At 39.6% G+C, this 288,358-nt stretch overlaps 14 protein-coding genes across 43 annotated transcripts; 8 read left to right on the top strand and 6 right to left on the bottom strand.

The window, feature by feature from the left end:
* Positions 1-10,308: 10,308 nt before the first annotated feature.
* On the bottom strand, positions 10,309-48,504 carry LOC113158345 (probable E3 ubiquitin-protein ligase HERC1). Of its 10 annotated transcripts, XM_026354195.1 has the most exons (81): positions 48,411-48,504; positions 44,597-45,599; positions 43,755-43,850; positions 43,493-43,672; positions 43,132-43,344; positions 41,577-41,675; positions 41,393-41,489; positions 41,154-41,297; positions 40,821-40,948; positions 40,530-40,674; positions 40,254-40,425; positions 39,876-40,010; positions 39,604-39,769; positions 39,268-39,393; positions 38,730-38,954; positions 38,496-38,648; positions 38,113-38,245; positions 37,720-37,923; positions 37,383-37,604; positions 37,077-37,250; positions 36,786-36,918; positions 36,481-36,598; positions 35,953-36,154; positions 35,561-35,861; positions 35,411-35,459; positions 35,289-35,334; positions 34,400-34,653; positions 33,910-34,107; positions 33,620-33,740; positions 33,274-33,514; positions 32,995-33,161; positions 32,674-32,826; positions 32,455-32,552; positions 32,218-32,313; positions 31,125-31,292; positions 30,794-31,033; positions 30,624-30,707; positions 30,211-30,436; positions 29,751-30,045; positions 28,634-29,406; positions 27,889-28,099; positions 26,704-26,873; positions 25,771-25,854; positions 25,022-25,208; positions 24,790-24,917; positions 24,456-24,664; positions 23,923-24,182; positions 23,684-23,736; positions 23,400-23,597; positions 22,792-22,957; positions 22,074-22,323; positions 21,559-21,793; positions 21,190-21,464; positions 20,870-20,997; positions 20,591-20,718; positions 20,021-20,248; positions 19,735-19,862; positions 19,430-19,629; positions 19,065-19,179; positions 18,783-18,914; positions 18,595-18,693; positions 18,123-18,296; positions 17,653-17,937; positions 17,488-17,553; positions 17,216-17,341; positions 16,989-17,127; positions 16,717-16,898; positions 16,461-16,616; positions 16,262-16,384; positions 15,911-16,013; positions 15,622-15,791; positions 15,369-15,507; positions 15,116-15,285; positions 14,815-14,984; positions 14,466-14,631; positions 14,303-14,379; positions 13,952-14,204; positions 13,666-13,818; positions 12,943-13,248; positions 12,647-12,854; positions 10,309-10,945 (listed from the first exon to the last, which is right to left on the bottom strand). In XM_026354195.1, the coding sequence occupies exons 2-80, from the start codon at positions 45,566-45,568 to the stop codon at positions 12,669-12,671; spliced, it is 14,475 nt and encodes a 4,824-aa protein (XP_026209980.1). In that variant the 5' UTR covers positions 45,569-45,599; positions 48,411-48,504; the 3' UTR covers positions 10,309-10,945; positions 12,647-12,668. The 10 variants fall into 10 exon arrangements, with proteins under 10 accessions (XP_026209980.1, XP_026209989.1, XP_026209979.1 ...); XM_026354204.1 differs by lacking the exons at positions 10,309-10,945; positions 26,704-26,873 and adding an exon at positions 27,697-27,743 and having other exon boundaries at positions 12,326-12,854; XM_026354194.1 differs by lacking the exon at positions 10,309-10,945 and having other exon boundaries at positions 12,326-12,854.
* A 770-nt stretch (positions 48,505-49,274) lies between these two features.
* Positions 49,275-51,896, top strand: esm1 (endothelial cell-specific molecule 1). The gene is made up of 3 exons (XM_026353860.1): positions 49,275-49,796; positions 50,267-50,410; positions 50,604-51,896. The coding sequence occupies exons 1-3, from the start codon at positions 49,490-49,492 to the stop codon at positions 50,696-50,698; spliced, it is 546 nt and encodes a 181-aa protein (XP_026209645.1). The 5' UTR covers positions 49,275-49,489; the 3' UTR covers positions 50,699-51,896.
* Positions 51,897-58,279: 6,383 nt separating this feature from the next.
* Positions 58,280-109,940, top strand: arhgap24 (Rho GTPase activating protein 24). Of its 5 annotated transcripts, none has more exons than XM_026355956.1 (10): positions 58,280-58,672; positions 66,553-66,777; positions 78,318-78,405; positions 100,361-100,483; positions 103,201-103,408; positions 104,599-104,731; positions 105,240-105,313; positions 105,407-105,528; positions 105,624-106,800; positions 106,969-109,938. In XM_026355956.1, exons 2-10 carry the CDS (start codon positions 66,568-66,570, stop codon positions 107,231-107,233), a joined length of 2,400 nt encoding a protein of 799 aa, XP_026211741.1. In that variant the 5' UTR covers positions 58,280-58,672; positions 66,553-66,567; the 3' UTR covers positions 107,234-109,938. The 5 variants fall into 5 exon arrangements, with proteins under 5 accessions (XP_026211741.1, XP_033182169.1, XP_026211744.1 ...); XM_033326278.1 differs by having other exon boundaries at positions 58,280-58,688; XM_026355959.1 differs by lacking the exons at positions 58,280-58,672; positions 66,553-66,777; positions 78,318-78,405 and adding an exon at positions 88,637-88,668 and having other exon boundaries at positions 106,969-109,940.
* Positions 109,941-110,476: 536 nt separating this feature from the next.
* Positions 110,477-138,760, bottom strand: mapk10 (mitogen-activated protein kinase 10). 8 transcript variants are annotated; one of them, XM_026356449.1, is made up of 14 exons: positions 138,509-138,760; positions 128,425-128,522; positions 127,338-127,507; positions 125,035-125,164; positions 124,499-124,557; positions 123,903-124,041; positions 123,414-123,579; positions 122,740-122,811; positions 120,064-120,246; positions 118,447-118,571; positions 117,594-117,620; positions 116,533-116,596; positions 116,250-116,327; positions 110,477-113,782 (listed from the first exon to the last, which is right to left on the bottom strand). In XM_026356449.1, the coding sequence occupies exons 3-14, from the start codon at positions 127,457-127,459 to the stop codon at positions 113,640-113,642; spliced, it is 1,308 nt and encodes a 435-aa protein (XP_026212234.1). In that variant the 5' UTR covers positions 127,460-127,507; positions 128,425-128,522; positions 138,509-138,760; the 3' UTR covers positions 110,477-113,639. The 8 variants fall into 8 exon arrangements, with proteins under 8 accessions (XP_026212234.1, XP_026212235.1, XP_026212232.1 ...); XM_026356450.1 differs by having other exon boundaries at positions 128,434-128,522; XM_026356447.1 differs by having other exon boundaries at positions 128,451-128,522.
* Positions 138,761-143,085: 4,325 nt separating this feature from the next.
* ptpn13 (protein tyrosine phosphatase non-receptor type 13) lies at positions 143,086-179,417 on the top strand. Of its 6 annotated transcripts, none has more exons than XM_026353648.1 (49): positions 143,086-143,422; positions 148,286-148,405; positions 150,447-150,613; positions 151,916-151,981; positions 152,898-153,083; positions 153,393-153,480; positions 155,039-155,671; positions 160,599-160,691; positions 161,533-161,617; positions 162,264-162,477; positions 163,195-163,269; positions 163,387-163,558; positions 164,176-164,326; positions 164,426-164,564; positions 164,695-164,847; positions 165,233-165,415; positions 165,522-165,681; positions 166,366-166,792; positions 167,374-167,471; positions 167,943-167,996; positions 168,444-168,533; positions 168,694-168,801; positions 168,905-169,036; positions 169,167-169,645; positions 170,079-170,210; positions 171,351-171,444; positions 171,544-171,629; positions 171,721-171,889; positions 172,247-172,461; positions 172,575-172,673; positions 172,770-173,146; positions 173,244-173,403; positions 173,505-173,660; positions 173,948-174,119; positions 174,205-174,415; positions 174,549-174,634; positions 174,720-174,781; positions 174,917-175,072; positions 175,237-175,402; positions 175,737-175,805; positions 175,918-176,024; positions 176,114-176,169; positions 176,261-176,358; positions 176,649-176,797; positions 176,889-176,970; positions 177,132-177,469; positions 177,551-177,766; positions 177,870-177,932; positions 178,030-179,417. In XM_026353648.1, the coding sequence occupies exons 2-49, from the start codon at positions 148,291-148,293 to the stop codon at positions 178,105-178,107; spliced, it is 7,665 nt and encodes a 2,554-aa protein (XP_026209433.1). In that variant the 5' UTR covers positions 143,086-143,422; positions 148,286-148,290; the 3' UTR covers positions 178,108-179,417. The 6 variants fall into 6 exon arrangements, with proteins under 6 accessions (XP_026209433.1, XP_026209432.1, XP_026209434.1 ...); XM_026353647.1 differs by having other exon boundaries at positions 143,087-143,422; positions 169,167-169,636; positions 176,880-176,970; XM_026353649.1 differs by having other exon boundaries at positions 143,087-143,422; positions 170,079-170,195; positions 176,880-176,970.
* A 948-nt stretch (positions 179,418-180,365) lies between these two features.
* On the top strand, positions 180,366-185,440 carry sdad1 (SDA1 domain containing 1). Its single transcript, XM_026353625.1, has 22 exons — positions 180,366-180,553; positions 180,655-180,759; positions 180,888-180,986; positions 181,110-181,220; positions 181,386-181,457; positions 181,549-181,649; positions 181,737-181,794; positions 181,884-181,958; positions 182,108-182,209; positions 182,304-182,373; positions 182,466-182,569; positions 183,001-183,058; positions 183,143-183,201; positions 183,280-183,356; positions 183,472-183,569; positions 183,680-183,756; positions 183,964-184,093; positions 184,236-184,327; positions 184,429-184,616; positions 184,740-184,824; positions 184,967-185,128; positions 185,248-185,440. The coding sequence occupies exons 1-22, from the start codon at positions 180,464-180,466 to the stop codon at positions 185,293-185,295; spliced, it is 2,061 nt and encodes a 686-aa protein (XP_026209410.1). The 5' UTR covers positions 180,366-180,463; the 3' UTR covers positions 185,296-185,440.
* Positions 185,441-186,811: 1,371 nt separating this feature from the next.
* On the top strand, positions 186,812-195,698 carry klhl8 (kelch-like family member 8). The gene is made up of 12 exons (XM_026356682.1): positions 186,812-186,890; positions 189,527-189,746; positions 190,027-190,088; positions 190,382-190,547; positions 190,753-191,073; positions 191,274-191,460; positions 191,699-191,842; positions 192,188-192,299; positions 192,551-192,719; positions 192,805-192,964; positions 193,534-193,735; positions 193,961-195,698. The coding sequence occupies exons 2-12, from the start codon at positions 189,549-189,551 to the stop codon at positions 194,082-194,084; spliced, it is 1,845 nt and encodes a 614-aa protein (XP_026212467.1). The 5' UTR covers positions 186,812-186,890; positions 189,527-189,548; the 3' UTR covers positions 194,085-195,698.
* A 2,002-nt stretch (positions 195,699-197,700) lies between these two features.
* On the top strand, positions 197,701-200,884 carry LOC113158521 (C-type mannose receptor 2; the record flags this gene model as incomplete). The annotated part of the gene is made up of 11 exons (XM_026354466.1): positions 197,701-197,761; positions 198,577-198,722; positions 198,831-198,943; positions 199,039-199,178; positions 199,403-199,626; positions 199,716-199,822; positions 199,909-200,027; positions 200,184-200,319; positions 200,418-200,500; positions 200,614-200,733; positions 200,832-200,884. Coding segments are annotated over exons 1-11 (1,302 nt in total), but the record flags the coding sequence as incomplete, so codon positions are not given.
* On the top strand, positions 200,874-211,792 carry LOC113158382 (macrophage mannose receptor 1). Its single transcript, XM_026354271.1, is given in 41 exon segments — positions 200,874-200,933; positions 201,013-201,171; positions 201,338-201,420; positions 201,509-201,653; positions 201,748-201,792; positions 201,873-202,040; positions 202,195-202,314; positions 202,444-202,554; positions 202,653-202,685; positions 202,810-202,947; positions 203,256-203,402; positions 203,486-203,620; positions 203,707-203,864; positions 203,946-204,090; positions 204,169-204,223; positions 204,329-204,395; positions 204,495-204,628; positions 204,706-204,749; positions 204,831-205,004; positions 205,200-205,354; positions 205,493-205,606; positions 205,756-205,871; positions 205,998-206,031; positions 206,033-206,153; positions 206,236-206,444; positions 206,531-206,705; positions 206,785-207,009; positions 207,265-207,434; positions 207,538-207,608; positions 207,966-208,066; positions 208,174-208,293; positions 208,994-209,131; positions 209,221-209,375; positions 209,509-209,608; positions 209,711-209,949; positions 210,080-210,263; positions 210,395-210,643; positions 210,754-210,936; positions 211,068-211,130; positions 211,329-211,474; positions 211,575-211,792. Coding segments are annotated over 41 exon segments (5,214 nt in total). The 5' UTR covers positions 200,874-200,893; the 3' UTR covers positions 211,620-211,792.
* A 79-nt stretch (positions 211,793-211,871) lies between these two features.
* On the bottom strand, positions 211,872-233,372 carry aff1 (AF4/FMR2 family, member 1). 3 transcript variants are annotated; one of them, XM_026354272.1, is made up of 20 exons: positions 232,834-233,372; positions 229,440-232,718; positions 224,639-224,759; positions 223,665-224,498; positions 221,465-221,506; positions 220,422-220,508; positions 219,950-219,983; positions 219,206-219,248; positions 218,917-219,058; positions 217,706-218,710; positions 217,540-217,628; positions 217,220-217,445; positions 217,000-217,094; positions 216,443-216,506; positions 216,190-216,326; positions 215,954-216,025; positions 215,771-215,864; positions 215,614-215,657; positions 215,300-215,532; positions 211,872-214,865 (listed from the first exon to the last, which is right to left on the bottom strand). In XM_026354272.1, the coding sequence occupies exons 2-20, from the start codon at positions 229,541-229,543 to the stop codon at positions 214,741-214,743; spliced, it is 3,591 nt and encodes a 1,196-aa protein (XP_026210057.1). In that variant the 5' UTR covers positions 229,544-232,718; positions 232,834-233,372; the 3' UTR covers positions 211,872-214,740. The 3 variants fall into 3 exon arrangements, with proteins under 3 accessions (XP_026210057.1, XP_026210058.1, XP_026210059.1); XM_026354273.1 differs by having other exon boundaries at positions 217,000-217,091; XM_026354274.1 differs by lacking the exons at positions 229,440-232,718; positions 232,834-233,372 and adding an exon at positions 228,586-228,918.
* A 176-nt stretch (positions 233,373-233,548) lies between these two features.
* Positions 233,549-240,541, bottom strand: gsdf (gonadal somatic cell derived factor). The gene is made up of 7 exons (XM_026353935.1): positions 240,503-240,541; positions 236,549-236,969; positions 236,045-236,202; positions 235,807-235,893; positions 235,562-235,692; positions 234,911-235,056; positions 233,549-234,164 (listed from the first exon to the last, which is right to left on the bottom strand). The coding sequence occupies exons 2-7, from the start codon at positions 236,668-236,670 to the stop codon at positions 234,158-234,160; spliced, it is 651 nt and encodes a 216-aa protein (XP_026209720.1). The 5' UTR covers positions 236,671-236,969; positions 240,503-240,541; the 3' UTR covers positions 233,549-234,157.
* Positions 240,542-242,064: 1,523 nt separating this feature from the next.
* LOC113159251 (serine/threonine-protein phosphatase with EF-hands 2) lies at positions 242,065-247,620 on the top strand. Its single transcript, XM_026355851.1, has 18 exons — positions 242,065-242,116; positions 242,205-242,222; positions 242,342-242,350; positions 242,465-242,592; positions 242,788-242,839; positions 242,939-243,114; positions 243,914-244,028; positions 244,127-244,173; positions 244,253-244,419; positions 244,511-244,547; positions 245,020-245,169; positions 245,278-245,610; positions 245,755-245,940; positions 246,058-246,200; positions 246,283-246,389; positions 246,562-246,725; positions 246,804-246,891; positions 247,111-247,620. The coding sequence occupies exons 1-18, from the start codon at positions 242,065-242,067 to the stop codon at positions 247,293-247,295; spliced, it is 2,157 nt and encodes a 718-aa protein (XP_026211636.1). The 3' UTR covers positions 247,296-247,620.
* Positions 247,621-248,355: 735 nt separating this feature from the next.
* On the bottom strand, positions 248,356-255,322 carry nup54 (nucleoporin 54). 2 transcript variants are annotated; one of them, XM_026356590.1, is made up of 15 exons: positions 255,252-255,322; positions 254,676-254,783; positions 253,597-253,680; positions 253,295-253,459; positions 252,779-252,865; positions 251,918-252,076; positions 251,368-251,597; positions 251,084-251,271; positions 250,783-250,979; positions 250,623-250,677; positions 250,266-250,359; positions 249,749-249,856; positions 249,446-249,565; positions 249,059-249,169; positions 248,356-248,918 (listed from the first exon to the last, which is right to left on the bottom strand). In XM_026356590.1, the coding sequence occupies exons 1-15, from the start codon at positions 255,292-255,294 to the stop codon at positions 248,790-248,792; spliced, it is 1,878 nt and encodes a 625-aa protein (XP_026212375.1). In that variant the 5' UTR covers positions 255,295-255,322; the 3' UTR covers positions 248,356-248,789. The 2 variants fall into 2 exon arrangements, with proteins under 2 accessions (XP_026212375.1, XP_026212374.1); XM_026356589.1 differs by lacking the exon at positions 253,295-253,459.
* Positions 255,323-256,153: 831 nt separating this feature from the next.
* Positions 256,154-272,688, bottom strand: LOC113158728 (lysosome membrane protein 2-like). Of its 2 annotated transcripts, XM_026354855.1 has the most exons (13): positions 272,185-272,688; positions 266,251-266,408; positions 265,901-266,048; positions 265,557-265,748; positions 265,350-265,441; positions 264,662-264,781; positions 262,093-262,271; positions 259,922-260,040; positions 259,197-259,270; positions 259,050-259,101; positions 258,770-258,922; positions 258,547-258,588; positions 256,154-258,345 (listed from the first exon to the last, which is right to left on the bottom strand). In XM_026354855.1, the coding sequence occupies exons 1-13, from the start codon at positions 272,305-272,307 to the stop codon at positions 258,238-258,240; spliced, it is 1,560 nt and encodes a 519-aa protein (XP_026210640.1). In that variant the 5' UTR covers positions 272,308-272,688; the 3' UTR covers positions 256,154-258,237. The 2 variants fall into 2 exon arrangements, with proteins under 2 accessions (XP_026210640.1, XP_026210641.1); XM_026354856.1 differs by lacking the exon at positions 258,547-258,588.
* Between the last annotated feature and the right edge of the window lie 15,670 nt (positions 272,689-288,358).

Below are 288,358 nucleotides of genomic sequence, written 5' to 3'. Positions count from 1 at the left end.
TTGGCTCATCAAACTCAGGTCTAACTAATAACATTAGTTACAATGTCTGATCCAGTTCCAGGGTCCTGCTATTCTCCATGCTGGCTGATTTGCAGGGCTTACAGGGACACCTCAGTATGCTGTTACAGTTATTAGTCACACCTGTGCTTTTCCTGCTCTGGCATGTCAAAATGTCCGCGGTGAGAGAGACATATTACCAGCGTGCATTATTGCCAACTACTGACAGAATGAGTGTGGAGAAATTCTCAGATAATTAGGAACCTGCAGAATTACAGAGTTGTACTTGGAGAAGGAGCTATTGATTTGAGAGTCTGTCAGCTTGTCAACTTCAGTCTACTTGCTTTGTTCTCTGCTGTCCAGACTCCTGTTGTACAATATAAACAAGACATCTACAAATAGTACTGCTTAGCAGCTCATTCTAACATTACCTGTGTGTGATTTCTACTCCTTCCAGCAGGTGTGTATTCAGATATATTATATGTTGCAGTAGATATTTTATATATGCCCTTGCTTGGATGTAGTACATGCCAAACGGCGTTGCATGTGACACACGGTCTACTGCACGATTGAAATATGACTGCTGTACATACAGTGTGATTATGATAATTACATTTTACTAGTGATTTGTTGTTAGCTTCAGGAGTATTTTAGCCTGTGAAACCTCTATTTAACTTTTTTACATGATACAAAATCTGTTACTGACGCATTGCTTTGGTTTAGATTGCCGTAGCTGTCTAAACCAATGCAACATTTATAGTGTTCTCTGTTTACAGGATCAGAAAGTGAGATAAGAACCTTAAGTCACTATACTGTCAGCTTCTGTTAATGTTTTATTGAGCATTGGGAATCAATTCTTAACGTGCAGTGTCCATTTAAACAGCTGACTCTGATTAAACATGTAATTTCTTTGTGAGGGATCAGTCTGATTGGCTAATGACGTTTTTGTAATGATTAGAAGATAAATTCTGTGGAGGCAGTTTTGTGGTGGAGCAGCGGTTAAAGACTGTGACCACAAGGTTGGACCAGCAGGAAAAAAGATTCATCTCTGCACTTCTTTGTTACCAACCTTTGAAGTGCCCCTGAGCAAAACACTGGTTTGCAGTGGGTAGTGCACGTCCATATCCGTTTTAAAAGTAAAATAATTATGCTAATCAACCGACATCTCATGACTTGAATATGGAGATCTTATCTTTTCACCAAAATAAGCCCAGGACAAAACTTTTTAAGACCTTTTGAGCTCTTTCTTATAAAGAATTAAGAAAATGGCAAGGTGCCCCGGTGTGATCCTAAGCTAATGAATCAGTTACTAATCACTCAATTAGCTCATTAGGCTTGATATCAGAAAACCCAACAACAAAGTAGCACGACTCTGACAGCGGGAAGCGTTAGTGTGCGGTGTCAGAGCTCCTCTTCCCTTGTCTCGTCTCCAGCAACACTTTATTTCCCCAGAGAATACAACAGAAAAAAACATTTGTTAGTGTGTTTTCTTATCCTAGGGTTTAACAGGCTGGAGGTTAGATTTACTGCACTAATTTAGTTTTTTAGTGCATTTTAATCCCTGTTCTTTTTGGGTGGATTTCTAAAGTCTGATACATGCCTCATTAATACTTTAGTATAATGTGCTAGTGCTTAGCTCTTTTGGTCGGTCATGCTGTGCAACAGCAGAACAGTTTTTAACCCCCTACAGTACTGACTTATTTAGATATGAAGAATGCTTCACGTCAACCCAGTTCACTGAAGCAGACAAATATTTATATCAGATTAAAAATCCATGAATAATGTGAAAGTGGCTATCTCCCATTATTATCTTCAAATGCTAAAATCATCAAGAGAACATCAGTGGGAGCTATCCTATCTTAATTATATAATCCACAGAGCTCTGCAGAGTCAGGTAACATCTTGGATATTAAGAGTTCTCCAGGTTTTGCCCAGGGAATGACTTCTTTATGTGATCCTAATAATGAACAGTTAATGACAATGCTAATGCAGTCACTGTGCATTGTGCAAAACCATGTATATTTCATAAATTATCATATCTACATACACACATATATATATATATATCTACATACACACATATATATACATATACATATATATATATATATATATATATATATATATATATATATATATATGTGTGTGTGTGTGTGTGTGTGTGTGTATGTATATATATATATATATTTGCAAGCTTTATCTTATACATACAACCACAACTACACAGAAATCTACTCTATGATTAATCATTTAAAGATATTTTTAAGTTACCCACATAATTATTGTTTACATACAGTAACCATACACATAGTTACAGGCTTTTTCCAGCTGTGTCCGTGCCTGTTGTTAGTCAGTGTATTTCTTCCTTGTTATTTATACTCATTTACATTCAGAGTTACCTCGAACTGGAGCCAAATTCCTTATATGCACAATATGATTCAAATTATTTTATATTTAACATCCACCCGTCCAGAGGTTTGGTTTTGATTAATGTGTGTTGTGCCTGATAAACAAAGAGGTAAATTGAATGAAATCAACGTAACTAATTATTGTATTTTACATCAAAGTGATGTCATTAGCACATCAGCACTTGCCCCAAAAAGTGACTATGTTGTTGTTGTTAATGATCCCTTCCTGTGCTGATGATGTAGAGAAACATGAATCTCCTCCACACATAATGTGAGCAATCCATCACCACAGCATGCAGCTAAATGTCTGACCGCAACAAACACTAAGTTTAATGCATCTGACAAAAAGCAGCATTTGAAAACAAATCAGTCCCAGCTGTTTCTGAATCGGTTAGATGTTGTTACCACCCCCCTAACTGAGAGCATAAATATTGGTTTCTGGCAAAGCAAAACAGTTTTTCTAAAACCGTGGGCAGAAACCTGCATCCCTCAAGCCTCTGCCAGATGATTATACACTACCTGGACAACACCAGATGGCAGAGGGCCAGAGTAAACAAAGCGGCTGGTAAAGATGGTAAAATATCCAGTGAGGCAAAGGATTTAAATTTTATTTATCAGCAAAAAATAAGTCTGCATGGCTTACAGAAAGAAAATTAATCGGTAAAATACTCTCCTAATATTTCATCTTCTGATAAACCCCCTCTTGTGAAGGCACTGATTTTTGTTTGTTCGTTATCTGAACGCTCCACCTCTCATTTAAAGTCCTGCGTAGATCCATGTTAAAAGGTGATTCCTTGTTTTCAATGTGCGGGTAAGGAAATGTCTCACTCTGTAAGTGTCAACCATCTCTTTTCCCGGCTTGGCAACAACACGGCCATTCTGTGTTTTCAGTATTTGGTGGGTGTGGGGTCGAAATCACTCTAATCTTTTCACTGGTATAAAGCAATTGCCATTTTCATAATTAATCTGCCTGGCTTTAGCAAACGCACTAACGAGAACCTGTTATGTGGAGATCCAATTTTGACAGATGTCAGGGGGTCTATTTAGAGATGGCCACGCACAAGTCTCCAGGGTTTGGGCCAAAATCTGTTGTAATTATGATGATAAATGCTTCACAATTTAAAAATGTTATATTGTGGTAAATGGTTTGGTTTCAGTTAGTGTCACATGAGCCTTTGCGTTTTTTTATGGGCTGTAACGTTTTGTTTTTGCACTGTGCCGTTACGTACTTCAAGAAGAAGTAAGCCAGCAGTGTTAAGAGCAAAAACCTTTATTAAGGTTTTGATATACTGTAATTCCGTTCTCGCTGTTTGTTAGGTGGATAGTCTCTATCATAGTGGATGTTCCTTTACTCTGTTATCCACTGCTCTTTCTCACAGGCTTGTAATAAATCTGCTTTGCACAGACAGAGTTTGGATGAGTTGCGGTCAGTGCTCCTGGTTACATCACAGAGTCGTGCATCACATGTGAAAGACCTTTGGCTCTGCAGCTGTAACCCCACGGACAGAAAGCTATCAATTAATGCAGAAAGGCTCCAGCTGAGTGGATACAAACTGTCGGTGTATTTCAGTCTGCGGCTGCAGTAAGCTGGCAGCGTCCAGCCGTTGGCTGGTATTATAACCATGAGAAGGTTTTGAAGAAAATGAGCTTTCAGGATGTGAAAATTGAGTCACTGATGGATTGATTTCACCTTTATGGACATTAGGAAAAAGCATTCCTTCCTACTCCCTGCCCTTCTTACTCTGCACACGAGATGGTTCAATGGAAGGTCAGCGTGTACTGTCACAGTGAGCGTGTGTCTCCTGCTGTGTACTCTGCCTGTACCCAAGTGTCCAGCATTTAGAGCTATACATTAGGATCCCAAGTTAAAATTCTGTGTTCCAAAGAGATGATAAAAACTCGGCATAAATCCAGCTTAATGTTCTGCACAGCACGTTAGCAACAGCAGCAAAAGTAAACAGCATCTGTTTGGGACATGTGACTGACGGCCTGCCACGCAGGGAATGAGCTATATCATGATTGATAAGCCCAAATGCTGCTTTAATTGAACGCAGTGTGCCAACTTCACAGTTCAGCTTGAAACCAACATACGAACATGCACACATCCATACATGCAGTACGTTATGTATGATTATACGTACGCAACATGACACACACGCACGCGCACGCTTATCTCGCAAGCGCTCCCATTCACGTGCTGTCTGCCTGTGCTCACTGACTTCTTTCTGTCTGCCATTTCTTAATCTTTCCGTCCTTTCCTGAATAACCCAAATCCCTTATGCAATGACACAAAAAGCCTGTCTCAATATGTTGTCTGACTTCATCATCGTACTAATAACATAGCTGGTATAACACGTGGTGAACAGCTGGTACGGCTACCAGTACAAATGTAGCTTGTTCCATCCCCCCTCTCTCTGCCAGTATTCTTACCTCAGGAGGTCAGCTGTGTGCTATTCCCCTTGTTTGTTCTCATTATGCAATTGTGTTTTTACTTATCATTGGCAAGAAAAAGTATGTGAATTCTGTGGTTTTCTGCATTATGTGTCATAAAATGTGATCTGATCTTCATCTAAGAGTATTCACAAATATAATGTGCCTAAAATAATAAAACACAAAAAACAATCTGTTCTCTCATGACTTTATTGAGAACAACCATAAAAAACATCATAGGGCTAGTGGAAAAACTATGTGAACCCATTGCTTTAGCTCTGTCATATTCTTATGTGTGACTCTCTTTAAGTCTTTCCATAGCATCTCTTTTGGCCTGAGCTCTGACTTGGCCACTCCAAAAGGTGGATTTTGGTTTACTGAAGCCATTCTGTTGTGGATTTCCTGTGTTTTCCGTCATTGTCCTGTTTCATTACTCAACTTCTTCAGCGTTTCAGCTGACGTCCAGACATTCTCACATTATCCTGAAGATTTTTTTTGATTTTTGAGAATTCATCTTCCCTCCAATCACTGGAAGCTGGCCAGGCCCTGATGCAGCAAAGCAGGCCCAAATCATGATGTTGCCAGATGTAGTGCTGTGTGTTCTTTCCAAATAGTTCAATGTATTTTAATCAGTCCACAAAACGTTTTGCCAGTACTGCCGCTGAGTGTCAGTGTGCTCTTTGGCAAACTTCCGGCGTGCAGCAATGTTCTTTTTAATAAGCAGCAACTTCCTTTGTGGTGTCCTTCCATAGACACCCTGCAATTCCTGATCTTAGATCCTCTCAAAGCTCCTTTTAGCGAGGCATGGTTCACATAAGCACATTCTTCTTGTGCAGCGCAAAGTTTAGTTTTAACTTTAGTCCCCACCTACAAATTAGTTTTCTTAACAAGACTCCAGGTGTGCTAGCACCTGACTCCAGTTAGGTTTTTTTGAGGTCATTATTCCAAGAGTTCACATACTTTTTCGCCTAGCACCATGAGGTTTTTAAGGTTGTTCTCAGAGGGTTAGGTCAAAAGGTTCACATACTTTTCTTGCCACTGTATAAATGTTTTTGCCATAAATATGCTTCACGGTGATTGATTGATTGATTCTGAGAGAGATGTATATGTAGTTTCCATTAGCACTGATAATTTGTGCCAAATTTGAACACGTTTCACACCTCTCAAAGCCTGTGTCAGTGAAAAGGGTGATTGATGTTTATTATATTATGTTATAATATATTCTTTCTTCATAACTCAAAAAAAAGCATATAATTATAATCATTCCTCTCATCTCCTAATAATGTAACAGTTATAAAGGGAGTATCTTCTGTCATATAAAAAACACACACACACCATCACACATTCTGCCAGGATTAATATGCTACTCTGCACCGATATTAATTATAGTAAAATAAATAAATTATACTCAGTCGAATTGAACTTCCATGTGATTACAAAAATATGTGAATATATGTGTGTAAATGGCTGTCATTTGTCGATTTTAATTAATAATGTTATGCATGGGTACCTTAGAAAGTACCCAGACATGATAGTTACAACACCGTATATTAAATCCACATTTTAATGATGGATGACGGAGGCTTCACTGTTGCCACTGGAAACAAATCTTGCCTAGTTAGCACTACGTCTCTCTGCAGACACTGCTGTGCACTGGTGTGAAAGTGTGTTATTGCACATGCTGGACTTTTTGCGTGTGTATCCAGTGTAATATTTTATCATTACGTACCTATATGTTATGTATAGTGCGTGCTCACACACCAATTCGTCTTCTCTAGATTCCACTGTGTATGAAGCAGGATTTGTGTGCAAGCTCATCTCCGTGAGTAAGAGCTGTAGAAATGTTTGCGATTCTTCTGGAAAGGTGAGCAGAAGCTCTCGTGTTTTTGCAGTGCCACCTCTGTCTGCAAACCGGGATGTGTTTACAAGTGCACCCAGGGCACCTGACACTTCATGTGTAACACTAGAACAGCTGCCCACAACACTCACACCGACAGTGCAGTATAAGATTTGATCACAGACACCTCAAGTGCAAAGAAAGGACAATCCAGCAGAGCCGACACTGAATCTCTGGGATTATTCTCTGTAATTCTCTGTATATCTGTACTGCAAAATAAAAATCCCTCATCCAGCAATATGAGATACTTTTACTGTATTTTTTTTTTTATCTGAATATAAACAAGAACATCACAAGCATGGGGAGAGTTTGTTGCATTTGCAGGTTCTACATTATACACGAGGCACAGTTCGGCGCATGATTAATATTGCAGTTAACCAAGTGGCTGAAGATAAATCACAGACCCTGCTTAAAATATAATCTTCACAGATTTGATGTCAGCACAACTGTATGCAAGGGCTTTTACATAGGTTAATAAATTCTGCTTTATTGGATATCTAACATATAGGATAAGATCAGATGTTACTACTGTTGAGGTGGTATTGTAATAACAGCCTCCCCTGCATTGAATGAATGATGTATATGTAGTTTTCTTCAGATTCTGGTTCAATTAAAATTCTCTTTCAAGGCTGGTTGATATTTGGAATTAATTGCAATTGGAGTAAAGAGTGTGTTTCCTTTTTTATTATGTGTATGTATTTAATAATACTATCATTGTTAGCAGTTGGACCTTTGAGTGAATACTGTATGTGTACTAGTACTGTTAGAGAGGCAGTGCTATACTGTAAGTGCTGGGTTTATACTATGACAAAGTCCTACTTTATTTGGTATTTTAAGCTCACGGGGAGCTTAACTAGGTCCCTCACCAACATATCGGCCCTTCGCTTTCTCCTGTGTCATCATCTCTTGCTCCTGACCCAACAGCATGCAAACATAGGATTTGTAATTTATAAATCAGCACTAGAAAAGATTATGAAATGCATCAAAGTGATAGCTCATTTATTTCTGTTTTTTAAAGAACAAAAAGTATCCATTCATACTACACTGAGTCTCCTATGTTTGTCCATCACTAATCTTTCACAAATGGCTCAGGCTGAACCACCATGTACATTTATACGTCGTCTTTTTTTTTTTTTTTACTAATAATCATGGTCAATCCCATCAGACAATAACAAGTCCAGATGGCATACACCAGATGTTCATGATTACTGAGAATACAAAGTGCTTTCCGATTTCAGCATCATTAGCAAATAAAAAAAAGGGAGAGAGAGAGAGAGAGAGAAGAGGCTGAGGTGGGTGAAAGAAATTCCTGTTTCTGGCTCTGTATCAATGAGGCAAATAGGAATCCCATAGGGGGAGAGCAGAAGGGATAGCTGGTGTTGATGTAATCACCGCTGCTTTATAAAAGAGATGGGCTGGTCTTGCAAGGTCTCATGCCCAGATACTGTTGCATAACAGCACATTGAGAATGAAAGCGCTGTTGTTTAGTATTGGCTTCCAACATGTGGGCGCCTCTGGTGTGTTTTGGCTGAATGGAGTCGAGCTGTGCCAATGGCACAACGTAAAGCCCCGATCCATTGATGCGGAACAGTTTGCCAAGGGATGGATGGAAATATTTAGAAATCCAGAGATATTAGTCAAATATAGCTCTGGATCAATACACGTTTAGCAGAAATGACATAGCTGCTGTATCATAACAGGGATTTAAATGCTGAGCCTGTTGCGTACAGGATTGTGTACTGATTCTGGTTTAGCCTAACAAAAAAAAAAACAGGATGGGAAATGAAGGCTGCAGTGAAATAAATTAAAAGAATCTAAATGATGTATTAGAAACTAATAATTTGAAGGTATATAACACTGTGACTCTAATCAGGCCTAAGGAATGAAGAATGGGCTTAAATATGACCCTGTGTCTAAAATGGCTCTCGTGCTGTCCTCTGTAACCCCAGGAAGACATTTCTGAACATGTTAAATTGAGTTGATGTTAACTGAAATGTATTTAACAACTCCATCTGAACTGACATTTGTTGTTTCATGCAACTGCGTCTGTGTTACTAGAGCCAAAACGGTGTGGTAGTGGAACATTACTCTTCAGAAGAGATTACTTTGTTTGTCTGATGACCCAAATGGGGAAATTTGATTATAGCAGAAGTAATGGTATTGAGCAGGAAGAGACAAACTATGAGTGGGTTGTCTACCAAATGCAGAGTCTGCAGTTTGATCTCAGGCTTCTCCAGTTCTCATGCTAAACACAGTAAGTTGCTCCTGATGTGTGTTCTTCACTTCTACTGTAAGTCACCTACGATAAAAAGTAGCTGCCAAACCATTGTATTATTTGTATTTATACAACATAAGGATAAGTATAATTTCCAAATTTTGTCTTGACTGTGGTTTACAGTCGGTCGTAAACAGTTTACCATACAAAACATATTGCTGGATGGATTGGAGGTCGCTCCAGTAAATTACTTCACCACTCAGATTTCTATTATAGTGTGAATGATAAAAATCGGATTACTTTCAGGTGAAGTGATCTTTGGAGGCACATAAATGCCTTAGGATTAAAGTACAACTTACAGTGTGAATAGCAAACAATTGAAACTTTAAAAACAGCGTCCAATAAGGTGAACAAGCACCTTATACATGTTTTTTATGACCTTTTTTCATTCTTTCCAGAAAGGTGGCATTAGGGGATTGTGTTGCCCCTTCAGACACTGCTGCATTATTAATCAGAGCTGTCTCACCAGGTTCCCACCTAGTGCCACCTAAAGCCTCCTTAAGTGCCATGACACACCTCAGCTTTTCATTCCTCACGCCATTTAAACTACAACTAGAGCAATTTGGTTGTTAGCATGACAGTGACATCATCAGTGATATATTTGAATTATATGGGAGTTCAATATTCATCCCCAAAAATGTGGATTTAGTCCTTTGCAGATCAGAGCAATGCTGTGAATTCACACATTTTGTGAAGTGTAAATCAGGCCCGAAGCCTTTCACCGCATCATTGGCTTCTTCCTGTCTACTGTCCGGCACTTGGTGTCAATCAGCAAGCGTTCGTCCATATCACGTCACTGACTGAAACCGTACGAGACTCTTAAGTGTCTGCGAAGTACATGGGTCACACTTCGCCTGTGCTGACCTGTAATAAGAGAAGAGCAGGTGCCAGCCAGGATACTCAAACAGGCCGTCAGCCGCCCAGGCATACATCACATCAACGCCTTACCTCAGCAAATCATTGACCCGTGCACAAGTGCCGTTGTTTTCACAGCAGCCCTCATGCACCCGTTTATTGTCTACATGAAATGAGCTTCTCTGATTTTAGAGGGGGGGGGGGGTCAGGTAGCCAGTCACATTCCTGTTTTGCCTGAATGAGACTATGTAGGTCACACCCTCCTTTGACTAATTAAAAATTCAGCATGGAGAGAGCTGCTTCACTCTCTGGAGGCATGAGAAATATTTTACTACTAATAAAAATAAAATCTCAAGTGTTTTGCAAAAATATAGCCGCAGTGAATCTGAAAACATTTTATAATGTAGTACCTTAATTAAGTTACAGTAAATAATTAAACCAAGTCATACATATGTGTCTCTAAAACTTAAAATCATAGCAGTGCCACATCATGGAGCAGATTTGTTAAATTCTTATGTTCTCTTCATTATGTGGCTTTAATTCATGCAGTCCACATAGTAAAAAAACATGACTTCCTCAAGGATCACTTCCTATGATGCTGGACATGAGTCATTCAAACATCATGCAGTCTTTTTTTTTTTTATTGATATACCCATGTGTGTCTTTGAAACTAGGCAAAGAGGCATTTTGTGAATTGCACCTGGGTTGAAACACACGTCGATGGCCTAGTTAGAGTGGGAACACGTGAGCAGGTTTTTTTTTTTTGTTTGTTTTTAAATATTGCTATGATGCAAACTAAGGCCAGCTGCATTTATGGCATTAACTATTTAAAGACGTGCATAGTTGGCCTTGAAAAGTTGTTTCACTGGAGTCATTTGAACAAATACCGTTTCATCCTTTAGTACAGATCAAATTAGCTGTTCAGGAGAAACAGGGTGATGGAGATTAGCTGACGGTGACATGCAGCATCAGCTACTGTATAAAGGATCTTTGAATGAGTGTGTGTGTCGATGTTCTCTGCTTATGCTCAGTGTTTTCTTCAACTTTACATTGGTACATCTCGGCAACAGCCAGCCTGCCCTCCTGTGGAAACAAGAAGTAGTGCATATTCACAACCAGGTCTGTGCCACAGTGAGCTGGAAAATTAAAGATGATGCTACAGTACAATAAGTCAGCAAAGCTTTAATGGGTACAGGAACACTACCTCTTTATGAAATCTGAATTTTAAGACCTTGGCTTGTGCGATTAATGGAGCGCTGAGTTTATAAATTGTTTAACTGAATTACAGAAAATCTGATTGGATACTGCAAATGTAAAAGTAGCATTTGTTCTTTTTGCAAATTATAATGTTCTTTTCAGGACACCACAGATATTCACCTTTTGGCAAAGGTCTCCTTAAAGGACCCTTGTACGTTTATATTGAAAGGTTAGACTCCAGGCAGTCCAATTCAGCTGTACTAAATAGGAGACGATTATTGAAACAAATTCCCTACAAAAGCAAAGATTTTTTTTCCCTCTTGGCCCTCCCAAAATTTTGTAGGCTACTTGTTCTGCAGATGGATGTTATATTTATACTTGGCTAGGGCTGTCATGAAAAAGCCTCCTTCTCTCAGCTGCAGGGTTGCTGACTGCAGGTTAAATTCTGCCGTACTGGCCACGCGGCACACGGGGAAACAGATGGGTAATAAGGTCACAGCAGACATACCTCTCGCTAGTACAGACAAATTGCAGACTTGCCAGCTGTGCTGACTCAGGACAACATTAGACTCACGGGAAATGAATTAAGATCTCTTTTAATAAGGGAAGTTGTTTGTTTGGTTATATAATAGAAAGAATCAGCTGGAGGTCTGTGTTACGTATAAAACCTAGAAAACATATTTTAGACCATTACATAGACAATAATTCTTAAGTGTCCTAATTTAAGATGTTTTATAGAGTGTTGGCTGACTACTTGACCAGAGGACATTTCTTTACAGTGTAAAATGAGGCTGGATATTGATGATCAGTTGATCAGAAAATCCTTTTTGTTATTTTTTTAGACAAGCAGTTGACTTAAAAGTGTATATAGACAGTAGGTCTTTGATGTGTTTACTGGAGAAAGAAACAAATGTGGTTTGTTCTACATATGGCTGATACAAACAGAGTATATAGATTCCTGCATTATTATGGGGGCAGATTGTTTTTGATGAGTCGCCGTGTTTTTGGGAGCGCGATAATGGAATTAGTCTGCTAAGCATTTTATTTGTGTGGTTTTTGTTGGACAGTTGAGTAAATTACATTTTGACAATGTGAAAACATTTGGTTAAATTTACAGGGGGAAGACGTTTACCCTGGAAAACACGGTAAATGTGAAAGGAAGGAGGAAAGGAAGGACTACATGAAACCAGACGCGTGAGAAGCAACTGTAAGTGACTCTTTCAAAACCTTCAGGAGCAGATATTATGAATACATTAGAGCCATATCCTTATTTAAACATTCTTTATTTTACAATAATACTACCTATTTGTGACTGAATTATTACATATTTCCAAACAAACAAGCACATGAACTCCTTTATTGTGGCTTATTGACCTATACTTTTAAAAATCTTATTCTGTATCCCTGTAGTTTTGATTGATTATGTACTGTAATAGTTACAACACTTTGCACGGTGGGAAAATTAAAACTACACATATCTTTAAATCATCAAAATATAAACAGTACACTACCCATACAGGTTTGGCGAATAAAAATCTGTGTTCAGTGCATAATGCGCATGGCATCAGAGAAGTTACATTCATCAACCTGTTGACTGCAGTTTTCTGCTTCAATCCTCAGTGCCGGAGCCGTCTGCTGGCTCAGTGTTGTGGGTCAGCATGTAGTTGTCCATGTCGATGGAAGGACAGTTGTGGATGGAGTAACGCAAACGCTCGGCGAGGATGGCCTGGCTTGTGTACGGGGGCAGACGAAGCAGGAAAAAGCAGGTCTGAGCAGTAGGGAGGCCGTTCACGGGCTGGAAAAGACCAGCAGAGGGGAAAATAACGTTTATTTGTGCAGTTAATATGAATTTGTTTTGATTCGTTTGTTAGTGGTGACCTTACCCTATCAACCTTGATGATTTGGAACTTCTGTGTGATATCGGCTGGGTTGGAAGGCAGCCTGGACCTGCCAGAGACGAAGCGTAGGAATAGCACCCGCTCCTCATTGGTGAACTCCTCCAGGCTCTGCCAAAACCAGCCAATGAGCTGGTGGCTGTCGGTGATGTCTCGGTAACGCACCAGCTTCTTAAGCATCTCAACAGAGACCTCTGGCAGGCCACAGACCAGCTGCTCCAGCTGCTGTGCTGTCAGCAGAGAGAGGAGGGGCACAGGGATGATGGTGGACATGCCTTCTCTGACCGCTGCCACCTGGACACAACAGAACAATGTCAGCTTTGATATTTCTGAGGATGAGATAAAGGGAACAACAACCGGGAACAACAAACAGAATGTCTAGTGAACACTAATGGAAACTGGTGGGTAGTGGGATGACACAGAACTGATTTTGGGCACTAGAGCTACAGTCCTCAGCTATAGTGACACATATGTAATCTAAAATAATTTTTGGAAGAAGGTTCGTTTTCTAACACTAATTTCATTTCTATACATCATCATGTCAAATTATCTACAATAGCTTTAGACGATTCCCTGACATCTCCCGTCCTGTAGATGTGCCTGTCTAATACACACACGACTTTGTTGTATTGTAACTTTAAATGTTCCTTAAATGAAGACTAGCTGATGAAATTACCATGTTTAAACACAGTATTTTACATGTAAACAAACCTGTGAATCCATCTCATGCAGTCTGTAGTCCAGAGCTCTCTCCACATATTCAGTCCGGTTGGCAAAGGTTAGGGAAATGTTTTGACCTCCAGGAATGACAGGCACCAGTCTTCCATCTGCACTGTGGGCCATGAATGAGTCCAGTGGGATCATCTTAAAAGGAAGGTATGGGAAAGAATGAAGCACAGTATCGATAAAGATGGTGAAGGGCTGGAAAGCTATAAATGCATTTAAATATCCATCATCTTAGAATCACTGCAATAAGCCAGTCCACACAGCATCTCACCACATGGAAATTATCCTCTGTGATTCCACTGTTTTCTAGATGAAGGATGCCTTGCAGAGTGCGGTATGTGAGAACATCAACCTCCTCCAGGTCAGGCCCCCCCAGTGGCATTGCGCAAAGCTGTTTCCACACCCAGGGAGCCAGATGTAAGTCAAGAGGTTTCTTGGTGCGGATTGCTACAGCCATGAGGATGCCGAGGAAGCGAAACTGCACCATGTGATCATCTGAGAGTGCACCTGGGTTAAACAGAAACCTGCCAATACCAGAGGTAAAGATCAGTTTTTGAAAAAAAGTGTTGTTCTGTTACACCAATAATAGTTTAACAATTACAAAAGGACAAGAAAAACTGACCTGTCAGTGTTACTGCCCACATCTGCAAAGCTGTTGGGAGTGTGGATCAAAAGATCCACTACGCCAGACTGCAACTCCTGGTGAAAACACATTGAAATTTCTCAATTTATACAAAACCCACGATTCCCCAAGTCATCACTCTCATGTGTGCTTTCCATCCTACCTGGCACATCTCAGTGATCGTGTCATCAAACACTCCCCCAGCATCGTCCGCTCCTTCTCCGACAAGTTTGACCTTCCAGGCTCGAGATGGCAGTCGCAGCTCCAGTGGATTCAGGCTCACCACCTGCTTTGCGATCTGCACAAAGATTGGCTTGCTAGACCGACCTCTGTGGAAATGTAAGACAAGTGCCATCAATCAGAGTAAGTATCATAAATCAAACAAACTGCATAAAAAATAACCAGATAAAAGTCCTGAAATTAACAAGCTAAGTATAAGCAATCACCATATGATGTTTTTCCACCAGCTGAACCCTGAAGATGTAAAGACTAAATATCATGGTCGCCATTACCTTGTGGAAATCCGTTTCACAGTGATCTGTGGCCCATATGTTTTGCCCTGGGTCATTGTTCTGCCAATAGAGCGCACTAAAGGCAGAGTGTTGACCTTGGGTGATAGAAGGCCTCTGAGCTCGCCTCGGATGATGGCTGTTGTCCCTGAACTATAGCGTGAGGTGGACAACTAGATAAAGGGGGGGACAGGATAAAATAAGAGGAAATTTATAAGGCAGAGAGAAGTCAGGTGTATGATAAACATTTCTATTACTAACATTTCATTTTTTAATAGAAGGAACAAAAAGAATAAATGATTACCACATTCTTGGCATCCAGGTTTAGTAACCTCCAGGACTTGTACATGAGATCAGAAAAATGATGGAGTACTCTTAGGCGCATGCTGAGAACATCAGGGCTGCAATCTTTCAATGTGTTGTACTGGGGAGGGACCGACTGGGGAAGGCCTAGCTGGAAATTTCCAGAGCCACCTGGAGATAAAGATAACAAATTGAGCCCCAAGTGTATTCACTTGTGTGGCTCGTAGATACAAAGAGTATTTATGTGGATATACATGAGTTTTTCATCGAGGTAGACGGTGTCGTCCATGCTGAACTATGGCAGCGGCCAGCAGAGATCTGTCTAATGTTTTTCCCCTGGAGGGCCGTAATGAGTGTGGGCTCCTTAACTGGGTTGGAGTGTCCGAGGCCAAGCTGGAACACACATGTAAAATACAACAGTGCAGTCTTTGAAGTGCATCTGATGTGCAATGAAAACTTCAGATTAAGTCTGAAGTCTATGGTTTTACAACATTACATCATTGTTACCTGGCCCTCACTGTTGCAGCCCCAAGCATAGACATCCCCAGTGGAGGACAGGGTGAGCACATGTTCACATCCCACAGCAATGTCTTCTATGAACAACCCCTCCAGTGCTGGCACCACTTGGGGGCAGGATTTATTCTTCAGCATGGAGTCTGGAAGGCCAATGAGACGCTCTGAAAGATAAACAGAAGGAAGCAAAATAGTAGGAATAGTTGTCCATCGAATAATTTGCAGTTTCAAAGACTACAGTAAAGTACCTCAACAGTACTGTAACTTTAATATGAAAATGTACCTTGTCCAAATGTGTAAACATGTCCATCACAGGCCAATGCCACAGAGAACTGAGTTCCACAACCGACCTTCTTAATTCCCTTGTTGCATAGCTGCTCCACTTTCTGTTAATGGCAACAATGCCAAAAATATTATTTCTTTAATAGAAATGGCTATAAGTATGAAGAGAAATGAAAATAAATAGTAAACAATTTAGTAATACATTGAAATGAGGTCATGATAAGCATGATTCTGGAGTTCCTCATTGCTTTCTCCAGGGGCGCAACCAGGGACATCGTAGAGAGAACATAAACAACCTGTGTTGTGCCTTTTGAGGATTCTTAAATTGGACTCTTCGTTCCCATTACCTTACCTGTGGGTAGTATTTTGCCGTGGAGGAACCTGTTCCTAATTTGCCATAGTCCCCATCCCCAAAAGCCCAAACAACCATACCATCGAGGGATAGCACCAAAGTGTGGTTGAGTCCACATGACACCTAAGAAAATGTCATAAAGTCAGCTCTTATTCTTGTACTGTATTTTGCTTTTTACCATCTAAGTATAGAGACTTACCTGTCCTACATGATATCCCTCTAGTGCAGCCACTCTTTCAGGCAGCATCTTGTTGGATGTCGACCTTTGACCCAGACGGCCAGATTCACCACTGCCAAAGGTGAACAGTTTTCCATCTGCTGTTACCACTGCAGAGTGTCGGAAGCCACATGCAAGCTGAAAAGAAATAACAAAAATGATGGGCACCTCAGAAAAGTTGTTTTATTACTAATAACTAATAAGGCTTCAGATAATACAGCATGAAAATCACACCTACCTGAATGACCTCTTCTCCTTGTAAGGCCTCAATTTGTTTTGGCCTCCTCTGCCTTTCACTATTGCCATGGCCTAATTTTCCAAAATCTCCATCTCCCCAACTGAACACCTCTCCAGTCTCAGTCAGGGCCATTGAGTGCCCGTCTGATCCACAAGACGTCACCAGCTGAATAACCACATACCCTGCCCCCAAATAAAAAGGCAGTAAACTCAATTAAAAAGCAACTGGGCCTAAATAGAAGCTACCAAATCAAATTACAATAGTTCATGTACCTTGAAAAGCAGATATAATAGTGGGGATGTAGAGATCATCTGAATTCCCCTGGCCCAGTCTGCCATACTGTCCTTCTCCTACAGCCAGTACAGTCCCATTCGACTGGACCAGGAAAGTACAGTTCTGTCCGCATACAACCTGAATGAGAATATAAAACCCAAACCCAGAAAAATGTTGAAAACGGCAACATCACAGTGAGAGTGTGTCTAAATGAAGAAGCTGCTACCTGCTGAGTCTGTAATAGAGAGGCTGCAAGAGTAGGCATCGTGAGATTGGTTCCCATTCCTGCCAACTGTCCGTAACGTCCATTTCCCCAGAGATACACCTCACTCTTTCCCCCTTGTTGCCAGTCCTAAAAAGAGACAGGGAATGAAGGAGGAAATTACATTTACGCAAAATAAATTAAACATTGAATCTTTGGATGTTTTTAATCTTTATTTTGAACAGAAACAGTTTTCAAAGGATGTTTTGTGTATTTTCAGGTGACTTCACATTTACCTCTGGTCTGATTGTGGCCCAACACATCAACTGTTCATCCATCCTGAAGCTCCACTTGCTATTGTCCTAGAGGATGCAGAGGTGTCTCATAACAATAAACTTGTGCACATTTTTGTCAATTAAGATTGCTGATTAGTTTAAATAAAGAGGGTTGTCACTGCTTACCAGTGCCTTGATCATTTCGCTGTCTTCCATCTCTTGAAACTCTGAAACAATGAAGGATTCTGGGAAGGCGGTACCGCTGGCAATAGCCTCAGCGCTGCGGACAGTAGTGGCATAGGTGGCGAGCCAGCTCCACTCTGGCGGGCAGGAGTGTACATCAGGAGTGGTGTGGTATTGAGGATGTGGGAACCGGCATAGGTGTTTCTCTAAAGACAAACCAACAGCCAAGGAGGCCAGACTCTGCAGAAAGGCACTGTGGACTAGCTGGTCACCAGCTGCTACATGGGTCTGCATGGGCAGAAAGACACAGGGACACAAACTTAGATCAAATAAATAGTGAAAGTTTTGCTATAGAAAATTAAGATACAAGAACGGGAAATTAACAGAAGGGCTACATCCTCTACACCAACAAGAGCTAAAAATGTCCCAAATAATGTAATTAAATGACTTCAAATGTTAGTTTCTCTACTGACCCGCTCGTAGCTGTACTGCTCCTGCAACAGCAAAGGCAGCCTCTCCAAGAACACAGCCAAACAAGGTGCCCGATTTAGACCCAGGATGTTCTGGCTTCTGAGAACCATACGACAGGAAGGTAGCACGTGATTTTGACTGATCCAGTCAGGTGTGCAGCAGATCAACAAAACATCCTGGAAAAGAAACAGTGACAGTACAGAATTGTTAAGTGACACCAGCAAGTCAAATGTGGCATCTGCAAACATTTGTACACACGTTTGGTCTCAACCCTTTGAGGCATTTAAAAAATAAATAAATAAATAATAATAATAATAATGTTGGCATAGAGTAGCTTGGGGACAAATCATTATTTATGCACAGCTAATTCATATTTAAACAAACATCTCATCTAACTCTGTTAATGTAAAAAAAAATATGTTGAAGTTTTCTTTAAAGGTTTAGTTTAAATAAAATTTGAGTGATTCAAATGACCTTCGACCTCCCAAAGCAGGCAGCTACACCCAAGTTTGGTATCCAAGTAGTACTGATGACTGAACCCAAACCAGTAACAGTCTGTAAGACTGAACCATCCTGGAGGAAACACAAAGAAATGTGAGTATTAAAATAGTAAAATCTGACTTCTGATTCATATATTCTTGGGTAATACTCAATGAAATTACCTGTAAAGACCAGATGTTGAGCAGTCCCCCAATGCCTCCAGAAACCAGAGCCAGTCCACTAGAGCAAAATGAAAGAGACTTCACTGCCGTAATGTGGCCATGAAGTACAAACATACGCTTTGCACCGTCCTGCTGTAAAAAAGAACACAAAGAATGATTTCATGAGCTTAAATAAAAGGATAGCTACAATACAATCTGACTATGGTGATATTTTATATTTCCATCATTTAAAATGGCAGAACCAGGACTACAAAAAGACACTGATAGCATATCAAAACTGACCTTGACGTCACTGTTTTTATGTTGGCTGGGGGAGTTGTTCAGTATGTTGGGCAAAGATACAATCATACCCCCTTGTGGCAGTGTCCAGACATACACAGAGCCATTCTGACAACCTCTACAAAAAGGTAGATACAGAAATAAACACAAACTATCTGCAACAAACCTGAGGTATTAGTTTGCAAGCTTATGTTACCACAACATTCATTATCAACTATTGTTGAATTTTCTTTCATTATTTTTACATGTTTATCATAAATTATTAATAATAATTATTATTACTAATTACTGCAGTTTGTCTTAATAGTTCCTTTTAAAAATTGCATAATATTTACAGAAAGAATGACCAAGGAATTCAGTGAACTCACACAGCCATCATGAGCCTGGGATCAGGTGCTCTGCCAGCAACTGGGGACCATTCAGCAATGTTAACAGTGCTGCTGTGAATGAGGGAGTGCAGGGTCACCCAGGTGCCCCCGGAGCGTCCAAGTATCTTTACTACCTCTGACCTGCTCAAACAGAGCAGCAAGTGTCCTGTGGGGTCCCATTTAACAGAGCTCACACTGTCCTGTAGTGTATAGGAGGACAGACTAATGAGTAAATAGCAATTCAGTGTCAGGATATGTAGACAGGGGTGTACAAAATAACTGTAGCATGCATTTTAGAAACAGACCTGGGAGACAGACAGCATTACAGGCTGCTCATTCTCATAGCTCTCAGTTGTGGCCAATAGAATCTTTCCATCAGGATAGCCCACAGCAAAAGGTTTGTCCTCACTGTGCCAGGCGACACACTGGGGGGCTGTAGGAGATCAGATTTTCTTATTGCCAAAAGATAGATTAGAAGACTAAAACTACAGGCATGAAATGCTTATTTAGCTGATTTAATGTCTAAATTTTTGTTTACATTTTTCATGAAAACATGTCTTGTATAAACAGTGAATACAACACCCTCCTCACCCTCTTTCCTGTGGCAGTGGGTGAGTTCAGTGCTTTTCACAAGCAGCTCTATTTCCTGCATTGTGACCTGCAGCCAGCAGAGGGAGCCATCAAGCCGACCCACCAGAAGGCTGTCAGTGGGTCTGGTTCTACTGGCAGCTGGCTGCTCAAGAACCCACAAGCTGAAGGACTGAGCCCAGCAAAGAGCTGTGATCCGAGACACCTGAGCCTCCACGTGACAGTGTGACCCTGTCAAATGACAGAAAAATTCATATTGTACAAACTGTTCTGATGACTCATGTTACAACTGTGTCAAGCACTTTCTGTTTTGCGAGTTGTTCCTTCACATGGCTGTCTGACCTCCACCATGCAGAATGTTTGTTCAGACTTTAATTAATTACCATACTGTCAATATTGTAATTAAAAAAACAATAAATAATTCTAATGTACTTTTATATTATACACAGTATAGCATATTTAGTCAAGTAATTGTCTTGATTAACTGTCTCCAAATAACTAATTTGGAATCATCACTTTTTCTGTCATTATGTTACATTTGTTATTTAACATGTTTATGATGAATACACTCACCCCTGATGTTCATGATGTTCAAATGTTTGTTCTCAGGAGCAGCCAAGAAGTTTCCACCTTTACTCCAGTATACAGGAGACATGTGATGACACCTACTGGCCCTCTCACTGCTTGATCTGTCCGTCTTACTGGAGAGAGTCAAATAATTAAGGTTTACAATGCAAGTCCTTTGATAGCAAGTCATTTGTAGCTATGAAAAAATTAAGACTTTGGTACTTGGATGAACAAATATACTTTACAGATTGGAATCAAAACACTTCTGAATAAAGGAAACACAACCTAGTAATACAGGAGAAGGTGTTCTGCAACTCCACTGCATTCTGGCTGATACTCCAAAGTTGAACCACCTTGTCCTGGGAGCATGTAGCCAGCAAATTCTGCTCACTGCTCCAGAAACAGCTTGCCACCTAAACAGAGCAGAAATTATTAAAGGCTTTAACCTCACCTTTTTTGAGGGATTAAAACATACCAAATGTGTCCCCAAAACTACTAATTTGTCATAAAATGACTAGCAAATTCCAAAGGGTCACATATTTTTTCTAGGCACAGTCCACATGACTCGCAGTGTGACTAATCGACTCACTAATCAAGTCCCTCACCTTGTTGTAGTGTCCTTCTAGTCTCTTGAGAGGACATTTGCGCAAGTCACCAGCCAGGTCACTGTATGTTTGGGGACGATTAGGACTGTCCCTTCCTGTGGCAGCCAGGGCCTGCACCAGCTGCTGTGCTGCCCACTGGCGGTGCTTACTGGTCAGCCTGGCAGACAAGACACATGCGGCCAACGCATTAGCCAACTCCAGAGGGCCCACTCTGGCACCCAGGTGGGGTAGAGGGGAAGGAGGCAAGGACGAAGATGCCCCTTGGTATCCTGTGTCTAGGTTAAACAGATGCAGAGGAGAGCTGCTATTAATAACAGAATCACAAGATTTCAAACACTTTTTATGTAATGATTTAAGAGTAACACTCACTCTCCCCATTGGCCTCGTGTTCAACTCTATCTGGGCTGTAACAATGAACACCCTTTTCAGTGAGCAAGGACACAAGACTTTGTGTGACCAGGAATGTTGGGGGAGTCTGGTCATTGGAGTGTCTCTGTGGCTGAGCACCCTGCGCTGCAGCTGGTGCGCTGGAACTTAGACAACTTTGCTGCTGTGGGTCACTGATTGCCCCAATGTTGACTCCTGTAGCTGCCGCCATTAGGTCCTACGTACAGTAATAAAAGAACATTCAGACTTTAGAATTTCCATTTATTTGCTAGTAATAACATTGAATAATCTCTTAAATCTACCGTAATGCCTTATATCAGTTGATCATACATTTCTGCGCATTTGCATACAACATTGCCATTTTAATTTTATCTGAAATCTAATTTACTGATGCATAGAAAATGTATTTATATTCATATGTGACACTGTGATAGAACTGGAATAGTGTCAATTTGAGATCAAATCATGTAGCCTAAATAATTTGATTAGACACTGACCTGTGTGCATATCTCTACTAGCTGCCTGTAAGCAGTCGGACTATGGGACACCACACTGCCAATGGCTGAAGTAAGGGAGCTGAGGAAAGTTGAGTTGTTGCGTTCTGTCGCCAGCCCCTTCACACCTGAACGTCTGTCCATGCAGGTGTGAGCTCTGCCCCCGGCTGCTAAAGTCATCAAACGCACCAGGATGCGAATATCTGCCAGACCCAAGGACTCCAGTCTATTTGACTGGCTGCACACTGAGGCGCTACAGGAAAAAAAATAGGAAACACAACTGAAAACACAACTAACTGATGAAATTGATGAATACAGTGGCAAGTGAACCTTTAACAAATTAATAAATATAATGTGTCTAAAGTAATAACACGCATACTTTTATAATAACACATAAATGTTTTTTTGTCAGTCGAAGTAGCTTTAGTCCACACAAACTAATTTTCTTAACTTCTGCTAACACATGACTGACTTTTTTGAGGTCATTAGGGTTCAAATACTTTTTCTACTCACACTGTGAGGTTTTTATGGTTGTTGTCAATAAAGACACGAAAGTTCAGATTTTTCTTGCGTTCTTATTTAGGCACATCATATTTGTTAATACTCTTGACTGAAGATCAGATAATGTTTTATGACATATTTATGCAGAAAACCATGAAATTCACATACTTTTTGCCACTGTATGTCCATACTAGCAAAGATAGACTCTGATCAAACATACCTAGAGGCAGTCTGAGATAATGCTCTCATCACCATGCTGTATGCTAGCAGAATCTGAGCTGTAGAGGTAACTCTTCTTAAAGCTTTCAGTCTATCATGCGAGTCCCTCAGTGATACTGCCTGCTGGCCAAGAGTCAGAGAGGTCTTCTGCTCAACCAAGGCATTAACTAGTGTTAAGGGGGAAAAACACAAACGGCATTTCCTTGGTTAAGGTATGTTTATCCTTCTGATGTGAAAATGCAATAAATACATGAATATTATTGTATCACAGTGTTCTGATGCCCAGTTATGAATAAATGGAATTAATCACTATATTGCAGTAATTCTGTCTGTGGATGAATTATAGCTGCTGCCAACAAACACAGAAGGAATGTGGGAGTGTGTTACAAGTCAGCTAAATCTTTCACCAGTAATGAAAGAAATGAAAGGTAACATTCATTGCAAGAAAAGCAGGAAGACAGTTAACTACTTAGTGACACTTGGATGATTGTGCTTTAGTAGTTTGGACATTAAATACAGTCAGTTCTTTGTATCTGCTGTCAGTACAGGACTTACAGTAATTCTTTCTAAACCTCAGATACTGTAGCTATTGTAATGAACACCCAGTACCTTTGGGAGCTATTGCTTTTGTAGGGTCACCAGAGCTGTAAACGAGGGATCCAAGTGGATCTGGTTCAGCAAAAGCAATAGGATCTGGTACCAACTTCTTTTCTGTCAGGCCCAGGGGTCTCAGTAAGAGGCCAAAGTCCTCCAGTCCTGTCAGCTTGTCCGTGTCACACTCCTCTTGGTAGCTGATTTCCCAATCATCTGAGCAACAAAAGAGCCATTCATATAATTAAAAAATATATTTATATAGTACCAAGTGACATTGAAATGAAAATAGCCGTCCCTACCATCGGAAGTACTGTCCAAATGGCCAATCAAATCAGATGTCAGACCTTTAATCCTAAAAAGAGGACACAGCAGTGATCAATAATAAACTATATACTGTAACATATTACATTTACTGTACCAACAAAGTTTATATAAAAATATGAGAACACCAAATAGTCTAGAGCCAGCACAACAGGTTTCATATTTATTTTACAGTAATTTAGTTTACATAAATTTGCATATACTGCATCTACTTTACCTTTCATATTTAGAATTAGTTTCACTGAGGTTTGCAGCCAGATACTTTTCCCTGCAGGAGCTGCAAAGGAGGTAGAAGGGAAAGTTGGAGCCACACTCGCCTTTGAACCAGACGTCCACATAGGCCCCGGTGCTGTCATAACCCTTTCGTGCGGCACTCTGGCCACAACCTGGGTGACGGCGCTTTATGTGATTGTTAAATTGTAGGGTAAGTGTGTTGCACAGCTCACACTTCACCATCTGACTGCGTTCTTCTCCAGCCTAAAAGAAGGGTAGTAAGATAGGTCATTATTTCTAGATCTACAAGCAACTCAGAGCTACAGTCTAGAGGAAATTAATACTACATGAACATCTGGACTCTTAATTAAACTTTAATTTGCCAGTGAGTCATTTAATTTGCCATGATGTGATATTTGTCACAAGCTACTCTGGAGTTCTGCATTTTAAATCCCAACAGATATTTATTTAGGTAAACAAAATACATTTTCTTTTGTCCATGTCCTATAGCCTTAATGATAATAATTTGTATGTCACCTCCACGATCTGGAGTGTGTCTCTTTCCAAACTGAAGAATGAGGGAGTGAGCAGGTCTTCATAAGTTTCCTCGTGGTATGGATCATCCATGTAGCCCAACTCTGACTCCTCTTCAGCAGAGTAGGGATGAAACTCCACCTGCTCTGGCCAATCGCTGACCAATGTGTGCTGTTGGTACAGCTGCGGTAGGGGGCTAGGTGATGGCAAGTCTGAAAAGATTATGTTTGTTTTAAATTAAAACACTCAATAAATGTGTTAATGTAGTGTGTACCAACACACCCTTTTACAATGACAAAGCTTTAATACATTTCTGAATCACTGCTGTTTTTCTGACCTGCCCTTCGGAAGGAGGTCCTCTGAGTTGGTCCTGAGCGTCGCCTGCGTGCTGGAGGAGGTCTGTTCCTGGTCAGATGCACATCTAAGAAATTCTCCCTCTCGATCCAGTCGAGCCCCGGCAACAGGCTGTAAACAAAATAACACGCAGTCAGTGAACTGCTTGCATTACATTGCTTTACAACAAAGCCCCAATGCCAATACCAAGAGTAAAATTTAAAAAAATCTCTGACCTTTCACTCGGTTGACTGGTAGGTCGCTCAGGACACTGCACGGTCTCTGGCCCATCTGGGGATGGTGTGTCAGGAGCACCTTCTGGTCTAGGTGACTCAGCTACCTGCTGCTCCTCAGTCAAGGGGTGCTCTAGCATCCAGCTGGCCAACACCTCAATGGTCTGAGAGTCCAAGTCACCTGCTACATCTGGGAGGGACCACAGGGAAGTTGAACTGTCAGAGTTCAAAAAGAAAAGATGGATCATGGAGTGTTGCATAGCTAATTTATGCTGGACATCACCACCAGATGATCATGCTACTGTGTATACTTTAAGGTCAAGATGGCAAACCTGCTCTGACAACAGAGTCAGTGACAAAGGCCAGTGTTGAAATGTGTGATACACTGTAATAAGCGAGGGAGGGAATAACAAGGGCAGTTTACGTGAAGTCTATTGGTGCAATGTGAATATACACTTCAAGAAAAGGAAGAAAACCTCCTTTCATAAGAATCAGACTTGACTTACTCATGACGTCGAAAGATCTGAAAACCATCCAACAACATGATAACAGCAATAATAATAAAAAAAAAACCTAATTAACAGTATCATATTAATCATAATGTGAATTTTAAAAATGCATTTTCATACACAACCATACATTTCTTATTCCAAATAAAGTGCTGCACACACAGTGGACGGACAAATGTTGAAAAAGAGAAAGCACATGAAGCAAAAGTTTAGTGGCATCAGACGCACTCCACAAAGCAGTACCTGCTGCCTCCATGGCCCAGTAGATATGTCTCATAGCGAATCCCATTTCTAGCAACCGACTGGTGACAAACATTTGTGTCCGTTCTGGTGGGTGAGGAGAAAAGAAAAAGTACACACATACACACACACACACATACATAAGAAAAAAAAAAGCACAACAACAACAACAAAAAAAAAAAACTGAAAACAAACAGCTACATTTTGAGAATTTCATATTTATGCAAGTGGGAAATAGAATAAGTAATCTTTACATTTTATTTATTTTCGTCAAAATAAGCTGTACTTTATTAGAAAAGCCTACTAATCTCAAATACACTTTAGTTTAGTTTGTATAGTGTACCCACAATGAATGACTAAACTTATTGGTAAAATATTCAGTTAACCCTAAGGTAACTTACAATAAGAAAGTCAGAGAGATGACCTTCTGTTTAACGGATCTCTTGGCAATGTTCAAAAATAACACCAACATAAATGACAATGAGGAGAAAATTGGTGCCATTCAAGCATGTTAGTGCACAAACTGTGTATGCATGCATTTCAAAGTTGTAACGTCTTATCTGTCCAGTTCTAGAGCAAAACACATGCTGTTTTGGGCAGCAGATCAGTGGTGACAAAGAGCTGAACATGAAAGGCCATGCAAGACACAGAGAGTTTGCATTGAGTTGTTTTACGATCCTCCTGTTACTACAATTCTATCTGGCTGAACAAAATACATTTTCCCATTTTATATTAATAACATGTTTGAATACAAAGCAAACATGGAAAAACTGAACTCTCCAAATATTATCTTTGACACAGAGTGGTGTTTATCAGTAATTTAAAATTAAGGGATTCATTTACATTATGCTATAGGATAGTTGTCCTTTCTATGTAATGCTATATGTTGATTTCCAGCAGCTTTTCCTGCACTAGCGTCTCAGAGTTTGTTCTTACCCAGGCTGCTTCTGGCCTGTGTGCTGCAGGGACCTGGTTCCATGAAGCTAGTCTGTTGCTCTGTGAAGGCATCACAAGAAGCAGAGCTGGCCAGGCTGAAGCAAGGGTGCAGCACTGGGGGAGTGCTAACCAGGCCGGTGAGTGTAGGGAATCGGGTTAACACCATGTGCCTAGAAGGAGTAAAGATACAGTATATATAGTGGCAAAAAAAAGTATGTGAAGTATGGGAATTTCATGGTTTTCTGCATTAATTTGTCATATAATATGATCTGATCTTTGATAAGAGTATTAACAAATACAATGTGTATAAAGTAATAACAAAACAATTCTGATCCTTCATGTCTTTATTGAGAACAACCATAAAACATCACATTGTTTTCGAGGTTTGGAAGAGAGCTAATTTGACTAAAAAAAGAAATTTGACTGAGAACCAACCAGTAATTAATTACACATACTTTTTCCACTAGTACTATGAGGTTCACATACTTTTCCTTGCCACTCAAATCCAATCCATCAATTAATTGTGTTTTCAATTGTGTTTCCTTGGGTATGGCAGATATTCGCATGCTGGTGTTCACATATTTTTTCCAATATCACTATGAAGTTTTTTGTGGTTGTTCTCAATAAGGACATGAAAGATAAGAATTGTTTTTGTTTTATTACTTTAGGCACATTATATTTGTTAATGATGAAGATCAGATCACATTGTATGACACATTAATGCAGAAAACCATGAAATTCCAAAAGGTTCACATACTTTTTCTTGGTGAAGAGCTTGCTACTACTCTTCACAAAAATGTTCCTCCTGGAGGGCTTTGATTTTATTCTGTTATCCATAGAGCTGAAGCTATTTGTTTGCCCCTTGAAAGCAGGAATAACTGACACCATGGTCAGGTATCTGGGTTAGGATGGGCGGGCAGAGCTGCAGCCTAGGTTAAAGACTTTGTAGGCAGAACCTCACACTTTTCTTTTTTTTTATGTATCCTAACTCACCCATTTCCTGGATTTCCGAATGGCTGCTGCTGCCAAAGGATACAGGTCTGTAGCAATTAATAACAGCATGAACATTGATCATACTGCTCTTTACTTTGAGTCTGAATGTATGTCTTACATTACAGTACTCAACCTGATTTACTCAGTTATATCAAATGAAAATCGTTTATGATGCAACAATGCCATACTCACTGGAGAAGGCTGATGGGGAGGAAAGGGTTGAAATTCTCAAGGCCATCGGCCTGCAGGTGTGTTGGCAATGAAGATGCCAAGTCAGTATTAGAGGATGAGGCAGAGGCTCTGTTGGATTGACCAAAAATGGCAGTGCCTTCCGAACCCGCACTGTACAAGGATACAGAGCTGGAGGACTTCGAAATGGGCTGTGATGACAAATGGCCAGATTCTGCAAAAGAAAGCAATGATGCCAATTATTTATTGTTGCATCACATTTTATTTTAAGCCTGAATACAAGAAAACAGAACTGTTTTAAGCCTGTCCATTATGAAAAGTTCATTTCAACATCATTACATTATGGTTGGATGGCTACCTGGCTGGTTTTATGGTTCTGGCTTTACCAAAATAAGAATTTGATGTCTTAACATTAAAATAAAACTGACTACTTTAGGGTTATCTTTAATATATAAAACCCAAAGAAACAACCCGAAAATTGTTATGAGCATTTTCTGTAGACAATATAATTAATTGGGAAAATATAAGCACATTCATTAATAAATGAAAAGATCAGCTTTAATATGTAAACATTCATTCACCAAATCATTTAATATTCATTTTGATTTGCACCCACAAGGCCACTATGTATATTATATATTATTTTAATCTTTTGACCTAAAAAGGTCTAGAGAAGTGTGACAGAAGTCTTTGCAACACAGTAGCTTAACAAAAATAATTACCAAATGTATACCATAAATCTAGATACCTTTGCGTTCTTTGTCCTCCTGCAGTTTGTTCAGGGCTCCTTTGTAGATCATAACCTGAGCCCTTTCCAGGTCAGCAAGAGATACGCTCTGTTTGATGGGACACGGCCTCACTGCCCATTTGACCATGCTCTGCACCACATATTGGAGCACTGATCTCAGCTCAGCACTCTCATCCCATTGTTTGCTGTTGCCCTTGGCCTGATCAGGCATTGGGCTGGAAAGGGGACTGACTGAAGAGTTGGGAGGGTTTTGTTTAGGTACTAGAAGCAAATCTGAGAGCTTGTCACAACTGAAAATGACACTCAGGGATTTCAAAGCCCCAATGAGAAGGTATGAGACTCTAACTGCTCTAAGTTCAAGGACAAATGTATTCGATGTTTGGGGAGCCTGGGGGAGACCAGTTAATTCTTGATTATCTGTGATCTTTGTAGAATCTTTGGTTGCTGAAGGTGACATAAAGGGGTCTGTCTCAGTCTTCAGATCCTTCCGCTTTGTCCTCTCATCTTCTGCCAGCCACCTGATGTCACTGGGCATGTCTTCATCCAAATAGCTCTGTGCCTCACCCTCTTTCATGTTCTCTTCAGAGTATATCCTTCTAGAGGTTGGATGATTCCCCACCCAACCCTGCTCCTCTAGCAACCCCATCAAACAAATGAGATCTAACAACACTGTTGGTTTGAGGCCGCCGAGTTGGGTGACATTGCAGCAGGATATGTCACAGGGCTCCAATGAGATGATCGGCGTATCGCTGGGTGACCAAGAATTCATGGAGCTTAGTTATTGGGAAGGATGGGAAGAACCCACAGATACAGCATGGAGTGACGGAGGACGGATTCAACAGGGATTAATGGATTTAAGAATGAAGAGGAAGAAGCAAGAAAAAGTAAGATCAGGAGGGTAAATGATGAAAGTAAAGTAAAATGTTAGACAACTTACAGAGGAGGAAAAGAAACACTAACAGAAAAGGATTATACAGAGTAATAAACATGCTGAAAGGACCAAGACAAGAAAAATATAAGAATTGTTTAATGGAAGTTAATGAGAATCATCATATTAAAGACACGTGCAAAGACATTTTATAAGTAAGTGGGGATATGAATATTGATAATTTAGTACCTGACAGAGAGTTCCGCCTCCTCCCACTGAAGCTTGGCAAGGGAGCTACCTTCTTTCAGGACACCAAGCAGAAAAGCCCTGCGCCCACTAGACTTGTGCAGACAAAGTCCTCCAGCTCGCAGACCACTGTCCACCCCTCCAATCATGGCCAGAACTGGCCATACTTCAGTGCAAAGAGCAGCCAGCTTGGCTTCTGACATGGACCGACGATGCGCCTTCAGTTCTCCTGTGTCATCAACAGCCTCATCTCTGTCTCTTTCATTCTCTTCCCTCCCCAAGTGTGTGGGACTGAGGCCTGCAGGAGAGTGTAAAGCAGTGAGGATCAAACAAATATTGACAGAAAAATATACTGCAAAATATAACACTTATAAAGTTACAATCTTAAAGAGATCTTACACACAACTTTATTCACTTGAAAAAAGATGAAAGAGCAGACCAACTGTCTAATCTGGTTCCTGACCTTGATTAACATTTTCTAAGTCATCCTCTTTTAACAGAGGACCAATGAGCTCCAGGTGCGAATGGATATACTGGTTGATGTATGGGGCCCACTGGTCACACTGGTGGAGTCGACGCAAGAGCTGCACCGTTGACTCCACAAGGACAGTGATCCTAGGACTACAGAGAGGCTCCCCAGGAAGTAGATTACTGGGCATGCCTCGCATCTGGAGATCACGCAGCGCAACCTGTGGGGATATCAGAAGCGTTCTGTTGTGAAAAACTAAATGAAATAAAATTATTTTGTGTTAAATTTTTTTTTTTTTTAAATCCAACTTTTTTTTCAGAAACCAAGAAGGTGGCAAAAAGGCACATTTTCTGACAAAGGACTTTAAGATGAAGGCAAGTGTATATGTAGTATAGTTTATGAAGTACCTTCTCTCCAGGATTACTGCTGTAGAACAACACACAAGGATAAAGCTCAGATGCAACCACACCTTCAAATGCTAACTTTGGCTCCTGCGAAAAAACACAAAGCATAAGCAACACAACAGTCAACTAGAGCAAAAACTGTAAATGTAAACTGTAAATATTTCAGGTCAGACCTTGTCATTCTTAGCAAATGAAACAGTGTGGGCCTCCATGTCCAGGATGCAGGTGATGGTGTCACCCTGGGTAAAAGAGGGAAGTGTGCGGACTAGTTCTCCTCCATGATACAGGTTGCCACTGTAAGCACGATACAGCCACATGTCAGTGGTGGTGTGGTGGTTGTGGTCTCTGACGGGCCAGCGGGAAACTCCAACACATGTGCCCTCATTGCCTCTGTTCTCTTTGGTAATGTAGAACTGAGGAGAGACATTGGATGCATTTCATATTATTGGAGATGTTTTCTCAGCAGTGTTCAAATTTATATTTAATGTAGATGCCAGTCTTTACCTTCCATATAAAACAACCAGAGGTGATAGCAGTGGTTGCCAGTCCATAACCTTTTCCCCCTGTACCATGGGAGAGAATATTCCCACTTTCCAAGGAACAACACATCAGCTTGTGTGGGTCAAAGGAAAAGTCTCCAATGGGAATACATTCATCATAGCTGCCAGGACTCTGCAAAATGTGTTGCATAGGAACTGTTAAGCACTTAACCATAAATGTTTATTAACTGTACAAATAATAATGTAATTCAATCAATACTACAATACACACAACTCCTTAAAACAAGAAATAGCAAAACATTTAAATGTATTAACAAATATAGCATATTACACTCTAGGGTTACATTTTACATTTGTGTAATATGCTTTGTAATTTGACACTAATTAAGTGTGTTTTTATTGTTTTTCATCCTACTTCATCATGGAGAACACACCCATCTGTTCTATCAAGTAGCCCTGCTGTTTCAGTTTAGTCACTGCCAGATACCTAAACACAGCATTTTCTCTTGAATAACTGGATTCATTCACTATTTTAGAACAGTTAAAACAATAACAGCATTTGTACTATGTTTATAAAATACATGTAATACATCACTTTCAATAATACCTACAAAAAAAAAAAAAAACATATGCATACATATTCTGAAGGCACAGCAGCCACATCTTGTATAACACTTGAAAACTTTAACAAATATCAATTACAAATGGTGTGTTGCTCCAGTGCAAAGTAGAACCTTTACCATTTTTCCCACATACTCTGTATTTAATAGTTGCTCTGTTTTTGCCTTATTAGATCCTTTCAGATTTGCAGATCATTTAGATATAGTAATAATTATGTATTACTACTGTTTTATTTTAAAATGTTAACCACATTATCACCGTGGGGAAATACAGGAAACGCTGATTATGGTGCAGTTAAAATGCACATGCTGAGGCAACTGCTGGGGTTTAGCGTGTTCCCCAAAGACACTTTGACATGAGGCAAAAACAAGAGAATGGGAATTATTGTTTATACTACAGAGTGTACAGCAGTATTCAGGTAGCATTAAAAGTTATAATAATACATACGTAATAAATAGCTTTGTTCAAGTAATTACCCCTGTGTCTTTTTCAGCTGTTTCCACATGGCTCCTTTCAACTAGTGGTTCTTCCCACATATAATCAGACAACAGCTGAAATAATTGTTTAACAATCTACAAAAAGACAGGAAAAACAGAACCAAATAGCATAATTTCAGTGTGTAATATACAATTTCAATCTTACTATGTAATTTTTATAATGAATACATGATAGATAGAATACTTCAAAACAGTGCATGTTGCTTTATACAGTACCTGTTGAATTTGGACTGACTCAGAACAAGCTGGTAACAGTCTTTCTAAAACATGGAAGGCCAAAAGCTTAGTGCGAAGGTTATGGAAACATGGAGATCCTGACAACAGAAAAAAAGAAATTAAAAGGAACACATGTAAATTGTTCCGCATTTTAATATTGTTAATAATATATTAATATTTAATATTAATACTGTTGTAAATAATTTTCCAGTGTTTTACCTAAATTGCACTTATGTGAAATAATGGCCATGAGTGGCTCAATCCATTTGACAAAGGTAGAAAGTCTCTTCATTACTCTTAAAGACAGTACACGTCTCAGAAACACTAGGAAATCTGCAAGTTGGGATTCAACCACTTTGCTTTTTTCCACTCCTGAAACAGAAAAAACAGAGAGAAAGAAACTGTACACTAAAATGTATTTAAATAAATCAGTTTAGAAATTCTACTTACATATATTTTCTTTAAGATAATGAATTGTAATGTGCTCTTTTAATTATATAGCATTGACAGTGATGTTTAGTGGACCTTTATTTTCCATACCAACTGGATTTGTGCTCTTACTGCTGGAGTCCAGATCTTTTCTCTCAGCTATATCTCTCTCCGCTCTCTGTTTTTGGTGGAATGCGTGCAGGACATTTTGAAGCTGCTCACACATCACTTCCATCAGAGAGTGTGATACATCAATAGGCAGTAAATCCTCACAAGAGCTGAGAACAAAACAAGACATTTTGTCACACAAATATAAACACTGAAGTGCATTTTGAGCTTAACACTATGGGCACACTATTTCAGAGCTGTCTGAGGTGTTTGGATTCTTACCTTGCAGCTACAGTCAATATCTGAAGCAGGCGGGCACAAGCTAGTCTAACAGCCCCACTCAATAGCATGGATCCAGATGTGGAGGCAGCAAACCAGCCCTGGTTTATTAGAGCACAGCTATTGTTGGTCAGCATGGAAAGGATTTCCAAGATGCCAGATTTGATAACCAGCACCAGGTCCACTGGTTTGTGGCAGAAATTCAGTGCAAACATAGTGGCTAGTAAAAGGTGCTGGCAGGAACCTGGGTGTGATTAAGACACATTAAAAGTAAAATCTAAAATACAGCAGAAAAAACTACCTGTGGGTATTAGTATAAGGTAGTTATAAATGCAAATTATGAACAAACCTGGATGTTCCCTTTCCAATAGGACCCTCTGTCTGAGGACACACACGACCTGCTGGTAAAAGATCTGGGCTGCAGATTGCAGTGCTTTTTGCGTATCGATGGAAGCTGATTGCGTACCAGACTGCATTGACATAAGAGTAATTTAAACAACAACATGGTCATGAGAAAGAAATGAATAAAATATCAATGTTTCTTTCTATCTAGATAAATTAAATATTAATTCTTCCTCAGTCATTTTTCTAATTATAAACACCTGCAAAACACTGGGATAGCACGGTTATTACATTTACCATGTAATGCTGCATCTCATAATTAGTTCCATAATGAGAGCCAATGATTTGTGTTCCCAAAGCAAAGCATCCAGAGAGGAACTGAAGCTGCACAGACTGCAGCAATGCAGGAAACTGAGGAGAGACCGTGAACCCACTGCTCTTTTCCTCCATCTTAGACAGGAACGAAGACATCTGACACAAGGCCTCTAGACGAACCTGGTAATAACAGTAAAATTACCAATTCATTAATGATGAAATTGTTAACAGTCACTCACAGAAAAACACTATGTGTGACAGATCATTTTTATTCTGCAAATTGTGTTGCATGTTTTAAATCTTGATTCCATCTCTGATAACACACACACACAAGATATTTAGCACTATATACAAGATCAATTCGATGGGTGAACAAATAGCTTGTGCTGCAGAGGTATAATTACTCTACAGTATTCTTTACGTGGTAGTTAGTAATACTATAAAATAATATAAAATATGTAAAAAATCTTACCTCAGCCCTCTGTTGCTGCTGCAGTATAGCAAACGTTATGGCTTTTGGATCTGCCTGACTAGACGTCTGACCACCTGGCAGTGTTGGTGAGGAGGACGACGAGTGGATCAGGTTTCCACAGACAAACTGGAACACCTGGTTAAGAATTGGCAAGGGGTTGTTGCCACAGTGGGACATAGCAGTGGCTGGGCTGATACACTGTCGAAGGCGATCCCAAGCGTCTTTCATGATGCCCAGAGAACACAGAGGTAAGCCTGGAACAGACACACCAGAGCAATAAAAGAAATATTGTTTTCTCACTAAAATATTAAGAGACGTGCTGACTGAACAAGATTCAAACTCAAAAAGTACAATAACAACATTTGAGACTACTGACACAGGACTACAAATAATGCAGCTGTAAAGTTTTAGTTAACATTTAGGGAAATCTGTCCACTGTCTAAGTCTGATACCAGTCTTAAATGTATTCTTTAAACATAGGGCTACAGTCAGTCTCATTAGATTAGCATAAAACAGTGAAATAGCTGTATAAAGGGAAAAAACACCATTATGATAAGTGTTATCAGCTTACTGACTGCATTTTTCCTGATTTTGATTTGATTATTTTATTTTACTTTGTTAAATATAGCCATACAAAAATATATTGTTTAGTTACTACATACAAAAAGCAAAGTACAAATACAACACTTTGTTGTTTTACAGAAGGTTTGGACGTATCATGTTGTGTCTCCCCATTTCTAATCTTTATGTTAAGATAGGTTAAGCCTTTAATTTAGCAGACAGCCAGGAGAGTGGTGTTAATTATACAAGTCTATAGGTCTTTATATACGCATTTCTTTAAAAATATTTTAATAATAAACTTATTTAGGAGTAAGCCTGTTCCACTTACCCATTTTATTCTTGGAATAGCCCAAAGAGTTTTTTGAATGGTCAGACTATATGAGACAAAGACAGAGCATTAGAACTGCCAAGCAGGCTTCAGGCAAGATTTTTATAAAGTACAAGACTTACCTGTTTTCTGCTATCAGCAGCCATTGTAAATGATTCTGTTGATGATTTCCTAAAAGCAGGTTGTTAAAGACAGTTAGGGACAGTTAGAAACAGCTCACTGAAAATAGAACTGTTCTAAAACAAGGAAAACACAACATGAAAAAACTCTACCTTGCTCCAGTGTTCATAGACTGACTAGTCTCCCTTTCACTGGGTTCTATCCAAGCAGGCCTGACTCCCAGCAGGAGGAAGAGACAGCGGGACACCACCAGATGGCAGGCAGCAGGGAAAGACAAACTTTCATCAGACTCCCTCTGGTTCTCCCACTGCTGTTTGGGATCTGGCTCCCTCTCTGGGCTGTCGGGGCTCTCCATGCTGCTGGGGAGGTTGGAAGTTCCAAATGACTCGTACACAGTCACATTCTGCTGTACCTGCATCGCCTCCCGGGTGGCCATGAATGATTCTAAGACTTCTGCAGACACAGGAAAGCCACTTGAAAATTTTATGTGTACATTCATAATGCTCCTGGAGTAAGGACAGGAATAGAGATATCGTTTTCTAACCTGACAGGTACATACGGCTATTGCCAAATGCATCCTCCTCTAGAACCTCATCCTGGTTGTGGTTGGCTGTGGGAGGTGGGGTCACTTGCACCTCCCGGCTACAACGACCTCCTGACTGCTGCTCAGAATCTTTTTCTGCTGGCTCCACTGAGGTGCCTGGCTCTTGCCTATGTGCATCAGGACTTTGGGGAGATTGAGAGGTCTGCAATTTAAGACAGCAAAGATATAGGAATTATTTTGTTTAATACATGTTTGATGAGACAATATCTGAGTGGCTTTATTGTACAGTGGCAAGAAAAAGTATGTGAACCATGGAATTTCATGTTTTTTGCATTAATTTGTCATAGAATGTGATATTATCTTCATCTAATTCAGATCTATCATGTCTCTATTAGGGTTTATCAGTTACATTAACCACAACCAAGTATAATTTCTCGTAAGATTTTAAGTACAAATATTAAGCTGTATATTATTACTTACAAATGACTCTTTGTAATAATCTAGCTCTGTCAGTAACAGCAGTGGTACCTGTTTAGCAGAAGGCTGCACCTGTGATGTCCTTGGAGAGTTTTTAAGGGCCAGCAGTGTGGTTCGAACTTTATAAACAGTTTCATAGACATCTAAGAGCATCTCGCTGGGCTCATATCTGTCTCAAGACAGAGTAGAAAGGTGCATAATTAGTTAATAATACATAATGCCCTGCATTGCAATCTAGATGCAGACTAATTAATAATCTTTGTTCCAGTCTTTAGAAAAGACAAAGAACATTTAACTGGAGCTTTTAGTGTGTCAAAAAAAAAATATGCATGAGGAGGCAATTCAGTAACAATTACATTTGTGTTTCTGACCTGTCCTGCCAACAAGCCTCATTCTGCAGCCCAGTGTGTTTCAGCAGAGCAGCTAGACTGCAGCGACAGACAGTTTGCAGCAAACAGTTCGCTGAAGAGCCTCCACTCTCCCATTCTGCTTGCATAGTAAAACAATACAGATTCATTAGTAAAAAGGTAACAAACTAATTTAAAAAAAATAAATAAACTATAATACATTGTTTATAGCAGGTACCTTTGCTTTATATTCACAGACCCTGTATTACAAATTTGTAAAAGTCAATTATAGCAAAGTACCTTTGCTGTGGGCATAATCCTCCATCTTACGCCACTGGCCACCTGCAAGTCCTCTAGAGGATCCCAGTGCCAGTTCCAGTAAAGTCCTGGTTTCCTCATTCACACTTATTTCAGCTAGCCTGGCATCCCTACTGCCCAACAGTACTGTTTCAGTTATCCAGGCCATGCTAGAGTCTACAGGACAAAGCATCATATGGGACATGTAGACACATCAGTGTAACACAACTTCATTCAGTTGGTATTTATTTAAACGAAACATTAGCATGTCATGTTAAAGTCTACACAGTGTGCAGTATGTTTTCCTACCCAGCTGTTCAAAGTCCATCTCAAGGCCATTCCTGAGAAGGACATTTGATAGCCAGAACTCTGATGCTTTCTCCTGGAGTGATGGTGGGGGGCCTTGCAACATACCACCAAGGCAACGGCCGACAGCCAACGCTACAGACCGCTCCAGGTCCAACAGCCAAACCCATTTGCACTCCTCTTCTGGTTGCTGCTGTCTGATGCATTCATTTTCACTTTCACTCTCTGTAAACAATACTTTAAATGTAAAACATTGCCATTCTTTGGAAGAAAAAGAAACACTGACACAATAATTATGGACAAATCTGGGGGTCAGGCAAGTAGGTGTAAATCTACTGACCTAAACAGTTTTTCTGATCCTCCATCCCCAGTTCTTGCTCCTCCAGTGTGCCTATACCTGGCAGTAACCTGTTGTAGTCATTGAGGTGCTCCAACAAGGTCAGTAAATGACTGAGAAGAGGTTGAATTGTGCCCAGTGGCAGCAGCAGCAAGGAGTACATCACCTGGCACAGCAGGTTGCCAGCCACAGAGTTGTACAACACCACTAGGGGAAAAAAAAAAAAAGAAGAAAAAAAAAAGAGGGGAATTAGAGTGACCGTTTATCATCAAATCAATTTATACCTCAGTGTTGACAGACCCAAATGTACAGTGCTTTAAAATATACATATTAATATATACATAATATATGAATAGATTGTATTGGCACACATTTGTTAAAAGCCATTATTCTTACCATGTAGTTTCTTGATAATTTGTTTATCCAAGGAACTCTCCTTTAACAGTTCGGTGGATCTTTTGAGTGTCTCAGCCGCACAAGGAAGCAACAGACAAAGATGCTCCTGAAGTAGCATTACACTACTATCATCCTACAGAAAAGTAGATTATTTTAAGTAAAATCATAAATTATATATATATATATATCAAGGGGTTACTGAATTTAAAATAAATAAAATGCAACAGAGCTTTATATATATATAAAAAAAAAAAGAAGGTTTAGATATTCTGCATATGATTACTGACAAATGTGTGACCGCAGGCAGGTATTAAAACTTTTTACTTTCAATACTGTGTTGTACATTTTTCAGGGTATATACTGTAGTTCTTTCTGTTGTGTACCTCAGGGCTAGATTGAATGTAGCAATGGGCAAGCAGGTGTTTGTGAAGTCCAGAAAGGAGCTGGTGGAAGTGACAGGGAGGATCAGTCTGTCCCTGGCTATCACTGTAGAGCTGCTTGTCACTGTTTTTCTCCAATTCCCCAAATGACCGCTCCTATACACAAAGACAATGAGAAGGACTTAACTAAAAATCTTTAACTGAAATTTAAAAATTGAAAAAGTCTTTATACCATACCGTGTAAAAGCTTATGCTGAGAAGCAGGGTTTTGAGCAGCACTTCTGCTAAGTGCAGTAGGTCATAGGCCTCAACAGAGCTGGATGAAGAAGGTGGCCGGACTGACATAGCGGGTGTGAGAGGGGGTCCCATGGTTGTCACTTCCCCAAAATTGCTGTAGCCTAGTAGAGAAGCTACATGGCTCTGGTCCTGAAGGCTGCTGAGAACCATGTCTAACTGTAGACGCTTTGGAAGATTTAGAGGGAAGAAGAAGAGAGGACTCTGGTTTTGATCATTTGCATGTGATGTTACTAAAATATTCCTAAAGGGAAAGAAAAATGATTTTACATCAACACATTTTCACAACATTCAAGAAGTCTTCCCATATTGCCTAGCAACACTGCAAGTTGGCACAGCAATATTGACAAGCCTACTGTTTGCTAGCTTCTTCCATTTTGTGGCAATCTTACCTTGGATCCAGGTAAAAGACAAAAGCCGAATACATTGTTTAATGATGTAATGATGCAAATTTAAAACTGCACAAAATGGCTCTACATACCTGTCCTTTAGAGAGGACATTCAAGCTCTGTGGGCCCTGAGGAAGCAGAGAGAGGAGCAGCTCTGTTCTTTCCCTCAGAGGAGGCAGCAGCAGGTATGCCCCGATGGACAATGTGTTTAGAACTGCCTGAGGATGGACGAGAACATCATTAATGTTTACTATAATAAATATGTACAATTACATCCTTGTTTTGATGAAGACACACTGATTGAAACAATTGAATCTTATACAAGCAGTCAACTTAAACAGTTTCTCAATTTCCTTTTTTCATGTATATTAGTGTTATAGTCAGTGTAGTATATTATGAAAGTAGTCTATAACATATTCTTGTTTTACCTGTTGTATGGAATCCGGCATATCGGTGTCTATAAGCCTGAATAGCAGGTTTCTGAGGGGCCTGCCCTGAGCCCCTAAAACCATTGCACCAGTCCCCCCAGCATGTGCCAAGGACAGATGGATGGACAGCAGCTTCATGCACAGCAAAAGAAACTGATGGTGGTCCCTTATTAATAGAGACAGAGAACAATAGGAGTGTAAGTTGAGTAGATATAACTACAACCTATAGGTAACTCAATATTTCATTGTAAGGTCTTAAGGTAATTGTGCACCTTTTAGATAAAAACGGTGGAGGGGGTGTGTCATTCTCAATGCCATCACAGTAACTTTCCAGGAAGTTGCGTAGGTAGGTGAATGTACTCTCTTCCAAGTCGACACAAAAGGGCCTGTGCCAGGCAACTAGTTGCCTGTGAAAAAACTAAGTCACTTAACATCTGTGGCAGGACAAAAAAACTATTTTGAACACTCAATTAAAGAATTGCAACACATAGACCCAGTTCTGACTTTGTTGAAACCACATTTCAACATAGTAGAGGAATAGCACATATTGTATACACCAAGAAAGCAAAACAACTACAAAAAACAGATGTTAAGAGACTTATAGTAATCATGAAACAATTTACTTACATTTGTTAAAGATGAGGCTTTACCTGTCAGTTGGAACTGCAGTCCAAGCAAGGCTGTGTGAAGTGCCAGCAGTGATTTGTTGGATTGACACCCCCTCTAGACCTAGCACTTTCTTGGGTTTGGTAATTGGTGTAGAAGTGTGGCCTTGCCCACACTGACCCATGGTGTTGTTCCCCCAAGCATACACTTCATTCTCTGATGACAGAAAAGGCAATCATTACAGAGCACATACAGTCAAATTTTAAACATCCTATTTAAAACTTGTCTAATTATCTGAGTGACTACTGTAGGCACCATACCATGAGACAGAGCAAGACAGTGGCTGTCTCCACATGAGATATCAATGATCTTGGTGATACTCAGGTCCTCTATGAACCTGGGTCTTAAAGAGGTAGTCTCAGAAGAGCCACATCCCAAACATGAGCCACAACCCCATGCAAACACCTAATGGAAAACACAAATAAGAGCAATGCAATGCATTAATGACATAATCATCTATGTCACTGTTGAATTTACGATGTCAGCAGCTCAGTAGAACTAGAACTAGCAAATTAACTTTGCTATGTCTGACCCAAAATGCCATATCTCACCTGTCCTGCAGAGGTAAGGGCAAGAGATGACTGGCTGCCTGCACACACTTTCCTGATGATGAATCCATGCAGGGCCTCTACGACTTTGGGGCGATACACACGATTTGTGTCTCCATGACCTAGTTTACCTGCAAAGATGAGTCATACATGAGTACTACCATAAGTTCACGGTAGCTCAAGATATTTCTGTTATGAACACAAAATAAGGGCTATGGTGTCCTGTGTTGTTTACATGAAAAGCATCAGATTTTTATGTCAAGTAAATTTCTGTATTTTGTAAACAAATGCTTAATTTCCACTCCATGTGTAATGCCGTGTTATCTGTCAACATACCATTGTCTCCTCCTCCAAAAGACCAAACAGTGCGTCCATCCTGTGCCACCGCTATTGTGTGGGAGCTGCCACAGGCCACCTGACCTACACTACTGATGTCCTTCACCAGTGTGGGCACATTTCGACTCTGACTGTCACTGTGACCTTTCCAGGGAGAAACACACCATGTCACTAACATAGTAGAAGATGGACTGCACTTGGAAACTGTTGAGACAAATGACAACAAGTAACTTGAGTACCAAGTCTGCCAAAGTCCCCTTCTCCCCATGTATAAAGTTCTCCATCACTGGTCACAGCTGCACTGTGTCTGTAGCCAGCAGACACACAAACAACAACCTGGCAAGGACATGGTTACATGCAAAACAATATTCAAATGTTCAATATTTTCTGACCTTTTTTTACATTACTGTCTTTCATGCTTACTTTGCCTAAAAGCGGTCCTTGAATTATTTTGGGGTACTTCTGTGTAGCACTGTTGCCATGGCCTAATTTCCCATACTCTCCATCCCCCCAGCTGAACACCTGCAAGAAACATTTTGAGAACATTCACAGTAAAGATAAATAAATGAATTAAAATCTCACGAACACAGATAGACGAGGAGTCGTTGCTCTCATTTGTGTTTTGTTCTTTTTTTACACTACAGGTTTTAAGGTAAACCTATTATTTGAAGTAACAATATAAACTATATTTACTATACTAAATAATACAATAACCTTTATACAGTTAGGTGCATAAATAATGGAACAATTTCCTCCATGCACTACATTAAAAATGAGATACTCATTATGTGAGCAAAGTCGAAATTTGTTCCCTTATTTATATGCAGAAATTAAAGCAACATGATAAGTTAAAATATTGGCTTTTCAGACAACAATGCAACAGACTATAGACTCTCTTTCATAGTGTTTGTTGCAGACTAGAACGTCTCTGTAGCCGTTTTGGTCCTTGTGAGCGTACCCACTGCACATTTGCCCACTAACATTTGTACACCACTGGTTGCCAGCCATGAAACAGCTTAGAGCCCACATATATTTTAAGACAGAGAGCAAATTTAAATGATCAAATACTAGAAGGGTGGGTTATATTAATTAATTTTAATTTTCAAGTACTGGTACTCGTACTCTAGAGTGTGTGTGCAGCTGGTTTATAAAGGCAGCAACTATTTCATACAGAGCTGAAGTGATTCCGACTATGCTGGCTGGCTTCCTCATGGTAACATAAAATGCTATCAGTCACACTGGAGGAGAAAGCTGAGCTGCACTCTCTTCTCCTCCTCCTCCTCCTCTCTTTGCCACCATTCCTCTAGCTCAATCTTTCCGCCTCTGCGTCTTATATCATCGGCACCTGACCAGTCCTCACCGGCTTCACTGGATGCACTCTGTTACTTTATAACTGAGATCTGCATTGTCTGCAACAAGAACAGTTCTCAAATATAAATTTAAAATTATTTAAACATTATCTGTTAAATTGAGAAATGTGATATCAGGGGCTTGAAAAGAGTTTTTATTTCTGCAGCAATGGGTGTTTGCTTTTAGGGCTTAGCTTTAGCTGTGGTACTTATAACCAGCCTGCATCGGACTGACACTGACAGAATAATACTTGCGCAGGTATATAATTTTGAAACAACAAAAACACTAAACTTTAGCTTCAAAAGCATAGCATACAGCGTAGATTCTTGTCATTTTCAAATTTTAATGTTTTGCTCGTCTTGAGCTCATTTGTATATGTTTGTCGTCTACCTGGCAACTCACATGAGCTTCAAGTATGGGGAGGTGGGGTGTGGGAAAAAAAAACTTGAATTTGGACTGCAGTACCCCTTTCAAAGTGTCAGTGCTACATATTACTATTAAGTGAATTATATATTAAAACAAAAAAATACAGTGAGGTAATTCCACTTCAAAAAATATTTTAAACAAACCTTTTAAATATGTACTAGTAAGTCTGCATCCACAACCAATAGTAATTTTACCTACGTACCTCTCCCTCTACAGTAATGGCCAAAGTGTGACCATCAGAGCCCTTAGAGGATGACACTTTCTTCATGTTCCTATGTGGCTCCAGTACAAGTTTCTTGGGCATGGACTGGTTGTTGGAGTCTCCCAGGCCCAGACGCCCATAGCTGCCTTTTCCACACGCTTTCACTGAACCATCTGCAGATACTGAGAAAGTACAGTACTGACCCGCCTCAATCTAAAAGAAGGACAAAGGAGATACAAGCATTTAAAGGCTGTACAACAGCAGAATTATGTAATTTTTAAATTAGGCCTTTCTGGTGCACAACAGTACAGCGATTCTGGTATAAGTGAATTATGTGTTAATCTTATATGGGTAGCCATACCATTTGGGCATCACTGAAACCCTGTGTTAGTTTGGGCAGAAGAATTTTCTCCAGAGTTCCCTCTGCCAGTTGATGGCTGCTGTTGCTGCCCCACACATACACCATGACTGCATCGCCCTCTGTACCAGGAGCAGCTACATCAGTGCTGGAGCACAGGCAGTAGGATGCTAAGTTACAAATCTGTCAAAGTAGAGGAAAGGGAGGTCCTTTAAAATCAATAATTTCTTAACATAGTACGTTATTTAACTTAATTCTCCGTTACCTCTTCAAAGAGGCAGAGAGCTGCCTGAGAAAGTTGACAAAGTCCATCTACATCCTTCTTGAGCACCTGAGTATTGACAGAGTCTCCACGGAAACCCTGGGAAAATATGTTTGTGTTTAGCCCCAACACAGTGTTTATAATATAATCTAGGGCATAATCTATGTAAATATTATGCCTGTGCTAAATTATCTCACCAGAAACCAAAACATAAATAGTATTTAAATTTTTGTACTTATATGGAGGATTTATATCCAAAAATATATAATATGTTATCTAAAAAAACAGTATCCTGAGAATACACACAGCACTGGCTGTCAATTCTACAGAAATACTTCCCTGTCCTTTGTACAGAAATATTGCACAGCTGATTAGCCTGCTTAGGATGACTCCAATACGAATACAGTATCCAGAGAGACAGAAAGACTGACTCAGTCCTAATCCTTATCTGCACAGTAATGTATCGCTCCAAGATTCAAATGAGACTGTTAAAACAGGACAGACTGCAGCAAGGATGGATGTGGCAGTAAAGAATTTTTCTTTTTTAACAAACAAACAGGCTCCATCACCAGTACGTATACAAATGTATGAATTAACCACTGCTGGCCCAGGAACTCCATTTGTGCAAGATGACAAAGGTAAAGCCAAACTTTATACATAATCCTCAGAGTGATAACTGGGGTGGTAATGGCTCCATGTGATCTAATGTAATGGACTGGGAAAAAAAAAACTTCCAAGAACTAATAAATCCTAATTCCCATGGTTTAATGTCAAGACAAAAGAATTAGTACACAGGTAGTTAAACAAATACTGTCCTTACAAATACAAAAGAACATGTAACATACCGAATATTGCCTCATTTGGAGAAGTGTTTGATGGATGACATCAAAGCCCACACCAGCTGACTGCTGGGAGCTTAGTGAGGGGGAGGAAGACAGTGTAGATGTAAAAGAGGACATGGAAGCAGACAAAGCTACCTCCACCCACTCCAGCAGAAACTTCAGAGAGCCTCTCTGTATGGCCAAGCCAAGCAGCAACTCTAGTGCCAGCCTCCGACCAGTGGGGTCTGCACCACCAATCCCACTGCTCACTGATGTCTTCTTCAGGAAGTCAGCCACCTGTGCCAGGCAGTCCAGCCCTACTGATGGGATCTTATTCTCATTGGCCAGAGAGAGTGGTGGTAGCGAGGCCAGCACTGAGGATGCTGTGGCAAGTACGTCATTGCAAAGCACCGACTCAGGATGAACGGAAGCTGCATATCTCCAGTTCTGCTGCAGTAACGAGAAGAGCAGACTTAAACCTGTCCTCACACCCATCTCTATCAGAACATCTGTACCAGACTTGACTTTGGATACTCCGCCTGGTAGGCAAGGCTCTGAGGCCAGCTCAAGTTGCCCACATTCAGTCCCACTGTCTGTAGACTGGGAGGGCAGCTGTACACGGAATTTGTCATGGTATTTGCTATGAAGTGCATAGTAGATCCTTTGGAGAACTACGAGCCTATGATGGAGGCTCAAAGTGTAGGAGGTTTGCGTCAGCATGCGGTGAGCCAGCCATCGTTGGCTGTGAAGCAGGGATGAAAGGTACTCTTCCTTCTCTGCTGAGGCACTAGACTCACACTCAAAGTCTGGCAGTCGAGGACCTATGAGTTCTTGCACCGGCTGGGCCAAAGTCACCACTTCCTTGTTGTGAAGGAGCTTATTGTAAAGCACAGCAGCTCTATCCCTCCTGGCTGTCTGCACACTGTCTTCTGCTGCCCAGGAGCTATTGAAGTGCTCCTGCCATTTCAGCAACACATGGGTCTGACAAGGTACCATGTCTGAGCATTATCTATAGTCTGATGTATAGCTGAAAAATAGAGAGGAAATATGATTAGAAGAACTAAGCATGCCAGATTGGCAGATTTATCAAACTCACACATCACTTTCTCATTCTTCATTAACATAATGAAATCACACTTTTGTCTCTCAACAATTTACAGCCAACATTTGACGCTGAAAGCCAATGTTCTAATGTGCTTCCTTGCCGAGTAAATTCACTGTAAAGGTGTCAGGGTTCCCTTTACTGTTGGCACCTTTTCAACATGCAGTACATCCAGGCCACAGGCCCAGTGGGTATCATTAAATTAGGTCAGCTCACCCTATGATTTAATCTAATACACCCACACTAATCAGAGGACGTTTGTCTCTCAAGCTGTTATGCTACAAAATATAAAAAGGAATGTGTTCTTTACATGTTCATATAAAAGTATAAGTTTCATGATACTGCTCTGTCTAATGTTTGAGAGATTAAGCACAGAGGTGATACTAATCTGATCCTCCCATCAATTTATTCTGATTCCCTGCTTCAGTCAGAATGCAGTTGTGATAGCAATCATCTTTAAGTTGGCCCCATGATACTCTTACATACATTCCCATGCAACGCTCACACATCTGTCTCCCTTGCAAACTATTTAAGAGCAAGCTTGATGCTGCTATGGTGTGGACATTTTGGATCTCCAAACAAACTACTGTCCTGGAAATACATTATACAGATTTCAGTATTCCTATGTTGCATCATTGTGATGGTTAATTTCACTGAAATATCAGTGACATGACGATTATGATTTTCACCCTACCAGTTCTAAACTACGTAAAAGAGCAGATTTAATAATCAGTTGGCTAGTACTAGATTTTAAAAAATAATTTACATAAGGTGTAATGCAATACTATAATATAATAATAATAATAATAATAATAATAATAATAATAATAATAATTTTGTATCATAGTGACCCCAAGGTAAGTTTTTGTTCCTGTCAAGCAACAGATTAGTACTTCTAACACCTATGAAGATGTAGTCTGTACTTCTGATTATTAAATTAGACTTTTGCTTTTAATACTGGTACAAAAACTGAAACTCAAATAAGAAAATTATAGTCACAGCCTGTAACACATATGCATGCTGTGGATCATAGCCCACAGTCATAGACACTCATTTCTCTGGTCCTGCCAGAGGCCTGTTGGGCTATATGGTTTCCACTCCGACCAAAAATAACAGCAAGCATTGATATAGCAATGGACTCTTCAGTCAGACAACCATGAGCAAGCAACCACCAGCTACAGGAGATGCAACTATCACTGACTATAAACTATCTAGAGTTGAGGGACATGAATATTCCTCTTGAATTTGGCTATTGTTTCAGACTTTATCTATCCTGGAATATACACACACAAAACAATGTTTTCAACTCACAAACTACAAACTAAGGTAAATATCCTTTCAATGTGCCAGTCAACTATAAAATAACATAAAAACATGAAGGCTCAGGTAGGTTTACATACAGGCCTATAGGTTAATAGATGAAATAACATTTAAATATCAAAAAGAAATATTAATGTCTAACTTCAAATGCAGGCAGCAACATGTATGATGCAAGGAAAAGTAAATGATATTAGGACGAGTGACATTTTACACAAAGCATCTGAATGTCAGACATTTTAGAGTTTCTTCTTTGACTATGACATTGAATTTGAAAATATACATTTTAAAACATGCCCACAATAACAATAATTTTTCTTATCCATTAATCATGTTAATTGGCTTTTGAATTATTAATTGAATCATAAATGCTGGTTAGTAAAATGCTAGAAAGTACTAAACACAATTTTCTCATGCCCAAGGTGGCATCCAACCATTTAGTTTAGAATATGTCAAGAAACTATACATATTTTTTACCCAACACTATTTTTTTCTGCAGGATACAGTAGCTGAATTCAGCCTACATTACAAGACAGTGCAGCACTCAGATAGGTGGAAGGGCCACTGTCTAAAATCCACTCCTTACAGCCTGTGTGCGTGTATCATCTGGTCCACATGCCCCTTACCTTACTCACCTCCCTATGATGATGATGTTTTTTTTGTTTTTTTGTTTGTTTGTTTATTTTTAAGCTCAGGTGGGAGAAGACTGCAAACCTACCTCCTAACCCAGGACAGGAGGTACAGTTTTACATTTAGCTTCTGACTTCTTGGGGCTTGAAAGTCATCCACAATAAGATGGTGTTGCCAGGACAACCCTGACCATAGCGACCATTTAGACAGTGATGTTAATCAACAATATTGCTAATGTAAGCAGTATTATTATATTAATTAACCACATATGAGCTACAAAATGTCTGACAGCAACTTAATTATAAGCTTCTACTGCTCACTACTGTGGAGAGATGTCCTGTCAGAAGTTAGGTAATGAGTTGAGCATTCATGCTAACAACATTAGCCGACACCCTAATTAATTTACAATTAAAGACACCCCCGCCCCGCCTTTGCTGCTCTATCTGGGTTCCTACTTTAAGCGTCTGTCAACATCCTTTAGCCATTTCATCCCTCGCTTTTTATTAGCTCACCGTTCCCCTGTGGCCATATTCGCCGCATCGACATAAACAACGAAATATGTGAAAACCGAGACGCAGCCTTCGCCGTGTCATTCACAAACCCCCAGTAACGCAGCGGAGCTAACGCAGTGCAGTGGCTAGTCTGGTCGGTGGCTGTCAAAGCCGACCGAGCCCCTCCGTTTGTTGGCTGACAGCCCTCAGCAAAGCACCCCGGTGGCTCGTAAACGTCGTATCAACGTGATAACGTGGGTATTGTGAAGATAAAGTAACCCGCAGACATGTAAGTTACCTTGACAGTAATCCGCCGCTGATAAATGATTTGCGTTACCCGTCCTGTCCCAGCGAGGTCTCCCTCGGACGCGCACATCACATGAAGCTTCTCGTCGCCGCTCTCCTTCGCCTGCTTGTTTTCAACCTGCCCATGTTAGACTGTGTTGAGTGACTAGCGCCCCCTGGTGTCTCGGAGTGGGGACGGTCCACAACCTTCTCACCTTTTCCGTGTTTTTATTTATCTTATATTTAATTTTAGAGTGTCCTTTTAAACCAGTTACACTAGCAGCTCAGGTTCGGGTATGTGTTTTACTTTATATAACATTTACCCTGCGTTAGCAATCAATTAATTGCAAACAGAAAAACACAGAAAATGTGTTTAGGCCCTGCTATTGCTTAAAATAAAAAAGAAATAAAAATGCTACTTACATTAATCTTGAAACACTCCTCAAAACAACTACATTGTGATTAAATTATGTAATTGCCACTTCTTTGTTTTTCCTATTTTTCCTACACTAAAAAATAGACTATGCGTGATTTAGTTTTTTTCTTCATTCAAGAAAATTTCATGTTAAACAAGATTATTTAATAAAGTCGATTTATTGCCATTCCATTGTGTTAAATAGTGTCATTAATGTAGACTACTATAATAAACATCCTTTCATAAACTTGACTTCAAAGCCAGTCACGACAAACCTGATGCAATTTGTTTGGGGGTTCCGTTGCTCACACACACACACACACACACACACACACACACACACACACACACACACAAACAAACCAAAGATAACTTGTGACATCAGGTCACACGGTTTCAATTCCTGGATGGCGGTCCAGAGTTAATCCCACATCCAAACAGGATTTCTAAAAAGGGGGCTGACTGGCAAAAAGGACGACAACACCGGAATGAGGAAACTGACGAGGGCAAGCCATGTGCAAAACAAAGTTGTTCATTGCTGATAACCATGCAACCTGATGAACCGTAGGTCACTCCAGACAAGTCTCCCCCAGAGGTGATCCGCTTCTCTGTCTCTTCTCGTCCAGCAGACCAGCAGCTCCCCGCACTCTCCCCCGCACTCTCCCCCGCATCCAGTGATGTCTTTCCTCCTCATCACAGTGCTCTCTTCGCTTCTAGCGCAAGATGCTGAGGCGTGGGGCGCCAGCGTCAAGTACGCGGTGAACTGCCCCGACAAATGCAACGTGGAGCGGTGCGGCGGGACTCAGCGGTGCGCACGGACGGTCCTGGATGACTGCGGCTGTTGTCAGGTCTGCGCTGCCGGCAGAGGGGAGCACTGTTACCGCACAGTGTCGGGCATGCACGGGGTGAAGTGCGGACCGGGATTATTCTGCGAGTTCTACAAGGATGAAGACGACTATGGAGACGAATATGGGATTTGCAAAGGTATTCTCACATTTAACACCCCTTTTCCAGTCTTGCTGCTGTTTTTGCATGCTGCATTTTGAACATAGTGATGCCCTGCTGCACCAAATCCACTGTCCCATCATTAGTCTTTCAGGATACATTTTAGGAATTCTCATAATAAAGAACCCCATTTCCACATAAGCATTGAATATAGAGGGAGTTGTGCAGACATGTGGATCCTTCCTTCCAGTATGAATTGGCTATTTAACTTGATAAGAAGCCCATTGTCTTTCTAACAAGTAAATCTTTGAGTTGAGACATTGGAACATGATTATTGAAACAATGACCTGATGACCAATGACCATGATTTTTTTGTGCCTGTGCTCTGTTTCCCTGGAACACTGAGCACCTTTAAATTTATAATTAACACACATCAGATCTATTCAGGTGCTCAAACCATTTTCCCTGCATAATTTTTTTGTTCCAAATCTTGTTTTCTACCCTGACAGACTGTCTGTATGGAACCTACGGGGTTGAGTGTCGCAAGACGTGCAACTGCAAAGGAGGTATTTGTGACAGGGAGACAGGCGCCTGCCTCACCCTCAAATTCTTCGCCAAAATTGCCAGCAAGCTCAAGACTGAGCCACAAGCAGGTAAAAAGGACTTAGATGCCTTTAAACACAGATTGATCATATTACTTTTTCACAAGGGGATTGTATCATTGGTTAATTCTAACTGTGCTATTAGTACTCAGATGTCTTATTCACTAAATTAAGTTCTCAAAAATGTCATTTATCTGCAGTTGCAATGATTAAAAGATTAGTGAATATATCACTTGTATTTCAGGGGGAGAATTGGGCTCAGGAGAAGTCAGCACCGCCCAGAGCACAGATCAACACACAGACAGATCCACTGCTCCAAAGCGGCTCAACCCTCGCTGACAAGTGCTGACAGGGCTGAATTTATTCAGTGTAAATGTAGCATTATAACTTATAAATGAACCGAAAGATATATTTTATTATGCTAAAAGATTCTGACTTTGATTTGAAGTTTGGTTTTCGTTATGACAGCGTCATGTTTTCTATGAAATATTCAGACTGTATTATCATCCTCAACGTCTCTGTTTCTCTTTTTGTTCTTTATTTGTAGAATAAATTAAGTAAAATTGTCTTGTTCCAATTAGCTTCATTATATACTTGATTCTCTCATTGGAGTGCCTTTATAAATTATTTAGGAAGGATTAAAAGTTAATGTCACAAGAAAGGACTAATCAGTTATTTTTAAACTAGATACAGCAGCATTTTCATAGATTCCTTGTAGTCCACTTGTTTTTATGAAGTTCTCCATAATGATTTTTACTGTATGCAGTATATATGAAAAGCAGCTTTGGAAAATATCATCTTTATGACGCCATGCTCATACAACTAAAACAAAGTTACTGTGTCTCTCACTGTTGGTATTTGGAGTTCATCACGTCATTTTTGTAATCGCTTAATTAGTGGTGTGTCATTTCCCAGAGTCACTGCATCATGTACAAATGCAGAGAATAAAAGTGGTGTGGTTTTAATAAAGAGTTATTGATGGCTATTTGATATGATTAAGTTATGTTATGTCTCCGTGAGCTTTTTGAGCCTCGCAGACTGTGATGTTCTGGTTCTTCCTCAGATATTCAGTGAAGCTGAGCTCTTCGTGTCTCATGTCAACAACATTTTGGGACATGTAGCAAAGTCATTCTATTGTTGTCCTTGCAAATGCTTCAGTTTATTGTCTCATTACTATGAAGCTGGAGCCTCTCTAGTGCATTTTTTTCCTAATAACCTCTCTTTCGCTTTATCCAGTTACCTGAATTTCCCCAGCGATCATGTCGACATTCAAACCATAGCTGTATTTTCTTTCCTAATGCTCTGAATACATTTCATACTGCCTTTTTTGCTCTGTGAAGACCTAATGTAATAGGTGATGACTTTTAGGCAGGTTTAAGTTTCAGCATCACACAATACTCTTTGAAATATTACTGTACTAGAGAACTGAATTCATATACAACATGTGAGAACTTAGAGAGTTAAGGTTGGGATAGATTCTAAGTAAAATATGAGAAGCTCTGTCATGTTACCTCTGGATCACGTTGGAATAAATGATCTGGCTGAAACATCCCTTGATTTGGTGTGTTTTATGGATCTTTGAATTATTAAAATCTAATTAAATGCTGGCTGAGTCCTAAAGACTGAAGGTAGATGCTGACATGTAAACTTGTATATTCACTTTGTGCAGTATTTCTACAAGATTTTGGCATCTCTACATGTTGAATAGAAACTTTGCATGTCATGACACGAGACACTTATATTCTCAGGAAATTCTTGGGATGTAGGGGAAGTGGAACAAACCTCTCTAAGCAGAGTAAAAATGGTAAGACGTCTACGTTGAAGAATTCTTTTTTTAGCAGAATGGAAGCTTTTGAGTCTAGTTTCCCACAATAAAGTGAAGCAGTATACCCAAAACCAGGAGCAGACGTGCTTGTTAGTGCTGAGAATTTTTTTAGGCATTCTTGACTGTTAAGCTGTGGAACGCCCTACTTTCTCAGTTTCCACAAATGGCAAAATATTCTTTGTTCCCATGCACAAAACATGTACCATCAAACCCTTTATTATGAATTACAAGAAAAACTGCAGAGGTTCGGTGGGATTTGCCGGTTCTAAAAAACTCAGCAGCTATTTCAAGAATTTTCTCAACCAAGCCTTACATATAAAGCTCCATTGAAATGGAGCGGCTGCAAACAAAAATAAAAACTTCCAGGATGATCCAAGAATACAGACTTGCATTAGTCATCAGTAGAAACACACAACCTTGAGAAGTGTTCTAAAATTTTGAGTTTGATTTCTCAAGGTATTGCTTTAAAGACTACACAGTGTATAAAAGAATTTCCTTCCTGGATGAAAACATCAATAAAGGTGGCCCAACTTTTCTCTACCTACAACTTATGCAGCAGAACTTTAATAAATCATTTTTAAACCTACGTCATCTTTAACTTGCATGTGTGTGCCGTGCCAGTATTCAATGCTACTTTATTAAGAAGAGAGGAAAAACTTACTCTATCACCATGACAAAGAAAGTCCAGTTTTCTGTCTTTGAAATACAGACTGATCAGGATTAATTTGAAAGTTAATGTGTTAACAAGTGTAGTGAATGGTGTTGACATGAAGTTTTTGAATGTACTCCAAAAAGTCTCCAATTAGAAAATTTAACTAAAGTATCAAACATCTCAGACATTTTCTAAATAATCCTGTCACAGCTAAAAATATCCCTTATTAGCCTCACCTCTAACTCTTAATGGAACAAAAATGTTTTCCAGTATTCAGCTTGTTTATTTCCTGTGCTTCCTGACACCTGTGAAAATGGTCCTTCTTCCTGTTGTTGTTGTGTCTGCCCATAGGACAGGAATTTTTCAAGTGACACTCCAAAAGTGACACACGAACTGCAAATTCCCACTTCTTTAGTGAGGAGAAATTTCCTGTTCACTTTATTCAATTATTATTTAAATTAAAGCCCGTCGCCGAACTCTGTCAACACATGAGCTTTCTCTGAAATATTAAACATAAATGCGCTTATAATTGAATAAATTAGTGACAAGTAGTTCTTCTAAAACTTTGACTAGCATTAGAGTTTGAAGTAATCTCCTATTTTGTTCTAAAACTACAAAATCTGTGGGATCAAGCTTTAAAATAACACATCTCTTCCATTAAATTCTCAAATTTCCTGATCTTTACAGTTCATGTAACCAACACATAGAATTTCATGAAATAGACGTGAAATCATTGCAGGCTTGTATTACTTCAGTCCAAGGACACAGAAACATGCACGCAGTGATATAGACAGGTATGGGAGCAGTCTGTGTACGAGGACAGGAGTGTTCATGAGCGCTCACGCTCGAATGTTCCTCTTATTCCCCTGAGAACCGACAGGCCGAGGTCTCGCAACCAAACAAAGGACCCTGGAAAATAACAGGAAAGAGTTGGTGAGAAATACCCTTTATCTGACTCCCTGAACACGTCACTGCCTCCTCTGCAGAAACAAAGGTGCGTGAACGGAGTAGTAAATAACACTGATTTACTGCAAATAGATGTTCTGGTATTTACAGTTTGGCCCTTCCTCAACAGGTTGTTTATTGTAGCTGCAGAATGACAAGGCTCATTGGAGACAACACATGAACACAGCGAACAAGGAAATCAAGTGATGCGACTGATAACACTGATGGCAGATATCAAAACTGAGAGGAATGGAAACTAAGAGGAAGCACTGCTGCTAATGTCACATAGCTTAATTCAACCAACAGATCTGACTGATGACATTTTTTGCTCTTTTACTGCTAAGTTTCTATCACTGTTTTCTTTTGTTTTAAGATTCTCTCTAGAGAATTACATTTGGTTATAATAAGCTGGAGTATTGTGTTTGGTCTAAACATTCCTCCTCGCTGTGTTTTTGTCTATCTTCAGTTTTTGTTTTGTTTTTTTATTCTCCATAACAAAATTAAGCATCAATGTTTATTTTTTTACCAGCACAGCCTGCATTTCACTGGAAAATAGCACAGGATTAGCAACAATGCTGTATGATGATGATTAATGACTTATTTGATGGATACTGATGACTGGAAGCAAATTGTGTGTTCATCCTTGTGTGTGTTAAAATTCTTTGTCAATAAAATTAATGTGGACATATTTGAGACAGCATCACTGAAAAAGGGCAGTGATCTTCTGCACTTGGCATGTGCTTAAATGAGGTTTAAATATATCAATTATTTGTACATTATAGATGCATTTTGATCACACAGGGATGTAAGTTTATCACATTTCAAAGAACACTTTTTCCTGTAGATTACAAAAGTTTAACTTAAAAGCTTAAAAGCTGTGTAAAAAGTGCTCATACTATAAGTACTGCATGAATTTATTAGTAGGTTTGTGTAAAGAAATCATTCCTGAGCACCTTGTTTTGGAGCAACTACAGACTGTTTACGGGTGTGACACATGGACCTCTGGTGGCTCCTTCATGATACTGTATAATATAATTATTTTTGCATAAATTTGTATTCAGTCCAACCTGAAGCTCTTACAAATACTTCAGTGTGAGATTTTGGTTAAGATGTCTTAATTTGGGTCTGTCTAGCTGTGATGTGTCTAAAAAAGGTTCTATCTAATGTTATCTAATGTAGTTGGGGTGCTTTAATGGTAACATATATTACCAAACAAACAGTTTATTTTAATTAGACATTATAACAATGTGATCATTATTGGTGTATTTATCCTTTAGAAGTTAGTCGGAACAGCTGTTAACAAACTTGTCAATGTCCTAATCCAAATGTCACCGCCAGAGGGCGATGTTGCATTAACAGAAAGACAATGCTGGATGTTCTTTGGTGTGGAGAAAAGCTGAAGAAGATTTTTTTACCATTACAGGATGGAAGACTTGGCTACTGAACTAGAAAAAAATAACAATTACATAAATGGAAGTTAAGGTCAATGGGATTTTTTATTTTAATGTAGACAAAAGCAGAAAAAAGGTCTTGACCTGCTATAAAGCTGTAAATTTGCCTCGGTCAAAGAGTTGTGTTGCTTGTCACACAGTCAGCATGTTACAACAAGGAGATGCCACCTTGTTCCAGTATACAAAATTACAAAAGGAGTCAAAATTGTGTGCAGTGAAGTGTATAAAAGTTCCAGGGAGACCCTGACCCAGACAAACACTGGTATGGTTTTACAGATACGTACTGTACGTGTACTGTTCACGTGTCAACAATTTACTTTGTTTGCATCTAACTCTTTCATTAGAGGGTCCCAGCAAAGAGCTGACAGGAAATGAGGTAAGAGAGAGATGGGGCACGTAACCCAAGTCACTATGGTTCATTATGAGTTCTTTAAATCCCCAAAACACGAGGATGCTCCCGAGGCTCAGATTTGAGTCAGTGCTCTGTGTTCACTAACCTTGGCCACTTGGGGGCATTGTAAACCAGCTTTTAATACACATCAACCTTCTTTAAATTATTACAACAAACCTGTTGGCAAACAGCTTGTTAGCATTCCTTTTGTGTTGACTTATTATTTTTAATGATACTTTATTAATCCCCTTGATAAAGTTCTTGTGGATGCAAGGGGTTTGAAGTTCAGTGTTTTCTCCAGGGACACTGTGACATGTGGCCAGGGACCAGCGGCACCAGGAGTCATTATTGTTAGATAACTGCATCTTCTTGTGCCTCAAGAAAGAATCGTTTGTAATATGCAGACATCGATTCGGCTATCTTTCACATGCTAAGCGAGCTCTCTGCCATTTAAGTGGATGGGTTAGGGTTAGGGTTAGGGTTATTACGTACCAATGCCCAATATTCACTCTCCTTTTGGCTCTGATTGATGTCCAATCACTCCCAACCTTCATACAGTGCATTTTCACACACAGTTTCACCACAATTTATGTCATGACACACACTAGAACAAGACAATGCATCAACAATGTACGTTTAGAGCCAGGTACAGAGCATTAAGAGTGAAAACGTGAATACTGCATATTAATATAGTAACGGTGTCAGCTCTGAAATTATATAATGGATGTCATTCCAGTCCACTGGGAGAACCTTGTTGGCTATGAGGGCTTCCAGAAAATGATCATTTCCTGTTCAGAAGTCATCAACTGTCCAGTATCTCTGACTTGAAGGCCATGAGAACAGCAAGCCCATTGAGAATATTTTTATTCCCACAGGCGTCGTCTGTGAAGACTCATCCATTCTAATCATATGAGTTATCTGTTATCTTCCTGAGTATCTCATGGGAGTACACGCAGCTCCACTTTGTTTACAGATGGCCACTTCTTACATCACAAGGTCACTGTGTTTCATGTTCAGCATTCCACGTCCTCCAAATATAATGAAACGTGCTGAAGGATGACTGGAGACATAAGGCTTAGTGCCTCATGTTTTTGCTTTTCATTTCATTTAATGAGGATTTTCACAACACCTTATGGGTGGTGATTATATTTTATTGCAAGTAAGTCATTATAAAACATTGCATACAAACATTCACTGACTGGTGAATAGAAATATCTCTGCACAGAGGCAATTAAATCGAAATGATTAAAAATACTTTTCTAACGACGTGGTAACGACGTGATGACATTTCATATATTTCAACAAAGAGCAGCAAATAGGTAAACAAGTGCAACTAATGGTAACTGCAAATGGGCTAGTATGGGTCACAGTAGTTACACCAAAGTTTGTGAACTAACTTGGTGCCAGAAGTTTCTATATCACAGGTTCCCAACCTAAGGGTCAGGGCCCCTCGATGGACCCAAAGGGACTTTACGGACTTCAAATTTGAAGTTATGGTGTTGCGATTAAAATGCAATTAAACTGATTTTATTAGCTGATCTCTGAAGGTTTAGAAGTCGGAAGTGTTGGGAACTGGTTGACGTCACTAAAAAGTTTTCACTCTTGCAAAATCGGACACTTTGACACATCTTACACGCAACCCAACCAGAATCCTGTTAGTTGAAGTCACCTCCTCCTCCACATTCAGCATTACGAATCGCCTTTTTCACCTTATTCAACCAGTTATTCTAGCACACCACACTAGAGCTAACCTCATTCACAGGTGTAGAATATTCTCATTCTTTATGTAGTTTTTGCAGTGTTTTTGTTTTTCTTTGGGAAGCCCATGCCTATTTCCAAGCTGTTGTTCATTAAACTGTTTTGTATATAATTACACATATTCACTTACTATAATTTTCATTGTTAAAGTTTGCATGACAGCTGCGCATTAGAGATGGTGGTTTGTGTTTTTCCAAATCCATAAATGCCTCAAATACAATATATTGTCTATACTGATGATATAATCTCCTTTTAACACTTTTATACACAGGGTTTTATGAAAGTCCTGCTTCAAGCTGCAGCAAGCGTGTGAAGCCGTGGAAAGGGAAGACATTTATTGACCACTCAAGTAAACAAGATGCGCTTTCCACTGGTGTGTATACAGCTGGGCTTACACCAAACTGAGGACGGCGTCACAAAATAAATGTTTGTTGAGCTGCATGCACACAGTCATTTGTACATGTCATCGTGAAAACACCTTCAAACTGGGGCAACGTTTGGGTTTGTGTGCAGAATTACTCACGAATGGTGTATGGAAAGTGCAGGATTTATATTCCACGTTATTAGCCACAGAGAAGTCATTCTTGGTTGTTAACATTTTGAGAGGAGTGGAACACAGTGTGAGACTTTAAGAACTGCCAGTTGCTTGTGTGCAATCTGAAATACAAAGGAAAGTCAGCTGCACTGCTGGAGCACTGCTCAGTCAGAGCTCTCATCTTAAGACTTCCTCAAACATGCTCTCTCTCTCACACACACACACACACACACACACACACACACACACACACACACACACACACACACACACACACAACTACTTTCCCCCTCCTTCTTTCCTCCCTCCTCCTCCTTGTAAGTAGCATACACACACAGGCTTCTCAGACCTGTGTGTGAGCGTCTCACCAGCAAGGATGACTGGTGAAGTTAGGACTGCCTGAGTTACACAGTTGGGAGAGAGAGTGTGTGTTTGTGTTTGTGTGTGAGAGCATGTGGGTGTGCATGTGTCTGGGCGGACTCCCTCTGTAATGGTTCCCCATGTGTGACTGTGCTGACTGCGACAGCCATCCTGTCCACAGCGGAGACTTTCTCAGCATGCAGATGGTGTGAGCAGTCAGGGGAAAAGTTGAACAACTCGACTGAGCCTCGGCTTACTCAGTCCGGTGTGCACACACAGGTGGAGTGCAACTTAAGCTCGTCTCAGCCCAGGATCTTTTTGTTTGCCTGTCACTGGATTGGATACCACAGTCACACATCAGAACTGAGGGATTCAACAAGGCTGCTTGTTTGAACGGTGAGTCTGCTCTGAGGTACAGTTTGTGTTTTTGTCTCTGCAGTCTTGTAATACCTGAATGTTTGATTTTGATTTAGTTTGAATATGTCCTTTTTGCTCTAGAGCCACATTCAGACATCTCCATACACTTGGGTTTGTAGTAGGAATGTAACGATGCTCAGACCTGGTGGAGCTCTCTGTATCTGTTCATGTTTCCATGCTTTTGCATTTTTGGAATAAGTTATTCGACAAATGTCAAACATTTCGGGTTTTCTGATAATGTAGATTTGATCAGTAGCTTAATGTGATGTTAACTTTGTGCCACTCATCTTGAAACTGGGTAAGGGTGCAAACCTTCAATTAGAGTATAAAAACTGTCAATGTGTTGGGCCTGGTGTGAAAACTCTATATTGTGACTGTGGCTAAAAGCTATAACATTTATTTGATGCATGTTAGCTACACTGTCAGCCTTTAACAAAAGAAAAAACAACATCACTGAGTGTAACCATAGCAAGGATTGCTGAACAGCTGAAAAGCATCAGTTTGACTTTTCACAGGGTTTGGTCATGTAATTAAAATTCTGTGGCTCTGTTAGACCAGCATTTTGCAAGGACTTGCCAATTCTAGTGCAAGACATACAGATGGCAAGACGGTTGTGTGTGCCATCCGAAGCACTGACCCCCTGTCTGGCTGTCGGCTGGCCAAATGGAGAAGAAACCTCAATTATGTCAGGATCAGTGTGCTACAGTAGTTGTGCTAATTGTGCTGCATATTTGTACAATTTCACATCATTCCCACAACTGAGAAATGAGACTGAAAAAGAAAAAGCGGACAATAAAAATGAAAGAGTGAAAAGGGCCAAGGAGGATAAATGCTGATAGAATACCAGGGACGGCAGACACTTCTACAACCTGTTTCCCCCACCGGTCCTGCTAATGGAAAAGCAAGATGCTAAAGCAAACATGAGCTGCGGTTTGAAGAAGGAAAGATATGATGACCTCTGTGTGCCAGGAATATCTGCAGTGCACAGGCTGTGCTGCTGGAAAGCCAAGGGATCAGGTTCCCTGTGTCAGCTGCTGCGTTCGACGGTTCCCAGGTCTACGTCTGTGATGTCTGTTTATTAAGACAGAAGAAGGGGATGGAGAGGAGGACAAAACTGACAAAACTGAATATAAGATCAAAGTGGAATTGGAAGACTTTCGCATTTTGGGAAGTGTCCTTGTTTTCTTCCTTGCACCTACAAGAGAACACTGATAACCATTATCATGTATGAGGCTCCCACAAGCAGCTGATTAGGGCAGTTCACCTCAAAGACTGGAAACTGAGCTATGTACTGCTTCTGTCAGAGGTCAACAAAATCTGCCAACCAGGTCTTCTAGAACTACCTAATGAACGTGATATATTGTCTAAGTGTAATCATGACAAAATGGTACAAAGCCTCCTTGAATCTCCAGTGGTCATCAGGAAACCGCTCAAAGGCAAACATTCATCAAGCACATACTGTGACCTTCGCCCCATCCACCAAATAATTGATGTTTTTACACTTTCGTTTTTGGAGTAACAGATATCATGTGCCAGTATCTTTAGAGGGACTCATAGGTCGATGTTGTCACTGTTACATATTGATTCAGGCTTGTTTACACGGATGATATATGGTAAAGTGAACTATGAAGGTTGAAATGCTGAGCCAGCATGGCATCCACCTTTCACCCAAGGTGCTACAGCAAACAGTCTCCGGTAAAAAATGACAGTGATCAGAGATGAATCTCAGTTTGCCCTCTCACTTTGCAACCTTGTGTATCATATTTTGTGTCCACTGTCTTGCAGAAGAAAGCTGCATCGCTAGTATTATTTGTTTAATCTGTCAGACACATATGAAATGAGTCAGCTGTCAAAGTGAAGCATTCACCCTCATTTCTCTACGAGGCTGCTGCTCTGTTCCCACACATACCATGACACATGGTGTGAGGGAAAATAGAAAGGGAGGGGTAACAAGTGTACAGTATCATACCAAAAGAGCTGCATTGTAGACTGTGCAGGGAGGGGGCACATATGGTGTCTAAATTGGTGTGTAGACAAAATAGACGTTGATTCATCACGTTGATTTAAGCAGGAAGGCAAAAGAGTTTATGAGGCCTTTCAGCCACAGGAGCAAAAAGAAAATGTATCTCCAAGAGCTGGTCCCTCAGCGTTTGTGATACATTACACCACCCACCCTCACCTGCTCTCATTTCTTCCTGCTTCCATCTATCCACCTATGTCTTTGTGACTCACAGTTGGTTGTGTGGGTAGTGACTGATGGACGACGTACCAATCCCATAATGAGAGCTTCTCAGATCCCGACCTCACGGTAACCCCCCTTGTGCGTTAAATTATGTCCTGACTTGTGTGTGTGTGTGTTGGAAGGAGCAATGAATCAGGATTTTCTTTTCTTTTTCTCAAACGTTAGTTCTTCCATCTGTGACCACGCAGATGCCCTTCCTCTTTCACATCCTCCCCAACGATTAGCACCGCAACAGCGCAGTAAGACACATGCCCTCCTTTCACCTCTGTGACTTTTCAGCAGGAGTCTAACAGAAGCAGGCTGCTGTCAAGGTAGCAGCGTTGGTAGCGCAGGGTTATATTTGTCTTTAACACATGCGGGTCGCGGAGGCCCTTCTGTGCAGGCTTTAGACGGGAGGCTGCTAAAGAATATTTAAAGAGCTGACAGCACTGGCTGGTAATGTGAGGTTCACATGTCCCCTGTTGCATGTTTTGTGGTGTTTTTGCTGTTATGCAGGGCATGTTGGTGGTTTGAGCACATACACAAACAATCAGATTATGTTAAGCTTCATGTTGAGTGAACATCAAGTCAGTTGACTTTGTTCTGAATTAGACTCGGAGGGAGGGTTGCTAATGAAACACAGGGGAACTGAACAAACAGAGAAGTCGCCCACATCACAACTTATTGACAATTTTGCAGCGAAGGATGAGACATTCCTGTGAAAGAAGATTTAATCAAAAAATAACATGACGATAAGACTAAATGGCAGCACCGTTCTGACTTTCCTGTTTCACACACCATTGGCCTTTCTATCATCCAAGGAAAGTTGGCACAGGGATTACTGGCAAGCACAGGGGCCAATGTGGGGTACAGCAGCTGCTGAAAATGCAAAACTGAGGGCTGAAGACAGATGGTAATGGCACTGTCTGCCACATGTCACAGGACATGAATTTAGAATTAATGTCCATGAGTCATTAAAGCTTCAAGCAGGAGTTTATTTGCATTACTGTGAACACTGATATCATTTAATCCATCCAAGCATTACCTTTACCGATATTATAATCATACATAGGCTCATGGGGCGTGGGAGCCGACTTCAGCTGACATTGGGTCAGAGGTGGGGCACTGCCTGGACAGATGCCAGTCTGTCACATAGAGACAAGCAACCAATTATGTTAACATGCAAATCTATGGGCAATTTAGAGTCACCAGTCAGTCTTTAGATGGTACCCAGAAGAAACCCGTGAGGAGAACATGTAAACTCCACTCAGAAAGGACTCAGCCAGTCCTTCTGGAACTCTAACCACTTCATCACTGTATCGCTTGATAACATTTGTTATGAGGATAAAATGTACTTTTCATTAGTCAAATGGAAACAATGTGCTGAAGGTCGTTTGCAGCAGATTGTTAAAGTAACAGGAACTAGAAACAGCAGGACTTTCAGTCTAAGGTGGTGTTTATATGTATGTGTTTTTTGCTACCACCAAGCACTACATATGAGAACAAATGCTGAATACCTAGGAGAATGCTTTAGCCACTGTGTTTTTGCACAATTCGTATCAATCATCAAACTCTCCTGCTATGTCAGGCTCTGATGTCAGAAGCATTAAGGAGTCATCCATAGACACTGTTTTCATTAGCTCATGGAGCTTACATCACGGTGATCAGCTGGGTGGTTAAAATCAATGGTCTAAAATGAAGGACACACTGTTTGTGAAAAAACAATTTGTCATCATTGTAAACTGTGCACTGTACCATGTGCAAACAAAAAGCTTGACAGGTGTATAGTAACAAAGAGGTAAAGGCTAAGCACAGCAAATGGTCAGTAACACATGATGGTAGAATTCACTCAGCACATTTATGTCACATTTTGATGCTTTACAGCAAACACAGGGTGGGAAAGGCAGTAGATCTAACTTTATAGATTCCAATTTTCTCTCGACAGAATGATCCCTTGTGGCTGCGTTGACCGGCCACTTCCTGTGGTCCTCCCACTGTCCCTGCCCGACACCACCATTTAAAATTTTATTTTATTTTTTTCAGTTTGGGCAAAAATGTGTATAAAAAGCAACAAAACAGTAATTTAATGCTCTTCTTTTTGCAGTCCAAATGTATGATTTAGGTTCCAATGCAATTTGTTTTTACCCTCACCAAAAATGTCTCTGGCATGACTGACTTTAACTTCTAAAAAGATGAGCCAGGCTATAAAGCAAATCCTCAATCCTTGTTTCTCCAAAGCAGCTCAGTTCAAACAAAGATATCAAACAACAACATAAAGTTACTTTTACTTTATTTAAGCCTGTCAGTAAAAGTACACTCTCCAAAAAATCTTACAAACCTCAGGACCTTTTTTACACACACAGGTTCATCATCAGTATCAAGTATCAGTTTACATCAAGTGGTTCAGTGTCATCTTGACTGCTGATAACAATTTTCATTCAAGACACATCGAGTAGCTGTATTTGATTGTTTCACTGACAGACACAGATCACAAGGCATCCCTGATCCTGTCATGGTCTGGCTCTTCAAGCATTTTAATGATGGACAAAGACAGACAGAGAATACTAATACGTCTGTGACCAAATGGAAACAAACATTAATTTGCACACCTCAGTCATTCCCCTCACTTCTCTTTCGGCTCTTTTGTTTTTTTCATTTTACTTGGAGTTTTCTTCGACTACTACAGAGCCACAGATATATTGCATCCTGCTACGCAATTATAGTGCATGCCACAAAACCTTAGGGGGCTGATTCGTGACTATCTTCGTGTCTTTCTTTCCAGTGAGAGTAGAGTATTTGTTTGTGGTATGTGGACAAGTGTGTGTGGCTGCCTGTGCTGTATATTGAGCTGTTTTTGTTTATGGTGAAGGTCAGGGTGTCTCTTCCCACAGACTTCTTCTCAGTGCGGTCAGAGTGCTGTGAGAAAATTCTGGGATATTCTTAAACTCAACATGTCTTTAACACTTAGAATTAAGTGTGACTAGACACAAGCAGATGGCACACAAGCAGTAGTAGAGCATAAATTGCAGCATTGAACGCAGACTACTCCATCAAACTATAACGTTTAATGTAGTAGAGCTGAAATCTGACTATTTCTGTGAGCAAAGCAACATATTCTTACTTCAAACTACCTTTCATTAAAGTTTTCTTGTGACCTTGTTGCCTTGTAAATATCTATATTTCTTTGTCTCCAGTGTCTCTGTTCTGACCGTGTTGTTATGGTTGGGAAAATCATAATTATTATATGGGAAATGCTCTGGGGACAGAGACAGCACAGCCATGAAGAAATATAGAGACACATGCACCTGCACGCACAGGTGTTTTACAGGGACACAGGGACCATCCTCTGGGATGCTGTTTTCAATGTGCTGAATGGACAAAACGTGACATGTTTCTGCAGAGATGTTGCAGTTGCTCCGTAAATGTGCTTACACTCACATCTGGAACCATTCGGGAGGGTAACTGGAAAAGTGTCTGCAGAATGAATATCCACAGACTGTAGAAAATCCTGCTTTAAAAAACAGGTCAGCTATTTCGATTTTAAAGCTTGTTGGGTTATTGCTTGACAAAAGTCACTACTGAATTGTTGCACATTATGGACAACAGTAGTTTTGTGCAGAAGTAGACATAGACACGCTGGCTGTGAAGTAGTAAGCAATCAGTTCTCCATCCAACAGATGTTTTATTTCCATGTCAACATCCGAGGTAGTGGTTTTGTACTTCATTTTGCTTTGTACTTCATCATCAGTATGTCTTCTACCCCCACATACTGTAGCTATTTATTACTTATAGACTTGACCTAGGTGTAATGTAAATTTTAAAAGCTCTCAGTCAGCCTCAAGTTATTCACATGAAGAAACCTGTGAGTTATTTACCTTTTTTTAGTCATAGTGTAGCTCAGACCAGTCCCTGCAGTGCTGTTAACTAGGCGCTGTGCAGAAGGCGTGAAATTGTGAAGGGGCTGTGGCACCAGACTCACAACACAGCAGGTGACTCCATCAACAGATGTTTGTATAAACCCCAGATGATGATTTATGCTGTTAGGGTGTGTTCATGATCATGTTCAGATTCAAGTGTGTAGGAAGCAACAGGGACACAGAGGTTACTTAATGTTTAAGTAAGACTGCCGTCCACTTTAGCCCACATAGCTTTTGAAAGTTAGACAGTGAAACGAAAATGAAGTAGAGATGGATAAAGGATAATATGTAGGTTATGGCTACCTCAGTGGAAAACAAGAGGAAACTGCTGTTTTCTGGAATGCAGATGAGAGAGCATGTTTGTTCATGCACATGCATACAAGACAGGCACATTTGGACTGTGAGAAGATTTCAATCAGCAGCCCTGCTGCACTTGCTAGACCGATGCCTGGAACAAAGTGGATCAGCATCTGGTTGTCATCTGGACCCGTGGGCTGACTGGACAGCCACCAAACCAAGCTCAACCAGAGCCATTGATAACATGGCAATGGGAAGAGCTGACAGCAGCAGTCTCCAAGTGGTAGCATATGTCACTGAATGATGCAGAGGTTTGAACTATTATGGAAACAGTATGTCTAAGGTGATTTATTGCATGTGCTGTAAAATTTTTGAGTGCATTTAAGGTCATGTGTTGCCGCTGCATTCATACTGTATGAGTGAGGAATTGTAAAATAGTAATAGGAAAGCAGAGTGCCCTAGATGTTAAAAGGGATCAGCTGCTGCTTCACGGGGTCTAGGTCAACCTCCAGCCCCTGCTGAAGATAAGCAGGGACACAGGTAAACTAAATTTTGGAGAATCAGTGAAAAATCACTTTATATCAGAAGAGGCACTAATTAAACTACACATGTTTTATCAACATCTGCTAGAAGCACATGGTTTTAGCAAATGCAGCTGTTGCAGCACTGGTTTGACTTAGGTTGTGATAACTAGATAAGACATTAACAGCAATTTAAGAGTAACAGTAAGTTAAGACAGGTCCAGTATAGTAAAGGCTGCGTGTCAGATGTTTCTCAAATGAGCATTTCCACCAAACTTATGTGGTGGAGATGCTTGTTTTAGTTTCATGTACTTGAACAAAAGAGGTTCTGTCACATGAAAACTTCAAAGACAGAGAGAGAGAAACATAATATTGCTCAAAAGAAAGACTGGCAGGCCAACATACTTAGAATGAAAAAATAAATAAATAAAAGACATGTGAGGATTGGCCTGTGGTCATTTGATCTGACATATGAATTTTTCCTCCTACATTTCCCCTTCTTGTCTTCTCTCCTTGCAACACTGAACCTTATCTGCCCCAAATGACACAATATACCATGAAAGGCAAATCACAGAGAACAGGGCACCCATAACCGTTCTCTGTAGTATATGTACTGGTAATATGTAACATAAAAAATAACATGATTCAGCCACACTGATTCATTTCACATTCAGGTTTTATTTGGTGAGATTTTGAGAAACACGTCATGAAAATCTTTAGCACTGAAAAATGTCTCTTTCTACAAATTGTGTTCTTTGAGTTTGGAAGGGGAGTGTTTTTAATTGTGAATCATCTGTTTGTAATAGGTTGCAGAATACGCTTGTTTATCTTATGTTTTGTCTGCCTGGAACTTGCAACTTCTGTCAGTATAAACGAACTTTAATTGTTTTTGCCTGTTTGCAGGGTGGAGTTGCAGTAATGGATGACCAGCGTGTGTCCCACAGCAGTCCCCAGCACAGCGGAGGTCAGACCAGTAAAGAAGTTCAGAGGCAGGGCCAATCGAACGTCGTCAGGTGTGGGTGGCTCAGAAAGCAAGGAGGGTTTGTCAAGACTTGGCATAGTCGCTGGTTTGTACTGCGAGGGGACCAGCTCCACTATTACAAAGACGAGGAGGAGACCAAAGCCCTGGTAAGGCTGCAAACACATTGGAATACCTGAGAATCACGACAGGCCAAACCTCACGTCTTTAAACTGCATTCACGTACTAGTGGTGCAAAGTAACTAAGTACATTTACACAATCAACATACTTGTTTGCACTTTATTCTTGCACTTCATGATTACGATGTAAACCAGTACTTCCAACAGGTAACTCCTTGCAGAAATCATTCCTGTGATATATTTTTAGGTGTCGAAGAATTTTCCTCCTCTAAACTTCTCAGATTCATATAAATAACTATTTGCATGGAAAGTTGCATTCAAAGTAGGCTGGACATTACTTTGTTTTCTAGATTCAGCAGTCAAATCCATCAAACATCATCATTTTACCGGACTGTTAAGATGCACATGATGCATAGTTACAGTCTAACAGCACTCTTGTGGGGCTTTTGTTCTTCCAAATGAGTACTTCTACTGTAATTGTAATAGATTATTTTTATGTTCCAGCAGTAGTTTTTAAGTAAAAGAGTTTTAATCTTCTTTCACCACTGACATGTACAGCTGATAAGAGTGATGCACGTTGCAGATGGAAAAAGTTGCGCTCTAGTAGCTGCTGCACCTGTTCTAAGGTTCATTGATCTGGAAAAAGTTGAAATATGTACTCAGGCAAACAGACGAGGGAAGATGCTACATTTGGGCACACAGACAAGTCCTGGAGTAAATATGAATAAATGTGTTTCAATGGCTGCAGTAAATGAGTATGTTAATGGTTCTAACATTTATTGAAGGCAAGGATGTTCCCTAAATTATTTTGAAAGTTATAGTCATTCTTGGATTGAGTCTATGAACCATAAAAACTGTGGGACAAGTCCAAACCAGATTCAAACATGACAGATTAACAGATGTTTAGATGTCTTCATTCTGCATAAACTCTTTGAATGTAGACAAAGTATGCACTGTATATGTTTCAGTAAATATGCCCAAATTTTAAAATACACAGTGGCAAAAAAATGGATGTAAACCTTTTGAAATGTTGTGGTTTTCTGCATTAATCTTTTAATTAATAAGTCAAGAGTATTAACAAAGATGCTGTCCCAAAAATATTAACACCAACAAATTCGGATCTTTTATGTCTTTTATTGAGAACAACTATAAAACCTATAAATCATGCTAGTGGAAAAAGTATGTGAACCCTTGGAATCATCTTTTACCCAATCACAGCAAGCTGGCCAGGCCTTGATGCAGCAAAGCAGGACAAAATCATATTTCCTCCACCATACTTTACGATTGGGATCATGTTTTCCTGATGATATGCAGTGCCTTTTTTTATAACAAATGTACTGCTGTGTGTGTCCTTTCTAAATAATTAAATATAGTTTCATCAGTCCACAAAACATTTTGTCAATACTGCTGTGGAGTGTCAATGTGGTCTTTGGCAAACTTCAGGCATGCAGCACTGTTCTTTGTAGTAAGCTGCAACTTTCTTTGTGGTGTCCTGCGATGCACACACCCTGCTTGTAGGCATGTTTTACCTATTGTAGACTCATAAACACAGATGTTAGCCAGTTCCAACGATGCCTTCAAATCTTTGGCTGTCACTCGGGGTTGTTCCTTTACCTCATGAGTCTTTGTTGTGCTCTTGGGGTCATTTTGACTGGCCGCCCACAGCTACTAGAGTAGCCACAGTCCCAAAGTGTCTCCTTTTGTAGATTGTTTAACTAACTGTAGACTGGTGAGTTTCTAAAGTCTTTGACATCACTTTGTAACCCTTTTCAGCTTGTAAATCAACTATTCTGGGTTGTAGAGCATCTGAAATCTCTTCTTGGCAAGGCAAGAAGAGCTTCACATACTTTTTCCATTAGCACTATGAGGTTTTTATGGTTGTTCTTAATAAAGACAAGAAAATTCAGAATCTTTTTTTGTTATTATTTTAGCTATATTATATTTGTTAATACTCTTGACTTAGATGAAGATTAGATCATGTTTTACGACAATTCACATACAATACACACTTGTCAAAGTCCTAAACACATAGTCATATGTGAGTAAATGGCAGGCTGCTGGAAGCATTCAATGACACTATTATTCCACTTTAACGGCTTATTTCTGTGAATATAAAATGACTGTACCGTACAATTGCAGGAGAAAAAGGAGCATCTGTCTCTTTGGTTTGTGTAATTATGTTATTTTGTGCAATTTATGAAATAGATCCTACTTTTTTTTTTTCAAACAAATATGATAAAGCATGTGTTTATGTTTTTCTCACAATGTCACATATAATGAACCAACAAAATAACACCTGGGGCCTGCAGTGCAGGTGCATCTTACTGCCAAACGAGGGAAATGAGTCGGGTTGTTTTGACTGTTTGACTACGTAAACTCAACGTAAACTGTAGTGAGCTTTCAGACAAAGACACAGAGAAAGAGGAGACATTGAGTAATGTAGAAAAGAAGGCCGTCTCTAACGTTACTGTTACCAGGCAGCATCTCTCACCGAGCATGTGTAGACTGAACAAAGAAGCAGACAGACAGATGTTGGAATCTCATTACAAAGCAAACAAATCACAGGAAGTGGAAAAATAATTAATTCCACAAGGTCAGTTCAGAAAGGCACTGCATGTTTTTAACAAGCTGTCTTTGGTGAAGTTGAACTGACAAGTGGGATAAATAAAAGTTAGAATCAGTTCGCAATGATTAATGTATAACTTCTGTTATAGCTTCTGTCTCTTTTAAGGCTGTTTCAGGTGCAGTTTTCTGTGGAGAAGTCTCACAGAGCCAGGGACAACTAAAAGCAGATAACAAGGCTTATTGAAGGAGTAGTTGGGTTTTTGCTACGGTGACTGTGTTGCCTTGCAGAGTGTCAGATAAGAAGTCAGTTTAACATCAAGCTGCAGCAGGGACACCGATATTAGCTTTAGATGATTTATCTTCAGACAGAGATTCTTAAAGTCTCCTCTTTTATATTCACAACACAGAACATACACAAAGGAAAATCTTTTCTAATGGCTATTCCACCCAAACAATATCAGATTTTTCCATGGGAAACTTAAGCACAATTGAAATCTTCGTTCTGCTCATCTACCCACACTACTCTGTCTGGCTGATTTCCCAGCAAGCTCCACTCCAGCCAAACCCAAGCCACATGAGCAGCAGAAGTGAAAGTTAAAGCTGCCGACCTGAAGGCGGGCCCCTGGCCAGATGAGATATTCTTCATTGCTATTTCTGGGCAGCTCTGGTTCTTATTCAGTTTATATAAAAAGGGATTTGGTCTTACTGTACATTAGAGGCCACCAGCAGTTTTGCTTTAGTCCTTGAAATAATGCATATGATGTGGAGGAGTTCATAATAATTTACAGAGGATTACAAGAAACTATTTGTTTTCTTTTGGAATACTTTGGCTATTTATATTTACACACAGAGAAAGATTCTTCATCAATGTCCCAACAACATCTACTACCTGAGGACTACACTCTTCCCTGGTTTGCAACTTTCCATTCTTGCCCTACTTCTGAAACAAAGGCAACATAAATTTCAGATACCTAAAAACAGAGTAGAAAGGGAAATTTCAATAAATCTAGGTCAGGCACAGAACAGCGCACTCACAGTCCTTAAATCTCCATGACCTCCACAGAGGGAGCAATGTGGAACAACACAAAAAAACAGCTTCCTACGAAGACACAGTGCTCAACATCATCATCATCCTGAAAGAAAGAACACAAGTAGGGCAAAGAGGAGTGAGAGAGGATGAACGGAAGTTGCTTCTAGTCTAAAGACACAGAGATACAGTTAAATTTCCCTGTCTCAAGTCATGAACCACATAACACAGGGGTTCAGTCATTCGGCCATCTTTAGATCAGCTATTAATTACCTGTCTCACATGTTGGGAAGTCTCCATTTGTTACCTGTCACATCAGCCTAATTGCTTCCCCTTTAGTGAGAACATACTTTGTTGCCTATGGAAACACAGATGCCGACAAAGCCCAGACGTCTCAGATGTGAACAGTTATATTTAACACAAAGCCTGCATCAGAACTATTTCCCTACTTTCTACATAGTGCGCCAGCATTCACCATATAGAATTATTCACAGTATATAGCCCATCTTATGTGCAGTGGTAACTTGAGCTGCTTCACATCAACAAAAGGCTAATTGTTCAGCGTCTTAAAGTCAAATCTAGGTATAAAATATAAAATATTCATTTGCTTCTCAGTCAGTGTGACCTATCACATGAACACATTTGTTTGATGCTTTGCTATTATAAAAATATCAACAACAGCTGTTTTAACCTCAGTGTCCAATCAGAAGTTGCTGATTTTTGTTACTTTAATACATTATCAACATTTTGGGTTGTTTTGGAAGCACTGCTAATTTCAGTCAACAGTGTTGGAATGATGGTGCTCGATGGACTCCAGGCTGGTGAAAAGACAATTTAATCCAGATTGAATCAGACTGTTGATGTGATACATGGTCTCATGACGTCTCAGCTCTGTTTTTATGCCAGATTATTGCATTTAGAAAGCTTGTTGTCAGCTCAGGTTGAAGCAGGACTGTTGCATTACATCACAGACCTTTGTGTGTTTGTATGTGCAATACACATTATCTACTACACATACTGTGCCATATTCTCATGTTGCTTCTCAGAGAAATAGCTACCGTTATGTGAGAGTTATTACTGTCAATATAAGGGACCACGTTGTGTCCTGTACAGTCAGGCCAAACCTCTCTGAGCAATGCTGGGAATCTGGAGAATGGGAGTCAGATGGCAATGAAGGGTCACGGAAAAGCATGTGTAGGGTACGGCACGTGTGGGCTTATCGTCAGCATGCCATCTGCCTGCCCTTACTCGTCCATAGAGATGTATGCACACACAAGCATGCATGTACTCACTCACACTCTCAGTTACGCACACATGCACTCAGATTTCTTCTGGCTGAGCCATAAACAAAGGCAGTATTCACTCAGTGGGTGAAATGGTATGATTATTGTAATTTAAACCACTTAGCTTTGTATCTGCCAGTGAAGGAAGTGGAGTAACATAGTGAATTAATAAGAAAATTGTGAATGAATACATTGAACCAATTTTACATTATTATAATGTATTACTAAATGAAAGAGATTAAATTTTAATTAGTACATTGCAATTCTAGCCACAACAAGTCTTACAAGTTAAATAATTCATATTCAGAACATGAGGGGGCTGTGTCTGAACTTAGACAAAATGATCTCAAGAAGAGACTTAATAAGAAATTGCATTCAATCAATAATGCAACAGTGCACTGAAATTCTTTGCTTTCCCTGCTCTAGCTGGAAACCGTTTGACCTTGGCATTTAACAGGAGTAAATAAAATGCCACTGCAGTTCTGTAATTATTCATACTGCAGCACTTTCTCATCTTCCCTGTGTTTTGATGAAACATTAACGCTGTGCTCTTCTCCTGATCCACTGTGCAGAACCACGATCAAAGCAGAAAATTGACGTAAGCTGTGATGGTTCCAGTGATTCCAGATGTGATCTGACTCACACTTTATTCGACTGTCAGAGAAAAACGTGAACAGTCTCTGAAATAGCAACAAATGAAAAAAGTGACATTAAAGTGTCACATTAAGCCGGACACGTGGGGCTGGATGCCATCTGGTGCCAATTACTGCATCTTCTCTTATTCTTGACTGGATTATTTATGTTAGTCAATATATGTTAAGGTATTTTCAGACATGCTTTATTCATTAGAACAGGAAAAAATTGATCATTAATACAAGACAGTTCTGGCTGTCAGTATTTCTACTACTACCCCCTCTGACTCCTGTATGGTGACTGCATGTCTAATGAGCTCTGTATTGATAGATGGAAATGTCAATTAACTCCCAGTGGACTTGCAGGATCTGTTTTCTGAGCACTTTCTCCATTGCTAACACCGGGGCACGAACAGGGCACTGGTATGAATTTTGGTTATGTGCAGGTGTAGTGGTATTTATAGAACATTTCCTTACAACAAGTGCAACTGGTGCAGGAGCTGTAGGGAGTGTGGGATTGCATCAAAACGTTTCACACACACAGACACATAACATGACTTTTAGTCTGAAGCCTTATGATCTGGGAACAACACTGACACTGACTGATGTTCATAGTGAGGGGTGGAGTGGTGCTGCAGTGCAAGTTATTAGAAGAAATTAAAATCTTGTAAAAGCAGAAATTCAAGGCAGAGCTGCTATATTGGATTACATTTGATTGTAAAGGTGAACCTAGTAAAGTGGCCAAGTGGCTGTGTTGTACCTTGCTGTCCTGAAATACACTCATTGATTAGTCTGCACACTGCAATTCTATGACAGTAATGTAAGAGTACTGGAACTCAAAGCTCCATGAAACGTTTTTTTTATCTCTATGTCTGTTGCAGAGGGTTCAAATGGCCATATTTATTTTTCATGTGAACACAGTAATGCTATATATACAGTACACAGCACACAGGGCACCATCTCTGTCAATACCAATGCTATTTTTTTTGTATCCATGTTTTTTATGGAGGTGTTTTGTTCTATCAGGGCTGGAAATTACTTTTTTATTAAAGCTATAAATCTCAGTACTTTGTAAATGGTGTATTAAAAGTGCTATTGTTCCAATGGCTATGAGACATTGTGTACTGTACTGGGCATGTACAATATTTAGTGTAGACTTCATTTATCTGAACCTATCACCCTAATTTAAACTGTGTCTTTTGTTTCTTTTGATATAGCCGGACTAAATGTCATCATATTATCTCCCAAGAAGATGTTGTGCATCAAAGCTTTCTTGTAGGGTACATCATAGTAGCCAGTTATCTTTATGTCCCAGGGATGTTTATCATATAAGATATGAGGCAGTCTGCTGAGAGATGCCCTGTTTTCCTCATATGTTCCTCTCTCACTGGCTAAATAGCACAATGGGCCTCATTCACAAAACATTCTTGAGAAGAAACATCTTCTTAAAATCCATTCATGCCGCTTTCACAAAGCCTCTGACATTCAACAATGTTTGCTTATTTGGGATTTGTTCTTGAGTAAGAACAAAACCTGCACACTTCTGCACTTTTTAATGCTGACATGATTGGTAAACATAACTGGGTGTTCAGTTATCTTCAGTTGCATAGTTGTATAATATCATTATTATTATTTAATACAGCATCATGATCTTTTAAATGTACAAAGACTAAACTAACACGTCCACTTCACATAACATGAAACATGATGTGCCACTTCCCCCTCTCCCACCACAAAGTTTTGAGGTTGGGTTTTTTGGATACTTTGCAAGCCGAGCAGTAATGTCAGGGTTAGGCAGAATAAGCTATGAACTCATTCGGTTTGGAGTTTAGAGCGTGTACAGGTGTTCTTTTATGTATAATGGGTGCATTTTTATGCTGAGGTAAATGGAACTGTCACTAGCTATAAAATTAAGCCACTGTATTCAATCAATAAAAAAAAAAAAAAAAAAAAGACAAGACAACTTAAGCAAAGTGCAATCATTCAGTATTCACTTCAATCAGCTGTATGCCCTTATGTTGACACTCTGCTTTATGCCTGAACATGTTTTTTATGTTATTGGCTTTGGATGAAAATATCTATAAAGCTCATAAAGTCAAAGGAGCACTCTGACTTTAATAAGTCTACATAAGGGCATTACTTGTATACTGTAGGTCTTTATTTAACCTTATATTTAATAAGGTTAAATCAAAACATCGAGTCACTTTTTGCAATGCAGAGGAAAAACATTTATTAGTGAGCTATTCTGGATCTGGTGTTGTTTATCCATATATATGATTATATTAGGTTTTTATATATAAATAAGGACTATTGTTGATATTTTAACATGCATTTAATCATAATAATAATGGTGAAAATGTGAGCATGAGTATATTCTGAAGGTTAAAAATAATAACTATTAATAATTGTATTTAATGAATTGAAACAGCAAAAACTTTTTTTGTTATTTAGATTATTTGAATGCAAAACTCCAGCACTATTCAGTCCTGTCTCCTACATTTTCAGTCTAAGTTTATTAAGAGGGTTGCACACTTTTAAAGGACTACTGGTTTAGGCAGTATGAAACTTTATATATGTAATTCAAGTGCTTCTTGGATGGAGATAAAAGGTTTTTTTTTTTTGCTACAGTGGCAGCAGCAGCAGCTGTGACAGGTATTCCTGCAAGAAAGTGACAGGAGAGTGTGTGTTTTCCAGCTGCGTGTACCTAAATCACGTCTTCTTTGTTTATTTATTTATTTGTCATAGGAATTTAGTGTTTTTTGATGGAGGAACTGTTTTTGCATCTTTACATTTAGTTTCACATGATACAATTATTTTTGTGAAACCTCAGGATTGTGTTTGTATTTGGTGGTGGGGTAGAGATTGTCTAATTCTAATTAAGTCTCTATATCATGCATGAATTATCTTATGCTTCACTTGCTTTTTATTACTTTTTTGAAATCTGAACGCACCATGTTTCAAGACCATGTCCAGGCAATTATGTGACTCTTATATCCCTTACTTAATATGCTTTTTGTTAACTGCAGTCTGTGCTGTAAGTTTTCCAACTATATTGCTGTTGGCTGGTACAGTGCATTAATGTCTCAGTGAATGTTTGAGTGAGTGTTTTGTGGTCACAGTTGTGAATTTACTGTGCTGTGGGTGTGTTACAGTGGCTCGGCCAGAGCTGAAGACCAGAACTACCTGTTTTATAACTGTGAAATAATGATGACATTTACTGCAGTGGAACCAGAAGAGTGATCAAAGCAGAGCAGTAGTAACTCTTGGACAATTTAACAATCAGGTCTTGAAGCTGGCACAAGGCAAAAACAGAGATTTCGTGAAAAGAATTAAAACATGCAAATGTATTTACACACTGGCTGTAATCCCGACATGCAAAAAGTATAATTAACATCTGCTGAGATGGACTTCCTGTTTCTGAGAGGTCACTGATGCTGGAGAACAGTAATTATTGGATTCAGAACTGCTGATCAACAGACCAAGGTTTAATGTGTACTTAAATGACCCGTTACACCAATAACTTCTGGTTGATTGACTTGAGTGTGAGCATTTATCAGTTTGCAATCTGAAATCAATTTCTGCTCCACAATATATTGCTCTCTTTGCGTTTAATTATCTTGCCACATTCATCAGGCTAAGTCATTATCACACAAACGAAGGTTATCTCTTAAACCTCAGACTTCAATGGCGTAGTAAATTTTATTTAGCAGCAATAGGTAATATTCTTATTTTATTGACAGGGGCTTGCATGACAACCTGTAGGTGAAATGAGTTGCTGATGGAGGTGGATTCACAAAAAATAATGACCTGACTCAGCAGTTCCTATTCAGGTCTAGAGAATTCACACTAATCCTTATACCTTTGGTTGAGTGTCACTGCTCTCATAGCATCATTTTTAGTGTAAGCTGAGCTCCAAAATCCCACTACCAGGCTGCACAAAGCAATTATAAAGGCATTCACCCCATAGAAGTATTCTCTATCATGTTCACATAGGTGAAATATTTAGTTTATGACCAAAAAGAACATCACATCTGTGTTCAATTGTTGCAGGCTAGTCAGAAAAACTTTGAAGATGCCACTAATTGAGCTGGAGTCACAGTCACTGTCTGGTATTTGTTTGCAGTCTGAGAAAACACAACAAATTTGATATCTTTTGGAGCATACTGTTGGACACAGGCATAGAAACAACCCCCTGACAGGCTGGGCTGATATTTACAAGCTTGAGCCTCCTGCTGTCGCTTTCCTCAGACAGATTTCCCCGAGTCTCTTGTGTCCCATATGTGTGTGTGTGTGTGTGTGTGTGTGTAGCTTTTACTTTAACAACAAAAGATAATTGGGTTTGTGTCATTACACCATTTTCAAAAATGACCTCATCCTAGTTAACAACAATATAAAAATGCACAAAACAGCCCAAAATAAGTTCTTTAAGGTCTTTAGCTTTCTGGGTTGGGCCAAGCTACCGAACTCTTTGCTGGGTAAATATTACTGTGTCTGTGTCTGTGGTTGGGTCTGTCTGCAGCAAACAACAGGCCACCAGGGAGGATGTCAGAGTGGAAAGTGTAGCTGTGACTTAAATATGAAGCAGAGGAGTGTCCACAGTGTTGTGGTTTTGCTTTACGGAAGGACTACATAGGCCCTTTTCTTCATTCATTAAAATATACATAGTCAAAAAAGTCTGCCTCACCCACACTGAATTAATTTCAGTCATCTCCTCTTTCCCTTGAATCAGTTCACTATGTATGACAAAAAGATCTGTGTCCGCTGGAAGAAAGTTCTTCAAAACTCTTTTAATCCTGTGATATTGAAACTAAGCAGATTCTCTTTGTGACAACCACATCAAAAGAGGCTCGTGTGTGCCCCACTCTGCCACTTTAGAGCATGTCTGTGCCATCTTTATAACCCCCTTTAAAGCACTTCATCTGGGGCCCCAGGTAGGGTTTCCACTTCCTGGTTGTCACAGTTATGGCTCATTAAAGAGCTCTCCCTCTCAGCAGGAAGGAAGCGGACTCCTTCTCAGATCCTGTTCATGTATGTGGGTCCTTAATGCTGATGCTGTCACCAGTGCACATCTTGTCTGCATTAGCATTAATCCAGATAGAGGTCAGTATAATGACATGTCAGATGCAGCATGTGGTAGTTCAGTGGCTAATCAATTATTGTTTGAGTCATAAAGGGTCAGCATGCAGCCAGTCGTGTTTCGTATAGCCACTCTAATTATAGGAAGGTGTGGCAATGTGTGAAGAATATTAAACTCCACCTTAATTACTCAAGCTTTTAAGTTCCGTTGTGTCGTGTCGTGTCATGTCAGCTGTTTAACACCCAAATGTATTAAATTTACAATAATGGTCTAAGATAACCATCAGATACTCACGTTCAAGAGGTTTAAATTGCTGATTTGTTTGTATTTTACCTTGGTGTAAAAATACATTTAGTCAATCACAAGTAAACGTTATGCATTCATAATTTTAAGTGTTACTAAGGCATTGAGTATTATTTTAATGCTGCAGCTGGAGCTCATTTTAACCACTTTATTTTCTATAGCTGAGAGTGTGTCTTACAGACTTGCACATCTGACAGTCTCCACAGGAAGACTGAGTAAGATTAAGTCTGAAAAAAAGATGCTGATCCTGCTATTGAAAGCAGAGAAGCTCTGAGGTTTTGGGTCACACAGGACACACAGATGATGTATCACTGTGTGACAGACCTGAGCCAGAACAATGGTGATTCTCTGTAATGCTGCCAATTTGGCACATTTTAACCCTTTCATGTATGAATTATGAGAACCTCAGTCAAGATATCTTTCCTGAGTGTTTTTATTCCTGTGCAGTTTGATGTATAAAAAATTTGATGTGCAAACTATGTCATGTCTACAAATGTGGACAGTGTAGTCTTAAAATGGTACTGTGTTAACATGAAATAATGAAAATAGTTTTTAAAAAGTTAGGTTAAGAAACAAACTCACCAAACTGGGGTTTTATTGATACCGTCAGAGCATCAATAAAAGCTGAATCTGTAGGGATTTAATTATTGTTACTGACCAGCATGATCTTTCTTCTCCACAGGGAACCATTTACTTACCTGGAAACAAGGTTACAGAGCATCCAAGCAGCGGTGATGAAGGTGGAAAATATCTTTTCGAAGTCATTCCAGGTAGGACAAGATAAAAACCATTTCATATTTTTATTATCAGACAGAATGATGATACTGATGATGACTCAGCTGCAGCCGCAACGAAAACATGAGGTTTTGATAACACTTGTCTGCAGTAAATACATTTGGATTCAGTCTTTGTGAGAATAGTCATGGAAGAATGTTTCCATTTACTCAATTCATACAAGCTGCTTTCTATCACAGCTGCAATGCTGAGGGTCATGTGCTGCATTTACTCTATGCATATTCTTATGAGAAATTAGTAAAAACAGAACGACAGCGGTGTCTTTTTCTCTCAGTTTGTGGATCAGAGTGGAAATACATGATGAATTTCTACCATTTGCCGGTGAGGAGTCAATTAAACACTGACCAAACTGAGTGAAAATTAAACAAGGCAATGGGCCAGAACTGACAGATGAACAGTACAGGTGTGTCAGAGATTTGCTCGAGAGACTCTTGATGGTGTTTTTGTTTATGACTTTGCTAATGGTTTTCACAGTTAACTGTTCCCTGTAGAAATAATTTCATGGACATTAAGTTGCTACTATTCACTGCAGCTATTGAAAGTCAACGTGTCAACTTGTGATTAATCGTTCTCATGGTTGGAAGAGGTCGTGTTAGGGGAGAAACAATACGACTGTTAATTTGGGCATTAATTTAACAACTGTGTTTTGTCAGGTATGTGCCTTTGCCATGTTTGGATACATTTACATTCAGTAGAGCAAAATGTTTTTGCAATATAATGCTGCATAAACCAAGATAAAGCACACAATATGAATCTTCTTTGACAGTAAAGTGGGACTGACATCGCACATGGATCTTTTTCTGCGGAAGTGAAACTATTGGTCATAATCCTTCACCCAGCAGCATCATTTAACATCTGGGAAAAAGGAACTGCTGATGTGTAAAATTTTTAGCTAACTTTCGTTAGCTGTTATGGACATAATCTGCTGACAAGCAACAACCGACTTTTTTCATGCAATTAGCATGACCTTAAATGCAATATACTAAAAATCCCATGCCTCACTGACTCATGTGGTGCCCGCTTTCAGTTCCTTTTCAGGTGATGCATTATTGGCTGCTGGCTCTACTGTTTGTTATTTTAGGATGTGGGATATCGTGTTATTTTTGTAAGCAGCGGCATGTGAACAGAAACTATTCCTGTACCTATATATAACAGTTATTTCCTTCTAGTGAGAATAAAAAAAGGAGGAGGTGTAATGACACATTTTTAATTTCCTATAGACTTCAGAAAGTCTTTGCTTTCTAGTTACCACCACTCTAAAACACTCATGTGGTCTTTCTTACTCCTGTGACACGAGACTGTGTTAGGTTTTTTAAATGATCTGAAAGAAGAGAGAGGAAGTTTGAAATACTAGTGATTCAGTTTTGTCTACCTGAAATAGCAGTCATAACATAACAATATCTGTGCTGTTTCCAGCTGTTACGTTTCACTTAACTCGTGTCTCGGTTACTTATGTTGAAAACAAATGTTTTTATGTTCTTGTGGTTTGAAGTCATGGTTAATATAAAGATGTGTTGGTAATGCTGTACTAAATTAGAAACAACAAATGTTCTGTAATGCACAGTAGCTTGTTTTTAACGTTCTATTTTGTGTTTTTCTACCAAGTTCATGGGTTATTACCACAATAGGAGGATTTCTAAAACAATTTATGGCTTCACCAGGTCATTGCTGACTGATTAATTTCTGTATACACTGTGTTAATTTTTTTTGATTTGTCACTATCTACTTGACATGTGATGGTTTTTGAATACATTTTCCTATATAATACACATATAGGGACTTTACATAAAAGGAATGGTGAAGTTCTATAGGGGTTTTATTTGTTTTATGTTTCTAGTCTGTATGCTAAAGTAAACCAGCGGCTGTACTATTTCTATTAATGTATAGTTTCACTAGGTTTACGTGACTCCTACTTGACCACACTGTCCACAGTAAACTTTCTTCTTCACTTTACCAGCGGTTGAGCTTGTTATGGCTGTGTCTCAGGTGCCGTGACATTACTCACACAGACCACAACTTGTACGTTAAAATGTGACTGCCCACATGTTTGCAGTAAGAGCCTTTGAAGGCTGTTAAAACACATTAGGGCTCAACAGATGTGACAAGAGTTTCACCAATCTGTACTACTCAACCACTGCTGTACTGCATGTGCTTTGCCATTTTGCATCATCTGCTGCGTCGCCAAACAAGAGCATGGCTTGTTGTGAGGAAGAAAATAAAGAGGTCTAAGAGAAGCAAATGAAGGGAAAACACAACACATATATTCCACTGCTCTAAATGAGGCACACGAACAGACTCTGGCAGACAGACAGACGGGAAGGGATGAGGGGGGGCAGGGGTCGAGAAGTGCTAGGCAGCATGGGATGGAAGTCAGAGTGGTACAGAGATGTCCGTTGTCTTGTAAGGGCAGTGATGAGGTTTGAACACTAGCTGGGGTGTGTGTTTCTGCTCACTGCCAGGGCTTGAATAGCAGCATCAGGACATCTGTGCTGTGGCCTTTGTGCAAAAGTTTGACTTAGTGGCTGCAAAATGCTGAAAATGTTGCAAAATAGTTCACAAATCATCTCTGGAACTTTTACTCATTTGTCCTCTGTTCCTCTCTGTTCTCATCTCTCACATCTGGATGATGTGTGCGCTTAATCTGGAGAAGTGGAACAGGTCTTATGAAGCAGCCTCACCACATCACCGTCAATATTTAGACTAGAATCGTGGTTAAATCATATTTTTTAACTGTCTGACAGAGACACACAGGTACAGACACACTGGGGCCTTTGTGTTGCTCACCCAAACCGGCACCAGTGATGTTGTCTTCCATCACACTGACATGCTACAACATGTGCAAGCATATAGGGCTGAACTAAAGGAAAGAGGAATAACAGCAATGCACATCCTGTCATATTTTGTTTTTCTGGATGTAAAGTGATTTTTTAACATAGACTGCAGGACAGTTTTATACAATACTGACTGAAGTCAGCCATATTTGGTTGCACCTGCAAGCTATTTTAAATTCTGAAACCTCATTGGGGAATATAAAAACAGCTTCTTAAGAGTTTTTCTGAAGCACATGGAGCACTGGCAGAGTGAAGCAACTTAGAATATTCATATATCTGGAATATATACCTGAACATCCTGCCACTCAGGATCAGTGTGAAATTTAATCTCATGTTCTTGAATCCTCTTAGGAATGTCAGGTATGATCTCAATACAGCTGTAGGATATAACAGAGCCCTGAGCATCTGCAATCTGGATTCTGAGAGTGGAGCAAATTTGAATTTAGACAAAATGCCACCAACTCTTCATTTATTTATTTGTCATAGCCGCACAAATACCTGTAGCTAAATGCCACTCCCTGTGGTCCAACTATAATTAATTATCCCATTCTTATGAACCACAAGTGAACACAGGAAACACTCCCTGCTGTGTTTTTGATGGAGAAACAGTGTGCTCCTTGTTCCCCAAGCTCTAATAAACAAAAGGCTTTGGCTCTGGTATGATTCTACTATTATTCTGTCTCCCTCTCTCTCCCTCTCTCTCTCTATTTGCCTCGGGCTCAGTCTTTTGGTGTCTCTTGGTAGTCTGGTTAGAGTAGCGGGTCAGACCACAGCAAATCACAGCTGCTGAATTATGGGAATATTACCTTTCTTATCCCCAGAGGCCACCATTCCTTCTTTCATGAGAGGACCTCAGGATCATGTTGCCATAAGCAGGTGCACTGTCTAAGCTTAAATCATGTTAACATGGGAAGACAGATAGATGCCTGATGATCAAAAGAATTGTATGTTTTCCCAGTATCAGAGACTTTGCTTGGCTCCACTTCATTGTAGCCTATAAAGTTAATTAGGCACTTTGACAATTGCAGTGAGACGACATGGTGCTGTAGTGAAATCTAGATGTAGGAAAATCTTAGAGTTCCTGTCTTTATAAGGGTAATAGTGCCCTCATGTGGTCTGCTAAGAAATTACAGTGTAGGAAACATTTTCAAGCTTGATTAGATTGGTTTATTACATTTTTCTTCTGTAGTAACATTTGATTTTTTATTTTTTTTTTATTTAGTGCATCTATGATTACTGGCTCATCATGACATCCAGTGACTGTTGGACTTGTGCTTGATGGGTTATGCTGTGCTGTGATGCTATGACCTGTGCATGTCATTTGTCATTGAGCTGCCTATCTTCCTCACATAGTGGGGCTTGTGAGATAAGGTTGTGATAATTACAGTGCAGTTATGTGTAGGCTGGAAGGAGTGGGAGTAAATCAGAGCCACATATTGAAGTGTCTGGAAATGTTTAGAGATCCTTTGTGTCATTATTATTATTTTGGTCAATGAACTGTGAATTGAGAAAATCACAAACTATCATTATTTGATTAGTCTAGGCATGTGCTAACATTCTAATCTTACCTAAAACTGCACAGTCACACTTCTTATTAAACAGTAATGACTGAATGCCCGTCTAAGACTAAGATTGCTATTGTAGGGTGAAGACAGGTGTGCAATTTAAAGACTACACACCAAGGTACTGTTCATTGTGAAGAATCCAGAGGTTACTAATAAGCTGGCATGTGGACTCAAGTTAAGTCAATGATAGACTGATGGATGGATGAATTAAATGAGATTAAACCAACAGGATTTGACCTTTAAAAACCTAAATAACAAATCTGCCTGTTCATCAATGGTATGAAACACAGCAGGATGTCTATCTAGTATCTTTGGAGCTGACATTTCAGTGTTAGGCTGTATGGAGACGGCTTTCAAATATGCTTCTATGGTAAGTTAGTGATGTGTTTGTGTGCTCCTGAGCTGAGTATAAACAGATATTAAATGATCACTGGAGCAGCAACTACTAAATGACTGTTCTTTGTTAAAAACATCCTCACAGGCTGTCTGTGCAAGCAGCTTATTACAACCCATAGTTATTGTAAATATTATTGTTAGGCGACATCTAGTGGCATAGCATTTATAATAGAAGCAAAGGAGGAAGTTCAGTGACATGGTAAATAGAGCAATAACCTCAGTCTGCAGAGGAGATTGGGTTCACTAAACAGCAGGCATTTCTCAGTACAAAGTAAGTTCGGACAACACAGCGGTGCGGTGGTTAGCTCTGTGGCTTCACAGCAAGAAGGTTTTGCTGGCCAGCTGGAGACTCTTTCTGTGTGTTCTCCTTGTTTCCTCCCTCAGTAGTTGTGAATGTCTTTATAGTGCTGCCATGGACTGGCGACTTGTGTGTATTGGGGTCATTTCCAACCCCCCGTGTTTCTCCAAGGGATAAAGCTAAAGGGTGGTTAGAATAGATGTGGTGATACAGTTAAGAAGAACTCAAGGTCCACAGGCTGTTTGGTCCTTTGTAACAGATTTTTTGAGTATTAGACAAATACATTACACACATTTAAGCTCTAAGACCAAAAATGTATTTTAAAAAAAAAATTGCATATAGCTTGTGTCAAACCGCTGCAGACTACAGAGCCAACAAAGATAAGACTGCTCTCCCCGGGATGATAGAAGGCATTATCTCATCCAGCAGGCAGCCCTCACAACTCTCTGAAAAACAACTTTTCAAGAAGATGGACCTCATATTTGAAATCAAATGTTACTTTTTCTCCTGAAAAACAAGAGATTAAAACATAAAAAAGTGGTATTGTAACAGTTCCACTTGTGGTCACGCCATAGTTCACTCATATAGACTGATTAGATCAAGTCACAAATTTACACTTAATATTATGATCACAATACAAAAAAAATGCCTGACCCAGCTTTAGAGTAATAAATGAAATGTCTCCTGCAAATTACTCTGTGTAACACAAACTAACACATAAACATCATGTCCTACAGCTAGAATATATGATAATTCATGCACTTGCTTGATCAAATGAATGAATTAGACACGGGGGGGCATAAACAAGAAGCTCTCTGTGTTTCAAATCCCATGTTTGATATATGTATTTAATTAGCAACTGGATGTGAAGTGTCCATACAGTCTCTAATGGATCATAAATCCAGGAGAATCATGAGCAACAGCATCAGGCCATGCACTAAGAGGGAAAGCAGTGAAATTGATTTTATGGATATTATGTCAGTAAAAAGATGAAACCCGGAGAAGGATTGAGTGACAAAAATTCTGTTTTGCATATAAAAGTGCCGACTACCTTAATTTGTATGCATCTCACCAGTCTGTCTGCTTAGACCCTGTGGGGTGCAGCTCGTGTCCTTTTTTTCCTCTAAAGAATTCACTTTGTGATATGACATTTCCAAAAAGGTCAGAAACCGAACTTCTTTCTCTCTCTCTTTCCTCACTGTATGTTCATATATGTGTGAATGCGTGCTTCCATGTTTTATGTACATCTATGTTGTCCCAGTGTGCGTATAAAGTCAATTACCTGAATTTATGGTAAAACATCACACATATATAGTGCATATCAGATATCAGTGATAATGAGTGATGTCTTTCACTTTGAATTAGGTCAGGATATCCGCCAATTTTATGTTCACTAATATTCCAAACACACAATTCAATAACTGAACAGTTTCCTCCTCTAATGACACATTCGCCATAAAAAAGACGGTTTTCAGAGCCACTCACTGGCTTCATTAGTAAGATTTTCCCTGGAGAACATCATAGTGCAGGATGTTTGTGTTTGAGATTGTCACAGCTCATTTGAAGCTCATGCTGAGGCACAGCCTCCGAAATTATGAAGCAAGATATGAGAGCCATTTTGAAATGGATTTGGTGCATTGTGTTGGCTGTATGTGTATGGTTAAACTAATGACACTCTCATTGGCCTCAGCTGCCATTTGTGTTCAGTGCAAATTAGCAAATAGTAGCTTGGTGAATGATGGTAATCATTGTAAACATTACATCTGACATGTTAATTGTGGCCATGTCAGCATGCTCATCCATCCTGTTGGATAGCTCTCCGATGGAAGCCAGAGCTGTGCACAAATAGGGAGTTGCTCAAAAACTGCTTGGTGTTAATATCTCATGGTTGTAATGGTTTATGCTAGAAAAGAGAAGCACTGTCAAAGTAGAAGCCAGTTGATGATATTTAATGAAAGTTACTTGAACGCCAACAAAACTGCTGCTGCTGCTTAGTTTCCCAAGCAGAAGCATGAGTTGGAAGCAGATAACAGAAGCAGTGGAGGATGATCTTGTATTTACTTATCAAGTTCTGGAAAACCATTTAGTGTCTCAGAAGGTGAATGCAGAACATTGCTCATTATGTCTTTACTGGAGCAGGGAGTGACTTGGGAAATAGTTGGAAGACGTACCGAGCAGTTAGAGAAAGAAAGTCCAGCAGAAAAAGAAAAATATTTGGAGTCTGGGAAAACGTATTGAGCCGTGGTTGCTAAGACAGTGGCCGTGAATGACATCCATCCAGATACGGCTGGAGAGCCATGTTTGAAAAGACCACTGAATGTCACATGGAATTTCGGAACAGCTCCACTGCATTGGCAAATGTTGAAAGCAGAGCAAATTGGGGACTTTGTGCTCAAACAGATCAACAACAACTTAACTTACTCCCTGAAAGCCTGTTTAATGTCCTGGAAGGGAAACTCTGGCTGACTTTCATATGGATTTACAAGTAACAATGCAAACTAGTCTCCTGCTAGTCTTGAAGTTTTAGTGGCAACATATTTCTACCCTTTCACATTTGAGTATAAGTTTGCTAACCGTGACATCATGTGAATTTGGGATTAGGAAAAGGTCACTGACCTTGTTATCTTGCAGAAACTATGAGAGTGTGGGCTGTTCAAGCTGTTAAGTCATTGTTCACCCATATAGGAGTGTTCACATTGTTCTAATGATCAGGTCTGATAAAGGGCACATTAGACTTGGCAAGGATACTTCCCTTTTGTGTGGGGTTTTTATAAACAGTTTCTTAAGACAGAAGGTCTGGACAGTATATGCTGTAGTTCAGTGGCAGTAGTGTGGAATCTGCAGTCTGGGGTAAATCTTGTCCTTTGCTGTTATCAGATGGTGATTTCCAGTGTGCAAGTTGGAAACGGACAAGCTGACAAAGTTATCAAAAACCAGACTGTGTTCGCCTTAGGCTGCTGTATTTGTACGAGTCATGTGACCCTCGCCTGGCACTTCATAGCGGACTGTCATGGGTCCCCGGGTGCAAGAAATAGCCAAGCACACCACACAGTGTTTCCAATCATCATGCCTCACCAGCAGTGCAGGGCTATCAATCTTCTCACCCAATCATTGGCAAGACAGCTCAGTAGCCCCCTGGAAAGTCACAACTCTGTTTTTCTCTGTGTCTTACCCAAAATGTTGAAATCTAAAAAAAAAAAAAGCAGTCCATACACCGTTTCTCTCACTTCTGCACGTGTCCACAAACATTTAAATTACACTGGAAGAGAAATTGCAACAATATCAGGAAGGAAATGTAAAAGTCTGACAGGTCTACAGTTGCCAAACCATTGTGTTCTGAAATTACAACTTCATCACTTGAATATGATTTATGGCTTTATGTTTTCAGTATGTTCAACAGCAGTGGTCACAATGTGCAGTTGTGTGTGTTTTACTTAAGGAACCAAAGACCTTGGGAGCCCACATAATGACTCAAACTGTACAGAGAATGATGAGGACCATTTTTCATAAAGCCATGATTAATCAACCACTAAATTAGAAAAGGCAGCTGCAATAACACAAGTAGATAATATGTAAGATGAGTGGACAGTGCTGCCTGCTAGACTTTTTATACTTAACAGGAGAACTTCACTCCATGATGCATCCTTGATAAGCTTCTAATGAAGCTGTCAGATATTTAAAATATGATAAACATGCAGCTTGCAGTGACAAATGGATTCATATACTAGTTACAGACACTCTTGAATGTCTCAGAATTTCTAATTCAAGTTTTAGCGCAACAAAAACCAAGAGCAAAAAGGGGAATCAAACATTCCCAAACAATGCTTCATACCTTTTGTGTGTAGTAGTTATAGTTTGAAATATCCGCCTTATTGTGATTTGCTCTACAGAATTCCAGGCCTTCTTCTTCTTCCTTTCTTTCGCCTGTGCGTCATTATTCCTGTGTGTGAGTCTGCGGCAGTGAGGTCCTCTGGAGGAAATGCACTGAAGCCAAGTCTCAGGCCGTGGAGAGGGATCGGACAGGAAGCCCAGATCCTTACATAACAGGCTTATTGAGTGGATCGGTATTTGACATGTCCTATACTACTGTCCCCTAACCCCCGTGCATAACCCTTCCGCCCTATATATACCGGGTGGGCCAGGTCTTAGCGAGGGCACATTTTGGCCTCCAGTTAACAGTATGTTTGTCTGATGGGGACACTTGATTTGAATGTTCAGACCAATGGTATGTAAACTGCTTTCACTGTGGATAAATATTTAGATGACTCCCTAATATCCTGCTGAGTCCAACAGGTAGTGTTGGATTTGAATTTAACTACCCTCCGAGGTTCAAGGTTCAAAGGAGCTCTCTCTGCCGCTTTATGGAAGCCAATGATCCGTGCTTCACCTATAAATGTTGGTGTGATAAAAAACAATAGGAACGTTATTAAAGACCTCAATCTGTCTCTTGGCCTCCGGTAGCAGCAGCCTCGTCGACCCTGCATGGCTATATTTATAGAGCACTGTGGATGAGTCATTTGGCCGAGTGCCTACTTCATTCGCCAGATTTACATGTTTGGGGAGGGCTGCTTGATTTACGATACAGCCGCCCCCCCCACCGGCAGCTCCCACTCCACCCCTCTCACTTCCTTCAGAGACAAGCAGCCACACCATCTTGTCTCCGGCTTACTGTCTCACTCGATTCTATTCGGCCACTCTCTCCTACACTTCTTTCTTGCGTGCCTCTGAAATATGCTTCCTCTGCTTTTTCAGCTCCTTTGACAGAAGTTTATGTAGAGGAAGGGGCTTCCTGCGGGGCAGACAGACTAGCCTGAGACTGACCTTGCCTAAGTGCTGCTGATTGGTGTGTCACATTGACCTGCTTTTGACTGAACCAAATGAAGTTTTAGATGAAAGGGTTGCATGAGGTGGAGGAGTGGCAAAGGAAGGAGAGGGAAAGTAAGAAGGAGAATAGTAAGTGCAGCGGTGTGTGCTTTAGCAGATGCCGAAGGAGATAAATCTGCCTCTGGCACAGAACAAGAACAGATGAAGAAGTGGCACTGGGGGGCCAGCGGTCAGAAGCGACAGCGTGGCTTTTGCTCCCTCGACCTTCAGCAGAGAAGGGGGCACATCTTCCTCTGCACCCCATGGACCTTAACTCCAACCCAGGTCTGTGTCTTTACATGACAGTAATGAATACTAACATGTTTGCCTCTGGTTTGGACGGTTGCGCTACGATGGCACAGATATTATTAGACTTTGCTCTGTTTTTAGCTTCACTTACAGCTGAAGGGATGAACAGCTTTACTTTTCTCAAACCTAAGACACAAAACTCTTTGCAGATGAACTTCAGATTACTCCCTGTTCCGATTGAGAAAGTGTCTTTTCCATATGCTGTCCATTCATCATTTGAGCAGATGGGTGTTTTACAAGTTACAGTTCATGGTTCATCTTTATTCCAGCTGTGATTTTAGCATTCCCGATTTTCCTGCATGTTCAGTGGCTGTGAATAATGGAGTCTTTATTTATGATAAAACTATTCATTCCACATGTGGTGATGCCCATAGTAATATTTTACTTAGACTTAAGTCTGAAGCAATGTATTGACAGAATTTGAATGACAAAAATATCTCAGACTTAATAAATAAAGCTCTTCCTAGATGTTTGTCATTCTAACTTCAGTTCATTATCTTTCTAGGAATGGTAATATGACAATGGTAATGTCTATTGGTAGTTTTAAGGTCAGTGTCTCAACAACTAGTGTATGAATTTCTATGACATTCATGTTTTTTGGGAGGAATTGTATTATTTTTGTTGGTAATCCAACAGTTACTATGAACAAAGTAAAAGAAAACATTAACATGTTGGCATGTTGATGTTATCATTAAGCTCAAAGCATTGCTGGAACAAAGTAGAGCCAAAGGAAGTTCCATTGACAGTAATGAAAGGTACCAGTACTGTTGACCAGACAGATGTCACCCAACAAACTACGATTGCATTTCTCAATCACACAAGTGCAGAGACCAACTAAATTTTTCAAATTCATTACTATAAATAATCAATTACGTTGTATTGAATACATCTGTCTTGCTTCTCTATTTCTGTAAATTGCAATACTGGTTGTACTAGACACAGCATGTAGCTTTAAAAAATGTCTAGTTAAAGGGTATTCTCATAGCCGGGTCAAATTTCACTTTGGTTGACTGCTTGAGGCAGGTAACATAACAGACCGTTGAATTCATAGCTCCTGGTCTGTCTGTAAAATTCACCCTGATAAAGATGTTCTCATGCACAAATCCGAGGGAATGGACGGGAAAGGAAGTGAATTTCAGTGCTGCATGAATGTTGGAGCATAATACAGTATATATTTCAAGACTTAGTGTTGAAGGGGAAGAGGAACGGTAAAAGCAGAAGAGTGTTTGATAGCGAACCCAAAAAGCAGAATACAGTGAAATTCTAAATTAAACGAAAGACAAATGAAGATGCATCATATTTCATTTTCCATTTAACATAACACTTTAGTAACTTACCTATTGTTGAAGCCACATGACAACTAACTAAATCAGTGTTGGCTGCTTTTTTAAAAAACTGCACAAAACCAGAAACATATGAAACATGTGAAACATGTGAACGAACAAATTTAACACAACGAGCATTTGTCATTTCAAGCTATCTGAAGACTCTGGGCTCTAGAAAACTGTGATCCATTTCACATTTTCACTATTTTTGATCTATTATCTGATATCTAGAAAATCATTGTTTGTATAATCAGAAAAATATTGTGGAATAACTCCAAAGCGTGAAAGGTTTCCCTTTATTTTAGCTCTATGGCACAGGTTTGAATCTAGAGAACTGACTCAACAACATCAGCAGAAGTTCAACATTGCACACTCAAAACACACAAAGAGCCAAACTCATCATCAGCATTTTCTCTCCACTTACATCACCACCAATCTTTTTCTTTGACCCAGCTTGCTGCACTGCACTGCAGCCCTCTCAGGCTCGACTGCGCTTTTGCCAGCTTTGACAGAGAAAACAACGAGGATGCGGAGCGGCAATGTAGACAGGAGTGCTGCGATGGCCAAAATGAAAACAAGCTTATCTTGCCGAAGCTGATGGACGCTGTCGGTTGGGTGTCCGAATAATTGGGCAGGAAGTCAACAGGCGGTTTTAATGGTAGATGTCTCTGAGTTTGTCTGTAAACTCACGTATGTACAGAAATATACAAAACAAAAACAAAACCAAAGTCAGGCGCAGATGAACAGCATGATTCAATCCCAGACTGGTACATTGTCTTCTCCTTCAGGAACACATTCCCTAACTTTGCACAAAAAAATTGAGTCAATGTTCTACCACATTAATCACTACGTGGAAATATGAAGTGGCAGATTGATGTATGTCAGATTGAGCTCTGCTTTCTATCGGAATCACATTCACCTCTGACAGGCCCTTCAATCTCGTAATGCAGTATAACAAATGAACCGTTGATTAATGTTTCTATGACACAGAACCAGAGTGGATTCTTTTTATGATGATAATATTACTTCTTCTGGTAAATGAAACGTATGAGAAACATTTTTCTTAGTAACCAGCTGTCAAGATGTTCTTCATAATTTCAGATCTCTTCGTATCTCTTTGGTTAAATGTCGAAAACGGTCCTAAAATCAGACTGTTCAATTTTAATTAGGCTTCCTCCTCTGTTGCTACTTCTTAATGGTCCTCACTGGGAACACTGCTCTGTCTCAGTTAGTCACAATAAACCTGAAGTCAGCCACAATAAACCAGCAGCCACACTGGGAGTGCATGGTTCTCAGACCTGTTTCTACAAGGATAAAGTGGTTGCTGGGAAAAACAGTCAGCAAGCTGTTCTGCCTCAATTAGTCAGAATAAACCAGACGTCAGGTTTCTAAAACCCTGAGAAGTTCAAAGAGCTTCCCCAAAGGCCAGGCTGACTCAGGATACGTATTTTTGCTGTAGGGAGTGCAGGTGTGCATCTGCCCCGAAGCCCTCATCAGTGCTGAAAGGTGATATTAGAAGGTATTAGTGAGTGGAGCAACAGGTACTTTGTCAAGTCCACTCCTTGTTTCATTCTCTGGTGTCGATAAAGGGAGGTTCATTCCTTTCTCAGCGTGCCCAGGATGTTTGTTTGCACATGTTCCTTGAAGCAGAATTGCTATTGTGTGTATTATCTTTTTATCTTTGCAGTTCAGATGGAAATCTATAATATCAGAAACATTATAAAGCAAAGAGTGTGCAGATTGTGCTGCATGACATGTGATCCTGCAGAAGAGAAAGGTTTCCCACCATTCACAGGGAAACATTGTCCAGCACAATATGGCTTTAGCAGTTACATCCTTTTCTGCATTTGTGTGTATATATGTGTGTGTGTGTGTGTGTTTGTGTGTGTGGCACTGACAACATCCTGCAGCTAAATCAAAGCGATTTTGGACAAACATGGTGGGAGATCATTTGTTTTGGGTTGCAGAGCACACCGCAAGTATGAGTTCTTGGCATGCGGGCCATGCAGATTTACAGTCTGCGTGCTCTTGATGAATTGGCAATCTGTCTGAGTGAGATGTGTTTAAATAATCACAAGAACGCCATCATGTTACACACACAGCCACCAGGAATGTCATGCACAGGATCAGCCATAATGCACATAAGCTGTCACATCGAAGTCTCAACAGACAGTGAAGCTAGTTGTGAATAAATATGACATTTAAATTTCCTTACTCTACTGCGATGACACGAGGCTAAACGTGCGTCAGGCTGACTTTAGAAAACTTTCTCTTGGAACTGTGTGTATCACAGCTTTGCAGAAGCTTTCTCTAAAGTATCACTCAGCTTGTATCACTGATGTAATGTTTCAGCCTCCCGACATCGCATGCAAGTGTTTAAGTGACAACAGCTGTCAGCCCTCCCCATATCTCAACGCTCCTAACATTTTAATAGCCACTGGAGCTGTCAGTGGTCTACATGGTTCACTTGTAAGAGTTTGGGTATTTTAACAAACTCCAAATTGTGGTTATGAATAGTTTAAAGATGTTTGGACTAGAACTAATCTCACCTTATTCTGTAAGTCACCACAGAGATAAATTAATTGGTTGACCAGAATGCTTGTGGTTTCATATTAACGTGATTCACGTTTACAGCTGTAGTTTTTCTCAGAATGTCTTGGAACAAAGGGCTAAAAAATGCATGTATCAGTAAAACGCACCAAAGAACACTGTATATCTTGCTTTTACTGCACATTTACTAGTTTTGAAATCATTTTAGCTTATTTTCCAACACACACTTGGGGCTATAAGTCAAGTCTGAGCCATGTTTCCTTTCCCTAACGTTGAAACTGATTCCCCTTGCATAATGGTATATTTATAGGAGGCTTGGCAGGACACACAGACATAGCTCTTTATTTAGTTGGCATGAAATCAGAATAGAGACGCTTGGCTCTTTGACAGCCCTATGACCTCCCTGAACGGGCTGACCCGATGGTTCCCTCACAGCACTCATGACAACTCATTAGGACTCTGCTCGCTCATACGCTTTACTACCTTTGATGAGCAAATATGCAACAGTAGAATCATTCACTTTATTTTTAACAAGGATCATTTTCTGAAACATCTTCTAGACTTGTGGGACTTTCTGCATTGTTGTAGCTTCACAACCCAAGAGTCATGTTATGATATTTGCCTTTCAGCACCAAAGAATAGAGAGAATTTGGAGCTTGTGGTACCATCATTACCTTCTTCCCTCTCAGCGCAGTAGCCTGACAGTAGAGCTAAACAATCCTCGTCCCCTTTGACCTCCCCACTCCTATTCACATTGTAACTCATTCGCCATGAGATGGTAAATGATAGCCACAGGAAGACTATGGAGTCTGTGTTCTCAACATCTTTGGGAACTCAGATAGAGGCTAATGTTGTAGTGTCTGCCTTCAGATTATGTCTTTGACAGGCACTGACCACCATGACACCAGAAAGAGAATTAGCCATCGATACCTTACTGGGGGATAGGTGAAACAGGACACCCATTATAGACATCAGGGAAGATATAGCTGCAGATAGAGGAGCTATGCTGCACAGGAGTCTGTGCAGCATGACAAATGTATAAGTTGCAAAGAAGGTTCAGGCTTTTAACACAAAACATTTTGAGTACTTGGTCTTGATGGTGAGGATGGGTAGGAGTATGTTAGTAGTAGCAGAGTATTGTATTTCTTTTGTATATGTTGTTAAACCAATAGCCCAAAAGTATCAGTATAATAACATTAATTGCCACATTGATTGACACATTTACAAATTTACAGCATCTTTAGAAATGACTTAAAATGTAAAATCACTTTCATTTAGTCAGTTCATTAGTCAGTTCATACTTATAGCCACACACGCTGTTCACTCGTGAGATATGTTGATATAATCCTCTCCTGTCTCATAAACTGTTATATTCAACAGAGGGGTCTAAAATGTGAATGTTGCAACACAGATAACAAACTACGGTTATTTAGCATCTAACATGTAGGACTTGAAATCTCTCTTCCACAAAGGTTTGCAGCATGAATTCCTGTGCCCTGACTTCAACAAAGCTGCTGTTGACATGGAAAATTTAAAGTCTGGATAAACTGTTGTTGAAACAAAATAGAAGTGCAATAAAAAAAAACTAATATTGCAGGAGTTTAATCCAAAATTTTATCTATGTAAAGGTTGTCTATATAGTCATTATATTTGTTTTTTATGCAAAGGTTTGATACTTCATTATTAGGCTTTAAGCAGTTTGTAGTTGAGATGTTAACATTGCAGTGTGAATGGGACAGTACTTGTTTGCCTATGGGGTCATGCCCTGTTTCAAACCAATGGCCTTTTTAAAACCAAGCCTTCACAGAGATCTGCCTATTGTTCCCATTACAGTGCTTAAGAGAACTGTATGCATGTGTGTGACTGTGTGTGTGTGTGTGTGTGTGTGTGTGTGTGTGTGTGTGTGTGTGTGTGTGTGTGTGTGTGTGTGTGTGTGTGTGTGTGTGTGTGTGTGTGTGTGTGACTGTGTGTGACTGTGTGTGTATGCGGACTCCCCAACCCCCTCTTCAAACTTCACCTCCCTCCCCTCGTTCCATTTCTCTTTCACACCCTCTCAGCTGTGCTCACTCACTCATTCTGAGCCAGGCCAAAAACCGGCGGAGCAGCTCCTCCAATGAGGAACTCCCGTGCTCAAGTTAACCCAGTCAGCCAGGACTTTGTAACCCATTCAGGAAGCTTCTTTTCTGGATTGCCAGAGTTTATTGGAGTGTGCAGGAGGCATGGAGGTGGTTCATCAGGCAATTCATAGAGTACCACAGTACGGATTGTCTGATTCACTATCATCACATCCAGGTAACAATAATAAACATATAATCTGATAATGTTGAACCTGATAGCTTGTTTTATATGCACTGTCTTGTGAATTTAATGTACACTAATATCTTTACTACACTATACTACTTTTGCGTTGGTATTAAATGCCGTCATTTTCAATTTCAATGTTTACAAAAAAGAAACAATGCTTATTTTATTTCCACCTAATTATTGTCATTGTTCCGCATTAATTAATTGTGCAGTGTGGTGTGGGTTGTCACTCTGTGAGTTACTTCCTATTCTGTTGGAGGTATTTATGATGTGTGGACTTCTGAGAAGACTATCATTAGACACAATATTAAATCTCAACTTGCCCCTGCTTGCATGCAAACAAGGAGACTCTCTTGCAGAAAACAGACACTGATGTAGTCATTTAATCTCCCACTGTACACACACACACTCTGTGAGAATTATGACACACATTTTTGTAATTTAAAGCTAAGCAAGGTAGTTACAGTGTCTGCATTGTTTCTGGGCCAGCAGCAGCTGCTTCCTCCACTTGGCCGACGATACAATCAAAGTCTGGAAGAACTTAACACTGTTACACAAAATGTGTTTCACTTCTGCACAAGTGTTAAATAATAATAATACAAAACAATGATACTCTCATGTCTGTTAAATATAAAGCTAGAGCCAGGACATAGTTAGCTTGGCTTAGCATAGGCTGGAGGCAACAGGAACTAGTTGACCTGGCCCACAGGAGAACGACCTAGTGTTCACTAATGAACATGTTATATTGTAATGTGTAGTTACGGTTTTAAGGTGATTATGCCAGATGCAGTGAATTCATGGACTTTTTCTTCTAAGCTAAGCTGTTTCCTGGCTTTCACTTATATTTAACAGACATACGCAATAGTTTTACATTTGTTTTCATTTAACGCAAGAAAGTGAAAAAAACATTTATTTACCTCTAAAAGCAAAACTATACATATACCATGTTGATTTTATTGAAACGTTTGACAAAAACCAGAGTTGATTCTACATGCTGTATGGTTTTGCAGGGCTCACTTACAGATATACAGGTCAAAGTGAAGCGTATGTGGGCTCCAGATATTTGTGAGCAATTACAGCACAGTGGGATCCTTTGTTGTCTCCCACCTGTTTTGGGCTATTAGTTAAATACTAGTCTGCAGCTGGGTTTGGCCATTTATTAAAGCCAGTCACAATTGGAATGAACAGTGGTTAGCTGATGCACTCAGCACAACTCAGATGGTAATTACACAAGGAAACTATAAATAATAGGAGAGCTATCACGGAGCCAATGCTGGTGAGCAACTTTGCAGGTTTGTTTGTTTATGTGCTTTATCTATTAAAATAGCATATGTGCGGTTAATTTGAGCACATTTTATGTTTATTAAGTGTTGCATTCAGGTTTAAGGTAAATTGTATCAACCACCTGTTTGTTGTTATGTTGTAGCATGATGTGGATTTTGTATATAAGGGGCAGAAGTTAGAATAAACTAAACTGTTATCTGAATATGCTAAATGCTCCACAGCATAGTCTCACCATGCATAGGGACTCTCGGCCTGTGTGCCTTCTGTAAAGCTAGCTGTCCTCCGCCGTGACTGCATGCCTCTGTGAAGCTGACAATTGTTCAGTGCCAAGTTTATAAAACTTTGGAGAGGTGCACTTAAGCGTGGTGAATCAGGCGAATTGTGACAGCCACCACGGTTGTCTCTTCAGGTACAGTCATGCTGTAGGTGGAGATCCTCAACTGTCCTTGCCACTGAACTCCTGCAAGGATTGGTTTCATTTAAGAGGCAGTGACTGTGAGGTTTAAACCTATGGTGAAGTAACACTTCAGACAAGTGTCCAGTTCTTTACTCGGGGAAAACATATGGAGAATTAATATACAGGTGAAAAGATGCTGCCGAAACACAAAGACACCTGGTATCGCTGCCATAATTGGCTTCTAACAAATGATGAAGTCAAACAGGATTAGGATCATTTTAGGATCATGGCTTTTGTAACAAACGTTTTGAAGGCTTTGTGCAGGAAGGGGCCAAGTGTTTGACATCTTACTCATCTTCATAAACCGATTCAAGCACTGTGGAAGAAAGTTAAGCATCAACAGGAAATGGCAGTAGAAGCAGCAGTGTGTTGTAATGGCCGTGGTATGCTGTGTAATCCTGTTGCACGCTTGTATAACAGCTTCATAACCCGTAGTTTTCAAGAGGAAATACTTCCTTTCCACGCAAGTAATGGGAACAGACTGCGTTTAGGAGCAGATCCTGTCTACAAAAGCTCTCCCACCAACACCGGGGAATCACGATTACTTTGCGTGACAAAACAGACACATTGGCACCAAATCGGCCACTGTGACTAGTTGGTGTCACTGTGGAATCTGTCTGAAGGGTCCATTCAGTATCTGAAGACTGATCAGAATGGAGGATTGAGGATTAAGACTAAAAGAAACTAGGCTACAGTTGTCATAGACAGGATAGGGAGGCATCAAAGTAGTGGCATCAATCACTATCTTTGTATTTTTGCCTGTTAAATGCTGACACTCTACTCCACACAACCATTACGCATCCAAGTGCTGCTTCTCTATGTCTGCACAGCCTCCAGTCAGTCTAACTTTCAGCTTGTGGTGATCGGTGTGTGGGCAGGAGGAGGAGGGGGGGTCGGACCACAGAAAAGCTTGACATGGCCCTGGTAACACAGTGACCACACCAGCGCATCGATATGTTCTCTTCCTGTCTCCCCGCCTGAACTAAATCCATTATGTTATCAGCGGGAGCGCGCGTTTGGAACCGGGAGAACTTCGGGTTAATAATCGGAGCGTGAGGCGCCGGTTAGGAGCGACGGAGGAGGATTAGAGTCGGATGAGGAGAAACTCAGATGTGCCGGTGCAAGTGAGCTGCACATTTCCCGGTTAGTGCATCGTTTCGTGGCTGCTTTGCCGACGGAGTGACTGGCTGTGCGTTTGGCAGGTTGAGCGCGGATGAGGTGACGTCGTGGATGTGGTTCCAGCACTTTAGGTCTTTATGTTTTTTATGTTTTAGTCACGGATGGAAATAATATCCAAACATTGGTGGAGGTGGTTTGATTTTTATGCAGATAGGGTTCTAGCTGAAGTACCAAAGTTGCACTGCATGTTCAAGGTTGAAATCAGCGGGTGTGATGAATGAAGGGAATCGATGGTGTCTACTCTGTATGAGGGGTAATTAATGGGAGCTCTGTCAATAGCGGGTGGTGACTAATCGCTGGATCCAGCTTTACTTGATTCCTGAACAAATATGAAGATATGGTTCAGGACTTTAATTGGGAGCATTGATAATAATTATTTTGTCCATCAACCAGCCAAATACCAGAAGATATTGAGATGATTATTATTTTGACTGGAATATATTCTAAAATACAGCTACAGATTGACAGCTTAAGGGACCTGGCTTTGAATCCACTGGTTGACCTGGTGCATTACTGTGTGGAGTTTCCATGCCCCCCCCCCCCCCCCCCCCCCCTTAGCCTGCATGGGTTTTCTCCAGGTCCTCCAGCTTCCTCCAGCCCAAAGGCGTGCATGTTAGGGTTAATAGATGACTCTGAATTGTCCGTAGGTGTGAATGGTTTTCCATCTCTATATATCAGCACTCTGTTAGACTGGCAGACATGTCAACAGTGCACCCCGCCTATTGCCTGATGACAGCTGAGATTGGCTCCAGCACCCCCGCAACACTTAACAGGAAACGCAGTTAAGATAAATCATGTTGTAACCTGTATTTTTGTGACACTTGGGAACATGCAGAAAATAAAACTAATGTCTGAGGTTAAGACAAAGTAATGTCTGTAATTATGGAGAGCAGCGAAGATGACGCTAGTCGTCATCCTCAGCCGTCAACAGTGACAACAGAGGTGCTTTATATTCTTGCAAGCACAAACATACAGACACATCAGCAAGCTCAGATAAACAGAAACCATCTTTTTTTATCTGTTATCTGAACATCTGAAAGTAGCTCCACTAGATCTAGATCTACATTCATTATTGTCAGTTTGCATTTGATGTGTTTGTGAGGGGAGGTTATAGTAAATAAACACGTCCAATGCCACACAGGCAAAACACTGGCATCTGCTGCCGCTAATGAGATCTCATCAGGACTGACAGTGAACATTAATCTCACTGTCAAAGTTTGGCTCCAAGTATAGCTGGTAGTCCTGCCCTCTGACCTCTTGACCTCTCTGTGACACCAAAACATCCAGCTGTCATCCTACCACTTATTCACTGGTATTCTGAACTTTTTTTGCACACAATTTAAATTGTAAATCTAATTATATTAGATAATTTCATAATGGTGACAGTGTTAATAATGACTTTATATTTGAGATAATGGTCGATTTAGTTTTTCAAATTAATACAATTACAAACGTATATGATTGTTAATAAATGCACCTGGAGGTATCTCATTATGATGACTCTAAGTATTAAAGTAAAGTAATTACTCTTATATTTCTCTATATGAAGTTTCAAATCATTTGTTCCTTTAACATAGTGGTAAACCTGAACCTTTAAACTTATTTAGTTATTCGGGGTTGTAGTCTATAAATAGTGTTTATATGTAACAGGCCGATCTCATCCTGAGATGCAATCGATGGCGCAGGATCCCTGGTGGTCAACATAATGAATAATTCAACCACTGTGTGACACTCCATTTGTCTCCTAATAGCTCATCTATTCCTATAATAGAGCAGGTGCATCCCTGTGAAATGCAATGACTGGTTGCTTGTTTATTTGATCTTAATAAATCTGAATTGAAGCAGTACAAATGCTTGTGTTGTCATAGTGATTGGCTTCGACCACATTTGTTATGTGAAACAAGTCCAGACCCTCCGCTCCGAGCTGTCCAGTATCACAGGACAGCAGAGTGCTTCAGTCCAATCGGGATTCAGAGCCTGGCATTAATGGAACATAATATCTGCTCTGAGATATCAACTTTAGTTTGATTTATTACTGCTGGTGAGTTAAAAGGTGTGTGGGTGGTTGTGTCCAAAATCTTTAGAGACTACTGATTAGGGTCAGCTACTGTACATTAGCCTCTCTCTGCCTTTACTGTGAAGAATGATGTTTGCAAGTTTGACACACAATGGGAGTTTAAGATGTGTGCACACAAGCATGATTTGTGATATCGCAACTTGTTCAGTTTGATCCTGTTTGTATGTTTGTCAGCCTCCAGAATTCATCCACTTATAAATGATATCTATGACATAGGAAACAGTTGTGTATATTCACATACAGTAGGTATAGAATCTGGCTCATCTGGGCAAAGGAGCAGATGGAAACTTAACTTTAACTGGGTCATTTTTGTTTCACATGAATTCTTATACCAAATCACGTCCATAAATCTTTGCATTGAGTCAAGAGATTAGTTGAGCAGAAATGCTGATGATTTCCCTTTGTGTTGGATCATTAATGTTATGTGAATTTCCGTCTACTATACATATAATATTTTAATTGTTTACATTTCACTCTGTTTTATTTGCTCAGGGGCAGACAGAGAGCGGATGACAGCCAACCATGAGACCTACCTTCTTATGGCCAGCACCCAGAATGATATGGAGGATTGGGTGAAAACAATCCGCAGGGTCATATGGGCACCTTTTGGTGGAGGTGAGTACACACACAACTGTTGTTTTTGTTAGATAATTGTTCATTTGGGGTAGACAGGTATTGACATTAATAAACATCTGCCATCCAGGGCTTTGTCCAGAGTGAGCAGGTCCGCATGTTGTTTCATCATCATCTGTGCTTGTTTTTGCTCTCCATCCGGTCTGTGCATGCTAATAAACAAAGGAATTGAATGTGTTAAAATCCACTATGTGAGTCAATTAAACCAATAAAAAATGCGATGTAATAATCACCAAATAAACGTGTTTCATAGCTGAAGTGCTTGATAATGTAATTGCTCTCATGACTGTTCATGACTTTAGTAAGATCAGTGTGCTGATTACTGAGTCTCCCGCTGTGTCACGGTAGCTTGTTATTGACTGTACTGGCAGACATCGGCCTACATTGTGTGCGAGCAGAGCACAAGTGCAGCATTTGTATCTGGACCAGCAGCTCAGGCAGCTCTCTGTGACACAGTGAATAGATGGGTCTGAACCGGCCCCTCTGTTTTCAGTGCAGGGAGTTTGATGTCCATTGCAGTTGACTGCTCTTCAAAAGGACGAGCCATTTGTCAAAGATGCCACAAAAAGGTGGCTCCGCGTTGGAGAGGAGCCCGGCTTTCTCTGTCTCCCCCCACACATAATCACACACACTGACAGACCCTCATATTCCAGTCTTTGACGTTCTGCAGTAGCACCAGAGACTGAGCTCTGATTGGCTGCTCAGCGTCCATCAGTGTCCATGAAGTGTGATTATGTTGAGAGAGTGACAGACATGGATGGAGCTCCTAAAACGAAGCGAGGTCCTAAAAGTTTTCTGTCATGTTGTGCTGAATGAATTAACTGAACAAGCAGCTGGACAAGAGAGACTGTGAATCCTCTGAGAAATGTGCAGCTGTGGTCTCTCTATCTGGATCTTTGGAGATTTATTTCATGGTAACTACCAGTTCACATTTTAATTGAACTCTGTTGACTGATGTTGCTGTTGAGTTGATACTATATAGAAAAGTGTATTTATTATACATTTAATGGTTTAGTTCAGCCAATTAGAGATCTTTTTGGTTGGTTTAGTACATTCTTCACTAAAGACAATCGCCTTGTTTATTTTATATCTTGTGTTATTGGACTAGTGAAAGTGTAAAAGATGAGGAAGCGGAGATACAGTTGATATCCCAGATCAGAGTAAATCAAAGTAAACTACATATGAGTGTAGATGAGTGTTTGTGTCGTGCAGGTCTGTGAAGCCGACCGAACCCTTGAGTGTTAAAGAATCCTGTTGAACGCCTGCAGCGTGGAGGTGTCTGTCTCACAGTGTGTGCCAAAATCTTGTGGTTGTGTTTGGAGCCCAGTCCAGCTCACGTACTGTACACCCACATCATAAGCTGGTCCATACACACACACTTACATGTGACCTGGGAAAACATTCCTCGACTCATGACCAGAATGTCTGGAGAGGTGACCTAATTTTCATTCAGTGACTAGTTCTCATTTGTTCTCTGATGCTCTTTTTGATACGTGAGGCGTAATCATCATTCTTGACTCAGGCGGAGCGCCCCTTATCTACGTTTCACTTTGATCCATCTACGATGGAAGAGAGAATGGATCCGCAGCTTCAAATATTTCTTGGGAATTTGTGACTGTTTACTGTTTTGTCTTATTTGGGTTGCTGTGGAGGATGAAGTGGAAAAGGCTCCAAAGCGACTGACCCAGAGGAAGAAAAAAAAACACAACACTCCAGCGTTAATGTGCGAGCAGCTTGTTTTTCAATCAAAGACGATGAAAAGATGCTTTCTGAGAGATGGGAATGAAGACTTTGACTGACCTGCCATCAAACAGATGCATCTCAGCATTGATGTTCTGCTTTCTGTCATAACTGTTTTCTATGCCTCTGGTATGTTATCGTATCACAAATGTATTAGGAGACATTTCTTCTGGAGGCTTACAAGTTGTGTCACTTTCAAGAGGCGTGAGTATGACAACAGCTGATGCAAGTTCAAATTCTGTCTTTGTGTCCACGTTTAATTACTAGAAAAGCCACATTGTGCATTGATAAAATATAGATATAAAATATAACTTCAATGTTCGACTGCGCTGGTTGTTTTTGAAGATATTGCATGCTGTGCAAATTTTGTAAAAAGCACATGGATACTGTTAAGTCAGGTCACCGTACGGTACCTTGACATACCACGTGTATGCATGTGTGTGAGTAGCCTCTGTCTGTATCTGGAGACCGGAAAAGTATGCAGATCCAAATCTCTCAGGAAGCCTGCCTTAATCCCCTCTTGTGTTGCGTCCACATGAGATGGCTGCAAATGGAAATCTGCCTTTTTTTCTTTTTTTCTATGGTGACTGCCTCAGACAAAAGGCGAGAGGTGCTCTGCAGGAAGTTTGCATTTGATCATCAGGCTAAGACTTTGTGGGTGTACATAGTTTTTGCCTGGACTGTCTAGCAGACCGTATCATAAATCTTTTTCAACTGATTTAACTGCTCTCTTTGATGTGCTTTTAACTGTAGATGGCATGTCTTTTTGTAATGCTGTGAGAAACGATCCTTTCATTTTGGAAAAAGAGCACAATATTAAACTGTAAAATAAGATAAAACATTTTTTGTCAATTAAGACGCATACAGCTAAATAAGAGAGCTGTATTAAGCTGTATTGCTTAGTTCTGATATCCTTAAACATTGTGATTTAACAGTATCATACTTTATTGTTGTTTCAGGGATCTTTGGTCAGAAGTTGGAGGAGACGGTGCGGTATGAACGCCGGTTTGGGAACAAGCTCGCCCCTATGCTGGTAGAGCAGTGTGTGGATTTCATTCGGCAATGGGGCCTTCAGGAGGAGGGCCTATTCAGGCTGCCTGGACAGGCCAACCTGGTCAAAGAGCTGCAAGATGCCTTTGACTGTGGAGAAAAACCCTCTTTTGATTGGTAAGGAAACATGAGCATACTGGCTTTCTTTATTTCTTCAGTGCATTTTAATGTGTAGTTGATATGGTTAAGTTCTGCACCTGTGGAACCACATGGGTGCTTGTGTTGGCCAGAAACAAATCCCTCTAGAGGTTTACAACAAATACACGTGTGGACACTAGGTGCAGTTACATAGTTTAAAAGACTTGGAAGGTTTTCTCTACCTGATTTAACCCAACACAGACATTAAGAAGAATTAACTGTAGATAAAATCCAATATATTCCTATCTGGGTCAAAATTGAAACAAGCCCACAGGACACACATTTTCTTATACCTTTCTTGAATGTGCAATTGTGTAATGGTTATTTGTCTACTTGTGCATGGTACATGGACCTTGAAATCTCAAATTGACACAGTTGAGGCAGCGTTTATTTTTTTATTAGACCAGTCCCCCTTTCACCCGTCTTTCATTCACCCCAGATACTCTGATGACCACAAATAAAACCTGGATGGTTACACATCACATCAGCGTTTTTCACTACCTCCTATAAACAGGGGACACAAGGCCAAGCTGCACAATGACACATCATTGCTCTCTTACGTCTGCATTAACAGAACTCATGTTACTGTCCCTCACCTTGCTGGTTCCCTCGTTAGACCTGGTAACCTTCAGCTTGCTTCACCAGCTGCCCCAGACTGGCTCATTACTGGCAGGTCATATCAGCGGCTCTAGTGTTCTTGTCCTTCCTTCTTGCACTGTTGTTTTTTTTACCTTTCTACTTTGAAAGCTGCTGATGAAAGAGTGTTTTAAAATAACTCACCTGAGACCATGGATCTTTGGGAAAAATGCTTATTTGCTTTTGGTTGGAGAAGCGTGAATACACTTTCATATGTACCTATTAAATATAAAACTACAATGAGGCGTTTGCCCCTGTTTTTTAGTCTTTGTGTCAAGCTAAGCTACGCAGCTGCTGGCTGGTGTTTGAATTTGAACCAGCATATTTTCCAAAACTATTCCTGTAAATTCTACATTTGATTTATGATCTTATTTTCTGACACTGGTATTTCCATTATCTCATTCCACTCATTCCCAGTTCCCACTGCAGGAGGTTTCATGGTGATGATGAGTGTTTGTTTTATATGCCATTTAGCCATAATAAATTATAACCTCTACACTATTTCTCCCTCTATGTCTTGTCTCTCTCTGCAGTAACACAGATGTGCATACAGTAGCTTCTCTTCTGAAGCTGTATCTCAGAGAGCTGCCAGAACCCGTCATCCCTTTCAACAAATATGAAGAGTTCCTGACCTGCGCGAAGCTCCTCAGCAAAGATGATGAAATGGTAAGAAACAGCACTTGAATAGTTTCTTTTAACCTATATCTACCAACAAATTTCCATTTACACACTTCCCTTCTTTTCTATATGAATTTTGTTGGATTTCTAAAGACGCCAGCGCCAAATAAAGCTTTTCTAAATCCTGTGGTCTTTAAACTGGCCTCTTGCTACGTGACAATCCATCCACAGCTCTCTTAAAAATGATTTGGTTGTACCTGTACCTGTCTTTACTTCTAACATTATCTCAAACCATAAGATACAGTAAAGATAAGATACAAAACAACTTCAACCTCATCTTCCTCATATGTTTTAACACCTCCAGTGTAGATTAGGGCTACGGCATCTTAAGGACTTCCAAATGGAAAAGCACTGTGGCGCAGAATTCCTAACATTTATAATTATAATTTGGTTCAAACACTGTTTAAGCCCCCTGCCTGGGGGTTTTGATTAGCCATAAACTATTAATTAGTATGAATTACTATTCTGGTCCATAAAAAGTGTCCATCATCGGCAGGGTAAGAAGGAGTTAAGGCGGCTCGTGGAAAGTCTACCTCCAGTGAACTACAACCTTCTCAAGTACATCTGCAGGTATCCGTTCATTGTTAAAGTGGAGAAAATTTCAAACTGTGGTCATTATTAAATGGTGGAAGTGAAACATAGGTGGTATTTTCCTGTTTTCAGATTTCTAGATGAAGTCCAGTCTTATTCAGGAGTGAATAAAATGAGCGTCCAGAACTTGGCGACAGTCTTTGGGCCAAATATCTTGAGGCCGAAAGTTGAGGATCCAGTAGCTATAATGGAAGGTCTGTATTCCAGCAAATTATGTGCATTTTAATGCTGAACTTCATGAGAAAAGGTTCGAAGATAAACATAATGATGTATGTTATCATGTTGGCAGGTACTGTTCTGGTCCAGCAGCTCATGGCCGTTTTGATTGGCCACCATGATGTGCTATTTCCTCACAATGAGGACAGCCCTACAGCCCTTGAGCTTGTCAACAATAACAACATTGAACTACCACGACGACAAGCCGCCACAACTACCTCTGCGGTTGCTACAGTATCTCAGAACGCCGAGAACAACAACACGCAGGTTGTCCGGCATTGTGTTTGGGAAGCACCTGAGTCTCCTTCGCATCGTCAATACATAGACAACAGTGGCTCCCCGCGACCAGCGAGCCCTCGCAATGGTGTTGTAGGACGCTTTGACATCACCCGCAGTCCACCGCTGACTGTTAAAAAGAATCCGGCGTTCAGTAAAGGCAGTGGGATTGTTACAAATGGCTCCTTCAGCTCTTCACCTTCCTCAGATCTCAGTCAAGAAAAGAGCCAGACTATGACTGGAGGTGGGAGCTTGCCATTGCGGCGCAGTGGGACACTCAAAAGCTCCGGCACAAAAATGGGTACTAGTGGCGTAACAGGTGGAGGCAACACTGGGGGGAATGGGACTGTGCGCATGGGTCTTTCAGGCGCTGATGTGGTCACAGGGAGTCTGAACAGTCGCAATGGTCTTTGGGTACAAAATGGCTGTGTCACGTTACGGGAAAACAAAACGCGTGACTGCTCCAGTAGGGATCAAACAACCAATCAGAATCGTTTGTCCACATATGATAATGTTCAGTTAAACCACCAGAACTTGCAGCATCAGAACCAGATCACTAACACGTGTCTGAACAGCAGCTGTGAGGACAAACAGAGCGTAGACAGTGCCACCTGGTCCACCTCCTCCTGTGAAATCTCACTTCCGGACAACTCCACTTCCTGTCGTTCCTCCACCACCACCTGTCCTGAGCAGGACTTCTACGGAGTTCACTACGAAGACTTAGATGGACCGGCTCAGGACAATGAGCCTGCACAGTGTGGCGGAGGAAGAGAGGGAGAAGGCAGAAACAGCAACAGTGAAGGAGGTGGAGATGGCGCAGGGAGGAGCAGTTGTGGCACCAGCAGTAGTGATAATAGTGATGGTTTCACTGTCGGTAATGGACCCGGAAGCCACAGTGCACTGCACAGTTTAGTGGCCAGTCTTAAACAGGAGATGCACAAGCAGAAGACCGAGTATGAGGCCAGGATAAAGAGGTCAGAGTCCTGATTTGTACATTTATACAGATGTTATCTTTAGACAGAGTTTTCCATTGTCTTAATGCTAAAGTCATATTATGCACCATACAAATATTAGACAGTTCTTTTACAACAGATATTGCCTGTTCCGTGAATAATATCCCTTCTTCTAACCTCGTCTTGTAGCTTAGAGCAGCGTAACCTGGAGCTGGAGACTGAAATGGTGAGCCTCCACGAGGAGCTGGACCAGGAGAGGAAGAAGTACACCATGGCAGAGATCAAGCTGCGCAACGCCGAGCGCGCCAAAGACGACGCTGAGCGGCGAAATCAGATGCTGCAGAAAGAAATGGAACAGTTTTTCACCACGTTTAGTGACCTCACTGCAACTGGCAACTCAACCTCCACGGACCCCCGTCGACCAGACCGCAACAACAGCATCTGGATACAGTGAAGGAGAGAAAATGAAGAAATGCTAGTGAAGACAACGACAGTCGCCAATTAGAGGATGTGAACTAAAGCAGGCTCCAAACGGGTTTTGGCTGCTGGTTTGTGGAAGGCAAGGTGGGAAGTTGCATTGTAAAGGTTTATGGCATGTTTTAATTTAAGAGATAGGAGGTTTACGGTATTGCAAGCCACTTGTAAAAATGTAAGCATCACCTGGAGTGATATCAGTGTGACTTTATCTGTAAATACACTATAATTTAAACAGCAGACACTCTCCTACCTGTATTCTACTCTACTAGTCTGTGATAATACACAGTCAATTATTTCCCATCAGCTTCTAGATCCAGTTATGAGGGAAGTCAGAACAGTTGCATTCAGCAAAAAGATAAAAATAAAAGTACCAACCTTGGACCTGAAGACAGTTGAAGACCATGCCAAAACATCTCTTTATTTTAAAAGACTTTTAAAATATAACCAAAAATGTCTTATTGTTCCATGTGATTCTGTTGTGCTCGTGTAAATAGAGTGAAACAATGGAGAAGAACAGTGTCATATGTATGTACAGGGAAATAAAAATAATACTTAAAATGTTTATCTGATGTTTAAGCAAAGTTATCAGTGTGTAATATTTTATATTTTCCCTTGCACTTAATGTTTGTTTAGTCTCTGACCAAGGTGGCACTGAATGTTCTGTCAGTCAATATGTGTACCATTTAAATTGGAAAATATACTGTACATGTGCCTGTGCTTCTGTGCTGTTACATTTACCCCATGACCAAAAGAAAGAGCCTGTACTGTAAATACTTTATAGATAGTCGTAGACGCTACTTGTTAGTCTGCACAGTGGGTTTGAACATATTCAGATGAATATGGCATGTAATATAAGTGGATACCGAAGAATGTTTTGTAGCCTGTAAAAATAAATGTTAAGACTTGCACAAGGGGTCATTGGCATAAATCCCAGATAAAACTAAAATGTCATCACTTAGTACCAGTAAGAGATATGTAGCTGTCGTTATTCTGTGCTCACTGTTTCAAATGTTTGGGTTGACTTGGTCATTTTCTTGGTTTTCCCTGATAGCCTACATGTTTTTCTTTGTGCTACTTTAATAGGATCAATTAGCTGTAATTTGATTAAATAGCAGCTGTAGCAAATCTAAAGTGCCACTGGAACACAGGAGTGAAATTTGCTGGTAATGGGCCTCTGTACGCCTGTGCTTCCAGCTACAGTATTAATTTCCAGCATTATTACACCGAATTTCTGATCAATTGGATGTTATTACATTTTCTTTTTATTTAAATATTGTAGGAAAGGAAATTTCTAAGTGACCCCAAACATTTTAATGTAACTTGCAGTGTGCCTCGGAGCATGCAAGACACCATTTTAACTTTTAAATTGTCTTCTAACAATTTACCCACCTGGCACGACTGGTTTTTCATGTAAAGCTTGAATAACAAGCAGCAGCTTCAGCAGAGAGTTGCGTTTTGATGTCTAAACTGTGAAGAAAGGGGGATTACACCATCAATCATGTCAACAATGAGAACAATAACGGCCTGGTTTCTAAGTGAATGTCTATTAAGTGACTGCATATTGATGAAGACTTCACACCAAATGTCTACACATACTTACTTTGGATTTGCTAATGGGTACAAAACAAGGCACATGTGAGTGTGGACCTGCGCTGGACCTCTGTCAAATGAAGTTTAAGTGTGCACGTGTGCTGGCTACTTCTCTGAAAACCGGGTCCCATTTCAACCTGCTGCTGGTCATTGCAGGAGACCTGGAATGTGCACATGGAGAAAAAAAAAGTGCCTGAACAATTGAAGGAGGGAGGGGAGCCTGTGCTTCTCATTTTGCACCCTTCACTGGGAAATAATAGGCTTAAGCCAAGCTGACAGTGTCACCTCATTCTGTGAATTCCACACAAAAGGCAGATTATAGACACAGGGCAAGAGGGACAGGAGGACTGGGATGGTGGAATATTTTCATGACATGATACTTGATACTCAAAAGAACTCTAAAGTGACTTCATATGAATAAAAATGCATTTTGACGTTAGCCTCCCTTTTTGAATGTGTTTTTCAAGGCTGCAACTCTTTGTATTCAGCATGCTCTGTAGTGATACAAGGTTTGTTGAACATCAGCCCAGAAATCTCTTCACGTTGCTTGTTTTGTGTTGGGAAACAGCCACAATATTGCATTTATAATACAGTATATTTAAATTTAAACATAAGTCATGGCTAATTTCCTTTCTTTTTTTCTCTATATGATACAAATTATGCTTATGAAAACATCATGCTTTCATTCTTTGTTTAAAAAAAGGTACCAGGATCTATTTTGACTGGAGAAGAATTACAGTGGATAATTATATTCATATTAAATTTTATGTCACAATAATTATATATACTTGCATTATTAGGTAACTATGAAAAAGTAAATACAGGCTTGAAGAAATATCTTAATTCTTCATTAACCCCCATGAGGGGGGAACAATGTTGTACTGAAAATCTCAAAACATTTAACCGACAGCTTTATGACAGTGTCAACAAAAAATTGTTATTGTCATTTTAAAAATAGACTTTATGGCCTAGCAGTTAAATCAGATTGTATTTTGCACTATACTACACTACAATAATATAAAAAAGTATGTTATGATGTATTTTCTGTAAACTCAAGTAAGAAACTGTTAATGTATAACACAGAATACAAAACAGTTTGTCTACTTTTGTCTGCAGCAAATAAAACACCTGATCTTAAAGGAAAATACAGTAATTTGCCATAAAGCCAACATTGGACTGCCCCATAAATACTAATATGGAATATATGGAATATGTAACAGTACTGTACAAAGGGTCTCAACATTTCTTTACTGTGGTGTGAAGGAGTCCAAAGTGTTTACAAAGAGGAGTAGATTGGCACATTTCTAATATTATTGAAATGGTTTCATGTTGGTTTTAGAGGGGCAAATTGTGTGGTATTAATAGCAGTGTTTGTCTCTGTTAGCAATGCCATCTTCTACAGTAGACTAAAACCTGACCGCATGGCTCTGTCTGTACTTCTGTTTCAAAGTGTGCATGCATCATAGTGAGATATAATCTGTGTGAGTGAAAGCTGAGCTCCAGCTGCTCCACGTTGAGTAGACGACCAGAACCTATAAAAGTGACCACATACAACAGACATAATATATAGTGTATTTAAAATCAGTCCGGTAAAAGAAAACAACTGGGTAAATGTGCACCATTGTCCAAGATCAAAGGTTTTGTTTATTTTCAATCACATACATATACTATTTTTACATACACAGTTCCTTTAAAATGTTGTGTTTACAGTAATAGCTTTCAGTGATTTTTTTTCTTTTGCATTTTCAGTTTTGACTTTATTTGAAACGCTATAGCCTGAAGCTTTGAGATCAGCGTGAAACAGATACAATTTCTTTTTTTTCTTTTTTTTTCCCAACCTGACAATGTCAAAATCATGATTCATTAATACAGCACGGATTAAAGGAAACAAGAGAGAAGGAATCATAAAAGAATTGAAGGACAACATCACCTGATTCAGATGGTTTCATCATTGCAGAGATCAACATTTCAATCCACATTAACACATTAGCATCACCTGACCCTTGCAGTAGCTTGTCTCCCTGTCTGAGTGCAATAAATGTTTATTGCATTGTTGGATTTTTGTTATTTACAATATGACTTAAGAGAAAGAGGTGAAAATCGATAAGCTGGGGATCACAAGTACTGAGTCCAAAGATTTTTGTTGCCACAGCTGAGTACAAGATGCATCCTAATACACAGATCGACATTCTTGAAAGCAATCACACAAAAGTCATGACGTAGTAATGAAAGAAAATCTGAAGACGTGTTGTAAAATAATGTGCCCTGTGTTCCAGATCAAATATTCCAGTTCAGTTTTGAGATGAATGCTGGTTAATTTGAAATCACACACACACTCATGCACTCACACACACACACACACACACACACACACACACACTGATGAACAGAGCAGCAATGATGTGCAGAACCATTCATTTCTACATTCAGTGTTGACAACCCAGCTCTTCAGTTAGCATCATCTGTACTTCAGGTGCATCAAACAGGATCAAAAGCACCTTCTTATATTACAGCACAATCGTTTGGAGGGTTGTCTTACAAAAAGATCCAAAGTTTACATTCAGAAAAAGAAAGACAGAAGACATATGTTTCAGTTTTTGTACTCTGCAGTGACCAGAACACATACAGAGAGGAAAAGAAGAGTGTAGTCGGGATGGTTAAAAATGCCCTATAGAAAAACTGCAACAGTGCTGAGGGTATTTGTGGTGTCGGAGCCGATTCAAACATTTGACCCCTTTATGTGAAATTCATCTGAATATATTCAAAACACAAAGAGTTTCAAAGTTGCACCCTGTTTTTTGAGAGATTGCCCTGGCCAGACCCTGAACAGAAAGCCAAGCTAGCCGTAGCTTATTCTGGAGACGCCCCCCCCCCTCAGTCACCCTCTTAGCTCTGTGAAGGTGCGTAAGTGTGTGTGTGTCGGTGTAAACAGGCCACAGGCAGACGGAGTGTTAACAAAGTAGCTATTTAAAGTTATAGGTGTTTTGAGACATGCAAAAAGAGAAATAACCACCGAGACACTGTTAGACAATTAAATGACAAATGCAATGTTGTATAAAGGTGACGATAATGTTTTCTCCTATCATCACTTCAACTGTAGGTTAAATGACAGCTACACAGCTGCTACAGCTGACTTTGCAAAGTTCAATCCAAACAATTCAGCATCTGTTTATGAGCAATGATAAAATTTTGTAGAAGAAATTAAATAAATTACATTTGAAAAAACATGTCTTGTTTTGAATAAACATAAACATACTTGGCTAAAAATGTAGGTGACATGGGGACGTATAAGGCAGAAAAAAGAAGCAGCAGAAGAAATATAATATTAAATACCAAAGAATAATATGATGTCTACACCTGTAGTGTTTCTTTCCAAAAGGCACTTGCCATATCATGGGCCCATCTATCAAAATAAATATATCAATAAATACATCTTCCAGCTAAGAAATAAGTGGCCTCTAGGCAGTCCCTTTATTATTGACACAAACGAAGCCTGAGTTATTGTGTAATTTGAGGTGAAATAACGTACATGAGTTTATAGCTACGAGGTTAACACTCATCGCCCGTCTTTTAACTAATAAACGTTTGTTTCTACACTATGTGTCCAATAAATAAGAATCATCTCCTGGTGGTGACACCACAGTGAAACAGACCAACGTCCTGTGTCTGCTAGAGGTTGTTGGTACACAAATGACATGCAGGACTGTAGGCCAGCCCATAGGGTGGAGGAGGGGCCAATCACTGCCATGTGAAATAAAAGGGCTATTACACACAAATCACACATAGGTAATCCTATGATCCTGCACACAATCAAAATAATTTATTTCTGAGTGTCCTGACCCTTTAATTTCCAAACTCTGCCCTGCCGTGTGTAATTGGCTTGCCTGTGCGTCATACACACATACTCACACATCCTATTCTGTGACTAGATCCTCCACGTCTGGAGTTGAGTTAGTTTACATAATATATACAAAAGTCTCTATACAGACTCATTTTAGCATACAGTGAGATTAGCATTGTTTTTAATCTAATCATGCAGGACTACAGCAAAAGGCAGGGGCAACTGAGGTGGAAAGCAGTGATGTGGCAAGGTGCGCTAGTCAGAAAAAAACTCCCAGTGTACTGGCCGTCAGTCCCACTCTGTGTACCCTTCAGCTGTACAGAATTACATTATTTACAAGTATTGCAGGGAGCGCCACTTTGAGTGACTACACATTCCTGCAGAATAACCACATACAACACACAAATCAGGCAACCTTACATTGGGGTGGGGATGGTGGCGTCTAAGACAAAGCCAAGGGGTTAAAATATAGAAGTGTCATTACATAATGGTTGGATAGGGGAAAAGGAGAACAAAGTTTGTATTGTACAGTAGTAATGAGCAAAAATGGCAGCCCACCTTGCCACAATGATTGGAGCACAAACGCTTTTGTAAGGAGTTGGGAGACCAGCAGCCAGCCAGTATGCACATTACAGAGATTCAAGTCTAAGCATTTGGTCATTTTGTTTGGATGCGATATACAAAATATTTGGGGTAATATAAGCAAAGCAACTAGAAGATCATTAACATTTACCTCAGCTCATTTACTTCAGTTTAAATACCACTGCTGTTTTTGAATGGCAATGCACAGGCTTTAGATTTCAGATTCTTTGTTTCCATAACTCATGTTTCTGTTCTTGCTATATTATATATTTTGATCTTTGCTCTTTTTTGTGTGTGTATTTTAAGTTGGTCATTTCAATTGAGTTCTTCACCTACGGAAGAACATGGGGTTGCGCAGGCAGGCGGCTAGTCACCTGCAACACCCCAGGGGTCCTGCAGAGGTCTCCAGGCTGCTGTCAGTGTCTGAGGCCAGGGTCTGATCGGTGGACATGGAGGAGATGTCGTTGATGGAGGAGGAGGGAGGGAGGCTCTCGCTGCTGTTCACGGCTGCACCTGTGCTAAGGGAATCAACAGCAGCGGGGGGTTACAATGTAAAAGAGTCCTGGTAAAGACAGGAGCAGAGATACATCCAGGACAGGTATTTTGTGAGAAAAATGTTCAATATATAGCAGTTAAATTTGTTCTAGACATCAACAACATCAACAGCAGCTGTGCGGCACCACAATTAGTGTGTCTATAATGAAACAAAGGTAAAGGTTTGGGTCCACTGGGTTCCACAGGAAGGATTCTTAAAAGCTGCAGTTATTCAGCAATCATTAAATATGTAATATATTTAATGAATCATTAAATATGTAATATATTTAATGATATCAAATACAATTAGTTGTTATCATTTATATTCCAGTACATCTGGATGTGGTTATCCATTTCAGTAAAAACTTGGGCTTATGTCTTTATTCAAGCATCTCTCATCAGTCGAGTCATTTTCACTGAATGCCAACATGATGAGATTGGACATTTTTATGTTATCATTATATTATCTATTATATAGTGTCGCGTCATGTTATGTTATCTCAGTAATTCACCATTTTTAATTAACAATCCAATTTTGTCATATTGATTTTGTTATGAAGTCATGATAGAAGCAGCTGGCGATAAACTTCTGGACTAGCAGACAAGGTTAATCTCCATTTTCAAAAAATGAGAGGGTGCCAAGGAAACACACAGCTCAACCTCCCAGGGTCTGGATGCCACTTTCATTAAATCTTCATTGAGTGAGTTCTGCTCTCTCTGATTACCTTATGAACTTATCAAAATATCCAATCTGATTTTACCACTGGAGTTGGACGGCTAAAGCTTAATTAAAAAGAAGGGTATTGCAAATATGACTTGTAAGCATACCAGTAGTCCTGTAATTTAAACAGAAGACATGCGCACAGAGACAGACAAATAGTTTGTGTCTATTCCCAGTGGTAGGTAATTGGTTAATGGAGACTTGAGGGCACTTCAGCCGAACAAATCAGGATAAATGTCTGGCATCAATTTCAGCAGTCACTGCACTTGTATGTTTACTTACAGTAAATACATTTGAAATATCTCTTTAATATATTCTTACAATCCACAGTGCAGGAAGAGTGTACGTCTAAATCTTGAGACTGGCCTCAGCATAGACCACATTAGTAGTTTAATGGAACATTAAGCCTTTAAGTCATAAATTAATGGAGGTTAATCTCTGACAAAAGCTATGATGTAGGATTATAACTTGTTGTTTGCTGCTTGTACTGTCTTGTACTGTACAGCCACCTTTTGCACTCAGTAAATTAATTAGTTATTTTGGGAGCTAAGACAGGCTCATTTAAAATATAATATACATGTGTTAATTGCATTGTAGACACTATAGAACAAGCTATTAAAACTGGGCTATTACTGGTCATAGTTTCCAAGATCTCCAACAGATCCTGTAAGAAGATGCAGTAACATGAAGGTCATTCTGGTTCAGACTGAGTTATCGTATGTGCTCTCAGCTCTTGTGTTTCCCTGCTGCAGTAAAACACTGCCGTCTGCAACTCCTGCACTGCACTGCGTCTGCTACATGCAGCATCAGACATTAGGCCGTCTGCTTAATTGCAAATAGGTGCACAGAAAAAGAAAGATGGGGGTCATGGATTTGTGAGAAGCAGAGCTGAGACATATATGAAAGATTGTTTATGTGTAATTGCAATGAGAATGCGTGTTGTTTCTGGGTCCGCTGGGAAAATCAGAGGGCTTATGAGCTTTCAACAAGATCTCTATACGGTGGTTTGGCCATAAAGAGAGACTTTATTTTTTTAATTTACTTTCTATTCCTTTTTTCTCTCTTATACGTGGTACATAACTCTCATGGTCGATTCCTCTGCAGGAGCACGGGTTAAGTATGTGCTTCAGATTTACAAAATTATTCTTAATTAGCCATTCTCCATTTGCTTTTCATTGGAGAACAGCTATTGCTTTGACCCGAGCATTTTTTTTTTCCCGTCTATGATTAAACTAGAGTGTGGGAGGCCTGGTCAGGTTGTAAACATGACTCCACACTGCCTCCCTGAGGCAAACTATGAAAACAGCACTCAGTGGGGAAGTCATTTACATAACAAAATGGTATAACGTGTAATATGCTTCCACTGAAAGCTGACATGTTCTGTGATGGACCCCAAAGAACCCAAACCTTAACCCTTAATATGAGATGTTGGCACATCTACACATACACATTACACATGTTCAGACACCATCTGTTGTTCAACATTAACAACATTCTGTGGAGTTAACATTAGCAGTTATTACAGTAGTTAGCAGTCTGAATATTTAATCTAACAAATACACCTGGCACAAAACACCACAGAACTAAACAACATTTAACTTGAGATGCAAGAGACGAAGACACATGATCAACAGTACAATGGGTTTCTCTATTTACAAAGGGTAAATCCAGTAAGGTTATAGTAAATTCACTTACAGAGCGATTAGGGTTATGCACTGAGAGTACCTGAAGGCGAAGGTTGTCCCTTCACAACGCCATTCTTCGTTCTCTCCTCAAAGTTCATCACCTCTTTGTAGATTAGTTCTGGCAAGAAGCAAAGTTAAGAGAGAAAATGATTAAGACAAACGAAGCAGTAAAAACACAGTATGTGTACATATGACAAGGAAAAGAAGGCTGTAATGAATCTCTTTTGTTTGTCGGACCCTTTAGTTTAAGATGAAAATGTAAGACATGGAAGTCAACAGAGATAAAAAAGTACAAAAAGTCTGTATTCTTTATTAATTCTCACCTTTCCATTCATCAATGGAGTGTTCTCTTTCATCCAGCTGCTTGTCGTAGATCTGAGGTGGAGGCTGAAGCAGAGAGAGTAAAACTATTTTAGTAACAGCTTTGCTAACTACAGACAGACAACAACATTTTATTCATATGGTCATTACTGTAACATTAATATCTTCAGGTGGATCATTCGTACTAAATACAACGCAGGAAGACATTTTACAGGTTTACGTAACGATGCCATTGTTTTTGATGACACTGTTGATTAAATGAATAAAACTATGAGTATGACAAAAATATCTGACCATGAGAAACACATTCGACTGTTGAGTTAAATGACATATCAATATGTACGGTATCCACACAAAGACATGCCAAGGTAGAAAGTAAGCACAGGTGGATTATGGTGAAAAGATAAAATGTATATAAATGAGGGAAAATAATCAATCAATAATATATATGAATCTAAATCACATCTGTTTATTTACATAAAGTAATAATAATAATAAGATAAGGTGGGGAGAGCTGTCCAGCTAAGAGTGTCTATGTCGTCCTCCCTTGAGATTGTCAATTCATCTTGTGCGACACAAAGATGTTGTCTATTATCACTCATTCATACTGATCCTCCCCAAGCTGACACCATAATCTTCCATAATGGTCACTGCAGATGACAGGACCACCTATAAAACTCTGTGTGACGACCTCTGGGGGACAGCTACAGATCAGCATTCGGCAGCAAGAGCAGAACAGTGAAAGACTTCCTTCAAACAAGGATTTAGCAAATGAATTGTGTTGTCCAGGAGCTATCCTGTCTCAAATTAAGATCATGGGAATGATTTATGTGCAGCTTTGCTGGATTGTCACAAACACATGCATGAAAAGTTACACCTCTTAGCTGCAGCTAAACACCACAGTGATCTGATGCCTTGTGCAGATTGTCCTATTCTGTGAAATGTCTAAACCTATGTATATCATAACATTATAATTTCTGATTGGTGGCACACTTCATGTGCGCCATCGTAAGTTAAAGACCAATGGAGGAATTTTCTTAGATGTAGGGCGGTTGTTATTTACCATGGATATTTGGATGAGATCTCTGGCCTTCATCAGCATGAGATGACAATAGAGAAGGGGAAAACAGCAGAAAATGGGTTGAAATGCCATTCACAGCCATATTAAAAACATACCACATCAGCTCTAACAACAATATCATCATTAAAACCGTCACCAGTATCAACAACTAGACAACCTGGACAAGTGAACAGTTCAATAATTCATGAATACAATGAGGGTGTGTGCAAAGTACGACTATTAACCGACAGGGTAAAATTGTAAAGCTGAAATTCATCAGCTGGTCATGCTCTCATTAGTGTATTGCTGCAAGTAGAAGCAGTATCAGTAGAACTTCATTAAGCTGCAGATGGCTTTTTCCCAGTCTCACTGTCACCTCATACTAATGAGGCACTGATGAAGAATTAGACTTCACCAAATAAACCAGAAACACCACGACTTTTATGATACAAATATACGGCACTAAGTCGTTGTTTGCTGTTGTAGCAGCAAAGATTCACTAAGAATTCAGTGTAGTGTTACTAAAGCCAAAAAAGTATATTTAAATTCAGAAATTATATATAATAAATAAAACCATAAGTGAGAGAAAAATGAAAATGAGATGTGAACCAAACATTTAAAGCACATTTGTAAATGCACTGGGCCAGCTTTTTCACTATGAGGGAACATTTTGTAGTATCAGCTAGAAACTGATCTCTGCCTCATAAAATGAGGGGAGTCATCATCATTATTTCTTATAAGACAATGCAAACACAAACTGTGAATCAGTAAACAGTGCTGACCGATCAAAGACAGCAGGAGAGAATTGAGCTTGGGAGAATGATCAATACACAGCTCTGCCAAAAGGCCTACTCACCGCCTCCACCTCAGCTGGATCATACCACACGTTGATGTAGGGGTGCTGTAAGGCCTCATCCACTGATATCCGTTTAGCAGGATCAATGATCAGCATCTTAGACAGCAGGTCTCTGGCCTGGCTCGCTGTATTCGCAAAAAAAAAAAAAACAAAAAAACAAAACAAAGACAACGACATCTGGTTAATTTTATGAGCCAAGAAAGTATTTCTCTATGGCAATAATAAAGACAAAGTATGTCAGAAATAGAAGAGAGAGAACAAACAAATGGAAATGACGGGGATTAAAGAGAATAATAAACAACAACAGCTTGTGAAAGGAAACCAGACCCTCACAGCAACGCAGTCACATGTGGATTAACAGATAGACAAACTACTTTTAGAAGAGAGCTGAGGGATTATTTTTGTCCCTATTTGAATTTTGCAAGCAAACATGTCCAACATTTCCTGGTTCAAGCAGCTCATTTTAGTCTTGTGTTTAGTCTTATGTGTTTTGGTTTTAGGGAATGTTCCAACTTTTCATTCTATATATGCAAATGATCAATCAATCAATACAACATGAATCAGTAATGAAAGCTGTATGCTGCAGCAACCACATAGACAATTGAATTATATAATACTTTACGGTCCAGATGTCTTTCAATGTCATTATTGAAATTCAAGATTCTAGATGCGGCACAATAAGAGGCAGCAGCATCACAAGACGCTAAGTTGGTCAGTCTCTTATACCCGGAGGCCTTCTTGGGCAGATCTGAAATCGAGAACCTTTAAACCACACATCATCACTCTCCTACACACGCTGACCTTCACTATAAATAGCTCTACAGCACCAGAGGACTGAAGAAACTGAGCAGAGATCTCAGAAGACAGATGAGCCAGGCATACGTCTGCATTTTTCCTCAGCCTCAACATGTCAATAACAAGAGGATGGTAAATCTGTAAAATGACTCCTCTACTTCTGTCCTGATTCCTTCTCTCTATCCTCCAGTCTGTCCTCGCCTCCTACAGTTCAACATAATGAAAGCCCAAAGGATATCTGACTCACTTTCTACCTGTCACAGTACAAAACACACTGAACGGCAGAACTTCCATCGAGTCTCACACCTTCCCACTCTCTCTCCCTGGATGGTTTTCCTTTAACACTGTCACTCTAGCAGCGAGCAGCCAGACTACAAAAGTAATTCATGAGAATTTTACCAGACAGTGTTTGATGTGAGAGTGAAGATGCATCCCATGGAAGGGGATTTCCACTTTTTTAAAATATTGGAAAAAGAGGGTGCACTTAGAAGGAGAAGGAAATGATGTCTTGGTTAACGTTGTGCATGTGAAATAGACAGAATTCACTAAGGCTCACTTAACTGGGTCCAACAGAATACATTTAAGTGAAAAGATTTCCATTTAATTTGGAGGGCAACATGCAAAATATAAATTTCTCAAGGTCAGGGAATCACCAGACAGTGTCACCTGTAAATTGTGTGCAAGAATACACATGAACTGAACAATGACTTGCAAGCATTTTAATTACAAGTAATCGTTTAATAAAATAAAAAACCACACAGGCAGGTCATGTCATACACATGTAATGTGGTTCTGCTACAGTATGGAACTACATGTTCTCACCTTTTAGTTTGTTGTGCTCAGAGTCAGCAGGGAAAAGGCAGTCGGGGAAGAGCTTGGGAAAGGTGAGGCCTGCATACTTTGGTCGATTCTCGACATAGTTCCTCACCGTGGGCTGAAGTTTCTTCATAAACTCTGGTGAGGGTGTGCCCAGCTGCTCAATCACTTTGTTCCACTGGTCGATATCTGGTGTGGTGGGTCAGGATTAAGGGAAACACACAGGGAACATGCCGCATCCTGTCATCCTATCTGCTTAAATGCCATCTACTACTCCAACACCAAACTATTTGATTTTAGGACTAGTGGAAAAACAATCGCATTACAATTTTCTCATTATAATAAAAATGCAGGTTGTGAGATAAAATGAAATGTAGAACTGGACAAAGAACATGCGGCCTGCTATAAAACTGCGAACCCCATCCAATCGCACAAAAACATCCATGACAAATGACAAGCTGACGTCACATTAAAGAAAGATCAGTTTAAGAATTTGGAGGCTCAACATTTTATGCATCCCATCAAAAATCTGTCAATAAATGATGATTTGTTTGAACACTTTCTGAAACACAAATAGATTTAAATTGATTAAGTAGTACATATATTTGAGTAAGCACCTACATGATTATACTTTGCCTCTGCGTTACCCATCCACACATGCCAAATGACCTCCTTCCCCTCCCCCTGTTCTCACGTAGAGTGCCAGTTCTTTTTTGTCTCCACTGCACATTGGCTGCAATCCCCCAGTGCTCAGTGAGGCACTTTTTCTTCACACACTAAGGTTCTTATCCATGGCTCTTTAGCATGTTGTTGGATACACTCAGACAGCTTAAGGTGTTTTTCCTCAGTGTGCCAAAAAGCATGACTCTCCACTATGTTTGGGGTTATTTATGTCTTGGGGCATCGTGCACCTGAACACAACTGTTCTCATGAAATTGCTGTGGATTTATTTTTACGATGTTCAGGTTTGTATATGAACTAGTGAGTGAGCTGCAGGAGGCCAGAAGGATACGGTCAGTCCCAGGGAACAGCACTGTCCCTCTTATCACTTCTCCAAAGATGCAGCCAACTGACCACATGTCCACTGGGGTCACATGTATACAAGCAGGCACAAGCACACACACTTGCATTACCAACAACACTAATCTTGTATCCCTATGTTGATTGAATTTTGCTATTTGCTAAATACAAAAATGTACAAAACAAAATGTACTAGTACTGTTAGTCATCACTCAATACATCCAAATAGGTACTTTTGCAACACATATGCATCATGTGCCCGCACACATCAGTTCATCTTACCAGTAATTACATGTCTACACTCATAAAGAATATAGCCCCTTTGCTGTCACTCGGTAGCCACTTATTTCAACAGTAAATAGCCATCAAACACCCACTCATCCTGAGGCTCACTGTGCTGTGACCTGTGAAGACAGACTGCTATGCTTTGTCATTACTTGACAGACACTCTGGAAGGTGCAGATAACTTCAGCCAGGTCAATACCACAAGTCAAAAAGTCTATGAAGTAAATTAAGATTAGCAACGGCCGGAGCACCAATACAGAATTCATCTCTAAGCCGAAGATTAACAAGTGTGTGTGTGTGTGCGTGTGTGTCACTCCACTTCACTGATAACACTGAGAAAGGATGGATTGTTAGATGGTCAGGTCTTTGTGCGAGCAGAGACAGAAAGAGAGAGCGAGTGTTAAGCTTTCAGGGGCTGAAAATTAGACACTAGTAACTGCAGACAGGCTTGTATGCTGCTTATCTGCCTCTAAACATCTTAAAATAATATTATTGAAAGTTGTTAAATAAGGAATATTATGCATTGGCTAATTTTTGTAACTCTGGACAGGAAAAAATGCTGTGATGACTAAACAATGCCATGGCGAATGTGTGCTGTATTCAAAGCTAAAGGTGCTGTTTTTTTGGACAGGCAGTGTATCATCTACAAACATATTTTTAATTGTTTTAGTTTGATGTTAGTATTGGACTTCACCATGTCAAGTGAGTTCAACTAAGAAGCTATTAAGAGAAGCATGAATATATTAATTATTCATTATTTATTCAATGAATGCTTAATAAATGTCTGACTCACACATGTGGGCTTCCTCAGATGGTGGGGTGTACTGCATGCATGCACACGTTAACAAACTCAACATGGGGACTGTTTATTAAAATCCATCCTATGGAGTTCTTAAAAAAAATCCTTCCTACTAAAATAAGTAATCTGGGAATGCAATTACAGCCCTCTCTCTGCAGGAGAACAGACTAGACAGCACTCCAGAAACACCTCAAATAGCACACGCTTTCCACAATATGAGACTGAATAAAGCCTATGATTCAGACATACTGACAAAAGAAGAAGAATGCAAGATGCTTATTGTATTATGTTACTGCAGATCATATTAAAAATGTTAAAATAAGAGCAGTTGGGATAGATACAAACATATGTTATGAAGCCAGCGTTTAAGTGTGGTTTAGTTCACCCCAGTAACACACAGAGAACATCAGGCCAGGTACAAATCGACCTTCAAATTAAATGTAAAAAGTTAAATGATGCAAAGCTAAAGAGAAAAAGTATCTATTGTATATTTCAAAAGCTGAATCCACATTAATATATTTCTCAACAGGAAAATAGTGTTACCATCAGATTGCATGGCTGTATGTTAACAAGGATACAGTCCCGGCCTGGGAAAAGGATTTTGTGGCGCACCATTTCTCCCATAATGCACCCGACCGACCATATATCCACTGCACGCGCAGAGGTGAGGGTGAGGCGAAGAAGAAGCAAAAGAAAAGAGAGGGAGGCAAAGGTTAGTGTTAGACACATCGAGTAACCATAATTAGTAACTAGCTGTTATTCAGTGAGGGAGAAATAATTAGTGAGAGGTGCTGCATGGAGGTAAATAAAAAGAAGAAGAGCAGGAAAAGAGAAAAGCAGTTTCTTAGCAGGACTAACTACAGGCTTGAATCCATGGGAGGAATATGGCTAATGAGTCATAGCTTAGGCTGGCATTCAGTCACATGTCTGATGTTCTGGGGGCTTTCAATCAGTGACTCATATCTCCACCACCACAATTCACTTTAGTTCTTTTGCAAATTGCTACTTCACCACTTGCTTTCAAGCTTTTCTTTCATTTTCTATGATAATTTCATTTTCACTTCTTAAAACAGCTTGTTATCCAGTGGCACCAAACATTTCTTGACTACACGTACAGATGTTGGTTCACTGCCACGACGAGTATATCACGACAATAAACCACAATCATTTACTGATTCAATGAAATTAGAAACTACTACTACTGGTATTATTTAAATACTACATCTGCATTTGATTCATGCATAAGTCTTACCATTCTCTTTGTATCCCATGCCCAGGATAACCTCTGGGGCTCTGTAGTATCTAGTCACAACATAAGGGGTCATCATGAAGCTTGTGCCTGCAGTCCGGGCGAGACCAAAGTCCAGGATCTTCAGGGTGCAGTCTGACTTCACCACTATATTGCTTGGTTTGAGGTCCTGGAGCCAGAGTAAAAAAAGGCTGATGTGAGAAACAGCTTTACTTCTTTACAGCTTTCAACAGAGAGAGTCTCTTCTTTCAGGTATTTCATTAATGTTCGACCGATGACACTGCAGGTAAGTGCTGATCTGGATGTCAGAGATTAAACTAATGAGGTAAGATGTGCTACTTAATGAGTTCTACAGGTGCTGCTGGGTGGAATTTTATGCTTAATGACGGTGCCTGTTCATATTAGACTACAAATTGGTATCCAGACAGAGGTAAAAATACACAGCTGAAACCATATTGAGGACAAGAAAACTGAGAGGTATTGATTTCCTACCCTGTGAATAATGCCGGCTGAGTGCAGATGTTTGATTCCACACAGCATCTGGTAGAGCAGGTAGGACATTCTCTCATGGTCTAGCTCCATCTGAATCACCTGGCACAAGTTGGCATCCATCAGCTCCATCACTAGGTAGCTGAAAAAGGGATGTTACTGATTTATTAGTGGTCTTATCACTTGAGAAACTGATGAGTTGTTTGTGTAATAAGCAATAATCCATTTTCTGTCCAGCAAAATGAAAAGTGACACAAATATGCATGTATCCTTCAGCGACCATGTTACGTCAGGACTATTCTAAAAGTGAACGCACTCTCATTCATCATTCAGCATGAGAACAGAACACCTCCAGCAGCCTCAAATTACATCTACAGTACTTTCACTGACTAAACTCCAGCAGTTGTGTTGTCACAAATGCAGGTGTAAGGGAGTAATGGGCACTTAACACATAATAAAATCAGCCCCCTTTCTTTTCTCTGTCATATAAAATGATCAGGTTAAATGAAAACAAGAACCCTTCCTTTGTCTGTTTTATTAGCTTCATGCAATATTTTCTTGGAAATGTAATTATGCAAAGAAGGGTTAAGTATACTCACACATCCTGGAATTCTTCTAACGATTTCTGTGGCGTGAAGACATTTAATAAACTGATAATCTGAAAAAGAAAAATGCACAGGAGGAGGTTCAACATAAACTAGTTAAATACACACACACTGACACATAAATGGTAGTTATAGCTTGGAACAGTGGACAAAGTCAGGAATGACCCTGGTGAATGACACTGCTCAGTGAGAACCCCGAACATTTAAGGTGGAAAGAGAGAATGGGGATACATGTGAAGGATAGAGAAGAGGGACAGAGAAAAAACAGAAAGCACAAACTGCGACACAGGAGATTACATTCATGCCTTAAAGTGCTCTCTTTTTCGCTCTCATGCCAGTTTGGTATATTTCTGGAGGCATGGAATTTAGCACGGTCAAAACATTGCAGTCGCTCGCCTCTGTTTTTCAGAGGAGGGATTTATCCAAACCAAACTAAAAATAGCCACTGACTGGGGTACAGTTAAAAATGCGCTTCATCCTCCTTTCTGCAGTCTTTACTACCTTTGCTTCCCTTCAGCTGAATCACTCACATTTTTGTGATTGACACATTTCATGAGCACCAACTCCCGGTAGGCCCTCTTGGCATGGGTCTGGTTCTGGAAGGGTCTGCTCAGCTTCTTGATGGCCACATTTCTGTCCAGGACAGCATCATAGCCAGCACTGCAGAAGAAAAACCACAGAGAACAGCAGAACAATTTTCCATTAGCATGTATCGCTGGAAGAGTCACTCTGTGTGTCATTTTATGACACCTTGACAATCCATGGTGAATGTCATTGGTCACAAAAACAGAAGGAGGATTTTCCACCTCTCCAACCAAACAAAGACTGATGGAAATGGAACAGAATTTTATCTGTAATACAATTTTCTCCAGTTGTAGGATGTTTTCAGTAACAGACAAACAGTAAAATCATATTGCACAAAACTGACAGGAGATAAAAATCCTTTTTAAATTCTTTTCGTTTAATATTCTATCAAGAGGTCGCTTCACACTTATTAGACAAACAAGTAACCAAATAAATGGAAAACTTTCTAATACTACAGTAAACATTTTCCAAATTGATATTATTGATATGACAGTATGTGATTGGTTTGATTATAACTGATTCTGTAAATGTCATTGTATCTAAAACAACAATGAACAGTACCGTACAGTAGAGGTACAGTTTCTCTTTCTACAAACCACTTTGTCGATCATTACATGAAAGTAACTTCTTTGCCGGCTCAACACAATTGCAACCTGTGACGGTTTGGTATTCAGGCTCTCTGTGCAGATTTATGTTTGTTTTCAGTGAAGAGTAGTATACAGACAATCTGTTGTCAAAATGCCATTGGTGTCAAATTCTTTTTCTGACCAGTTCTCCCTCCTCAGGGTGTCTGTATGCAGGCAACCCCATCAAGATGGTGCTATGTGTGGGATTGTGGATGGGTGGGATACACTGTGGTTCGCCCTGTCTCTGTAGAGACTGCAGACCAGGGATGATATGTGACCATGGAAACAGCAGAGCCTTCATAAAAGCATTGATCCAATAGGGATTTGAGCCAGTCATCACTTTTCTAGCTGAGTGAGAGATGATGTCATGACCAGCTAAACTACTTAAAGCCTTCATCCCCCCTAAGATGTTTCTGAAAGCTCATCCTAACTGAGCCCATAAGTCAAAAGGGCAGAAACGGGCACAGATTGAAATGTTTGTGGGCGACAACATTGGCAGAGTGAGTCTTAGCTGCAGCAGTGGTACAAGTTTTTACCCTTATTACGATGTTCACAGGCTTTAATAGGAACGACACAACACTGTCTATTTGCAGTCAACTGTGAATGCATGTGCAAATTCAAACAGATATTTAGGTAACTGTAAACATTGTGTCATTTAATTTGGGATTGTACTGAATATAATGCACAAATACACATATTACTGACTTATAGTATATTGTTGAATTAATTTTATTGTTGAACATCTAAAGGAGACTCATTATATATATATATATCTCATTAGATTTCCATAATCAGTTGGTTATTATATCAGTCTTCTGGATTTTATGTGGTTTGGCTGTGATAATACCGTTACCATATGACACCAGATGACAGCCATGGACAGAGCCAAGCAGCACACAGCAGAGCAGGTTAAATTAGATTTGCACTGTCTCCCTGCCATCCATCTCTACAATATCCTTTAAATGGGCACAATCCCAGCATTAGCAGTTACAGCCTGCCCAAGCTCCTTTGCAAATGCACAAAATTGCTTTTGAACAGAAGGGTTGAGGGCATGGGAAGCAAATGAAGGACAATGAAGGAGGGCAAATGAAGGGCAGGGGGATTTAGAGTGGGCCACTGAATCTTCAGGATACTGGAGGACACCCTGAAATAAAACATGTCAACTTGGGGAATCCCAGTGGGACATGTCAGTGGTGACATCTGATGCATCGCCACATTGACATGACATTAACATAAATATAACTTATAGATCTGTTTGATCATTTGACCACGACTGTAAGATGCATTCCTTTAAGTAGAGCCTTGGCAGTCGTGCCACTGCATTCTGACAGGGCAGGCGTGAGATGAATTACAATGAATATGAGCCCTCGCTGCAATCCGGATTAAGGCTACACTTAAGCGTCCATCCTGTTAGGCCTAGATAACAAATATGTCATCAGCTCATTGCACTGAAGAGGATATGGAAATAGTGAATTGAAATACCACGATTAGTCGGACACTCCACATCTACAAATTATAACAACAATGTCATTTTAACATAAATTCTACTTAAAAAAAATACACCAAACAGCAGAATATGCTGTAAAAGTGGAAATAAGACGAATACACTGTTGCATACTTACCAGACAATTCCCTGAGCTCCAGAGCCAATGGGCTTTAAATTCTGGTAACGTTTTAAAACTGTGAAGGTAGAATCTCCCACTTCCACACTGTAGAACTGGTTGTCCACTTTGCTTTTGCTCATGTTGTAATGTTTGGCAATATATGACACATCCACTTGTTTTCCAAAACCCTGCATGGATGAAAAACACAACATGACACCTCTGATGATGAAGATGATTTATCTGTTTACTTACCTGGAAAACATATGGACTAAGTCAATATTTAAATCATCAACTACAAATTATAAGTAATTAGTAGTTAAGTAATTAACAGCCAATCCGTGTTTGCCTACTATTATTATCAACTCTTTATATGAATTCAATAGCATATTCAACACTGTTAAGTCTATATTGTTCCCATGCAGAAATGATAACTGTGTAATAACTATGTAATGATGTTAGTACAACTAACTCATTACTTTCTTAACTAAATACATGATTCATTTATTTATGTGCACACAATAATCAGGCTGTTATTACTTGGGTAGCGCAGTCAAACAAATGGTGGCACGCCAACAGAAATGTGAGTTAATTACAGACTGAATAATTACAACACAGCTCACAAAGCAAATAATACAGTTACAGTTAAACGCCCTGTGTTATCGAGGGGCACGTGTGATGTATTACATTTAAAATGATAAAAATATATCTAACAGGAGAGAGAGTACACTGAATTGAAGCCTTGAGTGTGCAGCCAAAGGTGCCTATAAAATGTAGCATCAGGCTATATGTGCATCTGTAAGTCACAGATAGCATCCAGAGTGTCTTAATAAGAGCAGATATGAGTAGAATAACCTATGATCATGCTTAGACTGAGAAGTTCGTGAAATTACACCCCCCAGAGTTTAGAATTCACAATGTCAACTTAAAAACAGATTAAGCCGATTAAGCTTCACTTAAGTAGAAATACATTTCACTGTTTTGCAATGATCTCAATAACAATAGGTAAACATGCTAGGTACTGAACAGAAATAGTAAGCCCAAGTCTGCCTGAATTATTGAACATACAGAGCAATGAAGGGGAAATGGAAGTGAATGAATACTGTACCTTTTTTACCTGTAAGGAACACACACCTGACAAAAGGCTATCTTCACATCCAGGATTGGTTGGCTGCAGTTATATAAGAAATGTCTGCTCATAAATACCTGGAAGACACAAACAGAGGAATCGCAGAGTGAGCATGTGTGATGTAGGCATCACTATCAGAACTTTGAATTGATATCAGACAGACACGCTCAGTTTAATTTCTCATTGTTTTATCATATCACATTATCCAGTGATGCCGTCAATGTTGGAACCACTGTTATTTAAATCTTTACTCATTGTGTGGAAGCTACAGCTAACAATCTGTTATCTGAGCTTAGTATAATAGTTGGAAACAGCAGTCTAGTCTAAAGACAACAAAATCCACCTACCAGCTCACTAATTAACACATTATATCTCTTTATATAACATGTTAAACAGTGAGCACTAGAGGTGCTAGTAGATAAAATTGGGTCTGTGTTAATGCTAAGCATTTTGACTGAACTCATTAATCTCTTTAACCTTGAGGAGACCTATGGGTTTATTAGGAGAGATGGTAGATAATGTGTGCAGTTTCACAGGGTTGTATTTTAAAACTACTATAATACATAAAACAATGTTTCAAAGAGCCAGTACCATCAGAGGTTGCATTTGCATAAAAATAGTATGTTCATTTTGGCAAAGCTCTGAGGCTTTTGTGGTGCAGGAGCAGCTAATGGGTCAATTTGGTTTAAATGTAAATGTGCCAATTTTCTGGAGGGAAGAGGGACGAAAGCTCTAAAAGATAGCGACAATGGGAGCAAGAGGCTGTAGCTCCTGCCCAAAATGACTCTGGCTTCAAGGGTTTTCCAAGTAATGAAGCTCCCAATGTGCAAATGATTGTGATGCTGAATAAAATATGTGGAGTTAATGCTGACAATATAAAACAGATTCTGGCTGGTCTAGTGAGATTGCAGGTGTTGTCATAAAGGAAACTCAAACGTGTCCAAATACTGTTTCAATAGGTTCCACCACTTCTCTACTAATGTCACAGTAGAAAGCTTTAGTGTCTCTAGATCCAAAGGGAGCAGGGCAGCTTTAAAAAAGAGATATGGGACACGAAGGCCTGAGATTTCTGTTGTGACCTATTTAGACCGAACCGTTCACTGTAGACGGTGCAGTGTCACAGTAAAAAGTGATGGTGGACAGTTCAGCAATGCGTGAGCTGCATTTTTACAAACTATTGTTTAATGTATCCAGTTAAATAATGATAAAATGTAAGACTTATACACAATATTTATATTATTATACATGTCAGTTTTTTTACAAAGACTGACAGCAAAGACGAGAAGAAGAGAAAGATGACAGGAGGACAGAACAATAAATAAAAATAATGCACAAGAAAGTGAAAAGTTATGAAGGTTTTTAAATAAAGGAGGTTATGAGGAGACAGGGTTTTAGATGTGATCCCTCAAACCACATAGTAATTTCACCACCACATTAACCAGAACAATATTTGCTATTAATCTAACAGGTCAACACTGAATCGGCCCCTGCAGCCACCTAGCTGCATCTGCTCAGCTCTAAGCCTCAGCAATCTGTGTACATTAGATATTAAGCCCCTCACATGGTGAAAATGTTTGTCCTCCAACAGTTTGCACTGTAATAATTCAAACACCAGCTGGATCATATCTAAATGTGACATCAGGCTGTGTGGGAAAACAGCTACTGTATAGTTAACGCTACATTCACATGCAGTTACTGTGTACTCTGGCTTATTTTGCAGTTTTGGGATTATTTTGCATCATAATCTACCTTATCCACCTTCCCACTTCTTGGTAGTGTAGCCACAGTCCTGAAATGGCTGTAGTTTATTTGACTGGTGAATTTAAGACAAAGTGAATGAGTCTTTGTAACTCTTTCCAGGTTTATGTAACAACAATCAATCAACAATTCTTGATTGTAGAGCCTCTGAAAGCTCCTTTTGGCGAGGCATGGCTCAGACAAGTGTATTGTTCTTGTGCGGAGCAAACTCAAAAAGTTAGAGTGGTTTCACATACTTTTTCCATTTGCACTATGAGATTATTATGGTTGTTCTCAATTCGTCAACTCTTTTTTCGTGTTATTATTTTAGAAACATTATATTTGTTAATATGTTTGACTTAGATGAAGATTAGATCATGTTTTATGACAAATTAAAGAAGAAAGTTTACATTCTTTTTCTTACCACTTGGAAAATGTACACATCTTCACATAATTTGTGCAATAAAAATTACCAATCTGGTCACACTTCAGAAATGTCTTCTCTATCTAAAGACAACAGCAAGCAAAACAAAGCTGATTCTGTTTGTTCAATCCTCTGACCAGATTCTGCTGAGAGTGGTCATAGTTGAAATGCTGCTCTGGTTGTAGTAAAGACTACACTCAGCACTATTTCTCTAAATGCCCATATATCATTCTAACTACAATATGTCTCATCACTATAATTCAGTGCCACGTGATTGAGAGATGGAATAAGCAAAATTAAAAAAAACTAGAAGGTTGACCTTTTCTACTTTATTGTAAGCGTGTGGGAGGGAAATGCATTTTTCCAAACCTATTAAGGTATATTAATATGCACTTCTGTGAATCATATGTTCAGTACATTTCCAATTAGGACAACGAAACTTCCAACACCTACACTACCTACACCTGAAGTGAAGACAGTTTATTGTTGTGTTGTTGTTAGCCACATTTCAGCTAGTCTACTGTGAAACTGTGTCTTTCAGTGCTTTTCCATGAATATATCAAAATACAATGAGTTGCCAGTTCAGACTCATATTCTAATAAGCATAAGTCCAGGTGGATGAAAGACAACCTGAGACATCACATTCACAACAAGAATCATGAACATAAGGTGACTGTGATTTTGGCCTTTAACCTCTGGCTACCAAAATCTAGCTAATCAGTTCCTCGTGGAGTCCAAGTGGACAGTTGTGGCAAATCTGAAGAAATTACCTTAAAGCATACCTGACATATCAGTTCACAAGAGGGGACCAAATGAAGTGGATGAACCTGAAGTCAGTGTAACCTTGACCTTTAACCTCTGGCCACAAAAAATCAAATCAGTCCAAGTTGACAGTTGTGCCAAATTTGACTTGATTTTCACGATTTTGTGATTTGAGTTTAAGTGAAACCTAAATGCAGAATCAGGTGAAGAAAATACTATGAATCAACTAAACACACGAGCATCAACCACAGTATTTAAAAGGTTTTCCTTCCTGTGTAGTACTCCTGAGGCTTTCTTTCTTAGTCATGTTGCTTAGTATTGCATCAGAGTTTAGAGAGCAACTTTACTTTTCTTCTGCAGGATGTACATCACACAACTTCTGGACTCTTTGAACCATAGATTGTGTAAAACTGGCCATTTGTATCAGTCATTATGATGGTTGTAGCAATGTCATAATCCTCCTGTGGAATTGCCTGTTAATGTCTGACACTTCATTTTGATTTTACCAGCCTGTGATCACAAATTTCAACCAATTTAAGAGCTCTCTCTGATCCACTGCCAGAGCTATTTCATGTAAGACCAATGGCGATAAGTCCCACACACGGCGAGACATATTCACAGACACAAATAGTACAGCGCTACAAAAGACTCAGCCTGTCCACTGATAAGACAACTGTTATTAAGAGGAAAACTAGAGAAACTCAAGAATAAAACTAAGAAGAAAGACAGTGTGAAACAAAGAGTGAGTAGGTTTTAATTATCTTCAATCGGCTAATGCATATTACTGATCCAGCAAACCATTACTCTCTCTCTGCTGCTGGCCTTGCTGATGCTGAATTGTGCTGGTGTGTGTGCATGTGTATGTGTGCTCTGCAGATGTAGTCCTTGTTATTTGGATCCTGAGCATTCTGTTACATCCACCCCAATGGGCACAACAAAGCCTCAGACAAACCAATGATTTCTCCCCATACTCTGCAGTCAAAGTCCCACTGTCCAGCAGTTCATCCTAACGTTAATACTCAGAATCAAGTGAACATTTGTTTTTCTGTTTTGTTTGCTAGTGTACTACACAAGCCTGGATAATGCAAAGATGCATATCAGCCTCTGGAGGACCAGGATTGAGAGCCATTATTGTAGAATAATCACCGGTGATGAGATGATCAAATTTAATTAAACCAACATGACCAAAACATCTTCAATGAACTAGTGTTGTGCTTAGTAGTCACACCAAATAAAAAGCTTCAAGTTAACAAAGTTAGTCAAGTCATAGTATCAGTGTACATGGACACATCTATTTGCACAGGATATATTGTAACACAACTGCAAATTTACAGAAAAATATATATATTAAAAAAATGTCTATCTATCTAAGTTATCGCAAGGTGGGAAGACCATATCCCAGATAAAGAAGAGTTCTGTTGACCCAGGATGAGGCAACATAACCTGAGAAAAAGTACTATAAAGTATTTAATAAAATATGACATTTTATATGTTGTATATTTATGCAGAATGAGTGAGTAGAAAGAAAGACGCTGATATTGCACAAACACAATACATAAAATCTGTAACTAAATATGTAAATACTGCACCAAATAATGGTGTTGTAAAGACTCTACTCTCCATCTAAAATATGGCAGGTGAAGAATGTTTTCATTAGTATTTAATCTGCCAGTTATTTTCTCAAATTGGACAGTCAATCAGCTTTTCTATTTTTCAGTCCAGTCCAACTAATTAACTGTTGCCTCTCACCATTTCCCAAACCCAGAGGTGATATCTTCAAATACTTTAAATCCAAAGAACAGTCCAAAACATGTGTTGCTAACAACAGGCCAGCTGTGCAGGTAGCTGTGCTCCACCATATACTGTAGACTGGCATGGCCTGTCAAAGACTGTGAGTGAGTCAGAAAAAACACAAACTGAAAATAAAGGGTGTATAACTCCTTTTAAATTAGCTGAATTCTTTCCATAAGTACTAATATTGGTGTATTGTTGTTGTTAGTGGTCTTTTAGCCAAGTGTAATATGTAATTGTTGTCAGAAATTAAGAGGCTGATGTGAAATCTGTTTCTGACTCTGCTGTCTGGAATTATGATGCTTACACATCTGCAAACAGGATAAAACATTGTCAGACACCTATGAACGTGCTGATCTTTCGACACTGGACAATCTGTCTGATTAATCTGTCTGAGGTCATGTGCAGTGAACGTGTCAGAAGCAGGAGCATCAAATATTCGTCTTTCACAGACATTTAGACTTTTTGATTGGGAGTAAAAATCTGTAATTAATAGTCTTAATTTTTCAGTTTGTGAGTGTTCCAGTAAGTGGTACTCCTTAGTGAGCATGTATAAATATCTAACAATCTAAAGGGGACGCAGCCCTTATTAATGTTATCTGTTACAGCCATGGTTTTCCAGCTTTGATGTGATAAAAGGTCTAATCTCTGTGCTGGCTCACTGGCATGAATCTGTCATTAATGTTATTAGTTATACCTTATGCATATGTTTCTGTGATGATTAAAATGTCTCTCATGGAAGTAAACATTTGTTAGTGGTGAAGCAGAACACATCCTCATCTCCTGATGAGATAAGTAGTTAAATAAATAAATAAAAATAAGGAAAGCACCTTATCGTCGCCCCTGGAGGATGATTACAAATTTCCCTTCATATTGTCACACTACATTACGCTAAACTCAAGATAAATGGAAATAAATATAAAAGTTAAATATGTGACAGCTGTCTAGCATATTCAGAAATGTCTGCCTGATTAACCAAACTGAATCAGCCACAGCATGACTACAGCGGAAGCAACAGACGCTACAACAAAATGCAAACCACCGATATAAATATTTTACTATTCCAGGTATGGTCCCCAACAAAGGCGCAATTCTGTGAGTAGAGCAGAAATATCATGACATCAATATATATATGAAATGGTAAACAAACAATAATCTTCAATATTATAATATCTGATATGAAATGCTTACAACAAAAGCTGTGGGAACGCAGGTGACGTTTTTCATGCTACACATTATTAGAAAAGGACATGATATGAGATATTTATCATGTGCCGTGAGAGCCCCTTTCATTATTAGTCAGAGAAGTGCAGCCAGGGGACATTTCATGCCAATATCTACTGAAAATGTCTCTTGACTGAAAGGTCAAAATTATTTCACAGAAAGAAATGCGCCCAATATTTCACATGGCTTGCTGAAAAAAAAAATACATATATTTTGACTCTTTCTAAATAATAATGTGGCAATCATGTTAGTGTAGTAGGTGTGTGTAACAGAGAATAAAGAGGTTCATCTCTGTGTAGTACGTGTGTGTATATTTTATAGGCTTATTCTGACCTGCTTTAGCCCACAGCACAGTGTTTCTAAGTTAACCCTCACTTTATTCCTTGTTCATAGAATTGAACCTGACTTTTAGGCAAATGTCTTCTGTTTAACATGTTAAATATTTTTATACTGTTTCCTGTTGTATCATATTCTGCTTCCTCTCCTCTCAACACTAATCGCCCCTGTGTCATTCTTCTGCTTTCAGGCTTACACACACTTCCAAACAACCAATTGACACATCCATGTATTTCTTCATTCATTCCTCCCTCCATCCATAATAGGAGCTTGTATTCTCTCTTTCCTGTCTCTCTTTTGTCCCTCCCTTGCTCCCACCATTCTTGATCCCAGTCTCCCAGCCTTGCTGCAACCGCCTCCCCTCCCCCTCCGTTGGAGCTTCATTGTGAGTGCTTGGTTCAGCAGCCTCAGTCTCTCCTGCAGTATGCAGCCTTGCCGTTACTGTGCAGCCTGAGCCAAGCGCAGCACAGCCTCCCATTTGGGCTCAGGGGAGGGGAAGGGAAGCACTTCAAACTGCAGGCCCAGCCAGGAAAACAAGAGACAGCACTGACTCCTGAGCTCATCTACAGGCTGGGAGAATCTGAACGTTCACCGACATCTATTGATTTGTTTCTTTAGAGCTGAATACACGAATCCTCTCCTGTCTCTCTTCTCATCTGTTGTCTTCCTCCCAGTTCCCATTGACATTCCTTGATTCACTTTATGTAAACAACAAACATGTTCACTGAAAAGCTGCTTACACTGTCGTTTTTCAGATGCATGGATCCGCGTGTACAGTTTTGGCAGGTGTATGAGCATGTTCAACTGAACCTGGAACACATTCGGATGAAGAGGGCAAGAATGGAGCACTCTATTGTAACCTCTGTACCTTCTGTAAAACAACCACCCAGATACACTTAGGAAATTCATTTCATTTACATACAGAAAATCTGATGATATGTGGCTACAGTCTGTAAAATAGACCCGTCCTGCCAGAGTATGGATATTTATCTCACCTTGTACTTAACGTATACACATTTTCATATCCCCATATGCTCCGTGTGTGTGTGTGTGTGCCTTCACCAATACAAATACCACTCTTTAATGAGAATGCATTAAGAGACGTTTCTGTGATATAAGGCATGTTTTCAACTTTAACTATAATCCTTTGATGGCCTTAGAGTAGCAGAAATGTCTGACTCTTAAATCTCTCTACAGATGTGCTGTGAGGAGTTCGGGACTGAATCTATCACAGCTTGAAATTTAGCACTCAGCTATCTGCAAAGCAAGTAAAAGCTGCATATTTGTCAAATCAAATCCAATTTATGTAAAGGTGCATCTCACTCTGCAGGCACATTTCTCTTTGTCTGTAGTTGTACTACATCCCTGTTTCTTCTGTTATATCTATAATCATATGAACCAAAAGCTAAAGGTAAACACACCCCTACTCATGCAACAACATCAGCAACTTATACTGAAGCTGTTCTTTCCCTCTGCAACTCATTTCATTCTGTGGTAGCACGTTTATCAAAGGTGATCCGTGCTCTTTTCTTTTGTACCTTGTTTCGTTACACACCATGCTGAGCTGCCATAACTACATATTGGTTAAGATACAGCAAGGCATAAGACTCAGCTGGGGTCAGCAAGTGATGACAGCTGTGCTTCTCAGTAATCCATTCTTTTCTAATGACAATTTTGAGTTTTATATAACTATAGAACATCCACCCAAAAGATTGATGAGGACATTTATATAATTGATTGTCAGCTGGGGTTGTTTGAAGTCTGAACTTCTCACATTCATCCTCTGTAAGCCACTTTGTCTGGCTTGTTTTGTCAGTATTTTCCAGCACTAGTGTTCACCTCCATTCGTTTCCAGAACGTGTCATTCCTTTTCCTGTCATCGTAAACTGAATATCGTAAACTATATGTTTTTTAGACTTTTGTTTGCACATTTGAAGATGTCACCTTGGACTCAATGTGACTGGGGAGGGCATTTTTCACTATTATGTGTTAGACAATAACTGATTAATTGGAAAAAAAACAGCAGGTTAATCAATTAGTTGTAGGCTTAGTTCCTAACTTTGTTCATTAATCATGCCTGCAATACCACCATAATCTCATGCTACATTGCTTTATTTCATTACATAACAAGGGATTAGTATACTGATGCTCCAAAGTCTGCAAAACAAATTGGAATTAAAATGCAGGCGTCCTCCACAGGAAGATAACATTAGTCTGCTGGTGGCTGTTTCCATTGATGATCCTCCATGGAATAAACAAGCTGCCTACCTAAAAATCTATATCAGTGATTATCAGTCTGTATAGACACGCAGTGGCTACTACCTCAAATAAGGCACTGACTGTTTCACTATAGTGAATATATAGTATATAAACATTTTGCCAGACACATGATTTGCACAAAGCTGGTGATGAGAAGGAGGATAAAGAGATGGAGGGTGACTGTATTTCTCTATTGAAAGAGAGATGTCACTCTCTTCAGCCACTATAGAAAAGCCATATAAAAAAAGCTTTGTTTAATTGTTAAGCATATTCCCAGCAGCACTTTCACAAGCATAGAAGTCTGGTCATGAATAATTCAGCAACCAAGGTCACAGTGCTAAAACCTCTCTTATTCTGTCCTGAACATGGAGAGTTTGTTGTGACACCATAGCACCAGCACAGCACCAGCAATTAGTACTAACTGTAGGCATGCACCAAACAAGAGACTCTTTTAATTTCATAATACATCCAGAGGCTCAATCCAGCTCAGTTGTTTGCATTCATAACAGCTCTGTATGTCTGCATCTTTGGGAAGGTGGGTTTACAGACAAACCAGAATTATATTTCTTACTGCAGAAGAATGATCATAATAAAGTGCATTTTGAGAAATTACCTCTGTAGCTTTCATTTAATGTGTCCAGCACATGAACCCACATGAAAGTGAATAACATCCCACCCCCTCTGCACTGTTTCAAGTTCACATTTAATGACAAAGCCTCCACAAATTACTTAAACTTTCCCTTGATGTACACCACAAACGCTCATTGTACCAGTATCAAAACCACCACTGAGAAAAATCCACTTAATCAATGAATCATCATTAATTCAGGCTGTTTGTCCGAGAACAGGCTATCTACTTTTCAGCACTTATGATGGATCTGGTCCCATATCCCTGGTGGAGTGGTGGTGATCTGCATAATGCACAAGGTGCGCAGCTGACTTCTGAGGGGGAGGAGGGACCAACTCTGCATGTAGGCCTACAGTATGTAGCCTGTGTGAGGCTTGTGTTTTGAAGAGCGTCATTCATCCATCATCCATTTGCACCACTCCCAATCAAAAATGCACAATATTCCTGTGAGCAGCCAGCAGTCGGCCAAACCTAAAACTAGTCAGAACATGTGGGTATGGTCCAATTAAATACATGCACGATGAAACAGTAGAGATTTTAAAGTGAAAATATTATATAACAAAACAGAAGTAGCCTATTTAATGATGCTATTCTCGACGTCCATTTAGGGACAAAGTGATTAAGCCTATTGCAGGCTGTGTGAATGGATGGACAGACTAACGCCATAATAAAATCCCCGCACTGTGCTGGTCGCTGCTAGTTGTTATAAAACAACATCCGCGGTGATGAATGCATCAAGATGGGGTTAATTTTTTTTTTTTTTAATCTCTGTCCCTTTCCCACCGAGGCATCGCTAGTGGACTTCATTAACCTTCCCTTGCAATCAATAGTCATCACTCCACCCTCCAGGCAGCTGAAGTCCAAGCATCGCATCCACATTAAGCAAACCCGTCAGGCCTTACCATTCCGTGCCAGCTGATGACGAGCCCAGTCCTCCTCAAAACATCCCGACGGGAAACATTGCGGCCACCATGGCTGGAGATTGAATTTGAAACGTTCGTAAAGGATAAAATCGAGGAGACAAACACAGAGATGAGGACAGAAATAAAAAGCAGCGGTGGACGGAACTGAGGTTTGCTGATGCTGAATCACTCTCCCCCAGCTCACCACCTTGCAACCATTGTGCTGCAAGATGCTGGCTGTACCATTGTGGACCTACCAGAGCAGAGAGGGAGGGGGGAGGGAGGGGAGAGCAGGAGGGGGGGAGATAGGGAAATATGTTGCTATAGCAACCGCACAGGAGCACGTCTGACGTCAAAGCCCGAGCAGAGAGAAGGAGAGAGAGAGAGAGAGAGAGAGGGATGGAGGGAGGATGAGCAATGGCGCCCCCCAGAGAAGCTCCCCCCACCTACAAACCATACAGTAATCTTTAATCGAGACACAGAAATGCAAAACTTAATAAATAAATGATGAGTCAAATAAATATACAGCCCTGTTCCCACCAGGTTTAAATGACTGAGGCGCTTGCTCACTATGAGCAATTGCGATTCCAACTCCCACCTGTGGGGGCGGTCATGCGTCAAAGGAGGGGCAGCAAGTCGGAGGAGAAGCTGAAGAAGAATCAGTGCAGCTGTGAGTTTAATTAACTTGAAATATTTTGTAAACTTATTATTAACTCTGTCACCTCATATAGTTCGACTCTAATTCTCTCTGTTGCCAGAAGCTTCTCCCTGCCTCCCACAAGCTAATGCTAGCAGCTAGCCGCTTGTTAGCCTGTGGTCCCATGCGTCAACTCGGCCGCCATGTTGGCTCAGGGAATCAGTACTTTTGAGTCTATGAATAAGTGTGAAGGCAGAGGTTTAACCACAATTGGACTTGTTACAAATACTGGAATAGTTTGTTCAATTTAATATTTCACCGGCACCCTAATGAAATATGACAAGATCACATGGAGCCTGTGTGTCTGGGTGGGAGAGGTGTTTGGTGTAGGGGCATCTCTCAGTCTGATCCCATCCTCTACTGTCCCACTCAATGATGGACATACAGCCTGGTGTCTTCAATCAAAATTTAACATCAAATAAAGGGAAAATAAGCAAACTAATATTTTTAATGACTTGTAGTTCAATAAGGTTCATGTACTGTATGCGCCCTTACAAAACCAAAATATAATTTATTTTTTAAAGCTGCAGTGCCTATCAACAGGTTTCTGTTTTGGTCCACACAAATCTAGGCTGTTTACCATGCTAAATGCTTTTGTGTTAGTAGTCTATACCTTTTTTTAGCATTTTTTTTTTAATGGGCACCACTTTTGAAACCCAATGCATTTTTTATGTCAGCCTATGAAGAGCCTCCAACAGAGCAGAAGTATTTTGTGGCACTCCAAAGACATTACATTGATTAAAAACATCACATATATTCATCTGAAGAGGGCTCAAAAGGGGGTGAAATTATACTTCATTTAATTCAGGCTATAATGGTGCCTGGCTGCTGCTGACAATGAGATATGATTCTGATTCCTGTTTCATTATAAGATTAATAATATGCATGACCTGGTTGACCTAAGCATTGAGTGGTAATTTAAATATGTTTGCTATGCAGCTGCAGTTTCAGTCTGTGTTTCAGTCAGGCATTGTTGTTCTATCATCTCTGCTGATAGAAAATAACTGGTTTTGCAACATTTTTCTTTCATTGGATAGATCACTGTGTTGCACACATACTACCTGCACATCAACAATCTTGTTTGTCTAAAGTTTATGTCATTGCAACAAGTGGGACGTTCTGCAGCAACCTTAATACTTGGTTTTAAAATGTGGTTAATGATGCATCCAAAATCCATCATCACATTATGTAAACCTTTATATCTTCTCTCCAGGCTGCCATTTACACTTACTGATTTGTGTCATTTTCTACTCTGCCTCTTTTTTTAAACTCTATTTTTGCTGCTGCTGTCAACCTGTGATTTAAAAAAAAAGGATTGATTAAATACAAAAGGTAAATAGCCTTATATAGTTTTACTGCTAAAGGGTACATTCAGACAGTTTCACTTCAACTTTCGTCATCCTCTAATCAAATGACCTGTAATGTCAGACTCACAGGGAAGTCACACCTGAGATGAGCTGATAAAGGCTCATGTTCTGTAGCACTTCTGGGAACCTGAATTGCAGCCAGGGGTTGCTGCCTTGTTCCAAACCACTGGAAGAAACACAGTGACCTGTAAAGACTTTGAGTTACAGTGCAAACAAAAACTATTCACCCGTCTACAAAGCTTTCCTGTACAAAGTAATATAAATTAAAATATGTATTTAAATCTGGTAATGAGTGATTGTATTAGTGAGTCAGTATCTTACCTAAATCATCACTTGCCAGGGTGGTGGATGTCTGAAACACAGGAACCTGCTTGGACAAGGCTCTATCCAAATCAGCTTTTTATACATTTAAAGTAGACTGATTTGGATGCTTAGGGTACAGGGCTGTAAACTTAAGGATTTAAATATATGCCCAACAGCTCCACTCACATCAACGTTATCATAAGCTCTCATTCATTTCTGAATGTTCCCTCACATTTTTTAAGAACTCGTGGCAAACGGAGGAACACATTTTAAAGCCAGTGGAAAGGAAAAAGCTCCAGGAAGGTTTTTAATGCTCTCCAGCTGGACGCAGAAGCTAAACTCACCAATCAGCAGACCACATGCCTTCATCCTACAGTACCAGGTGCCCCACATTTCCAAGACTGTCAGAACAGGCATAGCAACTCTGTCAAGTCAGCTCTACAAATCGCCGCTGGGGCTCAGACCAGCACTGATGAGGAGGTATTAAGGAAAGTACTGACAGAAATAGAAGGATTAGGAAATCTCAAATTCACTTCACTTCACTATTTGGTTGCACTTTATCAGAACTTGTTTCCTCTGTTGCTCTAGTCATGGGGTCTTGCTGCCTCAGGCAAAGAATCAGTAAGCAGTAAAAACAGTTTTTAGAGATATCTAGGTCTAAGTACAACATTATATACTTTTATAGTATAGTTTGCCAGGTGCCACACTCACTATAAAACTATGTACAAGCATGAAATGGCTCTTCAGTTCCTTGGAAACGTCATGAGCTGGGAATGAGGAAGTTTTTTTTGTTTTTTCTTAAGTCATTCTATTCCAAGGAATACATTTCACATGATATAATGTGATGACCAATTACATTTAAGTTTAAATTCCTAATATTACTAAAGTAATTAGTGATTGTTGTTAACCACTGTGTAACAGTGATACATACATGTTTGTAAGTAGTACAAAGTCAAGTTTCATTTTGTATAAAATTATAACAGGTATCAGTCAAACGTTTAATTATTTGTGTAAGGGCTAAGTTGAGACACTTGCACGTGTACAATTTAAAAAAAAGGAAGATTCAGTTGATTTTCTTTCTGACTCTGAACCCAGCACTTTCAATTCTCACCTACACGTGTGTTTGGTTCATATAAAAGCGTACAAACGCAACAGCACAGATTGCATTCAAAAAAATATGTAGGTGCAGATTCTCAGTTATCCAGGTGAAGTTATCTGGAAGTTACCTCATGGCAAGTGGACTTCCTTTTATTAAGTTGAAACGTTTCGCTACTCATCCAATATAATTCTTTAGTGTGAAGACAGTTGGAGACCACAAATGTATGCTCCAGGTTTGGTTTCACTCCACCCATTGGCCTGAATAGGCCCATTAGGTGAAACAAAGGATGGGGAGGATGGGGAGGATGTGAAGGATGTAATAGTCACACCTCTTAACACCTAAAATGGGTCATTAAGTGTGTCCAACCTGGTGCAGGTGTGAACTAGTTGTGGCCTTTTTGGGGATAGATGAAAGGGCAGCATGATAAATGATAAATACTTTTGAAATGTTCAAGAACCTGAATATCAGCTGATGCAACTAAAGAGTAAACTAGTGTTAACCACTAACTGAGTCTTATCATTCCAGCCCCTGGTTGGTGATAATAACCATGTCCCTGCACCATCAGCCAGCTTGTAACGATGGCCATATCCCACTAGATGGCACACGGCAGACCAGAAATAGGTCAGCTTTGAAGTGCACCAAAGGAAGGAAGTATTCAGCAGTCAATTGCTTCCTGACTGCTCAGACAACTCAGCTTTGAGTTTGAGTTTTGGTTTGAAAAATGCCCTTTTTCACCTGATCCACACCTGTCTGTGTCTAAAGTAGTGGCGTGTTTTGAATAAAAGGTGACTGAATTACTCATCTTATTGGTGCATCATTTGAAAGAAAGTCACCTGTCTGCAGAGTTAAAAATCTGGGGTCATCTGTTACATTTATAGTTTTATTTTTGGACATGGTGATGGAGGGAGGTGGCTGCAGCCTGTCTAAACGTTGGGTAATGTATAGGAAACGTTTACCAAACCATGTCTTGCCCTTCCTTGTGCATTTTACTCCCAGTTGTGTGTTACTATAGAAACTGTAAAATGACAGTACCGAGCTCAGGCCAATGAGCCGCCGCACAGACGTGTCTGGTTACTCCCAGTCAGCCCACGCTCGCTGCGCCGAGGGAGGGGTTAGTGCGCTCCTCGGCAGCAATGGTAACTTGGTTGGGCTGGAAGCGACTTCGGAGCTGTGTGGTGGGATCTAAAACCGGGTTCATAAGTCGTCCCCGCAGTGGAGACTGCTTTATTTGTTAACTGCAGCCGCTTGGAGAACAGTACCGTGAGTTTAGTGGACGTGTGCAGCTGAAAACACCGTGGAAAGGTAAAGCTGCTCCCTGAACGCCGCACTCTATCCAAGATGTTGCTTTGTGGATGGGATGGCGTCTGGTCCCGTTCGTGTGCGCACTCATAGCCTCGTCGAAGTACGAACCTTTCCCTCCACGGTAGTTTTGTAGGTCTTCTTCTCTGGTAAGTTCAACTTTTCACAGTTATACTTCATGTAAATAAATGTTATTGTGTTGTTGTCGCTAACTTTTCCCGGTGCCCTCTGGAGTTGAATCCGCCGAGCGAAGCCACAGCGCCGATACTTTTATTATCTAGTTAAAAACACAGACTGGACCTTATGTTGGCTGCTCTCAGACTAGTAATTAGTGCTTCTGGCTGATAACCTGGTGAATTTAGACCTAAAAGTGGTCTGACATGGGGTATCTTGAGTTTGGACACTAACTGTTTTAGGTTTAGGAGGGAGGAGACACGGCTGCAAAAATAACAAGGTGTCCAGCTGATTTCAAGTTCATCCACCTGCGTGTTAATGCTGAACAACTTACACAACATGTTCACATGATCCTCCTCAAACCAGAATGGCTTTAAACACACATCGTGTGTCAGTTCAGACTCAGACTCATGTGTTTATGGGGGGTTTAAGAAGGCAGCTTGTACCCCCTCCCCCTTCATTACCATAGAAAGGTAGTACACTCAACTCCAAGTCAAAGGTCACGAGAGTTTTGAATATTATATTTGCATTCAGTATTGAAGTGATAAGCCCATCTCTGATGGAGGTGTGAGCCTTCTCACAGGAAAAAATGGGTGGGTGACTGGGTAGAGTTAGTGTGTTAAAAGGGGGGAGTTGGAGTGAGGTTTTGCAAAACCATGCTCCGCATGTCACGGTACTCATAGCAACCCTGTGATTAACAGAAATGGAGCGGATGAGGTTGAGACCAAAATGAGACGTGAGGGCCGTCAGTCCAGAGCTGAGTTGATAGTTGTGAAATAGCCATGACTTTCCTTCTGACTAGTCCGGATCCTGGAACTGCTGAAAACAAAACACCAAGATCCAGACTGGCTTTACTGGTTAGTTAGACAAACCAGTGCGGAGGAACAATGCACCGCACCAGGTTTGGTGCTGTGATTCTCAATGTTGTGTCCATCAAATACCTTTAGGTCATCTGGAAACGTGTGTCTGCTAATTAAACTGGAAGTAGGTTAGGATTAATGAAAACCATCACTGGGTTCCCACTACGGCATTTAACAGTTTTTGTCATGGGAAAGTATCAGCTGTCCGTTCAACACACAATTTCTTGTTACACTTATTCCCTGAAGAAGAACACTTCAAACTTCAAACGCTCTACGTTCATACGCAGTAAGGGAAGATATTCTTAAGATAGATGTCCTCAGTTCAGTCTGGGGTTGGTTTGCTGCATTTTGAACACATCAAGGATACGTCATCAGTCATGTTGGCTTGAAAGACATTCTGATCCAGGTTGTTCTAGATTCAACGGGGCTTTTTTGAATTTAAACCGTGTGCATGCAGGTTGCATAATATAGCATGATTCTGGGAATAGAGGTTCACTCAGAGTTTGTTGTTGAATTTTCCTGGCATGGACGACTTCAGGAAGATTTTCACCTCAATGCTGGCGCGGAGTTCATCTTCTCACCGGCTTCTGTTCCATACGTGTTTGCCAGCTGAGACCACAGTTCTGACGTTTGGAGGATATGAACAAATTCCTCCCCATATCTAATGTTAGGAGTTATGCTTTTGGAAATGAAAGAGGAATGTGAAAAGTGTTTTTGTGGATGATTGCTTTGAAAGTGCAGCAACTCTGGGTTTTCAAAAGATTCAACATAGAGCAAACGTTTCAGAGAGATGTGCTTACTTTTTGTTCCAGGCAGACGAACAGGGATGAGCTTTAAAGCAGCAGAATGTAAAAGAGTTTTCACTTCAGCTGAGTATGAAGTTTTTCAGGTGGCTGTCTTTAAATCCATCTCATGGGTTGTAGCGGAGTCGCGGACAGGAAGGTGGGAGGAAAGGAAGTGCAGAGTAAGGAACACTATCACGTTTCTTGGATTATACTCTTTAAAATCCTTGTGACTGTTGCCAAGATTTCAAACACTTAACAGCGGCAGCAGACTAAGCCTTTATTGGATTTATTCTTTCGAGCTATAGTGTGGGAATACCTGGGAACAAACATCCCCACTGTTTGAAAAGGAGAACGCGAGTGAGGTGCTGAAGTGGTGATGGCTGTCTGCGCTCATGTTTTGGGTCGCTGCCTCCTAAGCCCCCTCAATAATGAGCAGGACCATAGTCCAGTGAGAGGGGAGCTGGCCTGCTCAGCAGCCCCAGTGTGGATAAAAACATTCCACTGTAGATCTCTGTTGAAATAACAAGGGCTGCAAAACAATCAGTCTTCACAGCACCCGCACTCCCCATTCTCATGGGTAATGAGCAAAATGGGTAGTAGCCCACTTTGCCTCACACTTCACGCCTCCTATTGACAATAATGGCTAACCTGCATTCCTGCATAAACATTTCAGGCCTATGACATGCTTACTCATTAACTCTCTTCACAAAACTTCGATTCACAGAAGCAATGTTGTTTCACATACTACTTTTGGTAATAAAGCCAGACAGTAATGATGACCCACTTCATGCCGCAAATTTATGAATATGTCATATTCTCAGATGTAGCTCATGATGCCAAACATGATGCGTGTTTTGCTTGCTGCTTGTTTTCAAAATGTTCAGGTCACTGTGGTGCTTTTTGGTCGATCGATGTATCGATCACTTGACTGCTGATGGACTGGAACAAAATTTGTTTAAAGTTCCGAGATCATTTCCCCTCATATTGACTGACATTCGACTGATCTTGCAAAGGAACTGTGATATCTTTCTGTTTTAGATGCATTTTTTTTTTACATCTGCATTGTTTTTGTGTATTAGGCCAACATTTTTTGATTTATGAAACCCTGAGTGAGAGCTGGGATCTAGTACGTCTAAATCCACTGTGCTGTGTTTAATGTGGGTTAACTCAACTTCTGAAAGGGTGAAAACAATAAAACATCGGAAAAGCTGTCAACATTGAATTGATGATTATGTTTTCAGTAAAGGAATCAGCTAAATATACAGTTTTGCGAATGGTTTAAAGCTTTAGTTTTTTGGCCAGAAACATAGGCTACATTCTTAAATGTGACATGCCTGTCTTGTCAGAGTCATATTTTGTGGCTGAGTGGGAAATGTAGTCACTGGCTGCAGACTAAACTTTCTTCTTTGAGGTCTAGATCATATAAAGACAGAAAGTGGAGGAACAATAGAAGGCTAAGACTCACTAATCACTAACAGTAGGTTTCCAGCATTATCATGTGAAACTTTATTATTGCACATAATTGTAGAGTACGAAAAGATCATTTGTGAAGTGACTTGGGCCGTTTCACAAAGGGTTTTATGGATTTTAGATTTGCTGCAGAGTGAAGTCTGGTCAGGAAGTGAAACCATAACAAAAGGTTATTTTGGTTTTTGTCTTTAGAGTTGGGAATGGAATAGACAGATACTGTTAAATTGCTATAAAACAAGATGTAGGAGCGTCAATTTAAGCTAAAGCTGCATTATCAGAGAACACGTCTTTTGGTTTAAGCGTCTTCTTCTGAAGGGAAGTGATAATTGAGTTCAGACACGAGTCATGGCTGCTCCACAAAGACTATTTTTTCTGTTATTTGTTTGGTGCTGTGTGAATTTGTTCCCTTCCATATGATTGCAACACACCTCTGTACACTCTGAGCTTTATTTAGCACACTGTCCTCTGTGAATGTCTTTGCATTGCCCTAAATATTTGGATATTTGCATTTGAGCATGTGGGCAATACATATATATATACACATATACATATATACACATATATATATATATATATATATATATATATATATATATATATATATATATATACATATATATATATATATATATATATATATATATACACAAACATACACTTATACATACTTTAAAAAAGTCACAATTGGTCAGAAATATACAATATACAGTAAATATGCAACGTTTATTCATGAAATTGTCTCTTTATGGAAACTGTACTTTTGTCTAATCACCCACTTACAGTGATTTTAATAAATCTTTATCTGTAGGCTACCATGAGCGCTAATCTTTTCTTTTTTTAAGTAAGAAGTTGTCTGTCAAAACTCAGTCTGTTTTGCTCACATTTGCATCATGTCATGGTTGGCTCGTGAATATTGGACGCCACTGTCGTTGCAGAACTGGTGCCAGAGTTTAGAGAGTGAGCGGCGATGGAGGAGAGCATTTGTAGCTCACAGACCCCTGTTAAATTGGAGTACTTGTTTAGTTTGGAGGGATACGACTGTGAAAACATGTCTTACCTTTTGTAACAAGAAAATCACAATTTAATGACATCACAAATGAGGGCCACTTGAGTCTCTCCCTTACACGTAGCATGTTACGGCATGTGTGTAATCTAAATCTGTGCAGAACAATCAGTGTAAGTGTTAACATGTAGTCTGTTCTGTGTCAAAATCTTCTGTATCGCTTCTGTCTACAAGAAATATAAACTACCTAACTTTGAGTTTGACCCGGTTATATAATTTTATAACATGCAAGATACAGAAAAGTTTATTATGTGTGTGTACAGCAACAAACACCTTTAAGATCACATTAAAAAGTGTCTCTTGTGGCTTTTATAGATTAGCTATCACCATTAGCTATCACCATTTAGCTGCTGTTCTCTTAAACCTCACGAGCTGATTGAGGCTCATAATAATAAATTGTTGCTCTGTTGAGCGTCTATGTGTCTATGTGCATGCGCACACCATGTGCCTGCTCTACCTACTCGACTGCTGACATTGATAAGACATTTTCATCAAGATGTGGGAGTTTCATGGCCCCAATCCACCCCCAAGCCTTTTGCAAGAGGTTTCTGCGATATAGACTAAAGAAAATAAAAGAAAGATGTGTTGCTTTCTCTAAGTTGTGATTAAAACGTGTTTCTCTATTTGTAATTCAGTTGTCCTGTTTCTCTATCTGCGCAGGGAAGATGCATGTGTCTTTGGCAGAAGCCTTGGAGGTTCGAGGAGGCCCGCTCCAGGAGGAGGAGGTCTGGGCAGTGCTCAGCCAGAGTGCAGAGAGCCTCCAGGAACTGTTTCACAAAGGTACAGTGTTTATTAAAAATGATTGTACATGCACAAAACCCATAGTATCACATATTGTCTTATGCCTTTCAGGCCCTTTTTAACAACACACTCAGACTCAAAATTGTCTATTTATTTTTTTAAATTAAGGAGTTGAATGATATATTGTTGATGATGTATTGATTTTAGAAGTAAAATCATAGATTCTGTCACACATCAACTGTTCAGCGTCATCAGTGGCTCTGTTGACTGTTCAGTTTTGCATTTTAATAATTTTTGTGACTCATATGTTCCGGGAAATGTTTGTTATTGTTTTTGAAGATAAAGAGATAAGGCCATCCTTTTCCAGCGTGTCTTTGTAACTTAAAAAAGAAAAAGAAAAACGTCAACTGCTGGTGACTAAGGAAGGTTTAACTCTGGAGACATAGGACAGGATGTGAGTCAGCGGCACTTCAGTGCCCTCTGTGTTGATAAAAGGTCTGGGTGGCGCCTATGTCATAGGAAACTTCATCAAAACTGACACCACTGGCTGTTTCTGCATAAGCTACTGTAGTTTGATCTCAGCATCCAGTTTTGCTGACTGGTGCCGCCACAGACAATCCGGGCATGCCGCAGAAATTCCCTCTTATCTGTGTACCGTGTAAATATTCCTTTTATGCTAAGATAAAGGACTGTGCACAAACAGTCTTATATTTCGCTTGTTAGGCCTTCTGAGATAAAGTTCTGAATCTGTTATAGCAAAGATGCGAGGTTGGATCCTTGGAGTATTTTGAATGATTTACTCCTCACGTGGCATTATGCTGCAGTGATTGTAATTGTTAACACGTCCTTCTTTTTCCCTCAGTGTGTAGTCGTACAGCTATACTGAGTAAATTGTGGCCTCTCGTGTGTATAGTTTAGACTGCTGAGTGAAGCTAAAATTTGAAGAGCAGATGTTGGAACCAGCTATTATATAGTCACTGAGCTATGTAAAGAAGTATGTTTACCACAGAAGTGGATTAATAAAAGCAGCCATTTAAACTTTGATTTGTATGTATTTTTATCAAACACCAGCACCAGCACTTTTTTTTGCCCCGGTGTGTAAACGGTGTTAGTGGTTAGTTACTATGTTTGTTTAAGAATGATTTGTTTGAATCTGTGATGTGTGAGTCTTTGAGAGTTGTCAGAGGAATTCCTCCTTGTTGTTAAATCTACAGACTATTTCAAATTGAAACGGTGTCCTGCTCTTGTGTTTGAGATCATCTACTGCTCGATATTTGTTGCTCTAATAAGTTATTCTTTAGCCATAGCAATAGCCAAGATCAGACTAAAAGGCTTCAGTGTTAACGGATGAAGACATAACAGATGTCGATTGAAGTCAAGAAGGAATCAAATGGTGCAAATGTTTGGTTTGGTTTGGTTTTATATCAGTATTTTACCAGTTTTATGTTATTCATCATGTACCATGTGCTTCTGATGTGCAGTTATTTCTTACCCACACACCTATTAAACCAGTCTACATTTGAGAAAAATCTCCAAATGGTCACACAAGCTTTAAACAGGAAACTTATATTTACTTAGTGAATTCCAGCTTTTGAAAGCAGATATTTGGTGCCTTAAATCCAGTTCCTCTGTTCGTCTCTCAGTGTATCAGTCAAAGAAAAGAATTTTGCATCGCTGCTCAAACATTCCTTTGTATATTTTTAAAACGTTCTCTAACCATAGCACTGGCTGCGGCTTTGTAGGAAAAGAGAATTACGCTGTGTAGCCATTCCTTCTGCCTCCATGCCTCAACAGTTATTTTCTTGCAGGCTAAGAAAGCACCATGTGTTTTTGTTTACTTCAATCATCTTGAATTTCCATAAACGCCAAAGCGTGAGCGAGAAATGTTCGTTGTGGTTGGATGTGTCTACAGTTCCTTGTTTCAGTGTCCAAATGCTCAGACCTATTTTAATGCTTTGAAACACAGCACTTTACCGAAGCAATGGGTGTGTATGTGTGACAATGGGTGGAAATCCTAGATGTTGTTGCTTTGGCTACTGATTCTATGTACAGTGGTTAAATGATGTGTTTCTCACTTCAGACCCTGCAGCGATGGGCTTCATCATTTCTCCTTGGTCCCTCCTGCTCATGCCTTCTGGCAGCATCTCGTTCACTGACGAGTACGTCACCCAGCAGGACTTAAGAGCCTTCACAGCTCCAGAGGTCCTGGAGGGTGCCTCCTTGGATTCGGTCTCTGACATAGAGAAGGTAGAACCTTTACAAAACCCATGTAGCAATAGAATGTTTTATTCTATACTATCTAATCCTTCCTGTAGTGTACATTTAATCATTTATTTTATCACTATCTCTTTTTTACATGTTTGCAGTGTTCACTCTTCTTTTTGTTGGTGTATTACTACATTCTTGGCACATCACCACCACCCTTTGATCAATTGATTAAAGAAAACTGGGGACCCACTCCACAAAAGATTGCTATTAGTGCTCAATACGTCTTATGAAACGTGTTAGTTAGTGACGCTGTTATCTTTTATTTATTACATCATTTATTCCCCTGGTGTTTAAGTTTCAAGGGTAATAAACATGACATAGAAACATGAAATTAAAGAAATGAGGATTTGCCAGCTCCCCACTATCAATTTGTTATATTTCATAGTTTTGTGTTTCACAGGTGATGTGCTGTGTTGTGATTAGGAAATCAGGTGTGAAGAGTACATTCTCGGTGGAGTCACACAATGCCACAAGTGAAGATCTGAGGAAGGACATTTGCATTTAGAACAAGAGAATATTCTGTCCTCCAATGCAATGCACAACTTGTTTTACATACAGTCAGAACCACACCTCCTCTGTTCAACTCCCTCTGGTACGAAAGCTAAAAGCTTGCATGACTGGATTCCCGTCTCTGGCACAGCCCCACAGACCTCAACACCGCTTTGTGCTGACTCAGTTTTCCAGCCGTGGGCCCGACTTCCCAGTTCAGTTATTTCAGTTTAGAAAAAGATAATCTGTTTCTCTCATTATCAGAGACTGCAGCTAAATCTGCGTCAGCTGCCAGTGCCACTATTTTCCCTTCACGCTTTTGACATATGGGGTGTTATTGTTGCTTTTAATGGGCAGCATTTAAGTTTCCAAGTTTCTGGAAGTACATGTGTCTTTAAATGTGTCCTCTACAATCTGTTCCTTGAAGACCTTGAAAGCAATGTTGCATTCTTTGGCAATCCTTGAATTATTCTTTCCTCTACCAAGCTCAACATTCAGGGGAAGTGATTTCTTTCCCAAGCAATGAGTGCACAGTAATAAGGAAAGGAAAATGGAAAATGTCTTTTGGATTTAAGCTGAAAACCCCCCTTTCTTTCCTTTCCAAAAAGAATGAATTCAGGTTTTTATTACACTTCATCAGTTATTGAGCATTAGTCTCTCTCTTTCTCTCCCACAGGGCAGTTTGATGGATTTTAATAAGGTTCAGTGACCAGTAAAAAACAAAACCTCTATGTTCTTTGTCTTTTAAGATATTCACTGTTGTTTACATTTGCAAAAACGTTTTTTTCACAGATGCATATGTATTCTCTGGGGATGACCCTGTTCTGGGGAGCGGACTATGAGATCCCCCAAAGTCAGGTAAGGAATCGCAGCTCACACATCCTTTCTTTCAAGCAAACAAGACAAACTCTTTAAAGAACTTAATTTACAGTTAGTAATGTCGATTACTGCAATTTGTATTATTGTCAGTAAACTATTTTTATTCATCATTTTTGTTTTCTCTCAAATTGCATCAACCCATTCAGCTGAACAGGAAATTGGAAACAAGATGCTAATATATTAGCAGCAAATATGTCTCACAACCACTCTGAAAGAAGGCGAATGTTTTTCATTAGAATCAGGCTTTTAGATAAGATTTTTATCTGAATATCTCATCGGGATTAAAAAAAAAGTACCACTCACAGGTTATAGACAATAGGACTCACAATCAAAGTTTGCCATCCACTTCACTTCACCATCCTCTCCCATCATGTCCTGTCAATAGTCACAGTAGTAGTATGTGTTACAGGAGCTCATTTTGGACCAAATACAATGAAAATAAAGCATCTTAAAAGACATGCAGGGTCCTGAAACCTGACTGTTTGGACACAGTGAAACAGAAACCACCTTCAGTTTTTAGTTTAATGTGACACATTTCCAAGTAAAACAGAATACGTGGGCAGTTTGTAGTTACTACAGGGATTTAAATCTAATTATGTGATTTGGTGAGAAGGCTCGGAAGTGACTTTATTAAGAATGGAGAGACAGAGCTTTAATTAGATGGTAGTAGAGGACTGTTAAACTCTACTCACATCTGCCTTTTGTGTTCGTACATCCAGATGTGAGGGACAAATGAGAACTGAGTACATTGTCAAGATTCTTTGGAAATGTGAAAGATGGGTTTTAGCTAAAATAATAAAACCAAACACACATCTTGCTTTAATATCACTTGTCACATAACAGCACATGGTGCTCTTGTCCCTGTGTAGTAACTGTCATTCTGTTTGCCATGCAGCCTATGAAGCTGGGGGAACACCTGAACAGCCTCCTTCTCAACATGTGTGATGATGTCACCGTAAGTCGAATGTCACTGCGCACGGTGCTGGACATCTGCAGCAAACACATCAGAAACTCCAGTTGTGACCCTCCCTTCTCCTATATCAGAAAGCTTGTGCGGTTGGTACTGGGCAGCCTCTCTCAGGTGCACACTTTACTTAGTTAACACACCATTCCTGTCTGTTTTTCCGTGTTTTTATTTTAAATACTTGCCAGAAAGCCTTAACCTCAAGCTTTATGCTAGCTAAGCGTGAGTTAAAAGACCATTATCTGCTCTGTCACAACACAGTAGGGTAACTGAATCACACGCCAGGGGGTGTGGTTCATGCTGATACAACATTATTTCAGGATGGATGACTTACAGAAGGAATAACCCTCTAGCTTTTGCTTTTCCCTCTTGCATCCTCATGTGTTTTTTTTCCCCCTCTCTCTACTCCTGTGTTCTCTTTCTCAGCTGGACGGTCTGCTGACTGATAGAGAGTCTCTTCCGGAGCGGAGCAAAGAAATTCGGGAGAGGCTGAGGGGCAAAGGCTTGCCCTCAGGTAAGATGATCTGCACTGACACACACGCACATTGAAAACAGAGTAACTAAAGTGGGATTTCTATATTTATTTAGTTAATAAAAGAGAATATATTATCTGTTCTTCCTTCCTAATAAAAACTGTGAGCAGGCTGTAAGCATTTGACTTTGTGGCTGGATAAACAGTTTTATCTCACAAGTTGTTTACATGTGTGTATACTTTTGGAGAGTGAAAGAGAGAGGGACAGTTCAGCGTAAATGCTTGTCCCTGGTTGTTGGAGTATTTATCACTTACATCCTCACTTTCTGAGTTTGTGGGTAAGAGCTGAAAGTACACACAGAACATCACACTCCAACCTCGAATCAGATTTAATTCAGGAAAATATGACCAAATCTTCCCAGTGGTTTCTGAGAGAACTCAGGCATTTTTCCAGGCTAAGGAAAGGAGAGCAGAGCGCAAACATGGCCATCATCCCGATTATGTAAGCACGGCATGGCAATGATTACAGATGCATATTTTGGAGTCACCAGTGAAGCTGCTGGTCTGCTGTTTGTATCAGTGCTTTGTTTCCCTGGTTGAGCAGCAGCCAGCCCTAGGGAAAGTACATGCAAAGAGTGTTACTCAGTTCTTAAGCGCCTTTCTTGTCAAGGAGCGGCTCGCTGCCTCCTATATCCAAGTGTTTCCAAGTTCTAATTGCTGCTAATGGAACAAATTTGTGTCATGTATGTCTTTTTCTATGATTTTTTTTTCATTGCTGATCCATATGACAGCAACACCACACTAGTATCAGCTGAAAAACTTGTGGCCACTGTAGACGTCTTCATAGGACCTCCTGTTGAGATTTTTTTTTTCTTTTCATTTCTTGCTCAATCTAGTCCTTGTGTGCTTCCCCGAGTTCCTGGAAGACAGCCTGTCTGTCTTTGATGTGTTTCCCTGTTAAGACCAAGCATATGCTTTGTAGATTAAACCACCGCATGCAGCATTTTTACAGGACTTAATGCCTCCCTTTGCTCTCCCATTTCTGCATCTCTTCCTCTTGTTTTTCCTCTTGTTCAAGCACATGTTTGCCTTCTGTTTCTCTCTAAAACAACAGCTGTCACTGGCAGAGTTTATTTACCGTATAGCTTGTCTGCAAAGGCCAAAGTGAAATATACGAGAAGCTAAGAAAAGCAAAAGCAACAGGCATTATTCAGTTTTATGGAAGACAGTGATTGAGAGTTGGACGGCTATGGCAGAAATTGTTAGTTGCTGTGGCAGAGTTCGTTCTATAGTTAGTTTTTTAAAGAATGGGGGAAAAATTAGCTACTGCACACAACTGAAACTGATTACTACTGAGGCCAAACCAGGGTATCAGAGCGAAAGAGTCTACAGAAGCACTTAGGGAATGAAGTGTACTTTATTTATTCAAATCAGCGTCCTTGTTTTTCCTCCTTCTCATCATAAATACTTTCAGTTATTTCTTTAATATCTCTGATATGTAATATTGAAGATAAAATGTGGTTTGTGTGTTTTAAAACTTTGTCAGTTTCTGTGTGAGCTTCTGCTTATGGTTTAATAAAAAACACTCCTCTGTTCTCAGGGAGAAGTGCAGCGCCGAGGGTTCTGGAGCGCTACCGAGCAAGGACTCAGGAGCAGACATCTCTTAATCGGGGTCTCAGTCGTTCCATGGGGTCCCTGCCTATCCAGGACCTGTTGAAGGGGGATGAAGGAGCAGACCTACAGTATTCCCTGCCTGACTATCACCCAAATTCTGAATTGCAGAATGAACACTATCCCAAAAACCCCTCACTCCAGCTGGAGCACTCTTATCCCTATCTGCACCCTCTGCACCCTCAGCAAAAAGGCCGACCCGTGGAACTAGATCGGAGGTCTTTACCCTTTCACAGTAGAGACCTGGGCCCTAGCCAGGCCAGGAAGAGTTGGGCTTCCTCTGTAGACTTGGCTTGTATTGACCCAGAAGCTCTTCGATTTGGAGCACTGGAGGATGCACGGAGGGGCAGCACTGCCTTGAGTACCCACTCTATAGGCAGACGCCATTCGCCCATGCAAGCATCCAGGGAAAGGGCTTCTCACTTCTCTGAGTTTGGTGGGCTGAAGAGCAGGAAGCCTCATCACCTCTCTGCCCTGTCTGTTGGCTCGGGCCTTCCCGGTGCCTATGACAGAATAAAGGAGAAACAGAGAAAACTTCAGGTGCTAAGGCAAGCAGTAGATGGTGAGTGTACCACAGTTTCTTAACATAAAAGTGAAGTATAGAGGATTTATTCTCCGATCTGAAATAAATGTGTTTTTACTCTTGTAATTGGGTCTTTATACTTCACCAGAAGTACTTGCCAGATGGTCAAAAAGCTGTGGAAACCGCTCCCTTACATTTTTCTAAGGCCTGAACTTTGAAGAAATTTGTCAATTTGTGTTCTATAGTTTCATAAGTCACTACAACTGAGAGCAACACAAAGGGGTAACAGGCTAAAGAGGAGAGACTGCTATACCATACATACACTTTGAGGACTTCTGTCTTCTGAAGTCAGACAATGTATCGACGTCTGGCAGTTCTTTTAAAACATAACCGTACCTTTCCTTCTTTTTTTTACAAAACATTCGGGCACAATAGCAATCAGACCAAATTTAGACAAAGCTATTGGCTTTTATTGTCTTTCACAACCTAATATATAATTTGCTGCTCATGATATTTTCTGGATGATTTTAACTGATTCACAGTTTTGATCTTTTCTGATAGTCACAGAGGTCTGTTAGTATGAAACATTGCACTTCTAATGTGATTAATTTGGTTAATGTCTCATTTGAAGTTCAGGAGATGTCATTGGTTGAATCAGACAAACAAATTTAATGGCTTGCGAAAGACAGTAGGTCACCGTTTCCAACACTAATCTTCACCTACAGCTTGCTCTATGAACCACACTCAGCTTGTTTTTCCTGCCACGGCTTTGTTGATATCTTTTATCTTCGGCTTTTTGTTTTTTCCTCATTGCAACAGATTACACAACAATCGCCAGGTTAGTTCATCACACTATTATTGCATGATAATGGACTTTCAGTGACACCCCTGAGCTTTGTCATGCATCATTATTTAATCATGTGTTTGCTGGTACTTTGTCAAAACATGTCTTTCGTGCGAGACACTTCACTGGTTAACATGCATCTGTTATCTGTGGGTCTACCGCAATGATATTCTGGTAAATCCCACCAAAGTTCACAGCTTTAGTCTGTGATTCAGACAAGGAACATTCAGATGCCCCAGCTTTCACTTTAAGCTACAAGGTGTAAAAATGGTTAAACAAACTTATCAGATAATGAACTGGATCAAAAGACTTCAGGGACCAGATCAGTTGGGTTGCTCTGAGAGGTAAAGAAGTGACAGTCCTGGGGTGGCGTGAGTAGTCAGATATACAGACTAGTTACGGGTTGTGTGTCCATCTCTAACGACCATGTGGGATGGGAGCTGGGTGCTGGCTTGAGTGATGTATCATTGGTGGTGGCTGGGCAGCAGTGTTTAGACATTATGTATGAGTCACTGGCACAGAGGTTTCCAAATGGCTGATTCTAATTATAGGCCAGTTTAATTCTAGCCTGCTGCTAACTGTCACACATGCTATAAAGCAAAGTCCCTCACTTTCTTTTTTTTTTTTTTTTTGTTGTTATTGTTTTTCCACAGCTGTAAACACACAAATAGAGGCCCGCATGCAAGTATATTTAATAATCATACAAACACCCACAGTATTTACAGACAGAAAATACAGGCTTTGTATAATCACAAGCTTAGGCCAAGCACACACAACACAATTGTTTAACACCTAAACAGTCAGCCCCAAGAGCTATAAGTTTCTCTCTGGAGCTTACTGAATTCTTAGTAAAATCTCCATAGGCAGGCTAGTTTTATGCAGTATGGCACGTGACTGTATAAGTCTGCCGGCCACCTGGGGACAGTGGAGGAGCAGGGGGGATGAAGGATTTCATATAATAATCCACTGTCTTCTTCTGCTTCTTTCACACTCCCCACTCTCTGACTGTCTGGCCTCCCTGCGTCTCTGGCAGCTATTTTCGTGCTGACTGAGCCACTGCCCGTCGGCTTTTCATCAACTGTGGCTTCCAGTTCTGCCTTCCTTTTCTCCTCTCCTCTTTACATTTTCCTGAAAGTAATCATTGGCACTTTGGCAATTTTATTTCGCATTGTGGTGTGAAGAGAGTGGAACTGAGCTTCGGTTGGTTGGACTGCATATGCACGCAGAGAGGATTGAGAGGATTATCTCTGTGTGCTTTGTGCCAAAAGCTTCCAATTATTAATTTATGATTGTTTGACACCATGCTGACGCAAACAAATGTTTACTCCCATCAAAACTGACAGAGAATATGACTGTGAAGCCTCAGCCAGAATGTTTTTGTAGTCCATCACAGAGCTATTTTAATACAGTATGAATGGGCCCTAATTGAGCACAGATCATTTGTGGAGTCTTATGGGTGTGTGTTACTTGGCAGAGATTTTCTTTTCTTTCTTTCTCTCTTACTTTTTTCTGTTCTTTTCTGCAGGAAAGTGATGGCGCAGCAGTGATCAATGATTTCAGGTTTCACCCAATTAGAAAGTTTCTTTTTTTGTGTGTTTGTCTGTTTAGGCAAAAACGTCGAATGAAGGTATATGCATTACGTGAACAGAACTAAACGCTGTGTGTGCATGCCTGTGTGTGCATGGGCATGTTTATACTTTGTGCCTTTTGTCTTACCCAGTGCCTCCACAATCTCCTCCCCTTTCTTTTCGGTGCCAAGGTGCTTCAATCAGTAGAAACTTTCCTTGCAGACCCAGAGGCTGTAATTGGAGTCATGCGTAGCGGATGAGGGAATTCCTAACATTATTTGACTTTTCCGGCGCTTGGCAACAGGTCATTGGTTCGTGGGCTCAGGCGATAAAGTGCGCTGGAGGTGGACATGATTTTTCTAAAGTACAACCCCCAAATATTCATAATTATATTAATTAAAATAATAACTATAAAAGCTTACATTGTTCATTAGAATATTTATTGTCTGCCTTGTGTGAATATTGTATTGCGTTAGAGCTATACCTTACAGAGGGCTTGTGCAATAGTATCAGTTGTGAGGAACAAAAGAAGGAGGAGGGAAAAGAAACAGGGGTGTGGGAGAGGAAGTGAGAAGGTAAGGTAAACGGAGGAGCAAGAGTCAGTCCAGGTTGTGTTAATTGTTCCCTCGATGCTCTTACAGTTAAAAAAAAAATGCACAGAATGTTTTTGTATGTGTGACTTGGAAAGAGAATACTGAGAAAAGACATGATGGAACTGAGGGGGAAGTCATTTGAAGCTATGAATGAGCTGCTGGTCTTTCTACTCGTTAGGCTTCACTTAGAGTATTTATGACTAGAAAAACAAGGAGCAAATTCCTCCTCTTTTTTTTCTTTCATAGTGTTTTCGTGAATGTGCTGTACCTGTATGTGTCTGCATGCTTGTTACTTGAAGATATGAATTCCTTAAGGTGGAGAATCAGCTGTATTCTATTAATCCTTTGTCTGTATCTGATTTATAATATTTTTGTCTGTTGTGGGAATAAAACAAGAACTCTCAGTGGGAAGGAGCATTGACCAGGAGCTCTGCAGTACATGTTCACCTGAGTCACTTCCCATCTAACCCTTCTGCTCCCTTGCTCACTCAGAGAAACCTTCACATTATCAGCCAGATCTCACCTTTAATCTTGCTAATCAGCTGTGACCCTCTTCGATAATCCTTTACTTTGACGCACAGTCGGTGTTGTGAGGTTACTCTACCGTCATTCCTAAAAATTGCTTCTTCTTCTTATTGCGCTTCTTATACCCTTTTTAATCTAGGGGTAATTAGACAAAACAGTTTCTTATTGATCCCTTTCGGATAATTATTTTAACTCTGGACTTCCAAATTAATATACATATGGCAGCATGGTGGCCTTTGTAGCACAGGTGATTGTGCACTTGCGTGGGCATCTTTACGAGCATGTATGCGATGGTTCAGTATGAGTGTTTAGCTATTCTGCCTTAATTCTGCTGTCAGTTACATACAAGAGGCTGCTGCTGTTCGAACCTTTTCACTTGGATGACACCATGTCGAAGGAACTCATGAGTCACTAACCCTTAGAAGACAGGAAACTATTTTTGGTTGACCATTTGACCAGTCCTCCTCCTTCTTAGAAACATTGTAATTGTAGCTGTGCCCTAATGTATGTTTACATAAGAGGTTTGTCATCACAAAGAATAGTCTGTTGCACTATGAAACCTTTCTGAACTAAGATGCCTGAGCAATGACTGGGGAATGCAATTTATTTAAACTATGCTGTAGATACTGAAGAGCAGGACTTTCAGGTTCCTGAGAACAAGGTACAGAAACACATGACACATTAGATCCAGTTTCAGACAGTTTTAAGTATTGCTTATGTTACTTTCCCACGTTGCTACAGTTTATGAAGCATCTCATTTGCCCATACGTGCACACACACTCACTGATGGTAGATGGCCATCAGTGTGTGGGGCAACTTGATGTTCAGTATCTTGACGAAGGACACTTGCCAGGAATCAAACCACGATCCCATGATTGGTAGATGACTGCTCTACATCATGATCCACAACCACCTACTGGCGTGAGCTGGTCTGTACTTGCTGTGGTTCACTCAGTCAAGTCAGACAAAAGTTAAGGCACAACAAAGAACGTTCTAGCCTGATGGGAGGCATGCCTGGTTACACTTGAGCTGACGTTGCTTTTCACAGTGTAGCTACAAATGTCTTTCATTAGAAGTGTGTACCAACAGCATGACTAATACCTGCTTTGTGAATCACTTTTAACTCATTTAGGGTTGCCAAACCTGACACACCAGTAGTTTAAGCAGGTTTTGAAAACAGTAGCACATGTACACAGCAGCTGCTTCTGTCAGGAATCCTATGTATCCTATATATACAAACGTGATACAACTTTTTGTAAATTATGTGATGATTCCACCTTAATACCTCACAAACATGCAACAGTCCAGCCCATATAACCATTTCAAGTGGTCTAATGTGCATGTACATTACATTTGATACTTCCTCTCATTGCATTGTTCTTACATTACTACTTGGTTATTACATTATATTAAAGTAAGCTGAAATCTTCCCTCAGATCCAGTCCACACCCACCAGAGGTACCACAGTGATTACAGTTCATCCAGTGAAAGTCCATCAGTGACCTCCTCAGATCCAGACTACAGACAAGGTAAAAGAAGCCTCCAAGCCATCCTTTAGCACTATCACTAGATACACTTGTACAATTTAATGCAATCTGATACAGCAGCTTTACCTTTACTTTTATAGTAAGTTATATTATCTAAGTTGGTGTAGAAGCTTACAAAAAAATTATAATCCCACTGTATGTTCATTAGGGAGGTCACGGTGACTATTTAAACATTAGACCTTTAATATGTAACATACATTTTATTAATGTAGTTTTATACTTTCAAATGTTTTGTTGGTTTATAATGATTTCGGCGCTGTGACTAATTATTTATGAATTTACTTAACATTGTCAGCGCAGTGGAAGACAGAGCTAACATGCCAAAACGTATTCAAGCTGATCTAACCACCCTTTTCCACCTTCACACGTTGTACTGTTGCTTGAAAATTTGGCACTGAGCTCAGACAGCTGTGAAGAGTTTACATACGAGTGGAAAAGGTGCCAGGTTTGTTTGAAAATGGCTGAAATATATTAAACATGTTCCAGAAAGAATGAAATGTACAGCAAGTCCCAACTTTCAGGACATGGAAAGGGTCTTAATATACTAGATGAGGCAGTGTTTGGCTGACACATAGTGTTACTGTAATGTAGTGGGGATGTTTTATGTCCGTTTTCAACACAGAACAACATAGATTCAGTTTCTAGCACCAATGTGGCCTGATTTCAGTGTTCTGCAACTGCTCCACCTCCTTCAACACATGTCCATGCATGTACATTTGTAGCACAATATGTATCACGAAGGTTGTGTTTGATTGTGTCCATGTGGAAAACAAAATGTTCTCCATTGCGTTTGTGTTTTTAACCTCTCTCACCTCTCTTCCAGCTAAGAAACCAGGCGAGGTGAGGAGGTACAGCTCCCAGCTGGCACTTTCATCTGAACATGATGCCCTGTCGCTTACAAGACACAGGTAACACACACAGATACATACACAAGACTATGTAGCTAACAAGTCTGTTTTATTTTTCCACATTGAAATGTTATAGACAGAGTTCAGACACTTGACTTGAACTCAAAGTATTTGTAAAGGTGACATCATTGTTTTGACCATTTCATATATTTTACCACATGCTCCTCTACACCCATCCTTCACTGCAAACCCTCCACAGAGCAGGGAAGCCACCAGTGAGACTGACCAGTTTGATCTAGGCCGCACATAACTGGTGTAGCACAGCAGGGTCGGCCCCATGCTTCACTAGTGAGGTCATCTAATGTGACATCCACATTGAGCATTCTCTGTCTCTCTAATCTCTGGCATTACAGGACTGAACTCCCTGCTGTTGCCATGCTTGTTCACAGAAAAATTATGTCCCACACCCTAGAGCCCTGATGCTAGAGGAAAACAATCAATTAGTATTTGGTGTGCTTTGTTTGTAATAATTTTGGTCGACCTATCCCCCTGTATTTCAAACATGTTCCCATCTTGCTGCTACTTTAACACTCAAATTAAAAAGTAAAAATAAAAACACCACAGACTTGTGCACATTAGTTGTTTCTGCTCATCTGTCCAATAATCTCTGTATTGACATGTACATTTTCTTCTCTTCACACTGTAGGCAGTATGAGGGAGCTGATGAAGGTCTGGTTGGAGCCGAGCTGCTCCTTCAGAAGCAGGAGGAGGAGGTGCATCGGCTTCAGGCACACCTGGCCAGCAGGCTGTCCAGGGCTAACCTCTATCCTACAGACGACCCACTGGCTCCAGCTCACACATCTGTGATTGACCTTCGAGACCCCCTCTACACTTCTTCTGTACCACTCCGCAAACCCAAAGTTTGTGCACTTCATGTCTTAACACACATGTTTAAGATGGTGTCAGCTTTAAGGGTGTCTGTTTCAGTTTCTTTTGAGTACATTCATTTAATTACATACAAAAGTTTATTGCTATAGAGCTGTAGACCACGTAAACACAGACACAATTATCATCTCAACACACATGCACACACACACACACACACACACACACACACATTACAGTGGGAATTACCCACAGCCGGTGTCTTGACTATCCATTGCTTGAAGCTTGTTTAGATTGCAATATTTTATGACCGATGTGCAATTTTAAGTCACATGAGCTCGCTGGCAGTGAGGTTGATGATATCATGTTCATTAGATGTTCTCTAAATAAAAACTGCTCACTGGAAAACATCATTTCTGTCCTTCCTGTGATAATTGCCACAGGAAGTTTTTTTGGATACAGTCAAGCTTTGTACCACTTACCCTTACAAACTCTGAAAATGTGCTAAACATAGCAACACATTAGCTGACATTGGCAGAAGACCATCTGTACATCTGTCATATTCCTGTAAGGTTCATTGTTCTCGCAAATGTATAACATGTTTGCTGTATTGTGTTGAGGATGCATTTTACAGAATTGATCTGTCATCAGTCTGTTGCTATAATTGCAAAAAGAATACCCACCGTGAAATGATCCTTAAACATTTTGATAAAAATTCTCTCCATGACAATTATTCTTTATAACTATGGCAGAACTTCCACGGGCCTGAATTTGTGAAGATGGCCAGCGAACCCTGTGTTGCCATATCTGTCCCTTCTTCAATACTGGTGAGCATTTACATTTATGCCACTATTGAGCCAATATATCCATCACTGTCTTAGAAACTGCTTTTTTCAGCAAGTATAATCTATTATTCTTTTTATTTTTTCCCTTCTGTCATCAAGAAACGTGGAAAGGTGGAGGAAGTGCAGAGAAAGGTGGGTGTTGTGCTGCTGAATGGCCAAAAGCTGGAGCTGAGCTGTGACATCAAGGCAGTGTGTAAAGACGTTCTTGATATGGTGGTTGCCCACATTGGACTTGTCGAGCACCATCTCTTTGGCCTAGCATACCTCAAAGGTATTGTGAGTTTTGTCTGTGTAAGTCTGTGGTTAAAGATGCGTCTGTGTTTGTTCATGTGTATGTCAGCTACACATAGAGGTTCAGCCTAGTGTATCCGAAGATGAGAGGCTGCAATTATTTAGTAAGGTCTATCGGTGTAGGAAGTACTCTTTAACTTGATAAAAAGTCATTTACGTATTTAAAAGTATACAAATACTCTATTACAGTTAGAACTCCTTCTTTTGATGACACCGTATGCTTGTATTAATGATCAAACTTCAAAAAGTAACTAGTATTTATTGTTATTGTTTAATTGCAGTGGAATAATGTAGTAAAATGTAGTGAAGAATGCAATAGCAGAAAATGGAAACACCTTAAAACTGTATTACAAAGCCCAGTAAATGTACTTAGTTATTTTTCACCTGACCTATAATGAAAACTATCTTATTATTCCTTGTTAGTACCTTCTATAAAACATTTTGGCCTTTATAAACCTGCTTTCTCACATAATAAAATATTCCAGGAATCCGTAAACTACACTGGATCCTTGTTGTTTTGGCTTATGCAAGAAATTTTACCTCTGTGTTCTGACACCTCTCACTTACCCCATCTCTCCTCCTTAAAACATATCACAGAAAACGAGTTTTTTTTCGTTGAACCTGATGCCAAACTGTCCAAACTGGCTCCAGAGGGGTGGAAGGAGGATCCTAGGAAAAAGAAATCAGATGTGCCTTTTAACCTTTTCTTGCGTATCAAATTCTTTCACGATGATGTGAACCTCATACAGTAAGTTTATATGTTGGAAGTTAGGTAAAAAATTATAAACCTTCACAGTACATCCGGGGGTTTTGTGTCAGTCTAAAGTGTGTTTTCTGTGAATAACAGACATGCTATGACAAAGCATCAGTACTACCTACAGCTGAGGAAGGACATCTTGGAAGAGAGGATGCGCTGTGACACAGAAAACGCCATGCTGCTGGCTTCACTGGCTTTGCAGGCTGAATTCGGTGACTACCAACCTGAGGTATTGATTCTCTATAACACGGCATCACCTAAAATCCTGGTGGAAAAAGAGTTGTAAATTAAACTAATCATTTTGAGCTTGCATTTGTTATACAAATTAATTAAAGTCAATGTAAATCTCTGTTCGACAGCTCCATGGGAAGACCTATTTCAGGCTGGAACACTACCTGCCGGTGTCTGTCCTGGATAGGATCGACCAGACCACCATCAAGGAGGAGCTGCCGAAACTTCACATGAACTATTATGGAGCGTCTGATACAGAGGCAGAGTTTGAGTTCCTCAAGGTCAGCAAGAGCAAGAATCATGATGTCATTCCAGGAGTACTGTAACTCATACCGAAATAGTTTCACATATTTCTACACTTGGTATTTTTCTTGTAGCTAAACTGTTTGTTTTGTGACGTACTTGATAAATGTTTCAAGTTCACAAAATGGTCATGAGAGTTTACTTTGGCAGAAGAAGTAATACTTTTAAACAAAATAAAGATTTCTGTGTCAGTTACAAACAAATTAAGTTGTATCCTTCCACTGCATTTTAGCTTAATGAACCTTTTAACTTGATAGTTTATTCTATTTTAATCTGTCTCAAAATGCATTTACATCTATACCTTCTATCTCAGTACTGTGGGTTTTTGAGAATTTAAAACTCCATGTATTGGTTGTCCAAAAGGTGTGCCAGAGGCTGACAGAGTACGGCGTCCATTTCCATCGGGTGCTTCCTGAGAAAAGGTCACAGACTGGTATCATGCTCGGTGTCTACTCCAAGGGGGTTCTCATCTTTGAGGTTCTTAATGGAAATCGAACCCCGGTGCTAAGGTTCCCCTGGAGGGACACAAAGAAGATTTCTTTTATAGTATGTACTTGAGTCTTTATTCACAGACATAAACTGTTCCACTCTACAGTAAATAAAGTACAGGTGGTCATCATTTCACTTAAATGTTTAACTTGTCACCCTGAAGAAAAAGAAGATTTGCCTGCAGAACACATCAGATGGAATTAAGCACGTGTTTCTGGCAGACAGCAAGACTTGTCAGTATCTACTGCAGCTCTGCTCTGATCAGCACAAGTTCCACCTGCAGACGAAAGCACGGCAAACCAACCAGGAGCTCCAGGACTTAGGTAGGAGAGACGGGAGCAGGCACACACATCTGCAAGGGGTGTTGATCATAAGATGATCTCAGGCTCAGACATGACAGTATATAAGTTATAGTTTGATGACTAAGATGAATGTCAATTCATCACAAAAATAAAAAGATAATAAAGTTATATGTTCACAATTTACTGTACAATCAGTACTGTTATTTTGTCCTCCTGTTCACTGAACCTTTCTGAACTCTCAGCATTTAAGTCTCATTTCTGCACATTTGTTTCTAATGTGCTCTGTAAGTTAAATGTCATTGTTTATTTATATTTCTTGGCTGAACAGTAGACACACTTGGCCTGTCCCACCAGATTATAAACATAAATTCATAACTAGGTTTATAAGTTGTTGACTGCTACGTAGACTGGCCAGACCATTAGCCATGATAATTAAGATAGAAATCTCCACAAAATTAAGGTTTACTTGCACTTGCAGTGGAGAATACCTGCCTTTCAGTCTAGACACTAATTACTTCAGACTGCTGAGGACTGTTAATGATACAGATCAAGAGCTGTTGGAATTTCCCTGCTTTGCTTTTTCCAGTAGTGTTTCATACACTGGCTATACCAATAAACAAACATGTCACTGTTACTAATACTGTATGATTATTATTTTTATCAATCAAGTAATTCTTGCTTTTGCATATTCTTCCTGGTAATCAGAGAACAGCCCCATAAGCAATTTGCAGTATCCGTTTGAGCTTCGGAGTGGGGACGCCATGGAGAGACCAATGAGCCTGGCCCCCAGCTTATCCACACGCTCCAACCCAGACCACCTGAAGAGGATCTCCTACTCGGAGGCGGCTCTTAACAGGGCACCGTCTGGCCCAATAATAGTCCAAGATGAGCTTCACTTTCCAGGTTTCAATCCAGCAGCCTCCACAGTCCTTTCCAATCCCCGGGCACTGAGCCGCTCCCACCACAACCTCTCACAGATGCCAGAGCCTGCAGAGCACCAACTGGGAGAGGCATATCGAGGCCAGTCACACAGCGGCCTGAGTCAGCCACAAAGCAACCAAGTGGCCCCCCATTTCCAGCAACACCAGCGAGCCAGCTCAGACACAGACTCCATGTTACACCAACAGGACAAGTGAGTTGAGAGAAATGAAGAGTTAAATGCAAACATAATGGTTCCTAAATATACTAAAAAATCATAGCAGTAATTGTGGGTGTTATGTCCTGTGTATTTTATTACTGTCCCATCAATCACTTGAGTGTATTTTTACTTCTTTAACTAGTCGTTCAGGACAGACTAGGGTTTTGCTAAGTGAGGACTTGTTACTGGGACTGTAGCTCTGCCTAACACTACAGAGACACTAGCCTACACTGAGAACTCTACCTCCAGCCTCTAATTAACTCTCTGGGGGTCTGTGTGTGTGGGTGCACATGCGCCCGTGTGTCTGAGTTTTCTGATTGTGCCACACCAGTCTGTGTTCCCATTTTAATTATCAACAAACATGTTTTTGTGCCAGTTGCTCCCTCTCGTGTCAGATTTACAGATGGCACATTCTTGTAAATTAAGAAAGATCCTGTCTGCATAAACATCTAACAGGTTTAAACATAAAAAAAATCAATGAAAGGAAGTGCTTAGGGCTAGCAGAGCGTGCATTTTTACATTCAGTCTCTTCGCTCCAGGATACATCATCTTCACTTTGACTTTCCTTTTCTCAGATCAGTGTCCAACAGCAGCCCAGCCTGGAGCCTTAACCAGTCCAAAAAAGAATCTGACACCTCCTCCATAGAAGATACTGGACAAGCATATGTAGTTGGTAAGGTTGTAACCTGTGTAGATGATACTGTTTTCTGATAAAAGATACAATTTCAGATGTAGTGTTCTCTCCTGAAATATACAGCTAATCTGTCCTCATATAAATCTATGTAAACAAGTGTCTGGTAAACATGCAGTAGTCATATTTACAGTTTCTCTGCACTCAGTGCTGTTTGCTGTGGGAAAATAAGCTCCAGCAAACTGTATTAAGACTCAGAGTTAACCGCTTTTCCCATGGTAGCAAAACAAGTAATTATGCAATTAATTATTTAGTCCTCATTGAATTACATATGAAAATCAGTTGGACATAAATCTGTATCTTTCACTAGCCTATGTTAATGAAAGGGATTCTGCCTGTGCTAATTACTGATGACAATACAAGTTTCTGTGAAACTGCATTTGTACTGTTGTAGTTCTGGGTATTGCACAAAGCCAAACCTGGGCTTTGTTGACCTCTTGTGTTTTGTTCCAGGAGTCAGTATGCACAGCTCCTCTGGCCCACCTTCAACACCGGCCTCTGTTAATGGTAAGTATTGAAATTTACCCACCTACACACACACTGGGTGTCCATGATTTGTATAGAGTATAATGTTAAGATGCATGAAATACCCTACTTTCCTCCACACTCATTGATTTCATAACATATATAATCCTCCTAGTCAGTCTGCCGAACCATGTACATTGACTTTGGCACAGCCTTGTACAGATATGCTGTGTGATCAATCATGATATATTTACACCATATATCACAATATAATTAACCTGGTCCCACCATTTAATAGTTTCATGCTTAGCTATGAACTCAGGGCCAACATTTTCTGGTCTGTCAGCTACACTGTATTCCTAATTAGGCTGCTCAACATCCTTTGTTTAATTAATTTACCATCACTAAACTATGTCAGAGCTAATGATGTGTTTTTTTCTTTAGTATATCCCAGTATAATAACAAATCCTTTATATCTGTCCTGCTCAGATTCCCTGAGGAAAAAACTCAATGCCTTACTATCTCCAGAGAGACAAATCAGAACTGTAACCCTGAAGAAAGATGTGAAATATGGCCTGGGTAAGAGCCGTTTCCTAAAATAACAACTCAATTTCATGCTGTTGCTGCTGTCACATCTCACCTGAGTTGCTAGTATAGAAATAGCAGAACATACATTGTAGGCCTTCGTGTTTATGTTGTTGTATAATTACAGTTGTTTACCTCTGATTCGGTTCTCTAGGGTTCCAAGTTGTCGGAGGAGAGAGCACCAGTCGTACAGATCTCGGTACCATCATTAGCTCCATCACGCCTGGTGGTCCTGCTGATGTCAACGGCTGTCTCAAACCTGGTAGGCGTGTGTGTGTGTTGGTCTTTCTACTCATTTCTCCCAGGTACGCTGATGTCTATGTTGCCACCCCTGGCTGTGTCTAATAATTGTAATGTTGATGCAGGTGACCGGCTAATCTCTGTCAACGATGTGAACCTGGACGAGCTCTCTCATGCCACCACTATTGATATCCTTCAAAATGCTCCTGACGATGTCATTCTGGTGGTATCACAGCCCAAAGAGAAGCTCTACAAAGGTAAGAGCTGGATTATGAGTGCTATTTGTCATTTTCCTGTTATTAGCACCATGTCTGGAAAGCATTAACATATTTTTCTCTTATGTTTATATTAGACCGATATCACAGTTCTCCTTTCTTCTTTTCACAGAGTCTTCTCCAGGCTATGTTCCCTACCAGGCCAAGTCTTCACTGAAGTCGTTTAACTCTGCCCGGATTCGAGAACAAGATGTTGATACCTCGTCAGAGGAGCATGCAGGGACAGGGAGCCCCAGTCCTCCCCTTCAAAGTGCTGGGCCACCCTCATCTGCCTCCTCTCCCAGCCACCAGAACACCAGCCTCAGCTCTCAGGACTCCAGGACTAGTAATGTACTTAGAATCAGCAAACCCCCTGCTAATGGAGTTCAGCAATGCCTGGAAAGAGCTACAGTTGCTGCACCTGTTGCCCAGCATCGTAGACCAGAACCTAACGTGGGTCTGGATCCTACGCCACCAGCTCTGCCACCCAAAACCAGAAAAGCTCAAAAAGTGACCGAAGTTCCCAGAGTCCCTGAGCATTCTGACTGTGGGGATTCAGACATGGATGAGGAGACTTATTCCAGTAGTCAAGAAAAACTCAAGGTCAAAAAGGTGCAGCCTTTGTGTTCATGAATTCATTGGTGCAAATGGATCATTTTTGCTTTTATACATTTTCCTACATAGTATTTGTCATAGGTCTATGAATTAAAACTTTTTATTCTACTGGACAAAATATAATTTTACCTTTGTTAATGGAACAGGATGTGAACATTTCTTCTTTTAACAAGCATTGCATTTTTACTTGTCAGATGCTTGGTACAACTAACTGCCTGTTGTAAATAACTTTTGCCTACCATTGCATTTACATTGTCAATGTAAGGCAGTTTGTTACCTTTCAACTGCATGTTATTCTTTGAATGTATTATCTGCTCATCTCTTCCCAGCATTACCTAGTTCAGCTTCCCAACTCTTGCTTGATCCCTTTTGCTTTCTGCATGTTCCGGCTTGTTATAATTCAACTTAATACCCTGTTCTCTGTTTACAGGAATACATCATGGAAAATTTAAATGGTAATGCCCCAGGGGTCAGTAGTCTCCGTCCAGGAGAACTATTTGACGTTGAGCTGTCTAAAAAAGACAGCAGCCTGGGCATAAGTGTCACGGTACTGTTCGACAAGGTTTTCACCCTCTCTTTGTTTTGCCCCTCTCCCCCCCATCATCGTTCTGTCATTCTTGTGTGTGTTTAAATGTTGTTTGCTTTATTAATCCTGTTTTTTTAATATCTGGAACCCCTAACTGTTTTGCATGCTAACCTTGTTTTTAATTAGTAAGGATTTTAAGAAAATAATAAAGTCACAAAGCGTATGTAGGACATTTAAAATATGGACCACAGACAGTTTAAGTAGAACTAATTTGAGAGCTCTCTTATGGCTGCCCTTCATGTTTGCATCTAACTCTAGTGTGATTTACTAGAGTGTCACTAATAATTTGGGTTTTTCTTTTAAACCTTTTGGAATAGCATGGATTCATTTATACCTTAAACACAGTAACACTCAATAACATACAGCATGACTGTGTGTATGCAGACTTACTGGTTACTATTTTATATTTGTGTCCAGAATGCAGTGGTGTGTTGCATTAGTAATGCATACACTGAAATAACAATTCATCTTAACTATAAACCCATTATCATAACTAAATGGGCAGTTGATAGAAATTCATGTGTCTCTGATCATTTAGATTTAACCCAGGAAATAATTCAATAACATCACACATGTTGCAAAAAATTATAATTGTGGAATGATAAATGCTTTGTTAAACGGTTGCATTATTAATTTATCAGGACACAACAAGGCAAAAATGAACATTACGTTTGACAGGTTTGCTGAAAACTAGTGTGAGACAAAGAATTGAAAAACAGCTGCTGAAAATACACTTTGTTTTTGTGATTTGGGCTTCACTAGTATTAAGGAGGCTGATGGTAATGACCTATATCTAGTTGTTACGGCTGTTTACACAGACATTAACTACTCCCTGATCTATGGTAAGGTCCTCAAATGTATGCACGTACATGCCTAAAACTTCAATATTGCCTTCAAGCCTTTAAACGCTTTCTTTTGAAGACAAAAATATCACATTTATAACAATGCACATATTAGAAAAAAATATAATTCTACTTCTTCACCTTTAGCAAAGACAAAGCAATTATCATTCTGCAAATTAAAAATAAACCTCCACACATCCAATCAACTCCCATTCATAATATTTGATAACTCATACTGTTATTTCGACTAAGACTTAGTCTGTTAATTTCTTAGGGGGGGGTCAACACAACTGTTCGACACGGAGGAATCTATGTCAAAGCCATCATACCAAAAGGAGCAGCTGAACTTGATGGAAGGATACAAAAAGGTAGCGTAAGAGTTTAAACACTGCTGTTACAGCTTATGTTCATGTTTCTCTGTTTAGACTCTTCCTGTCCTAACCACCCTGTGTCTTATGTGTGCCCAGGTGATCGTGTGGTGGCTGTCAATGGGAAAAGCCTGGAGGGAGCAACTCATCAACAAGCAGTTGAGGCTCTCAGAGACACTGGCCAGGTAAGGGATGACATTTATCAGGAGCACCCTGCTGTTATGTTGCCACCAGCTGGCCACTAACACTAAGCAAATCCTTTCCTGTGTGGTTTAGACAGTGCACTTGCTGCTGGAAAAGGGTCAACCGCCTACAGACCGTGTCCATGCCCCTCTCACGCCTCAGAGTACTCCACCATCTGCCGGTAACAGCCAAGACCAGATCAAGAACAAAGAGCAGCCACGTGAGGTCAAAGAAAAGCCGCCGTACAGCTTTGTCACAGAAGGTGAGGCAATAGCATGGTATCCCAATAAGGAATCTCAAACACTAAAATTGAAAGGTTAGCTTGAGGTAAAAGATTGAGGATAAAATGTACATGATGCACTAACATCTGCTTGACGCGGGCCTGGTGGCTCAAAGGTTAGAGCATCGGCCTGGGATGCAGAACGTTCCTGGTTTCAACCCTGTCTCCATCACTAGTTGTGTTTTTAAGCAAGACACTCCACGTGTGCACGTTTGTGCATCCATCCACTGTCTGTACCCTCTTATTGCAGAGCACATATATTTATCACGTGGGTAACGCATCCACACCTCACCTGATGTCAATCTGAGTTCTTAAAATACAGTATGTTTGTCTCCACAGATAATGTGTTCAACGTTTGTCTGCTGAAGAACACGTCAGGACTGGGCTTCAGTTTTAGTCGTGAGGAGAACAGTCTTGACGAACCCTCTGGCTCCAGCATGGTGCGGGTTAAAAAGCTGTTTCCTGGCCAGCCAGCTGCAGAGAGTGGGCGCATCAAAGTGGGTGATGTCATCCTGCGGGTCAATCAAACATCCCTCAAAGGGCTCTCGCAACATGTACGTAAGAAATCTCTCGCTGCTGCGTCATGGCTAAATATCAGTGCAACTCTTTTTGTTTGATCGCATTTATTTGTAATGGTTTGTGCGTATTTTACGTTGTTTAATTGTAGGAGGTGATATCAGCCTTGCGAGGAACAGGACAGGAAGTCAATTTGCTCCTCTGTAGACCTGAACATGGAATTCTTCCTGAGATGGACACTTCACTTTTGGTGAGTCAGTAAATAATAAGTTGTCCCTCACATCTAGACCTTCAAGTATGATCAGTTGTTGAAAATGCAGTTTAAACTTAATTTTTGTCTTCCAAGACACCAACGCCCTCACCCCGAAAGGAGCCAGTGACTCAAGCTGAGCCCAACATGAGCACAGGCAGAGCGACCTCACCTCCAGGTTCACAGGGTCAGAGAGGTCAGGGACCTGTAGAAGAGGCCCTAGAGAGGCTGCTACTGAAAACCCCCGGCCGACACAACAGCTACAGTGACAGTACTGATGGCGATGAGGAGGTGGAAGAAGCCTTCAGCCCCAGTTCTCCGGAGCAGAGCAGGCAAACTTGGGAGCAGAGTTTCTACCAGACTCCAAGCAGCAACCTGGGACGCTACAGCAGCACCGATAAGCTGAATGACACTATCAACTCCACCTTCTACTCCCCAAACCTATCCATGACAAGATCGGATCTCAGCAAGAGGTACCTAAGTTAATATTAAAATAAAGGTGCAAAGAATATTTACTCGTATCTTTTGTAACCTTGTATTTGTGATTTTTTTTTTTTTTTTTTTTAACAGACATCCTTCATCTCCAGTGACAGCTGATCTGGAGTCACCCCCCCTACCTATTAAGTCCTCTCCCTTTGCACCAAGCCCAGATCCTCTACCTCCTCCACTGCCTCTGCCCTTAAACCTCACTGTATCAGGCAATGGACAGGAAATGGAGGAATTTGTCCCGGTGAGGACAAGTTTTTTTTATGTTGTTTTAGTAAATGTTTTCAAGAGTAAAATGTGGACTAATTTCAGTTACTGTAACTGAGATTTATTCTTTGTTGTTAGGAAGTAGAGCTGAAGGTCTCCTTGAAGAAGTCAGAAAAAGGCAGTCTGGGCTTCACCCTCACCAAAGGTAATGATCATGGCTGTTACATCCATGACATTGTCCAGAATCCGGCAAAAGGAGATGGAAGACTCAGACCCGGGGACAGAATGATTATGGTACGAATTCATCCCTCATTCTAGTCTCAGCCAAGATATTGCTGATGCATTTATTCTACCCAATAAATTTGGATTAAACAACAAAATATAATGTGTTAATTAGTAAAATCTATAAGCGATGACCGATTTCTTTTATTTTGGAGTGAGTCATAGTGGCTGTCTCCCTCTGCTTGCAGTTGTTGCTGATCCCTGTCTCTGTTGAGTTATCACTCAACCATAAAAGCAAATACTTTAATGTTTGAACCTTTGAATCCCTAATCAGGAATCCTTTATTTTCAATTTCGCAGGTGAACGACACAGATGTGATCAATATGGGCCACACTGAGGTCGTCAATCTTGTCCGTGCTGCCCCTCGCATGGTTGACTTAGTTGTAGGGAGGGTCCTGGAGGCTCCCAAGCCACCTATTGAAGCCCACCTGCTGCCTGACATTTGTTTCAAGGGAAAGCAAGAACCGCTGGGTGAGAAACTGCCCTCATACTGCCCTCATTAATCCCATATATATTTATATATTTATATATATTGTTTTACTCTTTCAATCCCCAGGTTTGATACTGGATGGTGGTAGTGACAGTGCATATGGGGTCTTGTTTGTGAAAGACATCCTGCCTGGTTCATTGGCTTTTAAGGAGGGCAGCTTGAAACCACTTGATCTAATCCACTACATCAGTGGCGCTCCAACCCAGGACCTGACTCTCAGTGAGAACATGCGACTGTTGGAGCTCTCCCTTGACAACCTCACACTTAAAGCCACAAGGTAGTCATGTATGCTAGATGAATTTTTTTTTTTTTCACCTTTAGTCAGTATAGATGTTTTCTCTCAATAGTTTGACATTTAGCTCAAAATGCTGCATGATTAACTTTATTTTCTTATGCCTTGTGACTCAAAGGGATGGAAAGCCTGTTTATCCTGCGCAGAAAAGTGTCTCCTTTCTCAACAACAACATTAGCCCCAAGCTTTCATCCAGCATGAATGGTATGGTTTCCGATCTTAAAAGCCCTACCTTTGTCATTGTTGTTGTTTTCTTTTTCATATAATTTCAATTCGGTGTTCTGTTTAGGGTTCCTTAAAGAGGAAGATCCAAGAGACACTGAGCGTCTGGCAGCACTTTGTCCTTTAGAGGTAGGTTTAAAGCAATACACATATATATATATATATATATATATATTCCAGCTCCATATCCTGTTGATGTGTTTGCATTAAATCTGTTCTTCTGCTGTATGTTATTTACATTTTGTTTGTTTGCCGAATATTCAGGAGGATATCATGAAGGTGGATCTAGAGAAGCCGCCAACTGGAGGTCTGGGTTTCTCTGTGATCGGAGGAGAGAGGGGGATTTTTGTCAAGTCCATCACCCCCGGAGGAATAGCAGAGTCCTCAGGCAAGCTGCAAGTGGGAGACAGGTTGTTAAAAGTGAGTGTCACTTGACATTTTTTGCTCTGGATCTGAGGTCATTAATAAGTGTAACATTTCCTCTCTATGCATTTAAGACTCGATTTCAGTTTATTAGTGCAATTTAGACAATTAAGATTCCTCTAAAGGTTTGAAATTCTGACCACCTGCCTTTTTTCTATCAGGTCAATGAAGAACTAATGACAGGCGTGTCCCACACGAAAGCTGTCACCACCATCCGAAAGACGAAAGGCCTGGTACGTCTTATAGTGTCCAGACCACCAGACCAGAACCCAGACACATATCTGGGCTATCTTCCCATCAACTCTGACAAGTGCAATGGAAACACAGGTACTGGGATTTTGTCTAGTTATGGTGATTTCATTAAGAAAAATACTTCACTGATAGGTTTAATGAAGCCTGCAGTCATATTATAACAACATGAATAATAATTAAACAGTTCTTAGACAAGAAAAAGACAATTTTGACCATGTCTTGAAATTTAATCAATGAATATAAAACAGTTGTGTTTTGAATTATTATTTTGTGAATATTCTAAATATTATTTTATTGTATAAAATTTTCAACACATCAGTCTGGTTGATAGTTTTTCATCTGATTGTTTTTTGTTGTTGTTTTTATATAATACATATATTCAACTAGAACATGAAATTGTTGCTTTCAGATCTGAGTGAGGAAAGTGAAGTCAAGACTAAACCGAGACCTGGTAGCTTCCCCACTGTACCACCAATAGGTAGTACAATTATATTTATAAATCAGATAACTAAAGTGTCAACTTCATAAACTAAATTTCTAACAAAAAAAAAAAACTGTAGACTAAATTTCTGAAACTAAATGTTTCACAGACTATGAAGATGATCCACTAGAGCGGAAAAGGGAGATGGAACACAGTGCAGAGTTTTCTGAGGACACAGACTGTGATGACTCTTCTTTGCCCGAAGACTCTCCTGAGGTATAAATAAAACCCAACGGACTATATGAAACTAAATGCTGGTTGTACTCAAATTTTTACTATTTTGTTTGTGGTTTTTAAATAACTAGAGTTCCCGGAAAGTGGAATGGCAAGAGGAGAGCGTTGACGATCCGAGGAATGAAAAGTAGGATTTTACTTTTTGGATGTACATCTCTTACATTTAGGGTTATGAAAACAATCAACTCTCTTCACACACTATGTTTTCTAATTGACAGCTATCTGCAAATGACCTCTGGACAGACAGAGGAAGATGAGATCACATGGGGAAGTGATGAGCTGCTTATTGAAAACATTAACTCCAAATCAATAGATGGTGAGTGTGAAATTTCACTTCAATAATGTCAATAGTTTAGGTATAAATAAAAATGACAACATTTTATTTGTTAGTGAGAGCAATGAATGTGCTGTTTAAATAAACAGGAAGTGAAAATTATTCTGTGGTCAATATGCAAACCAGTTTCTGTCTTTATTGGTTTGGTTGTGGTTAACACGTTGCCTGTGTTAAATTTCTCTTTATAAACCAAATTTTGGGCCATTGTTTCTACTGTTTTGAATCATGGTTGTAATTTTGCTTCTGTGTGTCTTCACTCATTGTTCCTGCAGACGGGCCAATCATCACAGAGGATGAGCTGACCTCTTTGCCCCTCGTCAAGGTGGTCCCTGATGGCCAGTATACAGGACCGAAGCTCAACACAGTGGTTCGGATGATGAGAGGGCTTCTGGAGCAGAAAGTCCCACTGCAGGAGTTTGAAGTAGGAGTCTACTGTGCATTACAATGCTTGATAATAAACTATAACTCACTGATTTTAGTGACCATATGTTTCTTTTTGAAAGAATCTTCAGAATCTCCAGCCCCTGGACGACTGTTTAATAGGTCAGACCAAGGAGAACAAGAAGAAGAATCGATACAAGAATATCGTTCCCTGTAAGAAAAGTCACACGTTAGTCCATGTGTTACAACTGAAAGGGTTTTCAGTATATATCACTAAATCCAATATCGAAAATATAATTTTAAATTTTTGTTAGATTTTGTTAGATTTTTGTAATTTTTGTATTTGCAAACCTCTTTTGTGTTTTTTTTGTTAGTTGACTCAACTCGTGTTGTACTGGGCAAAGATGGAGGCTACATCAACGCCAACTTCATCAACATGCATGTGAAGGATGAGGACTTCCTGTACATCGCCTGTCAGGGACCCTTACCCACCACCATGGGGGACTTCTGGCAAATGGTGTGGGAGCAGAAGTCTAATGTGATCGCCATGATGACCCAGGAAGTGGAGGGGGGCAAAGTGAAATGTCAGCGGTACTGGCCGGACACACCGAGGACAGCAGAGATGGTGGACGACCGACTACAGCTCACACTCATCAAAGACCAATATTTGGACAACTTTGTCATCCGACTCTTCGAGGTCAAAGATGTCCAGGTAGATTTATTTATAGATTACTCATTTTCTACTAGCAAGTTCAACATTTATAGACCTTTAATGTTTACATCCTTTCCTCAGACTAATGAAATACAGCTCGTAACTCATCTCAACTACACGGGATGGCCCGACCACGGAACACCCACACAGCCCGAACAGCTGCTCACTTTTATTTCCTACATGAGACACGTCCATCGATCAGGGCCTATAATCACACACTGCAGTGCAGGCATTGGTCGATCGGGAACACTCATCTGTATAGACGTGGTTCTTGGTCTCATCAGTAAAGATGCTGATGTAAGTGTAATAGTTTTAATTTTATATATATTTGCTAAGGGAGCTTCAGTTGTTGCTTTTTTTGTTAAGGATGATTTATGATCTAATTAATTTTTTTTTGTAGTTTGATATTTCAGATGTCGTAAGAAATATGAGACTTCAGAGACATGGAATGATCCAGACAGAGGTGATTTTTAACGTTTGTCTTCAGTACCTTCTTCTTAATGGTTTTGACTCTACACTAAGTTGACTGACATGTTTAGTCACACATTTCCCTTTTGCAGGACCAATATATCTTCTGCTATCAAGTGATCCTCTACGTCCTTAGATGCCTTCAAGCAGAGGAAAACATCTCAGGATAGCAGAGGCCACATATGAGTGACATACAGAGGCTGGGTGACTGTTTAATAAGAGCAAAACAAAAGTGGAGCCGATTTGACAGAGGCAAAAATTGCCAAATTACACTACGTGTTTTTAAAAATGCCTTTTGTTTTTTGAGAGCAAATCTTTTCAAAAGAAGTCTATATTTTTATGTTTGCTTATTGAGTTTTTTGGCTGCTACTTGTTTTCGATGCATTTATGAGAACTGCTGATTGTATTTCTTATTATCACCTACAAGAGAACACTAGTTTTTTTCCAGATTTTCGGATATTATAATTATGAAAGCGATCAAGGATTTTGTATTTAATGTGGAACAAAATTGTACTTGTGTATTTTGAATCCTATGTTAATGCTGGAACATGTCTTGACAGAATACTATGTCAGTATTTGCTCTGTAAATCTATTATACAGTATCTGCTCGCTGCCTGAGATAAATGATGAAATTAAAAGTGTACATATTCATCTCCTGAAAATTAAACTGGATACATTTTAAATGTTATGTAGAGAAAGTTTCATTTAAAAAAAATAATAAGATATTTTCCTTTGTCTTTTGTCATATCAGTGCATTCACCACCGTTTAGCAAACGTTTTAAAACCGTTTTATTGTTAGAAATCATGCTGTGTGAAAAGGTTGCAATCACATTCAGCATTAACGTAATACAGCTTTTCCACATCTGACTAACAGTAGACTTAAAATTATGAAAAAAAGCAGTGTGTGCAGCTGTATAAAGAGCTCAATGAAAAGCAGGCTGCTGCTTTTTTTACTTAAAGGTCAAAGGTACAGTGATGCAATAATAAAGTTTAACCCGTTGATTCTGTGCTGAGGGATGTGTTTTAATTGTTGACAGTATAGTCTGTGATGATGTTCTACATTTTAATGAAAGAATCAACAGTCATTCTCTGAAAATACTGACCACTGGAACCTTTTTTTATTTTTATTATTCTTTATTGCTTGGCTACTACTGCTTTGTAATGTATATTTTACAGATACTCACTCATGCTACAGTCTCTTGACCCCTTATGCCAACATAATTGCTCAGAATGAATGCACACTCATTGGGTTTTTGATGAATAATGTAATTGGCTCCAAGTACTCTAGCAGTAAGCATCAAATGTTTCAGCAGAGATGGACTGATGTACACCAGGTTCACCACTATGTGGTGCCAAATTAATGATGGTATCATTCCAAAATAAGTCTGGAAGCGTTGCCAAACATCTTTCAAGATACTGTCGAGCGTTGTTGGCTGTTCAGCTACCCAGTTAAACGAAATAAAGCTCAAAATGATCAACATGTTGTTTAGATGTTTTTTCAATGGTTTCTGCATTAATCCAGGGGTACATCCCAATTCCCTTAACTGCTTCCACATTTCCTTCATTTGCATCTTTTCCTTAGTCCCTTCAACTAAAGGCACATGAAAAGATACGAGGAGAGAGGAACCGAGGATTTGGTGGTCCCTTTAGTTGGATTGGAGATTATATTTGTCCTAATTATAATAGATAGATAATATAATATAATAATATATTAGAAAACCTCAGTCATCATTGTCTCCATTGGAGTTTTTAATAAAGCTCATGACGTTCATTTATTATTTGCATGTTTCTATTTTTAAATTCATGACCCTCTAATGATTTAATTTAAACAAATATAAATAAATGACGTAAAAATATGGCAGGCTTCATAATAAGAAATTACAGATGTTAAAGAGAAACATTGTGTAAAGAAAGTTGTTCACGGCTTTTTGTCACTGAGAACTAAAGCTCTATGATCCAGATGCTGGATCTGAAAACTGATAAACTAAAAACTTGTTCTCTTACATTGTTTTACTGTATTAACTCTATTTCAGTATAAAACGTTGCGGGTGTTATTAGCTGCAGCTGATTTTCAACAATCTACTCAACTGTCTAATAAAGTGGTGTCAGTCCGGGAATGGATGGATGGAAACTATTTTTTTTATTGACTGATATATACAAAGATATACAGAGGACCATTATCAGTAATTCATATAATATAATGTTGTGGTTGGTTCTTACACCAACCTGCCATGTAGACGATATACACAAGTAAAATGCTAATGTTAATGCATCGGTAATAATCGTAACTAATCCAATAATGTAACATTTTAGTGTTGGAAAAGTCTGACTGTAATTAAATGTCAAAGCACTTCAGACAAAAAAAGGTGAAATCGCCCTTTAATGCTGGCGGAAGTGACGATTCGGTCGACCCGGATATGACGTTATTATTTGCTACTGAAACTTAAATGGCAGCCTTCACATTTGCCACGCTTGCCGTGTAAACTTACTATTTTACTCAAAATATTCACACAGTCATCTTAAATCATGTCCGGGCGACAAAACAATAAATTGCCCAACAATTTGCCGCAACTGCAGAATCTTATAAAGAGAGATCCGCAGTCATACGTGGAAGAGGTAAGTGTTGTTAGCCAGGTTTGCTAAAGTTGTTAGCATTCAGACTAGCTGTGTGTGAATTTAAGAATACGAGAATCACCAGTATAGTTTTTGTTTTGCAGTTTTTGCAGCAGTACCGACATTACCAGTCCAATGTAGAGATCTTCAAACTGCAGCCAGACAAACCGAACAAGGAACTGGCAGATCTTGTCATGTTTCTTGCCCAGGTAACATAAGTTGTTAAAGCCTGTACCAAGTCGATCACAGTATCTCTCTGTCTCTGGTGTTCTGGTGTGACCACATGTTAGTATGAGTCTTTAAACAGCTTGTAGATAAAGCTTCTCTTTTCCATCAGGTTGGCCACTGCTACCTGGAGCATATGTCTGCCTTTCCACAAGAGCTGTCAGAGTTATTACTGGGTCACCACAAAGTCCTAGAGTCGGATTTAAGAATGGTAAGAAGATATATAATTCTACAACACATCAACTCACATCTTCATCCTATAAATTATCCATGTCCATGTTAATATTTACAGAAATTACTTGTCACACCACTGAAATGTTGTCTGTTTTTTCAGACTTTCTGCAAAGCGCTGATTCTTATGAGGAATAAAGATCTGATCAACCCCACTGGCCTCTTGGAACTCTTCTTCGAGTTGCTGCGATGTCACGACAAATTACTAAGGAAGGTTAGAGCATGCAGCCCTACAAAAAACAATAACAACAAATTTCACTGGTTTAAGTACTGACCACGTCTGTCTGATTTACACAGCAGGAGTATATATATATATTCATGTTGTGCTTGTTTGTCATTTCCCTCCTAGAAGTAAACATTTGTTTTCCTCTCTCCTCAGACACTGTACACACACATTGTAACAGATATCAAAAACATCAATGCTAAGCATAAAAACAACAAGGTCAACACGGTAGGTACATGTACACACAAGTGATCTGTACTTCCCACTTGACTGTCCGAGTACAGCAGCTTATATTAGTTTTGTACTTTGTGTGTTTCAGACATTACAGAACTTCATGTACACCATGCTAAGAGACAGTAACCCCATTGCAGCAAAGATCTCATTAGATGTGATGGTGGAGCTATACAAAAGGAACATATGGTAGGTGTTGAATTTTATAGATGTAACTAAGATGTTGTACAGCTTTTTAAAGGAAAATATTTTGACTTGGTACTTTTTGTGCCATAGGAATGATGCCAAAACAGTTAATGTCATCACAACAGCATGTTTCTCCAAGGTGACAAAGGTAAGTTTTTTCCAGTCTGATTCTTTACTAAATGATAAATTCATAAATGGAAAAACTATCCACCATTACCTGTGTCTCCTTGTCTTTAGATCCTTGTTGCAGGTCTTAAATTCTTCCTGGGTAAAGATGAAGATGAAAAGAACGAGAGTGATTCCGAATCAGAGGCAAGTGCCAAAAATAAAGTGTTTGAAGGCAGAATATTTGTATCCAAATACAAGTTTCTCACATAAAGTTTTATATATGCAACAGAATTAAATAAATTGGGTTTAGATTTGCACTGCCGTTCTTGCTAATATTCAGTTTTGTCTTCCAGGCGGAGGGGCCATCAGCCCGAGACCTGATGGTAAGATACTCCACAGGCAGGAAAACCTCAAAGAACAAGAAGAAAATGGAAAAGGCAATGAAAGTCCTCAAGGTACCATCGTTGTAACTACTGCAGAATATGGCTCCTGTTCTGTTCAATGTGTATTCAAATGAATTTGAGTTTAAAATCTATGTTCTCTCTGCAGAAAAACAAAAAAAAGAAGAAACCAGAAGTGTTCAATTTCTCTGCAATTCACCTAATTCACGATCCTCAAGGTAGACGCTAGACCACTTTCACACAAAACACATTTGTTGTCACTTTGTTTTTAATGAATATTTACCCCCCAAAAAATTTTTTTTCCTTTCAGATTTCTCAGAGAAACTCTTGAAACAGTTGGAGAACTCTAAAGAGCGCTTTGAGGTGAAGATTATGATGATGGAGCTCATATCCAGACTGGTTGGAATCCACGAGGTTAGTGACTAATCAGGATGTTTGACTAATTAGTGAATTAATTAGCTTCAAAGTGACGTTTTGAATGCAAAGACTAGTGTAGAAGGTTATACACAATAAAACTTGTTCTTGCTTCTATCCAGAATTGCTCTTATACTGTATAATAGTAGTAGTGCCACTGATTTATTTTACATGAGTAGACATTAGACACGTGTTCATTAATAAAATAATAAATAGTTATACCTGCTGTGATGTTTTCATTAGATCTGTACTAGACACAGATGTTAGAGCTTAGACAATGATCTCTCGACTTTGTACCATGATGATGTGTGATGTGAAGAGTTTGTTTCAAATAATGTAAAATTGTAGTATAATAATAAGTAATTGGTCATATTAAGTAATTATATAATGTATATATTAAGTATATTGTCTATGTTGTTTTCTTTCTATAGCTCTTCCTGTTCAATTTTTACCCATTCATCCAGAGGTTTCTACAGCCCCATCAAAGAGGTAAAAATAATCCCCAGCTGAGGTAAAGTTATTTGGCATCTACTGAACTCTACTGAAATTTCTAACCATCATCTGTTATTGTAGAGGTGACAAAGATTCTCCTGTGTGCTGCCCAGGCTTCCCATGAACTTGTTCCCCCTGAGGTACATTAAAATCTCCAGGCAAGTTCCACAAGAGTTACAATTAAACACTGTTAACACTGTATATTTCCTCTCGTGCAGATCATTAACCCTATGATCATGACAATCGCAAACAACTTTGTGACGGACAGAAACTCTGGGGAGGTCATGACTGTGGGGTAAGTCTTGTGGTGTGAGGTTTTCTGCAGTGAATATTCATAAGTGAGTGAAGTGTGAAACATAAAAGAAAACTTCATACTTTTATAGTAAAGTTTTCTTTTTGTTGTGCTTCAGTATTAATGCCATCAAAGAGGTATCAGCCCGCTGCCCTCTCGCAATTACAGAAGATCTGTTGCAGGATCTGGCCCAGTACAAAACCCACAAAGACAAGAGTGAGTGACGCTACTGTGCTTCTTTGTCACGCTTCAGAATGCAAGATGTACATGTGTGTAGATATATGTTCACTCCCAAAACAACATGTCTGCATCTGCATTTCCCTCAGATGTGATGATGTCTGCCAGAGGGCTGATCCAGCTCTTCAGAAATCTTAATCCACAGATGCTGCACAAGAAGGACAGGGTGAGCTTAACTGTGATCCCTGTGGGAACGTTTGAAAACTGAAATGTTGCACTTAGATTTGACATCAATGAGCATGGTTTTTGTAACACGCAAAATGTTGGTGCACTTTTTGTTTTGTTATCTACATAAATAATGGGTATAGACCCATGAATCTAACAGGGATAAAGCTGCATCTGTGTTTTTGTAACCATGCTTCTTCTTGTCCAGGGGAGACCCACTGAGGCATCTGCTGAGGCCAAGATCAAAAACTATGGAGCGCTTGAAGCTAAAGACTATATCCCTGGAGCTGAAGTCCTGGAGGTAGAGGAGGAGAACAAAGAGGGAGAGGAGGATGAAGGTTGGCAGATACTGTATTATTTCTTCTGTATTGTTTCTTACATTGGTTGATTGACAAAATAGGTTTTAGATCACAATATGTGTGGACATGGAAATAATATGTGGCAAATATTAGATTTGTCTGTATTTTTCATTTTGTACAGATGGCTGGGAGAGTGCCAGTATTAGTGATGATGATGAAGATGGGGAGTGGGTGGATGTTCACCACTCCTCTGATGAAGACACAGGAGAAGTGGTGAGGATAAAATCCATAGCTTGATAAATTGCTGAAGGCTGTTTATGTATGGTAACTTTGCTTTTTTGTGAAACGCTATGTTTAATGTCTGCTTGTGTAAGGCGGAGAAGATTCGAAGTATGCCAGTTGAGGAAAGAAAAGCCAAGGCAGCAGCAGTCAGCGTCAGCAGGCTCCTCACTCAAGATGATTTCAAGAAGATCCGTCTGGTCCAGATGGCTAAGGAGGTCAACGCTGCACCAGGCAAGGGCCAGAAAAGGAAAAATATGGACAGTGATGAGGAGGGAGAACGGTGAGAAAGCTATTTGAACCCAGAATTTGATTTGATTATGTCATCAGCTGAATGTTTTTTTGTTTGTTTGTTTTTTTTTACAAAAAATTACATTTGTACATTACGTTTGTTTTACTGTTACAGAGGTGAGCTGTTGACCTTGAGAAATATTGAGAAGCTGCATAAGAAACCAAAAGCAGACAAGGAAACACGCCTGGCAACAGCAATGGTAAAACCCTAACACTGAAAAGTTACTTGATCATGGTTAAAATCATGATCCTGACAGAACTGAAACATTGGTGACTCTGGAAAATCATTCCTGGACAGTTTGCATATTATGACAGTAATTAACAAAGCATTTGATTTTCCAGGCCGGCCGGACCGATCGGAAGGAGTTTGTCAAGAAGCGGACCAAGCTGAACCCACATGCCAGCACCAGCAACAAGGAGAAGAAGAGGAATAAGAACTTCATGATGATGAGACACAGTCAGAACGTCAGAACGAAAGGCAAACGCTCCTTCAGAGAGAAACAGGTAGCTAACACAAATCTGATACGTATACCTAAACAACCTACTGCATTTAACTGTGACTAAACTGATTTAATTAAATTTTAAAAAAGTCTTTCAACTGAAAATATTATTTTCTTTTCCAGCTTGCCCTACGAGACGCACTCCTGAAAAAGAGGAAGCAGCACAAGTAGGACACGTGGAGATAATGCTGGCTCTCCAGTGACCATAACAACTATGACTGTAAACTAACTTGTAAAACTTTGTTAGTAGAATAATCTATTATGTCCAGTGAATATATTGAATCACACTGTTCTTAAATAAACTTCTTCTTTCACAGTTGTGTGAATGTGACTTTTTTTAGTTTAGTATAGGTGTATTACATTTACATTTAATTATTTGGCAGACACTTTTACAAGCGACTTACAAGTTACAGGGCAACTTATATTTATTATATAAGACAAAGGCAGGGTAAGCATAAGGAGGTCTTGTCTAAAGATCCCTACTGGAGGTAGACCACAGCCACAATTCAAACCCCGGTCTCCTGCATAGTAGGCAGTGATGTTACCACTACGCTATCCTCCCGTATTAGTCCACTACACATTGGTATCATTTGTATGTGATTGCACACTGCTCGGATGCAACAAAAGAAAATACCTTTACTTATTATAAGTTAAGTCTAAAATATGTTGCACATTAAGCTAAAAGCCCTGAAATAGAGTGTAGCCCTTCGCTCTTCTGCTCTTTTACCAGCTCTTTATTCTGACACGATCCAACTCAAGAAAAGTTGTTACTTAAATGTTAAGTAAGTGCTATTTTAATGCTGCCAAGACAGGTTGTGAGAACTCAAGCCGCTCTGTTTATGCTCAACAGAAATATGTAGATGCAGCACTTATATACAGTCAATACAACTCAATGAGGCTATGGAGGAGCTGTTAATGTGTAATTTTAGGTGTGATTTTATTGGTCAATATAGTTATATAATTGTAACTGCAGTCTAATGTGCACATTAGACTCTGCTTTAGTACTTTATTTTGAACACGTCAGTCAGTTTACTGGAACCTCTGTTAAGTAAGAAAAGACAAATTAAGACTAAATGAACTCAGTCTAAAGTACAGTTCCAATATGTGTCTAAAAGTGAGTTAAATTTATAAATAAATGTAAATCCATTTTGACACTGAAATTATTTGAGGGAGAAGAGGCAGAGAGGAAGCAATAACGTAGGATACCTAAACTGTCAATAAACAGTAGTGGAAGAAATTTTAAAATGCTTTACTTAAGTACATGTACCAGTACCACACTGTATAAATAACATATTACAAATGTTAGAAATGATCATTAGGACTGTTACTATTTTATATCAGATTATTATTACTGATGCAATAACATGAAAACAACATTTTACTGCCAAAGTTTGTCTAATTTTTAACTATTTCATACGTGTACTGTAAAAGCCATTTTCATTATGGATTAATCAGCTGATTATGTTCTCAAAATTATTCAGTTTATTGTGAAACACAAGGAAAATCCAGTTAATCTTCACTTTAGAGAAGCTGGAACCATTAAACCTATTAAATAACTATTGATCCAAATAATTGTAAAGGAAATTACAACATTTCCATCTAAAGTGAAATGTTTCTCCTGTTTTGTATTTTAATTATTTCAGTTGAAGTTCAGGTAATGCTTCAAAACTACAATACCCATAAAGCACCTGGAATGACAACAAACGTGCTAATGCCAAACATTCCTCTAAATGAAACCGGCATTTTAATTCTTGCTGCGACATGAGGTATGTAAATAAAGTAGATTTCATTTAAGACTGCGAGTACGCAGTGATTTACAATAATCTGCACTGTTATACGTTCAGTATTTTGCTAAAGTACTGGTTAAATCTTGTCTGCTCACTGCCAGTTAACTTTAGCTGTCGTTCCTGCTAGCTGCTGTTAGCCAACAAGCTAACCGTTAGGCTAGCTAGCTAGATTTATGATGTCCCTTAGAGTCATTTAGATATATTTCTGTGTTTATTAAGAATGATTGAGCTTGTGGTGCAGCAGTTTTGAATGGATGGAGTAACTCATACCCATGCTGAACGCCAGCTCGTCTTGCTTCACAAACGCGTTGATCAAATTACACGTTTGATGATACAGATTTAACGATATTTTAGCGTTTGCCAGCTGGTTAACTCGATGTTTCCTCTTTGTATAGCTGCACTTCAACTTGAATACATTTTGTTGTCGTATGTGGGAGGTATTGAAAGTAAAATCCTTTTAGTGTCACCTGGAAGGTTCTAGCTATCGTTTGCATCTAACAGCTAGTTGCTGTAATGTAATGTACAATAAGTTATTTATAGTGTTTCAGGTAGGCTTTCTTTGGTACTGTACATTATAGCATCCCTTGGCAATTCAGTGCACCTTTAATATCTATCTATCTATCTATCTATCTATCTATCTATCTATCTATCTAAGCATCCTATACATCCTGCACATCCTAAGCATACTATATATGTTGATATATCCTGCACACGCTTTAACCTTAAAGTATTAAATGTTTACACAATTGTACACAATAGAACAAGTAAAGTTAGTTTACATTAACATGCTTATCCACATGTATGAGATATTACATTAAAACAGCAAACAGTTCTTCCTGGAGAGGAATAGAGAAGTGTAAAATCGTAAACTATGGTGACGTCTTAACTTAAACAAGCAGTTTAGAAAAGACCAAACATGTGTACCGTGCATGTGTGACATGTACATTATTAAAAAAGAGAATATATGATTGCACAAAACATTGAATACATTAAATATACTCACAACTGACAGTACAACAAATAGTCTGCTTGGTATTAATCATAATGTTTCACAAGCTGCAAACCCCTAATATTTTAAAAGCAGTTTTCAGCCTGCCAGGTCCTTAGCTGGGTAATTACCCTACTGTGATAATACTCCGAAGGACAAAGCACTTGGCAGCGTTAAGTGTAGCGGCTGTGTCCTCTTGGAAGTGGGTGAAGTTATCTAACATGGCAACAGTGGAGGATGGGTGTATACCCATCTTCTGCCTAACTTAGTGCCTAATGTGGCATGCTGGTTTCCCAGTTCATGTTCCTTTGTATGGTGGACACACACAGATGTACAGAAACTATTGAATGGGTTTAAGAAGAAGGTTGCTGTTACTGTTTTTCAGTTTGTACAACATGGGGTTGAGTACGTGCGCTAGCATCTCTGTTGTTAAATGATTGACTGTCTCACTTCACTTACTGTTTATAAATAAAATATCATAGTTTGAGGATGTTATGTACCAACTGAGCCTGAGCTGAATCTGTCTTTGAATAAAGTGCATATTACCAGATCCCTATATTTGTTAGGAATTCAGAGAGTCCCAAAGATGAAGCTGATCCATACGTTTACAAAGTAGAACATGGGTTGAGAGAGCCTTTGAATGCTTGCGCTGATGATTGGATGCTTTCTGCTCTCATAGCTGAGAGGACTAGTGATGAGGGCGTCATACACTGAGTCTATTCAGTTTCAGAGGCATAGTTTGAAAGAGGCACAGTGCATCATCTGTAAGATGTGGGTGAAGCTTTGGCTTCTGACTGTGTGCTCTCAGTTACTCTATTTTCAATAGAGTCCTATCATCTGTGGTGATTTTTCAGCCATAGGTAGGTCTTTTTATTGATTATTTTCATTTCACTGCATTTAGAAATCTGCTCGTACTGTTTTTCTCACATTTGGCTTCGCTCTATGCTAAATGAGTAAAGAGGAAGTGAGACTGAAATGGGGAGGAATACTGGCCGAACTTGCTCAGCTGGCAGGCGGTGACCCCCACCACTAATTTCCCCTCCCATAGAAGCCGGTAGAAAGTTATTTGCAGTGAGTTGCGGTTTCCATTTCAGCCTGTGAAATATTCTAGCATGAAGCAGTTAGTGGCAGTTATTGTTTGTCCTGCTTATTTGATAGGGTGATAATTCAATACTCTGACTCCTATTATAGTTATGTGTTAATCAAGGGTGCAGCTGAGGATTACTTTTACTATTCATTACTCTGTTGATTATTTTCAAATCTCAGTTATTTCCATAGGTGGTTAGCTGTCATTAATTAGCTCAGTCCAGATTTGTGTTAAGTTGGATGAGCAGTACAGAATCTAACTGATCTAATCTGACAAAAGAAGCAGATCTTCAAATCTGCAATGTTTGAACCAAAGCATAATTGTTACTATTACTTCAACAAATAAATATGAATATAAAAATATGATAAATAAAATATCAGTTATAGCTTATTAATTCACTCTATGAAGTGCATATTTGTGTAACAATATGAGTGATAATAGTATGTATGAGTAAATATGTTTGTATCTATATTTCCTTCTATTCATCACTACAACTGTCTTTAGTGTTTTCACGTCTCTTCTTTTTGGTCTCTCTTACAGGAGTTTTTTCCTGTAGCCAGCTATGGCACCAGGGGATGTGGTGCCAGACCATGCAAAGCAGCTGAAGTCCAAGGAGAAGCGGCCTGGAAACAGGGCATCTAAAGCAGACTGCGAGCCTGATGGGTCTTTTGTCTTTGAGGCACATGAGGCTTGGAAGGACTTCCATAACTCCCTCAGGCATTTCTATGAAGTCGGAGAGCTCTGTGATGTCACACTGAAGGTAGGTCACCCTGTCTGGACTAGAATAAACAGAGAGATTGGGTTGTCTCATATTTTAGTCACAGCTGATCTTTGCTTATGTTAGGTTGTTAGTTTTAAATTTGTTGTTTAATTTTGTAGCTGAAAATATAAGAAATGTAAATTTACAGTTGAATGTGGTGAGTTAGTTTGTTTTCTCAACTATAACCTTGGAAATACTTGGTAAGCTTGTTCAAACTGTATGCAGGTGTGCCTTGTGACATGTTTTGTAAAACGTGTTTTGTGTTCGTATCTTTTTGTAGGTTGGCAGTAGGCTAATACCATGCCACAAGCTGGTGCTGGCTTGTGTTATTCCCTATTTCAGGTATGGTTCATTTTTTGTCTTTTTCTTTTTAACTAGACCTGGAATAACACAGCACAGATAGTTTTGCATAGTAAAAGGATGCTAACATGTTTTGTACTTTAAAATCAGAGATAAGAATACTGAAAATATACTATAACAGTATAAAATACCAAAATATAACAATGTGCTAGAAAACATTAAGACATTTCAGTGTTGAGTATGATTTATATGTAACCTCTCTGGGCTTCCTTGGATAGCTGTGGAATAGTTCCTTGAACAAATGTTATATATGTTGTGGCTGTGTCTTCCCTCAGGGCCATGTTCCTGTCAGAGATGTCAGAAGCTAAACAGGAACTGATAGAAATCAAGGACTTTGATGGTGATGCTATTCAGGACCTGGTTCATTTTGCCTACTCCTCAAAGCTCACATTAACTGTGGACAATGTCCAACCACTGCTTTATGCTGCCTGCATCCTTCAGGTAAAAGAACAAACATGTAAACAATTATGACTTTTTTTTTTCCTTATTTTACATGAAATTCACATTGCACTTCAATGCATGGTTAAATGTAATGATGCTCTTATTAAGCACATTGTCATGTGCTTAATGAGGGTCATCCCAGTTGTGATCACAGTTTAGACTAGAGAATGTGTAAAATGGTTTTATTACTGTCTCAATCTATCAGGTGGAGTTGGTGGCGAGAGCCTGCTGTGAGTACATGAAGGCCCACTTTCACCCCACCAACTGCCTTGCAGTTCGAACGTTTGCTGAAAGCCACAATCGTGTGGACCTGATGGACATGGCTGACCGTTATGCCTGTGAACACTTCACTGAAGTAGTGGAGTGTGAAGATTTCACATGTGTGTCACCCCAGCACTTGCGCACCCTCTTGTCATCCAACGAGCTCAACATTCACTCCGAGACACAAGTGTACAATGCAGCAGTGAAATGGCTGAAAGCAAACCCGCAGCATCACGAGGCCTGGCTGGACCAGATCATGTCTCAGGTTAGACGGTGCATAGCTTGGATTCTTTTTGTGCCTTTATTGATGTTATACTTCCTCATGTTTTAGATTTGTTTTTGGAAGCACCTCTATCTTTGTGCTATGCTGAATGTTTTGATGTATGTTACTGATTACTTGAAGGTTTAGCTTCATTTCTGTGTGTTAAAGTAGCGTTACCTTTTTCCTGTTTGTACCTCCTTCAGGTGCGCCTCCCCTTGCTCCCTGTAGAATTCCTGACTGGAACAGTGGCTAAAGACGAGATGATCAAAAGTAACCTGAGTTGTCGCGACCTAATGGATGAAGCCAGAAATTACCACCTTCACCTCAGCAACAAGGTGGTGCCTGACTTTGAGTATTCAGTCCGCACCATTCCCCGGAAACACACTGCAGGTAGTGTTTATAGGGTGGTGTTAGTCTTTGAACATGTAACTATGGATTACATAGCCTCTGTAGGAACATTCAGCACTTCTTATTATGCATGCTTGTCATAGTCTCAGTCTAATCTTCATAACATCAGCAAATATATATTTTATAGTATTTTAATAATTTGTAAAATTTTATTCTGAGGTTCCTAGCAGGGCATAATGTAAAATTGTTCTAACAGTGTGCTAAACCTTTATTTCCTCAGGAGTTTTGTTCTGTGTGGGTGGTCGGGGAGGTTCTGGCGACCCTTTTCGCAGCATCGAGTGCTATTCCATCACTAAGAACAGCTGGTTTTTTGGCCCTGAAATGAACAGCAGACGGCGTCACGTGGGTGTAATTTCTGTAGGAGGTAAAATATGTTTTATAAAATAACACTACAGAAAGTAAAAAATGGAACCCAGAGAGGTGAACCGCTGGGATTAGAGAATAAAAAGCATAATATAGTGACAGATTTGTAATATTACATTGTATAAATGTAGCTAATACCACAATATTGTTGATCGACACACAGTTTGACTTCTAAGTAAATACAATATACCCTCCAACATGCTAACTAAAGTAACAACCATATATATTTGTAAAGTATTATTTGTGTGAAAAAGCCTTAATTAGTTTTTTAATAATAGTATTATGCTAGTACTTCTCACTGATCACTGATCAGCTCACATGTTCATGAAGACTCGATTCTCAACAGGCAAAGTCTACGCTGTCGGAGGCCATGATGGTAATGAACATTTAGGAAACATGGAGATGTTTGACCCCCTCACAAACAAGTGGATGATGAAAGCTTCGATGAACACCAAGAGGTACATGACCCTGCTATAGAACGAATGGAACCTTTTCCTTGGCTAACGTATTGAAGGAGTGTGTTGTCCTACAAACATGGATGATTTAAAACTAAGAGCTCATCCTCTCCCAGTTGGCCTTCTCAAGCTTGTGATTTTCACACTGAAAATAGACAAATAAAATTGCTAGTGCCTGTAGGGGGTTATCTGGGGACCAAATGTAACATCTTTACTCAAGGCTTAGACTGTTCTTTACTGTATGTGTTTCTCAGGAGGGGTATAGCCCTGGCAGCTCTTGGTGGTCCCATCTATGCTATTGGAGGTTTGGATGACAACTCCTGCTTCAATGATGTGGAGCGTTATGATATTGAACGTGACTGCTGGAGTGCCGTGGCGCCAATGAACACACCAAGAGGAGGAGTGGGGTCTGTGGCATTGGGGGTAGGACAGAATAGGAAATCCAAACAAGATTGGAAAAAATCATATCTGCAGTGTACTTCATTCCTTTATATCCACTTCTTGACAGAATTTCGTGTATGCAGTGGGTGGAAATGATGGCGTGGCATCTCTGTCCAGTGTGGAGCGCTTTAACCCCCACCTCAACAAATGGACGGAGGTCAGCGAAATGGGCCAGAGACGGGCTGGAAATGGAGTCAGCAAACTCAATGGCTGCCTCTATGTAGTGGGTGAGAGGACTATATAAACTGAATAGATGAGATTTCTCAGTTTGTGTCCAGCAACTGCAACATTCTTCTCTTCAAGGTCTGATCACTTTGGTTTTCAGATAATAGATGTCAAAGTCAAATGCAATAATACGTTTTGTCTTTATTTGCTTGTATTGCTGCTGAAATGTCTTACGTGGGTACTTTTCTGTTGACACACCCTTGTCACATGCTCTAAAGTACACACCCTACAATTTTATACACAAATCAGGAAAGACAAAAGTTCATGTTTTGTAAACTGTCTAGTCACTGATTAACAGAGTGTGAATTTTTTATTATACTTCTTGAATTTGAAGAGTCATTCAAAGTTCATGAAAATATCATCTGTTGTGGTATGTTGCTCTGTCGCTGGCGACTCCATGAGTTACAACATAATCCGTCCCTCATTACCCCTGACAGTGTTGGTTTTCTTCTAACATGCATCCTTATTTTATTTGAGCTAATATTACACTGTTTGAACACCATTATTACAAAAATGCCCTTAAATATAAATGTTACTTATTATTACTATAATTTCTAATCACTTTCTAAAGGTGGTTTTGATGACAACTCACCCCTGAGCTCAGTAGAGCGCTTTGACCCACGAATGCACCGCTGGGAATATGTGTCTGAGCTGACTACACCTCGCGGTGGGGTCGGAGTTGCCACTGTAATGGGAAGAGTGTTCGCAGTTGGGGGTCACAATGGGAACATTTATTTAAACACAGTGGAAGCTTTTGAGCCTCGAATGAACAGGTGAGGAGTTGCTGAATAAGCACTGTGTGAAGTCATGTCATTTTTAATCTATCAGGGTGGATGTGGGTTGATTACATGTAGTAGTTTTACATGATCATAAGTGTAAAGCTGTGAACAAATTCTGTGTGTAGTGCTAAAGTTAACTGTCTTGCAAGTGGCTCTAAGCAGTTTTCACTTTACTGTCTTCCAGTACAACATTTTTATTGCTTGTTTCTTTGTCTTCAGGTGGGAGCTGGTGGGTTCAGTGTCTCACTGTCGTGCTGGAGCTGGAGTGGCTGTCTGTTCGTCTCATGTCAGCCAGATCAGGGACGTCGGCCAGGGCTCCAGCAATGTAGTCAACTGCATGTGACTGCCACTCCGCTCACTGATTACCAGGTGACTGGCTGCCAGTTCACCATCAGATCTGATCACTACACAGACACAAAACACAAAGCACAGAAACTGTGTGTTAATAATATCAGTACTGTCTGAACGTCGGCTTCAAACTAGTTAAGGCTGATATTCAGGGAGATTTAAGCTGACTTGAAGTGCATGTCTGACAAATCAAGTCTTCTTGGACAAAAAGACACTTTCCAGACATTTTTCTTGACTTCTTTTTGTGTTATCTGCAAACAGTGATGTAGTATTTTGTACTGTATTTTTTTTTGTTTGACTGCCTTGATATAGTTTTGACTTTTTTAAGGGAAATTAGTAGCTGAGCCTTGAACTGAAGACTTACCCTTTTGATAATGAGAGATGTTTGGATTCTACACTACTGCCGCACACATGAAACGTGGACTGTCGACTGCGCCAGGACAAAGCATTTTAGACTGTCTCTGAATATTAAATGTCGGCTCTGTGATTTGTTTTTATTGCCTAGAGATATGTGAAACATCTGCAATTAAATAATATATACGGGATTTTTGTTTGCTGTACAGCAAAATGCATTTCACAAAATTCCTGTGATCTTATGCCAGGATAAGTGAAATTATTCTACAAGCAGTTCCTACTGCATTAAGCTTGAACGTTACCCAAGCAGTTGTAGCTGGGATTTGCCTGTAATTGTGTTTGAACAATCATTTTATGGCTGACTGGCACACATCAGTCACTGTTAGGAGGGGACAGGTCTGTTTGTGCCTAACACAAGAAAGCGTGTCGGCTTTTAAAGGAAGCTGTCCTTTCAAGTCCGGTTTAAACGCCTGCTGAAAGCTATCGTCATGTTTACCTCGATCTCAGACTTTAGAAAGGTCTGACAACCCGACTGTCAAGGACTGATCAAAGCAATATAGTTTACCTTCCTAGTTATTTTTTTCTTCAGTTTACATTATTGTATGGAGATCTGTTCAAACTGACAGCGACAGATTTTCAAATTCAAGATTTGTGTTTCACGATAGCTGGGCTGTCAGAAATCCTAATCGGAGAACTTTTAGATGTATATGAGAATCAGCTGAGGTTTGACTTCGCAGATGGTTCTGTTATATTTTAATATATGGACATTTTTGTATAATAAAATAGGCGTATCTTTGATATTATTCTATACTACACTATCTAACCCATTGCTGTGCACTATTTTCCTAGAATAGAAGTGAAGTTTAAGTATATTTTTGTCCCAAAGTGGAGAATTTCATGTTTTCCATCTAATAAGCTTGATGATGTTTAACTAACTCTCATGTCTATATCTGCCATATCTGAGTATAAATTATTTCTGGCAACAGTTCAGAAGAGCCTGACTGAGTGATGACTTTTAAAACACAGTGGGTATATACAGTTTATACTAGAAATGTAAATATCATTAGTTTGTGTCCACTTGGTATTAATACTCTCGATCATTTCTATTGCCTGTGGTGTTTGCTTATGAGCCAGGTAGTCTTTTGTAAACTGTAGTTTGTGTTGTTCCTTCTCCCCTTGACTGCTTCCATCTTGTGCTTTTTTATTTACATGGCATTGATATAAATTGGTACAATAAAATGATGTGTAGAGTACATTATTGTTTTTTTTTTGTTTGTTTCTGTAACACTTGAACACATTAAACTTTACTTCCAGTCAGAACCAGCTATAAACTGGGTGAAAAAAAAGCCTTCAGCAATCGGATTTGTGTTGATGCCCTTTTATTACTGTCTCTTGAGTTGTGAAAAGTCTCCCTTAACATGCACAACTAGCTGCTCTAAACAGCTTTGGGTGTTTGTTTTTTTTTTTTTTTCTTGGTTCATTTTTCTGCACATCTGATCCTATAGCGTCGGCATTTCTGTTAATACAGATTTATAAAGTTTATGCTGTTCTTAAATGGCATAATGACTTATGCTTAAGATGAGTAATAATCTTTGAGTTTCGTTGAAACTGCTGTCTGCTGAGCAATGGAAAGTATAAATGAGAATTTGATTTCAAATTAGCATTTTATTGTTTTGTAACATCCTATTAAACCAAGTTAAAAAGTTAACACTCTGTGGCAGAGGTTCGGCAGTATAGCGTTTATTGACAGTTGACATGTGGCTTTTATAAACTCTCGTGGACTTTGTGGTTTTACTGTGCTAAATGGAATTTTCCATCTTCTGTCATTAGTACATATAACCAGTAATTAAGTTACTGAAGTGGCTGCCTGCTCCAAAAAGGTTAACACAATTGTTTACACACAGTTTCAGATGTTAAAAAACACAAATTAGATCTGTTTGTTTCACATTTTGTACTGTTGAATATGACTTCTTGGTTCATCTGTCACACAATGATTTTCAGCAGCCATGAAAATGAAATTGAAATTGAATCTGTCCATCTCTTTAATGCTTTGGTAAGTACATTTTATGTATACGTCGTCAAGAAAGTAAGTATGTGAACCTTTTGGAATTTCATGCTATTAGTTTTAATTTGCTTTTGAATTGTCATCAAATATGATCTGAACTTCATCTAAGTCAATGTTCAATTTTTTACCTACAGTAGACTCATGAACACAGATTTTAACCCGTTCCAATGATGCCTTCAAGTCTTTGACTGTCACTCTGGGTTGTTTCTTTACCTCATTAATGAGTGTTCGTTTTGCTCTTGGGTTCATTTTGACTGTCTGCCCACTTCTTAGTAGAGTAGCCACAGTCCCAAAGTACCTTCATTTCTAGATTGTTTTCCTAACTGTAGACTGGTGAATTTCTGAAGTCTTTGACATCACTTTGTAATCCGTTCCAGCTTTATGTAAATCAACAATTCTTGACTCACATTGGCGTATTCTTCTTGTGCATAGCAAATTCAAAAGGTTAGTGGTTTTTGTCAAAGTAGCTCTACTCCACACCTACAAACTAAATTTCTTCACTTATGCTAACACCTGACTCCACTTAGCTTTTTTGAGGTCATTATTTAAAGGGTTCACATACTTTTTCCAGTTGCACTGTGAGGTTTTTATAGTTGTTCTCAATAAAGTTATTACTTTAGGCACATTATATTTGTTAGTACTCTTGACTTAGATGAAGATCAGATCAAATGTTACTACAAATAAATGCAGAAAATCATGAAATTTAAAAAGGTTCAGATACTTTTTCTGTACATTCAACACTGCAAAACCCACTACTGCTTTACATCCGTATGACAATAAAGAGTCCAATACATGCAAGAAAAAGTTGATTATTAACTACTGAAAATAACCCATTTTGTATCTCCAGATATTGTTTAATGATGTACTTTTTCATGATATTTAACCTAAATATACCTTTAATATGTGATAAAATCAAAGTCGTCATTATTTGTAATCACTGAAGTTTTATTCTCTAGCAAACACGTACAGTATATGCTATGTAGACAATGAGTAAAGAGGTCAAGTGTTTGTCATCTGTGTTTTACTGCTTTCAGTCTTTGGACCCTGGGTGGATGCTGAAAAGATGTAAACCAAAGAGAGGATGCTCAGAAGTGTGATGTCTTGGAGCTAGAACACATCACAAACACTGAGGCTCGAGGAAGTTTGGAGAGAAACTTAAAGCTGGTGGGATGCACAGAAACGCAAATTAAAAATGGACAGAAGACAAAGAATTCCTCTGCAGCTGCTCGGACTGGCTGCTCTGCTTGTCTGTGGTGAGTCTTTGTCTTTTGTTATTGTTTTTTTTTGTCTTGGGGGAACTTAAAAAGGGAACATAATTATATAGACTGCTGAAAAGTTGAAGCTCTGTCAAAAAGCAGTGCACAAATCAGTGAGCAGGCTTTGATTGAAAGGCAGATGTGTGAACAAAAGTGTCTCATTATAATTTAATTTAATCAGTTCTGAGGGTGGAAATTGAAAAAGCTCCTAACTTTATTTAAATTAACAGTAAGTAGTATATTAAAACAAAAACATAAAATAGGTTTCAAAATCTTTAGTTCAACTAATCTGTACTGAAATCTAATAAAATGTCCACCCGTAAAGGATGTCTGCAAATCATATGATTTTTGTGGTGTCTGTTGTCAAATATTATCCAATGATTTGTGAGAGGTGACTGACTGATGTGTGGACTGTGGATCAGTCATGGGACTTTTATGATGGATGCCCCTTCGAATGATTTACACACATAAACTGAACAAATCTGACTTATCAGCCATGAAAAGTAATCAGAGTACTTTAAAGAAAGCAATGTAACCAACCTCTATATTACATGTAGTTAATTTAGTTTTAAACTTGCATCCAAATGTTTCATTGAGAAGCATGTTTCAAGAAAACGTGGTTTTAAATTGAACTGTAAATGAATTGTTCTTATTTAAGGAAATAAACAGATAATTATCTTTTGACCCACTAAAGTTACTAGAATCAAACATAAAGCAAAAGAAATACAAGAGGGAGAATAGTGTTTCCTTCTCTTTACTTGTGTTACTTGATATTGGTCCTTCATTTTTAACTTAAAATGTCATGTTTTTAGTCCAATGCCAGTGTCAGTCAGGCTGGAGGGAGTACGAGAACAAATGTTACTTCTTCTCAACTGATAACAAGTCGTGGATGGAGGCGAATGCATTTTGTTTGGGGCAGAACAGCAACCTGATGAGCATTCAGGACATTCACGAGAGGGTGAGACACAAACACAGCAACAACATTTGATACATGTTCACTCATCATTTCACACTTCATTAATGTATTTTTCCTTTTTGTTTGTTTGTTTGTTTGTTTTTCTTCTAGTTGTGGGTGAGGACACAAATTAACAAAGAGATCTACTGGATCGGGCTGAATGACCAATTCGTAGAAGGCATCTGGGAGTGGAGTGATGGGAGTCCTTTCATAGAATACCTGTCGTATGTAATACTGTTAACTCTCCAATATCACACAGAGGTGGTGGATGTGTTATTTTACTTTATTTATTTATGTGGTCTTATCTTTCGTGTTTCAGATACTGGATGCAAGGCCAGCCTGATAACTGGGGTGACGAGCCTGGAGAGGACTGTGGTCAGGTGGTGGGGTCTAGCCTTGGACAATGGAATGATGAGAACTGCAACGTTAAGAGGAAATACATCTGCAAACATGTCAATTGTAAGTCCATCAGTTGGTATCCAAACATTAGAATTGGAATACTAATATAATAAATATTTTTCTTCTTGCATCATGTTCTGAATTTGTGAAAAACCCAACTATAAACCTTAATCTAACCCTCTAAACCCAGTCCTAGCTCCAATGGCTGAGACAAAACCATGTTTTATTAAATAATCCTGCTAACAGGGGGACATTTAAGGGATATTTTCTTATTTGCCCTTTAGCCAATCCCGGACCACAGTGTGACTTATCCAATGGCTGGATGCAGTACGCCTCAGACTGCTACAAGCTAAAGTCCGACACAAAGAAGAGCTGGACAGCAGCCAGACATGACTGTGTACAGGATGGAGGAGACCTGGTGTCCATTACCACAGCAGAAGAAGAGCAGTACGTCATAGCAGCACAAGACGCGTCAACGTTGGACCTCTGGATCGGGCTTTCCACACTGGTGAGAAGAACTCCATTAACTTTCTCGTCATTTATTATCATGTATGAAAATTGAGGTCATAAATGTGAAGCTACGTTTTGTTTCTTTAGAAATGCAACAAGATTTCTTGTGAAGTTGAGGTGGGGAACAGTCAGTTCACCTGGGCTGATGCTCTCCAAGTGGGGTACACAAACTGGGCCACTGGTCAGCCTACAGTGTAAGATGTGATATTGTATAACTGCCATTGAATTATAGAATTTTATTTGTGAAATCACAGTTTAAACAGCCTGTGTCCACCAACAGTGATACGCAGACCGGCTCATGTGCTGCGCTAATTAGAGATGAAACTGAGGAATTTGGGAAATGGAGGTCCCATCCATGCAGATATGAGCGTTCTTACATGTGTAAACGACGACTAAACAGTAAGCTGGACTCTATTAAAGATCCACAAACAAAAAAAAAAAAGAATTGTTCTGGTGGTTATTTGTTTTTTCATCATAAAGATATAATGTTAATAGGAGTCTCTAACCTTTTCCTGTTGTTCCTCCTCACCTCACCTCACCTCACCTCACCTCCAGCCATCTGTCCTCTTGGATGGTTGAGTTTCTCTGGCAGTTGTTATTGGATGGTCAGTAATAAATACCTCTTGACCACCTGGCATGAGGCTCATATGAGGTGTTCAGATCATGGGGCCCACCTTGTGATTATAAACAGGTAGAAAAGAACAAAATCGCAAAGCAATAATATTACAGTGAGTTTTTAGTGGTGTGTTAAGATCCTCATGTCGTGTTTGTCTTGTTTCCCCTGTGCAGTCAGGAAGAACAGTTCTTCATTAACGGGAACCTTCCAGACTTTCACCATGTGGACATACCTGATATCTGGATTGGATTATCAGGTACTCTACAGACTGTATGCTTTAAGGCTTTCAGTGAAACAATAAACAGTAAGTGTGAAGAGTTCAAATGCCATTTTATAACCATTTTGCTTTTTGTGATGTAACTGTACCAGATAAGGACAAGGATGGGGTATTCAAATGGGTGGATAAAACCCCCGTTACTTTTTCAAACTATGGTTCTGGTTGGCCCAAAAACACTATAGATGTCTGGGACTGTGGACAGATCTTCACAGGTGAGACATACGCTCTCTCTTGTTCTACACATTCATGTATCTTCAGCTGAGGCTGGCATTATAAGACCAACATCTTCTGTGTGCATGCTCCCTTCCAGGAAATTATGAAGGCAAATGGGAAACAACCAACTGCTTCAAGAGCCTGGGTTTCATTTGTGAAATGACAGGTGGTCAGAACCCGAAACCAACTTCAGCCCCTGGTGAGTCCGACTAAAGACCCTGCTTCACATACAGTCAGTTAAAGGTGTGTTACTAACATTTTGACACACTTTCCCTAAGATTCTCACTGTGACAGTGGATATTTGTTGTACGGGGACTACTGCTATCACTTCGAAAGTGAGACGGTGAAAAACTGGCATGATGCCGAGTCTCACTGCATCACAGAGCAAGGTCACCTGGCCAGCTTCCACTCAGAAGAGGACCTCAGTTTCTTAACTGGTGAGTTGGAAACCAATCATTCACGTTTATCCAATTATTATTAAAATCAACAAAGACATTATACGAATGCTGTATTATTATTATTATTATTATTATTATTATTATTATTATTATAATTATTATTATTGTTAATGGTAGTAATAATATTGTTTTCTTTAATGTGCAGCTCACATGCCAGGGGAAGCCTGGATTGGTTTGAATGATATTAATGTTGAAAACCAGTTTGTATACACCGATGGAACACCTGCAGTAAGTGATAATACAGAAATGACTATTTGCAGTTTGACTATGAATAATGCAACATCTCTGTCTATGGTGTATTTGTCTGGATCCTCAGGACCTCTTGCTCTGGGCACCTGGCCAACCAGACAACTGGCAGAATAACGAGGACTGTGTGCACCTCACAGGGATGAACCACCAAGACCCCGGGAAACTCAACGATGATTTTTGCACTTCCACCAAGGAGTACATTTGCAAAAAAGGTTTAATATACTTTTTTTTTTCATTCATAGACCTCTCTTACTCTATTCTGTATTTAGCAGTTTTAAAGTTATTCCATGTCTTGTCTCTCCACAGCCAAGGGACAAGGACCTCCTCCCCAGCCCCCGACATCTGGACCAGGTTAACTTCAAATCTGCATGTCAAGCAACGTGTGTCCATATGTGAATAGGTGCATGTTTGAACTATTGTCTTTGCCACAGGCTGGAATGAAAAGTGTGGTTCTTGGACAGCTGACCCCTTTAACGACTACTGCTACCTGTTTAACTACCTGTCAATGAGGACGTGGGCAGAGGCTCGAGCTGACTGTGTCAACCAGGGAGGAGACCTCGTCAGTATCACTGATCCCTTTGAACAGGCGTTCATTCAAGGTATGACATGCATTTTTACTGAAATGTTATTTTTCTTTTCTGGAGTCACTTGTGTGGTCCTTAACAGTATATTTCATATTTCTCACTACTGTTGTGATGTGTGTTGTGTTTTTAATAGACTCAGGTGAACTTTTATTTTGTTGTTTACTCCAAGGTATCATCCAGCTGACCCCCACAGGGATCTCTCTTTGGATGGGCGGTCATGACTCCATCACTGAAGGCGGCTGGGAGTGGACAGATAGCTCTCCTTTCAGATACATCCACTGGAATACAGGTTAATTCATTATTCCCCAAATAAATTCTACATGATATCTGTAAGAAAACATTCAGAAACCATCATATAAGGATTATTGTCTTGCAAAACAACTGGATTTCCTTTCTTGACATCCTCTTCCTCTTACAGGTAACCCAGACAACTACAATGGTGAAGATTGTCTGTCTATACTTATTAACAACGGCTACTGGAATGATGACAACTGTGAGCATAAAAGAGGCTACATCTGCAAGCGGAGAGGTGAGATGTGTTGCCTGAAATTTCATTTAAATGTACAAATTGATAAATCCCATCCCTATCAAGTGTTGATGACATTATATCCATGTCTCTTCTCCCAGGAAAAACACCGGAGCCTCCTCCACCTCATGATGGTAATAATAATACTCTAGTCTTAGACACCATTACCTAATAACAAAATGATTAAGCATAATATAGTATTTGTATTACGGTTATTTACATACTAACAATATGGAACTGTAAATGTTTCTATCACAGGTTTCCTGACAGGACTGGTGTGCCAGGGCTCCACTGCTGTCCTTCACTGTCCACATGAAAGTGTAATTAACATCCAGTCTGCTTTCTATGGACGGAAGGATGCAGACATCTGCCCACACCTGGATGGATCAGGAGGAGGTGCTTCACATTAGTCACTACAATCAAAAAGCAAAGATTAAAAAGTGGAGAATTGCTGTATTTCTCAGCATCAGATTAGATTAGATTAGATTAGATACCAGTAGATAACACTTGATTGATTCCCTTAAGGGAAAACTCCATGTGTCACAGCAGCAGAATAAAGTAATCATTAAAACAGCTTATTTTATTTTTATCTGCAATTAGTCAGTGTATTGTTTTCTTTTTTAAACTGGTAACTTGTTCATGTAAATCTCAAATTAAGAAATTATTGTTACATGCTCAACAAAAACATCATCACTGTGCCATAGGGAGCTGCACAGTGGAAGGTATCCTTCCTCACTATAGAAAGATCTGTGACAACCGTGCCATGTGCTTTGCGTACGCCCACACGGAGGAGGACCCTTGTCCCAACGTTTCCAAATATCTCGAGATCATCTACACCTGTGAACAAAAAGGTAGGCTTTTATCCTTGTTCTTCTCCTAGAGATGTCCTAAAGTGATCACATCATCCACTGTTCTGTTTTCTGGCTACTCTCAGTGTGTCTGCATGGCCTGGGTGTTGAGAATGGAAACATTACAGACTCCCAGCTCTCTGCGTCCTCCTCCACTGGTCTCTTCACTCCAAACAAAGCCCGTTTGAATGGAAATTCTTGCTGGATGCCATCAGGAAACCGTACGTACCAACTCAGCAGTCACACATGTGAAGTCAAATTTGAATGTGTGTTTACAAGTGTTTTTGATTTTGGTATCATTTTCTAGCAATGTCAAGCTGGATCCAGGCAGACCTCGGCCAAACTAGAAAAGTAACAGGAGTAGTAATCCAAGGTTGTCCTGGCAATGACCACTGGGTCACCAAATTTAAACTCCAGCATAGTATGGATGGAACAACCTGGACTGACTACACAGCTGACGGACGAGTAAGCAGAATACTACTATTGAACAACTTTATTGTCTATTGTAGAATAAGGAAATCAGGTTGTCATCTTCTTGATGTCCAGTTTTTGCCAGGTTCAACAGACAGAAACACTCCAGACACTCAGCTGTTAGGTACACCAGTGTCGGCTAAATACGTCCGCATCATCCCGTCGGAGTTTAACGGTGAAGCAGGCCTTCGCTTCGATGTCTTGGGCTGCACACCTGACTGTAAGAACACTACTTTACAAGTCTACTTCAAGGTTAAAAAAAAGTGATGGTCAATAATGAAAACCTGTGGTTTAACAGATGCCATTACATGTGCCAGCAAGCCCGACTTCAACTTTGCCAATAATCAAATGACGTAAGTAAAGCATGAAATAACACACATTTAACACTGTTTTCAGTTCTGTGCAATAATGATGTATTTTTCAGTCCTTTAATTCATCATACAACCTGACTCTTCTAGTGTCCATTGTCCAGCAGCCTGCGCACATGCTGATTACAAGGTGTATGGCACCTCAGTATATCGTGGGGTATGTGAAGATCACATTTTCTATACAGGACTGAAGAATGAGTCCTTTTTTATGCTCTGTATCTATTTCTGTTGATTGCCTTTCTGTCTTGTTAAACAGGACTCAAACATCTGTGCGGCTGCTATCCATGCTGGAGTGATATTAAACGAGCTTGGGGGAGACTGCACTTTGTTGAAAGCTGAAGGACAGAACTTGTATTATGGCACCACCAGGAATGGCATCACCTCAAAAGAGTAAGTAGCTGAGTTTCACACTACATCCCCTTTTTGTTGTGTACAGGGAGCTTTAATTGATGATTTGATTCCTACAGATTTAGTGGAAACTATGATGTGTCTTACACCTTTGCAGATGGGGGTGAGTTGCATTTATAATCCATCAATCTTTTAAATAAGTGATTATTTAAATAATAATAATATTTATTCCTCTCTTCTACAGAACTGAGGTGTCCAGGGTCTGACTGGTATGAGTTTGGAGAGTACTGCTACAAACCTTTTGAAGACAAAAAGACATGGCACAATGCCCGACATACCTGCAGGAGTTTGGGTGCTGACCTTGTATCCATCCGCTCCATGACAGAGCAGAGCTGGCTGGAAAGCTACCTGTACTTAGGTAAGGAGGAGGTTGCAGCTCCTCTAATAATAATTACAGAAACTCTTACATTTAAAAGAAAAAAAGAAAGGAAAACAAATGAAGGAGTAGAAATTAAATCAACTTTATTTCTAAGGCACATAAAAAAAGAAACATTTTCCTGATATGAGTTTGATTCTTATTATATTATTTTTTTATTTTTTTATTTTTTTACAGAAACCAGTGATGTGTGGACTGGTCTCAATGACCTGGTTGTGTCTGGTATGTTCACGTGGAGCGATGAACACATAGTGACCTTCACCTACTGGGCTCCAGGGGAACCAAACAACCACGATGGGTTCAGTGAGGACTGTGTGGAGATGTTGCAACAGGTGGGAAAAATAAGTCTTACAGACTAATGGAAAACATTTTATACAACTGATACAACTGTGTTCCCACCTATGGGAGAAAAACTGTACGGATCATTCATTCTTTTCAGTGAATTGGTGTAATGTCACCTTCATTTTCAGACTGGCAGATGGAATGACGTGTCCTGCACAGAGCTCAATACCTACATATGCAAAAAGCCCAAATCCCACTACCCAGTGCCATCTGTAAAGCCCACTGTGTATGGATGTCCTGAGGTAAAGCAAATGCCAAAACAAGCATTTCACGTTACTGCTTTAGTGTTCAAACTTTCTACAATAATGTAAACAATTCTTATTTAGAGACAGCTGCAGTGAATAACAGTATATAGGAACGGTTATAAGCTTGTATCTCTGATATATGTCAGGGATGGGAAGCATACGGCTACTCCTGTTACTGGATGGAGGACAGCACCACGAGCTGGGCTGACGCTAAGGCCTTCTGCAAAGAGCAGGACAGCTTCCTTCTGCACATTGGAGACATGTAAGTTGGACTGGAAAATACTGTATATTATTATATAATCTAATTATTAGAGCACAAGTTTGTTTCATTATTGGAAAACGTGAAACTGAGAAATGTTAAAGTTGAGTAAACTCTGTTTTGCTGCAGCTATGAGCAGGCACATTTTACAGTGGCGCTGTCAGGGAAAGACTGGCTTGTGGTGGATTGGCCTGCGGGCTCATGGAGTGATGGGTGGAGGGGTGGATTACATCTGGGACAACAACTCGACTCTCACCTTCACTCACTGGGATAAAGACCAACCAGGTAGGGACCCAACACTAACCCTACAATTAGCCGTACAGGATAATATGTGCACATCCTTAAGAAGTGATCTTTTTGTCTCCAGATAGTGGGGATGGTACTTGTGTGGCTATGACAACAGGTCAAGTTGGTGGGTTCTGGGATGACAAGCAGTGCTTAGATAAATACTCATTCATCTGTGAGAAAGCCAGGCCCGACATCACCCCACCCACAAAAGCACCCACTCCTCCTCCTCCTCCACACGGCTGTGCTGACGGCTGGACAGGTCAATCTCACTTCAGAAACTGTTACAAGGTAAACGAGGCAGCAAATTAAACAGCTACTCTCTGCAAGGGGCATTAGATCAGTGAGTGTAACTTTGAATCACTCATTTGTTGCAGCTCTTCCACAATGTGGACTGGTCTCTGAAGAAGAGCTGGGGGGGAGCAAATGAAGACTGTGTTGCCAGAGGAGCAAATCTGGTCAGCATCCATAGTCAGGAGGAGGAAGAGTTCCTGTCTCTGTACAAAGGCAGCAGCAAGTGGATCGGCCTAAAGAGCAATCCCTTAGAAGGAGGTGCGTGCAATGTGTATTTTATTGACCAGATTGAACTAGGATCCAAACAAAGTCGAAATCTAATCTTCCTTTATCCTAGGCTATTCTTGGAGTGACGGCACACCACTCTCCCACACCAACTGGGGTGAAGGGGAGCCGAACAATCACGAGGGCCGAGAGGACTGCGTAGAGATGGTGACCGCCACCAACGGCACCTATTCCTGGTGGAATGATCTCAACTGCGACGCTCACCAAGACTGGATCTGTATGATCACCAGGGGAAAGGATCCCATCCTCCCCCCAGCGCCCCCCTCTCCAGACCCAGGTACACTGTCCCCACTCTGCATCTACTAAAGGGTAGTGTATGAATATCGTACTGCAAACACAAAACTAGTCTAGTACAATCAGAGTAACCTGACTGGACACTGTTATGCAGGATTAATGGGAAAAAAGTACTGCAGTGTATATTAGACTTTCTGTATTTGACATTTTTAAAAATATAACTCACCCTACCGGGGATAAAACAATGATCCAGTCATATCACCTTTGTTCCTTTTTCCTTTTTTGTCCCAATTCTCAGCACCTGATTGTGGAACCAACCCCGGCTGGAGGAAGTACAAGAACACCTGTTACTACTACAATGACACCGACATAGTGGACTTCCACACAGCTATGCTACGCTGCTACGCAGAGCATGCAACACTTGTGTCCATCCACAACAAAGACGAACAGGCATATGTCAACAGCATGGTACACTTCCTAGTTTATATATATATATATATATTTGAGAAATTTACAGTAGAATTGGATGCTATAACATGTTTAATTGAAATATGTTTGTGTCTACTTACAGGTGGGGACAGGGAAGGTTACCGAAGCCTGGATTGGAATGAGGGTATCTGGCTTGGCAGATGAACAATACATGTATGTGCATCTCTAATTGACTGACCTTAATTAAAAAATGTTTATTTAATTTTTGTTCTTAATTTAATCACCTCTTTGCTTGATCTGAGCAGCACACTGACAGTCTGTATTGAGAATGTGAGAATATCATATTGCAGCAACAGATGGTGAATAAGGGCATTATGACGGAAATTACAGCAAATTTACTGGGATTTCACGACATTCTTAGATTTAAAACTAAATATACTGTACATTAGACTACTAGTGAACATTTCAGTTCAGTCAATTTCTAATTTGTCATCAAAACTTGCAATGGGAAGTTTCATTAAAATGTAAAATTATGTGAACACCAATGTAGTTTCCGTTTAACCTGAACAGATGGGTGGACTTTTCCCCTGTGACATACACTCACTGGGCTGCAGGTGAGCCCAACAATGCCAACGGGGAGGAACAGTGTGTTCAGATGAACAGATATCAAGGTACTGAAATTCAAATCATCTGAACAACAGAAGCCATATACACCTGCTTGTTTACTGTGCACAGACTCCCCGGTGCTGAGACTTACACTGAACTTTGGCTTTTTAAGGTGGATGGAACGATGCCAACTGTGGTCGAGCTGGAGCAGGATACGTCTGTAAGAAATTGCCAGGAGACATCCACACTCCTCCTCCACCCACACAGCCATGGGAGGGCAACTGCCCTGAAGGTAACACACACACACACACACACACACAAACACACACACACACACACACACACACACACACACACACACACACACACACACACACACACACACACACACACACACACACACACACACACACACCCATTTTAAGTATGAGCACAATCATATGTTTTGTTTCTATTGTACATTACAACAAATCTAAAACAATTTAAAAAACAACACACGTCAGATTAACTTGTATTGTTTGTGTAGACATGGCTAAAGATATAGGTTATTCCTTTGTGTAATAGACCAAAACTATTAAAAAACATATTAGTCAATCATATCGTAATAGATCATTGAAAGAAATCAACAAAACTACATTATAGGTGGATCTGGATCAGAAGGTAAAGTGGCTGTCCACCATCGGAGTAACTTGAAATGAAATATTTTGATTTGTGAGATATTCAAGTAACACATGTCCATGATATTTCTGTCTGGTTGTTGTATCCATCAACTAGATTGATTTCTGAAAATATAATACATAATTTTACATAAATGCACAAATGAGACATAACATGACAGGATTGTCACCTTGTTTTTCTGAGTTCTGTCTTTTTTCTATGTAAGGGTACAGCAATCAAGCTGTACCTGCACCATGGATTCTATTTTAGCTGTTACTTCCAAATATACACGAAATATAATGCAACCTATTAAATTTTCTTGTCCTTCTTTGCAGGGTGGATGCGTTTCAAGGATAAATGCTACATATTCAAAGGAAAGAAAGATGACATTATGGGCAACTGGGATTATGCCCGGAGCTGGTGCAAAGACCAAGGAGGAGAGCTGGCAGTTATCGATGACCAGTATGAGAATGGTGAGCTCAGCAGATAACAGAATAAAATGTCAGTCCAGTGGCCCCAGTTCAGACTGTGCTTCATACTATGATCTTCTCCTCTCCAACAGACTTTGTGTCTAGTTACCTTAGGGACCTGCAGCACTCTACATGGATCGGCCTGTCAGACCGGAATGAAGAGAATCAGTACACCTGGAGTGATGGGGTCAGCCCAGTGCTGTACACCAACTGGAATGACAAAGAGCCCAACAATGCAGATGGAGCGGTGAGGATATTTGACTTACACTACATTGTAGTTTTTATTATCATTAGCCAGGACTAAAACCTATATGCTATACTGAGGAAGGGCAGATTCACAGGTCGCTTTAAGATTCCTTTTTCTCTCTCTCTCTCAACAGGAAGACTGTGTTGCAATGACTCACAATCACCTGGTCACCGGCAAGTGGAACGATGACGCCTGTCATAAGAACCACAGCTTCGTCTGCTACAGGAAGAAATGTCAGAGTTCTTCCTACATTCAATTAACAAAACAAAATTCAATAAACAAACCTATGGCACTGCTGTTACTCATGACCATTTCTTAATCTCCTTCCACGACAGCGAGCAGCATCAAACCACCTTCCCCGACTAAGAGCCCTTGCCCAGCTTGGTACCCAATCTCCTGGTACCAAAACTGCTACAAGCTGGTGGAGGAGGGAGCAACCTGGGATGCAGCTGAGACAGCCTGCAAGAAGCAGGGAGGCAACCTGGCAAGCATCGACATGAGCTATGACCAGGCTTTTGTTGCAGGAGTGGTCCTACAGGGCAAAGCAGATGCCTGGATCGGCCTCAGACGCAAGGTGCTTTCACACAGAGCAATGCAAAACAGTAAACCTGAACTACCTACACATTTACCAAAAATATATATTTGTTATGTGAGTGAACCAACCCTTTAATCCTTAAACAACCTGATGTGATCTCGTTTTGCAGGATGATAGCTCGTACTCCTGGACAGATGGCTGGCCAGTGTTTTTTACTGAATGGGGACCAGGAGAACCCAGTAACAATAAGAACGAGGGCTGTGTTAGTATGCACGCTTCACGTGCGTTCCATGGAACCTGGAACGACACAAAGTGTGACCAGGAAAAACCCTACATCTGCAAGTACTCCACAGGTACAGCGCTTTTTTGCTCCCGTTTGGTTTCCTCTAGTAATCCTTTTAGAAACATAATGATTAATTGTGTAACACACATGAAAAGCAGGGTGAAACAGGTTGTTGATGATGTAACTTACATTGTCCGTCAGAGAAACCGCCAACAACTCCTGCCCCTGGTGATGGGAAGTGTCTGCCGTTCTGGGCCCACTACGGTCGCTACTGTTACTTCGTCTACAACGGTCAACAGGGCTTCTCTTGGCCGGACTCCCGCCACTACTGCCAGCAATTCAAAGCAGATCTGGTGTCTATCCACAGCAGAGCGGATGTGGAGTTTATCAGGAATCTTAACGCCACCAAAAATCACAACATCTGGATTGGCCTCACCAGGGACAGCAACTGTGAGTGTAGAAATGGACAGAAGAACAATGACACTGATGTTTTGATGAATTGAAAACAGCTTTAAGGTAAATTAAGGATGACACGTACGTTGTATGTCTGTTTTTTTCAGTTGGCTGGGCCTGGACAGATAAGACATCTCTGGGCTTCTTGAACTGGGCACCCGGTGAGCCCAATGCAGCTTTTCACCCCGGGGAAGTGGCTGAGGAGAGCTGTGTGGAGATGTATGCTGACGGACGCTGGAATGACAACAACTGCATGCAGAAGAGGGGATTTGCATGCCGCCACCGGCAGTGTAAGGATTCCCTTGATTATTGAAGGAATAGAGACCAGCATTTTTTATTCTGGTTTACATAGATATGACAAAAATATTTAATATTTTTAAAAGTTTAATAAGCAGCAGATTTTGTTGAAATTTTTTTCCAGACTATACAACAGATGATGATGGTAAACCCGTTATTCCCACTGATGGTCCAGGAGGCAGTGATAGTAAGTGTGACAAAGTGCTTAATAAAGTTCCCATGCAATTAGTGTGTTACTTTTGGGCCTGCTGAATACACAATTTTTAGTATGCTAGCAGTATCTCTCTTAGGATGGCGATGACATGGCATCACTATGAGATTTTAGTTAAATAAGCTTTAATTAAAATGTACACAGCCCTGCTGACACATCTGTTTTCCTGTACAGATGGAGGACTGATAGCTGGGGCTGTTATTGCAGCCATTGTGATTTCCGTCTTGATAGTTGGACTGCTGTATTACATCTTCAGTGTCCGGGGATATAAATTGAGCACCTTTAGCCTGCCAACAAAAACAACGAGCAACATTGATGTGGTAAGTTATGGATTAGATCCCTATGGTTTGGAAAAGAAGAGATGGTTCTGTTTTTATGTTGTGAGCTCAAATGCTAAGTTGTGTCCTTCTTCTGTTGCAGCCGGTTTTCACCAACCCCAACTTCACAGGAGAATCAGACACATAAACCATCACTTAAGTTTTGTACAGCACTTTTAACTTTCTAAACAAATCAGTAGTAATGTAGAATAAGATTAAACAGCATTGTATATATTGTAATACACCAATAAAAAAATATATTCAAATGTCCCTGTGCTGCATTTACATCTTTGAAATTATTTTGTAAATGTTCGCAGCAATTTTGTGATACAGTGCCTCAAACGTTGCAAATTTAATTTGTTTTTGAGAAAACATTTGAGATTAAATGAGTAAACAACCATTCATTGATTACCAGTGTTTATTTGTCTGTGTACACTGCATAACAAATTCTTTACATATTTCACAAAAGGAAAAAAAAGCATCCTTCAAAACCCTACAGAATATTTTTCTCCTGTAAATAATTATTATGGACAAGTGTAAAAGTGAAGTAACAACACCCAAAGATAATGAAAATAAAGCCACAGGTTGGAAAAGACAAGAACTTAAAACAGATGAAGCTGGGTTATTTATGAATGTAAAATGCCAAATTTAGCATTTTCACTTAGTGAGCAGCTCAGACATGTGTGATAACAAACTCTAAAGACTTTTTCTGACCATCTGTACATAAAAATAACCCCAAATTCTATGTCACCAGTGTTCTCACTTCTTACTTAAAAAAATATTTCTTTATCATTTGTGAGAAAATAAATTTAGGAACCCTTTCTGATCCTTGTTTAGCCCTTTTATCATGTAATTGCACAGACAAACCAGCTGAATTAACAGGCGAAAAATTCCAAAACCCAATGGCACTCACTTCAAGAAACGCGTTATATTAATGAGCTAATCTAAACTAATGTTTATTACCATTTTACACTTAATGTTTTTGTCTTCCCCTGTGTACCAATAAGACCCTGTGATAACCACGTCAACAACTCACTTATATTTTGAGCAAACAAAACGTATGCTTTATTGCTTAGAATCAAAAGTTACAATACAGAAGAGTAAAGACTAGCACAGTCCTACCGGTCCTGGGAACGTGGTGCTCGTCTGTACAACAGCGCGTTGAAAATAACTGCGAAATACTTAAAAGTGCATTTATTAGTAAGCTATTGTTTGGCCTTTTATTTTACTCCCACAGATTAAGGAACCATTTAGCAACTCAAAAATGTGGGAAACATAATAAAGCAGCTTACTAGTGCAAAAACAAAGGGAAACTACTGTCATTTCATAACTGTTAGATCACAGTGGTAGTCCCACTCTATTCGAAAGGCAACTCAAACCGACTGAAACAGACACCAAATCCACCACTATACATAAGGAAAACCAGCAATGTAAAATTATTCCCACTTTATTTGTTCCATCTACCACACTCAGCATTTTTTTAAGTCTATCCCAAAACAATACTAACACAGGTATATGCATATTGAAATGATTATTTGGTTTCAGTAATTATTCTGTTCATGTGTCAGTGACTGTAAAGATGACATAAAAGGGCTTTCTTCACAGTCAGTGAGGACACGAGGAATGATACGAGAACTGTTTTAAGACAAACTTAAATAACATGTGAACCTATCCTTTAAGATGGTTACTTTTCTTTGATGCTTGTATACTTTTACCTGGAAGGAGGGCACAAGTGCAAATTCTGCAACAGAATGACAAGAATGAACGAATCCGACAAACTAGCCACTAATAATCATTACCACTACAACAGCACAACAGCCAGAAAGAGAGTGTAAACCTGAGCTGCACTCATCAACCGTAACACCACAAACCACGTCGCATCAGAAATGCGGCTGTCTGAAGTTTCCTACCATTGGTCACTCTGACCAGTCAAGAAGCAAACTAACATCTTACAGGAGCAGAAAGCTGAGACTTAAGAGGCAATGTTTACTTAATGTAATGACACCTGATGGACATCTTCACTTGCTTTGTCACACATAATGCTGAAAAACTGCTTCGTACAGCTACCACTCTGTAAAAGTACCAGTATGTCTCCCCTAACTTTAAAAGCCTTCTCTACGCTGCCTTTCAATACCATTATTTTTTTACTGTGATTTTAAATGTGTCCAGATTTATTTATGATTTGGGCAACACTCTCAGTGATCTTAACAACGATTCAGTCTACATTCAACACGTATTGCGTACATTTCTTTTTGCTGATCCTTATAAATGCACTTATTATTGCACAAGACATTTGTTTCAGTTTAACTAGAGCTCTTGTAATCTGACACCATTAATTTGAAAACTGAAAATAAAGAAGTCAAAGAATGAACTACAATTAAAAGCTGAATGCTGATTTATCATTACAATTTGGCCCTTCTGCAACACACAATACATACAGTATATTTATCAGCCACAATTTACCCATATTTGACTTCCTACAAGATCAATATTGACCACTATCTTGGGTGACATGCACACTTGAAATGTTTTGGGCAATTTTGACAGGTATTTGGGAGAAAGAAAATCCCTGAATGCAAATCAAAATCATCTTTCAGGTTGAAATGGGAAAACAAACATTTTTAAGTAAATGAAGTAAAATCATTAGCAACAATGTTTTAAATTATTTTTAAATGACTTTAGTTTTACAGGTAATTTCATCCAGGTCCCAAGTCAATGAATGGTAATTTTATTAACACAAACTGTAACAATAAGAATAATAAATAACATCTGTCTTAGTACTTGCACCATAACCATGTGATAAGTAGCACAGTAAACCACCAAATGGCGGTTTTGCTACATTTGCTGTATCTAGATCTGAATTCAGTAAAGGTCAGTCCAGAATAAAATCCTGAATAGCAAATACTTCCATGACATCAGTCAACAGAAGAACATGGAGGCACTTTAGACCTTCTAAGACATGAAACATGTGGATCCCACCAGCTCTAGCCTCATATTTTTTAAACAGTGAGACAGAATGACGAGGACACTGAAGTGGATATAAGAGAAAATAATTAAGAAGTGCTTTGATCAATGTGGTTTTCTTGCTGGAAAATTGAAAATGTAGCCACTGAAAACGAACATGAGATGAAATCTGTGTCTGTCTTTTTTGATGAGATGAGTTAATGTCCATGTGGAAAAAAACAACTCACACAATTCATATCGCTATCATCACACTGAAGTGAAGTGAAGGCAGCGAGAGGCATCCATTAATGGGAGCAGGTTGTTGGTCACTTTACCTTTGGAATGTCCAGCCTCAGCCAGTGGACACCTTGTCTTGTGTAACGAACCATAGAGCTCATACTCGAGGTTAAGCTTAATGGGCCCATTACTGCGTCCAGCTCAGTTAGCATACCTGAAAACACACATTAACAACATGAATATTATGAATTGACAACACAGGGATCCATTTACCTTTAGAAGTACTAAAACATGAATACCAGAGCAAAAATTGTGTATTTACTGCTATGTTTGGTGCTACCCTACAAAAACTGATTCAGGCTAACCAAACAAAAACACAGTATGCAAGTCAAACATTTAGCTTCTATTAGGTTTCTAAATGGGAATTAGGATTGAATTTAGATGCATCTTAATAAGTTACAGGGTGATATGGTATTGGTTTGTGAAATTAATTATTTATATCAAGTTTAATTTAGGTCTCATCTCAAACTTATATAGCTGCCAAATTTGATCAACACTCTTAATAAGTCTTGACATGCAAAACAGATGTATTCACCTCATTTAATAATATACTATATGTAATACTGTCTCATTTCCATCTATACTTACCACTGCCTTTATGTGCCAGCTCGTCCGCCTGCTCCCAGACATCATGAGCGCTCAGGAATAACGTAGTGATGTTGACATAGTTGAAGGTAACTTGGTTAATGGCGTGAGGAAGTGCTACTGTGCTGCCGACCAGCCCGCTGCTGGTTGCAACACTGTTGGAGCCAGGATCTGAGCTGGTGGATGTGTTGGCTGGTGACGGCATGCAGGGCATGCAGGACGATGTGTTTGTGACTCTAAATGAGAGTAAAGAGTAAAGATTATGAGATGATGAGTGCAACATATAGTGAATGTGACATGTAAACTAGGTGACTTACTTTGATGTTGAGATAGAAGGATCAGGTGGAGCCTGAGCAGAGCTCTGAAAGAGGGATTCAATTAGTATGCACATGTTGTGTTCATTAGCTAGGACCTAAATAAAGACAAAACAATTAAACTGGCAATTATGACTCGTAGTAACACCTCAATACTTACATTGAAATGATCAGTGAGGGTCTTTGAATACTCGAGTGCAGTTTTGTGTTTGTGGCGAAACATGGCCATCTGCAGGAGAGACTGGCACTTCAAACTACAAGAAAAAGAAATTAAAGAAAACTAACCACAGACTTGTGAACGCTGTCAATAAACAAAAAACACAAAGTTTCATCTGCACCTTACCATAAAGCTAAAAAGTCCTTTTCTGAGGGGCTCGTAGATGGGTCCACCGAGTTTTTAAGTTTCAGTACAAACCTTTGAGAGTGGAAAATGCGTCAGAAAAATTAAACATGAATCACATTTAATGTCAATGATGTCAATAAATTAACAAACATCCCATGGGTATAACCACGAGGTGTGAGAGGTGAATTACTGAAACAATACTAACAGTACAGACAGCGTAAGATAAAAGTACTTACTTGAGGAGTTCCACTGTCTCTGCAAACATAGTGTAGGAAGACAATGAAATCTGTGGATCTTTTTCCATGGCAATGCCACTCTCAACGAAGAACATGGCGGCATCCAGATAGTTAAAAGCTTTACTGAGCTTATTTGTCTACAGTGTGAAATAAAACAAATATTTTGGTGATTAGTGACTTGTTTTGCTGTGCAGTCTGGAGGGACTTTAATAAAGTGAATTCAAAACAAACACAAGAGAAAAGAGAGGCTTACTTCTGCATCTGCTTTGTGCTTCAGTCTTTTGGCCTCCTTTATATAATGCTTTACTGGATACTGCCTGCAGTCAAAAGAAGCAGTATCAGATAAATAACAATGTTGAGACTAGTCACAGCTTTGACAGGCTCCGAAACTTATACAGAATATGCAGAATCTGTCTTGCAAATATAGTTTACTAATACATAACAAGTTTTACTTGTAACGTATTAGTAATAAGACAGTGTCTTCATTGAGAGTGGTTTCAGACCTGTCTTGACATGTTGAGATCTCCCATTATGTCGGTGGCATTAACTTACATGAACTATCATTGCTAAAGGTTTTGGTACCCTGCTCAAACCTACACCTTCTTCTAATCTGTGGGAAAAATCAAAACGGTCTCTAATCTGTGGATTTTATTTCACCACAGAGACATCTACACACAACCAGAGTATATTAGGAAATATTTGGGGTGAAAATCCTGACAAAGACAGACTTTTAGGAATTACAACTCATACAATTTTCATTTTTCTCATTTTTTTTTTAGCAATTTAACATCTTCCATTGAGAAATCTTACCTCTCTTCAAATGTGAGTAAGGGCCTGTTAGTTAAAACTTCCCTCTTGGACTGTGAAGGTGGTAAAACAGTGAGGCTGCTCTTTACGGCCTTCTGCTAGGATTATAAGGCAGATAGCTCATTAAAACTCAAATGGTTTCCCTTTTGATGTAATAATTGTCCTGAACAGCATCTTCACCTGTAACAATCATTGAGTTACGTGCTTGTATTCTTACTGTTACCTTTTCAATGTGTGGGTGCTCTGTTTGTTTTAGACTCCTCTTTTTGTGTTTGCTCGAGTCTTTGCTTTTTGCATCAGCCTTACTGGACTCCTGGGCGTCCTGAGAGCGAGCTTTGTGTAACTTTGAGTCTTTAGATGTGTCCTTGGGTGTCAGAGGCAGCTGTGACTGTACATGATTTTTCTTGGCTTTCTTTTGCTCATGCTCCTCTGCTGGATTGCTGGAACGTCTGTGGTTGACATCAAAGAACTTGTGAATAGACTGAAGTGACGATTAAAAAAAACTTTAACAGATAACAAAAGGTTCTGATTTAGGGGACCTACTCCAGTTTGGCAGAAACACTAGTTGATGAGGTATTCTTGTTTTCCAGCTTTTGTCTCTTCCTGGGGCGAGCTTTATCGTCTACCTCAGCCTAGAAGAAAACAAATCACATTAAAACAGAAATAGGACTTTCACCTTGTACATGTATGCCACCCTTGTATTTCTCACATTTTGAGGTATACTCTTTTTGCTGGTTTTGGTGCGTTTGGGTATTGTAGAAGCGTCACTACCCCCTTCATCTCGCTCGATGACCAGTGCTGATCTCTTTTGGGGTATCTCCTGGTGGCCCCTGGAGGTCTGGGGAACCCTTGAAAGCAAGCTGAGATCAATCTTCACCAGCAGAGATCTAACAGACCTGTCAAGGTCTCCTGAACTCTTGGTTGTATGCCTAGTTTTCTCCAAATGCTTGTGAGTTGTTTTGTGAGGCATTTTGATGCCCTTCTGGCAGGTGGTCTCTGGCTTGACTTTGCCACAACTAATTCTGACTGGTGGAGCAGGAGAAAGCTGGTCAGGCTGAGTAGGACTTTGGGTGGGGCAGGAGCAGGGATTAGGATATCTCACGCCACAAGATGGACAATGACCATACAGGACCAGCGCGACTTCAGGTTCAGGCTCTGATCCAGCCTTCCTCTTGTCAAGAGACGAGTGTTTAGAAGTCCTCTTTTTGTCGCCTTTAGTGTCACTGCCGTCCTTCCTTTTCTTGGAAGGTCTTATTTTCGTCTTTACCTTTGGTCTATCTGTGAAACATGGTTCTTTTGCTTGTGTGGCTGAAACTTCATCACACTTCACACCGAGAGCTGCTTCAGTGTGATCTGGGCAACCTGCCTTTGCTGGTTTTGAGGAGTGAATGTTGAAAGAGAGTTTGCAAGAATCAGAGGGAGACTGTTGGCTACTCTGCTGATAACAATTGTCCTGGGGGCTTTCATTGCATTGCTGGGGTTTGGCAATGTTGCCACTGAACTTTTTTTGTTGAGAGGAAGGCTTGGACTCCTTGATGGGGTTGACCACATCTACACTAGCGTGCTTGGAGCTTTGAATGGGGAGTAGCTGTTTGTGTGCTGGATTCTCAGACACCAGTGCACCTCCTTGACTTTCAGTGCTGCAGTTCTGTTGGTTGGACCGGATCCAGTTCCCCAACTGCCAGTCACCATTGCTCACAGCTGGAGCATCAGGCTATAAAAACACAAAAACATTATGACTTAAAGAAAACGAAGATCTAAATGAAACGTTTCAGATTTAAAAATCAATGAATTTTATAAATCACATGGGTAATGTGCTTTGTCTTGTTACAGCTGCAAGAGCTGTAGAAAGCTGCAGCACATGAGAAGAAAAACACAACTGCTGAATAGGTATGAATACAAGGACAATCAGCAAATCACCTCAGTTTTAACTGAGCTGCTCACTGCGGGTTGAGATAGCTCCTCTGTGGCACTTTCACTCTCCGAATCTGATCTTGAGCTACTCTCTGAATCGCTGGAGCTGGCAGACTCTTCCCCACTGGAATGTTTTGCTTTAAATGAACTACAACACACACCGAACCACACACGACACACAATAATATTCAGTATATTGAAATACTATATAAACACTGTGGCTATTTGATGATATTTGTCTGGTGTTACAAATTACGACAATATAAATAAATAAAAAGGCCAATGAGTCACTTACAACGAGGAGTTCTGTTGGGATGGATCTGTAGGAGAAGAGCTTTCTGAAAAGAAAACAAGAAAACAGTTGTCAAACAAAAGAAACCTTTTGAAAGTGTATTATTGTAATGACAGAATCTGACTGGTTGTCAGTGTTCAAACATTAGGTATGTATTACACATCACACTATACAATATTTTTCCTATGTACTGTTTATGTTGGTAAAATACTGGATCTCTTGTGTAGTTATTTTCTGTCAGGTTATGGGTGACTAATAACAGAAGTGACTCATTTTCTAATGCTAGGAGCTCAAAGTGAAATGACATAAAACACCAGAGAAAGAAAGAACAACAGGAATAGCAAACAATGGATGAAAACAAGCCATTTGTGTAAATGAACACAGTAACTTCACTTTTCCTGTCTTCTACATGCATGTCTCTCTGTCTTTGCTGAGATTAAATTGAGATGAAATTGCAGGGTTGTTGCTCTCTGGCATTTTGTGGTCAGTTCACAAAGTAGGGCATCATGTTTGGACAAGTTGCCATAGAAACATCATTTTGAGGGAAAACACCACGCAGGACAGAGATTATATGTGGAGAGGAGAGAAACTGCACTCAAGATCATGTTCCATGATAACAGACTAATCTGCCTGCTTCTCAGTAAACAGAATAAGAAACTTCAATCTGGTTTGCATTTAGTGTTGATTCTCATTGATAGAATAACAATCATCTTTTACTCCCTGTGCCTCTGTTCCCTCATTACTTACTTTGCCCTGGACGTGAAGCAACACACTCTGATACCTGTGAATAAAAAAAACATACAGGCATTTATACATTTTCATATATGCAAAGGTAATTAGTATATTATAAGCAGTTGTAGGTACATCCGTCTTCATGAAGCCTTGCTTTATAAGTAACGAGACAATGCCCAATTTCACCTCACAAATCTGACTACATGACTCAAAATTATTTATTTTTCTAAAGAAAATGAAGGTTCTCAACATACTGCAAGTTAATCTGCCTAACGTACCGTGCAAATCTTTAAGACACTGAATGTAGAACTATGAACATGTCCAAAACTGAAAATATAAATGTAGCTTGATCACATCACAAGTTCAGTTCTCCGTCATATTTTCCAGAAAAATTATTGAGTTGTGCCAATGAGAAAGCTTGTGCCCATATTTCCATATAGACAAGACAGAGTCAAGATAGATTTTATTAATTCTCATCAGATCTTACCGTGACTGACAACGGGGACTTTGAGGGTTCATCTGTACTAGGTGTGTGTATAGCTGTGAGGAGAGGAGGCCATGATTGGGTCATTTCCTGTGGGGGGTGTGAGGAGTAAATTATGAATCAGGAGCCAACCAGCATAGCATTGATGTTAAAGCAGCATCTCAACATTACTACAGTGATAAAACAACAAACAAACTGCAGTCAATATCATTTCTACAGGGGAAAAACACCTCATTATTGAGAATAGCCAGACTTCCTATTAGTGATGACAAAATTTACATCGTTTACACATTGTTTACATTAATGTTCACTGGCAAGCTACTGTCTTCCTTCCCGTCTTCGCTAGCATACTGCTGAGCATCTTGGCACATTACCACCATCAGCTGGCAAACGGAATAATGTCACACCCACTGGCAGGATGTATTGCATCACACGGGATAAACTAAATCTGGAGCCATTCATAACAAAGCTGCTTCATCACACTCTTAGGGGTTAGAAACTCCTCTCCACGTTTGCTCTTTTTGTATGAGGTTGTACAAGTGAATGCTATTTGGATACGCTACAGGCTAAGTTGCATACAGTTGCATTCTGTCAGAAAGAATTGGAATGGCAAGGCTGATTAATTTGCCATTTGCTGTACACTGGAGACATTTGGGTTTAAGATTAAAAGATATGAAATGAAAATTCAGAATTTCAGCTTTTATTTGATGCATTTACACATAGATCCATTAAACATGACACCTTTTGTATCCGATAACCCACATTTTAAGTAAGCAAAATTATTGGACCCACACTGGTCCCTGAAATAACGTGAAACTGACAAAAGTAAATAAGCTAATATTAATAAATAAAAATTGACAAATTATTTTTGTCCGGGCTGGTTTCATTCGTTTTTTTTTTTTCTTTTTTTAAAACTTCTATTGAACCACAACTCAAGTTACTTTTGTATTTATTATTACTTTTGTCAGTTTCAAGCTATTTCAATGACCAATGTGGATTTTTCTTTCTTTAATGGAAGGGTACCAACAATTTCCTCCACAACTTACCCTTAAGATGTCTTCCACACACTGAGCTTCAGTTGTCTTCGCCTGTAAAAAAGTTTCAGAGACAAGAGTTTCTGTAAACACAAAAAATGCCTACTTTCATCTTTCAGCCTCCGGCTAGCGGAAAAAAAGAGAAACCAACCAAGAGCTAGTTTTATCATTAGTTCTGTCCACTCTCTCTATTTTTCAGTATAATGCAGTCCTGTATACTACAACACTGCTAACTACAGTCTCCAACACTAGATAATTGATAACCTTTATCAGGCAGCAACCCTAACATTAGATAAATCCTGTGTGTGAGTGAGTCAACAGTCTGCATTTCAGTTTGCATTCAGGCCTCTTAGTTTTTCCTTCTGAATGGACAATGTTTGAGATAAGGTCAGAGTGAATGGGCCCCTAGAGCAGTTATGCAAGTTTGTGACAAAGCTCATTTATTGTTCTGCTGAGTCGAGGGGTGAAGTTATCAGAGGCAGTTGAGGTCACTCACACACAGAAACAAATCTCAGACTGCTTGCTACATACATCATGCCATGTACCTGTATAAGACATTGATAATACTAGTATCCACCATGCATACTCAAACATGCATGGTGGATACTAGTATTCTTGATATACACTAACAATACAACAGGGGGGTGCTAAAATGCAATTTTCTAAAGCTATAAAAGTATCTGCTACATGTTTTTTAGTTGTTTCATGACACGTTTGATATGAAATGTACATACTTGTTTATGCCAATGAAGCAAAACAACATTTTTACCAATCATGTCAGTCCATCTGTCTCCAGTGTTGGGAATAATTTGAACCCCTTTACTTAATGATGTGGTATAATTCAAAATAAGATTAAAAACATCCTCTCAAAGATTTGAACAGCTTATGTATGGCCTAGTGCAGACAAAGAGCAAAGTTCAGGAACAAGGGTTGGTGAGAAATAGAGTAGTGAGTCACTGCCTAGCTATCCTGCATTGGACTAGTCCCAGCAGTGAAAATAGCAGCATATTCAACCCTGCTGTGCTGTTGTAGGAGGGTAAAAGGGGGTGTGGAGCAAGGGTTGTGTGTATATGTTTATGTGTAACCGAGAACAGTTGAATAGAGTTGAACTGGAGTTCGGCCAAATTTTTCACAACAAAGAAATCCCAAGACCTGTCCATTCATGCAGAAATATCAAAACTTTCAAGAGGTTTCACAGCACATCCCGAGATCAGCAGATACACAATCCTCTTAGCCCACAGGACATTACATTCGAAGCCCACACAAAACTCCTGAGAAAAAATTTGTGGGACTTCCTTTTTCCTACAGTATCACCTCCCCCACAGTTTCCGAGTCCATCACAAAAGATGATGAGGTTATTACAAGACAACCATCTATAAAACATCACAATATATATGTTGCTGAATTAGAAAATATACTTCTAAAATAGTACTTAAACACACAGTATGTCAGCTCCAACATTTAGATTTAACAGTGTACTAGGATTTAAAAGGTTTACTAAAAGACAACCAAAGTAAAAGCAGAACTTCCCGATTCACTATGACTAGAATACTGATATATGTAATAATGCAAATTATTAAAATCTAATAGGTTTGCTGACCAGCAGTTTATGTGCATCATTCCATTAATCTTGACAGAGATGGTCTTGTTTTACCAGCCATACATAAACAATTCCCCACAAATCAAAGAGCATTGTGGGTTTATGTGGGTGGTCATCAGCGTGACAGATTTTCTATCCTCAATCACATCAAAAAACAATAATTTTGCAAGGACCGTCCTGATAGCCCAAAGGGTAACTGTAGTGAACTGTGTTCGAGTCCGGCTTTGCTCCATGTCATATCCAGTTCTCGAAGAGAGATAGAGGCTTTTTAAGGAGTTGCTGCCTCTACTATAGCAGTTAACTTTTTGTATTTAATTTGTCAGTCGTTTTCATTAGTACAGCAGCTTGTTTCTCACCTGACATCTGGCAACATGCTTTGATCTGTCCCAAGGGAACAAAATCCTCCAATCACCAGTACCTCAAAAGCTAACCAACATGTTTTTTCCTGTTTCCAGTCTTTACGGCAAGCTAAGCTAACCAACTGCTGGCAATATCCTCATCGTTACTACACAACTATGCTGTAGTTTATTTTGATCTCTACTTATTGAACTACTCTCATAATATCTCACATTTTAAATATATTATAGTTATCGGATATAAAACAATACTCACCTCCACAAACGGTGGCAGTATTTTCGTTTTGCCTTGGTCAGACTGGTTCATTAACTCCGGCAAAGGTGCATATGGCTCTGGTGAAGGCTTTAGCTCAGGTGATTCGCTGACCACTTGGTCCTGACCATCCATAGGCCGCACATATGCCGTTGGCTTCTGAGTCATGACTGCACTAGGTTGCTTAGATGACAAGAGTGGAGGGAAGGTCTGGGAAGGTAGTGTGGTAGTCTTGCTGGCTTGAGGCAGAGATGCATCTTTAGGGGACAATGTGGAAACATCTAAGGTGCTGGAAGATGCAGAGAGGTGTTGTCCTGTAGATCCTTGAAGCTGATGTCTATCAAAAGTGTCCTTAGTGTCTGGGTCAGTGTTATCGTGGTCACTGGAATGTAGAAAGTCTAGCGGCTTAGCATCAGGTGACTGAGCAGACATTTCCTGGGGAAGGCTGATACGATCCCTGAGATCTGAGAAGGCTTCACTCTTCTTTTGTTCAAGTGCTGAGTGGCCAAGCTGAGCGCCCTGACTGTGCTTCAAAGAAGCCTTTGAGAAAGTGGATGAATGTCCATGTTGGTTGGGAGATGAAGAGGCATTGGACGTCCTCATGGGCTGAAAGGAGTAACTATTGCTACACAGGCCTTTTTGGGTCTGGGTGGTCATGTAATGGACCTGGGTGTAGAATGGAGGTTTGGATTTATCAGGAGGACACTGATCTGACTGTGAGGTTACATAAGTAGGAGTGGGTGAAGGGTCAGTGGGAAAGGGATTGGGATTATTCACATCTTCATAACTACCCAACATCCTCTGGATTCGACTGGAAAGCTCATCCCCTTTGTTTGTCTAGAAAAAGAAAGATTTTTCTGAAAGCTTCAATATATCCAACTTGGCCTATTTATGCCAAACTACCCAAAACAAAACATTAAGTGTCTCTTTCTGAATTTGTAGTTATATTATCTCCAAGAAAATCATTACAATTCTACCTTGTATGGTTCCCCAAAGAGTGGCACGTTTTCAGTGTTTAGTTCTTTGGTTTGGCTTGTTTCTTGGTTCCTCTGTTCCCATGCTTGGAGGCGGAGACGGTTCCTTTCTTCATTGTGTACACTGTAAACACCAGAAGGAAAGAAATAAAGAAAACTCTTTTATGAAAGTTGAATTTGCACTTACCCAGTGCCACAGGTAAAAGGTACCTTAAATATTAGATTTTGTATTATTTACATACAAAGCCCAGAATAATGAATGTCACACTACGCCACACCATTACGATTTAGCTGAAGACATCAGAAAATTTGAAGTCTGCAAATTCACCTGGGGCAGAGCAACAAAGTCTAATGGGAGAAGACAGTGCCCATCATATCTACAGACAAGTACAATTAGACTCACAGAGGATTCACCACAACATTCACATCTGTTCTCTCTAGTCCCCAAAGATGACATACAGCCAACACATACATCAAATGGATAATTGCAACTTCTTGTCCTGTTATAATGTCAGTGTCAAAAAGTGACCATAATATTATATTGTAGAACATCAGATCCCATGGTTTCATGAATTGTTTAATATGTTAAATAGATTAAGGCAAACTAAACACTTATCAACAGTTTTCATTTTTGTGGTTTCTACCCAAATATAGGGCTAATCATCCCCTCTGACAGCAACCCCAAAGGGATGCTTCCATGGCAACAAGTGGAGCAACACAGATTTGGGACCAAGACAAACAGATGAGCACTTACTCATTAATGTAGCAGAGAGATTGAGCAAGTATCAGGACAGAACAAATCGGCATGGAGCAGTCATCCCAGGTTACCCAGGGGTAAAGCAACATACCGTGTCCTCCTAACAAACATGAAACAAAGCTTTTCTTGATGATGCTCTTCTTGCGTCATTGAGGCTACTACAATTATTGATGAGCAACTTAAATGGCCAGAATCAGTACTCATATCTAAGTACTGAATTACATCTACCAGTGATTTAAATGTTAATACTGGGTCAATGTCTGACCATTTAAAAATTTGTTACATGCACATTTAATAGAAGTGCACAGCATAAACCCGTTTGGGCAAGAGTCAGCTATTCAGAAATGTTTGGCTGGCTCTGTTGGCAGTTTGGCAGCAATCTCCGTCTTTAAAGCAATGTCTGCTGTATCTTTGAAGTACCATACTACTATACCTTTTTCCTTAGTCACACCATTCAAAGAATGACAGAAAACCAATGCAGAAAACAACGCCAGTAAATAAGGCTGTGCCTTTCAACAGCAGCAAGTGGCACAGGCCCAATGGCACTGACTGAAACAGACACTAAAAGGGATTAAACAGCATTCTGCCGCACAATCACACCTTTAGATTAGACATATAAAACATCTCCTTACTACACACTATAACAATATAACCGTTACTGTACAGAACAGACAAGATATTACATTACCAATCACAGAAGGCAAAACATCCGGTGGCGAGAAGCAGAAGCTTTATCAGGACTTAGTGTGCCAACATTTTGGACTAAAACAGATATTAAACAGAACATTCTGCACAGCTCAGCTTCACCAGTGGAAACTAAATACATTTCCTCATTGAAGAAAGCACATCATTTAAACAACTACCTACATAGTGGAATTCAAAGCTGCATGTGATGACAGCCACACAATCTGAGGAGACAAACCACATCAGGCACACCAACAAAAAGGCAAGCTGTAAGCCCACTTCTAACCACCCACTCTGAATATAACTCTGGTCTATCAAAACTGTTGTTTAACATGCTTGACATTTTCAGATTTAATATGTCACATGGCACTCCCTCTTCAATTAACCCTGACCCTAACCTTCCTAACTACATGTCTTTAGACAGTAGGAGGAAGCCAGAGTGCCCAAGGATAACCCATGGAGGCACAGGGAAAACATGCAAACTCTATATAGAAAGACATCGATCTATGTGGTTTTGAATGCAGGTCCTTCGTGCTATAAGGCAATGGTGCCAAAAACAACACCACCATAGCAGCTACACTTCAAACAACTCATAAAACATACATCACATACACGAACACATCAATGGACACACATATTTAACATCTCCAGACTGACATTGCTGCACACAGCAGCTATGCAACTACTTAAATACAAGCTACTGTTGATTTAAGGTTCTCATCCTTCTTAAAATATATATATATATTTAAAAGAAAAATAATTGGTCATGAAAACTTAACCAAAAATCACAAATGTTAACCAACACAACATTTCTATGCTGATAAAACACAGTCATGGTCTTCCATATCTTTACCCAACACACCCATTAGATATACAAAGTGTTTCACCTTTTTTCAAGAGAAAAAAGTTGGATTTAATGTCTTTAAAGCTGTTCTGTAGTAGATTTACTTCGATGTATAGGGTCACTGTGCAATCGGACATTCTGTAGGATATCTTGATAAACTTGGAAATTCATTTCCCCCTCCATAATACCCAACTGACCAGGTTCAGAGGCAGCAAAGCAGTAACAAATCATGCTCCATCTACTATACTTCACTGTTGAGATGCCTTCATGTTGTCCTGATAATGCCCAATATCATTACATCACCTGACCTACTGACATTATTGCTATCATTGCTTCTAATATATTTAATTGAAATTTTCCAATTAATTATTCAAATTTTTTGTTTGACCAAGTCCAAAAGTCCCCAAATTTTCAAATAACTAAATAAACGAGTAAATCTTCTCACAGAAGAGGCTGAAATATGACAATATTTGGTATATCTTCACTGTTCTAATCTTTCAGCTCTATAGTTAATGTAACACATATTTCATGATGCACTTTTGCAAATTGTTATAATTTCACCCATAACGTTGTGAAATTTAATTTAGTTGCTTCAGTATCTTCTAGATAACTTAAATTGAAAATCAAATAGACACTTAATGAAAATGTTTCACCTTTCGCTTCAGACTAGTAATTTACATAAAGCGGAGACAGTATTACTTTGCAAACTGCAGCGATAAAGTAAAACAACTAAAAAGATCATCTGAATTTGCCCTTTTGCATTTTAAATAAATGGATATTGTATCACATGTAGTGTAATGCATGAGAAACCCAACAACACAGCTATGGTGACATCAAAAGCCATCTTATCTACTTCTTTATGTGTTATACTTAGTGGTTGTTCTGCAGTGGAAGCCAACAGGATCTTCATAGTGCACTGCCAAACAGGCAAATAACTAGATAAGCATTTACTGTAGTTACAATATTTTAAGGCTGCATGACAAGTCCAAAATAGACACCCCATTTGGATAAATGAGGGGGCCAGAGCATTAGAAACATATGTTAAAATAATGCAACTCCAAAACTGACAGTTTCAACAAAGCTTGTAAAAGTAGAAATCATGGAAAAGCTGCTGTTCTTGGTTGCAGCAGATTGTACAGGTGAACCCAATAAGGTGAGTATGCAAGTAAATAATAAGATTTATGTTTCTCATACAGCTTAAAGTTAAAGGCGACTCTGTCAACAAACTGGGAGCTGAGAGGAAAATGAGGAGTTCAATGAAAGGCACAAACACAACATGAGAATAAAGTCCAACCCTGAGGATTTGGAGGCTGTTTACAAACGTGTTAGCAGCTTTAAAACTAACCGTGTAGCAGGTATAAACACAGCAGCACCGTCGACCAGCTGGTTAAAATCAGACCAGCCTGCTTTTTCCTTCCAGCTGATTCCACATCTTCCCCGAAGTGCTCATCAAGCTGAAACCCTGCCAGGCTGCTTTACATAAACCACATTTAAAATAAAACACCCCGTCTTGTGATACTTCTACATAGTTTCACAGTACAACTTCACTGCTGGTCGTGTCGGGAGCTCTGCTAGCGAGCAGGCTAACCCAGCTAATTAACGTTAGTTTCCCAGTCGGGGCTAGCGCCGCGCTGCTAGCAGCTAGCCGCGGCTCGGTCTGCCTACCTGGGCTGAGATGCCATGGTGCGCCCCTCACAACAACCAAAGTTGGCTGTCATGTGTTTCTGACAGTCCTCGCCGAGGTACTCTTCTCACTCGGTCACATTGTTAACCGGTGGAGATCATCTGTCCGTTTAAATCCCCGTCAGACCGCCGTTGTTAGTAGATAGTTGCGTGTTTGGGTCGTCCACTCTCTGCCTACTGGATTGTTCTACTCTATTCAGCCGTCTGGGGACCGAGCTCAGTTTTATACACTACAATGCACTACAAACTCGGAGAACACCCCCTAAGCTGCTGTGTTACTACAGGAAGTGTAAATAGTGTGTAAACATAAAGATTGGAGCCATTAAAAAGAGGTGTTATTTACCTTTTTCCTCCATCACTGCAGTTTATCCAAACTTTACACTGAAACCCCTGCGTGTCAGACATGGTACAGTCATCTGGGCTCACATATGTTTACTACTGTGGTGTTTTAAGTATTTCAAGGCTCCTTTGTAGATAAAATAACAATAATATTACAATACTATATAAAAAAAAGGGGCTGTAAATGGCATTTTTTGTTTAAGCAGTATTTAAATGACTGGTTAAATATCTGGTCCTATAGCTCAGTTCAGTCACAGAGGTCATAAGTAACTACATTTACTGAACTACTATAATGAGTTACTGGGAGTATTTCTACTTTATGTTACGTTTACTCCACCAGCCTACTATTCAGAGGGCACTATTGCATTTTTACTACACAAAAGGCTTAATTAATTTAGAAAATTGATCAAATACAGTACACAAAATATTTGTTTGCTGGCTATAAAGGTTCTTCTGCCCAGAAATAATGAAGCTGCCTTTAAAATCTCCTGACTCACTTTGCCACTTTGGCGCCAGTTATTATGACTGAGTCCGGGTTTTGATGGCACAGAGACAAAACTGGCACTGGTTCTGAGGTCTGCTGGTAGGTTTCAAAGCTCATCCTGCAGCAGGAAACAGGCAAATCATTTAATGCATTTCAACAAGAACAAGAGGATAACGCTTGAGAAAACAGATTTGCTTGAGTTGACACAGTTAATAGCACAGTGTGTTGAGAAAGTTGTGTTATTGGACACTGAGCCTGGGTGGATATGTTATGCTGCTGTTGGTCGTCTGACATCAGTACACCACCCTACTATATACAGATTTAAATGGAGGCTAAAACCAACTGAATGGACCCCGAGATTGTATATTGCAAACATACTGCAATGTTGTAGTACCAGTTGCAGCACACAAGTCAGAAAAGCTTGTCATAAGTAGTGGCAGATGTATGTGTTGCAAGTGTGCCATCGGGTGGTTGGATGCTGTAAATGAAGGTGAGTTTTCATGACCACCTATAGGTGGCATCATGTTGTTTATTGTCTGTTTATTAAGTACACCAAGGTCAAATAAACTCCATCCAGTGAAGACCTGAAATTAATCCTGCCTTAATAAGGATTGAACATGATAAAGCTTGTTGAAGTGGAGACTGATAGGTGTTGATATTATTTAGTGCATCCTGTTTACATCATGACAATGAACATGACTATAAAAGACAAAAAAAAGGTTTAATGTTGCCTAAATTGTTAACAACCATTGACATCTCATATTTACATTCTTCATTTCACAGAGAACTTTTGTTGCCTTTAAATAAATCCAGCAGTGATGGATATATTTTAACCAATGTGGATTCATTCATGCAAAGTGATTCACATTCAGACATGGATTGTTGGTTTTGTTGTTACCCACAGGTCACTGAAATAACTTGAAAACTTTAATAATAATAAATAAAAATTGCATGAAAATCAGACACTGCTTCTGGTTTTTGGTTCAACAAATGTTTTTTTTCTAAGCAAACTAACGAAACTGGCCTGGATAAAAATGACGGTACCCCCAGAAGAGATTACAAAATAATTTGATGGACGGGACACGATAAATTAAAGTGTGGCCTGTAATTAGGATCACAGGTTTGTTTAAACTTGTAATTAGTGAGTCTGACTGATGAAAACTGACAACAAATTGAAGAGATGGATAAGACCAATGTAACCACAGAGCCCTGAAAAACGTCCAAAGAGATTAGAGGTGAACTCCAAGGTCAAGGTACATCAGTGTCAGAGCCACCATCATCCCCTGCTTGAGCAAAAGTGGACCAAGTAGGACTTCACTGCTGAGAGCAATCATGTTGAACATCTGTGAAAAGAGCTGAAGCATGCAGCCTGGAGGAGGCACCCTTCAAACCTGGGACAAAATACCTGTCCACAGGTACAGAAGTCTCACTGAGGGTTACAGAAATCACTTCATTGCAGTGATTGCCTCCAAATGATGTACAACAAAATGTTATGGGTACCATCATTTTTGTCCAGGCTAGTTTCATTAATTAGCTTTTTAAAAAACCTCTGTTTAACCACAACTCAAAAGCAATGTCTGATTTTTATTAGATATCTATATATTATTATTATTATTATTTCAGTTTTCAAGTTATTTCAATGTCCTTTGTGGGTTTTGATGTCTTTGTCCAAAGGGTAACAAACATTTTTTTCCCAAGTCTGCATGCTTCTAAACTAAAATGCCATCAAAGACCCTCACAACTACATGTTAAAGTCATATACAACATACACAGTGATTATTATTTATGCTAAAATACCTGTATAAAACTGAAAACTGTCGCAATTAACGGATATATGCAGAGTAATATCCACAGTGTGTACTTAACTTGTTATATCAATAAACTCCCATTGTATTTAGTTTAAAAATTAATAGAGAATATAAACCCACAGGGTTACACAACCTAAAGAACAACACAGTTTAGCTTATTTGAGAGGTTAAACAACAAACAGTGTTTTAGCCCAAAAAAAAATTTAAGATTTGGCTTCTGGAGAAACAAGAATGCCAAGAAGAAGCGTGTCCTCGTCCATTTAGTGCCAGATAGTCACTCAGTATATCCTCCTTGTTTTTAATCTGATACTTTGTGATATTTTAAATAGTTATTTTATTATTTAGGTAGTCAAGGTTGTTTAGTAAAAAGATTTTTGACTATTTTATTAGGTTTTCACCTATTTGTTGTTTATGCTGTTGGATTAATTTTATCAATGCTCTGTGTTTAATCTGTCCAGGAACAGCAGAGGAAAATCAGTGTTTTGTCTTAATTTATCAATGAGGATTTTGTCAACCTGAATCTAACACAAGCCTTTAGAGAGGTAAATTACGAAAACAAACTTCAGAAGAGCAGATAATCAACAACTGGCTTATGATGCACAATTAATTGTCCTATGCACTTCAACTCAGTTACACCTACGAGACTGACGGAATAAAGCCAAACTAGCATTTTCAGAGATTAGATTCACTCGTCATTTGTGAACCGGTTTTCTGATAGTTACTACATTTACATGTAGACTACTGTACTTAAGTAAGAGTTGAGGATGCAGGTTCTCACCAGGTTACTTTCCTACAGAGGGAAATGCTGTTAAATTATAGTTTAGTAATTTTGCATACAAAACATACGAAGAGCTTATAAAATATGATGCCTTATTATATGATAAACTACCCAACAGCATGTACAAGACTTGCAGAGTATCTATCTATCTATCTATCTATCTATCTATCTATCTATCTATCTATCTATCTATCTATCTATCTCAACTAACAGCAGTAAAAAGCTATTTAACATACTTTTACTTGAGTACCATTTTACACTGGAGCTCTACTTTACAGTTTGGTATTAATACTTTTATTAGCACTGCTTTTATTTTAGTAGAAGACCAGACTACTATTTCAGCCACCGCTTTGTCGGTTGGAGTCATTTGGATTTCTCTGCCAGAAGGTGACTAGATAGGGAGGACATTTAAGGACTTTGTCCCCCAGGGCGTCTTCCTGGCTGATAACCTGTATGCAGACAGAGGTCCCTGCCGTCCCTGTGCTGAAATGCTCCGTGACATCGTAGCGGAGGCCGCAGGCGTCTGCGACTGTGGAGGAGCCGCCGTGTGCGCGCAGTGCGGCGGCAGCTGGAGCTGTGACTCTGACTTCCACCTGCTCAGGTGCAAGTGCAAATATATCCACAGGCAGCACCACGTAGGCATAGTGAAAGCTCTCTCCTACGGTGCACTTGAGATCCGTAGACCAGCAGTATTCACCGAGGTCCCCTGGGGAAAGAAACGGTGATGAATGGTGAAGGCGCAGCTTTTGGTTCAGGAATGACAAGAGTTGGCAGTTTGAGAGCAGCACCAAGTAAAAACATCGCCTTCTGTGTCTTCTTACCTTCCGTGGAGTCTTTAAGTCGTATATTATGTGCGTCTTGGAGCTGCAATTTTCTGATGTACGTCATCCCGGTGCACTCCATTAAACAGTCCGTAACTTTAGTCACCGTGCTGGCGATCGGTCTCAGCAATGCTTCCTTCTCTGAACACTCAACTGCGCCTACAGCCACCACAAGTGGTGCCAGCAAACCAAAAGACACCAGCAGCGTTAAATATCCTGACATTATGTCCAGTCTCAATGAATCATCAAATCCCGTGCGACGTTGAGCTGCTGCACTCATGTGAAGCTGTTTCACCGCATTCCAGGTTTAATATCCTTCCAGCACAAGCTGAGGATCCTGGGAAAGAGCTAAACTAAGCATCCAGGTTCACAGAAGCCAAGAGCGCAAATGTATCCACAGCCAAGCGTAAACGCGGAGGGCGTGCGCAGCGCGCACGGTAAGCTGAGCAGCAGCAGCAGCTCTGGTGAGGACAATGGTCAAAGGATGTTTGTGGGGGCGTCCAGGCACAGTATTGAGCTGTAGGTTGAGACAGCGGGAAGGGCTCCTAAGGGTGCAAAAATACCCTCAAGCACAGAGCCAACATTTCCTCGTCTGCTCATTTGCGTCTTGCATAAGGAACTACTGTCATAAAACAACAGTCATGTTAACTCATAGGATGATATAATATTAATTAGAAAATAAAAAAAACAACTATAAGAGAAAATTTGATGATTATAATTATTTTTATTAAAAATGTGAGCAAGAAATCATTCCATTAGTACAAATTATAAAGTTGATCATAAGTACAATAAAACACTGTGAATTGTATTTAGAAGAACTGATTAAAGTCACCCTGCTAATTAGTGGTCTGCCATTAAAAAAGACTGTGCTCATGCAAATGTATATAAAACACACATTATGTCAATCAAACAAAATGTTCTGGATTAATGAATGACTTAGAAAAAAAAAGAACACACTGAAATGGTCGAAAAAAATAATCTTCAAAATCGTCTGCAGTTATAAAAATAAAGCATTAAATTACTTTTTTTGGCTTTATATCACAATTTAAAAGATTAGATCTTTAATTAAGTATGTTTACTTATGATTCATTTCATTATTTAGCCCACCACATAATAATAATTGCAGATTCAAAACATGTTATATCTCCATTAAACACATGAGAGGTTATCAGGGTTTGCAGGTCAGCATTACTCCTTTTATCTTTTCTACCAGTTGAAACATGAAAATGGAGCATGACCAATGGATGTTTGAGGAAAATCACAGCACAGATGTGGAAACTCATACAACGTTTTAGCTGCAGGAAGTTTAGTTGGTAAACACATTTCACTCCCTGCAAAAAAAAAACAACAAGAAATTTATAATTAGGTTTAGGTTTATATTTTTTTTTATTAACTCAGTTTGCCTGTTGGGATTGAAATAAATTCTTTTCCATAAGAGGAGATGGTCATTTCTCAGATCAGACAACTACCCTGCAGAAAGATTTGGCTCTGGACAGTCTCGCATATTTGGAGGGAACACTCAGTAACAGTTAGTGGTTATAAATAGCTCTCTATGCTATGCTAAGATTTATTTAGAGATAAACTGACAGCATTTACTGCACACGATCTGCCAGCTGCACTTCACTTGGTTGGCTTCAGCATTTGTTGTTAAAGATATAACAGAGACTAATGAAATACTGTATTTACAGAAATGCACTTTAAAGCTCTGCTAACCCTACGTTGTTTAATTGGTAAGTTTTTAGGTTTTAGTTAAACACATAAAACACAGATGTAGATTGTAATTTGAGAGCAACAATGCATGATCAACAGTTATTGGTCAGTTTTATGTTGGGTTATCCTTAAAAAAAATGTGGCAACTATATTAATCTTTCTGGCTACACTAGAAAAATACAGTAGGAATGCTAAACTGAGTTATTACAGACTTTGCTTTGGTTCCAGAAGAACACATTGTAATGAGCGAACACTGAAAGCTAAAGATAAATTGCAAAAGCAGCATATGTATTTGTGTGAGAGAACACAAGACAGAACATAAGCCTTGTATATGTGACACACATCTTGACAATAAAGCAAATTTTACTTTTCACTGAGCTGCTGGATGTTTCCAGGTCCACAGCCACAGCTGCGCGCCAGCTGCACAGAGGAAATGACGAGGGTGCTGAATTCATCCACATAGACGATGGGAACCATTTCGTGGGAGGTGGGCTCACAACACGGCACCTGGACCTGGGGAAGAACAAGGAAAGGGATAGGCAAGAATACGATGGGACTGGAAGTTCAGTTCAATTAGGCCAAATTTTAAGACAGACTGACACTTACACTGACTACAAAAGAGGAAATGCACACATGTGTGGCATGAATTTACAAAACAATGAGTAAAAATATAGTATATTTGACATTTGCGTAACACTGGGTATAGTTGTCTGGATTATAGGAGCAAATCAACCCTATTCACCAACATTCAATCCCAGTTTTTACAATGATTTCTCTGTTAACTATGCACACTCACTCTGCCACTGTTGCAACATAATCTGTTTCCATAATACTGTTCTGCTGCCAGATAGTTCTACATCACTTGCTTTGGGGGTTTTGTACATTGATTTTGGCAGCAAAGGAGAAAAAAAGGAGAAAACAAGTATGGGCAGCTGTCTCACCTTAAAGACATGAAGGTAGAATATGATATGTGCTGTTTGTAGAGCCAAGCATGAATATTAAGAAGAAAGAAATGTACCTGTGAGTCAGAATCCTGCATATTGTTGAGGTGTGGTGGACATTGCACAGTGTTCACTTCGGGGTTACAGATTGCACACTGAACCATGGTAAGGCTGGCAGGATGGATCACCCAGGTGTCCCAGCCCAGATCTGCAAATATAAGAATTAACATTACCCAGATTACTATGTTTCTTCATTTAATACGATACTATTCAATACTATACATGCATCACATCATGCTCGCACACACAGCACACAATGTACCTCTAATGAAGATCTCTGAGGCCATGGAACAACACTTCAGACTAGTACTGTTTCCATCAGCAGGTGACACAGAGTAGCCAGGGACAGCTAGAATGGAAATAACATGGACAAGGACACAGTAGAAGGAGGGTGAGTTAGATTTTGGTGTGCTTCAGTTAAGAAAAACAAAAATAATTTGTCTCAGGCTATAAAAATATGGGATCTATAATAGTTTCTATCCATTTTGGATTCCAGTTACCTGCAGCGTCCTCGGCTCTGTGCGAAATGGTGCTGAAGATACTCTTCCACTGCTCTCTGACACTGTCCAGCCCACCAACAGGCAACTGTGGCTCAGCCTGCAGGTTGAGAGCCCTCAGGAGGCTCTTCCTGATGGATTGCAGTGACTCCCCATGGCACCTGAACATAACATATCTAGCATCACACTGAAATATAACACTAAAAATGATTACACAGAAACAAATAGTTGAAATCCTGGACATGAATTACAAAAGGGCTTATGTTAGTAGTTATATGTTTTAAAACATGATAGGTCAACATAACTAGTATTTCACTTTGATTCATATGAACAGGCCTCATACTGACAAAAGTGAAACAGTGAGGCATTTTCAAATGTTAAGATCATTTTAAATGTTATCTGCATGCAAAGCATTGTCACTTCTACCAAAAGCAGTGCATTTCAAAGGCACACCTGTCCACACAGCCTCCCGCACATCACAGATATTGCACATATTGTAGTACTGACCTGGGGTGGGAAACCAAAGAGCTTGCAGAGGGGGTACGTTGCTCCTTGGCTGGTTGCAAAACAAATGCGATCACCAATGAAGAACCAAGAAGCAACATTACGACAGTGAATGCAAAGGTCATGGTGGACGAGCTCGATGGTCAGTCTATGGATGACCTGTTTCTGAGTCAGACACGTGGTGGAAGAAAGCTGCTGTTGGTTCTGTGTGTCCAGTTGGAGGAGGAGATAGAACTGACGAGACAGGGATGCTGCACTTAGGTATTGTTTGTCAGGGCCTGGGAACTTGGGTTTTTATCTTCTTGTACCCCGGCTTGGCCTTGAGATACTTAACATTGTTGTCTTGTCCCCTGTTCTGTGTGAAAGAGTACGAGGAGGACGATCCAGTGGAGAAAGAAAAAGATACTAATGTTGTCAAGGCAAACTGCCAGGACGGAGAGGTGGGAAGGAGGCAAAAAAGAGAATAGTGTGTAGGCATACAGCACTGGTAACACTTCATGGTAAAGGTACATGAAATGTCATGACTTCTTGCATAAATTCATACATTTAATAATACATGAACTATCAGGATTTCACAGGATAAACAGAATCAGATTAAGTATCTTATGTTTGCATTATTGCAAACAAAATATATACCAATAAATGCTACAACAAAGGTATTGAATCATCATACCTTCTGAGTTATTATTATTATTATTACTGCACAAACACTGGAAATACAACAATTTGAAATGGCCACGCTGCAAGACGCAACACCCGATCAGCAGCATAAATTAGAAAGCAAAGTAGGAATTTTCAGAAAAGTGCAGAGATGAGCCACAAAAACTCTGGTACAATGTTTTATGAACGGATGAAGCCAACATTAACCTTTATCAAAGAGATGGAAAAGCCAAAGTTTAGAGTGAGGAAATTATTTGCTCATGATACAAACTGAAGTCCGACCTTAACCCAGCTGAACATGGATTTCACCTGCTGCAGAGGAGATTGAAAACAAACAGAAACTGAAGGAACCTGCAGTAAAAGCCTGGAACAGCAAACTAAAAGAAGAAACAGACTTTAGAGACTTTTATCAACCTTAAAACTACTAAACTACTAAAATACTTTTGCTCACTCAGTATTTATCACATTGTACAAAAAGTGCTGTCTTCCGTATAACTCAACTTCAAATAAACTCTGATATTGTGAACTTTTGCCTCATGTTCATCTTTTCATTTACACTTTAAATGTTCAAAATGTGAAAAAAAAGCTCCTTGAGCTTTATTTACTCTGAAAAAAATATTAAAATCCAGGATGTGTATACTGCACTGGTCATCAAATAAATACCTGGATGCTAATATAAATTAAATTTTGTGCATCTTTCCTCTGAAATTGGCATTTTGGTTATTTTATATTCCTGCTGTAGAATTTGACCCCCCAGCAGGCCATAATCTATGTTTAGAGCGGGCACAGACCACAACAAAGCATAGGAAATAGTCACTGAGAGACTCTTTTGTGGTTTTGCTTTATTTTTTATCAGCAAAGTCAGAGAAGCACGGGAAGAATTTAAGCGAGTGCCTATTTTTACATGTTTTCAACAGTAGGCCACAAAACTATAACACACATAGCTGCCTATTCATCACTGCATGCGGGTAATTATCAGTTTTTATTACATCTCCCATTTTTTGGCCTGACTTCAAAAGCAAAAATCACCCCGTAACATAATAATAATATTTTTCCAGTGCAGTTATTCAAGGACAGGAGGGAGAAATGTGGCAATACTCTGTGCTGCAGGTGATGTTAATGTCTGAAAGCCAAGAGCAAGAAAAGCTTGGCAGCACTGACGGTTGCCTGAGCCAGTGAGTATAAGAGGCATGCAAGGAATGGGAACTTCGTGTCCTCAAGTGCCCTTTCCTGTGTTTCCTCACCAAGGCCTAAATGGTAAAAAATTTCCCATGTAGCCCAAAATACTCTTGATTGATTTCGTATATTTATTGCAGAGGATAGCATTATATTATAATTCATCATCATTTGCAGCTAACATAAAATGACAGGATGATTGTGAAGGTAATGAGTTTATCCTGTACCTGAGGTGCAGACCTGCATTGTTGAAAACCACCTGGATTAGTCAAATATTGACAAACGTTTTCAAAAACATTTCTACTATAAATGTAATTTTGATACTTGTCTATAATTTAAATAATTATTTGTATAATACCAAAAGAAGTCCAATTATTAATTTAAAGTGTATATATTTTGTAAAAAGCATGCACAAAAGCAGCGCAAGTGAACATTTCCTCTCCTAATAGTAAACTCATAATCCCTAACCTTGACATTGGGAACCACTAGACAACATAACTGTTATTTATTAGTTCAAACTAACGCCACCACGACCAGCTACAACCGTAAATTACTCACTGATGCAACAGTATCAATAAGGACATTTTTTGTTTCACTGCTTTTACCTTTATTACTTTAGGAAAGTTTCCTGATGACACTTGTTTGACTTTTACTTATGTAACTCTACTTGACCCAAGACTATGACTTGCAATTAAATATTTTCTAATTTGCTTAAGCCTGAGGCACTATGTGTTCCTAACAACACTATCTGGGCATTATAACACAAATATGTGACATGATGTTGTGTAAGATTTTCTGCAGGTCTCAACAACAGGGTAAAGTCAAGTCAAGTCAAGAAGCTTTATTGTCATTCCAACCACATATAGCTGAAGCAGTACATAGTGAAATGAGACAATGTTCCTCCAGAACCTTGGTGCTACATAAAACGGCAACAAGACAGAACATGGAGCTGAGGACTGCTAAGTTGTCCTAGCAAAACACATAAAGTGCATCCTGTGCAACCTAGTGCAAACAGTGCAAGAACACAAAGAAAAAGTGCAGACAGACGTCTGAAGACAGTGCAAAAACAGAACACAAAGCACAAAACAGCAGCGACCAGTAGCGGAAATGTACAATTTGCATATGTGCAAGAACAGCAAAGTCAAATGATTTGTGCAAAATGGAAACATGACAAATCTAGAGTGTGTGTGTGTGTGTGCTCAGTTCAGTTTGTTGTGTGTGTGTTGAGGAGCCTGATGGCTTAACCCTAACCCTAAAGATCTCAATCGCAGGTCTTATTGACATGTCTCAACAATTTCAGAAGCAGCAAACCAAACAAATCGTAACCCAGCAGATATTGTTTTCTTATATTTTATCAGCAGAGATAGAAAGTCTTGTTCAAGCTCTAGTCTAAAATTGTGACTTGTGAAATTGAGTGACCTCTCATTTTCAGTGTAATTTACAGTAGAACTAATTAGAACTACTAAACGGCATTTCTGTGCTACCGAGAAGAAATTCCCTTCTTAACATAACAATTCACAAGCACTCAATAAAAGTGAGGTTACTATGACCTTTACCTTTGACCTCTGAAAAGTGATAATTTTGTTATGTATATATTATTGAAGCCACAGTTGGTGGTGGAGTTCATAAATAAATGGGAGATGAATGGGATTGTAAATAAATTTGCATTCATTCTTAGGATTTTAATCAATAAATCCCAGGGTTTGTGGTTCGATTCCCGGTTCCCCTTGGCTACTTGTCGAGGAAACTAACTGTCCAACCACAATTTTCCCAAAAGGATCAATAAAGTATGTCATTATTTTTATTATCGTCATTAAAAAGTACTTAGAACTTCACTAAATGTGTTTAGTTAGTCTTTCATGCTACTGGGTCACATTATTTCACTCTGCAACCTGTTTTGACATAGTACAAGTGTGTATTAATCCACATACACACATCCAAACATTATGTACTCATGTTTGAGTGTCCAGCTGTTCATGGACTGTATTAACATACGTATGAATTTACAAAACATGCATTTCACGAGAAATGGACCGAAAAATCTAATGACAGATGAATGTTTTACTCAAATATTAAAATATATTAAATATTAAAAGAAGAAAAAAACAAAACACATCTTACATCATAGCTTCAGATATCGCATAACCGTGCATCAATGAGCAGAGTCCTTGAGTATCAGACGTCTCCCACCACTTCCTTGTTGTTGTACGGCGGGAGTCACACCACCAGCAGCTGCTGCTGGCTGGGATCACAAAGAGCCTTCTCAAGTAGATGAAGAAGTGTGGAGGATGCATGATGCAGATGTTTCACGAGCAGACAACAGTGCTGACATTCTTTAAATGTATTTCACAATGAAAAAACAAGGGGAGTTTTACAGGCTGTTTTTCAAATGATTGCTACCTACTGTCTAATCTAACATGAACTTATTAAAAATGTAGCAGGATAGATAGCTAGATAGAGACATCTCTTAACATGTCTTCACACCACAGTCAGACATCTAATATGATGAGTGAGTGATTAGTGTAACAGTGTAATCTAATAGTCCTGCCTAGTCTAATAGTCCAGTGTTACTGCTAATGAAGGATTTGCTCACTTCTAATTGGGAAGATCTGATACAAAAGGTGTTATTTTTCCCGACCACTTTAAATCTCTGATCTGCTGGAGCAACATTTTTTCCCACAGCTTTTCATGGATACATAATTATGTCCACCATCTGTGCACACTGTTGACAGCAACGGTCAATAATAGTCTGTGAAATGTTCAAAAACTCACAATTGAAAATGTTATCAGTGGTGTTGAACGGAGCATCAAGGTCAAGCAGAACCAGAACTGAACACTACAATCAGCATCTGTTGCTATACAGAGCCTCTGAGTCAAATAAATGATTTCTGCTCATTTTATTTAACTAATAAACCACATTGTGTCACTTTTAGGTCAATTTAGGAAGATGTCACTGAAAAAAACAACACCAAGACCAAACAACACCACACCTCTCTAGTGGCCATTTATTAAATGGACTGTTAATGCAGATATAAAATACTGATGTTGACAGTTGTCATGTAACAATCACACAGTTGTTGAGCTGCAGCCAACACAACCTTCTTTCCAAACAACTGCTGCCCTTTATCAGGGCTTTCATCCGTTTATTGAGTGTAGATGTCAGCTGCAGACAGGTTTAATCCTAATCCACTTGCATCAGTTTTGTTTAAGTGATCACGGGGTCTGATCAAGACACTCGACTCGTAGCCCAGCGTGTGTTTATAAGGGTGTGTAGCTGCAGTCAGGGGACGTCCAACTACAACACTACAGCCACTTGAAGATGGCGCTCTGTCCAAACAATGGAGGAATCAAAGCAGTAACACATTAATTTCTTCATTTTTATATGTGGAAAGGTTGTGGAAAAGAAAATGCTATTTTAAGATGCTGAATTAGAGAGAAGAGGTAATGAAACAAAAGGTGACGTGACCAGGTGAGGTCTTGAATTGTTCTGTTTATTACCAAAATTTGTATGTCTGTAATTTTTCTAACATAGAAACGTGCTGTGAAATTGATGAATTGTTGTATAACATTGTGTTATATTTTAAATCTGTTATTGTATTTTTCATTCACAGGTTGCAAAATTCAAGGCCAGACTCACACATGCAAAAAATCTTCGTCTGTGACGGTGACAACAGCAAAGGGTCATGGGATGCGGCATGGGAAAATCACCACCACAGCTGAATAAATGTGACAGAGGTGCAGACCTTAACAAAATCTTTATTTAAAAGAAATATGTCTTTATATTTCAATAACTGAATGTCTGTCATTACTTGTTGGTTTCTAGTGAGCATCTCAGTTCCAGGTAAATATCTATTTTATTTGATCATGTCTTAATACTTTACATCTATCTACTACTACTACTACTACTACTACTTTTATATGTTTGTGATTTATACTCAAATTTTCATGCACTCTGTGAAGCTGCCACTGGTGAGTTGCTCAGTCTAACAAAGTGAAAAATCAGAATGTCAGGGGAGGAGGGTTTTCAGAACAGTTAGGACCAAAGACTTATAATTAAACTAATTCTGTTCTCCCAATCTTCAGCAATAAGAGCTGCACTGTTGATCCAGCGCTGGTACCGTCAGTACGTTGCACGGCTGGAGATGAGACGCAGGTGCACGTGGAACATCTTCCAGTCTATTGAATATGCAGGAGAGCAAGATCAGATCAAGGTGAGGTCAAGTATTTTGCACATAATGAATATTAATTAGTTTTAAATATGGCCTTTTCACAGTCAGAGTGTTTTTTTATCTAGACTAGCAGTATGGTAAATATAAGTGTTCATCCGTGCACCACTTCAGTCCAGGCTATTGCTAGAAACTATTGTCTACAGTTCATAGCTCAAACTCCAGTTTCTCTTCCTGCAGCTCTACAACTTTTTTGGCTTCTTGATGGACCACTTCACCCCAGGTAGTGAAAGTAAGACAACTCATGTTTTGTTTCACTTACTTGTAGATTTCTTCAGATTACTGGCCTCACCACACTGTTCCATTATTCTCCTCTCTCGCTTTAATGTAGGGAATATAATATCTCACATTTTTCATGAGAACGAAACATGTCGTGACACAGAGTGGGAGAGATACTTTTGCTACAGAAGTATTGAAGTGCCCGACAGCTATAATGGCCCCCATCTGACCTTCCCCATGACCTTCTGCGGGGTGTCAAAGCTGGTGGAGGCCTTCAAGCACAAACAAGTGGGTACATGGGTTCACACAGCACACTTATGGTACAAACCCTATTTCCAGAAAAACTGGAACTTTTTCTAAAATGCAATAAAAACTAAAATCAGCGAAATTTTAATTTGCTTTTTTGTATCAGACACAAGTCAAAGTCAAACATAAACACATTTGTCTGTCTAATGCCTGCAACATCCTTAAAATGTTTGGGCCAGAGGCATGTTTACCACTGTGTTACATCACCTTTCCTTTTATTTACACTTTTTAGTTGTTTGGGAACTGAGCATACTAACTGTTGCAATTCTGGAGTAGAATATTTACCTGATGTTGGAGGATGAAGACCTCAGTTGCTTAACAGTCTGTAGATACTTTGAAGAACCCTACGTCCGTCTTTCTCAGAAATAAGCTGAAACCTAATCACACAACTTTTCTGCTGTGTTTTGGTCCATCTGACATGAACTCAGGCCCAGAGCACTCAGCAGTGTTTCTGCACAGTTGATCTACAGCTTCCTCCTTGCATAACAGTTTCACGTTACATTTGTCAAGGCCGGGGCCTTTACACGAGGAGATGCATCCAGACTCCCTGAACCTTTTCACAGTATTATGTACTGCAGAGAATACGGTTAAAGATGTTTGCATTCTGCCATCTCACCAGTAGAGGCTACTATTTTTTTTACTTACTGTGCCTTTAAGTTCAAGTGAATTGATGAAAATAAAAAGATAGCATTTTAGAAAAAGTCCAAACTTTTCCGGCTTGTAGATGCTAAAGGCGGTATCCAATGATTTACTTTTATTTACTACCTGTTTTTCCCAGTAGCAGCTCCATGCTCGATATGTTTTGCAGCTTCTTGGAGAGACTTGGAGACTTCTAAGAATTCTTCCAAATATCAATTATGTCTCCGCCTGCCATACCAAGGAGATTACCATATGTGGTACATTACAACACTCCTTTCTTGACACTTTCATGTTCTCGTCATTACCAATGAAACATACACTCAACAATGTTAATGCATTATTTATAACTTTGCAGGGGACTTACATGGGCAGCTCGAAGACCTGCTGTTGATATTCTATAAGGTACCCACAACATGTAAATCACCATATTGCCAGACAGGGGTGTTGATTTTAATTAACACCTCAAAATTAACCTGTGCAGAATGGTTTGCCATCCTCTGAGAAACCATATGTCTTCAATGGAGACTATGTGGATCGTGGCAAAAGCTCATTAGAGATCCTTCTTATCCTGTTTGGGTTCCTGCTGGTCTACCCCAATGATGTCCACCTGAACAGGGGAAATCATGAGGACCACATTGTAAACCTGAGGTAAGCTTGTCTGTAGACTTATTTTATCTTTTCATTGTCCTGTTCTATGGCGTATTTAATATTGATTATTATTCATTGTTATTTCCACCAGGTATGGTTTCACCAAAGAAGTTCTGGGGAAATATAGGGTAGGTTTATATTACATAAGTATTGCACTCAGCTAAACTCTGGATCTCACATATCTGATTCAAAACATTATAAATCTTATCAGCAGAAATGTACCACTATCCAAAGTAAGCATATTATTTAAGTAAATGGCTCCTGCAGGCATCATTCAAATCATTCATGTATAAATGTAACCTTCAGATTTTAACTTTTATTGTTTGCAAACTGTTGGTTACTGGTTATTGCATAATAACATAATTAATAGACACAAATGACTGGGGTTAAAGGCTGGTGATATATTTTAACTTTCAATGAGCACCATGAAACGCATAAGGGAAACATATGTAGGGACAGGCGTGGTAGGGATGTCAGAAAGTGTTGAGAGATTCACCAACTCATTGATGGCTTTGGTCTTATATTTGTTGCTTGCTTTGTGCCTCACTTGTAAATTGCTTTGGACAAACGGATCTGCTGCATGACTACATTGATCTGCAGGTGCATGGCAAAAAGATCCTAAAGCTCCTTCAGAAGATCTTCAGCTGGCTGCCTTTGGCCACAGTGATCGACCACAAGGTGCTCATTGTGCATGGAGGGATCTCTGACACAACAGACCTCAACACAATAGCCAGAGTGGACAGACACAAAGTAAGAGAGACATTTAGGATTCAATAATTCAGTTTAGCGGTATTGTAACGAAATACCCCAAATGCATACGTGCATCTATTTAATCTGTGTTTTTGATTGTGTCTGCAGTATGTGTCGACCCTCAGGCCTCCTAAGCTGACCCATCATGTAGTTAGTGGAAGCAACAGGAATGGGTCTGACAGACCAGTGGACAGCCGGCGTCGGGTGTGTTCTTTGACTCACCACGGCTCAGCACCCGCTCACAAGCATGAACTCCCACGTCGCTCACTGCACAACCTGCCCATCAGCAGTCAACTCAACTGGTCAGTGGAAGAGGAGCTGAAGAGGAGGCGTCGGCTGGCTGGGTTTGACCAGTCCTACGGAGAAGTGAAAAAGTCGGATTCTGATTCAGACCCAGACTCTGGAGAGACCATGGAGACAGATGAGCATGAGTGGAAACAAGTAAGTGACGGTAGAGATGTTGGATCTCAGTGGTGGCTTTAGATCCTTCAGTATTAACACAATTTAACATTTAATGGCTTTGTTATTTAGTCCATTGGTAGGTTAGTACAGAATGTTTTAACTAAGATTGATTGTTACACTCAGATAGTGGACGTGTTGTGGAGTGACCCTGTGCCCCAAAATGGCTGCTTTACCAATGAGGTGAGAGGTGGAGGCTGCTACTGGGGGCCGGATGTCACTGAGGAAGTTCTAGGAAGACACAACCTCCAGCTCCTCATCCGCTCCCATGAGTGCAAACAGGACGGTTATGAGTTCTGCCACAACCGCAAAGTAAGTACACACAGAGTAGGTGGAGTTTAAGATGGAGCACTGAATACAAAAACAAACCATTGGACCTTTTTACTGGAATTAATACTGACTGACTAAACTGACTTCTGTTGCCTCCAGGTGGTGACTATATTTTCAGCATCTAACTACTATGAGGTGGGCAGCAACAGAGGAGCCTACATTAGAATGGGTCCTGATCTGGTCCCACACTTCATTCAGTATCAGGCCAGTCAGGCTTGCAGAGAGCTGACCCTGCGACAAAGGTGCATTCTGGATACCTTTGTACAGTGATGCTGAACACTTCCAATCAAGAGAATGTTTTTATGTGTACCTGTTGTCTTTCAGTGTTGGGAGGACAGAGAGATCGGCTCTGAGAGCTCTGAGGAAACAACTGTATGCACATAAATCAGATCTCATCAGTGCCTTCCAGGAGTTTGATCCCAACAACACAGGTACTTTAAAAAGGAACAGAACTGCTATGCATTGAAATTGTATATTTACAAAGTTGTACACAATAAAAGCTTTTCACCACTCTCTAGTAGTAGTAGTGTCAGAGAGTAATTGTATATGTTTAAAAGCAGCATTTGTGAATAACTCTACCGCAACTTGATGTCTGTGTCTCAGGGATGATCTCTCTAAGTCAGTGGGCCAGTGCCACAGAGAGTATACTGAAGTTGGGTCTGCCCTGGAGGGTGCTGCGATCTCAGCTCGCCAGCAGCATGCAGAATGGCACGATGGACTACCAGAAGTGGATAAGGGAGTTCTCCATCACTGAGCCAAAGCTGGAGGTGGTTCTCTGTTTCCTGCACTCTCATGATATTCCCCAATAACTATTTAAAAATAACACTGTGTATATTTCCTGACAGCTCTCTGACACCAGTATTCTGGAGACCATGTACAAAAATCACTCCAACCTGGAAACCATCTTCCGAATTATTGACACAGACCACTCAGGTCAGTAAGCAGCTTAGCATGGATCTGAAACACTAACTCAATCTCATTGGAAGGTATAAAACACCCTGAATCTGTAAAACCACAGGGATATTCCTATTAGGGGTTATAGATATGGCCTATAAGATCAGTTGAAAGAGAATCAGTGGGTAATCGGTACTCAACACAATACAGATTTTCAATGCAACAAACAAAGGTCTCTTCTACCATCTCACTGTCCAGGTTCAATCTCTTTTGAGGAGTTTCATCAGACCTGGAAACTCCTAAGCTCTCATCTTAAAACAGAGATCAGTGACAAGGCCATCGCAGACCTTGCCCAGAGCATTGACTTCAACAAAGATGGGAGCATCGATATCAATGAGTTCATGGAGGCATTCCGGCTGGTGGACCTCTCTGCACATACCTGAGGGCCTGGACCAGAAGCTGTAGCTGAACCTGTTGCATATAGAACCGAGAACTATCCCGAATGGACTCTTGAACTGAACCTGGATGAACTTCTGTGGAATGCTCAGTAACATCCACTTGATATGGGAAGGACAGCATCCATTATTGTTTAACAATCTGCACTATAGGTCTTTTCTACCTCTTAGATTTTTTTTAAAGTTTGAGTTGTATTTTTAAGATTTGCATGGCAAATCTGACCCGGGCACCTGTTTAGTTATGTGAAGAAACATGAAATGTGATGCTGTGGATAATGTCCAGCCCAAAGATATTAAGAAATCATCATCACATCAGTTTACATGTCTTTAGCACTGGAGATGTATTAAAAAAAAAACAAAATAAATAAAAAAAACAACCTTTAGGCAGGTTTATACAAAGTCTCCTCTCAAGTGACGTCTCCCGAGTTGGTGTCAGTTTGAAAAAGTGAGCATGGCAGACCTCTGGAGGTCTATTAAAGCTAAACCTTTGACTGCAGCAGCAATTGAGTTAAATTGTGGGTAATGCGAATACCATGTTTTCACAAGGAAGAAAAATGTAGGGAATAAACTGCTGTAACAACTAGTGTCAGTTTTTAGGAGTTACTATATTTACCATCAACACTTTCCACTTTGTGGTCCACATTGTTTTACATATTAACTACCATCCTATTCTGCAAAACTACAATCATGAGTCACTGGAGTGTACTTTACGTGTGTAATTCAGACCTAGGGGATACAGGTGACCCCGTGAGGGGATATAATCTATCTGAAAGCTGCTTAATCAGTTCAACTGCCAATCAGTCTTTCATTCTTGTAGGGATGTGGATCCAGGACATAAATCCTATCAACTCAAGCCCCACATTGATGAGATGCTGTATTGACTGAAGATGTAAACAACAGGAATGTGGCATTAGTAACTCAACAATGCAACTGCATGTAATCTCAGAATACATATAGCGCATTATACTTTATAAGATAGTGGCACTGTGCAGCAACACACAAACCACTAGAAAATGTGTTTGCATAAGAAAGGAGATGAACTGAAGAGTTTACAGTTTAAATGAAATTTATTAACATTCTAACAACTGCATAAAAAAGGAAATACAAAGATGTATTTACAATGTATTCAATCACAACACACACTCAATCCCACCACTTGTTTACATGCCATAATCTGATTTGACAAAAGAGAAGCCAGCTATTATTAGATGGTGCTGAGTCTTTCCATTCAGCTCTCTATATCAGGTCAGAAAGATTAACCTGTCATTGTTTCGTTGGTTTAGATAGTCAGTGCTGGTAAACAGTAATTACACCAAATATGTTCAGGTGTCTAGTGCTCCTTAAATAAAAGCCATAGCTTTACGTTTAACCCGTGTCATCACTCAACTGTGTTTGCTTGTCTGGGTGACAGGCACGACAATTCTGAGGAAACAGATTCTGAGAAGAAAAGAGAGCATGGATGAGACTGTAAATAAGGTAGACTCAGCTTAAGATGCCTCCTCTCATGTGTCCACTGTCACTCAGTCCGTGCTCTATGAGTTTGATGTCCTCCAAGTCGTCTTTGATAACACTGATCAAATGACTTAAACCATCCTGCTGCTGTTTCAAGTGCTGGAAATGAGAGATGGGGAAGAAGTGTTTCAGTTAGGCCAATGCTCAGAGTCAGAGCTGTGCTTCAGAGGTTTGAAACAAGAATTACAGGGAAAAAAGACATGAAAATAAGATGCATGTGTGAATGTTTAGACTCTCACTTGTTTGATTTCTCTGAGAAGGTCTGCATCAACACTGTAGCGCTCCTCTGACCTCACAGCTCCAAAGTGGTTCTGCATCCGTATTTGGGACATTAATTCATTTAACCGACCCTGGAAGATAAGGCAACACAAAAGCTGCACTGTAACACATCCAATAACGATTCAAGTAGCGGTTTAATCTGTAACAGCTGCCAAAAACACAACAGTAGCATGAATTCACAAATATAGAAATCTGACAAAATAACTCCAATACAGCAATATTACTGTTAACCGTTTATAAAATGTACCAAATTTGTGTTTTCTAAATGAATAACTAATAAATTCCATCTGGTCTTGGAGAAAACATGACACTGAATTGAGAGTGTCCTTTAGTTTAGATACACTTACCTTGAACTGTGTGGGTGCATTGAGTTCAGACTGAATAGTGTCCAGCTGCACTCTGAGATGCTCCTCATCCACTTGAATAGCATAACCACTTTTCCTCTGAATCTCCTGTTTAATCAGCACCTTCCAGGAAAACAATGGAAAAAATTGATCAATTAAAAACAGTGAATTCTGCAGACAGAAGCGTGAAGGTGATGAATATGTACCGTTAATATGGTACCAATTACAGTTCATTCCACTATTCCTCAAAAAGGAGAGTTAGACCCAACATTTTCACTGAAGAAGTTAGAAAGATGAGGCAGCTACCTGTAAAACTCTGTGTGAGAGATCCATCAGTTTCCTCTTGTACTGGGCGATCTTAGCCACAGTTGTAGCCTGGTTCTGCTGCAGTTCACTGATGTCATTTGAGATAATCTGCAAGTACACACGTGGGTAAGTGAGTGAAAAGGAGATAGGAAAATAGTTTGTGTTTCTCACTTATGTAAGTATTTTGGCCCTATGGAGCTGCAAACAATCCCTGTACTGAACCCCTACAAAACAAAAAGAACCCTTTGTTCAACATCCATTGACAGAGTAATACGTGTACAGTTTCAAACAAGCTTGAAGTGCCATGTTAAGATATTCAGGTATATCTGACTTAAATATCCTCTAATTATCTTTGTCATGTAGTTAAAGGGCTTACTGTAGAAGGCACACTTTTAAAAAGCATCCCACTGCAACTTTAGTATAGTACTAGTAATTTTAATAGGCAGCAGGAACCGGACATCTATGTCTGCTTTGAGAACTAAGACTTTTAGTAACAGGCAGCAGAGTTTTTACTTACATCCACTCTAGTTTGGTGCTGTTTGGTCATCTGCTCCTGAATTTGTAGCCTGCGAAGGAGCTCCTTAAAACCCACCATGGGAACTGGGATTAACCTGGAGCAAAACATGCAATGGTTTTACTACAGAAAATCTAGCTGCATTTTTATGTGAACATTTTATTAACAGTATTTGAAAATGATACACTGTAGTATGATGGCATTAGTCAGCAAAATGACTTTTCCCAAGCATATTACATATTTGCTTGCACTAATATAAAGGAAATAACAAAGCCCCACATCATGCACACGTGGTGATGCAAAGATAGGGCAAGGCAACTTTTATTCAAAGTCTTGAACAGGCATTCTTAACTAACGTACTTCTCCGGGTCAGGGTTATCCACCTTGGCCTGCTCCCAAATGATGGGGTCAACTCCTAGTGAGAGGAGACAACAACTGACATGTTAAATCACATGCTAAACAGCTAAACAAGTTGTTGAATGTGCGAGAGGTTGACACAAACATTCCTACATTCATTTACCTGCAGGAGCATTTTGCAGCAGCTGTTTGAGCTGTGCTGGAGAGAGTTCTGTGCGTGTGATCGACATGGCCACCCCAAGCTGTGCGAGCTGGACTTTAATGTTAGCCTGCTCCAGAAAACTGAAGAGTGTGGTGGAGGGGATCCGCTTGGAGGTGCCATTAGGAGAACGCTCCACCAAGTAAACGACCACCTCTGTCCTGAAAGACACACATAAAGCATTAGTCAACCGCATGTTGTAATAGTAGCAGCAGCACTGTATTTCATTACTTCATTATTGTAGAGATATTTCATACAAACTTACTGGTCATCGGGGAGGGACTTGACCCCATCTACATTGACAGTGAGTGTCTGGTTACTTCCCAGGATCTTATGAAGCGACTCCACCAGCTGCTGCTGCTGTGCTCGCACATCAGCTTCCTTTTTATTGATGACCAAGACCACAAAACCATCCTCATCCTTACTCAGTGGCACACAGCTATAGCCAACTGCCTAAGAAATACAAGACACAGACAAGTGCAATTTCATATTTGACATTAAATGAACCAACAACATCTCAGACCACTCTGCTCAGTCATTTGTCTTTACCTTAAATCTGCAGAATGGGTTTTCCTGGGTAAAGTCCACAGGTGGGTTGTTGTTGCTGTAGTAGCCTTTCCCGGTGCCCCAGTAAGCCTGCAGTTGGTTCCATTTTGCTAAGATGGAGTCACGCTCATCTCCTAACAAGGTGGGAGCTGACAGAGCAGTGACCTGCTGGTAAAGCTGGGTAGGTTGGGGAGTCTGACCCTGCTGCTGGGCCTGCTGGCTGAACAAACCTCCTGATAGGGGAAAGACAGGTAAAAACACAGGTCTGATTCTTGTCTGAAAGCTTTGAGACATGATGCCAAGCAAGTGAAAAATTAATCCTGAAGAGAGATGGTTTGTAATGTTTAGTTGGGAAAGAAGAATGTGCTTCTGTTTATAAGAATCAATGCAAATATGTTGCTAAGAAATTTGATTAACAAACATTTACTTGATTTTGAAAAGGAATAATACAAACATGGTGATAAATATTTCCTCCTTTGCTTTGTTGAGTCCATCACCTTCTAATCTTCACACAGAAACAATAAATCTGTTATTTGGAAATACAGGATCTCACCTTGCTGCTGCTGAGTTGGCTGGATATTAAAGCCTCCAAATCCACCCAGGCCAGTTGTTCCTAATCCAGTTCCAAATCCTGTGGTCCCAGCAGCTGTCCCAGCACCGAGCCCAGAGGAGAACCCAAACCCTTTGTTTTGTGTGTTACCAAAAAGGCCTCCTAAAACAGAACAATGTGCCAAAACAGTGAGAAATTGTTACTAGATTAACACTACTGAATGCCAGTTTTGAAAATAGGCTCAAGGATCATTGCAGGTATAAGAGAAGGATTTACACTCTGTTCATTGAGACCAGCTTAGGCCAAATAACAGAAGAAAAATCTATGTATAATGCAGTACAGTTTAACAGCAGCACAAACTACAGCCCCCCAAATGCTCGTACAGAAGAATCAAAACCTCTGTAAAACTGAATATTATCACTTTTATAAGAGAGAATTTGTGGTAGGACTGCTCTACTAGACTGTATTAGTTTAAATTAGTCTGGCAAGTGGCTGTACGTTGATAGTGTGAGGGAGACACCCTGTGGCAGCTGTCGCTTATCGTTTTTAAAGCTCAGTGTGCAGCATATACATTAAGCATACATTAAGTGTGAGAGAGCATACGGTGGCCATCAACTGCATCGCCTAGCTATTAGTGGTGTGATGAGGTTTCAATCCATACATTCTTCTTCTTTTTCCTCCAAGAGGTGATATAGCATAACAAAACTCTAAGCTAAAGAAAATGCAATGATTTTTACTTTCAGGTGATTACATACTAACTGAACCATAATTATGACTAATGATTCTGTGCCCTAAAATGCACATAAATATAAATGGCAGAAAAAAAATTAATGAGAGCTCATTATTATTAGTTACACTACTGACCTGTGGTGTTGGAAGGAGTAGCAAAGCTAAAAGTGGACCCTGGTGCAGCGGCAGTTGTTGTAGTCGTCCCGAAGCCGCCAAATGTGCCTGAAAAGCAAGACAAATCATGAGAAATGAGAAAAAAGGAGTGACATAATAAGGAAGAGAGATCATCAAATCTATGACTATTTGACATACTGTATAGCAGAAGAAAAAATTCTCAAATAAGTTTCAAGATTAATCAAAAAGGGAAACTGAACTTCTATGAAGCATTGATTTGGTGTCTTACACATAAGGTGAAAATGTTCTGTCCTTCTACAGGATTCAAATGATCTGAATGCATAATTCAATATTTTATTTCATCATGCAAATTAAAACAGTAATGAATCTAATTTTATGACACAAATCACCACGTGAGATGGAAAAAAAAAACTAAACAAACATAAAAACTGCACCACAAAGTCGTGAATATGGGTGAAAATGAATGTGTTTACAGACACAGACTGTACTGAGTAGTCAATCACAAAGGTCATCTACCTGTGCTAGCCAGGCTATTACCAAAATTGAAAACAGTGCCAGTGGTGGTAGCTGTACCAAAGCACCCCATATTATAGCTGACTGCTGCTGGGTTGGCATTTAAACCAAACCCCCCAAAACTAAACCCACCAGCCGTGGTGTTTCCAGCTCCCAGCCCCCCAAATCCTGCAGCCATTGCAGGTAGGCAGCAGGAAAGAGAACAACACGGTGACATTAACTGACAGAAAGCCAGGCTAAATATGTTTTCATTAATTGTAAAAGCTGTAAAATGTTTTAAAAGCTACTTGATTTCTTTGCCTTACCAGTGTTGGTGGAGCCAAAACTAAATCCTGTGGATGGTGCAGCAGCAGTGGTGGCAGCTGCCCCAAAACCAGGGGCTGTAAGAGCTAAAAAGCAGAAACAAATTGTGAATAAAACAGGTCTACTAAAGCAACACAAATGTGCATAACCTAGCTATGTCATAGGAAAGATGCAGTACTATCAATAATAGCCAGTATAGAAGAGAGTCTCTCCATATTATTTACATGTTAATTCCAGTCAATTACAGTGTATGCTTTTTTTTTATAATAATACATTTACAGACTAACTCTTCTTCTTCTCTTTCAAAAAAATATTTTGTTATACTTTATTATCCGTCACACCCCTAGGAGCATAAAGAGCAAACAATATAATCACACCACAAGTATTAAAGAAAACTTATATCAATATGCAGTAATAATACAAAAAACATTGTAATGTTGGTTAGACCTCTCTGGGATTTAAGCCAGTGTCTGTTTTTCCATTGATTTGTTTCTCTGTAATGTCCAACCATAACATAATCATAATGACAAAGAACAGGGCTAAGGAAGATGCTGACGGAAGAGGAAACAGGACATGAATTGTCAGCACATTAAGAGTGTCTTATCTTGTGTGTTGGAGACAGTCACGAATGCTGTCAATAGAAAAGCTTTATAAAAGGGTCAGCCTCGTATCACAGGTCTGGATGTACAGTACATTAAGCATTAAAAGTGAAGTATAGGTTCTTTCAGAGTAATAATAATGATGCCATGAAATTTCAATCAAGTATCATCTTGTTGTTGGCTAGCTGAATCCTACTGTATCAGGAATTGGAGATTGACCAGATGTCTCCTGCTTTCGGCTTGCCCTTTCAGGGCTCGCCACATTTGGCATGTGTTTTAGGCCCTTCCTGTCACAACCCTCCCATTTTTATCCGGGTTCGGGTCCGGCACCACGGTCGCAGCGGCCTTCTGTCTCCCAACCTAATGCTCCACCACTATGATAAGAATGAACACATTTCTCCATTGATCCCAGACAAAAACCAAGGCCGACCAGGATTACTGACGATCCCGAGTGAGCAGAGAAACCCCGTCAATGGACTTACTACCGAATCCGGATGAGGCGGTGGTGGTGGTCGCTGCGGTGCCAACCCCAAAAGCTGAAGATGCTGTGGTCTTAGCACCGAATGAACCGAATGAGAACCCGGACGTGCCTTCACAACAACAACAACAACACAGAAAGTGCTTTAAGCGTTGGGTGATATGACAAAGAACAGCAGCTGACATTGATAAACAACAACCTATTATCACGACTTAGTCGTTTGTTAGACAACAAGTAACGTTAGAGCTTATCTAGCACATCGTAAGAGTAACGTTACACATATAGCAATGAAGCGGAACTAGCACCCGAAGCCTGCTCTAACATAAAGTAACCACATATGTATTTCAACAATAACTAGATTAATCAAATTCAGACATCTGAGACATGAACTTTGTCGTTTCCCGGTAACGTTAGCGTTAGAGCAGCTCACTGTCACCACTAGCTAAGCTATCAGTTGACCATAAATAAAGCTATATGACTGATTTTTTTAGCACCAAGGTATAGCACATGTACCAATATATGAATGCCACATTTTAACATTATCATTAAAATACTTCCATAGTAAATAAAAGCTTCATACTTGCTCCTGGGTTGCTCGTGGCGCCGCCAAAACTGAACGCCATGTTGCCGGTCACCGGAAACGATTCTTCTTCTGCGTTTTCTTGAGGTATGACAGCACTCATCCAACGTGATGTCGCATTACCGCCACCTGGAGTCTGGACTAGACATTACAAACAGCTACAACCGCAAGCATGAGACAAAATGTTGTGAATGACTCATAAAAAGTGCCTTTTAAGATCTCTCCGGGCATGTTTTGCAATTGTTTTTATAGTGGCTTGAATGATACTTTGTGTCTAAGATGTTTTTCCCTATAAATAGTTCAACTGCATGATTAGAAATTCTTAAAAAGACATCTTTGCCTCCTTTCTCATTGAATCCTTTGGTATGAATGTGCAAATGTGCTTCAATACAAAACTTCAACTAAATCATTCCAAAGGTATGTGCAATTTGCCAATCAGCTTCCAAACTAACTGCAATATTACAGATTACATTTGCAGTTAGTAAACTTAGGTGACCACAAAGACACTTTCTACTTCCTGCACGAGATGTGTCATATTATAATATGTCATATTCTGCACATCATTCCGCAGTAAAGGCCAAACAACTGCAAACAAATGCATTTTGAGTGGATCAGGACTAAGCATAGTTAGGAATCTATATGTAGTGGTGGTTAGGGTGAATTCCAAGCAGTTATTGATCATATATTGTTGATATTATTTATGAAAGGTGCATACAGAAACACCTGTCAATGAGTTTCTAGTGCAGCATGAAACAAAACAGATAAATATGAATTGAATTCCTTTATTAGTATCTATCAGATTTATAGTAATACTATTATCAAAATAAATTTTCTCTAGTTTGGCAAGAAGTGGTACTTCTACATCCCTAAAACTAAAATAACAAATATGAAAAATAAAATAGTCACATTTACCAAAACTACTTTATTTTTGTGTACACAGTAAAAACAGTATTAGCAATCAATATTTCAAAACAAGTTGAGAATTAGACAAATGTGTGGTTATACCAACAATTTCAAAAAGTACAATCTGTAAGAAAAATATGGCACAAAGTATCCCAGTGTACAGTCCATATGGTGCTTTCTTTGTTTTGGTTTTATTAGTGTAACAAAATAATTTATTTTCTTTAACCACTGCACTAATATTGTATAATACTGTGTTTTGCGTAACAAACAATAATTGTTTTGCTCATTCATTCAATCTCTCTGAATTTATAACACTATATGCACTTGGTGTGAATTGTTATTGTACATATTTGATTTAAAGTATACATCAAATACAAAATTTCAAATGAAATCTCTAAGGAAAGGAAACAAGGTACAGCTTCTTCACTATGATGTAATATATTCATTGTTGATTATGACAGTGCATGTAATAAAAAGGTGCAGAAACTCATTCATCCTTATTAAATGTTACAGCAAAAAATAAAGAGCAGTAATAAAAGCTCATCACAGTTCAACTGAAGCTATTCTGCATTTTCTATATTACATTAAATGGCACCTGAAATGAACATTTTCACCAGCCTTGAGTGAAGGAAGCTGTCGCCCTGTACAACAATCTATCATTCAAGCAGAGTGCTTTCAAAGTGCACTTTGACCCTGCTGCCTCTGCAAGAGCTGTAACAACAACCAACGGTTTCATACTCAGTATTTGTTTGGTGGCTGGAAGAAAATAACGTGCACTTGAGAGTAGATCTGTTGGCATGGCACAATGTTTTGTATGTCACAAAATATGTGAAAACTCTAAAAATCCAGTAAAACTGATTCTTTTCAATGCAAAACTATGTTTTTTTTTTACATTTTTCACAAACATTGGGAAAAAAACAACTTAACAACACTACCACAGTATCGAAAAAGTACATTTTGAAATGATAATAAGCTGAACTACTGTGATCAGTTAGCATAAGCAGTTATACAGGGCAAAAATTCTGTCGACACACAAATTCAGTACTGAATGAATCATGGTTTCACCCACAAAATCCTGTCATATTCAGGGATGAAAGTGAAAGAAAGTGCCTCTCATTATGGCACATTTGTGAAGCTCTAACTTAAAATGTTGTTCACGGAAACATTTCTACAACGAAATTTACAAAAACACGACAAGGATGTCTTATTTTACAAAAAAATTAAAGTATCCGAAAATATACAGCGTTTTGTCTGATATTCACTCTTGTCAAACTGAGAGGAATGGAAGCAGTTCAACACACACTGTATATGTTGATATATACAAATGCCTTGCACGGACCATTGAAGTGTTTTGTAACATTTAGTTTAGGTTGAAATGCAAATGAAACATAGTAATACTGAATTGATTTAAATTATGTCAAAAAGAGTGGGACTGTTGCTTTGATAATGTGTCATAACATCTAAGCTGAGACCCCCTGAGAGTGATGTGATATCTAAAAACTCACAGTTTATGGATTTCATAGCCCTGATCCCAAATCACGCTCTATGCCCTGTTATGTGATAATCAATCGCTTAAATCGGAAAGGCTCAAAGCAAAGCAAGGCTCTAATCTATCATTCTCTAGACAGTGGGAGAATGGTGTGCGGCCCACAGCATTAAAATATAATTCACAGCACACCTCTTTTTTCCCCTTAAAAGGTGTGTTTCATTAATTTAAGACCACCACAGCTCATGCTGAAGTGTAGCCTGCTGTCAACAGTGTTTTCTAATAAATTCAATTTAATGTTTTTTTGTTGGACGACAGTGGGCTGCAGGCCTGGGCATTAGGTAGATCTCCACTAGTAAAACTAAGTACATTCAGTACAAATGTTTGAGTCTAAAAACCTCTATCCTATCCCTCAAATCTGCCCCGACCCCGAAGTAAAACAACAAAAACGATTTCCAATTATAAAGAAGATACTGATAATTTAATGTGGCACGTTTTCCCTCCCGAAATCCCAAATCCCAAATCCCAAATCCCTCATAGTCATTCTGAATGTTGTCAATGTACAAAGCCCCTTTCTAATCATTCCCTCACTCCTTCTCAAGCTTGTGGGTCAGATTTAGCTGTCAAACCAATATAGGTTCCATTCTGGTCATCCTTTTCCTTGTCACTGACAGGAGAGTACGAAGTGTCCTCGTCAGCAGAGGTCTGTAGTTTGAGGATAAACAGTATTAAAACCTCATCTTATCATCATTTAAATTAGTAGTTAGTAGTTTAGGTTCATGCACAACATTGCCAGTCAAAAACAACTTCGCAGAATGTAAATATCTAGTAGTACTACACTATGTTAGTGTGTTAAAACCAGACACATGACCGGTAGGTTGTAAAGAAATAACCATAAAAACTTACAGTATGGGAAGGCTTGATAAACACAATGCGCTTAACTTCATTCTGTACAAAGATAATAATAATAATAATAATAATAATAAATACATGCACCATTAGTGTGTGTGGTTAGGCAACTCAATGAATTATGTGAAAATTATCATTAATTAATAACGTATTAGGGCAAAGCAAGCAAATTGTAAGCTGTTGAAGATTGAAATGATGTAAGCAGCAGCAGCGTCTGTACCTTCTGATTGCGGGCCCGGATCAAAAGAATGATGAAGACTAAGAGCAAAATCCCACCAAGTCCCACGATGATGAGCGGGAAGTTGGACGCGACATTGACGATCAACAGCAGCTTATGGACTCTTGCTGCAGACGCATCATCAATCACCACACTCTTATAGGTATGAAAACACACAACGTATGTTACAGAAAGAAAGTTCTGGATGTAAACAGGTATTATTCGCGGCTGTTTTAACAAAGAAAACAGGAAATATAAGAAACTCATTATAAATGTTTCTTACCTCATTGATAAACATGACAGGGAGGATCGTCTCATTGAACACTTTAGTTTTGCTGTTATTGATACAACAAAAAAGAGTGTGAAACATTCCAATACAGTGTAGATATATGTGTTAAAGTACAGTAATGCTTTGTGTTTGGTTACTCACGGGAATCCAGAAAGTTTGTCTAACAAGACGTTAACCTGTGCTCTCTTGTTGGCACGTACGATCACTCCAGTGGTCTGTGAGCAAAAAGCAAAATAAAACGTTGATAATGTATTAACAGAAAAGACTACAAACCATTTATTATGATATTGAATGATTAATAAATATGCAATAATGTGTGTATTATGTAAAATATTATGCTGTTTTAATATAATATAGAATTCAAGTGTGATGAGTTTTTGCCCCTATGTTTCCATAAAGAAGAATAATAAAGCAAAAAGTATTGCAAACAAAAACAAGTAAGTAAAATTAAAGTGAGGAGTTATAAAATTCAAACTAAAACTAATACAATTTATAATTTTCCCTATTTAATGTAGTGGACTGAAGCATGAAATGGAAATATAAGTACTTTAAATTGTACCTTTAAGTAAAGTAGTGGAGTATATGTACATATTTTGTTACTTGTCTTTATGCTCACAGTACAGTGAGGCTATTGAAGATGCCTATGCAGATGATAAACTGCTGCTAGCACTTGTTTGCCACTGGGGGGAGTAATAGCACATCTTAATATAGCATGGATTCCTTTTCAGACAAAGTCATGAATTTCTTTGCTGCTACATATTTCCAGAGTGGAGTGTGCAACTCTATCTCTCTATCTTATATCACTAATCATGACTGCAGAGTAAATGTATGTATTTAAGGCCGTTAAACTGTAGCCTGTAGCTTACCGGGTTCAGGTCCAGGAACGTTTGGTGATGGGTTCTGTGTGGAGACATCCCTTCGATGGCAGCCACATATTTCTTATCTGCAAGATAGAAATGAGGAAAGGAGGCAACCACTGGGGCACCTATGGGAGGAGAGGAGAGGAGAGGAGAGGAGAGGAGAGGAGACGAGAGGAGAGGAGAGGAGAGGAGAGGAGAGGAGAGGAGGGGAAACATAAGAGAAGTGACAATATTAAGCTGAGCAAAGCATTAATAAAATATGTATCAGCACTAAAGTTCCCCTGTCTGTGCTTTATTATGAGGAGTAAATGTCAGTGGTTCATGCTGTGTGACAGTGTTTCCCTTGCTCTAATTGTATTTTATAGAGACTTGCAGAGGCACTTGAGGTGCCATGTCTCCATAAAAAGGCATTACCCATTCATTTGGCTAATCACACATTAATTAGTGAGCATACTTAAGTCAAGCGTGCATTTCACACACGCGCAACATTAAGATGACCTCCGGCGTGTACCTTAAAGGAGTTATGCTTTTAACTTTTTCTTGACTAATCTGTGAATTTGTGCAGCAGCGACCTCCAAAATCTGCTCTACAATGTCACACGAAGGCGGTCAGACAGATAACACTGTGACGGCGTCACATGAAAACTCCCACCATTCCTGACACAAAGGTTGAAAAACTTATCAAAGTAGCACAGAAAACAACATTTTCATCCAATTTCACGTTTCCTGCTGTTTGATGTAGGATCTTATCAGGACACAACAAGCAGCGAAACATCTTGGAACAGTCCTCGAGAGATGGTGGAGATATAATCTGGCCCCCGTCACAGGAGCATGTTACTCAGGGTCAATGTTCAAAAGAAAATAAACAATTGGTACATTAATGGACAACCATCCTGCTTGTAGAATTAATTTAGTGGCTTTATTCTTGTTGAGTTCCTTCCTCAAACTATAAACAGGAGACACTGTACACATATGCATGAAGATAATGCCGACAAAGAACAGTGTACTAAAATTAAACAGTCGTGGTTGGGTTCCACCTGTGCGTGTCTAAACTAAGTCAGTCTGGATGTCTGTGCTCCAGCTTTGCAGGAACCACGTGTGTCGCAGCAGCGACAACAAAGTCAGATGGTGGCACAGTTAGAGGTGCTGATGAAGTGGGGCAGAGGTGATCGTTTTCCTGCTCTCTTGTTTGGCAACAGACGTTTAACAAAAACATTGGACACCCGCAGTCACCTGAGAGACTGTTCCCGTGACAACCCACAAGGTCACTGTAGCATAAACACACACAATTGCACTGGTATACTTAAAAGCACCATTAATTCCTTAACACCCCACATTCAACTTAACTCTTTGCACACTCCTCTAAATCCACCTAATTTCTGTTGCTACCAAAATCTAAATGTGTCCGACTGGATGACTGTTGCATGTTTACTGCAGTTTTTAGTTTCCCTATGAGAATAATCTTGCAAAAATAAGCAGCGTGCACTTTGACACCACAACAATACTGCAATTTTGAAACAAAAAAAGGACATGACGTTCACTTGTGTTGAAATACTTCTCTGAAATAAGTTTCAAGTCTGTGCCTGTTGATCCAGAAAGCAGCAGCTGCCAACATAACATATTACTAGTAAACGTGTAAAACATTGTTATTATTCTTTCACAGAGAATCATAATCTTTAAGAAATAAAAATGTCAGTATGAAGGACAACTGAACAGTGAACAAAGGCACTGAGGTAATGCCCGGTCATATTCAAGGCTAGGATCAGGTGACTGGGCTTATCGCCCCCTCAGCTACTGGGCCAGTCATGGTCAGATGGTGCCTGAAGTGTGGAGAGAGCTGTGTCACATGGGTCATTTAGAGGGTATTAGCAATACTGGTGACAGCAGAAGAGTAAAATATAAGGAAGATTCAAGTGATATAAGAATTACCAGCCAGAGTTCAAACATCTGAAATAGCACAAATCTAAGATCATAGTTAAGTTATATGTTTACTAAAAGGTCAAAGTTTGAGGACAGAGGTTTTGCGTAGGATGTACAGTTAATGAAGAACAAGGAAGAGAGAAAAAGAGGAAAATGGAATTATGAGGGAACTACAAAAGGAGTAGTGAGGACATTTTAACATGAGAGGCGTGTGAAAAGGCCAAAGTGCACGGGTGAGAAAATATGCTGCACAATTACCTTTCCGACAGGGGCTGACTTTGAGAAGGCCAGTTCCCAGGCACTCCTGCGGGCTGACGCAGAAACCCTCGTTGTCTGGGTTCTCCTCTTTGCTGGCCAGAACAGAGCGTGGCGGCGTGAAGCGGTAGGCTGGGATCCCTTTCACCTCTACGTCCTTCTCAAACTCCATGTAGATGGTCCTGAAGACAAGAGGCGGCGAGAACACGACATTAAAAAAGAAAGTTTTACATTTACAACTCATTTTCCACGGTGACTGAACAGTTTCATATCTTATTTCACAGCATTACAGTATATCTTATTATAGCCTATATTATGTTCGAGTGAGTCATTGGATTCATTTTAGAAGTCAAAGCTTCCAGACACACTTATCTCATATTTTTTAAATGGTCATCTTCCAGTCATAATTTCATGAGACACATATCTGTCTATTTCGAGGGTAAAGATGGAAAAAAGGCGTTCATGTTTTCTGTTCCTGGAATAGTTTGCAGGGGGAAACTAAGTTAAAGATTATGGTACAAAAGACTGAATAAATCTAGGTTTCCTTAGTTTTAACCTAATTTTATAAAAATAAAGTAGCTTTTTCCTGTTCTTATCTTATTTGATTCTTCAGACATTACCCCTGTCAGCACATGCTTTGCTGTTGATGCTCTGAGAGTGGAACAAATAGTCAACAAAGTTCTATACATACTAGAATTAACACTCCGCTGTGGTCTTGACTTTCCTTTTGTTCCGCAACTGGAGGAATCGTACATCTTTAATTATAATTTATGCTTCCTGTGTTTTTACAGCTTCAGAGAGAATTACGTTATTGTGAGCATGTCATCCTTGTTCTATGTATCTGCAGGTCTGTCCTGTCAAGGGAATCCCAACGATTCTCAGTGAGAACAAAGAAGTCCATACAGTGCTTGCCAATTGGCTGGGAGGAGGCAACCCTTCGCTCTGCAGGCCAACAACTGTAAAGACCTTTCCCTCGACCTTTGTGAGAACGGCCAAGTAAAAAAAGACCTATGTGTTTCTTCACTAGAGCACGACTGAAAACCTCAGCTTTGTGCAGCTGGACATGAGAGACATCGTTTCAGATAAACTCGGCCAAGATGTGGTTCTTGTGGATCAAAATCCTTTCAGTGTGTGAGGGACATCATTTGAAAAAGCATACCAGATGGTGTGAGATACTTCTATTACAGGTGTAAAACGTTTTTCATTATTATTTAAGCAATAAGCAAGTAAGAGTTCATTAAATCTGCGACCACTTTCTCTTAAGGCTGTTAAGTTAAAACCAACCATCACACCTGTAGAAAGCACTAACACATGGAAAAATGTAAAAAAAAAAGACACCTGTCTCGAATCCATCAAAATAGTTTTGTGCCTCAGCCGTGTACCACTGGCAAGTCAGGTCACACATCTAGAGCACAGCCCCCCCCCCACCTCCAGTTCCAAGCCAGATGTCATGTCATGTAACAAACCACATGCTTTAATGCTTCTGTTGCATAGGCTGAAAAAACATGAATCAAGCGGGTGTGTGTGAAAGGTTATCACAGATGCGTGGTAATAGAACATTTCCTCTACAAATTATGGTCAAAATACAGGAAACAGGGAGGGAGCCTTCCCTTTAGTCACAATAGCACAATGAAGCCACCGGGTGATTAATAAATAGGTGAAAGTGTTTTGTAAACATTTAGGAGATGAGTTTTAAAGGCAAGTCCAATGGGAGTCAAAGGTACAACCATAATACTCTTTCTTTAAGTCAATGTCATTTTTCAACTCAGCCGCTCTAATTTAGAGGACACAGTTTCATGAGCGAAGTCTTTTATTTTGCAACAACTAAAGCTGTGTTTTTGAGAAAGCTGTAGTGTCAGTGTGTGAAAGGCAATTCTCGTGAACGTTCATCAAGCCTCCCATCAGGACATCCTGACTCTGAAACCCTCCAGAGCATCCTTTAGAAATTTTACCGTCCTCATGAGCATTAGGAGTATCTGGCAAAAGTAACTGCAAGAAGTATTTTAAAAAACTGGAACTTTTTCCCATGATTTTCTCCTTCCACACTGACTGGCATCTAGACTGACATTCTTCTTTAAGCAAGCCTTTCCATAAAGTGTTTCCTGGAAAGTGGCGTTCAGTCTTTGTAAAGAGTCCTCATAGTATAGGCAGTAAAGCCTTGGGGAGAAAACAGAGGTCACCTGTGGTGCTGTTTGTAAGTGATCAGGATGTTATGAAAACAATGCATGGGATTCAAGGCCTGTACACATACCATACCAGATATGAAATCCCCCGCCCTGCTCCAATTTGAGTTGAGAACATTTCCAGTTTAAGTCGTGTACCAGAAATAGACATAACTACATAACCATAACTTTAAAATCATAACCACACCATCTTTTGCTAAAATACACACACTAAGTAGACACTAAAAACGATATCCAACAGAGGACAAACTATAGCCTAATTATCTCTCACCGAAAAAATTGAATAAATTCCTTGGGTTTAAATAGTAGTAGTAATAGTAGTAGTAGTAGTAGTAGGAGCTGTTGTAATAGAGTTGGCTGCAAGAAGACACTGTGATGATAAACTGTACCTGCAGAGGTCTGGGGTGAAGATGTAAATGGTTTCATTCTTGCTCAGGAAGGGATGGAAAGCACTTCCATCTGATCCGTTGATGCTGTTACTGTGGTCACTTGTCCAAAACGTCAGCTCGCTGCAAAAAAACCCACTGTCACTTCATGATCTTTTTGAAATTGTATCAAGAGGAAGAAAAAAAAAGCCATAATGTTCATACAGTGGGTATCTCAATGGGCAATAATTACATACTTTAAACTTTAGAGAATAAAAACAATATTCTTGGTACTTAGACGTGCCATTTTCAGAGATACTACTTTCATCTGCAAGTGAATAACATTACATTTCACTGAGATGTTTTGATGCTCAAACAGGGTTTTATCTGAAAGACACACTTGAAAAAGGAATTTCCCAGAAGAACGAGGGATAATTAGAGGCTGCAGGGAACTGAGACAATAAAATGTGATAAGTGAGCTCACTAAAAAGCCGTTATTAAGGCATTTTAAGAATCAGGATGCCCTGCCCTGTACTCTGTGCTAAGGGCAAAAGCCCAGAGTGATTGGCAAACAAACATGCCACCCAGTATTGTCCAATTATTGGCAAAAAGCAGATGATTTGAGAAACATTCAATCCAAAGGTTACGCAGTGAAATTTCACCATTATGGAAAAAGACAGAGAGCAAGTCTGTGAGATTGCATCTGCACTACCTTTGCCCTTTCCATGTTTCGACCCGGCCATAGTCCATGTAGTTCTCCACCCCGGTGTGGTAGATAAATTCCCCGTCGTGAGATCCATTTTTCTAAATTAATGAAAGATTGTAATTGTTAAAAGTGTTTTAAAGCTGTAAATGTTACAGTGACAGGATAACATGAAGGAATTAATCCATAAGCAAAATCCAGCTGAGCTGTACATGCCTTATACATGAGGCCAAAGACCTTCTCCACGTCAGAACTGGTGGCAGAGACGCGAGCCAGCAGAGGATCTTCATAGCCCCACAGCAATTCATCCACAGTGCGAGTAGTGAAGAATTCAGACTTCGCACTGGTCATCATCCCGGATACCATGAGGGATTTCCAAATACTGCCTTTCACCTTGTTCATTACAGCCTAGAAATAGGAATTGGTGCCGAACAGAGAACAGAAAGGAATGCAGGGTGAGGTGGTAAGAAAAGGAAATCCTAAACTTAGAAGAACACACACTCAACATTCCCGCACTTGGATGCCTAATGTCCTCTACTTGACCGTAAGTCATAACTCACCCAGGCAGGAATGTTGACAGTGGTGATGTTATCCTCAGCTGGGTCACCTACGGATTTCTCTCTCAGGAAGACGAAGCTTTTGACATTGTATGCAGACACCATTGTGTCATTTTCCATCATGGTCACATTGTCCTTGTACCTGTATTCTCTGTAAAAAAAACACAGCAAGACATAATCATTACACGTTTTGGAATGATTTCTGTGTTACAAATAAGCAGCCTGAACTCGAAAAGTATTGCATATATATACACAGGGTAAAACAACATTAGATTAAAATGTCCTTTCTCTAAAACATCTGTTTGAGATTCTGTCACCCAAACAGTTAAATATAGGGGACTCTTGTGTCCTACCTGTATGTGTAGGGTCCGATCTGTTTGACCACTGGCTTAGCCCCTTCGAGAATCTCTTTCACATTGGTAACATTGAAGAAGAAATACTCCATGTACACAGGAGGGGGAGGGGATTTCCACGACTCAAACACACGGCTGCCCTTTACTAAAACGATCTCCTGTTGAGACATACAGCACATATGTCAGTTTAAGTCAATGCACAATTAATTCAGTAATTAATTTCTCAATTATTGCATAAAAAAATGACAAACACACAGATCTGCAACATCAGCACTGGAAATCTTCTAACATGTTTTTGAACATCAACATTAGTGCAGAAATATTTCATTCCTTTATGTTGAAATGAAAATGTAAGACTCTCAAATTACCTTTAAAGGCCCCGTTTGATAAAACTAATATCAATGCATCTGCAGGACTTTTCAAGACCTGCGAACAGACTTGTTTTTGGTTTGACGTGGCTTTTAATTACTGCCATATTTGCTGCAAAAAGCCCTGCCATAACAAACACTTGTTTTGAATTTCGAGTTTCCACAAGTTCAGTTCCTTTTAAAAACAGCCCAGAGAACAAAAACATCCTTTCGAAGGGGGTGGTGGTGTGGGATTGGAGGGGAGAGGTGGTTGAAAGGGGGGAATGTGGGGTGGGAAGGGAGCTGCTGTCTGAGCGTAAGACAAGTGCACTGGTCGCACACATGAATGGTATTAGGGGAGACCCTTCCACGGTGCCATTGTCTCTGGTTGCCACTGACAACAGGCTACACTCGCAGAGACCCGCTGGCAGATCATGTGATGCAGAGCGCTGGATACCCACTGGCCGTGCAGGACGGCGCCCCTAATGATGGGAGCCACATTCCTCAGGGCCGAGCCTTATGAGGCCCCGACAGCGGCGCGACCTGCACTCTCATGTTTCATTACACACTATCATACTATATCATCACTTGTGGACGACAATGCCCTGATTTACCGAAGGAACTTTTGAGCTATTGGTAAACACGAGAGCAGGAGGGAAGGAGGAGGGAAACACAAGGATTAGAGCTTCTTTTGAAGACACATCAAGAGGAAATCTCAGTTTGGCCTAATTGTGTCAAATTTGAATTTGAGTATGAAATAAGCCCCTCCTTAAAAAAGCAGAACACACCAATGAGTCTCATTATTTTATGGGAGAACAGGCCCCCGCTCTTTTGGGGTCCCTTTTGCTTGCTCAAAGACAAACAGTTTAGCTGAGTAGCCAAGGACAATAAAGCTGTCACCTTAGATAGAGGAAGAGAGAGCATGGTCTTTCTATGTTCGTCCTTTCATGCTTTGAACAATATAGTGACCCTTCCCAGCATGCTACGTGAAATACTACATAGAAAAGTGGACCACAGAAACCCCCTTATCTCAGTACTTGCCACCGCTACTCTCACACCACTCCCTATATGAAAACACATGTAGCAGGTGAATACACAAATACACGCACTGCAGCTGCTTTGATGTCAAGAGAGGTAAATAGAGTACATAGACGCGAATAACACTGGACGCAGCAAGAGGCCATTCATTAAATTCTCCAGTTGTGGTGCACAGGCTTTGCATACTCTGAATGGGTTTCTCTCTCTCTCTCGTTCTGGATTTACTGTAGATGCCAGAATATTTGTTGTATTTAAGATGGATGCTGAGCCTTACTCCAGAGCTGGCAATAATTGACATGAATGTGTATGTTGATATCTTAATGATTCAGTGGCCTCTCCTCCAGTGGCACTGTCAAGATACATTTTTATTTCACTACAGGTAAAGCTGCAATAATTTCACTTGGCTGTTGTGTAAAACACTTTAACGATGGGAGTGGCCTTTTTGGCTTAAGTTTTTAGTCCAATTGCCCAATGAAAACTTTGTCCGACTAAAAATGTCTAAATGAACAAATTCCTTTTCACCATTTGCACCATCATGTTATCAGCAATTGACTCACATTGAATTTGAGGGGTTGCCAACTTTGCTGCTTTCCCAATGAATCTTGCAGTGTGAAAGAGGCTTAGCACACTGCTGAGAGGGTTTCCATGAAATAGGATCCCTCAAAATAGTTTAACTGGGGTAAAGGGGTAACATGATACGACAGAAATCAATCACACTGTCAGGCTGCTAGATAACTATGTGTGACTGCATGTGAGTGCTATTCATGTGTGCCACATTCACACCATTTTAATGTCTTGCAGGAATACCAGAGAATCTCAAACGAGTTTGGAGCAGCAAACCCTGTATAAACCTATCCATTTCACTACCCAGTTAATCAGCTGTCCCTTTTATGCATATAGTGTATTAATGCCTGTCTATAAAAGACTGGAAAAACTCTTAGGTTACATGTCCATACAACAGCAGGCGTGCTTTGGAGACCAACAAAACTTAAATTCAAGACACATAAAATTCAGACAAACATGACAAACATCACTCAAACCTCTCCTGAGTTTGTTTACTACAGTAATTATAAAATCTGGTTACACGCCTGCACACTCAAAACAGCATTTTCGCAATATATTTTTTAAAACAACACTATGGAAACTAAGCACAACAAATCCATATGTCCTGTAGAGTCCCACCATATCAAACTGTCTCAAGGCTTTAAGTAAACACTTTATTTTTCTGTGTAACTGACACACCCTGAAGTCAATATTGTACATGCACGGGCAAATATGGTTATTAACCAGGACTAGACTGCCACTGATACGTGTTTTTATATGTTCACTTTTTCTATTCATTCTGTTTTGTTGGCTCAAATTAACCTCCTTTTTTAGACTATGAAGATCTTGAAATTGTAATGACATCAACTATGGATTAGAAATGCAAACACAACAAACTACAAACATCATCCCTTCACAAGCTTATCTGTGGTTGATGATTAACTTTCCCTTTTTGAGAATTAGAAGCAGGAGAACCTTTCTCATTGCTCCCCTGTATGCTATAGAAATCTATAAAAGCCAATGTTTCTTTTCTTTATAGCTAACTCTTTATTCTTTATAACAGACCCACTCCCAGCAGTAGAACACCTCCTGACCCATAAAGTCAGTACCAAGTCATCTGACACCTGTTAAGGAGAAACAGGTCATGCCTTGCACTGTTATCAAAGAAAGGTGAACCTTCTGGGAACACTTCGACTAAAACAGTCAGAAAAATTAGAAATTCGCTAAATCTCAGGATTGTAACCTAGAATCATCTAAGGTATGATGCATGTTAATACTAAATGGCCAGCAACTTAAATTTACAGATGCTTAGCAAATACTTTCACTGACCCAAACAAACTAATGACTAGAGATGTTAGCATTTATTTTCTGATAACAATAGCGTTTGTATTCATGGTCCATTGACTTCTCCACTGCTGGGACTGGAGATCTAAACAAAAACATGACCTCTGAAGAACTGTTAACTACAGAATTAAACAAGTAGAGCTGAATTGGTGGAGAAAATGCATGAGAATACGAATGTTTACAAAATTTTAAATGTTGATTTCTTATCTGCTTCAAACATCAGTTATAAAGTTGCAGCCACCATCCTTCCTTCCATAGACAAAATAATGTGATGCATCAGCAAAGCTGAAAACTACAACTGAGAAAGAATCTATGTTGTTTTAGTTTGTTTATGTCTTTTTGTTTCTCTAGAGTGAGTTGCCTTTAGTTTAGTGTTAAAGTGTAAGTCACACGTCATCACATACAGGGTCCTCTGCCCTGAATTTGAGGCTTTTAAAGCTGTGTATCTACCAAATCTGATCTTAAAATACTTATATTTAAAGAACAATTTCAAATTATTGATATGATAAGAATAAAAACAAAATTGAATTTAACATTATAGGATCCATTAAAATGAAGACATATCACCTTTTTGCAATGACAGAAACACTTAGTAGTGATGTTTCCAGTAATACAGTGGTTTACACTGGCTAAAAATGAGAAGCTGAATGTTTGGTTTGGTGCCAATTGATACACAGTGTCAAATTTCAGTGAATCCATGCATATTCATGCATCGAAGATAAAACGGCGACAAAAAATGTTCAAAACTCAAAACACAAGTGATAGAATTACTGAAGAAGACGCAGGCCTAGGCTAAAAAGACAACAGAATTTGGAAAAATTTGGTAATGTATAGATAATTTGGCTTATGAATGTCAAACTGAGAAGCAGAGGGGTGTGCAATGCAACATATGTCAAAAGCAAAGGAAATACCACTAAACCCATTACCACTAATGGGTTTTTCATCCTTATGTATGTATATACCGGTACATCCATATGGACTGGTCTTGTGAATAGAATATCAAAGTCACTCTAAGGGAATTCCTTCAAATTTGGCACAACTGTCACCTTGTCCTCAATGATGAACTGATTATCCTATGGTGGCCAAATGTCAAAGGTCAAGGTCACACTGATTATGCATTCATCCAATTGTGGCCCAAACTTCTAAATGTCATATGTAAAGTCTGCTTGAAGAGAAAGTTTGGTACAACTATCCAACTGTAGTTGATATGATGAACTGATTAGTTGTTGTTGTGAATCCATTATCTCAGGAATGCCTTGAGGAAATGTCTTCAAATGTGGTACAAGTGTCCACATGTTGTCAATGATGAACTGGTGCTTAAAGGTCACGGTGATTTCATATATGTCCCATTCTGGTCAATACTATAGCTAAGAATCGCCTGGAGAGAAGTTCATTAAATTACAAAATATGAGGTCTGGATGCATGTAAACTGCAATTTATCTGCAACTTGACTTTTGAATTTGAATTTATTAATATCAGCAAAGCTTTGTATATCAAACCACACCACCAACCAAACCACATAAAATAACACCACCTGCACTGAAGTGATTACGAAACATCCCACTGAGTTCGGAAATGTATTATTTTATAGTTATATGCTGATTTGCCATTAGCAGCTGTTACTCAGCTTTTTCATTGACATATGTTTAAAAAAAACAGTTGCAACCAGTACAAAGAACAGGCAATACTAACCCCAGCCCTTATTTATTCTTAGCTGTGGAATTTGCATTCAGCACCTCCTGCAGTCATAATGACTAGTGTTGAAGGCAGAAGCACACTATAGTGGGACGTTAGCAATATCTTTGTACATACAATTTGCAAAACAAAGTCATTTGACTGTGTGAGATACTGGAACAGAACTAAAACCAGCTCTCAAGGAAGAGAAAGTGCATATAGTGGAGTACCGTCTGCTGAACTACAATAACCATAAAAATTGTAAAAACTGGTTTCTTTTTCTGTTTTTAATGTTTATTTTTTGAAAGACCAACTAATCATAAGTTTGTTATCATTTATTATCATTTCATAAGCCTGACACCCAAAGATATGGGTGTGGTGCAGGGAGTGGAAGAGCTATCAGGAGCAGAGTGGATTGAGTTTGGTAAGACTAGGGTGAATCCAAAAGTTGCAATCAATGAATTCATTAAAGGGCGAGTCAGTCCCAACAAAAATAACCCAAATGCTGTTATTACTGGTGTCTAGGTGATTTATAAGATGTATATAAGATTAACTTCATTAATCATTAATAAATCCATTCATTACAGCTTAAGGGTTGATAAATGTCAAATAACATTCAAGTAATTTACAGGTCATGTAAAAAAGTAGAATCTGAGCACAAAGTGAATATGAATTATTAAAATAAAGCAATAAAGGGGACCAAGCCCATGTTCAATAAGAGCAGGTCCTATATAGGGATTGCAGGGTGGAGGGCTTTAGCTTAGAGAAATTGTTTTTCCACGAAAAAACAAAAGTTATTGTGTAATAAAGTATTTAATCAATGAATTTAAAAAGTATAGGGATTGTTTAAAGCCAACATTACTGCTATTCTCTGTCTTACAGTCTTGTGTGGGGCAGACAAAGAGAGGCAGCATGAAATTAGAGTCATAGATAAACCTCCTCTGCAAACAAGAACTTTAAAAGTTTGAGGATGCAGCTGTGTTTTTACCTTTTTGAGGCGGTTGTGCATCAATGTGCGAAAAACTTGACCCACAAATAAGCCAATCCCCAGGATGAGCAGGGAGGCGCAGAGTATCCCGACCACGTAAACCGCGCAGGACTTTCGTGTCATGTTTGCAGGTGGGAAACGGTCCTCCTGCAGGATGGATGGAGATTTCTGCAAACCGGTGCGCCTACACCACTCCTGGATAGAGCTCCTGGATGCAATAGGATAAAAGCTCCGACCTTGAGTTCCTCCGCTGCTTTGTTTTTGTCTTTGTTGAACAGTTAAATAAAGTTTCTTCAGGACTGACTCCTGTGGTCGGCGACCCAGCAGCCACTTAGTGGGATGTTCAGTTGTTGCTTCGGAGTTTCCAAGCTACAAAGAGCTGCCGGGACTTTTGTTTACTTGTGGTTAATAATGAAGCGCTTAACCCAGGCAGATCCCCTTAAATCAGTCTGAAGTGGCGGACTAAAAGCTCCAACACTACAAAATGTGCCCCCTGAGCATTTGTAGCGGGTTGTGCAGACGCACCCTCCCTCCGACGCTGATTGGTTGTCCCGTTGGCGTGAGCGCCGTAAACGCGCCTCCACCACAAGCGCATGTGTTTGTGCTGCAAAGTTTACAGCTGTGCGGGGGTGGGGGGAGTATCACTGCTCAGAAAGTCGACTAGTATGGGCTAGAAGTACTCTAGTGCTGGAAGCAATAGTGGAGAGCTACCCTGTTTAACTAATGGTGGAATAATTACTCAACTGTAGTAAAAATACTCCGTTACGCGCAGTGGTGAACAAAGCACCCAGACAGACTACTTCAGCCAAAGCCATACTACAGTGTATGCTGTTATTGTTTGATAATTGTTCTTATTTTTCTTTTTCTTTGAATATTTATTCTGCCACTTGCATGTGAATGTCAGTCTAAAAATATTCTGTTACAAGCACTATTCTCAAAAATGCACAGACCTTTTACTTGAGTAAAATGCTAAATTTACCTTTTATTGAAGTTTAAGTGGACTGCACTAAAAGTTACCTTACACCACTGTAGCTCTGTCTTTGCAGCCTATAACTTTTTCAGAATATAGATAAAGTTCACCGACCTCTTCAGATGACTTTATTGCAAATTACGTCAATAACGTTTGAATAATTTCTTGAAAAAGGATTATTCTTGAAGCATGATGATCACGCCACGAGAGAGTTCCTGAATTAGTCAGGAGCTCTTTGACTATTGGAGCGTTACTGTGTCTGTCATTGTATACGTAACGTGTGGTAATTTGAGGTGTTTCCCCTTTAAAATCTCTCACATGTTGTGCAGTATAAGCAATTTCTGCAACTTGTAAGACGCATTCTGTGGCCACAAAGCTACTGCTTAGACTTCACTATTTCCGGATGCTGTCTTAGATCATAGCCTGTCAAACAGTCAACAGTTGGCGAAGTGTGAGGAACTAGATAAAAAAAACATTCAACGTGCACTTATACTAGATGACTCCAGTATTTTTACTAGACAACTTTATTCAACATTTGTAGGCCCCTTTACTAAAAAACAGTGCCCACTTGGGGCCTTTGTCATTTTTCAGATATCTTCTTTCATGTTTCCCTGTAATTTAAAATAGCATTTGTTCATTCACCAAAAATTAAAACTTAAAACAGATGATCAGTTCATTGTTTTTGTCTTTATTCTACCATTAAATATCTGACGGCCCTTTAGATTTATCTTGAGGCAATCTGGAGGGGCCTGATGCCCACAGCGGTTGCTTTCACATTAGCATCGTGTTCAGCTAAGTACATGCAGCCGTTATCATACAACATGTCATGTTGACAGCAACAACACTAACTCGTTTCATCAGCTGACATACAGTGTCAACATCATTTTAAATCATTTCTCGTGCAAGTCCTGAGGAGAGAGGCTCAAATGCGCCATGTGGAGGAAGGAAAGGGTCACATTTCTTTGTAGAAAATGCGACACTGACAAGACCACTTGTGAGAATACTTTATGTGAAGCGTTTTACAGACCAACTCATAATAGGAATTACAGTCTTCCTGTCTGTTAGGAGAACACTGTGACCACAATCACTCCTCTTCAACTGACTCACAATGGCTGAATCATCTGGACACTACTTCCTCTGGAACTTCTGCATTTGTCACTGTACCAAAGGTATAAAGGTGATAGGACACAGCAATGAGGTGATCTGGTGAAAGGGCACGACACAGCGGAGATAGTGCTACAGCACCAACCCTGACACACTAATAGCTGCACATAGTCACCAAGAATCACAGATTTCAGAACTTCTTTTGTCCATACTGGCTGTGTTGATCCTTTTCTTTTCACAGAGATGGTGGTCTTAGAATAATTTCCTGTACATGCTGGTGTTCCTGTAAGAAAAAAACATAAACAGCGACTTTGTGCATGTCTTTGTGCAGATGAGTTTTTGTGTATGTAATCCAAAAGTGTAGTATTGTAATACACTGCACACCAGACAACTAAACAAGAGAAAACACATTAGATTTCAGCACAGACTTTTTTTATGAGGCACACGTGGAACAATTTTGGGCTGGTATGGAGCATTCATGTTGTCAACAGCACCACGTTCAAACGCATTTAAATGCTTTGTTTTTAGTTTTTCTAAATCAGTTTCTTAGTGGAGGTCTTTGCTTTTTTTTCTTATTCTTGGACTTTTCTTGTACTCTTACCTGGAGTAAAGACTTTGAGCTGGGTCTGTGCTTGTAGTGAAATACTTGTTTAGGCAAGTACTTGAACTTTCCCTTGAGTATTGAATTTGTGTGGAAATCATGACAAATAGTGAAGTGAAAAAAATACTAACTGTCATTGCGGTAAAGATAAATACTGCCTACATGCAGTATTTGATGTGACCTCTATTGACCTGACAAAAAAAAACAAAAAAACTACTGAGTACATTTTACAGCCTTGTTCCACATTCATACATTAACACACTTCAGAATGGGTAACTAGTTTGTTTTACTACTGCATAGTTTGAAAGGAACAATCGGGGGCACCTTGAAGGCTGTACATTCACTTTGTGCAGCCATGAAGGTCACATACCTTTGTCACTATCCATTATTAGTTTACTTCAGTGTAAGGCCACAGGGTGTTTTGTCCGATAACCACAGTAGCTCTGAGAATTCAAATAGTGCAACTGGAAAACAGGTGCAAATGCAAACACAGACAAAATATACTATAACTTCAAACAACAACCCCATTGAAGAAAAAATGAAGAGGCCTTTTCATCTGCTGTCCTAATTTTATAAATAGCCTATAGGAAATACATCCATTGTCTCAAGCAGTCCCCCTGTAGTTTGCATTGTATGGACTACAGTAGCCCAACAGCCCTAGAAACACAATCTATAAACATCAAGCTTATGTTACACATAACAGGAAAATGCAATCAGCCATGCATGTAGTTTCAATGAGATGTTGCTCCTTTGAATTGCCATTGTGTGAGGAAACAATGTCATCTGTAATAGGATATACACACCACCCATTCAAAAAAAAAAGTCACTACCAGGATTTAACTAAGCAAATAGTTGAAAGCCTCCCATTGGATAATTACTGCATGGGTGATTATTTTTCAGCTGGCAACAAGTTATTTAACCCAAACTCATGCAGTGAGTAGCTTCTCATTTCTTAAACAACCATGTCTGAAGACGCATCCTGTAGTCGTGGAAAAGATGTTAATCTGTTTCTGAAGGGTCAAATTATTAGCATGAATGAATTAAAGAAAACATTTATGGAGATTGATGAAACTACTAAAACTGGGTTAAGAACTGTCCAATGAAAGAAGATCATGTGGTCTGAAGACATGACAACGAGAGCCTTTGGCATGCGCTGAAGAAGACTTTGTGCAGCGGTCCGACTTTCCCAACGAATGTAACTCTGGATGGGAATAAATGTTGTGACGTTGCAGAAACTTGTTGAAAGGATGTCACAGCAAATGTGTGCTAAAATCAAAGCTTAAGATGGTCCAATGAAATATTACAGTGTATGGATTTTGTGTACATTTTCAGTTTACACAGAAGAAAACAACCTGTCTCCGAACTATAATCATCAATACATACTGACCATGTGAAGAGAAAGTATCTAGACAACAGATTTTGTTTTTCCACCAAACTATCCAACATCCAACTTTGTGACAACAACATTATTAAACTCTTTGATTGTTAGACACAGGCTGTTCACACACAATCTGTTTATTGAACTGCAAACAACAATCTCTGTATAACTTTAAACTAAAGTGTTTTTCTTTCCTAAATCCAACCACACATCGGACTCTGGAGTTTAACTCAGGTCTATAATTTGTCAGTCGTGCACTTTACATGCCCACCATCAACCCTAACCTACTTCTTGCGACTCTCGTAAAGAGTAGGTTCAATATGTTGCACTAGAACATATTTATAATATAATTACATCTGCTGCAAATACGTAATTGCAGTTTAGGTGTATAGAAATGTAACTTTTAGGAGACAGGGCTGAATTGGACAGTGGACAGTGAATTAAATAGGCTTCTGACTGATTTAAGCTTATGTGAGCATGTTCATTACTCACACACTTTAAATAATGAGAATGAACTGATATAAATTAAAATGCCTTTTCCTGTCTTCTCTGGTGATAGTGTTCCACCCAGTATCTCTCAAGATCAACAGATGTGTGAGAAGAAAAGCAGAGCAGCGCTACATCTTGGAGTCAAAAGCTGGGCAACCTGCAAAAGATTATGTAGACTGGTGATTAGTCATGGGATGGCATTTGTTGGCCATATGTTTTTGCTGAAGCTTGCACGTGTGGAAATGTAAAAAACAAAACAAAAACGAAACAAAAACATTATTGAAACAAAAACACTTTTTATTTCGTAGTTATCGTGTTCTGCACTTGACTGTGAACTTTATCTCAATGTCAACTGAAAATCATCTGATAGAAATTTAGATCCGACACGGATCATACACATGCAGTACACATAGAGAAAGATGTAGGAAAGATGAACGTGTAGAGTTATAAAAACATACAGTACATGTGGATTTATACATGTTATTTTTAGATGTTCAAATAGTAACTACATTCTAATTTATCTTGATAATGGCAGTTACATTCCAGGGTTGGTGATCTGTGAACGTTTGGATGATGTTGAAAGAGAGGAGTGAATCAAAGAGTGATTTAAGAATCTACAGAGCTTTATCAGCAAAAAGAGAAGCTGCGGGCACAGACGTCTTGGACACTGTGGTAAGAAATGGATGTCTAAAAAAAGCCCACACTGGCTCCACCACCTGCTTTTTATATTGCATGGTTTTCAAAATGGGTGGATCTTATTCTCCAAGCACAGTTGAGGGAGAGACCACCCTTATTATTGGTGTTCAAGCTGAGAGGTGTTTTTCTTGATGACTCCTTGTCAATCAAAGATTACTATTCATGATGTGTCCTTTCTAAATGTTTTCCATGTAGATTCAATAAAATTCCCAAAACATGTCTTATTCTCTGATGATATCGGGGACAGAACGCAATTTTCTGCAGGATGTTTGGATTAAAAACAAGCCTGGCTGTTTTGAGACGCAGCTGTGAGATACTGGAAGTCTCCTGGTTCATTTGTTTTTTTTGTTTTTTTTTTTGTACTTCATGACAGCCACACATAAGCAGGAGCAATATCATAAACCAGATCATGGTGAAAATATTAGACATCAATCCTCTTGTGGATATTTTAGTTAGTCAGTGCAAGCTAATGTCAAACATGAGTGGTTGCTCACTCACATGGATTCTCAAACACAGCATTTTGGGGTGATTTGGAAACATGTGCAAAGATAACAGTTCCCAATAATTACCATGAAATATGTGGTTTCCATATGAGACAACTTCTCTTTAATATGGTGCATTTTTTATTAACATTCTTGGAAAAACAGTCACAATGGCATCATTTGAACTAAGTAGTAGTTACTTATGGTGGAGGGTTTAGGGGAAAGATCTCTATAACACAATAGTTAGTTAGTTAGTAGCAGGAGTTTTGCTTATGCTCACATTAGGTGGTGTTAATTACTGTGCAACACTCCAGTATACAGATAACATGTTTCCAGGAAACACAGTGTAATTCACTTTACAACTTAATGTGGCAATGTGGAAATGTGGCTTTATGTTACTGCTCATCCCCTGAGCACAATTTGAGCATAGTCCTTTCCTTTATTGAGATGTATTTGAGGACACAGAGACACTAGATTTAATGTAGCTTAAACGTCTGTGAAAGTTTGATCTTTTCTGATTTTCTAAACCCCACCCTGGTTAGTATTGTGGTTTTTAAAATGTATTTGTTATGAGTCGTCACAGGTCATTGCAGAGTTAGATGGATTCTTTTGCCTGCTTTGGGTCATAGCCTCCTATCGTCTTCTCCCCTGATGACACAGGAAGGATAGATAAGTGTCCCTGACTCATATGTTGATTGATGGTGTGTTTTAAGAAATGCTGCTGATTAATGTCAAACAAAACAAAAGCTGAACTTACTTAGCAGTAGCAAGCTAATGTGCTGGTGTGAAAGCTGCAGTGTGTGTAATTATACAAAACATGTCTTAATGTGGGGAGGTGCTGTTGCATTCATTAATCCAACTCATTGTTTTGATCTCATGCTGGCACTAATATGAGTTGGATATTGTATATAGTTTTCCAGGTGAGGCTGATGGGAATGTCAACAGTTGTGCAGATTAAATTAACGAGGTGTTAAGTTAAAAAGTTTGATGCACAGCTTTCTTTGTATCTATTTAACTTAAAAATGTTAATATAAATGTTCTACCCAAATGTAATATTTCAAATACCAATGTGCATATACTGTAGTTCACAATCTTAATTTGGCTTAACTAATTATTTCTTTATTTTTCTCCTGGGTCAAATTGGTGCAACACTTTTACTATTCAGGATTTTCATTCAACCCATTGTCATTGTTTGAACCCTGCCACAGTATGTACTATATGTCAGTAAGGTCAAGCCCTGCAGAATTAGTGCTGCATGTTTGGCTATATGGGGTCTGAAAATTGTACAGACATGCACACATTTGAACGTAAGAGAAGAAAAATGTGTGTGTTGTTCTATTAAAGGCATTTCATCCATTGGACACATTATTATGGGCACTTTGTACCATGTTTAGACTGTGAGAGAAAGTCTGTAGCGTGACAGTCACAACATTAATTGAGGCTTTATCAGCTGAAAGGACCTGTCCGTCTCACTTCTTAGTGGCTGTGGGACAAATCCATCCAGCTCCTCTCATCAGCTTCCTTCCCATGGAAGATGAGATATGTGAGGGCGTTTTTGAATGAGATTTTGTCAGTGGTATTTCAAAGTATTTTAAAATTGTTTATGTCTGTTACATAAACTCGTCAAGTGCTTGAGTGTAATTTCCAAAGTGTTGTCCAAGAATCTGCCAAGCAGAATGATAAACTACAGCGAAACTAACAACAGGCTTTAGACAGACTTCTTAAGGGAGTAACAGCATTGACCCTAAATTTTATTCAGAACTTTTCTGAACTGTGCCACAATTAGTTTAATTATTTTAAATCTAAATCTCACCATAAGCCGTTGTACCTCATAGGTGTGAAAAAATTGAATCAGTTAATTGAATTCATTTAAGTTAGAAACATCTAATTGCCTCTGTCCAACTTTGGGACCTGATCGACTTTACAGGATGTAACATGTCACATGTAGATTTATCTAACTTCCCAGTGTTTTTTGGAAGTAGTTAAAGGACACAGGATGGGAAACGTTGAAGGAGAACACCGCACCCACTACAAACAAAAGAGACAGTTATTAAACAGGTTGACACTGATGCTAGTGCCTAACTTGGTTGGAAGCGCTGTTGTTTTTAGAAAAGTGGTTATCTCCAAATGACCTTTGTCTCCACTTGGCTGAGACGATGTTGAAATGCCTCTGAAGCCATTGTTAGAGGCTGTCTGTATTTTCAATTTAATATGTTCTTGTTCCCTGTTCTTTATAAGTGTCCTACCACTTGTTTTGTGACTGATGAAACAAAGACACATTAAAGTTGTTTTCTAATGATGTAATATTACTCTTAATAACTTGCAGGCATGACTGCAACAACACTATTTATAACCACTTTTACTTACAGTTTGACTTCCTATACATAAAATTTAAAAAGTCATTAATTCCATACAAATGGCCTGACTATATGTATGAAGCTGTTATAACTAAGTTAAATTTGAACTAACATGTTTTCAGGTTTTGTTATTCTCATTGGTTTTGGACAGATTTATGTAAGCCACCATGATACTACGCAGCAGCACATCCTGAACTCCTCGCCAAGGTCATCAAGGTTAATTTTCTTCAAGAACGACAAAACAAACGAAAACAATAGATAGTGCATTTGTCATCAAGCCTTTACCAAGGATTTGCAGTATTTCCTTTTCTGTGTACCCCTCCACATAAAATGTTTCACATTTCACTGTTATATCACATTTGTTGTTTTGTATTTGTGAATATTTTGTTAGATTATTGTGATAATAAAACTGGAAAATGTTAAAAATTGCTTCCAGCTTTTATAAAGCGTCTGCTTGAAACAAATTAAATGCAGCATTTGTTAAACACAGTAGAGAAAGACATTGTCATGGATGTTGATGCCTTATGAGAACAGCAAGTTAATGAAGAAAATATGTAAATATTGACCTAGTGTGACAGTTAATAACCTCCTACATGTCAGAGGTGTAATTTCCATGATAGCCAATGATTAACATCTTTATGTATCTTCTGCATACATTTGTGCTTCCTGTTATGGGAAACGATTACACAGCTGTTTGCTCCTGCAGGAGATTTTTCTTCCTGCAGAAGTAAAATATATTATTAAGTTCATGACAAACATTATAAGCAACGGTTGACAGACCTTTTCAACAACCGACAACCACTCCTCTGGAAAACAGTTAAAACAAATTTCATCTCAACCACCACAATTTATCAATCACAGGGGTCAATTTTTTTTGCAGATTTTGTAATTTTACTTGAGATACTTCTGTTATTTAAGTTTAAAAGGGAATTTCTGTAGTGGTACTTTTGCATAAATAAAGAATTGGGATTGTGTCTTTCACCATCACAGCTTAGTATTACATACATTTTGCCTTTGGTATTTTGTGGGATGCCTTGTTTTAGACTAAACATACATTACATAGTATAACATAGTACAGGTCAGAAAGGGGTAATTCATCCTTTGGGAGCCATGCCAAGTTTCCTCTTACCCTTGTTGAGAGATCTCATTCTCAATTTCTGGACAGAAAGACAGTAAGACCAACTCGTTGACATCCTGGCATTGTCTTTCTCACAGCTGCTATGTTACAGGAACGGGAGAAAGACGTTGTCCTTCAAATCAATTTACTATAGCGCTATTGTTCTGCTTAAATACATGTTTATTTTTAGAACGTCTGAACATGATTTATGGACAGCTCGAGGTCTGTCTTTAATAAAGGATATTGCTTGCGTGACAACTAAATTGCGTCACTGCTTCTTCAGTCCTTCTGTGTTTGGATATTTGATGTTTGACTGCACAAATTAGTTAATTATCTGAATTAATATTCTGATCTTTTAGAGCTACTGCTTTTTGTTGCAAACAGAGGGTGTGTTCCTCTCTCCTTCCCTCTTTCGCCTCTGTCTTCCAGCTCTTCTTCTCCTGGCTGATTCCAGATGAGTTGGATCTTGATCTTTGTCCTCCAGGGGTCTCAGCTTCATCCTGTCTCTTTTTTTTCTTAATTTGTCTGTATTTGTTTTACTTATGCTTTATTTACCCACACATACAGAACAAGTCAGCAAATGTAAAATGTCAGAAAAATAAATTTCTTGCAAATGGCATAAAAAACTTTACTGTACATTGTAACTCTCAATTTGTATTTATGCACAATAATCAAAAATGAACCAATAGCCTTGAACAGTGTCTGCTACCAGAGGAGCTAAACCAACAATACCACCCTTTGCTTGATTTAATTTCCTCCAGTTAGCCACAAAATCCAGTGACTGAGCAAATTATTCAGTAGGTTTTAAAGAAGCCCCAGTGGGAAGGAATCTGTTAATCTATTCAAATCACCAGTCACAATAACTGTGTTGCTTAAATAGCTGTTTTTCTATTTCTCAATATTACTGAGTTTGTGTTTTAGAGATTAAGGGTTTGTTTCTGTCTGAATATTAAAGACATAAACATTCACTGCCACATATCAAGTGATAAACAGCCCATTATAATCACCATAACTAACTTTTCCAATACTGTTCCTCTGTCTCAGTTGAATGAATAGCCTTGTGTTCAGTATTTTCCTAATTTTTCCAACAATAAAACAAAAAAGAGAAAAAGAAACAGAAAAAAATCTCTATAAAGAAAAGTGTCAAGACCTTCACTACTACCACTGAATTTTCTCTTTTCCTAAAAGTAGCTAAATTTCCATCACAAAAAGGGCATCCTCTATCCCTGTAAGGGAAATAATGAAAGATGCATTTTCTAATCAAGCTGTGATACGATAGCTAGAAGGGGTCCTGATTGTCACTGTTGAACTAAGACGTTCACAGTCACAGTCTCAGAATAATACATTTAAACCCAGTTGGACTAACTTTCTATACAGCTTAACATATACAAATAGAAGTGAGCCTAAGTTCAGCTAGTGCCCTGTTGAAGATTTATAACTTTATAGAAACCCTCGCCAGAAAAATCATATTTAAGATTGTAATGTTGTGTTTGAGCATGTGTGTGTGGTCAGGAAACAATTCTTTTCTATGTTGATTGCTGGAATCATAAACAGCTAGACACCACTTACGGAGACCATCAGCTGGGTCAGTTGCCCACTTGACCTTTTTAAAGTACTCCTGGGGAAACAGAGACAAACGAAAATCAATTGAACAGACTGCAGTAACCACACATTTGATCAAATTTCCGTTCATCTGTGTTTTGATATCAACTGTACAATACACAATTATTGAATTGAATGATTGAAAATGTACAATTTGTATTGATGAAACAAAATTTCCATTTAATAAATATAAATAAAACAAAACAAAAAAGACAAAATACACAAGCACTGTAAAATCTAAAAACATTATAAAATAAGAAGAAGTACTAGTGGTTAAGTTCTGTATGCTATTTATAACTACATAATAAAACTCACTGCATTGACATTAACACTGCAACATGAGACGACAGCTAAATCTAATCTAAAATAAGTAGCCCTAAACCTGCTCATAGGATCAAAACCATCTACAGTTATTTTAAGAGTGAATGCAAATAAATTCAGTTATAAAAAATGGTAAAAAGTATGTGTACACCAAAACATTGCACCAAAATGTGACCCAAATTTAACTGCTGCTGAGGAGCTTTCACTCCTCCTCTCCTAAAAGCTTTGCACAAGTTGCTGCAAGTATTACAGTTCTCAGGAAAGGACTGACATCAGACTTCTGATCAGATCTCCTGCTTCAAAAACTCAGAAAACCACTTATTTATGCAGTTGGCTTTGCTGCACGTTGTGACAGGAAACCTAATTCCTCAAACTTGGACAAATTTGGAAGCACACTATTTTCTAAAATATATTTAGTATTGACACAGGAAAAGAAGTAGTAGCAGCAGAAGTAAAAGGTAGGCTAATGCTTTATGATAGTGGAGTGAGCTTTAAAATGCATCAGCGCAACAGGATATGTCATTTTAATTGTTGTTTATGAAACGCCAGGGTATACAATAGTCACAGTGAATTTACTTATGAACACAAGTGCATGCTCCAGTTGAAGTGACTGTTAAATGGCCTGAACTACAAGCCAAATAAGCTTGCTCATTTTATTCCCTTTTCCCTACAGGCAGCAGTGCATGCTGTTAAGCCCACCCTCCAAGCAGTCTGCACTTAGATAGATTCATTTTTCTGCAAGCAAAAACTAAATCCAGCAAATGTTCAAAATAGCTGGTGATAGATTTGCCAAGAGCTACATGAGAAAACTGATGCAGTTCCCAGCACACAACTCCCTGTAAAACCACAAACTAAACAACTGTTGTTTAGTTTTTGGACAGAGCCAACCAAATGTTCCGCCTGTTTCCAGTCTTTCTACTATGCTAAGCTAACCCCATCCATGCTGTAGATTAATTAACAAACAGACAGGTTTGTTAATTATTCTGATCGTCTCCTCTGAAAAAGTGCAAATCAGTTTTCAGCAAATCTGAGACAAAACCACAGACTCAAGACAAAACACACATTTTCATCGTTTTTGCATTTCACTATCTTGTCAAGATCCAAGCAGGCCAAGGTATCTCTAAGATGGGGCAGTGTCTGGGTGAATCTTTTCTTTTTAGACAGAATCAAACCAAAAATGAAGAACAAGTCGATACGGGGAATACTTATAATGCCATGCAATACACTGTTCCAGTTCAACCTTTCTTATTCTAAAGATAAGAGACCCGATAAATGCTACCAAAGACATCCCCACATCTCGCTTTTACCAGGAGGAACATTTCAGCAAAGTTCAATCTGAGCATTCAAAATCGACTTGGTGTCACACCACAATTACATTTCACAGCCAGCTTTGAAGTAGCTTTGAAGCACACCCAGAGGTAATTTTCTACAGGAACACACACAGTTGTCAAAGCAGCAGTAGTGGGTTCTGACATCTTCTCTTGGTTAGAAACAATCATCAGTGTGCAGTTCTACTTGACAACCCTGACCCCAAATGTTACAAGCGTATTTTAAAACACTTTGTTTTATAAATTTAGCCAACAGAGGGCAGCAGAGCTCTGCCATGTGCTTTGATTCTTCCTTCAGCCCTTCAGCTGAGCTTCTGACTTCCAGGGTGGTTGACAAGCAGATATTTTTAACAGCATCGCACTGATTGTACCCTTTAGTCTGGTTTACTTCTGCTGCTGTCCCTGAGCATGGCAGATAAAATATATAATGTCAGGAGGCACACAGTTTACCCCTGCAGGAGAAATAAATGACGGTACCTACCAACTTCCATGTCCTCTCGTTCACTCTCCGTGGTGTGTGTAATTGCATTAAAATACCTGTGAAACTAAGTTTAGTCTGTTACTCTTTACCATGGCTTTATGATGGTCTTGTTACTCAGTGCATCTAACTGTGACAAATGGACTTTTAACTCACTCAGTATGACATTTGTATGATACTTGTGCACTGGTTTTGCTCAGAAGGCAAAAAGTCAATATAGAATAACCGCGCTCAGTGTTTACCTCCTAATGCACTACTAATGATAGTGTTAATGTTTTTAGCTAGACAGAGGTATGAAAGCACCCAGAAGAAGATTTTACATTTTAAATGTATTCAACTGCAAATTGATAAAATTTTGAATGTTGTTTTTTGGTGGCATAGTTAAAGCAGGTGCAGATCAGTATAGACTATAAAATGAAGACTATACAAGCTAGCACTTCATCTTCAGAAATGTTGTTGCACTCCTTCCATTACTAGAAAGCATCCCTAGCACATTTTGAAGAAGACTGAGGCCTTCAGTGCATAAAGTGGAGCTTGGTTATTAGTGTACTGTCCAGCAGCACAATGATCAGAAACCAAAGAATATCAGTGAGCTCAAAACATTTGCACAAAATGAATGGACCATGTTTTTTGATTGTTTATCAAGGCCTTAGTTAATTATGTTTTCATCAAATTTTATTCACATCACCAGAACATCTTGCAGGGTAGGGGGTTGAACAATTTTGATTGAAACTGTACACAGGATTAGTAGTTTGTGGCTGATGCACTGAACATTATCACTGTTTGTTTACAGAGCTTGAAACACCAATTAATAATTGAGTTTAATTAATGCCTCAAAACAAGTGCTTTCAAGGGAAAGTGTGCAGGGTTTACAGTGTCACTAGCTTTTTCAGGAAAACACATCAATCAAACATTGCTGTCACTTATATAACTAAACTTTTCATGCATTCCAGAAATTCTGTTGTGTTAATGTGGCGCAAATGTGTTTGTTTTAGCTGATATGAACAGTCACACTGCACTCACGGATGGGAAAAAGCTGTCCATCATGGGGAAAGGGAAGAAATAATAATGTTAACTAATGTCTGTCACATTGTCTGACAGTCTCTCCTTGAAAGAATGAAACACATAGACTAAAATGAGAACTTGAGAGAGAAGTTAAAACTGTCTCACATCCACCCACCTGGTCTGTCATTATGTGAAGTGAGCTTCGGATGGTTATTTAGGAAATTGGCAAAACAGTTTTGCAACCCATTGCGATATTGAACATTGGAGAATGTGCTTTCCAAAGTCTTACGAGCCTTTGTACCATGAATCTCAGAGACTGGTGTTGGCCAGATAGTGTTAGCTTGTACCTGAGGGAGCGTGCTCACCTGAAGACCCTCCCAACCGGCTTCACTCCCACACTCACAGGACGTCCTATGGCTGGAGGTCATGATTAATGTGGGGAAAGTTTTTTCATAATTAATGACCACAACCAACCAACCTGGAGCATTACAGGGACTTGGAGTGCTTCTGCCCCAGGGCAGTTGACCTCTTGTCCCTGTTCCTATTCCTGAGATGGAAGTTCAGCTCTGTGCTTTAGGGACAAATCTGGCTCCTGGCTGTAGAGAAATCGATTTTGTTTCCTCTTTCACAATTGATCACTCACCGCTGTTCTACAAAATGCAGGTGCAAGGGATTTTTTAATCGCAAAGTTTCTTCTCTTTTTTAAAGTTAGTACCAATTATTTGAACAAGTTGGGAACAGAGCAGAAAAAAACAGGGACAAAGAAATTGTTATATAAGAACAAGGTGATATTTTCCTCTGGGACCTGTTCTGTCACTCCACATTGGTACAGAACAAGTGAAGTAGCATGTGGTAGTCAGGAATGGGCTGAGTACAGTAGATATAAGCAGAAGTGGCCCAAATATGAACTGTGTCTCCTAATGGTCCTGGCCCCCACCTCACAGTATAAATTGTTGATCGGGTTTCCCATATTGATCCTTTTATGGCTTGAAATTATAATCAAAGAAGAGTCCTAATTGAACCAGAACATTAAAATAACGTTTTTGAGCACTTGAGTGCTTTTGACCTTGGAAATAGTCTCTGCCAACGGCAGATGCAGCGTGGAGTTGCACAACTGTAGCAAGGTTTCATGGTCGCACAGGGACAGATTTATTCATTTCCTTTCCCAGCAGCATCACAAACAATGTCAGCTATAAGGAATCCACTCAAGTGATTCACTAGTTTCCGTGAATCAAGCTTGTTTAGGTTCGTATTTAAAGAAGCATTGCATCTCATCCTCTTCAAGAAGAGCAAAGACACTTTTACTGTGCAGGACTTCTGCAGATCAATGCAATCCCTGTGGGCAGCTGTGGCAGGATTCAGGGGCCTTGTGGTATGAACAGAAACAACAACTTAACAAGTTCTAATGGTCCCTTTGAGGTGACTCAAAGAGTTTAATACAGTTATCTAAATTTCGTCTTGTTTTGCTCGTTCTTCATGTTACAGATGGTATCACTTGAGTAAGGAGGTCTGCATGCTGTAAATTTTGTGACTCATGGGAGATAACTCAACTGCAAGCTGTAATCATTTCTCATGAAGTTGCTGAAAGTGGGTGAGTGTTCACTTTCACTTTTCAGGAATCAATATTGTCACAATACAAAGCCTTCTCGTTCCCTTTCTTTTTCATTTTTCCTCTACCAAAATTATAGATTCTCAGTAGACCCTCATCTTTTTATATCTGAACTTATATAAATTGGCATTTACGAAATGATCCATATAAGTCTTGCATTAATTTGATGTCCATCTGCATTGGCATCTGCTTTTGGTTGAATATAAGTTGACATTTCAGTCACTGTAGGTATTTGCTCCACAAATGAATAAGGATGTGAGCTGTCAATCTCCATGAGTTTTCTTCATTTAACTTTCCTTCAGTGCTGCTGTCAGCAACAACTAGCTTGGGGGTCGGACAACCTGTGTCATAATCAAGGCCACATTTATGCTTTGTACTCCAAATGCTGTTCAACGATACTGAATAAATTGTACATTTTAGTTCAGATCTGTCACATACCCACAGTTATACTATATAACAGGCTGATAAAAAATAATGGCGAGGACATTTTAGAACTTTGGGTCCCATGTGTCAGCTCCTGTCATTACAACTCCTCTTGTACATACTGTATTTTTAGCCATTGGCCGTGGCTCTGGGGCTAGTAGTGTCATTCTGTCAGTCATTTAGTCCAGACTGAGATAGCTCAAGAAATACTGAT

The sequence above is a fragment of the Anabas testudineus genome, chromosome 12, assembly GCF_900324465.2.
Source record: "Anabas testudineus chromosome 12, fAnaTes1.2, whole genome shotgun sequence".
Taxonomy (NCBI): domain Eukaryota; kingdom Metazoa; phylum Chordata; class Actinopteri; order Anabantiformes; family Anabantidae; genus Anabas; species Anabas testudineus.
Note: the sequence above shows the minus strand (reverse complement) of the source record. Positions and strands in the feature narration are given on the sequence as shown.

Excerpts from the sequence above, each read along its gene's own strand:
- LOC113159251 (XM_026355851.1), top strand. The coding sequence starts at position 242,065 with ATGGGATGCGGCATGGGAAAATCACCACCACAGCTGAATAAATGTGAC. Across the intron at positions 245,941-246,057 it reads AGTTCTGCCACAACCGCAAA|GTGGTGACTATATTTTCAGC; the intron begins GTAAGTACACAC and ends TGTTGCCTCCAG. Across the intron at positions 246,201-246,282 it reads GAGCTGACCCTGCGACAAAG|TGTTGGGAGGACAGAGAGAT; the intron begins GTGCATTCTGGA and ends GTTGTCTTTCAG.
- klhl8 (XM_026356682.1), top strand. The coding sequence starts at position 189,549 with ATGGCACCAGGGGATGTGGTGCCAGACCATGCAAAGCAGCTGAAGTCC. Across the intron at positions 190,089-190,381 it reads TGTGTTATTCCCTATTTCAG|GGCCATGTTCCTGTCAGAGA; the intron begins GTATGGTTCATT and ends GTCTTCCCTCAG. Across the intron at positions 192,720-192,804 it reads TGGGGTCTGTGGCATTGGGG|AATTTCGTGTATGCAGTGGG; the intron begins GTAGGACAGAAT and ends ACTTCTTGACAG.
- LOC113158345 (XM_026354195.1), bottom strand. The coding sequence starts at position 45,568 with ATGGTACCTTGTCAGACCCATGTGTTGCTGAAATGGCAGGAGCACTTC. Across the intron at positions 31,034-31,124 it reads CTGGTTGTTTTATATGGAAG|TTCTACATTACCAAAGAGAA; the intron begins GTAAAGACTGGC and ends GTCTCTCCTCAG. Across the intron at positions 25,209-25,770 it reads CTGGGCCATGGAGGCAGCAG|ATGTAGCAGGTGACTTGGAC; the intron begins GTACTGCTTTGT and ends GGTCCCTCCCAG.
- sdad1 (XM_026353625.1), top strand. The coding sequence starts at position 180,464 with ATGTCCGGGCGACAAAACAATAAATTGCCCAACAATTTGCCGCAACTG. Across the intron at positions 182,570-183,000 it reads GACTGGTTGGAATCCACGAG|CTCTTCCTGTTCAATTTTTA; the intron begins GTTAGTGACTAA and ends TTCTTTCTATAG. Across the intron at positions 184,617-184,739 it reads AGTGATGAGGAGGGAGAACG|AGGTGAGCTGTTGACCTTGA; the intron begins GTGAGAAAGCTA and ends TTACTGTTACAG.
- ptpn13 (XM_026353646.1), top strand. The coding sequence starts at position 148,291 with ATGCATGTGTCTTTGGCAGAAGCCTTGGAGGTTCGAGGAGGCCCGCTC. Across the intron at positions 148,406-150,446 it reads CCAGGAACTGTTTCACAAAG|ACCCTGCAGCGATGGGCTTC; the intron begins GTACAGTGTTTA and ends TTCTCACTTCAG. Across the intron at positions 167,997-168,443 it reads AACACCGGCCTCTGTTAATG|ATTCCCTGAGGAAAAAACTC; the intron begins GTAAGTATTGAA and ends TGTCCTGCTCAG.
- mapk10 (XM_026356447.1), bottom strand. Across the intron at positions 127,508-128,450 it reads TGAAGATAGCCTTTTGTCAG|GGTTTTGGAAAACAAGTGGA; the intron begins GTGTGTGTTCCT and ends TCATCCATGCAG. Across the intron at positions 124,558-125,034 it reads AATGTGTCAATCACAAAAAT|ATTATCAGTTTATTAAATGT; the intron begins GTGAGTGATTCA and ends TTTCTTTTTCAG.
- LOC113158728 (XM_026354855.1), bottom strand. The coding sequence starts at position 272,307 with ATGACACGAAAGTCCTGCGCGGTTTACGTGGTCGGGATACTCTGCGCC. Across the intron at positions 265,442-265,556 it reads TCTTTGGCCTCATGTATAAG|AAAAATGGATCTCACGACGG; the intron begins GCATGTACAGCT and ends TCATTAATTTAG. Across the intron at positions 258,346-258,546 it reads TTATCAAGCCTTCCCATACT|ACCTCTGCTGACGAGGACAC; the intron begins GTAAGTTTTTAT and ends CTCAAACTACAG.
- nup54 (XM_026356590.1), bottom strand. The coding sequence starts at position 255,294 with ATGGCGTTCAGTTTTGGCGGCGCCACGAGCAACCCAGGAGCAA. Across the intron at positions 253,681-254,675 it reads CGCCTCATCCGGATTCGGTA|CTCTTACAGCCCCTGGTTTT; the intron begins GTAAGTCCATTG and ends TCTGCTTTTTAG. Across the intron at positions 249,170-249,445 it reads ATGCACCCACACAGTTCAAG|GGTCGGTTAAATGAATTAAT; the intron begins GTAAGTGTATCT and ends CTTATCTTCCAG.
- arhgap24 (XM_026355956.1), top strand. The coding sequence starts at position 66,568 with ATGGATGACCAGCGTGTGTCCCACAGCAGTCCCCAGCACAGCGGAGGT. Across the intron at positions 105,314-105,406 it reads CTTCTCAAGTACATCTGCAG|ATTTCTAGATGAAGTCCAGT; the intron begins GTATCCGTTCAT and ends TCCTGTTTTCAG. Across the intron at positions 105,529-105,623 it reads TCCAGTAGCTATAATGGAAG|GTACTGTTCTGGTCCAGCAG; the intron begins GTCTGTATTCCA and ends TCATGTTGGCAG.
- gsdf (XM_026353935.1), bottom strand. The coding sequence starts at position 236,670 with ATGACCTTTGCATTCACTGTCGTAATGTTGCTTCTTGGTTCTTCATTG. Across the intron at positions 235,894-236,044 it reads CAGAGCCGAGGACGCTGCAG|CTGTCCCTGGCTACTCTGTG; the intron begins GTAACTGGAATC and ends TTTCCATTCTAG. Across the intron at positions 235,693-235,806 it reads CTCAGAGATCTTCATTAGAG|ATCTGGGCTGGGACACCTGG; the intron begins GTACATTGTGTG and ends TTATATTTGCAG.
- aff1 (XM_026354272.1), bottom strand. The coding sequence starts at position 229,543 with ATGAGCTTTGAAACCTACCAGCAGACCTCAGAACCAGTGCCAGTTTTG. Across the intron at positions 221,507-223,664 it reads TACTGCCACCGTTTGTGGAG|GCGAAGACAACTGAAGCTCA; the intron begins GTGAGTATTGTT and ends ACTTTTTTACAG. Across the intron at positions 218,711-218,916 it reads GCAGCTCAGTTAAAACTGAG|CCTGATGCTCCAGCTGTGAG; the intron begins GTGATTTGCTGA and ends GTGTTTTTATAG.
- esm1 (XM_026353860.1), top strand. The coding sequence starts at position 49,490 with ATGTCTTTCCTCCTCATCACAGTGCTCTCTTCGCTTCTAGCGCAAGAT. Across the intron at positions 49,797-50,266 it reads CGAATATGGGATTTGCAAAG|ACTGTCTGTATGGAACCTAC; the intron begins GTATTCTCACAT and ends CTACCCTGACAG. Across the intron at positions 50,411-50,603 it reads CAAGACTGAGCCACAAGCAG|GGGGAGAATTGGGCTCAGGA; the intron begins GTAAAAAGGACT and ends CTTGTATTTCAG.